At 42.8% G+C, this 288,358-nt stretch overlaps 4 protein-coding genes and 1 long non-coding RNA gene across 7 annotated transcripts; all 5 read left to right on the top strand.

Annotated features, from left to right (window-relative positions):
* Nucleotides 1–8,844: 8,844 nt before the first annotated feature.
* Nucleotides 8,845–22,460, top strand: ZNF770 (zinc finger protein 770). The gene is given in 4 exon segments (XM_060262341.1): nt 8,845–8,967; nt 21,463–21,711; nt 21,713–22,108; nt 22,110–22,460. Coding segments are annotated over 4 exon segments (1,119 nt in total).
* A 33,195-nt stretch (nt 22,461–55,655) lies between these two features.
* Nucleotides 55,656–139,456, top strand: AQR (aquarius intron-binding spliceosomal factor). 2 transcript variants are annotated; one of them, XM_060261209.1, is made up of 35 exons: nt 55,656–55,996; nt 57,572–57,628; nt 58,488–58,528; nt 62,431–62,466; nt 63,763–63,883; nt 64,563–64,703; nt 66,332–66,400; nt 66,950–67,050; nt 69,230–69,306; nt 73,501–73,565; nt 78,215–78,331; nt 80,649–80,762; nt 81,242–81,345; nt 81,944–82,046; nt 84,259–84,379; nt 85,688–85,829; nt 86,463–86,641; nt 88,829–88,996; nt 91,344–91,513; nt 95,610–95,851; nt 96,667–96,810; nt 97,468–97,537; nt 108,245–108,355; nt 110,117–110,226; nt 112,791–112,926; nt 114,114–114,323; nt 117,536–117,673; nt 118,798–118,869; nt 120,083–120,270; nt 124,451–124,622; nt 125,572–125,742; nt 132,905–132,990; nt 136,331–136,505; nt 136,671–136,784; nt 138,942–139,456. In XM_060261209.1, exons 1-35 carry the CDS (start codon nt 55,874–55,876, stop codon nt 139,209–139,211), a joined length of 4,458 nt encoding a protein of 1,485 aa, XP_060117192.1. In that variant the 5' UTR covers nt 55,656–55,873; the 3' UTR covers nt 139,212–139,456. The 2 variants fall into 2 exon arrangements, with proteins under 2 accessions (XP_060117192.1, XP_060117193.1); XM_060261210.1 differs by having other exon boundaries at nt 55,731–55,996; nt 138,945–139,456.
* Nucleotides 139,457–150,641: 11,185 nt separating this feature from the next.
* LOC132589203 (uncharacterized) lies at nt 150,642–156,825 on the top strand. The gene is made up of 3 exons (XR_009556555.1): nt 150,642–150,986; nt 152,708–152,786; nt 155,974–156,825. It is a non-coding gene; the product is annotated as an uncharacterized LOC132589203 (long non-coding RNA).
* A 71,497-nt stretch (nt 156,826–228,322) lies between these two features.
* ACTC1 (actin alpha cardiac muscle 1) lies at nt 228,323–239,422 on the top strand. Its single transcript, XM_060263201.1, has 7 exons — nt 228,323–228,478; nt 229,538–229,686; nt 233,302–233,626; nt 235,005–235,166; nt 236,035–236,226; nt 238,708–238,889; nt 239,083–239,422. The coding sequence occupies exons 2-7, from the start codon at nt 229,558–229,560 to the stop codon at nt 239,224–239,226; spliced, it is 1,134 nt and encodes a 377-aa protein (XP_060119184.1). The 5' UTR covers nt 228,323–228,478; nt 229,538–229,557; the 3' UTR covers nt 239,227–239,422.
* Nucleotides 239,423–276,123: 36,701 nt separating this feature from the next.
* Nucleotides 276,124–279,916, top strand: GJD2 (gap junction protein delta 2). 2 transcript variants are annotated; one of them, XM_060262618.1, is made up of 2 exons: nt 276,124–276,516; nt 278,319–279,916. In XM_060262618.1, exons 1-2 carry the CDS (start codon nt 276,446–276,448, stop codon nt 279,001–279,003), a joined length of 756 nt encoding a protein of 251 aa, XP_060118601.1. In that variant the 5' UTR covers nt 276,124–276,445; the 3' UTR covers nt 279,004–279,916. The 2 variants fall into 2 exon arrangements, with proteins under 2 accessions (XP_060118601.1, XP_060118600.1); XM_060262617.1 differs by having other exon boundaries at nt 278,160–279,916.
* The last annotated feature ends 8,442 nt before the right edge of the window (nt 279,917–288,358 follow it).

The following is a 288,358-nucleotide window of genomic DNA, read 5'->3' as shown; positions in this document are numbered from 1 at the left end:
ATTATATATTGATCCAGTTCTGCAATAATGTATTTGTTTTGTATGTGCATAAAATATGATGGAGATGGGGGGGGGGCAATAATTTACCTTGATAAAAAAAAAACTGTAGCTTTCTGTAGGCTAATGTGGGATGACCCCAAGCATTAAAAGAGATTATTCCTGCATTTCTAAAGTGCCATATGTACATGGTCCATCCTAAGCTTTCTGTTTTGGAGTGCTGTCCATTGAAAGTACTTGCAGGCTCCTTTTAATAAAAACCTCTTCTTTTCCACCCTGTAGACTCTGTACTAGTTAATATTGTCAAGGGAGCCCTTGCCTGACAGAATGTAATTTAGGATCTATTAAATATGATTACTTGGCCTTGAAAATGATAGATACTGAACAGAATTATAAGATCACTTTAGAAAAGAAAGGCTCCTCTTACTGCCTTTCTTGTGGGCATAAAATAAAGCTTGGGGAAACCCCCAAGGGAATTGTGGCACTTATAGGTTACATTTATGAATAAAGGGATTGATTTTCATATTAAAAACTGTAAAAAAAATGAGTAGGGTTATGTGGCAAGGGCGAGGGCAGCTCTGACATGTCTAGAAATTGAGTGGTGTGTTTGCCATGTTTCACTTGCTTTAATTAAATTGGGGAGGGGGGAGGAAGAGCGCATTTAATCTCAAGATGAACTTTCACACTCTGTATTGAAAAATTAATCCATAATAGCATGCTAACATTATCTCCACGTCCTATTGTATTTAGATCTGAGTCTGATTGTACCTATGTGAACCATTTGCCTGTTTCCTAGGTACACTGAAGGCTATCTCCTCTTTCCTGTGAATAGTACACAAACAAACTACATTTATCTGGTCTGCCCAACTGGGATCCAGGACATTCAGACAATCAGACTTTTGTATAAATGGGAGAGAGACATTGCTTTGAAGATACAGGCAGAATATTATATTCCAGTAGGTGTTTTCTCTAAGAAGGGTACTTCTGCATTAATATTGAATGTTTCAAGTGTTTTAAGCCACTCTGAGATTAGATGATTTATGTATGTTCCTCATACAAAACTATCATTTCCTATACTATTGCAAGGCTTCGTACACATGCCAGAGAGATACACTGTGCTCCAGGGGCCATTGTAGTACATGTTTAGAAACTAAGCAGAGGGCACAGAAATAACATTCAGATACAATTTGGGGCATAAATTCATTTCATACATATATACTTGGACTGCATCACGGGCACAGGAACACTTGAAAATTAATCTGTAATATAGTTCTTATACTGGAAAAGTCACCTGTGAGATATTTCAATTTGTTGACGCATATATATGTGCTTTTAGTTCAAATGTGATATGTTTACTAACATTCTTAACTGTTTCCATGTTCAAGAACAAAATACATGTAAGAACTATTCACAAAAATGTATACACGTACCTTTTAACTGGGATCATTTGAAGAAGCAACCCTGAGTCTAAAAATTATGTTATGTGGCAGAATCTTGAGCACAATAAATTATTTTTAAAATGTTTTAAATGATTGAACTATAATGCTTTGTACTATAATGCAATATCCACCACAAGCAGTTCAGGAAAATATGCTTGCCATACTCTACTGGTTGATGAGAATAATATTTGTAATTTTCATTTGAGATGCTAGGAACTTCCTGGTTTCAAAATTTAGTAGCTAAGAAAAATAAAGCATTTTCCAGATATCACCACAATTTAAAGTATATGTACTAACAAAACCATACTTATTACCTCTTGACTTTACTATAATATTTAGGTCCTGACCTGGATAGTCCAGGCAAACCCCATCTCATCAGTTCTTGGAAGGTAAGCAAGGGCATAGTCAATATTTGGATGGGAAGACCACCAACGAATGCTAGAGTCTCTACAAAGAGGCAGGCAACGGCAAATCACCTTTGAACATCTCTTGCCTTGAAAACCCTACAGGGTTGCCATAAGTTGGCTGCAACTTGCTGGCAAAAAAGAGAAGATATTTAGGGCTGATTAGTATTTACATGTCAAACTGCAATTATGTTTTAAGCATTTGTATTCATAATAATGTATTTCATGTATTTTCTAATAGCTTCTACAAACTGATCTCTGTTGCGACATACAATGAGCGGATTTCCCTGTCTTCCATCTTAGAAGTCAATCTTGCCCAGGTAAACTTCATACCTTCTCAGCTGAATACTAGTTTCAGAGAGGTATGAACATGAATATCTGGGCTTCTTGCTTGCCTCCCAAAGTCTGTGGTTAAGTAAAAGGGAAAGTAAATTTGCCTTCTTGGAGATGAGTTGGGAAAGCTGAGAAAGTTGTGCTGCTTTCCTATCTGGGCATCAAGAATGGAAAAGCTGGAAGGGATAAAGTATGTGATGTGTAAATGGGGTCTCCAGTAGCTTCCTTGAGGATATAACTTAACTAAGCATCAGTTCAAATAAGTTTTCAGGGACAGGTGTGAGTGGGGTCAATACCGTACCTACTCCCCAAGCTATAGATCTGTCTTTGGTTTTAAATAAGATATAAACATTTTCATGAACATTCTGCCACTAGACCAATACTCCAGTGGTCTCTCCTTTGTTTAAAAATCATGCTTTGGAAATACTGCTCAGAATAGGAAGAACAGAAAATGTAGTGAAGACAAAGTCTTTTATTACTACAATCATGTTCTCAACATGGGAATGTAAAATGTACTAGTTGTTTCAGGCAGTCCTCGTTTGATGGATATGTATAATTTAATTTAATTTAAGTTTTAGATTTATACCCCGCCCTATCCCGCAAGCGGGCTCAGGGCAGCTCACAACAATAAAACAACAGAGTTAAAACAATACCATAAAAACAGGCATTACAAAACAGGAGCAACACAGTAAGCAATCTTACAGACATAGGCAGTAAACAGCATGCAGCTGATGGCTAGTAGCATAACATAACACCATAATGGTGAAATGCTGGGGGAAGCGATTAGGTACTACAAACTACTATATAACTGAGTTTCCTTCCCTTGCATCTCCTGTAAAAAGATATAAAATAGCAAGTTGTGAGGAAAAACCTTTCTTTGCCTGGAAAATCAGTGCCGGTGAGAGTATATAAGACTGACCTCTACAATGGACCAAAGGTCTGATGTGGTGTGTGTGACAGACTGTCAAGGGTTTATGTTCTAACAGAGTCTAAGAACCTTTGAGTGACAGGCTCTTTGAATGGAATTCCATGGAGAGAAGTCAGCTGAGAAATGACACTTGGGAAGTGACAGTTGAAGAAGAGACAGTTTAGCATTGAGGACTTAGGAAGTGGCTGAAAGAGTGAGTGGATCACAGTGGATCCCCATTCAAACCAAAAAAGGAAATTGCTTTTATTTGAGAGAAGTAATTCCTGAGCAGTGAAAAGAGATATAACTCTTTCAAGAGGAGTGATCCCTGGTCTTTATATATAGAAGGATTTTGGGAATGTGGTTGTACATGCCTGCCTTCTGAAGGTGAAATGTCAATGAAACTCAGAAACCTATGCTTGTCAGTTAAAGCAAAAACTGAAAAAAAGTCTCTTTCCTCTGAGTTTCAAAGATTTTGTGGAAAAGCAAAAACACTTACTTGTTGGCAGGGCTTTTTTTGTAGCAGGAACTTCTTTTCATATTAAGCCACACACCCCTGATGTAGCCAATCCTCCAAGAGCTTACAGGGCTCTTAGTACAGGGCCTACTGTAAGTTCCAGGAGTATTGGCTACATCAGGGAGGTGTGGCCTAATATGCAAAGCAGTTTCTGCTACAAAAAAAGCCCTGCTTGTTGGCAACATATTTGCTGGATTTAGTTTGATTACAAAGTTACCTCAGTTTTTATTATCCATTCTCCTCATAACCCTACCCTTGATTCCACCTGACCTTTTCTCCTCTAAGTTAAATAAAACATTTTATTTTGAATTTTCAAAAGCCTCTTGTGTGCCATTTCAGAAGTAGAACAGAAGAAGGTGGTTTTGTCTCCTCCCTCAAGTCTCTGGGGTGGACCAGCATCAAAATATTAAGGTGACTGGATGAGACAGCCATAAACAAACAAATAAGAAGAAAATAGATATTGGGGCTGCTCAAAAAGAGAAAACAAAAGGGAAAATCCTGTGTGTGAAGGGGAAGAGGGTGAGATTGCCATAGTGTGTTTTCTGAAAAAGGATATGTTTCTTTGAAACTACACAAAAATACTTTTAGGTAGTCCAGATTTGGGGGATGAGGAACACTCCTATTCTCTAGTCTGAGCTGCTCCAGCATACATATATGGGTTCCTGCCCTTTCCTTGAGAAAGATCCTTTATTTCCCCCTCAATGTTCCTACAATGCTGGTTGTGATCTACAGCCCAATGGGGGACAAACAGCCTTCTGAATAAGCCTGTACCTGAATGCTCCATCAGACTGATGTATCTCTGGGCCCTGCTTTGTGCAGACTGAATATCCAGGTGATGGCAAGGAATAAAAGAACCTTGCTTGATGAGAACACTGAAAAACCATATCCAATACCGCCATACATGAAGGAAGAGACATAATATGGTAATTTAAGTGAAGTGTGTCTTATAAATTCTTCCTTAGACAATGACCTTGGCTAACAAGACTGAGTTTTACACTAGTGACATAAACCTTCCTCAACATGAACCTGTAATGGAAATGCTTACATAACCTTAGCAGTTCACATATGAAGGATATAAATGAATTTAGGAACAATGTAACTCCTCCATTAAGCCATTAAGTGGATTGATTCTATCTGTCTGAGTACTCCATGAGAGTGGTTAACAACGTAATGAAAATGAAATCTTCTATGATTAGTAGATTTCAAACTATGTTTGCCAAAGTTGAATAAAGTTCATTAAAGCTCCTTTTATGTTGTGCATCTAAACACATGGCTGCATTTATAATAGAAAATGTGATGGCTCTCTCCTAGCTATAACTCACTTTAAGAGTTATTAGTATTTCTAGGGAAATCGCACTATAAAATTCAGGCCTTTGCTCCAATGAATGGCAACTACAAATGACTGTCTCTAATTCTCTTGTAATTTGAGGCCGTGTTCAGACGCACAGTATAATCAGATGCCGCTGATGTTTCCTTCCGGATTTAAAGTGGCTGATCAGACAGCAACATCTGCCTCCCGGTATTAACTCGTGGTAGCACCCCCCCCCCTCAATCCTTCTTGGAACTGGATTATTTTGTTACCTGCTCCTTTGCAGTGTTTTTCGCGTTCTCTGGTTTCACCTCGTAGTTTTCTCTGTCTGGATAGTTCTGCTGCGATATTAACCAACTTCTGGATGTCTGAAGGCTGTCCTAGAGCAAAAGGAGCCTCAGACATCTGGTTTACGGTCACCATTTCTTTTTTACTACTTAGCGATATGTGCATAACCACATAATGTTTTAACCTATGCGCATATGCACACATGTGCATATTGTGCGCATGCAAATAATAGTGGAGGGAAAAAAGAACTGCATGGTGCCATCGTGTGGATGGCAGAACGGTTTCACCGCGGAGTGATTCAAATTGCAGTATGGCAGTCTGATCGATAATATCTGGAACAAAGATATCAGGAACAGAACCGGGTCAGTTTAACACGGACTCAACACGCTGTGTGAACAGGGCCTGAGTTTCTTATATTGGAAATAAAATCCATCCCATCTTTTCTGCTCTACCTTGCCTGGCTCCTTGTTTCCAGTTTCTTATTTATCTGGATCATGAAGGGATTTTTGAGTTATGCATATGAGAATTAATACAGAGTGATGGAGATGCCTCAGTTGGGGGGGGGAATTGGATATTTTTGGCAGGGGAAAAGACAAAGGAGAGTAATTTCTTAGGCAAGAACAACTTAATAGTCATGACAATAGTCTGCTGGGTCTGATGGTTTTGTTTCTGAATAACAGATCAATATACGAGAAAGCATCTGTATTCCAGGACTTAATCCTTGATGAAAAAGATGTGTCACTACCTAAATTAATCTTGGGAAGTTTGTTTCTCCTATCAGTGCCTGGTAGAATTTTTGGTGTAGCACAAACCCAGTTTAAGTGGTTGGGGGTGATGGTTTCCCATGATTTATTGAAATCTTATCATCCTCTCCAGGCAGAACTCCTGTTTTGAGTTTATGTATTCTTCCAGGTGGACATCCTATTGCTACTGCCCACTCCACTGCCTGTTTCCATACTTGGTCTCTTGAAGCCAGTTTTGAATTTTTTTGTTCAAGTTCTAGAGGCTTCTACATTTAGGGTACTATCTTCCATACTGATTCATCCCTCAGGACTATGCATGAAGCAGGATATCACTTGATTTTACCTTCTGTGCTGACTGAGTGATGGTCTGAAGGTGGAGAAAATTTCAACATTCTCATCATGGACTGACACTTACCACGTGAGGTTTAAATTCACAGTAATTCAAAACTTCTGCAGGATTCAGGGACCAATTAACATAGTTCACATTGAATGCTAATAGATTCAGATGGTGAGTTTTAAGTTAAGTTTTGCTAATGTTAAAGTCTTAAGGAACCTTCTAGAATCTGGAGATGACCCAGACATTTGACGTGATTGCTCTTGGGCATCCTTTACCATTCAGTGGAGCTGCTCCATTTTCTCTGGAGAGGTCAGAGCAATGAATCAGATTGGCTCATAGCTATAGCATCTGGAGAAAAAAAACCTTCTTGAGTCTATTCTGTGGCAGAGGTGACACTGAATGGTCGTTATTTCTCCAGTGCCATTGTGTCTGCATGAAGATTTTCTGAGTAATGATGGTCTTCCTCAGCTGAACCTCTAACCCATCATCATAGTTTCTGTAGTACAACTATAAGATTTCACCAGATGTCTGCCTAGAATCTATGAGGGCAATGAGGTAGGTTAAAAATATTTCAAATAAATATATGGCTTACAAAAAAAACCCCTTACAAATATGTCAGAATCAAGATCACTTTACTAGGGAATGAAAATAGGTCTCATAGTGAAAATAATAAAAATAAAAAATAAAAGACTAAAAGGAAAAAATAGAATTGTAAGCATACTGGAGAAAAGGATTGACTGAAAACTCAGTAATAAGTTAAAATAGAAGCACAAAATAAAAGCAAATGGTTATACTGTAATGCAGCTGGACTGAAAGAACAACATTCTCACTTAAGCTTTCTTAAGGACTCTCCTGCCCATTCTGTTGGGAGTATCTTTATTGATCAGGTACAGAAGATAATGTACAAGAATGGTCATCTCCATCATGTCCTATTTCTAGAGATGCCTGGGAGGCCACTGTTGGAGACAGAATGCTAAGCTAAATGAACTGTGGCCTGCTCCAGGAAGGCAATTCCTGTCGCCCAAGTTTTTTAATTTCCTTGGTGTACATGGCCATCTTCTTTGAAATGAAGAGAGTAGCCTGCTCCACACACACCCCCCCAACCATACACACACAATCGCCTGGATTAGATGCAACAAGGGTTGCCAATCCCCAGGTGAAGGCAGGGGATCTCCCGATTTGGAGACCCTCCCCCCGCTCCAGGGTCATCAGAAAGCGGGGGAGGGGGGAATGTCTGTGGGAACTCTATTATTCCCTATGGAGACTTATTCCCATAGGAAATAATGGAGAATTGATCTGTGGATATCTGGGGCTCGGGGGGGGTTGCTTTTTTAGGTAGAGGCACCAAATTTTCAGTATAACATCCAGTGCCTCTCCCCAAACTACTCCCCAAGTTTTAAAAAGATTGGATCAGGGGGTCCAATTCTATGAGCCCCAAAAGAAGGTGCCCCTATCCTTCATTATTTCCTATGGAAGGAAGGCATTTAAAAAGGTGTTCGGTCCATTTAAATGTGATGGCCAGAACTCCCTTTGGAGTTCTATTATGCTTGTCACACCTTTGCTCCCGGCTCCACTCCCAATGTCTCCTGGCTCCGCCCCAAAAGTCTCCTGACTCCACCCCCAAAGTCCCCAGATATTTCTTGAATTGTACTTGGCAACCCTAGATGCAACTCCAAAGAATACAGAAGCAAAGTATGTTACAAGGAACAAAATTAGGTTCATGCCACTGGAGATTTCTCATGAATAAGATCTCCAGGCCCATTAATTAGCTCTAGTCATTACAGATCCAAGCTGCTGAAGCAAAGCAGATACAAATGTACAATTTTGCAAATGACATAAAGCCAGCACACTTCAATAAACAACAACAGGAACCCCTTCTAGCATATAAGATCAGGTATTGTGGTTATTGAGTATAGATATAGTAATGGTGAACTGTCCCCTCTGCATTACACTGACAAACTGATCTCATTGTGAAATAATGGAACAGGTAGGATGGACTAATTAATTTGCAAAAACTATAAAGGAATAAATCTACACAGAAAAGATTGGTTTTTTGGAATTCTGGGCAATTTACAACAATGAATAAATACAATCATATAAAAACCAGTAAAACCATTTAACTAAGATAAATCATAAACCCGATGAATGTATGAAGTTACCTTATACTGAATCAGACCCCCAGTATTGTCTACTCTACTGAGTATTATCTACTCAGACTGGCAGAGGCTCTCCAGGGTCTCAAGCAGATGTTTTTCATGCCTGGACGCTTTTTAGTTGGAGGTGCCAGGGGTTGAACCTGGAACCTTCTGCTTACCAAACAGATGCTCTACCACTGAGCCACTGTCTAGTTGGATGGCATCCTATTAACATTCTTCTGAACCAGATTTCCAGAAGCGGCATGGGGGGGGTGGGGACACTGAACATTGTTGTCCCAAGTTTACTTATTGACCATCCATTCTGTCATTCAAAGATACTTTATGCCCATAAAATAGATACAGTAGTTATGCAGACTATGTAAGATATATCTGCACTATAAATTATGTAAATTTTCTACCCTTTGAAAGGTCAGGATGTATCTCTGCCAGATAGCATCAACAGCTCCCACCCCAACAGGTGACTGCTCCACCTCTGTGGTGGCCAGAAATGCACAGGTGGAGACAGCCTTGGAAAAGAGGCTCAGTGAGAACCCCATGGTGTGCCAATGGTTATTAGGATGGGGGAGCACAATGTGCTACCACCAAAAAGACAGAGGTGGTGGATCTAGTGCAACAGCTGCAGAGGCATGGTTCTTTGATCCTTGGCCCACTTTGCAGCTGGGTGGTGGCCTGGCAGGGGGTAGTGGCAGTTGTAGCAGCGGCTGTTCTAATTAGGCCCACAGCCCAGCTTGTATGAAGGGGTCCTAGGGACACTGGAGCAGGCAGAGTGGCAGGTTCCAGGGGAGGGGAGTCAGTATATCTTTTGGGGGTGGCACACAGACACTAAGAGTTGGGTCCCAGGAGAGGCATCTCCAGCTCCATTTTGGAAGTCCACCTTTGGAACTGGGTTAGGGAGAATTGTAAGTAGGATGGAACAGACCTCTGATGAAGTGCTGACCTCCTCTGAAAGCATCAGAAGGAAGGATAGAGAGCAGCAGAAGAAAACTAACCTGCACTTAACTGTAACTATTGTTGATTGGACATATATGAAACACATGGGAACTATGCATGTATAGATCAACTGTGGGAAATTTTTAAGCATAGTGGCATGTACAAATTGTGGCAGAACATGCCTGCCCCATTTCTATCCTGCCTTCCTGGGTTTTTCTCACACCTGGAGAGGCTTTTCTTCCACTCTTAGGTAGCTTACCACTATCACCTGACCTTTTGCAGGAATTACCCACTGGGAAGTAGAGTTGCCAGCCTCCAGGTGGGGCCTGGAGATCTCCCACTTCTACAACTGATCTCCAGCTGGCAGAGATCAGCTCCCCTTGAGAAAATGACTGCTTTGAAAGGTGGACTCTATGGCATTGTACCATGCTGAGGCCCCTCCACTCCCCATACCCCGCCCTCTCCCAGCCCCAGCCCCAAAGTTTCCAGGTATTTTCCAACATAGACATGGCAACCCTACTGGGAAGATCAGGACTTACAGCTTCCCTTCCATGTTTTGATGCCTTGTCTCTGGGTCTCCCACTGCTCAGAATCTAGTCACCACATGGATAGTTTACTGCCTTGTGTAGTACTTTTCTCCCCTTCTCACAATACAAGAACTCGTGGGCATTCGATGAAATTGCTGAGCAGACAGGTTAAAACGGATAAAAGGAAGTACTTCTTCACCCAAAGGGTGATTAACATGTGGAATTCACTGCCACAGAAGATGGTGGCGGCTACAATCATAGCCACCTTCAAGAGGGGTTTAGATAAAAATATGGAGCAGAGGTCCATCAGTGGCTATTAGCCACAGTGTGTGTGTGTGTATATAATTTTTTTTTTGCCACTGTGTGACACAGAGTGTTGGACTGGATGGGCCATTGGCCTGATCTAACATGGCTTCTCTGATGTTCTTATGTTCCCCTGAACATGGGGACAGTTTCAATTGTGTCCTCCTTTGGTGTTCTATTTTAAAATAGTGCATCCAAGATGGTGGAGGTCTATGTGGTACAGAGAACCACTACCAACATTAGAAGTTATAAAGTATTTATTAAAAAGGAAATGTATACAAACAGGGCTTATTTTGTAGAAAAAGCCCAGCAGGAACTCATTTGCATATTAGGCCACTCTCCCTGACATCACCATAGCTAATTTCACAAGGGGTTTGGATAAACATATGGAGCAGAGGTCCATCAGTGGCTACTAGCCACAACGTATTGTTGGAACTCTCTGTTTGGGACAAGTGATGCCCTATATTCTTGGTGAATGGGAGGGGCAACAGTGTGAGGACTTCTAGTGTCCTGGCCCCACTGATGAACCTCCTGATGGCACCTGGATTTTTTGGTCACTGTGTGATACAGAGTGTTGGACTAGATGGGCCATTGGCCTGATCCAACATGGCTTCTCTTATGTTCATCATGTTTCACACAGTGCTTTTTGTAGAAAAAGCCCAGTAGGAACTCATTTATATATTAGGCCACACTGGCCAAGCCAATCAGAACTGCATTCCTGTGCATCCCTGCTAAAAAAAACCCCCTGTATACAAGTGTACTTTTAGCACAGCACCAGATTTGAGCAAGGTATAAAAAAGAAACAGGTGAAATGCACGTCCTCTGACCCTTTCTCTATACATTGCCCTATGAGAAGTTAAAATAGGACATCACCTTCTTTTTTGATGCTATAGATCCCTATAGAGTTACCATTACCTTGAAGCTTGCTCCAGCTCTTGAGGTGAGCACATGGTCAATGGCTGTCCTCCCAGTGGAGAGGTCTGCCTCGTCTCATGGATGCAGTGCCCAAGGAAAAGAGACCTCCTTCCCATTGCAAGGAGTTTTTATCATATCTGTTTCCCCTCCCACTGACTGGGTCACACTAGGTCAAAGAAGCATTTCCTAAAGATCTTCAGGAATCTCCTTGCTGAAAACTATCATTCTGCTAGGAAACAGGGAAGAGCTTGACCATTATCTCTACTGCCAAATCTATTAGAATTTGTATGAAGATGAGCTGAGGTATGTCTAGAAAGAAATTGCACTCATTTCCCCTAGCCTGGTCTCTGCCTAGAGGGAAAAAAATGTTAAAAGAGGCAAAGTGGAGGTTTTGCTCCTTTCAAACCTACCAGGGGAAAAACATATTTCTTCATACCAGCAGCTCCTCATCTCCTCTAACAGGACAACATTTGGGCAGATGCTTTTTGCCCCATCAACTTGCCTACATAACAAATAAAAAGATGCAGATTTTTTTTCCTGAATCCAGTCATTCTTGGTAAACAAAACAATAAAGGATATATATATATATATAAAGAGAGAGAGAGAGAGAGAGCACAAACCCCTGTCTCTGTTATTGGCCAGGCCTGAGCCTGCTTCGGTGAGCTGGGCGGGATATAAATCAAATTTAAAAAAAATAAATAATTAGTGGCTTGGCAGCCCCAAGTGGCTCTTCTGGGCACTATTTGCCATGTGGCTCCTGGAGATTCTTGCCCTGGAATAGCCAGACAGGGACTAGGTAAATTTCTCTGCACAGTATTATTGGGCCAGATAATTAACAGCTGTTAGCATCCCAACCTGGTATACCTGCTTATTTTTAAATCTTCCAATGTTGTCAGATTCACCCTCTGCAACTAGCTAGAGCAGGAAATGCACATGTTGCCATGTTTAGCTCAGTCTATTCAAAATACAAGTTTCTACCATATTGATCTAAATTTTGTTAGAACAGGGTTTAATTATCTTGTACTGATTAACACAGCATTCTTCATCAAGCATGGGGTTCTTCATCTAGCAGACAACAAGGAGAGGTGTCTGCCAGGATAGGGCAGGATATCTTAGAACATGGGGTCATCACCTGACCCTTCCATTTCCATGATTGCAGGACTACATAGCAGGGTATTTTGAACTGAAAATGATAAATCTAGGAAGACAAGGAGGGGGAGGAGAAACTTTCTGCATTTACTGCCAATGGGAGATTAATTAATACACTCATTTCATTTGAAAGCCTGGATGTACCTGTCTTCCCACTGAGATACCCACAGTGCAATCAGTGGTAATTTAAAAATCAATTTCTCTTCTGTAGTAATTAAATGTGTCCATTTAAACAGATATAATTGATAGTTCCTGCAACTAATTTCAAAGCAGGGACTCTTAAGGGATTCCAGAGATTAACAGATATGAACCAAAGGATTCTGCTTTTTTTCCTTCAAGAATGGAATATCAATATTCGTTGTATACTTGTAGTTGAACTGTCTAATAGATTTCACACACTAAAATACAGCAGATCATACCCACTTTCTTTCTGAGATTTCCATAAGAACCAAATGGGATGAACTCAACAGTTAAGCCTGTCAACTGTACCTGGGAATCATGGGCGGCTCAGTTCTGTGTCCTAGAAAGAATACCTGCTATGGCATCCAATGTTCTCTCTAAGCTTTGGAGTCTTGTGAGCAGAAATTCTACTTTTTGAGCTTCTAGCATTAAAGTTGTGAGCTACTGCATAAATAGTTTGCTCTGGGGCCATATTTTGAGAGCTAAGACAAAAATGTGTGAGCCAGAGGCAAAAAAACTGTGAGCTAGCTCACACTAATTCAGCTTAGAAGGAACACTGGTGGCATCTTATGTACAGCAAACAGGGCACAGGTGGACATCTTGGCCCTCTTACCTCTGAAAGCAGTCCCCAACCTGCACAGGGTTACACTAGCAGCAGGATTTTTGGGCCCACTTTCATGATTTTAGGATGGAACACAAATAAATAGTAGCTGAACCTCCACTATAGGCAAAAAAAAAAAAAGCCCATGATTGCTATAGGCTCAGAAGAGAGGGCAAATCTTGTTCCCAAGAAGGAAGGTCTTTCTTAACTTGAACCTGTGTCCTAGATCAGGCTGCACATTGCAAACACCATGCATTCAAATCTCAAAACCAATCTACTATTAACAAGATTTTCCATAACTAACAGATTCCTGTATTTCCTTTTTAAAGACTTCCAAATTTAGTGTTATTTTTTTAAAAAAATTATAATGCCTATTTCCCAATTTTTAGGGTCCTATTTGCATGGAAAGGTGGCATAGAAATGTTTTAAATAAAAAAGTGTGAAGTGTCCATTTTTGTTAATCCAGCTCTGATCCTCTAGCATCTGAATTCACTAGAACAAGTGTTATGAGGATCAGACATGTTTAATTCAAACAGACCCTGCTGTTTGTATATGCCCAATGTCTATGAATGCCCTAGGATTCATTAAATACCCATGTTCCCCCAGGCAATTCATTGCTATGCACCAGAAATTACCAAAGGGATAATTTAATTTTTTTTAAAAAAAGAAGGTGGGGAAGATAAGGTTGTGCTGAAACATAACATTTGTGCCAGAACAATATAAAGGAACATTTAGAACACGAATTGACACAGGATTTCATTTTAAATTTTAGTAAAAAATAATACTGGAAAATAATATCATTCAGGACATGCAGCATGTGTTAATTTTTGCATATTCTTTAGAGGCAATCGACGCAGCAGACAAGTTCATAGTTCCTGAGGACTCTTATACCCTGCTTCACACCCTGCAGCAAGCACATATCCTTCTACTGCTTTGTCTGTTCTTCCAAGCAGACTATGCAAAGTACATGCCCTTTGTGCTGCAAAGAAGCAATTCATGGAGCATGCATGAGATTCTGACTTTTTCTTCAAAGATGAAAACAAGTCCTCTTAATTCTAGAAGGATAGGTATGTGATACTTGGGGCTATAGTGCTAGCCTCAAATTTTAGAGATGAGTTCAGATTTCAGCTGAGCCATGAACTAAATTGCCACATTCCATCATAGATAGGATTCCTGTTTCTTCAGGAATTCTGAGACATTGCAGACACCTTTTATTCTGTTGCAAAGCTGCAGATATATTACTTCTTCTAAATGTTACCTTCCCTGTATATTTTAAAGTGGGGGGGCCACTGGAAGTATTCACATACTGATGACTATTGTGTGGTTGATTTCCATCCAAAACAAAAGAAAGAATAAATATTTGCATTATGGAAATAAGCAAGATAAGGAATGATTTTAAGGTCCTGAAACACAGGGGATAGTGTGGCCATGATCTTAGAGTCCAGTCCAAATTCAGCCCAAAGATTCATCTCCATATATGCTTCTCCTGGAATCTACTTAAACTTTTCTGTTAATTGTGAGACCAACTTTATTGCTTATTCTTTCATCTTTTTCTTATAGAAAAAATCAGAAACTAGCAAAGATGGCGGGCAGCGGACAAAATTACATCTTTTGATGAAGTTCTACCTACACATCCCAACATGCTGCAGTGTAGACAGGGCTAGCCTAATCCAATATGTAGCTGATGCCTCTTGACACTGTAGTGATAGACAAAGGGACATTCTTTTCAAGAGTGAGTTACCTGTTGCAAACTGCACTATAAACCATATTGGGTTAGAACATCTGAATACACACACACACACACACACACATTTAGTGTCAACCAAAATGAGAAATACTCCTACATTTAGTGGTCATAAACAGGGCTTTTTTTGAGCAGGAATGCACAGGAACACAATTCTGGCTGGCTTGGTGTCAAGAGGTGTGGCCTAATATGCATATGAGTTCCTGCTGGGCTTTTTCTACCAAAAAACTTCTGGTCATAAACCAGGGGTCATAAACATTTGTGCTATTATTCTGGCTAATTTAAATCTATTTGCAACTAAATTTGGAATAGCAGAGGTACAATTTTAATATATGCTCTGCCATTTCACACAAGCCATTTTTTAGGAGTAATTTGATTTCTAGCACTGGCAGACTAAAGAGCCAGGAATACATGCAAGCAGTAAATTCTGTGCCTCCCAAACACATGCCGAGGACAGTCCTTGAGAGATGGGACTTCTGAACAACAGTTAGTATAATTTAATGGTAATCAAATGCTGCCTTGCTGCTGAGTGTTTAATCATCTGCTGCTGAACAATATAAAAATCCTCCAATACTTCCTACTGCATATGCCTGATTCCACAAGTTTCTTGTTCATAAAATTTGTTGGACTGACTCAGCAGCTATTATGTAAGAAACTCTCTTCTGGATCAGGAAGAGATCTTCTGGAAAATCTAGATTTTCCTAGGCGCCCTCTGCGCCCCCGTTCGAAGCCGTCACCTTGGTTTAACCAGGGGTTGCGGCAACAAAAACGGGGACTCAGACGACTAGAGAGACAATGGCGGCATACTCGAGACGAAGCGACTCGAACATCCTATAGAGAGAGTTTGAAATCCTATGAGATGGCAATCAAAGCCGCAAAGAAAACAGACTTTGCGACCAAGATTGCGTCCGCAACTTCGCGCCCGGCACAATTGTTTGATATAATTCGGAACCTTACAACACTGCCACAAGGCAGACCAAATTCTATTGAATTGGAGATTGGCTGTGAGGCTTTTGTGAAATTTTTTGCGGACAAGATCGCGTCACTCCGCCCCGACCCCCCGGCCATATTTGAGACAGTTAGTGAAACCGAGGCTCCGGGCCTGTCTTCGGATTGTGTTCTGGATGGCTTCGGTCCTCTCAGCCTGGAGGAAGTTGACAGGATTCTCTTATCTGCACGCCCAACAACCTGTAATTTGGACCCTTGCCCCTCCTGGCTTATTAAATCTTGCCAGAGGGAGCTTATCCTGTACGGGATATCATAAATAGATCCCTGATGGAAGGGCATTTTCCAACGCCGCTCAAAGAGGCAGTGGTCCGCCCCCTCTTGAAAAAACCAACTTTAGACCCGGCCCAATTGGCGCATTATCGGCCGGTCTCAAACTTGCCCTTTTTGGGCAAGCTTATCGAGAGGGCAGTGGCGATGCAGTTACAGACTTTCCTGGAGGATGCTTCCGTCCTTGACCCACTCCAGTCCGGCTTCCGCCCAGGTCATGGGACGGAGACAGTGTTGGTCGCCCTGGTGGATGACCTCCAACGGCATCTGGATCGGGGCGGCTCGGCGGTGCTGATGTTGTTGGACCTGTCGGCTGCGTTCGACACGGTCGACCATCAGTTACTGACATGCCACCTCGCCGACGCGGGGATTCAGGGGTTGGCTTTACAGTGGCTTTCCTCGAAGGTCGGGGACAAAGGGTCGCGATTGGGGGTGAGCTATCCCGGAGGCGCATGCTTGATTGTGGAGTGCCTCAGGGGGCGGTTCTCTCCCCGATGTTATTTAACATCTATATGCGTCCCCTTGCCCAGATTGCCCAAAGGTATGGGCTGGGTTGTCACCAGTATGCTGATGACACCCAGCTCTATCTACGTATGGATGGCCGACCAGTCTCCGCCCTGGAAAATCTAGACCGGGCATTACAGGAAGTGGCTGGGTGGCTCAGACTGAGCGGGCTTAGGCTAAATCCAGCGAAGATAGAGGTCCTTTGCTTGGGTCGTCGAGGCCCAGGAAGGGAAATCCCCCTACCAGCTTTTGAGGGTGCGCCGCTGATAGCGGCGGACAAGGTCAAAAGCCTGGGGGTACTATTGGAGCCTTCCTTAACGATGGAGGCTCAGATAGCAGCCACTGCCAAGTCCGCATTTTTTCATCTTAAGCGGGCAAGGCAGTTGGCCCCCTTCCTAGAGCGCGACGACCTAGCAACAGTGATCCATGCCACGGTCACCTCGAGGTTGGACTACTGTAATGCTCTCTACATGGGGCTGCCTTTGTGCCGAACCCAAAAGCTGCAACTAGTGCAGAATGCCGCGGCCCGGCTGTTGTTAGGGCTCCCAAGAAGGGAGCACATCCGGCCGGGACTCCGGGATCTGCACTGGCTGCCGATAGCTTACCGAATCCGGTACAAGGTGCTGGTTATTACCTTTAAAGCCCTATATGGCCTAGGACCTGCCTACCTGAAGGACCGTCTCTCCCCACATGTGCCCCAGAGAGTACTGAGATCAGGAACTCAGAATCTCCTGGTTATCCCCGGGCCAAAGGAAGCCCGCTTAAAATCCACAAGGGACCGGGCCTTTTCTATTACGGCCCCCTCCTGGTGGAACCAGCTGCCGGAAGAGGTGAGGGCCCTGCGGGACCTCGCCCAGTTCCGCAGGGCCTGTAAGACAACCCTCTTCCGGCTGGCCTATGACTAGCTGGTACAAGAAACAAGAAACTGAGTATAGTTACACTGAATGTCTGCTGTCCCTAATGTTTTAAATGTTTTAAATGGTCTAATATTTTAAATGGTTTAATGTTTTAAAACTTAAATGTATTATTACTCTAATGTTTTATGCTTAAATGTTATTTATGCCAGATTTCTGTGAGCCGCCCTGAGCCACTTGTTGGGAAGGGCGGGATATAAATCATAAAATAAATAAACAAACAAATAAATAAATAAATAAATAAAATGCTGGGGTTCAAGTAGTGAAAAGAATGGATGTTTAAGATTCAAAGGGAATTGAATATGCATATGCCGTCAATTAGAGAACAAGCTTTTTATAGCACTTTCAAGGAGGCAGTGAAAGCACCTCATAGTTTAAGATTTCTAAATGTTATAAAAATGATCATCCTCTTTTTTTTTAACTATGTCAATGATGTTTAAAATGTTGACAACTGCATTTGTTCTAGTGGCATTTATTCTAGTACAGGCTTTTAAGAAAATAAGAACATAAGAGAAGCCATGTTGGATCAGGCCAATGGCCCATCCAGTCCAACACTCTGTGTCACACAGTGGTCAAAAAATCCAGGTGCCATCAGGAGGTCCATCAGTTGGGCCAGGACACTAGAAGTCCTCCCACTGTGCCCACCCCACGCACCAGGAATACAGAGCATCACTGCCCCAGACAGAGAGTTCCAACAATACACTGTGGCTAATAGCCACTGATTAGGCTTGCCAATCCCCAGGTCCCAGCAGGGGTTCTTCCACTTTCCCAGGTTCTTTCCCACCCCCAGTCAGCTGGCCGGTGGGGGGAAGCCCCACCCCCACAGCCACCATGTGACTTTCCACCTCCGGAGGTTTCAGTCTCCAATTGGAAAGGTTTCCTCTTGGGATAGTGTGTCTGTGTTACTTTGAAGAAGTTGGCAGCAGCTTGTGAGTAGAGATGCCAGTTCCTCGCTTCAGATTCTCCAGAAAGGGGGGAGGGGAGGAAATGTCTGCTGGGCACTTCATTATTCCCTATGTGGAAATTGATTCTCATAGGGTATAATGGGGAATTGATCTGGAGATATCGGGGGCTCAGGGGGGCTGTTTTTTGAGGTAAAGGCACCAAATTTTCAGTATAGCATCTAGTGCCTCTCCCCAAAATATCCCCCAAGTTTCAAAACAATTGGACCAGGGGGTCCAATTCTATGAGCCTCAAAAGAAGGTGCCTCTATCCATTATTTCCTATGGAAGGAAGGCATTTTAAAAGGTGTGCTGTCCCTTTAAATGTGATAGCCAGAACTCCCTTGAAGTTCAATTATGCTTGTCACACCCTTGCTCCTGGCTCCGCCGCATTGTCTCCTGATTCCACCCCCAAAGTCTCCTGGATCCACCCACAAAGTCCCCAGATATTTCTTTAATTGGACTTGGCAACCCTACCACTGATGGACCTCTGCTTCATATACTTATCCAATCCCCTCTTGAAGCTGTCTATGCTTGTAGCTGCCGCCACCTCCTGTGGCAGTGAATTCCATGTGTTAATCACCCTTTGGGTGAAGAAGTACTTCCTTTTATCCGTTCTAACCTGACTGCTCAGCAATTTCATTGAATGTCCACAAGTTCTCATATTGTGAGAAAGGGAGAAAAGTACTTCTTTACCTTCTCTATCCCATGCATAATCTTGTAAACCTCAATCATGTCACTCCTCAGTTGTTTCTCCAAGCTAAAGAGCCCCAAGCATTTTAACCTTTCTTCATAGGAAAAGTGTTCCAACCCTTTAGTTGCCCTTTTCTGCACTTTTTCCAATGCTATAATATCTTTTTTGAGGTGCAGAGACCAGAATTGTACACAGCAGGCGTTGTTTTGTAGAAAAATAGGTGGCGGAGCTCATTAGCATAACTCATTAGCATATGCTCCCCCCAGCCAAAAGCAACTTGAGGCAAGAAAGGAGAGCTCTGGGCAAGTGAGGCCTGCTTGTGTACAATTCTGTGATCTAGCCAGCCCAAGCAGGCCTCATTCACCTGGGGCTCTCCTTGGCTGCCTCCACCCATAGTCAAAAGGCTAGCAAGCCACCCGCCACCCAAAATCACATAAGTGGAGAAAGGCTGTCACAGAATTCTCCAGGGGTTTATGAGGGCTGCTGGGGATGTGACGAAGCTCCTGGTGGCTAGCTGGCTGCCTGTTCTCCTAATCCAGGGATTGTTATGCAGCTGCACCTATTATTCAATGGACAAGGTAGGTGGGGAGAAAGAGGGGGAACCCTCAGAAAGGTTCAGGAGCTGTGCTCCTATGAGCTCCTGCTGAATCCGAGGTCTGGTACATATTATTCCAAAAGAGGTTGCACCATCGATTTATATTTTTGTGAGTCTGAGCTCACTTCATTAGATGCTTCATGGTCTTTTGGGTGCTACTGGATTGAATTTTGTTATACTACCATATGGTTTGATGTTGCAGTTAAATATCCCTGTTCTCTCCCCATTTTGCTGCCATAAATTTTGCAGATCCCAAACTTTTCTCAGCACATCCATACAAGAGGGCTGCTAGCTTACCTGGCTCATAGAGGTGAAGATACATGTTATCAACTGAGAAAGAGCATATATGGAGATTTTGAGCACATTGCTAGGGACACATTTCAGCAGAAGTATTTATCGTTTATATTCTTCTAACCCATAACATGATTCACATCTTAACTGCATGCATGGCATGCATGTGTTTTTTTTTTGTAGAAGGAACTCCTTTGCATATTAGGCCACAAACCCCTGATGTAGCCAATCCTCTTGGAGTTTACAGTAGGCCCTATACTAAGAGCTCTGTAAACTCTTGGAGGATTGGCTACATCAGGGGTGTGTGGCCTAATATGCAAAGAAGTTCCCGCTACAAAAAAGCCCTGATGGCATGCATCAGGGAATTCAACCCAGTTGTAGTTTGTATAAACATACCATGTAGCTGTTGGTTTGCATATTACAGATCAGAAATGCACACATGTGAAATATTTAATCTGTATCTACTTTTTTACAAGCATTTCCCCTCCTACACACATTGAATATCCCAAAGGCTGAAGATGAGCTACACACTCCTTTAGCATGCTATATATACTAGTTGCCTGGGTATTCTGAGATATATGCTCTAGAAGTAGATATGACAAATTTGATACTCATTCATGGAAGTGTTTTGACGGACTACTTTGCTTGGTGGACTTCCTTGAGCTCTGATGGGTGAAATGCCATACTTAAGGAATCAGTGGCAGGTGCACCCCATGAAACGCAGAGCTCTGAAGCAGCTCAGGAAAGGGAGATGCCCTAGCCTCCTGGCATGCTATCATTAAGCTCCTGCTAGGCAAAGGCTCCTGTTTTTAATTAGCAAGTCTGTGCTTTTGCAAGGTAAAAGAATAGCAGGCCAGTTTAAAAAAAAATAACCTGAATGTTCTTATCATTTTAATTGTCATGCAAATCCATATTCCTACAACTTATACTTATGCAAATACATTTCTGATTAGCCTGAAATTTTGGAAGTCTCCTTAAATGAAGGTCATACAATATTTTTGCTTAATCTCTAGGCTGTAAAATTTCAGGAATTCTGTGGTTTGAAGAATGAGCTCTGCTTTTCGTATTTAAATGAACACATTGGGGGTGTAATATCTCTTTATGCACACTGACTTTTGAGAAGACGTAAGATTCATGGAAAAGGACGGGCATCTAGGGTTCGCTAGCCACTACTTCAACAACAGTGTTATGCTTTCAAATTTTCTAGCTATAGACACATATATGTTTAGGAATAAGCAATAATAAACAGAATGGGACGTTTCTGAGTAAATGTACATAGGATCAAGGTGTATTAAATTAAAGAAAATCAAGTACACCTTAAAAATAATATTTCTTTGTACTGTTTTGGGGGTATCTGGACTTTAGGGATCCCCCTGTTATAATAACCCTAAATGTTTTTCACAGCATACTGTTGGTGGTTCCAGCAAAAAGTGTTTGCTAAAGAACCTGACAAAATATATACAATATAGTTTGCTGTACAAAATGCTAAAATTTCTGCTAGCCAAATACCCAGGAAAAGGCCATATATGTGTGACATCTGCTACAAACAGTTTAAATCTCCATCCAAAGTAACTAGGCATTATCTTATACACACTGGCCAAAAGCCATATGAGTGTCATGCATGTTGCAAAACTTTTAGGCAGTTGGTCCATCTGGAAAAATATCAGCTCACCCATAAGCTGCCTTTTAAGTGTAACATTTGTCACAAGAACTTTAAAAAAAAACATAATCACATTCCAAAGGCATCAACAGCTTCATGATGAGAACTATCAGGGTGATGCTGAGCAAACTGAAAGACCAAGATGTGCCAGGCAAGAGAGACCTGAGCATAGGATGTTGTGCTGTTCCATTTGCCAACCCCCCCCCACTTTTCAACAAAAATGCATGAGATCTGATCATCTGCACAGTGCCAGAAGGAAGATCATACATATATGCCAGACATGTGGTAAAATCTTTCCTTGACAGTCTAAGTTGCATCAACTGTTGCTCTTCCACACTGGCCAGAAGCCATTTAAGTGCTACATATGTGGTAAATCTTTCAGGCAGAAAACACACATGGGAGAGAAGCCTTCCCAGTGTTCTCTTTGCCACATGGGATGTAAAGCAAACTCATGGGATGCAAAGCAAACTCCTGAAAAAAAAAATCCTGCATCCCCCAAACCAGACTTTCTCTAGAGTGGTGTGCAAAGCAAAGAACCCTATGTACCCTATGCCACAGACACCACTGGGAGGAATATCAAAAGATGTTGAGACTGTAACTGCATATGACTCCCAGGAGGCTGACCATCTTGGTTTCTACTGTATTTATGTTGGACCTTACCAGTGCACTGTGTGAGAGCAATGTTTGCAAAAAGAACAGATGTTGGATTTGCAGAAGTGTGAGGGAAACAAAAAAAATTTGATAAAGCATCAAAAGCTTGTATATAGGCCTACCTCTCCAAAGTCAGCATCAAAACAAAACTCTTGAAGAAATTTAGATCAGGACAACCTTGTCATATGCAAGGGAGATAGCAATACAAAGGAAAGGTCACCTACAATGACATTATCTCAGGAAAAGCATAAAGAAATTCTGGATTTTGAAATTATCTGAAAGGTATGCTTACCTGTGAAAGTACATTAAGAAGAGATGACTCAGTGCATAACAAAGATGATTTGCTTTATGGCTCATCAGATGAATTCTTTGATAATTTAGAAATACTTCAATGCACTTTTTCAGCTTCCAGTAGAAATATACATAATAGACGCAAATTGTGCAAATGTGACAGATATGGAAAAGGCTTCCCTTCTTCTTCCTAGCTTCAAAGGCATTATCTTACTCATGCAGGACAGAAGCCCTTTGGCTGTATGCTTTGTGTGAAGATGTTTAGACAGTCAGCCCACTTAAAAAGTCATCAGCTCTCCCATACTGAAAAGAGCCTGAATGCCAGGTGGGATCCGAAAATATAAACATGCTTGTCAGTTTTCTTTGAAGATTGTTTTGAATTTAATCTCATCTCCTGAGCTTTTGGTTTATGCAAAGACACTTTTCGGTCATCTAACTTGCAGGAATCATAGTCAAACCAAATAACTGAAATCAAAGTGATGATAGAGTCCAATGACTCTGTTTTGAGCATGGATAATAAAGACTGGCAATGGACCAAAGCCCCAAAATAATGACAGTGTCATGATTTTGCCATCGGAAGAGCAATACAAAATAGTTAGGAGGCTTTATCAGTGTGGTGTCCGCTTTAAGATGCCTAAAGCACCCTCTAAACTTTGTATATGCTATGCAATGCATGTGGGATATAAGTCATTTGAATGCTTGTACAGCAATCTCACCCTCTTCCCTCATGCACAGGATTTTCCTTTTTTTCTTTCTTTATTTTGGGGGGTTTTTTTACCCCACCCTACCCCCGCAAGAAGGCTCAGAGAGGTTCACATCAACTCATAGAAACAATAACTAATTCATAAAAAACATTACTACAATAAAATAACCAGGTTGCTTGCTGAGCAGCTCCTATATTGTCTTCTTATTGTTGGTCTATCGTTGTCCCACCCTGTTACCTTATTATATTGTTTGATGCTGGCCCAGTACAGGTACTTGAGAGAAGAGATCAAAATCACCTCTATTCTACTTCTGTAATGGCACACGAGAGGTTTTTGAAAGTTCAAAATAAACAAAATATTGAATTCAACTTGGAGGGGAATCAGCCATAGGATGTCTGAGGTGAACAGATAATAAAAACGAAGTGAATTTGTAATCACACTAAATCTAGCTAATGTGTTGCCAGCAGGTAAATATTTTTGCTTTTCCACAAGGTTTTTGAAACCGAGGAGAGAGGCTTTATTTTCAGTTTTTGCTTTAACTCACAAGCATAGGTTTCTGAGGAAGCAGGAATGTACAACCAAGTTCCCTAAATCCTTCTATGCATACGGATCAAGGATCATTACTCTTCTAAGAGTTGTCTCCCTTTTCACTGAGCAGGGATTACTTCTCTTGATCAAAAGTCCCTTTTCTATCTTGAATGGGGATCCATTGTGATCCACAAACTCTTTCAGCCTCTTTCCCAGTCTGCAGTTAGTGCTTAGCTATCTCTTCTTCAACTGTCAGTTCCCAACTCTCATTTCTTAATGGATGCTCTCCACAGAATTCTGTTTGAACCCTTGGTGGTCCATCACAGCTTGGTTTGTGGCAAAACATTCTTAGTGAGCCCCCCCTCCACACAGTTTCAGTTTACCCACTTTAAGTAGAGATCTTAAAAATAAGAGCTTTGACCATTTCAGTAAATGAACTGGCTAGTACTTTCAGCCAGCCGTTCCTTTTCAGTATTTGCCAGAACCAAATAGATTAAATTTTTACATAAGAAATAAAAGGCTTCCTTCTAAATCTTGTGGGGTTTTACTGTGTGGAATTCTAAAACATGTATCATTAGACATCACTATGTTAGATAAGATCGAGAAATGAAAGATTCAATTACTTGATTTATTTTCTCTAAGATATACAAAAATGTCAAAAACACCTAAGTGTAGCCATTTCTTCAAAAGCTTTGTTATGAAGAAATCTGCCCAATGCTTTTAAATAAGAAGCTTGAGAATTTAAAACCCAAAGCCTTATAGACAAAAATGAAGGACATCTTTCCAGAATGATAGGTGCTTAGGACAAACTGTCGTCACAGGTACCTTTTCTGAGTCTTGGGACTGGTGATGAGAATGGACTGAGTTAATGGAAGCAACAAATCCAAAGTGGCAAAAGAAATAGGCAGGAGTCTGGAGAAGCAAGATAAGGCTGGAAGCACTGAGGACATATCTGGAGTCCCAAGCAGCAAAGATGTCTAGTTTTTTTAGTCAGGTCAGGAAAGAATGAAAAGCTAGTCATTCTTTATCTGCTTGGCTTGAGGTTTTTCACTGTCTGTCCACTAATAACGCTGGCACTGTGAACTCGTCATAGGACTGGTGGTGTCTGTGACAGTCTGTGCAGAGGAAGTCACACTGCTATAGATGCATTATTTAAAAAAAACATTTATTTACATTATATATAGTCTACCTTTCTCAGACTCAAGGTAGATTACACCATAAAAGTCATGCACTCAAGCGGATGATATATCTCAGGGGTGGCCAACGGTACGGTAGCTCTCCAGATGTTTTTTGCCTACAACTCCCATCAGCCTCAGCCAGCATGGCCAGTGGCTGGGGCTGATGGGAGTTTAGGCAAAAAACATCTAGAGAGCTACCGTTGGCCACCCGATATATCTAATAAACAATGTGATAAGACTAGGGTTGCAGAAATTTGAAACAAAGCTGTCATAAGAAAAATGCATATTAAACATGTTAAACAATGAAGAACATGATATTATATAAGTAGAAACAATGCATTTTCCCAGAGCAGCCTTTTATGATGTAGCCTTAATTACCTTAACAAAAATGTCCTCATGAACAATTGCATTTTATATAAATTGTGAAATGCTAGAAACATAAGGAGTCTTCATGGTCTCCTTAGGCAGGCCATTCCACTGAGTGGGGGCCACCACAAAGAAGGCACACATATGGACAGTTGTTGATCTTGCACATTTGCATTGCAGCACCTACAGAAGACCCTACTTAGATGAGTCAGGACATAGTGGAGAGGTGGTCATGCAAATAAGATGGTCCAAGACCATGAAGTACTTTGTAGGTAATATCCAGCGCCTTGAAATAAGCCTTGTTATTGATGGGTAGCCAATGGAGTGACTGCAAAATGGGTTAATGTCCACATTCCTCCTAATTCTCAACTGTGGAGTCTAATCAGATGGAAAGGCAGTGTTAAATTTTTTTAAATTAAAACCCCCCTGAGCTGTGGCATTCTGCACCAACTGGAGTTTCCAACTTAATTTCAAGGGGAGCTCTATATAGAGTACATTACACTAGTCTAGTCTTGATGTTACCATGACATGGATCCAAGTGGCCAGAACAACTAAGTTCAGGTAGGAGTCCATCTTCCAGGCTAAGTTCAAGTTGGTAAAATAGTCTTCTGAAGTGTCTGCATCAATAAACCAGTCTATTTGCACCAACAGAAATACACAGGGCTTAATTTGAGAAAATCCTTCCATTTCCTCCCCACTGCCACTTTTCCAAAGTGCAGGAGTAAAAGCAACTAACAAAACTTCACCTTTGGTAAATTACAACCTGCCAGACCTGGCAACAGAAGCCTCCTACTTTTATCCCTTCCTCAGGTAGCTGTTTGTTTCATTAAACGAATAAATGTTGTTTTCTAGAAATAGACATGGAAAGTACCGTTTAGCTAAACTGCATGTAAGCAAGAAGTATTATGCTATTAATTAATAATAAAAGCCTGATGTTGGTAGGTGTCTGCTTCCATTCAAAGCTTACCATGTTTATGTACTGCTTCAGAGTGTCACCCTAGTCGACAATATAATTTCCAAAGACACTAGGTTCTTTATCTTTATTATATAAAACAATTTTATTAATTTGCTATATATTGTTATAATATTCTTAAAAGAATAAAAGAATCAATACAAATTAATAACAATACGTTACACTTCCCCCCCCCCCTCCTCCTCTCCACCCTTTTCATTACCCCCACCGGTGTTTACTTAAATTGGTAAAAATGTTATCAAACCAAGAATCTCCGAATTAAAACCTTATAACAATAAAAAAGGAAAAAAAAGAAATGAGTATAAAGTCAAACCCTATATGTCCATCTTCATTCTTATCCTTTCACCTTAAACAAAAGAAAATTATTTCTTTATAAATTTTAGTCCATTATTCCGCCACACTTCAGCTATTGTCGAACATTACTAAATGTCCCTTCACCTTCCATTGTTTTCCTACATATTTTTAAAATTTCTCCCATTCCTTTCTAAACTTCTCCAAATCATAGCCTTTTAATATTCTTGTTTGTCCATTTCACTCCAAGACATAACTTTTAAAATCCAATCCCATTTTTCTGGTATTTTGTCTTGCTTCCATAACTGCACATATAATGTCCTTGCAGCTGAAAGCAGATACTACACCATCGTTCTATCTTGTTTCGGAAAACTTTCCATTTGTAATCCCAACAAAAAAAAGTCTGGAGACCTCTTAATGTCATAACCTAAAATTTTTGACATTTCTTTCTGAATCATTTGCCAAAATTGTCTTGCCTTGTCACAAGTCCACCACATATGATAGAAAGATCCTTCATGCTTTTTACATTTCCAACATCTATCTGACACCTGATTATTCATTTTTGCCAGTTTCTTAGGTGTCATGTACCACCTATATAGCATTTTAAAGCAATTTTCTTTAATGTTGTAACATGTCGATATCTTCATAGAGTTCTTCCATAAATACTCCCATGATTCCATTTGCATTTATTTGTTAAAATTGATTACCCATTTTATCATTTGAGATTTAACTTCTTCATCTTCCGTAGACTACTTCAATAGTAATTTATAAATTCTTGAAATCAACTTTTCATTATCGTCCATCAGCATTCTTTCCAATTCTGTTTGCTCCTGTCTAATACCTTCATTTTAATGTCCTGTTCCACCAAACTCTTAATTTGTTGCAGTTGAAACCAATTATATTTGTACTGTAATTCTTCAGCCGATTTTAGTTCCACCTTTCCTCCCTGTATCTTTAATAGCTGATTAAACGTTAACCACATCCCTTCATCCGTTTCTGAGGATAATTTTATTACTTCCGTTGGCACAATCCATGGCGGCTTTCTCTCATCACCATATTTTTTATATTTTAACCAAGTACTTAACAGATTCCTTCTTATACAATGATGTGAGAAAAAACCATCCATCTTATTTTTCTCATAATACATATATGCATGCCAACCAGAAATATTTCCATGGCCTTCTAAAACCAACAATTTCTTATTTAATAACGTCATCCATTCCTTAATCCACACCAAACACACTGCATCGTGGTACAATTTTAGATCCGGCAACTGGAAACCTCCCCTTTCTTTTGCATCGATTAAAATTTTCATTTTGATTCTTGGTTTTCTCCCAGCCCATACAAATTCTGAAACTTTTCTTTGCCATTTGCTGAATTGTTTATTATCCTTCACAATTGGAATTGTTTGAAATAGGAACATAATTCTTGATAGAACATTCATTTTAATTGCAGCAATTCTGCCCAGCATAGACAAGTTCAATTTGTTCCATTTTATCAGATCTCCATAAATTTTTCGCCAGAGCTTCTCATAGAAGTCTATATTTTTCATAGTAATTTCCACACCTAGATATTTTACTTTTGAAGTAACCTCACACTCTGTTGCACTTTGCAGTTCTTCCTGTTGACTCTTTGCCATATTTTATAATGTTATATTGTTTTATTGGTTTTACTGTTTAAATCATTAATTATATTATATATTGTTTTATTGTATCATGGTTTTACCATATCTTGTTAGTCGCCCTGAGCCTGCCTTTGCGGGGAGGGTGGGATATAAATAAAAATTTATTATTATTATTTATTATTTTTGCACAAAATTTTCAATTTTTCTTTATTTATATAGAAGCCTGCCAATTCCCCATACTCTTGTATCTTACGAAGCAGCAATAGTGTTATACATATGGGATTTTCATTAATAAACATTACATCATCAGCAAATGCTCTGTATTTATAAGAAAAACCTTTCAATTTCAACTCCTCTATTTCTTTATCTTCTTGTATTTGCATAAGCAAAATCTCTAGTGTCATTGTAAATATCAATGGAGATAGAGAGCAACCTTGTCTTGTTCCTTTATTAATTATCATTTTCTCCGTCAAATCTGCATTTATACAAAGTCTTGTTTGCTGTTCAGTATATATCGCCTTAACCATTCTTATAAAATCTTCTCCTAGTCCCAATTTCTCCATCACTGCAAACATAAAATCCCAATTCACATTATCAAAGGCCTTCTCTGCGTTTGCAAAGAATAATGCCACTTCTTTTTCAGGATGCTTCTCATAGTATTCAACAATGTCTATAACAGTTCTGATATTATCTCTGATTTGTCTCCTGGGAAGAACTCCTGCTTGTTCATCTTTAATAAAATTATTCAAATGCTGTTTGAGTCATTCTGCTAATATCCTAGCATATATTTTATAGTCATTATTAAGTAGTGAAATTGGTCTATAATTTTTTACATTTGTGTTGTCTCTGTCTTCTTTCGGTATCAACAAAATTACTGCTTCCTTCCATGTGTTTGGTATTTTCCCATCAATCCTTATGATATTCATCAATTTCTGAAGTTTTGGTACTAATGTCTCTGCTAGGACTTTATAAAATTTTGCTGTAAAACCGCCTTTCTCAATTTCATTGAATTTATTGCTGCTTCAATTTCTATTTTTTCATTTGGTTCATTTAAAACCTTTTGCATATTTTCTGTCAAGGGATTTACCTGAATTTTCTATAAATATGCATCTGTTTTTCTTTTCTCCGCCTTTTGGCCTTGAAATAACTTAGCATAATACTTACAGAATTCTCTTTTAATTCCTGCTTGGTCTATAATTTCTTTACCTTCTAATACATTTTTATTAATAAATTTATTCTTCCTTTTCTTTTTCATTTGTCAAGCCAGGTATTTTTCAGGCTTATTTGCTCCTTCAAAAGATTTCTGTTGCAGTCTTTTGAAATTCCATTCAACCTCTTTGTTTAACAAATGTCTCAATTGATTCTATAATATTGTAATCTCCCTTATATATTTCTTTTCCCCCGGTCTCTTTTTGAGTTCCTTTTCTCTCTTTGCAATCTCTTTTTGTATGTCCAGCATTTGTTTCTCTTTTGCTCTTTTATCTTTATTGTTCATTGTAATTAAAATACCTCTCATTACCGCTTTGTACGCATTCCACACTGTCTGAAATTGAATGTCCTCGTTTTCATTTATTTGTAAGAAAGCTTTAGTTTCTTTTTCTAGAGACTCCACTATATCCGTTTTCTATAGTAAATCTTCATTTATTCTCCACCTCTTTTTCAGACATTTTGCCATCCACATTAATGGATTGTGATCTGCCCCCACTTTAGGAAGTATCTCTATTTTTTTTGTCATAAGTCCAAAATCTTTTGTAGTCCATAGCATATCAATTCTTGAGAAAGAGTTGTGCCTTGCTGAATAAAAGTATAATCACGCACCTTAGGATTAAATTTCTTCCATATATCTTCCAAACTTTCTTGTTTCACTAATTCAAAAAATGATTTTGGTAATTTCCCTTCATTATTTTTTTTCCAGATCTGTCCAAAATATTTTTAACTGTGCCATTAAAGTCTCCCATTACCATTATTTTTCATATGGCACTTGGTCTAATTGTTGCACAATATCTTTAAAGAAGGCATCTTTCGCCCCATTTGGGGCATACAGTCCCAATAACAACGTCTTTTTGTCATTTAACACCACTTCCACTGCTAAATATCTCCCATCATTGTCCTTAAAAATCAACTTTGAATCCAATTCTTGTTTAATATAAAAAACCACTCCTCTTTTTTTCTCCTTAGCCAACAAGTAAAATTCCATTCCCAATTGTTTATTTCATAAAAATTTATAATCCATTTATTTAATATGTACTTTTTGTAGACAAATTATACTATATTTTTGTTTCTTAATCCAATGAAATGTAGCCTTTCTTTTTTGCGGTGTGTTTAGTCCATTTACATTCCAAGATATTAATTTGTAATCCATAGTGATTCTTCTTTTATTCTGTATCCCCAAATCCCCTATGTTCTTCAAAAAACCTCCTCAATTCTTGAACATTTGTAATTGTAATCCTCTTTTTTCCATGTTCAAAACTTAGACCCTCTGACAGTATCCATCTGTATCTCACTTCATTCTCCCATAGTTTGTCAGTTAGTTTCTTGTACAGTCTTCTGTCATTTATGACCTTTCTTGACAACTCTTTCATAATTCTCTGCTCTCATCTACTTCCAATGTTTTTTCAAATTGTTTACTTAAGATCTTTCCCACCATATCTCTTGATACAAATCTTATTACCATGTCTCTTGGCAACTTGTTTTTCTTGGCATACACTGAATTGACCCTATGTATATAGTCAAAAAGACAGCTAGATTCATCAGCCTCCACATCCAAAAATTCAGCAATGATTCTTATTATAGATGTCCTCAAATCAGACTCTTCATTTTCAGGTACTCCTCTCAGACGTATCTGGTTTTCCATTAATTTACAGTCTTGTAGAACTACTTTCTCCTGTAGTTTATTAATCATGGAATCTTGGTCTTTCACTTTATTCTCAACCACATGCACTTTCTTTAATGTTGCTTGTGCATCATTTCTGAGATCCTCAATTTCTTTTTTAATCTCAATCTTCACCACCTCTGCACTTGCTTCAATATCTTTTTTAAATTCTTAATTAATTGTATCTTACTTTCAATTATTAAATCTTTCAACACTTTAACCAATCTTGCCTCCATAGCCTCCAATTGCTCTTGTATTTGTACTTTAGCCATTTTTCCTTTCTCCAGTGAACTGGCCCTCGTACGTGCTGGCTTCGGTCCTGGCTTGTGTTCAAACATTACTGTCTTCCCATCACAAAAATAGGCTTTAAAGTTGGTCTCACAAAATTAAAACTGAACCACAGGATCTTGTAGATTAGAACATGCCCTTTTCAGTGAGCCCAAAATCTCCGTTCTCAGAGCTTCCTAGCTCAAGATATTAATTTTTAAAGTTTATAATTTACACAAAATGGCGCCAGCAATTTTTCTGACCCTTTTTTTAGAAATTTTCCTTTTTTCTCTTAAGGTCCACCATTCTCTTATATAATCCAATATATTTCACCCTGTTATGAAAACATCTGCTGGCTTCACTGATTTTTAAAGTCCCGTTCTTCTTTTAAAAATTTTAATTTTTTGACCTTCCTTTAATGGCCACCAAAGTTTTTCTATGGTTTAGTCCTAGAGAAGGTCAGGAGGCTTGACAATTTCCCTTCTTCCAATGGCGCCTTCCTGCTTTTCTTGCCATGAAGTCTCGTTTTCAATGGTTGAGAAATCTCACGATGCTTGTATGATGCCACTTTTTGTGGCGTCTTCCAGATCAGCAACTCAGTGACGATGGGTTTTTTTTGCAGAAACTGCAAGTATTCCAAACATAAGTTATTTTTCAGCTTATAACTTTGTTACTTGTATTTAAAAAGTCCCGAAATTACCCCCTTTCCTCCTTCTTAACTTTAAAATGTTGTAATTAAGTCCGAATTTCAATCCTTATCTCATGTAAGGTTTATTTTAGTCCCCGAATGATAGATAAAGATCTTCTTACCTTGAAACCAAATATATCCTTCTTTACACTGTCCTTTCCAAAGATAAATTTAAGATGTTAGAATAGTCCAAAGAAAGCTTGAATCTTGATGAGTTTAAGTCAATTTAATGACCACGGAGACCCTCTGTAGATGCTGAAATGCAATTCTTCACCGGGGATCTTCAAAACCTAAAAGGAACCCCACTGGGACTCCTCGTCAGCCAAAGTAAACCCCCTCAAAATTTCCTAAGCATGTCTTGGCCTTTTTCCTAACTGAGAAAAGTAGGCAGCAGGTGTTGAAGTCACCTTCACTGCCCAGAACAGAGGTTCTGGTCCGCTCCTCTTTGAGAAGCAACTCAACTCTCCATGATCCAACCCCAGAAGTCCACTAGCTTCTTTATCTTTAACAATTGTCAAATGAAACGCCTCTCCACTGCCTAGTGCTGTCTAGTTGGTACCATCCTTATTGGTTTTTCAGCAATTTTGGGAAATAGTCCTTTTTCAAAGGGATTTTAGACCAGTTTTTGAGACTTGCCTCCTGTTGAATTACACAGTCATTGCATCATGAAGCTGGCTTGCTCCATTCTACTTATTCTTTACTCATTGATTTTCTTTTTTTTTAAAAAAATAATTTATATTGTGGACTTAAAGTTTCAATATAATAAGATAGCAACATGGGCTTTAAATGTTCCTAACAAATGTACAGTTAAGCCCTTTACCTACTCTTTTAGCTCTCTTTTCCTCAAGAAGCAGTACTTCAGTGTTGAGAATGACAGCACACTATAGACTGAATTCATTTGTCAGGAGGGTCAGATCTGGCACAAATAGTATCTTGTAGGGTTGAGCCAAGAGTTTCATCAAATGTAATGTGAGGTAGCTAAGATATAAATGGCACAGACAAACACAATTAAAGATATTATTTTTAACTAAAAATACAAACATGCTTAAAACTCTTACAATGTTTTGTTTAAATGGAAAGGTGGGAGAATAGTGGGATAGTGGCATTGCAATTTTTAAATAAAACATCAAGAAAAAGCACAAACTAAAAATAGCAGAAACTAAAAATATAAAATGCTGTCAGCCTGGGAAAACATAAAAGGAGGGGAAATACTGGGATTTGACAATGCAATTTTTAAAATAAAACATCAAGGAAAAGTATAAAGATCACAGCAGAAACTAAAAATTCTCTGAGCCTGGGAAAACAATTAGATGGCATTGCGAGGTTCTCCCCCTCCTCCAGGGTCCACTCAGATTGGCAATGGCTCTCCATTGTAATATCCCCCATTGGCTGTGGGTTCCCAGGCTAGAGTACTCACTAGGTCAGGTCCATTCAGCAGAGACAAGCTGGGTCAAAACATCAACCCTTTATTTGCAAGGACACAACTTGAGGAAGCATGAGCTTCATCTGACTAGGAATGCTGAAAGTGAAACTGATCTCCAGTCCAGCACAGAAATGCAGCACAGACAAAGTTACAATGAAAACATGGAATGGGTTTTCTATTAAAGACTCTGGACCCTATCTGTCTGGGCAAAGAAACCTTAATGGAAAATCCATTCCATGTTTTCCTCGCAGCTTTGCTTCCTGCTGCAGCTGGCAAAGACAAGGCAGAAAGAGGAGGGAAATTCATCAGCTTTGGAGCTTCAAAGTGTGAAGACAGGAGGGGGAAGAGGGGGAGAAAAGAGCCCTGCAGGTCTGATTAAAGCCCTTGGTGGGCCAAACATTTGACACCCTTGCTATACACTGATGACATCTCTGTAATGTCTGTTTTATTTGCAGATATCTTAACAGGGCACAATGAAGGCAATGACTTGAGATATTCTTTCAACTGAAGTGCAGCTAGCCAATGTTTGGGTGGCAGGAAAGGAAATGTGAATGGCAGATCTGTGAGCCTCCTGACTAATTGTAGAGATGTAAGTTTCATTTAATAAAAAAACTTTTTAACTTGCAAAATTATTATTGAAATATTAACAGACTTCATATATTAGTGTACATTATCAGGCACTGATTTTTGTAAAATATATATATATATATATCTTAATGTGCTCTAGTGTTAATCAGACATTTAACAGTGTGGCCAGTACTGGACAACATAGACACAGTCATTCCTGGAACACACCTTTGCCAGTGTGCTGTTCATAGGTTTGAAGCAATATATAATTATCACTGAAATGTTTAATGTTTTACACCATAACTAATGGCTCAAAGGCTGTCTCTGGTTCACCTGAGGGTACAGCCTGTGGAGTTATGTCTACTACCAGATATATTCCCCATGAAATTCAGTGTGCATTCTACATACTGACATCAAGGGTAGAACATTTTTTCAAAATGTCCTGAATAAATATTTATACACAAACCAGAACAGCACAGAAGGCTCCTTTTTAAAGTCCTGAATATTTCAGAAAGCATCTGTTACTACACTGAGGCATCATGCACAGCCAGCCATTACTGTTTAATGAGATAAACAAAGACAGGAACTTCTGCTATTTTAAAAAATACACACCAATACATTCGACAAATCCCATTCTTTTGAAAAAAGCAGAATCCAAGAAACTGAGCCAACTAGAAGAGATTACAAATGCAAATATAAAACATACTCAAGTCCTTCTAATTCATAAATTGTGCTGATGTTCTGGTTACTATAAAATCTCCACAGAACTGCTCTAATTTATATGAGCTAGTGGCTTATATTGAAAAAAGAACTTTCATTTGAGCACTACCAATACAGTGGGAAACATTTGACTTTTAGACAGCCAGCATGATGCAATGGTTATAGGGTCAGACTGAGATCTGTGACACCCAGATTCCAATTGCCACTCTACCATGAAAGCTTGCATGTGATCTTGGGCCAGTCACTGTCTCTGTTATTCTAACCTACCTCACAGGGTTGTTGCAAGGATAAAAACGGAGGAGAGGAAAATGTTGTAAGCCCCTTTGAGTCCCCATTGGATAGAAAGGTATAAATGTGGGTGGTGGAGGAGGAAGAGATTGGATTTATACTCTGCCCTTCCCTCAGAGTCTCCGAGCAGTTTACAATCTCCTTTTCCTTCCCCGCAACAGACACCCAGTGAGGTACGTGGGGCTGAGAGATCTCAGGGAACTACTCCTGAAAACTGCTGAGAACTTGTGACTGACACAAGGTAACACCAGCAGGTGCATGTGGAGAAGTGGGGAATCAACCCCAGTTCTCCCAGATTAGAGTCTGCACTTCTAATCACTACAGCAAACTGGAGGGAGGTAGATAGATGGGATTTAAATAACTGCTTGGCAGTAGATTTATACAAAATTAGATGTGCTTAAATCCACGGATATGGTTAGGTGCATTTGTGTTGGCTTGTAATTATCAAGAAAGAATAAGCACTTTAATTGCATACAGTTCTTGCCAAAATGAATGAGAGTTTATTTATATTCATTTTAATTTAAAAAGTATATGTTGCTTTCCTAAAATTTGTAACAAAAGCATTCAGTTTAACCCCATTAGTCCCTATTACCAAGTCTCCATCCAACAAGAGAAAGAATTCCTTCAACAAAGAAAGGCCTTTCTTGATCAGAAAAAAGTAGTTTTTCACTGGAGGAAGTCTTTCTCCAGTGGAAAGACTTAACGGAAGAAAGTCATAGGATCCAATTTAGCAAAAGGGGACATAGGACAAACCAATAGTATTTATTATTTTTATCATTTTAATGGTTACTTTTAATGGTTTTAAAGCCATATGTTTATGGACTCTGCTGTTATTTTATATTTCTTGATATATCTTGTTTTAATTTTCTTTGAATTAAATTGTTCCTTTTTATTTGATATTCTTTCTGCAAGCTTTTTGAGTGCCTTTAAATTAGAAGGGTGGGATATAAATTGGACATTGTCAATACAAAACATAAGAAAATAGCAATGTGGCATGAGTGTTAAAAGGTAAAGGTAGTCCCCTGTGCAAGCACCAGTCATTTCCGTTAAATGACATTACAGTATCTAGACTCAGGGTAATGTTACAATCTCTGCCTGCCCATGATGGCTTCTAAGAATCAAAGTGGTATAGGGTTACCAGGTCAGCCTGAAGAAAAATCTGAGGACTTTGAGGGTGGAACCAGAAGACTTTGGGGGTGGAGCCAGGAGCAAGGGTATGACAAGCATGATTGAACTCCAAAGGGAGTTCTGTCAATCACATTTAAAGGGACTGCATACCTTTCAAATGCCTTCTCTCCATTTAGAAGAATGAAGGATAGGGGCACCTTCTTTTGGGGCTCATAGAATTGAACTCTCTGGCCCAATGTTTTTTAAACTTTGGGGTGGGGGGTTTGAGGAGAGGCACTGGATGCTATGCTGAAAATTCAAAAAATAGCTCCCCCAGAGCCCCAGATACCCACAGATCAATTTCCATTATACCCTATGACAATCAATCTCCATAGAGCAGGGGTGGGGAACATCAGCCGAGGGCTGTTTATGGCCCTTGCGATCACTTGGTCTGGCCCTCAGGGATTGCTAGGCTGAGCTGAGCCACATGGTGGCCTCCCTGGGACCTGGCTGGCCTGTGGGGATTGTGGGGCCCAACTGCGCTGTGCAGCAGCCTCCCCAGGCCCCGGCTGGCTGGCAGGGATCGCAGGGCCCAGGCACACTGTGCGGTGGCCTCCTTGGGGCCTGGGTGGCCAGCCGGGATCACTGCGGGGCCTGGAAAAGTCACTGTCACGGTTCAGGTAAGTTTCTCCTTCATTTCTTTATTTCTCTTTCTTTCTTTTTATTCCCCCCATTTCTTTATTTCCATTTATTCCCTTTCTTTCCCCCATTTCTTTCTTTCCCTTTATTCCCCATTCTTCCCCCATTTTCTTTCTTTCCCTTTCTTCCCCTTTTTCCTTCTATTTCATTTCCCTTTCTTCCCCCCATTTCTTTATTTCCATTTTGTAATGTACTGGGAGACGAGTCGTGGTGGAAGCTTATTCTTTATTCGCTGGTACATTACAGAACTGCACAGACGCGGCCGGGTCCGCTAATTTATACATGCATCCCGGAACATCCCCTTCGCTGGCCAGCCCAATCCTGGCCAGTTAAACTTCCCGCCCTTGGTCTGGATTGGCGGGGCTTTTCCCGCGCAGCGCACGGCGACCTGAGTGCGCCCTCAGGTCGCGCGGCGCTTGCGCTGAGTCCGATACTCTACACTCCTCCCCTCCTAGTTTAAACGACATAGTCCTTTAGGTACCCTGGTGTTCGGCGCTCCCGTGTTGATCTCCTCGGGGTTGCCGTCGGTGGGGGGCCCGATCCCGATGTGGGAGGCGCCGTTTCTGGCTGTTGCCCGCCCGCGTCGGGTACTGGCTCCGGTTCTGGTTCCGCGGCTCCGGGGGCATCATACGTTGGTAGCTCCTGTATTGGCGGCGCCTCTTCTGGCGGTACCGTGACCGGCGGTTCCCTGCTTTCTCCCTCTGCTGACTCCTCGGGTGGGGTGCGGCGGCGCAGCTGGTCGATGTGCCGTCTCAGCACCTGGCCTCCGGCGGTGGTTACCTCGTAGGACCGGGAGCCTGTCACCCTCAAAACCCTTCCCGCTAACCACTCGGGGCCGCTTGAAAAGTTTTTCGCATACACTGGATCGCCCGGGAAGAACCCTCTCACTGCCTCCCTGACCTCGGGGGTCCCGCGGACCTCTGGCGCCCTGTCCGGGTGTAGCCTATCTAAACGAGTGGTCAGTTTCCTCCCCATGAGCAGTTCTGCGGGGCTGAAACCGGTTATGGGGTTTGGGGTGATCCTGTTGTGGAACAGGAAGGCTGAGAGGCGGTAGTCCCATTCCCCTTGTACTATACGGCCCAGGGCTTCCTTGGTGGTCCGCACCATCCTCTCCGCCTGGCCGTTGGTGGCTGGATGGAATGGGGCGGACCTTATGTGCCTTATAAGGTATCTGTCGGTGAACTCCCGGAATTCCCGGGAGGTGAATGCCGTGCCATTGTCCGTTACTAGTGTGTCGGGGATCCCGTGTGTGCAGAGGACCCTTCTGAGCGCCCGGACTGCTGCTGCGGTGGAGGTCGAGGCCACCGGGATTACCTCCAACCATTTCGTGTATGCGTCCACCAGTATAAAGAAGATCTGGCCCTGATGCGGCCCCGCGAAATCCACATGGAGGCGGGACCATGGCCGCCCGTTCGATTCCCACCTGTGGGTCGGGGCGGACGGCGGGTTGGGTCTGGACTCCTGGCATGGTTGGCACCTTCTTACCCACCCTTCTATTTCCTCATCCATGCCTGGCCACCACACGTAGCTCCGTGCCAGGGCTTTCATTCTCACGATGCCCGGGTGGGTCTCGTGGAGATCCTCTAATACCTGTCTGCGCAAGGGGGGGGGGACCACCACCCTGCTACCCCAGAGTATGCACCCCTTGTGTGTCGATAGCTCGTCCTTCCTGGCCGCGAACGGCCGGAAGGCTTCTTCCGCTTTGCCCGAGGGCCACCCCCTTCCCACCCAGTCCCTGACCCGTGCGAGGACGCGGTCTCTCCCGGTCGCCCGAGCCACCTCGCTCGCGTGCAGGGGGCGCTCGGGGAGCGACTCTATGAGCATCACTCTGTGTGCCGGGGCGGGATCTGGGTCCGTCGCGGGTAGCGGGAGGCGGCTGAGGGCGTCAGCGTGACCCATTGCTTTACCGGGGCGGTGTATCAGCGTATACGTGTAAGAATTCAGGAACAGGTTCCACCTTAAAACCCTTTGAGACAGAATTTGGGGGGTCTGACGATCGGGGGCTAGGAGGCCGAGGAGCGGCTTGTGGTCAGTAGCGATGGTGAAGCGCCTACCGTAGAGGTAGTCGTTGAACTTATGCACCCCCGCCACGATCGCCAGGGCCTCCTTATCGATCTGGGCGTAGTTCCTCTCTGCCGGGGACAGAGTCCTGGAGTAGTAAGCGATTGGCACCTCTCCCCCGCCCGGGAGTTGGTGCCCTAAGACCGCTCCCACTCCGTAGGGAGAGGCGTCGCAAGCCAGGATCAGGGGTAAGTTTTCATCGTAGTGATGAAGTACCGCGTTAGAGACCAGGAGGTCTTTCACCGCCTGGAACGCCGCTGCTTGGTGTTTACCCCAGACCCACGGGGCTTGTTTATCTAACAAACGGTGTAACGGCTCCGCCACGGCGGCCTTGTGGGGCAAGAATGCGTGGTAAAAGTTCAATAAACCTAAAAAACTCTGTAGTTCTGCTTTGCATTTGGGGGCAGGGGCTTGAACTATGGCCCTGGTCTTGTCTGCCGTTGGGTGAATTCCAGCCGCGTCCACGGCGAACCCCAGGAACTCCACCCGCGGAACTCCCAACAAACATTTCTCCTTTTTGACTTTCAGCCCCGCCGCTTGGAACCGTCTGAGGACCTCTCGCAGGCGGCAGCCGAACTCTCCATCGGTGGGGGCGGCGATTAAAACGTCGTCAAAGAAGGGTTGAACTCCGGGGATCCCTTTGAGAAGAGAGTCCATTATGCTCTGGAATATCCCCGGAGCTACGCTAACCCCGAACTGCAGCCGTTTAACCCTGAACGCACCCCTGTGGGTCACTATCGTCTGTGCCTCCGCTGTCTTAGCGTCGACCGGCAGTTGCTGGTATGCTTGTGCTAAGTCCAGCTTCCCAAAAACCCTCGCCCCGGCTAGTGCTGCCAGGACATGGCTGACTACCGGGACTGGATAGGGGTTGTCTTGCAGTGCCTTATTTATCGTGCACTTGTAGTCAGCGCAGATCCTTACTTCCCCGTTGGGCTTGACCGGCGTTACTATGGGGGTCTCCCATTCTGCATACGTTACCGGCTCTAGGACGCCCTGGGCTGTGAGGCGGTCCAGCTCTGCCTCTATTTTTTGTTTGAGGGCGAACGGAACGCGCCTCGCTTTGAGCCTTATGGGCCTGACCATAGGGTGGATCGGTAGGGTGATGGGCGGGCCCTTGTAGCTCCCCAAGGACCCGTCGAAAACCTCTGGGAACTCCCGGCAGACCCCGTCGAAATGGCTGGTCTGCACGTGGTCCACCCCCACCAGCTGGATCCCCAGTGGTTTGAACCAAGCCAACCCGAGGAGTGTGGTCAGTTGGCGCTTGACCACTAGGATGTCTAGGGGCCCCTTAAAACCCCCTCTTTCTACATGCACCCGGGCCCACCCCACGATGTGTACTGGGTTCTTCTGAAAATCCCTCAGTACGAAGTCCACTGGCCTCGTTTGGAGGCGGCGGCTGGGACATAGTCTCTTGAGGGTTTCCTCCGAAATGATAGAGATGGAGGACCCCGAGTCTACTTCCATGATGCAGGGGGCGCCCTCGATTAGGACTGACATTTTGACCTTGTCTGGGGCCGAGAGGGGCAAGCTCAATACCTGCAGACTGGTGGATGCCGTCGTGTGTGTGTCCATGGAGTCGTGATGCGCTGACGGTTGGCGGCGGCTGTTCTTGGCCCGGCAAGCCCGGGCGATGTGGCCTGTCTTTCCGCAGCTGCGGCAGTCCAGGTTTCGGTACGGGCAGTCCCTCCGCTCGTGGGGGTCGCCGCAGCTGGCGCACCGGGAACCGGTGGTGGCGGTGGCCCTCTCCGTCGCTCGTTGTCTCGCGGGGGCCCGTGTGTCCGCTCTTTGAGGCCGCCGGAGCTGGAACGCTTCTTCCTCTGCTCGGTCCTCCGGCTCCGTTTCTCCCTGGTGGACTGCCTCCCCACGTGGCTGGCCGTACGCCTTGGTGGCCCTTTCGAACGCCGTCGCCTCGTTGAAGGCTTGTTGTAGGGTGAGCTCCTCTTTTGCGAAGAGCTTCTGCTGCAGTCGCTCGTCCCGGAGGCCCCAGACAAATCGGTCCCTCAGGGCTTCGTCCCTCTTGTCGAAACTGCAGTTTCCGGCGATCTGCCGAAGGGCCGCCAGGTAGACCGCCGCTGTCTCCCCCGCCTTCTGGTCCCTCTAGTGGAAGAGGAACCGGCGGGCGACGATGGACGGTTGGGGCGAAAAGTGGCCCGTGAGGAGCCTCACGACCTCTCCGTAGGTCCTCTCGGTCAGCTTCGCCGGAGCGGAGAGACCGCGTGCGATCTCGAAAGTTTCTTCTCCACAGACGCTCAGCAGGACGTCTCTCTTTCGGTCGTCGTCGTCGATCAGGTTCGCCCGCAGGTAGCACGCGACTCGTTCCGTATAGGTCTCCCATCTCTCGGGGTGCTCCGGGTTGAATTCCGCAAGATGGCCCGTCGTTACACTCGGGTTCGCCATGGTGGCGGCGGGCTGTGCGGTCCTGCGGTCCCCACCTTCCTCGTCTCCGGCCAGGTCTGGTTCCCCTCGGGCGGCCGGACCTAGCTAGATCCCACCTTCGTCGCCAGTGTAATGTACTGGGAGACGAGTCGTGGTGGAAGCTTATTCTTTATTCGCTGGTACATTACAGAACTGCACAGACGCGGCCGGGTCCGCTAATTTATACATGCATCCCGGAACATCCCCTTCGCTGGCCAGCCCAATCCTGGCCAGTTAAACTTCCCGCCCTTGGTCTGGATTGGCGGGGCTTTTCCCGCGCAGCGCACGGCGACCTGAGTGCGCCCTCAGGTCGCGCGGCGCTTGCGCTGAGTCCGATACTCTACACATTTATTCCCTTTCTTCCATTTTCTTCCATTTCTTCCATTTTAAGCTGCACCTTGCCAGAGAGCTAAAGGGCTCTTGGCCTGTGGCTCTTAGCCTGGGGGCTCTGTAAGGACCAGGAACCCAGATCCCTAATTTCCTTGTTCTTCCAATAAAGTAAGTTGACCTTCCAGAAGGGGAGCCACTTAAACAAACAGGATTTAAAGAGGACTGTATATTTTTTTTAAAAAAAAGCTATCATGAAGGTAGAATGCCAGCAGGGGGGTGGGGACTTTCCAGTGTTTTGCACTGTGTCACACGTATGACTATCTGCCCACAGGCCAGAAGTCTTGGGTGTGTTCTCAATGCAAGGAGCTCCTGGTCCTCAGCGAACGAGTTCGTATGCTTGAGGCTGAGGTGACTGCCCTGGAGAAGCAGAGACGGTCAGTTAGGCACTCGGGGAAGACTCTCAGGGGTGTATTAGATGAGCCTCGCTCTGTGTCATGGGTGCTGGGGACCCTGCAGAAGAAGCTGAGCCTGCAGAAGAAACTGTGCCCCTGCCACTGGCACCAGTGCCCCTGCCTCCTACTGGAGAAGATCCAAGCCCCCCTGCCTCACCCTCTCGGGTGGCTCGTGTGCGTGACCGCCTTCGTCAGGACCTCAGGGATCGGAGGAGGGCAGCACGCTCACGAGCAAGACGCTCCCTGAGTTCTAAAAGGATCCTGGTCCCTCTAGGAGTGAGGATGCTTGAGTCTCAGCAGGATCCTGGCCGCCCTCTGAGTCAGCAATTAGTCCAAATGGGCAACAGATAGCAGAGGGTTATATAGCTGTTGGCTTTGGGGGAAGGCTTTGTGGAAGCAATTAGTCACTTACCTGATGTTCTAGCATCCACTTCGGCTTCTGGACCCCCTGACTTCGGCTTCTGAACCTCTGACCTGAGATACCTGGACTGTGATTTGGTTTTGGCGCTTTGAACCCTCTTTGCTCACCAGCTACAGACCTTGGACTGCCCCTGGACTTCGCCTGGCCTGGCCCCAGCTTGTGACACTCTGAACGTGGCAGCCCTGTTGCTGCCAGGGAGCGTAAGGGTCAAGAGGGAACAGGGCACCGTGCTGAGGATAAGGGGAATGTGCCCTCAGAAGGGACCTCTTCTTCTGTTGGTGAGCAGGAATCCTTTCACGCCAAGGAACCATCCCTGAGCAGGGAGAGAGAGGGGGGGGGTCTTGGTAGTTGGTGATTCGATCCTTAGGCAAGTAGACAGCTGGGTGGCAAAACCGCGTACTGACCGTATGATGACTTGCCTGCCTGGTGCGAAGGTAGCGAACATTACGCGTGTAGTAGATAGGCTGATAGACAGTGCTGGGGAGGAGTCAGTGGACGTGGTGCATGTTGGTACCAACGATATGGGGAAATGCAGTCGTGAGGTCCTGGAGGAAAAATTTAGGCTGCTAGGTGGGAGACTTAAGGCCAGGACCTCCAAGGTAGCCTTCTCAGAAGTGCTACCTGTTCCACGTGCAGGGCAGGACAGACAGGCACAAATTAGAAGTCTCAATGTGTGGATGAGACGATGGTGTAAGGAGGAAGGGTTTAAGTTTGTTAGGCAATGGGATGCTTTCCGGAACAAGTGGGAGCTGTACAAAAGAGACGGTCTCCACTTGTCCCCAGATGGAACCAGGCTGCTGGCACTTAAAATCAAAAAGGTGGCAGAGCAGTTTTTAAACTAAATCTTGGGGGAAAGTCAACAGGAGATGAAATGTCTCTAGTTTGGGAGGACTCATCTCAAAGAGATGAAGGGTTAGCTGTTACTTTTCTACTGGGCAATGGATCAGAGTTGTCCACTGTGATGGTGACAAACAGTATGGACTGTCTGCCAAAGTCTCGAGGTGGCAGGAGGAAGGTTGCGGGCCTAACTTGCCTGAGAAATTATAGATGTTTGTATGCAAATGCTAGAAATGTTCGAGTAAAATTGGTGAATTGGAATGTTTAGTGTTGGGAGAAAACATAGACATTGTGGGAATTTCAGAAACTTGGTGGAATGAGGAGAATCAGCGGGACACAGTGATTCCTGGATATATCGAAAGGATAGGAAGAGAAGGGTTGGAGGTGGGATGGCTCTGCATGTCAGAGAGAATATACGGTCCAGTAAGACTGAGGTCAGAGAATTAGATTCCCTTCTAGAAATGCTTTGGGTTGAAATAGAGGGCCCAAAAGGAAATTTAACTATGGGGATTTGTTATCGCCCCACAAATCAAAAGATAGAGGATTATTATAATATGATGGAAGGATTAAAGATAGCGGCTAAACGTAAACACTGTGTCGTAATAGATGATTTTAACTACCCGCAGATTGATTGGGTCAATATGTGTTCTGCTTGAGAGAAAGAGATTGAGTTTCTTGATGCTCTCAATGACTGTGCTATGGAGCAGATGGTCTCAGAACCTACCAGGGGTAGGGCGATCCTGGATTTGGTCCTAAGTAATGCCCAAGACTTGGTGAGAGATGTAAAAGTGATCGCACTGCATGGGAGCAGTGACCATAACGTTATTGATTTCACCATTTGTATAAATAGGGAGTTGCCCCAAAAGACCAGCACAACCACGTTTAACTTTAAAAGGGGTAAATTCTCTGAGATGAGGAGGCATGCGAAGAGGAAACTGAAAGGAAAGGTAAATACGGTCAAAACCCTTGGGGAAGCTTGGAGGCTATTTAAAACTACAATCCTAGAAGCTCAGATAAAATATATACCACAAGTTAGGAAAGGCACAAACAGGTATAAGAAAAAGCCTGCGTGGTTAACAAACAAAGTAATGGAAGCTGTAAAAGGTAAGAGGGACTACTTTAAGCGGTGGAAAACCAGTCCAAGTGAGATTAATAAAAGGGAACACAGGCTGTGGCAAATCAAATGCAAGACTGTGAATAGGCAGGCTAAAAGGGACTATGAGGAGCATATTGCAAAAAACATAAAGACCAAGAATAAAAATTTCTTCAAATTTATTAGAAGCAGGAAACCAGCCAGGGAGGCACTGGGGCCCTTGGATGACCAAGGGGTAAAAGGATTACTGAAGGAGGATAGGGAAATGGCTGAGAAGCTGAATGCATTTTTTGCCTCCGTCTTCACTGTGGAAGATGAGAAGTATTTGCCCAGAACCACTAATTTTGGAAGGGGTGTTGAAAGACCTGAGTTAAATTGAGGTGACAAAAGAGGAGGTCCTACAACTGATAGATGAATTAAAAACTAATAAATCACCGGGTCCGGATGGCATACATCCAAGAATTCTGAAAGAACTCAAAGTTGAACTTGTGGATCTCCTGACAAAAATATGTAATCTTTCATTGAAATCTGCCTCCGTTCCTGAGGACTGGAAGGTAGCAAATGTCACCCCCATCTTTAAAAAGGGTTCCAGAGGAGATCCGGGAAATTACAGGCCAGTCAGTCTGACTTCAATATCGGGAAAGCTGGTAGAAACCATTATCAAGGACAGAATGAGTAGGCACATTGATGAACACAGGTAATTGAGGAAGACTCAGCATGGGTTCTGTAAGGGAAGATCTTGCCTCACTAACCTGTTACATTTCTTTGAGGGGGTGAACAAACGTGTGGACAAAGGAGACCCAATAGATGTTGTTTACCTTGATTTCCAGAAAGCTTTTGATAAAGTTCCTCATCAAAGGCTCCTTAGAAAGCTCAAGAGTCATGGAGTAAAAGAACAGGTCCTCATGTGAATCAAAAACTGGCTGATTAATAGGAAGCAGAGAGTGAGTAAAAATGGGCAGTCTTCGCAGTGGAGGTCAGTAAGCAGTGGGGTGCCGCAGGGCTCAGTACTGGGTCCCATGCTCTTTAACTTGTTCATAAATGATTTGGAGTTGGGAGTAAGCTGTGAAGTGGCCAAGTTTGCAGATGACACTAAATTGTTCAGGGTGGTGAGGACCAGAGAGGATTGTGAGGCACTCCAAAGGGATCTGTTGAGGCAGGGTGAGTGGGCGTCAACGTGGCAGATGAGGTTCAATGTGGCCAAGTGCAAAGTTATGCACATTGGGGCCAAGAATCCCAGCTACAAATACAAGTTGATGGGGTGTGAACTGGCAGAGACTGAACAAGAGAGAGTTCTTGGGGTCGTGGTAGATAACTCACTGAAAATGTCAAGACAGTGTGTGATTGCAATAAAAAAGGCCAATGTCATGCTGGGAATTATTAGGAATTGATAACAAATCAGCCAGTATCATAATGGCCCTGTATAAATCGATGGTGCGGTCTCATTTGGAGTACTGTGTGCAGTTCTGGTCACCGCACCTCAAAAAGGATATTATAGCATTGGAGAAAGTCCAGAAAAGGGCAACTAGAATGATTAAAGGGTTGGAACACTTTCCCTATGAAGAAAGGTTGAAACGCTTGGGGCTCTTTAGCTTGGAGAAACGTCGCCTGTGGGGTGACATGACAGAGGTTTACAAAATAATGCATAGGATGGAGAAAGTAGAGAAAGAAGTACTTTTCTCCCTTTCTCACAATAAAAGAACTTGTGGGCATTCGATGAAATTGCTGAGCAGGTTAAAACAGATAAAAGGAAGTACTTCTTCACCCAAAGGGTGATTAACATGTGGAATTCACTGCCACAGGAGGTGGCGGCGGCTACAAGCATAGCCAGCTTCAAGAGGGGATTGGATAAAAATATGGAGCAGAGGTCCATAAGTGGCTATTAGCCACAGTGCGTGTAGATAGATAGATATTTTTTTTTGCCACTGTTTGACACAGAGTGTTGGACTGGATGGGCCATTGGCCTGATCCAACATGGCTTCTCTTATGTTCTTAGGGTTGCCAAGTCCAATTCAAGAAATATCTGGGGACTTTGGGGGTGGAGCCAGGAGACTTTGGGGGTGGAGCCAGGAGACATTAGGGGTGGAGCCAAGATCAAGGCTGTGACAGGCATAATTGAACTCCAAAGGGAGTTCTGGCCATCACATTTAAAGGGACGGCACACCTTTTCAATTCCTTCCTTCCTTCCATAGGAAACAATGAAGGATAGGGGCACCTTCTTTTGGGGCTCATAGAATTGGACTCCTTAGTCCAATATTTTTGAAACTTGGGGGGTATTTTGGGGAGAGGCACTAGATGCTTTACTGAAAATTTGGTGTCTCTACCCCAAAAATAGCTCCCCCAGAGCCCAAGATACCCGCAGATCAATTTTCCATGATTTTCTATGGGAATAAATCTCCATAGGGAATAACAGAGTTCCCAGCAGACATTTCCCTCCCCTCCCCCCGCTTTCTGACAACCCTGAAGTGGGGGGGAGGGCCTCCAAACCGAGGGATCCCCTGCCCCCACCTGGGGATTGGCAACCCTAGGGTTTGGCCTAATATGCAAAAGAGTTCCTGCTACAAAAAAGCCCTATTTGTACTTGAAATTGTTTTAGCAATTATGACTGCTATTTAAAAAAAAAATCACAGAACGTTGCTAATAAAGCAGAATCTGGCCATAATACCAAGTTGTCAAATGCATCATTTCTGCTTCATACCCATGGGATACAGAAGACTCTAGAGGTGTTGGTACTTGGTCAAAATATCACAATACTTCAAAATACACCCATCCTTTCCAGGCTCTACTGTTGCTATTGCTCTTCTTCTAAGGAAAAAGCAGAGAGAGCCTTTCCTGCCCCTAGAAGCACAAAAGGATTTCCCCTCAACACAGCACATACTTTTAAAAAGAGAGTATAATTGTTTAAAACAATTACAAGTCAGGCTAGAGTTTCCAGGTCCTTCCCAGTCATCAGCAGGGATTGGCAGGGGGCAAGGTTGCCAGCTTCAAATTGAAGATGAAGAAACAAATTGGTGCAGAGGGAAATAGAATCTTTAATAATTATACAGCCTCTACACATCTCATGTGTAGCTTCATCAGGGGAATAACTGTTCAATTATTAAAGATTCTATTTCCCTCTATACCAATTTGTTTCTTCTTTGTTTTGCCTTGGTGCAGACCCCTTTTTGCCAGCTCCAAATTGGAAAATCCTGAAGATTTGAGGGTGGAGTATGGGGAGGACAGGGACCTTCACGGGGTTCGATGCCATAAAGTCCACCATCAAAAGCATCTGTTTTTTCTAGGGAAAACGATTTTTTGGTAGTCTGGAGAACAGTCGTAGTTCCCTAAAATCACCCCTAAATGCAGGCTATTTTTTTTAAAAAAAGAATGTGCTTAGAGGCTGTTTTTACTTCATTTTTACAAACAGTATTTTCATGGCACAACCCCACACTCACGTGTCCAGCTCAAAGACCTCCCTGGCTCATTCCTTGGCATGACCTCTCCCCCTGGCACGCACGAGGCGGCCCCGGGTCCCCCTTGCAGGCAGGCAGCCATCCAGAGCCGGCGCTGACCTTCTCCAAGGTCCTCTCCATGGCCGGAGGCTCCTCAGGCTGAGGCGGCAGCTACCCAGGGCTGCCCTCCAGTCTCCTCCTCAGGCCGCTTCCGCCTTCGCCCCGGCCGGCTCCACGTTGGAAGCGCTGACGACTGTGCCAGGCAGCTGAAGGGGGAGGAGCTTCAGGCGCTCACCAAGGAGACTGGAGAGGCGGCGCGGCCTTCCCGGCTTCCGTATGGAGCGCGGCTTGGCGCTCTGACGCAAAGGAACTTAACAGAATGCCAAATGTGGGGGGTTGGTGTGACGAAGTCTCCATCCAGGGGCACCTTTAAGACCAACGGAGTTTTTAGAGGTGATGAGCTCGCTCAGGAAAAAAAATCAAATTCGCAGGACTCGGAGGACTCGCTCGCGGCGGCGGCAGTGCGCGGCGGCGGCCCCCGCTTCCATTTTTATGCACAGCGGGGGGAGAGGGTTCAAATCCGGGGGCCCCCCGCTAGGGCGGGAGGGTTGGCAAGCCTATATGTTCTTATGTTCCCCCCATTTCTTTATTTACCCTTATTCCCCCATTTTCTTTCTTTCCCTTTCATCCCCCTTTTTCCTCCTATTTCATTTCCCTTTCTTCCCCCCATTTCTTTATTTCCGTTTATTCCCTTTCTTCCCCTCATTTCTTTATTTTCCTACATTCCTCTTTCTTTCCCCCATTCTCTTTTTTTCTTGTTCTCCCTTCCTTTCTTTCTTTCTCTTTGTGGAGCCTATGGGCATCATGAAACACTGCTGCTGGGATATATGGGTGTCTTTAAAGGTCTGCTGGGAGCAGCTGCAGTTTCCACATGTAGGGAGAAAGAGAGGGGTGGCAGGGGTGGGAGCCAACTACCATGAGTTCAGTTTGCATTTGATTATCCCAGATGTTGTGACCTAATATGCTAATGAGTGTGCGACTTAATATGCTAACATTAGGAGAGGTGATCTAATATGCTAATGAGTTCCTGGTAGGCTTTTTCTACAAAAAAACCCCTGGCGACAGGTATTTGCCTAGGGCGACAGGTCAAGTGTGTGTGTGCTAAATTAGGTTCTCCCCACATGATTTCAAATAGAAAAACAATTATTTACATTAATTTTTCTGGCCTGAATCATTCTCCCTTGGTGGAGCTCGACTTTTTAAGTTAACAATTTTTTATAGCCCACAAATGATGTTATAAATATCCAAATGGCCCTTAGCAGAAGAAAGGTTCCTCACCCCTGCCATAGAGAACAATGGCGTGTCCAGCAGACACCTCCCCACCCCAGCTTTCTGATAACCCTGACGAGGGGGAAGGGCCTCCAAACAGGGGGATCCCCTGCTCCCAACTGGGGACTGAGCAAGCAACAAAGAGCAATGCGGATATTGGAGCAGGAAATTTGAACAAATAAAGGTTACAGTGAACCTCCACAAGAACCAGCCTCAAAATTAATATACAATTCAAACATTACTCACAGCATTTGGTAAATCTACAAAATTTCTATTGAATAAGTCACAAATTATAAGACAACAAGAAACATATGCCCACACCAACAGTCATCTAGAAACAAATTAATGTCTAATATATTTAAATATTAGGGTGCAGGTGAAAATTCAAACGGTAGAGTCTTTCACATGGAACACTACTCCTAAAAGGTTGAGATCAGGCTTCAAAGAATCTTCCTTGGAGATCCAAGCTAAAATACTGTACAATTCTAAAATACTGTACAATGATAAGCATTTCCTTGAGAACTTCATTTATCAAATATGCTAGTTGCTATAGAAGGTACACTCTCTGTCTCATAATATTATTCCTTGACATGTACACTCATTTGCAATCATGCTGGGCACAACCATTCACAGGATAAAAATGGACATTTAATACCTTTTGCAATCAACCACATTTTAACTTTGTACCTTCTGCATGAAGTTCAAATAGTCAAGCTTTATATTTAGTTATATATCTTGCTTTCATCTGGCTGTCCATGGCAAAAACGTATCAAACTGCTAATTTATCCATTTATAATGTATCTGTTCCTCACAGAAATCTGGCATTTTCATTCCATTGCCTTTGCTAATAAATAATTTGGCTGGGATTCTCTATGAATGCCAGAGAATGTGGCATATAGATATTTTTAAAAAGTCTAAATTCTGTATTTTATAGTGCTTCATTCAAGATGAGTAGCCATGTTAGTCTGTCTGTAGCAGTAGAAAAGAGTAAGAGATCAGTAGCCCCTTAAAGACTAACAAAATTTGTGGCAGGGTATGAGCTTTTGTGAGTCAGGTATCTGAAGAAGTGAGCAGTGACTCATGAAAGCTCATACCCTGCCACAAATTTTGTTAGTTTTTAAAGCGCTACTGGACTTTTGTTTCATTCAAAGCATTAATGATAAAATTCTGGATAAAATTCTGCATTTAATACAGTCTCCTATTCATTTATTTCATTTAAATATTTAATTTAAATACTACAGAATGTATTCATGCAGGAACAAAAGTTAAAACAATTTCATTAGGAAAAAATGGCCCTCTTACACTTTCATTCCTAGGAGCAAAGTGGTTTAAACCATTTTTCTATCTTCAATTTAGCTTCACAACAGCCCTGTGAGGTAGGTTAGGGTGAGAAAGAAGCAACTGGGCTAAAGTTACCCAGTAAGCTTCACAGTCAAGTTGGGATTAGAAATCTGGATCTCCTCATCAAGTTCCTGCACCTTAACCTTGACACAACACTGCTTTACAGTAGAATTTATTTTGGGAATAATTCTGTACATGATAGAGACAGCTTCTTTGGCCTTAATTTTTATACAATACATGCATTAATAACAAAATACTATGTTGTTTTAACTGTTGTTAGCTGCCCTGAGCTCGCCAGGGGAGGGCGGGATACAAATAAAATAAAATAAAAATAAAAATATATAACACTAAAATCCATTAAACAATTAAACTTGTGAATATCTATTATATACATTACAGAAACTAGTTTATTTATTCTGATAGCTTTGCAGGCACATATACAATAGGGTTACCAGGTCTAACTCAGGAAACATCTGAGGACTTTGGGGGCCTAGCCAGCAGCAAGGGAGTCCTGAACTCTGAAGGGAGTTCTGGTCATCACATTTAAAGGGACTGTGCTCTTTTTAAATGCTTTCCCTCCACTGGAAATAATGCAAGATGGGGGCATTTTCTTTTGGGGCTCATAGAACTGGACTCCTGGCCCAATCTTTTTGAAACATGAGGGATTTTTGAGGAGAGGCACCAGATGCTATGCTGAAAATTTGGTGCCGCCATCTGAAAAAACAGCCCCCCAGTGCCTCAGATACTCATGGATTGATTCTCCATTACACCCTATGGGGGATCTGTCTCCATAGGATATAATGGAGTGCCCAGCGGACCAACCCCCCCCCCACACACACTTTCTAATAAACCTGAAGCAGGGGGAGGGTCTCCAAACCACGGGTCCCCTGCCCTGCCCCCAACTTGGGTTTGGCAACCTTAATATAAAACCAGATTTTATGGGTTTTTTTTTTAAAATAGTTGTGAATAAAAACAAATGTTTAAACTGATAGCTGGAAATCCAGAGCAATTGTCCTTGTACTCCCTGCCTGTGGGGTTAATTTCTAAGGTTGCCAGCCTCCTGGTGGCTCCCTAGAATTACAAGTGGTCTACATACTGCAGAGGTAAGTTTCCCTGGAGAAAAGTGGTTGCTTTGGAGCATATGATATTATATCTCACCAAGCTCCCTCCTCAAACCCATCCTCCCTCCACTCCCTCAAACTACAGGAACTTCCCAACATGGAGATGGCAACCATATTAGCTACCCAGAACCTCTAGAAAAGCGTGTTAAACTCATTTGTTATGAGGGCCAGATCTGACATAGACCTTGACGGGCCAGGTCATGTCGGGCCGGGCCATATGTGCACCTATTTAAAATTAGGTAGCAGAGATATAAACTTTATAAAGGACACAGACAAACACAATTCAAGATTTTTTTTAAAAAAAATCTTAAAACATTAGCACTTGTTGGTCTTAAAGGTGCTTTCTTTATATTTCTCCCTTGGGATCCAGGGAACTAAGCAAAGGAAACTCTGGCTCTTTCCTTCCTTCTCCAGGGGACCAGGAGGGGGAGGAGCCTCAGACGACAGAAAAAAGAGAAGCTTGGCTCAGTAGCTCTGCTGTGCAATTGAGAGAGCCTAGCAAAGCAAGTTCTGCCTCCCTCACTTCCCCAAGGGAGGAGCCTCAGCCAATGGAGAAAATAGATACTTTGCGCTATAGCTCCTGTGCAGTTGAGCAAGCCTTGCAAAGCATGCTGTTATGCAGAATGAAACAAGAGAGAGGGAGAAGGAAGCAGATGACAGCCAGCTGCTTGGGAGCCTGACAGGAACCCTCCAGGGGTTTGATTTGGCCCCCAGGTAGGCTTGCCAATCCCCAGGTCCCAGCGGGGGTTCTTCCGCTTTCCCAGACTCCTTTCCACCCCCAGTCAGCTGGCCAGCAGAGGGAAGCCCCACCCCCAGAGGACCATGTGCCTTTCCAGCTCCGGAGGCTTCAGTCTCCGACTGAAAGGCTTCCTCTTGGAATGGTGTGTCTGTGTTACTTTGATGAGTTGGCAGCAACTCGTGAGTAGAGAGGCCAATCCCTCGCTTCAGAGTTGCCAGAAATGGGGGGGAGGGGGAGGGAAACGTCTGCTGAGCACTTCATTATTCTCTATGTGGAGATCGATTCTCATAGGGTATAATGGGGAATTGATCTGGAGGTTTCAGGGGCTCTGGGGGAGTTGTTTTTTGAGATAGAGTCACCAAATTTTTAGTATAGTATCTAGTGCCTCTCCCCAAAGTACCCCCCCCCCAAGTTTGAAAACGATTGGACCAGGGGATCCAGTTCTATGAGCACAAAAAGAAGGTGCCCCTATCCTTCATTATTTCCTATGGAAGGAAGACATTTTAAAAAGTGTGCTGTCCCTTTAAATGTGATGGCCAGAACTCCCTTGGAGTTCAATTATGCTTGTCACACCCTTGTTCCTGGCTCCACCCCAATGTCTCCTGGCTCCACCCCCAAAGTCCCCAGATATTTCTTGAATTGGACTTGGCAACCCTACCCCCAGGCCACATGTTCGACACCCCTGTTCTAGAAGCATGTTTGTGTGTTGGGCAGGGGAGGGTTTCCTTGATTGATTGTTTTTTTAGCGGAGGGTTTCTTTAAATCCCTGATCATTTTGGGAGGTCCTGTTTGGTTGGTCTAATACTTGCGATTGCACCGTGTTTTAGGCATCCTTGAACATCATTTCCTCCCCATTGTACAAATATTATTGTCATCAAGGAACACCACTCACATACTGAACTGGAGAAGTTGAATCTGTAGAGCATATGTTTTTCAGTTGCCCATATTATAGGGAGGCTCATTTTAGAATTATTACTCCATTAGTTGATAGGACACCTGCTTATATTAATACAAACAAAGCAAAACTTAATTGGTTCCTATCAGATAAGAACTCAGAGCTTACACATTCAGTTGCTGAGTTTTGTACATTAATTCTTAGACTGCGGGAACTGCATTTTCTTAAATTTCGATCTATTTTAGTATACTATGTCTGTTTTTATTTTTTCATATTATGTTTATACTGTTTTCTGGTCGTGAGACTGTAATAAACTTTGATGATGATGAGAGCTTAATTATCAAAACAAGAGGCACTTCTACACTCCAAACTCACTTTTGACTTAGTACTGGAGAAAGATATGAGATACACTTCATTAAACATGTGGGAGAATTTCCACATTACTTTGTGCAAGAATGAGGCCATTGATAGAAACAAACAAAAAAATACTGAATACCTGCAGTTATAGCAGATGGCCAGCAGATGGAAGCAGCCATCAGACTGCCTGTTCACCATTCTTGGGTTGCAGCCTTTGCACTCCAAAGCTCTTTGACATGCCAGAAACATAGAGGAAAGCGATAGACTACTGTGACACAGCTCCAACACTGGTACTAAATCGCAAGTTGCTGTGAGCCACTATGATGTTATAAATGCAGGTCTCACTTGTCATTCTAATTAGAAATCTTCACTTGCACAGGAAAGAATGGCAGAACTATCTGGGAACTAATATAAAATGCAAATAAATTGGGCAGGGTTAGAGGATCCTTTTCATTGCAATGCTTTAAAATATCCTTTTGGTTACTGAATCCACTGTTAGAACAGAACTGGAGGGGGAATGATTATCAAAAATTGTGACTTGGTGTAAATGGAAAAAAACAGTGGAATGGTCTGGCCACTTCATGACATTCAGTGACTTGATTGATATTGCTCCAGATTCTGCCAATATTTCATTCTTAAAATGTATACAGAAACAAACAACAGAGACTAAAACTGACCCATTAGGTAATCACAATAAGTTAACCACCTACTGTCAGAAAATAATAGGAGCCTACAAACAGTGGGAACTGGAAGCAAGGAAGGTTATTTTTTCCTTCTTACTCCACAATTTGAGAAGCTCTGCTTTCTATGACACAAATCCCCCAGATTCTATGACATTTACTGCCTGATTGTTAGGACATTTACTGTGGTCCAGCTCTTTTCTGCTGAAATATGTTTCCATGGAAATTGTCAGCAAGGTATTGAATGTAGTGCCAGTGAAGAAATTACGGTGGTTATAGATGAACAGTTGAATTTCCTCACAGTTTATATGTTTGCCACATATTGCTAGGAGAAACGGTATCAGTGAGCTGGGTTACTGGCAATTGAGACCTTGTCTGAATTAGTCAGCCTGATTTACACATGTAGGAGAATGAGGTGGGCAAGTTGGGTGAGAATGACTAACACTGCATAATGAGATGCGATTTGCCCACTTCAGGTGGTAATTCTCCAGCTGCTAGGCCTTTACCACTAAGGCTGGCACAAGAACAGCAGAGAGCAGAAATGAGAAAACTTGGATGTGATGTCAGTGAGTCAACCAAGCCCAATTTCACATTAGACCTTTAATCCTGGCTTAGCCCTGTCTCCAAACCGACATTCTACACTAAAATCAGAGAAACCAGCTCTGTGGTTCTAGTGTAGAATGTCAGTTTGGGGACAGGACTAAACCAGGATTAAAGGTCTAGTGTGAAATTGGTCCAACTCTCTTAAAAACGCTACAATATTGCCATAGATTTTACACACTGACATCACCTCTGAGCGTTCACTTGGATGCAACATTGCAGCAGATTAGAATACAGCATGCTTAACAGATAAAAGGACTGTAAGATATTTTGCTGCTCACACTGTACCTATACGTATGGACTGGTAACTTCCATTTTAATTTATCTGAAGAAGTGTACGTGTGCTCGAAAGCTTATACCTTTAATCAACTTTGTTGGTCTTAAAGGTGCCACTGGACTTGAAATTTGTTCTGCTGCTTCAGACCAACACGGCTACCCATCTGAATCTAGTTTCTACACAATGCAGGCAGCTTATTCTCCGGTCAGCCCAGAACTGTGGTATGCATCCCTAACCAAGGTCCTTAGCTGCTGTACTTATGTATTTCCACACTTATCCCGCAGCTGCAGGTCGGATCCAGAATTCGTACTTGACAACTATTCAGATTGCTACTCTTTGGGCGCTCTGTAGGCAAAGGTACTTAGAACTGTTACTTTCGTGAGCGAGATGGGGGAAAGGAGCTTCCGTCGTCACAATAAACGCAAAGGAAGTGGCAAGAAAAGGGCGGAAGTGTTACGTATGCGCGAAAACATTTGTAACCAGGGGAGTGCGGACGAGACCACGTGCTGTTCCGAGGGGGAGAGCGAAAAGGGATAGCCGTAGGCGGGGAACCCTTGTGGAAAAGAACGTCCGAGCAGGCCGAGGGCGCCTGCGCGGACCTAACATGGCGGCACCAGGGGGACCCGTGATGGGAACGCAGCAGGAGCCCCTCGCGTCGTTGTTGCCGCCGCCAAAGAAGATCGTGGCTCCCACCGTGTCTCAGATCAACGCGGAGTTCGTGACGCAGGTGAGTGTCCTCCGTGTCTCTGGCAGGAGCCTTCTCTTTTGAGTCATTCTGGATGAGCCGCGAGCCTCCGCAGTCTGTGGCTGGCGTTCTCCCTTTTCCTTTCCAGACGTCCAGCGGACACGTGAAGGGAAAGAGGTCATGATCCTGGGAAGCAGGTGTGCAGTCATGACTGAGCAGGTTGCAGTCATGAGCGAGGAAAACGCTGCTCTCCACGTGCTTGGTGAATGTCCGAAAGTGGTCCTGTTTGAGGAAAAGTGGCCATGATTTATGAAAATAGACTCTGGGGTGGGATTGTGGCTCAGTGGTGAAGTTCCTGCTTTTTAGCCCGAAGGTCCCAGATTAATTCCTGGCATCTGCAGTTAAAAGGATCAGGTAGCAAGCAATGTGAAGGACCTTTACCTGAGACCCAGGAGAACTGCTGACAGTCGGTGTAGACTGTAGTGACTTCCATGGATGAATAGTCTGTCAGTATAAGGCTGCACAAGGGTGAGATAATCTCAGAAGGTGAGAGGAGAAACACGTTGTGTGTCCTGAGCTGCTGCTGCTTTCAAAATCACCTGCATCTGTAGCTCTTAAGGAAGACCTGTTTTCCAACTCTGTCCAGTAATTTTAAAGCAAAAACACCGTAGGTAAAAAATACTACGTGGGCCAGCAATGGCAGGTTAAAAATGTTGATTATGATCTTTTAGTCCTGCTGCCTGCATGTGGTTGCAGTAAACCTCTTGCAACTGTTGGCATGCCTGGATTGCCCATAATTTGATGGTTAAATAGTGGCAAATATAGGAGAATCCAACTGACCCAACTTCCTTCCCTACTGAATTCTTTTCCTGCTGGAGCTCTAATTACAAAATGCATGCCAATGTACTTTGGATTTGGATTCTGGTTTCTCTTAAAATGGATAATCCAGATTGATCATGCGTTTGGAATAATGGAACTCCCCTTAGTTTGACACAGGACTTAGGCCCACAGAACACCAGAGATGAGTCTTAAAATACCTAAAGTACTGAAAATAAGAAAAAGTGTCTTTGCATGTGCATTATAGTCATTTGCATTATAGTCACATAATAACCACAGTCTGCTTCCACTCTTATCAATTATAATAGTTAGAATGCTGGACTAGGGTCTATCCAAATTCACATTCTTACTCTGTGAAGAAAACTTGCTGGGTGACTTTAGACTGGTAACCCTCTCTCAATCTAAGCTACCAGACAGGGTTGTTGTGAAAAGAAAATGGAGAACAGGAGAACAATGTAAGTTGCTTTGCAGACCCAGTGTAAGTATATAAATAAAATTAGTGCATTGACTCATTGTCTGGAAATACTTTAAACTCTTGTGACTTTTAATGTTCCATTGTAGGGAGAGTTGGCCATTTGGATGCACACATGATATTCATAATTGAATAGAGCCACACACATATTTTGCCATTTAGACTCTGGTAGTTTGTGTGTTTGCAGACTCCAAACATGGTATCAGTTATCTCATTGTATCCTCACAGTTGAGGAGGATACCTTATGGAAAGGTTTACTGAATACTAGCCTTTCTGAGTATGTATTTTAATAAAGTTTTTTTTTACAGCTGGCAAATAAGTTCTGGGCACCCCATGTCAAGAAAAAGCTACCTTTTGAGTCAAAGGTAAATAGTTACGTTATTTATAATTCTTCCTTCATTTTCTAGTAATTTCTGGAAATTAGTGTGAATGATTTTTGAATTGTTTTCATGAGGTCTAACCAATATCTCATGTTGTGCAGTTTTTAATAGTGTTGATATTATTTTTGGTTTATATATTTACTATTTATTTCATTTGATTTTTATCCCCACCCTTCCCCATTATTCAGGGCTCAGGGCAGTTAACAACATAAATAAATATACAAATATTTTATATAAAACAATTTAACCCACTGGCACTCTGGCATGACAATCAGAGAAGCTTATAGTGAGTCCAGTAAGACTGCCTCAATGGAATGCTTGGAGGAATAATTCCATCTTGCAGGCTCTGTGCAGGCTAGTCAGGTCCCACAGGGCATCAGTCTCTTCAGACAGAGCATTCCACCAGGTTGGGGCCACAATTCAAAAAGCCCTGGTTTTAGTTGAAGTTAAATGAGCTACACAAGGGCCAGGCAGCACCAGAAGTCTGCTTGAATCATTAAATACAGGTACTGGCGGGGGGGGGGGGGGGTGTTGCATCGGTAACTGCAAATACTTGCCTTCAGACCTCTTAAAACAAAATTACTTTCAAGATACAGGTTCCTGTTTCTTTGCTTCTAAGTCCATTACGTTGGTGGACTTAGAAGATATAATTCTGTTTAGAATTGCATTGTACTTTTTGGATTCCTTGTGTGAAAATGTTAATGTGAAATATTACTATATCTTAGGAATGTGGTAACTGACTGACTTTAGTTACTAGAATTCCTTTTTGCAAAGCCATAATATCAGTAAGAAATCTCAAAGTAAGAATTTTTGGGTGCACTAAAACAAAAATGTCTTTTTTTAGGTTATTGAAGATGTATACGGAAAAGAAATTGTCAGGTCAAAGTATGTATGCTGCTCTTTTTTTTCGTAGTTCTGTTGATCCATACTCATTTTGGAAAAAATGAACTTAAACTATCAAGAAAAATGATAATGACCTTGAGTCTTGTGATATAGGTTGGTTAGCTTAATATGAGCTGTTCTCATGGATATGTTCTAGATGTTTAAGAAGGGTTTCCTGAAGGCATATTCTGAGCTAGGCACATTTCTCTCATTCATCTGTGATGTTCCTTGAATGGTATCCTGTTTACCACTCAGGGGGTTTTGTGTATGTGTTTAAAGTAGAATCTGGGTTATCCAGGACCTGTTTAACTGTCAAACTCTGGTTAACTGGCATGACAGACTGCAGACTGATCCAGCTCTTGAGCAACAAGCAGCAGAGGAACAGGAACTGTGTCTCTTCCATGGGCCCCACTGGCTTGCAGTTCTGCCAAGTAATGGCCGTTGCTGTAAGCTGATCAAGAAGCTCTCTCTGGTGAGAGAGCAGGCTGAGGAGCGTTAGGGAGTGCTTCTCAGCAATGGATGCTTCTGCTTTATGCTGAGCCAGTGGGAGCCAACCAAGAAGTGTTCATTTGCCTATACTGTTTGCTCTTGCATGAGAGTAAGCAAAGGATGTGCAAGGAGTGCTTCTTGGCCATGGGAACCACCTTCCTGGCAATAGCATGAACAGGCAGCACCCAAGGTCTAGAGCTGGCCCCAAAGCTCTCCCTGCTTCTCCTCTCGCTCTTTCATAAGAGAAGGTGGGACAGGGGCAAGAGACCACAGCCTATGGGAAAGTCATCTGGGATGCCCTGCCTGCTTCGCCACCATCTACTGTCATGCAAGATCAAGTGGAGGAGCAGGGAGCACTTTCTGACCAAGGATGCTACTAGCTCACATGACTGCCAGGTGAGCAACATCCATGGCTGGAAGCTGTCTGGATTCCCTACCTAATCCTCCTCCACTGGCTCTCCTGCAAGCATGTGCAGAAGAGGAGGAGTCAGTGTGTCTGTGTGATCCTGGCCATAGCTACGCTTAGCAGGTAGTGGGTTAGCAGGTAGTGGGTTCCAGGTGGGTCTGGCCATATTTGATGACCATTCACCATTGCTGGGCTGTAAAAGCTTTAATAATGGGCATATTGCAGGGGTGGCCAGCGGTAGCTCTCCAGATGTTTTTTGCCTACAGCTGCCATCAGCACCAGCCATTGACCATGCTGGCTGGGGCTGATGGGAGTTGTAGGCAAAAAACATCTGGCATATTGGGTTAATCAGCCACCTGAGTTCTCTGTGGATAGCTGTTAACCAAGCTTTCCCTATGCTTTGCTTCTTAGAAGGAACATGTGGATCTTTTGCTTCGAGCCCTTCCAAGCTACAGTATGGCATCATTATCACTGTGTCAAGCAGGGTGGATACTGGCACCCCTCAGGGATGTGTCTTGAGTCCACTTCTTTTCACTATTTACACGTCTGATTGTGTTTCTAGCAGTCTGAGTAACAAAATCATTAAGTATGCAGATGATACAACGTTGGTAGGGCTCATCTCTGAGGATGATGAGTCTGCGTATAGGAGGGAAGTTCTACAGCTGTCTCTTTGGTGTAAAGTAAATAATCTTATTTTTAATATAAATAAGACGAAGGAAATTATAGTGGATTACAGGAAGAGTAGTTTGGACATCCAGCCGTTGTTTATTGATGGTGTTATGGTAGAACAGGTGACAGAATGGAAGTTTCTGGGAATTACCATGAAACAAGATCTAACATGCGGGGCAAATACTTTAGCTCTAGAGAAAAAGGCCCAGCAACGACTATACTACTTAAGACTCTTAAGATCACTACAACTGTCAGGGAGTCTGCTGGTTGCCTTTTATCGTAGTTCCATTGAGAGCATTTTATCTTATTGCCTCTGCGCGTAGTTTGGGAGCTGCACGGAAGCAGAGAGAAGGATGCTCCAAAGAGTGACGAGAAGAGCACAAAAGATTTGCGGATGTTCTCTCCCCTCATTGGTGGATCTGTATAATATGGGATGTAAAAGGAAGATACAAATGATCCTAAGGGACCCTTCACATCTGGGCCATTTGCTATTTGAGATCTTACCGTCAGGTAGACGATATAGAGTGTTGAAGGCTAGGACAAACAGATTTAAGGACAGTTTCTATCCAAGTGCTGTGGTTAGGTTAAATGCAGGGTTATGAAGGATTATCTGTTTTAGATGTATTTAAATGGTTTAAATGGTTTTAATGGTTTTATGAATGTTTATCTGTTTTAGATGTATTTAAATGGTTTAAATGGTTTTAGATGTATTTAAATGGTATGAATATGAATATGTGTGTTTGATGTGTTGGTATGTTTGTGGAAGAGCACCTCATTTCGTTGCTCTCTTTTTGTGGAGAACAATGACTATCTATCTATCTATCTATCTATCTATCTATCTATCTATCTATCTATCTATCTATCTATCTATCTATCTATCTATCTATCTATCTATCTATCTCCAATGTCTCTCATTCTGAAGCTTGGTTCCTTTTGTTAGGGGCCACAGGATCATCTTATTCTGTGTAATTAAGGAATGAGCAAAAGTGGAGTGTGCACTTGTGAATGAGTCCTTAGTGAATCTGTGATGTTATAAGGCAGTGCAAGAGAGGCTTTCAGGTCTCTCAGTTGTCACTTAAGTCTTCACCTTCAAAAATTATAGCACTGTTGTCCTTCTCTGCTGGTGAAAAGGTCTGCTTACAGTGGTGAAAGATACATAATACCTTTTACTGAAATTGGATTTTATCTGGTAGTTTGGTTGTAAACCGTGGTGAATGTAATATATAGATTTTTCATTGAAGTAATTGACTTTACAATATCTTAAAAGATGCAACATTGTGTTCCACACAGAAAAAATGGAAGCAGCCTTTTAATTAAAAAAATTGTTTTTGTTCTTTCGTGTTTTGAGTTACTAGTTTTATACATTTTATACATTGTGGATTTTAATTTGTATTCTTCTTGTGTTTATTCGCTGCTGAACTGAAGTTTAAAATTTAGCTTTTGCTGTTCTTGTAGTGCTGTCCTAAGCACAGTTTAAACCCTTCCAAGCCATTGACTTCACTGTGCTTAGAAGGGTTTAACTTTGCTTAAGAGGGCTCTTTTTTTTCTGTCGGTTTCCTTAGCTGTGATAGGTGATAGGTTATATTGGTTGCTTTTATTCTTCTCTGCTGCCTTGAGAATCTTGCAGTGGGATAAAAATGATTCAGTTTTTTAAAAAATGAAATATTTATTGCTGCCAGATTTGTGCCAATTTTGATCAAGTTATATGTGTAAAATATGCAGACTGCTTGAATTTTGTTATGTAATGGTGTCAACCAAGTTTTATGGCTATACTGAGTATGTCCTGCATTTCTCTCTCTCGCCCTATTTTAAGCATGTTGCCTTTTCTTGGTTGTTTATAAAACAGTATTATCTGTGTTCCAGTCCACCTTGATGTGTATTTAGGTGACACTGTTTCAATGCACACAGATGTGCAAAGTCCTGACTTGAGTTGTTGTGATTCTGCAGTAGGTTCAGAATTAATGTAATAGAGTTTATTTTGAACAGTTGTATGTATCCAAAGGAATATGAAAGAACTGAAGTTTTTGAAAGGCTATAAAATTACTTGTCCTGTCTTTAGTTCACTCACAGGAGTGATGCTTAAATGCTCTGTGTTATGATAATCTGGCAACATGAGGGAAGCTGGTCTGATTTGCATTCTAGTACTCAAGCTCTTTGCTCCAACTTCTGTGCTCCATGGAAAGAGGTCATACCAGTGGAGAGATGCCCATGCAAAAACTTTGGGTCATGGCTCCAGTCTCCATTAGCTGTATTAAATGCAATGGTATTTGTGTTTGAACTTGACACATCCAGTTCTGGTGAAACTCCTAATGCAGTCAATCACTTTTTTCTTTGGTTTCAGATTTGCAATTAGAAAAATAATGCTTCTAGAGTTCAGGTAAGCAATTTTGGATCAAGAAATGCCCTGCTAAAGAAAATGTCACTATAAACAGAAGGGTGTGGAGAGGGGTTGCTTTAGATGAAATGCAAGCCATGTGGTTTGTTGAGTGAATGAGGTGGTGGTGGGGAATCCTTGGTCTTTGCATGAAATTTAGGAGTTAAAGGCTTCTACTGTTGCAATGGCTCTGTTAATTGTTTCATCTAAACACCAAAGTAATAGTTTTCAGCCTTTTCTACAAACCGGGTTTTTGAATCAGATTAAATCAGAGTTTGCAATCCTGAGGAGAGGAAACCATAATAGCAAACTTTTGATTTGCCAAAAGAGTGGGACTATTGTGGCGCTGTTTGCATGTGAGCCCAAGGATTCCTTACTGAAGACTGGCCTCAACCATCTTCACCCTCAGTATTCTGCTTTTTTTCCTCGGCAAGATGGGAGTGATGCCTTGCAGAGAACATTTAAAGATGACAGAGATAGCTGTATATCCTGTTGCTTCCTGTGCAGGAAGTGTAGTTATGCAGAATATTTAGATCTCACTTTTCCGCATGAATGCTCACAAAGTAGCTGTATAAGACATGAATCTAGTGCAATACAGTAACAAACAGTGGCCAGGTGAAGATTTTGGCATGTATCTTACATGCTCAGTAAAACATACTTGTCTAATTTAGTTTGTTGAACACAATTTCTTCTGTGGCTTGTTACTACTATCTATCACCTAGCTGTCATCTAGCTATCTAGTGTATGTCATATTTATTAGCAGATCAGAAGAGCTTCTAAAAGTTTAGGTTGAGTATTAATTTAGATCTGCTCTATGTTGACTATCTAGGACATTTGTAAATGTGCTGTTGATAAATTTTGTTCATATTTTATTTGGAAGACTGTTTTTTAAACCATTCTTGGTTATACTATCTTGCTGTGACTCAAGAGGCCTTTGACTACTAAAGCACTGTCTGAGACAGTGTATCGCAACCGGAAGGGATGCTTATTCTCGTTCTCCATGAATAATCAACATGAACTAGGGTCCCCATTAGGATAGTGTAGTCCTTTTACCAAGTACAGGGAAAACTCTGTAATGAGCAATGGTTTCCCAGTGGGTAAATCATCTTGTAATGCTTGTTCAAACTGCCTTAAATGCTTCTGTTTTAGTGCTGTAACCTAACTCTTGAGGTGACGTTAGAAGCTATTTGCAAAATCATATTGGTGGTGTTGTTTTTTTTAAATGGTAGGTAATTATGTATTTCTCGACTGGTAAATGACAGATCACACAGTTAGTAACTCTTTGTCTCTTCATCGCAGCCAGTACCTTGAAAATTATTTGTGGATGAATTATTCTCCCGAGGTGTCCAGCAAGGCTTATTTGATGTCAATCTGCTGTATGGTGAATGAAAAGTTCAGAGAGAATGTGCCTGCGTGGGAGGTAATAAACTTCAATTACAGTCAGCAGTAACTTTGATCCCCCAATTTGCAACTTTCTTGTTGCCCACTTAAAGTGTCAGAAGATGTCAGGATGTACAATACTGTCTGTTGATGTGCCTTGTCTGAAGTCCTCTGCTGTAGTCCTTTAAACAGCAGCACATTTCACAATGGAAGCAGCAGCGATGTGAAAAGTAATTGTTTCAGTCATTATCAGATGTTTCCCATTTATTGTTGCTTGATAAAGTGTAGTGCTTAACAGTGCTGTTTTTATGGTGCTGAAAGTGATAGGAGAAATTGTCATTGTTGGAAGAAGATTTTGGTGGAAAGTGAAGTACAGCTTTATTTTGGAGTCATTATCACTTACAGGAGTAGCAGGGTTACAACTCCTCATGGTTTTGTCTCATGCTTGTGTAGTAACATTGGAACTTTGAGTGATCTAGAAGAGAAGCTGAGCCATAAGAAATTGGTAATTATAGTGGCGAGGAGGGAGTAGCAGTCTGCATAGTTCTTTAACGTAAAAGTTGGACACTACAAATATATGCCTTTTATTTATATAGCTACCTGCGCACATGGCTTGTTTTCATATGACTCAATTTGAGGTGTGACTCAGAATTCCATTAATACTTTGCCTTCAAAAGATATTCCACAAAGGTGATTTGCATCCCTATTTTACCATCTAGACATTCAAAAGAAAGCCAGAGCACTTCCCATTCTTTTTCAAACGTGTGTTGGAAGCATCCTTGGCTGAGAATGACAGCGAATTCTCACTACAAGAGCAAACAATACTCCTGCTATTCCTTGATCACTGTTTCAACAGTTTGGTAAGTTTCAGCTGTCACCCATTTGTCATGTTAAGAGCTGCAGCTTATGCTGCCTTTGGATATAGTGTAATACAAGACTTGTGGGGGGTGGAATCCCATCTCTCCACTCTCTTGCTGAGTTCAGCAAGGCCGCAGGCTTTCTGGCAGCCACCAAGTCCAGCGTGGAGCCCCAAGCTGTTCAGCAGCCACCACCAGGCCCAGCATGACCACTGGGCTCTCGCTGGGTTGGGCTGCTCTGCTGGGCTTAGTGCAGCTCTCGAGCTGTGTGGCTGCTGCCATCAGGCCCAACATGGAGCCCTGGGGTGCGCTGCTGGCATATCTCTTGGGCTTTATGGCAGCCATTGCCAGGCCCAATCCCCGGGCTCTCTCTGGCTGCCCTGCCACTGCTGAACCCAGTGCAGCTCCCAGGCTGCATGGTGGTTGTGACTGAGCACAGCATGAAGCCCCAGGGTGTGCTGCTGCTTCTACTGAATGCAGCACAGCTCCTGGACTCTTCCAACGGCCAAAGTAGATATGTTCTCTGCACTTATGCAGATAATGCTGCTTTACTTGTCAGGGGCTTTAAACCCCCTCCCCCCAATTGTATATTTTTTCATTTTCAGATTTTTCTGTAAACCTAGAGAGTACCCAGAGTTTGCTGAAAAAATCTATTCAGCCTCTGTATGGCCTCAATCTGGGGATTCATCTGTCTGCAGATGGGGGCCATACATAACTAATAATATATATAGAAGAAGAAGACGGTTGCAGATTTATACCCCGCCCTTCTCTCTGAATCAGAGACTCAGAGCGGCTTGCAATCTCCTATCTTCTCCCCCCACCACAGACACCCTGTGAGGTGGGTGGGACTGAGAGGGCTCTCACAGCAGCTGCCCTTTCAAGGACAACCTCTGCCAGAGCTATGGCTAAGCCAAGTCCATTCCAACAGGTGCTAGTGGAGGAGTGGGGAATCAAACCCGGTTCTCTCAGATAAGAGTCCACATACTTAACCACTACACCAAACTGGCTCTCTTAAAATTGCCTGGACTACCATCTTTCTACTGCAGGTTGTCTCTTCACCCTTGCCATTCAGTTTGATTGGCCAAATGGAGACAGTCCCAAGAGCTGTTCCTCAAAATGGGACTATCCTTTGCCTGAAGACACATCAAGGCTGGATTTAAGCATATTGTGGAAATATTGTACAACCTTAATTGAGTTCAGGGGCCCAGGGATAAGTAGAAGTTTTAGTGACATATGAATATGCTTGAAATGTTACTTTATGCTTTTTTTCTGTTAGCATTTTGGTCTTATAAAGGTGATGCTTGCATTGGGCCTTTCTGAAAAGGATGGTGTAGAAATGTAAAACTTAAATATAGTGTGGCTGTAGTGTGCAAGTCACCTGGCACAAACAGACTCTCCTTGAGAAATAGACCTGGGGGAGAATTCCTTGCATAGCTGGTAAGCTATCCACCCAAACATAAGTCATGTCTGGTGGTTCAGCGTGGTCTCACTAAGACCCCTGTTTTGCTTCTGGCCTGGAACTGCATAGAGTGGGGTTCTCTGCTTGTTGACTGAGGGGAGTGCATGTTTTAGAGGCCTGCAATGGGCTATGAAACTTTCTCTTCATTTGCTTATTGAATTTCTTGGGACAGGAAGTGGATTTGATCAGAGCACAAGTCCAGCAGCTCATCTCCCTGCCAATGTGGATGGGCCTGCAACCTGTAAGTGTTCCATGATAAATGGATTATTTTATTTGAAGTAATTGCATTGTATATATTTTAAATATATTTTGTACTTCCCCCTTGTGATGGGGACTTGGGATGGCTTACAGAAATCCAAATGCAAAGAACCTCTGGGAACCTGTATGGGATTTTAGATGATGAAGTTTACATTAACTTACTGCCAGCTGAAAACATGGAGGTCTTCTGAGAGCTGTGATTGCCAGCCTTTTGGCACATGTGCTGTAAATGAAGTGTTAAGTGTGCTGTAGGGCACATTCCATCACATAGACTGTTCCATTCACCTCTGAGCTGCTGACAGAGGAGCAGTCAGGGTGGATGAATGAGAGAATGGGCCAAGGAGTCAGTTCAATGGGTCCAAGGAGTCAGGGATTCATTATTTGCAAAGTGTGATATTCATTGATTTCCGGATTTCTTGCAAATGCAGTTTTATTAAGACAGGCAAGTGGAAAGTTTTGTTTTTAAGAAGCTGCACAGAAGACTAGTTAGGTGAGTGACAACTTGAGAGCTTTTTTGTTTTCACTGTGACAGGCTCGTCTTGAACTTGAATTGAAAAAGACACCAAAGCTTCGGAAATTTTGGAATTTGATCAAGAAGAACGATGAGAAATTGGATGAGAGTACACGAGTACAGTAAGTAAACAGGAACTCTGTGTTACATTTCAGCTTTGGTTGGAACTCTAACTGTTGTGAGATAATTGGTGGTTCCTGTGCTTAGGTGGGGAAGACCTGTTCAGTGTTCTGTGCTTCATGCAGTGGTGTGTGTGTAGTGTGTGGAAACTGGCAGCATTGTCCTGCCTTCTAGATTGGACCTAGTTTAGCTTGTGCAACTTTCCCGTTTCCTAGGGCTGTATCATATGTTGCTGGATGCTCTAAAAAGCATGGTGGGGGCATGATTTTTGCCATGGTAGCCCTCCAGTTCCTACCTCATGATGCTCCTGGAAATCCCCCAGGTGCTGCATTTCTTGAGGCGTGTTGGACTACAGCAGGAGAGTGAAGGTGGGGAATCTGTGCTTCCATACAGAGAATTTAGATGGGATGCAGCCAAATGTAGCATCGGCCTGGGAAGGGGAGAGGAGGGTTCTAGGAGGAGATGGAGGAAGATTTCTTGTTTTCAACTTTCTCTGACTTTTTGTGGGGGCTGAGCCCTCAGAATGGTTGCACTTAGTAACTGATAATTACCTGTTCTTGAATGTTACATAGTGCAGCCACCCAATACAATATTCCAGACTGTACATCTAGCACTTCCATTTTAAACAAATGCTTATATGAGTTGCAACCGGGGAGGGGGGGAGATTCTAGCAGGAGCTCCTTTGTATATTAGACCACACATCCCTGATGTAGCCAATCCTCCAAGAGCTTACAAGGCTCTTTTTTTAAAGCTCTTGGAGGATTGGCTACATCAGGGTGTGTGGTCTAATATGCAAAGGAGCTCCTGCTAGAATTCCACCCCTGGTTGCAACCCATTACAGTTTTCTTTAGAAGTACACTTTTGAAATGCATGAGGACTGTATGCAGGAAGTTTGGATAACATTGTGCTCCACATTTTCTTTTTAAAAAATTCAGCATGGAATAATGCTTTTTCCCTTTCCCCTATTTCTCTTTCTTCTGAATCCCCAGTAAAAAATATATAAAATAAAATCTAATTTTAAAAATTCAGCATAGTGTGTGATTCCCCTTCTCGACAATACTGTAATACTTTCTAACAATGTCTTGCGTTCCAACAGTGGCCATTTTTCTTTAACTAGTTCTGTGTTTATGTACAGCATTGAAATGCAAGACTAGGCTTTTCCTCAGATATGTCATCAAAAAATTTAAAGGGGGGGGTGTTTAATCTTACATTCATAAGTAAGCAGGGCCGGCATACCGACTAGGTGACCTAGACAGAGGCCCTGGGGGACACAGAATTGGGCACCCCTTTGGAGGTTGGGGGGCCACCCCCCCCGGGCAATTTAAATCACCTGGGAGGGTGCTCAGGAGCAGCTGCTGCCCTTCCCACACCCAGGAAAGGTCCTGACAATCAGCTGATCAGTGGGGCCTTAAAATCATCCAGGAGGCCGGCTCCTGCTCACTGTCCCGATCATGGGTAGTGCCAGCAGAAGCAGCAGGGCCAGCCTTCCGCTCCATCTAAATCACGTGGGAACAGCAGCAGCTGCTCTTGCTGTTTAAATGGAGGGGGAGGCCAGCCTGGCTGCTTCTGCTGGCACTACCCACGATCAGGGGAGCACCCAGGAGCAGCCATCTGCCTCCTGGGCGATTTAAAGGCCCCACTGATCAGTGGGACCTTTCCTGGGCGCAGGAAGGGCAGCGGCTGCTCCTGGGTGCCCTGCTGCACAATTTAAATTGCCTGGAAGGGAGGGTACCCCGGCCCTGTATAATGTAAGTTACAGCTGAGTCCATTAATAAACTATTTTTGTAGTAACATTTTAAAGAGATCATCTTGATTTTGAGTAGATACAGAATCTGTTGTGTGATCTTGGCTTTCCCAGCATATCTGCAGAACCAGCCCCTATATATTGTCTGCAAGATCTTCTTTCCAGCATAGTGTGGAAACAGCACTTCTTCAGTCAGTTCACTCACCTTAGAGAACTTAGCTATATTAATGGAAGAATTCCAATATGCCATGGGGAAAATTGTTCCTGAAAGCATGCAGGGTTCTTCCCCCCCACCCCCCCGCCCGGAAAAAGCTAAGTATGTGACATCAGCATAATAATCTCTGGCATCAGAATCAGTGTAGAAGCTGTATTCTCTGCATACCCTTTGATATACCAAGATGCGGACTATTAATAAATCAGCCTGTTTTTTTTCCCAGAGCATACAAAGAAAGACTGTTTCTTTCACAACTGATCCAGAAATTCATCTCTGTATTAAAATCAATCCCTGCTTCAGGTATGTATCATGTCTACATATAACATGTTTTCATGCTTTGAAGCCCCCTGGCCCATGAGCCACATTTCCCCCCAAGGATGTCATATCTTTTATCAGCATTGTCAAAGATGAGTCAACACACAAGAAAGGCAGATGTTGCCATGTTATTGATCACTCTGTTCCGGTCACTGTTTCCCAAGGTTCCAAAGTCACCCTGCAGCCTGGCTGGTTTACTCCTTATTACCTCCACCACCTTTTGCCCAGGTTTTAAGTCAGCTTTCCCAGCTGAGGTCTGTTGCTTGGTCTTGTCCTACCTCTGGACACCTCTCTTCCTTACAGGGTTAACACATGAGGTAGCTAAGCCACTAAGGCTTAGATATTGTCCCTTGGCTAGGAATACCATTTTCCTGGACTTTTTTTTTGTCTCTGCCAGCCACAAAGTCCTCAGGTCTGGTTGGTTACTGCTTCCCTGCTGCTAGATGGTTCCAGCCATCTTCTTCTTCCCCCACCTGTTTCAGCTGGGACAGTTTTATCCTACCTCTCCTGGACACACCTGGTTCTTGCTTCCCTGTGGCTATTCCTGAGTAGGTATTTTTCTTCCAAGGAGACCTTTGCCTTCCATCAGAAATTAACACTGGGTGTCCTTCCTCCTATCTGCCTCACAGGGTCCCTCTTTTTGTCCCATTTCTGTGCTGCTGGCATGCTTACGGCAGTGCACCAGTTCCACCCCTTCTCCACCAGGTCTAAAGTGCCCCAGGATGTGCATATGTATAAAACTGCAAATCTGCAAGGGTATTTTATTTTTAGGATGGGAACAGGGAGAAGTATGGAACTCTGTTTCTAATCCTTTCCTTCATATTGAATTGACTGTTGGGATGGCTGAGCTTGGTGTCAAAGAAATCTTCCCTCAAGGCCAATGGCCATCAGCACACACACTCATCCCATCTCCATTGACACATTCTTTTCAGCAGTGGTAGCCTGCCTCCCTTGCTCCTCAGAGCGATAGGTGAAGAAAGAAACTGTTTCCTTATCACTACCCTTCCAGGAAGCCCCACCAAACAATGGGCACATTCACAAACCAATTGCCCTTTCACCACACCCCCTCCAGCCTAGAAATAGCAGCTCTCCAGCAGCCCTGGCCCCACTCAATGCACAGCAGCCCAGAAGGTCAGAGCACCTGCTCTGGCTGCAACACCACTGAGGATGTTCTCCGCAGCTGAGAACGAAACGTCTGGAAGGAAAACTTTCTCCAGTAGAATACAGCACTTGAGCCCGAAAGATTCTACAAACGCTAAAGAAACTGTGCTCAGGAAGAGTATACAAATGAGTGCTTTCCTGAGTACTGCCTTTATTGATGTTCGTAGGGGTAGGACAAAGCTGAGTGAGTGGATTATGCATGTCGGCCCTCCCACAATTCTGTGAACTGGCAGCCAGCTAGCCCTACATGGAGAAGGCAGCACAGTGGCTTCAGAGCTCTTGAGCTGTGGGTATGGTTTCCCTTAGAGTTCTTATTTTCTGGTAGCAGGTGGGCTTTGCACAGTAGTGCAAAATCTCTTCAGACTACCAACAGTTCTCTTGCCTGGTCTAAGAGCTCATGGAACCCATAATGGTTCCCCCAGTTTCCTTTTGCACGGCACTTGCCTGAGTGGAAGGAGAGTATGCTTGTGAAACCTTTGCCTACGGTAAAGGTTAGAGTGGGAGCAACCCCATACTACCTTCCTGCAAGAGTAGAGGGTCTCTACTGAGAGCAAAAACCAACATACCTGCAGGACCACCTTTCTTTGTATAGTTCCCAAAGGACTTTAGGCTCTTCCACTCAACATCTACTTGGTGACCCTGCCCCAAAGATATCCGCAAAGCCTTGGCCAGAGCTGATTTGGCTCTGGTGCCAGCCTGGTGCAATGCTCTCCCTAGAGAGTTCCAGGCCTCGTGGGATCTATTGCAGTTCTGCAAGGCCTATAAAACAGATGTTCCACAAGGCTTATGATCAAGGCAGTGACAACTCAACCATAATAACCTCCCCTGCCCTGCTCTGTCTAGCTTAGCTATGTCCAGCAGCACTACAGTCCATCTCAGCTGCTTACTGACCCACCCACTTCTCCTGTTTCCGCTTAGACCTGCAGAACTTCATCCTATTCAGTAAATTATTTGCTGGTGCCTCTTAATGAATACAAATTGTTTTTAATTGTTTTATGATTGTATTCTGTTTAAATCTTTTATTCTGTTTAAATTTGGTGTGGCTTTAAGAATGTTGTGACCTGCCCTGAGCCTGCTTGCAGGGGAGGGCAGGGTAAAAGTTCAATTAAAAATAAATTCTGTCCCCCACCCCCACACTAGTTAAAGGCTCATGATGTAAACGCAGGAATTCTGCTCTCCGTGGAACAGACATCATGACTTGTTTAATGTTTTTGTCCCAAAGAGTGAATGTTCTCAATATGCAGTTTCCCTGATGGACCGTTTCTGTTCTGAAATTCATTTGTTCTCTTGAACTTTGAATACCTTTCATGAGGACTGATACATCAAGCCTGAATCACAGAATTTCATTTGTGGACTGCTTTTGTGTCATGCTGTCTGAAATTTGCCAGCCTGAGATAGTGATGAGACACTGTTTCAGATCATTCAGTGCAAAGTAAACATTGATAGACTATCTAAAGGGGCCTTATGTGTGTGTTTTAAAAACAATGTCAATCTCTTTTGTTGATCAGATTACTTCTGCATTCTCAGAAAGCTCCTTCTGAGCTCACCATCATGTTGTTGCGAGGCTTGAAAAATGACTAGTATACATACTCGGCATCAAATTTAAATATTATGGAGGAGTTATTCATTAATATCTGCAAAAGTACATCTCTCCCAGCTGAGAAAAATACCAACAGCTCAAGGTTATCTCAACAGAGAGGTGTTGTCGTTATTTTAATGGCCATGCCTGGCCTGATATTATTTTGCATCATCAGCTCTCTGTTTTCTGTTTGCCTTGCCTATGAGTTTTTGGTTTGAGATTTCTAAAATTGCCCTGTCAGCTGAACAAGGCCTATACTGAAGAATATTCAGTTGTGTAGAATAGGGCTAATTGGAAAATCCAGTAGCTCACAACTGCATCAAGTCTTTTTAATAATCTCTTGTTAATTTCAAGCAGCTGAAGGTTTCAGTGGGATTTTTTTTCCTATTCATTTAAATAGTGTACTTTGCACACCCATAAAAGTTTAAGGAAGAAGATGGATCTTTGCAGGCTTTACACAGATCAGTTCTTAAGGCACCCTGTCTTCTTCACTTGGCATTGTTTTGGGATTTTAAAACAATGTTAAATTTGAAGCTTTCCCGTAAACTGGACCTTTCTTTCTGCCCTCAGAATTTTCTTTCTGTTGCCCTCGGGGAGGGACGGTGGCTCAGTGGTAAAGCATCTGCTTGGGAAGCAGAAGGTCCCAGGTTCGATCCCCGGCATCTCAAACTAAAAAAGGGTCCAGGCAAGTAGGTGTGAAAAACCTCAGCTTGACAACCTGGAGAGCCGCTGCCATCCTGAGTAGACAATACTGACTTTGATGGACCGAGGGTCTGATTCAGTATAAGGCAGTTTCATATGTTCATTAGTGTAATAAAAAAGAGGGGCTCCCTGAGTTAAAGCAAAGCTATAATAGAAGAAAAGTCAGGGTGAAACTATAAACACTCTTCTATCAAAACATTTATTACAAGAAAATAATGGAGTGATAAGAAAAACCTTGTGGCCTCTACTTCTGAGTAGACTCTACTCCTGACCAGTATATAATGAGAAATATAAGTGTGCACACAGGCACTTTAACATTCCAAAGTCTCTGTCTTTGAACAGACTGCAGTAAAATCCACAAGAGTGCACGCAGGCACTTTAACATATCCTCTTTTTCCAAACAGTCTGCCCTTAAATGAATCCAAACAGTCTGTAGTAGAATAAATCAGAGTGCGCATAGGCACTTTGTTTTGATAGAAGAGTATTTATAGTTTCACCCTGACCTTTCTTCTATTATAGCTCTCAGAAGTAGCACACAAGGCAAATGTGGTTGCTGAATCATAGCAGAATTGTAGTTTTGAAGATTGCTGTAGTCTTTGCAAAAAGAAAATTATCATTTCCCACCTTCTGGATAAATGGCTAACAATTATTGTAAACTTTTGTCTTATTAAAAAAGAGGAAATTGTGTTGTTCATCAATCCAGGGATAGTTTTCAAGTTATCCATGTTTGTTTTAAGGCTCCGTCTCTATGGATAAAGTGCACTACTGTGAAAGATTCATCGAACTCATGATAGATCTCGAGGTAAGACAGAACTGTTGTTACCTGTACTCTCATCTAACAAAATGTGAGTTTTGTTTCAGACAGTGATTAAAGCTGCAGATAGACATATGACAGACCCCCAAAATGTTAACCAATGAATTATCTTTCATGAGGACTGATGCATCAAGCCTGAATCACAGAATTTCAGTGAGGCTTTCAAGTAATCTCAGGGGCAGCCCCGTAGCCAGAAAATTTTGGGTGGAGGGGCCCTGGAGAAAATAAAATTGGTGGTAGTGGGGGGCTGATTCTTCCCTCTCTCTTTGGCTGTAGCTCTCTTGCTTTTCCCCGTCTCTGCCACTCTTCCACTTTCTCTCTTGCTGCCACTCTCTCTCTCTCCCCCCACCCTCTCCCTGTCACTCTCTTGTGCTGGGGAGGGGGGAAGGAACACACAGGTCAGTTGGAATCCTGCTGCTCGGCAGCCATGGTGGAAAAGGCGCAGTAGAAGTTTCTCTTTTCGAACAACCCACGGAAAGCCACCATGATATAGGCCCCCCCAACTTTCTCAAGGCAGGAGCTGAGCCAGGATTGCTGAGACCCTCCATGTCCCCTCCCAACCCAGCCTTTCGACGAAAGCCAGCAGCACACGATCCAAGGAGCCCAGTCCCAGTTTGCCAAACTCGGCACAGCTTTCTTTCAGAGCACTCCTTCCCAATCTCTTGTCAACAAAACTTTGTTCCCCCTCTCCCCCCCCTGAAGACCCTCCTCTCCTTCCACCCTAGACCACAGCCAAGCAAGGCGGGGGAGGTGACCTGGGGTTTGGTCTCAAGGCTTTCTCTCCCTGTCACTCTCTCACACACAGTGATTGTGGGGGTTGGGCTGCTATTCAAGTGGCGAGGAGGGAGGGTTGCCCGTAGCCAACGAAGGGGCCCTACAGAGGGAAGGGGGGGGGTTAATAGAGCGACTGACCGCCCCCCCTCCCCGTAGTTACAGGCCTGCTCAAGGGGATTGCATTGAAATGATGGTTAAGGACCAGGGTTTGGAGCACTTGGTCAGCAGCTACCTGGAGAGCTGTTTTAAGAAGTAAGTGAGGGATGGTGATCCAGCACTTCATCCCACCCCTGAAAGTTCCATTGCTGAAAATGCCACTTCTCCTGATTTGCCTCTTGGCCTGACTCCTGAAAGACCAGTTGGCACCCTTCAGGAGGCCAGCTTCAGCCCTGGGGCCAGTGGTCGCTGACGCTGGCAGACAGACTTGCATACAGAGGATCTCATTTAAATGTGAAAGTTTATCTAAAGTAGACAGGGACCTCTTTCGATTCAGAATCCTGGATATGACTTTCCTTCACAATTGGCCTTTGTGCTTCTCTTGTTTCTGGTATGTTTTTAGTGAGCTGCCTTGAACAATAAAGCATCAGAAAAGCAGTTTGTCTTTCTCACTGGAACTCAAGAAGGATTACAAAGTTGTAAAACAATGCAGTAGGCACAACATAAACAGGACAACAATTGGATTACAAAGTTAGACAACAGTGTATTAAAAATAGCATAAGACATGACATATTGTAAACAATTACAATGGCAGAATTTAGAAAAGAGCACAGTAAGAACAAGATAATGCACACAGTAAACAGAGCCATAAATTACAGCCTTATTCCCTTGATAAAAGCACACACCAGAAGAATTCCATTTTCCTACAAGCCTCATGTAAGCAACAATCCCTTGGTACTGTGGAATAGTGAAGAGAGTAACTTCTGGTCTTTTGGGGTGTGTGTCCAGGAAGTGACATTTCTTGGGCCGCATGTCCTGCATTGAAATGGCCTCTATGCAAAGGTTGCCCCAGGCAGTTCACTTGCTTTGCCTTGCAGACTAACCCCATGCATTGTCGCTAGCCTCTGTGTTGCTGCCAGGGCTGCTGCACAAAAGAGGCACCCAGTGCGAACAGCCTTCATGATGCGCTTAGAACGCAATTTGATTTAACGCTGATACTTAGCAGTATTCTTTTGGATTTTACTGAAGCTGCTGTTTTGAATGTTAGAGGAACTAATTCATGCATCAGTAATTGGCAGGGCTCGTTTCACACATGAGTGGCCATTTTTATTTTCAATTATTTCAGGTCCAGGAAGTCTGTGAAAATGATGGATATGGCACCCATTGTACAGAAGCAGTTGGGCACAAGACTTAGATGCTTTAATCTTTCATATAAGTACAATATAGCTTGATATTTTTGACTCTGCTAAAACTCTGCCTATTTGGGAATGTTGCAGTTGGTATCATTAAGCCCAGCCACTCTGAACTGCAGGATTCTGTCCCCCAAGAGATGGTATGATAAGCATTGAGCTGGGACATTTCTGGGACTCTGCCAAAATGCCATGCAGCAGAACATTTCATGTTGTTTTTTTCTGCACTGAGGGCATTACAGGAGACTTAAAAGAGTTCAGATAGTTTCTGAAGCCTGTTGGGCTGATTGGAACTGGCAAACCAGAAATCAGCTATAAAAAGCCATCACATTTGTTCTTCTCCTCCAGCTTGTCCCATCTGAGCGGACCATCTTTACATATAGCTCTGGTCCCTTTTGTACCCCCCTGGAGCATTTCAGTGTTTCATATTAGGTTACATCTATATTATGATTGAGTCTAAACTACTTGAGCATTCCACCGCCTAGCAATGATGTGAATAGAATGAAAACCAGCCGTGTGCTCTGACTAGTTCATTTCTCTATTGGCAATACTTTATTTTTGCGTGGAAAAGAAATGTATACTTTCTTGATCAGTTCTGGTGCTATTACTGTAGTGGTGGAAAGTGTCATCAAGTCACAGCCAACTTATAGGGGTTTTCAAGGCAAGAGTCTTTCAGAGGTAGTTTGCCATTGCCTGCTCTGTACAGCAATCCTGGTATTCCTTGGTAGTCTCCTGACCAAATGCTGACCAGGGCAACCCTTGCTTAGCTTCTGAAATCTGACAAGATCGGGCTAGGCCGGACCATCCAGGACAGGGTATTGCTAGGTCTAGTCATTGTTAAGTTGTATGTTTTCAGTTGCTGCATTTTTCTGTGTGTTGTTTTTCTGTTAATTCATACTTAAGTTCATTCTCTTGCAGTGTCCCTGTCAGGTTCCCTGACAATTGGTTCTGCTGTGTGTGTGGTGGTGGTGGTGGTGGGGGGGTTCTCGCTTCTTTAGTCATTGCCTTTACTTTGTATAACCTGGCATTGCATACCAATATAATATGTACTATGTAGTTAAGTCATATTTTGTTCAGATTTGTATCTAATAGAACATGCTTTGGCATTTTGCTTGCTGTAACTTTCTCAAGATACGCAGGAAATAGGACAGTTCCAAGGGGATTCTTATTGATTTCCCCTGTTTCCCCATTAAGTCTGTTGCCTCTGCTTTTCCATGTGCCCACCTTATTTTTCTTCATGTCGATAGGATCACATTTTCCTACTTCACCTTTTCTCATTCAGTTTCAGATTCTGTGGCTTAATTTGGAGATCTTTTACCAGTTCATAGTTAATTCTGTTCCTGTTTTTTTCTTTTTAAGAACTTTTAAAAGCTTCTTCTTGGCCTTCTAGTTGCTAGTTTTATTGCTGGTATTTTATTATTTGCCTAAATTAGATTATAAACTCATTGGGCATAGTCTGTCTTTAAATGTGTTTTCTGCAATATTTTATTTGTGAGATACTTCAGAAATAATAAATACAGTGGACAAGTGGTGGTTCTGCAAAGAATTGCAGGGAGGACAAAACCTCCCCCAGAAAATCCTCCCCCTGCCCCCTCCTCTGGTACAGGAAAACCTGCCAGGTTCTGAGACTAACGGTAATGGGACCATGGTGTCATATTGGAAAATTATGCTGATTGTTAAAGCTTTCAGCTTCTGAGGAAGTTTATGAGAAACAAGTGTTACTGGGTTACTTGTCGAGCCAGAAAAGCTGGAGTAAGTATTGGCCGGCCAGTGGATTCTCTGTGGTTATGTTTGATAGGACTAACATAAGATTCGACAGTTAGCTGAGTCTTCTTATTGTGCAAGAACTGTAGTCATCTTTACATCTTATTTGGTCCATTATAGTTGAGTTACCAATCAATTACATATTTGTATATTTTGAATTTTGATATTTTGGATATTTATTATATATGGTGTCATGTAGGCATTCTGTTTACACAGATCATATTGATACATACAGATTTTACCATAAGCATTTAATAAATTATTCATCATTATACATATCTATAATTGGTGCTTTATGGCATGATGTCTTTTCATAAACTCTGGGTCTAGGCAAGTAGCTTTCTTCTCACATCATCCTGAACCTCAGCAGTCTACCTTTGTTGATCTTGGACTTTGTTATAAAATGTGGGAAGAAGAGCTTTTTAAAAAACCTCTTCCTATTTTGTGACAACTAGGTAGGGAATGTATTTCTCTTCAGTATGCAATCCCTCAGTTCTGATTTCACCCCTTTTTACTAATGGCAGCTGTTAGGAGCTCTGTCCCATTGACTTGGGTATGTATAATTTAGGATTGTAGGAACTATAAAGGATTGTCAGGATTGCTACTGGAAGGAGTGATGTCACTGGAGCCTCATGGCAACTAATCCTCATCGAATTTTTATGAAGCACTGAATTCCTGCCAGTCTTCTAGTTGTTAACAAAACCTTATGTGCCATGTACTGAGTTGTTTATAATATGTTGTTATTTATTCTAGGCCTTGCTTCCAACACGACGATGGTTTAATACTATCCTAGATGATTCCCACCTAGTTGTGCATTGCTATTTATCCAGTCTGGCCAAAAGAGACAAGGAGGGCCATCTTTTTTGCCAGGTGAGACTTGCTGCTGTTTCACAAAGGCTTCTCTGAGCAGCTAGCCAATGGAATGCTACATTTATTACCCATCAAAATTGAACAGTAATGGTTGGTGATAGTCAATATTATTTAAAATATTTATTAGCCACCTTTCACCCTTTTAGAACTCAAGGTGGCTCACAGTATAACTAAAACAATGGATATAAAAGACAGCAGTTTAACATTTCAGCTAGGGATGGCATTAAATGAGAACTAAATTAGCCAAAATTGTCTTCAGCAGCCTCCTGAAGACTGAAAGTGAGGAGATGAGGCACATCTCCCTGGAGAGATTGATCCATAATTGTGGGGATGCCATTGAAAAGGCCCTGTCTTGTGTGCCCACCAGATGAGCTCCTTTGATTGCTGGGACAGTCAGGAATAGGGATGGGCATGAACTCAAAAAAAGCAGTTCAGTTTGGGGTTCAGGTCAGTCCCTGAACCAAACTGATCCAAAAGGGCACCACCCAAGCCAATCTAACAAGTTTGGTTCCTCCTTTCTCCTGGCCACGGTAAGCTGGGACCAAGAAAAAGGGGTTGGGGACTGCCTTGGAAAGGACTTCCCTTCCACCTTTCTCCTGGCTATAGCTTGCCAGGGCCAGGAGAAAAGGGAAGATGCTCGCCCGTTTCACTTCCCCTGGTTTCAAAGGGGAGGAGTGAAACTGGGATTTAATGGCTCACAACTATTTAGACCTGACTACTGAGTGGGTCCACTGGTCAGCAGTTAGGGTTAAATGGCCGGCAGCTGTTTAAACCTTCAGTTTTGCTTCCTGCCCTTCAAAGTGGGGGAGGGAGAGAGCAAAACCAAAATGTTTAATGGCTTGCCTAAACACTGAGCAGGTCTGCTAGTCAACTGTTAGGTTTAAATTTCTGTGAGCCATTTAACGCTTTGGTAATGCTCTCTCCCTTGAAGCGAGGGGAGCAAAGCTGAAGTGTTAAATGACTGCCAACCAAGAGAGACAAGGAGGGCCATCTTTTTTGCCAGGTGAGACTTGCTGCTGCTTGCCAGCCATCCGTTTTAACCTAACAGCTAACTAGCAGATGCTGTATTGCTCAGCTGTCAGGTTTAAATGGCTGGCCTCAAACAGCTGAACCAAATTGGCCACAAGTCTGATAAATGTTTGGGGACGACACCTTTCCTGAACATTGGTTCGTGAACTCTGAATTGGCCCAAGTTCAGGCTGAATTTCAGTTCATGAACCAGTTCATCCCCATCCCTCATCAGAAGGGCCTCTCATACAATCTTAATTCTATTCAAGAACACATAGAAGAAGATGGCCCTTCAGACGCCCTGATCCCAAGCCATATAGGGCTTTAAAGGACTAAACCAACACCTTGAATTGGGCTTATGGTGGATTGGTAGCCAATGTAATTGCTGTAGTATCAGGATAATATGCTTCCAATAGTTGGCCCCAATCAGCAGTATAGCTGCAGCATTGTGCAGTAGGTGCAGCTTCTGAATGCTCTTCAAGGGTAACCCCAAGTAGAGTGCATTGCCATTGTCCAGTCTAAGGCACAAATCGCTGTGGCTAGATCTGGCTGAACCACAAACAGGTGCAGCTGATGTCCTAGCTGAGGCTGGGCAAAGGCACTCTGAGCCACTGAGGTGACCACTTTGAAGCAGTATTTCCAAGAGGTGAACCTAGCTTTTCAAGAGAAACCTTAAGTCCCCAGCCTGCCTTTGTCCTAACCCAGAGAATTTCTGCTTGTCAGGATTAAGTTTTAGCTTGTTCACCTCATCCAATATCAGGGTGTCAAAATGGAACTCTTTAGTTAAAAGCCTGGGCAAGGAAACATGTTTTAGCTTGGTGCTCAGAAGACAATAAATTAGATGCCAGGGTGAACTTCAAGAGGAAGGGCCTTCGAAATGTCAGGTGCTGCCATTGGGGTGGTCACCCCGTTCACCTCTGCAGGTATGAAGTTATAGAGAGTGTGTCTTTGGATGAAGGACTTAATTGGTGCAGTCTGGACAGTATGCCAGGTAGTCCTTCAAGTACCCTGGGCTGAAACTATTGAGGGCCTTAAAGTTAAGAAGTTTAAACTGCCTGAAAACAATCAGGCAAATTTCTTGAACTCTTAGGCTTTATTGGGCAGGAACTGTAGTTGTCTTTTGACCTTAAAAGGGAATTTATATTTTAAATTACTACCTTTAAAAGTATAGATGCAGTATGTCTGATATGAAAACATTAAAATATTGGTGGTTTTGACTCTCCCACAATGCTTATCATTTACCATAGGATAATTCCACATCCCTTTTTTTCTAAAACATGTAACCTGACTTGTAATTAATTTATTTCAGCTTTTAGACATGCTAAAATTCTACACCGGCTTTGAAATTAATGACCAGACTGGAAATGCATTAACAGAGAATGAGATGACAACAATTCACTATGACAGAATTACTTCCCTCCAGGTAGGTGATGTCCTCTGTTTCAGCAGTTAAATTTTTATTATCCCATCACATAATGTACCTTTTTGTTAGAGTTATTTTATAGTAATAGCAAAAACATTTGGAATCAGATTATATTTTTATTTCTTTCCTTATCACTCTTCAAACTGTCTTGAAGTCCTCAACATTAGTTTTATATTGAGTATTCAGATGAGGTGATGACTAATTTGAAAAAGACCATGGCTTCATTTGTAAACTTAGAAATAAGTCTGTTAGCACATTTCATCCTGCCTGTTCTGTTGACTCAAAGGAGCTCTGTTCAGCAGACTTTATTAATCCGGTAGTCTTCATGCAGTATTGGACGCTACTGCATATTTTGTGTGGCTTGACATGTTAAATTAGATTGTGCATACTCTATATAGTAAAGGCAGGGCACAGATATTTTAAATGAATGCTTCCAAGATAAAATATAATGTTGTTTTTCATTCTTGTTTGGTTTCCAGAGAGCAGCTTTTGCCCATTTTCCTGAGCTTTACAATTTTGCCCTCTCAAATGTATCAGCTGTTGACACACAGGACTCACTGGTAAAACTTTTTGGGCCTTTAAGGTAAGTTTCTCCACTTCTTGATTGTACTTTCTTATAGATGTTTCAATTTTTAAAGGTTGGTGGTGTTGTTTTTGAGCAACAGTTGGGATTGGATAATTTTTGTTTTGTTTTTTAAATCCAAGATCTTAACAATTATACAAAAAACTTTGGCTGAAATGAAGGTCTTTCTTCTTTAATAGCAACAGATAATCAGAATTAGGAGGGGGGAACCATTGGCTTACTGCCTAGCAGTTTAAAAAAGCAGGGTTTTTTTGTGTTTTGTCAGCAGCTTCCAGAAGCAAAATCCTTGATATATGAAGAAAAGACTCTCCAGTTTGCAGCCCATGACTCCTGTAATTGGGGCTTTCATTTGTCAAAAGAAGTTGTTTGGGAAAGTAGTGGTTTTGTGTCATAAATGTTAAAGGATAATTGGAATAGAAAGGATAAAAATATTGAGTTCGTTTTGGTAAGAGAAGAGTGCTGGTACCTAAAACGTTGTGGCTAGGGGTTCAAACAAATTGTTCCTGTGCCTTTTCTCTTGTGCAGGGTGGGGACAGTAGTGGTGAAGGTCTAGTCATCTTTTTCTTTCTCACTCTTATTTTTTTGCTTTATTTTTCAGTCCTCACACTCTCCACCAGGTGGCATCATATCTCTGTTTATTGCCAGCTGTACCTGCAGGGGAAGACACAAGCTATGAAAAAGAATTTCTACTAGAATTATTGGTAAATTCTTGTACCTCTTTGGGCTTGGGCAGGGTCTTGTGTTTTTTTTTTTTTTACGGCACTACTGAATTGACGTTGGGCCAGAATAGAATATTTATGTATGTGTATTGTAAAATCCCACCTTATAGCTCTGGACAGGTTGCACAAATATTTACAAGGTCACTATTAAAAGATCCTTGATCTCAATTATCTGTATGGAATAAAACAATAACATTATGCATTCAGCAAGAGAACATTACATGTACATTGTACTGTTATGTGTTAGGTTAAACATATAAGCTTAAATTCACCAGAGAATGTTTGCTGATGAAAGGATTTTTCCCTGTGGAGCCCAATTTTCTCTCTCCCCCCACCCCTTCCCATTGCAACTCATAATGTTGTTGTTCTAGGCTATGTTTTATCATTGTATTATATATATATATATATATATATATATATATATATATATATACACACATATATACAATTTTCATATTTTTGTGCATTTATTAAAAATTCTTAAAGCTTAGATGTAGAATAGCCTTTTGATGATGAGGGGGGATTTAATTCTTTGAAGCCATTCTGCTGCTCACATTCCTCCATTACAAGAACTGACCATTTATTCCTACTTTCTGCTTCCTTTAAAAAAACCCCTAATTTTCAATCCGTAAGAGGACTTGTCTCCTCTCCTGACTCTGAAGATTGCTCAGGAGTCTTGGTGTCTTTCAATAAAGCAAGTATATCTCCATTACAAAGGGACTTGCTTATAGAATTGCGATTTCCTCCATGGAGTGAACGGCATCCCCTGCACTGGAGTGTCATGTTTTCCAAAGTCTGCAGACAGGACTCTGGCTAATGTATATGCTGTTTTGTAAAAATTTCCTTCAGTTAGAAAGCCTGTTTTGAATATTTTCTGTGGAAGGATGTTCTAATTATTACATCTAAAGATTAATTAAGCTTAAGTATCAGTCCTGCATCTCAAACACATTTGCTTGGGAAAGAGAAATGTAACTGACAAGTGTGATTGTCAGTCAGATTTATAATGATATATACACTATAATGCACATTTTGTGTCCAAATTATTAATCTTTTTTTAAAAAATCCAGTTTTAACCTTTTTGGATTCTGTTTTAGTTGGCCCCACATCTGACACTATAGACTTCTAATTTACAAGGATTTCTTTTGAGTCAACTTTCTCTCTTACGGATAAGAGATGCCTGATCTGGCACGGGCAGTTTGTCAGCATGCCATGTTTGAACTTCACGTGTTGTGTTACTAGTAGGTCATGCTAACTATTGTGTGATAATGTGACCATGAAGTGCTGGTTGAATTGGCAGCTGAATCTCTTTGCAATGTTGCTAATACATCACTGGACTTCTGCCATGTTCTCCAAGTTCCATCTCAACCCCTGTTCAAATGACTTCAGTGGACTGTTAAAACAGAGCTTGCTTTGTTTGTCCCCCTTCCCCAAAGGTAGTTTATGCTGTCTAAACTGTATCCGGGGACCTTGTTACCTGCAGCATGCTACTGAGATATGCTGCATATCTGAAGGTGGGGAAGATGTTCATATGCATTTACTCTCAAGATACATTTTATGTTAAGTATCCTAAATATGTTAAATGTTGTAAATGTCCCTGAAAAAAAACAGATCTTCCTGCTTTTTGAAAAACAGACAAATGCTTCTAACAATTGCATTCAGATGACTGACAACATTTACTGATATATCTGACTACTTGGGCACTCACCAAATTTATGACATAGTAGGGTGGCTTGGTGCGGACTGTCCATGTAATTGTAGTTAAGTATTCAGGAGTGTGCCCCACAGGCACATAGTCTCCCCTCGCCCCCCGCAGCTCCCTTCTTTCACAAGTATCTGATTGTGGTTAGAACTACATGTGCTCTGGCAGTTTTGCTTACCATAGTCAGCAACAAACCATAGTTTGTACCTGTGATTAGAAGCATGGCTAGGTTTGCAAACTTCAGCTGGTGCTGTGATGAATGAAAAGGGTAGTGCATACATATCAATAGCCATAAGTTGACTCTGAAGATGAAATGCACATCAGTATGAAAGCCATGGCAGATAGAAAGCTTTTAATTTTGCACTCGTGTTGGTAACTTAATTTGAGTCTTCCGTAGCAGCTGGCAAAAAAGTGCCTTCTGTGTTCTTGATTATCTTTCTCTAAATATTGGTTACCTACTTTTGTGCACATTATAAAATGTTTTTTCTTTTCTAGGTGTCTCGGCATGAACGCCGAATTTCTCAGATACAGCAGCTCAATCAGATGCCTCTGTATCCTACAGAAAAAATCATTTGGGATGAAAACATTGTCCCAACTGAGTACTATTCTGGAGAAGGTAAGTTTGATGAAACATACTAAGATTTCTAAATTCTTACAGTCACCAGTTAGGAGTCACAAACGAACCTGATTTATTGTCAGGCCCAAGTCCTCCTTCTCACCTCTCATTGCCTGGACTTCATGAATGAAAAATCTTCAGGTACTTCCATTTACACATGAAATGAATGTCTGAGCAAACTACAGTTAGTTTCCTCCCAAGTAAATGGGATAATTTACAGGATTGCAGTGTAGCTAAGAACTCAGTTACTTGGGTATAGGAATCTGGGCCTACATAGTCAGACCTCTGGGTCGAAGCCCACTCCAGGGTCTAGACCACTTCACAAAGTCCCTTAGCCTCAGAGAGAGAAAGGGGTTAAACTTCACCCTTGGTCCTCCTTCTCTCTCCTCAGGTCTCTCCCCAGTCTGCTAGAGAGAACTCGAGCATATCCTCCTTGGCCTTATACAGAACTTCCTTTTAAGAGAGTCATTGGTGCCCTGCCCTCCGGGAAACACCAAGGATCTCTCATGAAGGCGAGTAGTCCCACACAATTTTATGTGGGGCTGAGGCCCAGTTCCTGGTTAGGGAATTCCCTGATAGTTTTTCAGGTCTAGCAGCCAGCCAGAGGCAACCCAGTTAGCCATGTCTTGTTAAAGGGGCTTTACTGGTATTTTCAACATTTTCATCACTGCTGCTGGCCTGGATCAGCTTGTCTTTCCTCAGGGTGTGGCGAGGGTGAAGCTGCATTGCTTGACTACTTGGGTGGAAGGTACTTGCCTCCCCGGCCAACAACATTGTTAAGTGCTGGAGTGGACTCACTAAGGGTGGGCACCCCAACCCTGTGCAGAGGGAAAGAAACTACAGGTAGTTTTACAAGCACCCACATTTAAACATCATGACAAAATGGAGTTAGTTGAAGGCCTTATGGCACTGCAGAAGGAGAAAGAGAGTTTACAAATCTGACAATAAAACAGATTTGTGCCAACCACAGATAAAAGGTGGTTTGTTGTTTGACATACAAATACAACCTTGACATCGTATTGCACTTCGTATAAACATGAATTGTTTTGTCTGAAATATGAAACCGTGTTGGTTCTGTGATATGTTGAATCTGTGTGACAAATGGCTGTATTGAACTAGGCAGCAGTGGCCACTGAATGTCATTTTGGAATTGTTTTACAGGGTGACTAATGAAAATGCACAACAGAAAATCATCGTGCTCTGTATGTGTGTGTAAGCGCACACACATGTGGACATTTAATGTTTATAGGAAAAATATATTTATAAGATGGACCTGAGAGAAATGAATGCCTATTTTTTCCCCTTTAGGCTGCCTTGCCCTCCCCAAATTGAATTTACAGTTTCTGACTCTTCATGACTACCTCCTGAGAAATTTCAACCTCTTTCGCTTAGAATCCACCTATGAGATCAGGCAGGATATTGAAGACAGCGTCAGTAGGATGAAACCATGGTAACTGAAGTTGTAGGCTTAAAAAAATTCCCTTTCCATCCCATGGGATTGTGCTTTTCCCCCTCCCTTCCCTGCTTTATGTATCAAAAGCTAACACAGTTAAATAGTTGTTGGTTGGAATTAAGCTGTCCTTAACCCTTTGCGCTTCACAAAGTAGTTTCCACCAACTCAGACTGGCTGGAAAAACTGGGAAGGAATGTCAGTGCCATGGGTTAGTTATTCCTGCCTTTAGGCATGAGATGGGACCATATAATATGTCATCCATTCCAGTCCTGAACATATGAACATATGAAGCTGCCTTATACTGAATCAGAACCTTGGTCCATCAAAGTCAGTATTGTCTTCTCAGACTGGCAGCGGCTCTCCAGGGTCTCAAGCTGAGGTTTTTCACACCTATTTGCCTGGACCCTTTATTGGAGATGCTAGGGATTGAACCTGGGACCTTCTGCTTCCCAAGCAGATGCTCTACCACTGAGCCACCGTCCGTCCTGTGATTCTATACTATTTTCTACTTGACTTGTCTACTCTTTTTAAATGATTTCATTGACGCATTTGTAACAAGGGGTTTGGTTCTGGACAATGAAAAAATCCCAGTGCTAAAGTGATAGTCTTTTGTCTGCTCTTGACCTTCAGGCAGTCTGAGTATGGCAGTGTTGTCTTTGGTGGATGGGCTCGGATGGCACAGCCCATTGTCGCTTTCACAGTGGTAGAGGTGGCAAAGCCCAACATTGGGGAAAACTGGCCTATGAGAGTCCGAGCAGATGTTACAGTTAACTTGAATGTTAGAGACAACATCAAAGAGGAATGGGAAGGTATGTAAGAGAGAGATGTGATGTTACGACTTCTCTACATTCCCTACGTTGCTAGCAGTTGCAGCTCAAGCGGATCATAGTTCCAGTCAGGTATTTAGTCTCTCGAACCAGCAAGTCTCTCTTCTTCAAGCTCTTAGCTCAATTATAGTTTTTGGGCCCAGGAACTTCAGGTGAGAATGACATTCAATCAGAACACATTTTTATGAGAAGTCTATAGAAACTTACCTTATGACTCCCAGCTCTTCCCTCCCATCACATGGACCACAGGTTCTTGTAAGAAGCTAATCATCCCACTTCCATCTCTGGCCTTGAAGGTGATAAGAGCTGTGTAGGCATCTGCAGGATGGACCAGGCCCATTACTGTTCATATTAACCCTTAATAATAATAATAATAATAATAAATTTATTCTTATATCCCGCCCTCCCCTGCCAAAGCGGGCTCAGGGCGGCTCACATTACGTGGTTTGCACCATGATTACACTAAAATCCAATCATTACAATAAAAGACAATTAAAATAGTTAAATACATTCAATTAAATTAAATAAACAATTAAAAAAATTATTAACAGCTACAAATTAAAGTGCCGCAGTTCAGTATATGTATAAGATGGCTAGGTGTCATTTCCGGGTTCCATCTTAAACGCGAGTTGACAGAGGGTGGTTTTGCAAGCCCTGCGAAACTGATTTAGGTCTTGCAGGGCTCGCACCTCCTCTGGTAGTTGATTCCACCATTGGGGAGCCATTGTGGAGAAGGCCTGCTCCCTTGTTATCTTCAGTCTGGCCTCCCTTGGTCCAGGGATTCATAGTAGGTTTTGGGAACTGGATCTCAGTGCTCTCTGGGGAACATATGGAGAGAGGCGGTCCCTAAGGTAGGCAGGTCCTCGGTCATATAGGGTTTTAAAGGTAATAACCAGCACCTTGTAACGAACTCGGTACACAATTGGCAGCCAGTGCAGCTCCCGCAGCCTAGGCTGTATGTGTTCCCACTGTGGTAGTCCCACTAAGAAGAAGATGATATTGGATTTATATCCCGCCCTCCACTCCAAAGAGTCTCAGAGCGGCTCACAATCTCCTTTATCTCCCTCCCCCACAACAGACACCCTGTGAAGTGGGTGGGGCTGGAGAGGGCTATCGCAGCAGCTGCCCTTTCAAGGACAACCTCTGCCAGAGCTATGGCTGACCCAAGGCCATTCCAGCAGGTGCAAGTGGAGGAGTGGGGAATCAAACCCGGTTCTCCCAGATAAGAGTCCACACACTTAACCACTACACCAAACTGGCTCTCCGCTGCATTCTGCACTAACTGTAGTTTCCGCGTTCGGTACAAGGGCAGCCCCATGTAGAGGGCATTGCAGTAGTCCAGCCTCGAGGTGACCGTTGCATGGATCACAGTTGCCAAGTCGCCGCATTCCAGGAAGGGGGCCAACTGCCTCGCCCTCCTAAGGTGGAAGAAGGCGGATTTGGCAGTGGCAGCTATCTGGGCCTCCATTGTCAAGGAAGGCTCCAGTAGCACTCCCAAGCTCCTGACCCTGCGCACTGGTATCAGTGACGCACCGTCAAAAGTCGGTAGGGAGACCTCCCCTTCTGGCCCGCTGCGACCCACGCAAAGGACCTCTGTCTTCGCTGGATTCAGCTTTAGCCCACTCAGCCTGAGCCAACCCGCCACGGCTTGCAACGCCCGGTCCAAATTTATAGGGACATCGTCAGTCCAGCCGTCCATCAATAGATAGAGCTGGGTGTCATCAGCATACTGGTGGCAACCCAGCCCATACCTCCGGGCAATCTGGGCAAGGGGGCGCATGTAGATGTTAAACAACATTGGGGAGAGAACTGCCCCCTGAGGCACCCCACAGTTAAGTAGGTGTCTCTGGGACAGCTCTCCTCCAATTACCACCTTTTGTTCCCGACCTTCAAGGAAGGAGGAGAGCCACTGTAAGGCTAGCCCCCGAATTCCTGCGTCGGTACAACCCTTGAGGTGAGGCCAGGGGTGCTTTGCCTCATACAGTCTTTAAGGGAATGAAATGTACATATATTTAAAATACTAGTAGAATTTTTACTTTGTAAATGTCTTATGCCATCAGTTTCTGTACTTTGCTTTCACTGACTTCAGTTACTTATATTTGGAAGTTACATAAAAATACTGTGTATCAGTGAATCAGCTAAGTGAATGGACATTTCTTTTTCATTCAGGTCTTCGCAAACATGATGTTTGCTTTTTAATTACTGTCCGACCCACCCAGCCTTATGGCACAAAGTTTGATAGAAGACAACCGTTTGTTGAGCAGACCGGCCTGGTCTACGTGAGAGGGTGTGAAATCCAGGGCATGTTGGATGATAAAGGCCGTGTCATTGAAGAGGGTATGGCCACACTCATATCTTTAGTTGAAGCATGGAAGTATATGCTGCATAGTGTTGTGTTTGTGCTGTTGATGCTTGACTTTCACATGTGTCATGGTGGCTAGATAATGGAGATGTCGGGCAGATATATACCTTTTCCTAGCAGTTGGGATAGGTGAGCACAGAAGCCCCTTGGTACACTGGTCAAAGACAGTGGATGGAGGGGCTTGCTCCAGAGTAGCAAAATGAAGATTCCCAGGCTGTGACTCACACCTGCTCATTTTGTAATCTGAACCACTGTGAGAAGCAAACAGAGGAGCATGAGCAGAAAGGATGATGAGGCTCTTTATGAGAAGCCAGGTGTTCCCTCACACACAATTCTAGCCAGATCCCCTGTATTTTTCTCCAAAACCAGTGGGTCTTGTTTTCAAGTGGAGGCTTTCCTCTAGCAGGAATTGACAAGGCAGCATTGTGGTGGTGGTGGTGGTGGTAGTTTAAGAGTCCAGGTCAGGGGTAGGGTGGGGATAAGGGCACAACCCGATCCTTCTTTAAACTAGGCTATGCCAATACAGGGTTGCCAATTTCTGAAAAGTCAGGGAAATGGAAATTGGTCAGGGAAATTGGTCTGAAGTCAGGGAAATTGTGATTAAAATGTATTCAAGCAGTGGATTTTTGACCTGCTGCTGCAATAGCATGACCTGTTCTTGTGGCAACCGGAATAGAGAAGTAGCAGAATACAAGTAAAACTTAATGATGCCCTTTCCCAGCTCCACCTTTTTTTCAGCTCCACCCCCAGCAACCAACCTAATGCGTTTGTTGAGGTCTGTCCCTGCATGATTTCCAAGGTCTGCCTGTAGCATTTGCAAAGCAAGGCTATTTTAAACGTTTAGCAATATACAAACTTTAAACATCTGTTTTCCATCCCTACCTGCTAGTACTGCATTTAACTTACATATAAAGCTAAGCATGTTTTTGGGTCATGCTTGTGTACGGAATGGATGTTTTGTCTCCTGCTAAACCCAGCACAGAGTTGCAAATTAGTTTTGCCACTGTTGGATTTCACAGAAAACTAGAACTTTCTGCTCTGTATCATGCAAAGTAAATTTTGCAAATGTGATTGCTTGTTCCTGCTGGAGTTTAAAGAGTACCAGCTCTTTCATCCTCTTTCCTGACTTCTCCCATACATAAAGGTTGCAAATGAGGGTTGTCTGCTTCTCTAGATTGCAGAAACCCCACCTCCTTTCTTGCTGCTGATCAGTTCATTACACTTTTTGGAACCAGAAATTGAAAGTGAAATTTTCCCATCTTTGGAAAGTTCCTACTTGTTAGCATTCAGAGTTTACTTGAATTGAAGTTTGTATCTTGGTGTAATTTTTGGTACAGTTGCAAAACAGATGTTGCTGCAGTTAATATTGAAATAAGCTGATATTAAATCTCTTACTTTGACAGATATTTTTGCAGTTGAGACTGGTGTAGTTGTAGAGTGGAACTGTTCATTAAGCCTTGCATTAATGCAACATGACCTATTCATTTTTAAACTTGTGGTTATATTTGAATGGTGGTCAGGGAAATTGACAAATGTTGGTCAGGGAAATGAAAAATAAAATTTTAGTGGCAACCCTGCAATAGGCAACTATCACACCAGGCAGAAAGCCAAATGAGAACTCTTGCCCTGCAATGCAAGGATTTGTTTGCAGGGAATGTAATACACCAAGAGTCCACTGGCTTGAATTCTAGCACTCTACTCAGAAAAGTTTGGAGCCTTCCTCTGAAGGAAGTCATTGTTCCTCTAGCAGAAGACCTACTTGTGTCAGAGGAAGGCTCCTTTGGCTAGACAAAGGCCTCAGAGATAGCTGCACAGAGTGGTGGGATACAAATCCTTGCCTACAGTACAGTCCATTCTGCCACCTTATTGCCATCTCATATGTAGACCAGTTGTTTGCCTTGGAATTGAAGCTGCAACCCATCACTTCTACCAGTTGAGAACAGATAAGAGTGAGGAGTTTGTGGCAAGCAAGGGGGAGAGAGCAGGCCAGAAGGGGATTGGCTTGTCGGGCTCATCGCCCGTTCTCTCATGCCTAGTGATGCCTTATGAGCAGTAAGCACATAAATACTCATTTTCTTGTGTATGTTTTCAGTGACATATGCCAGCAAGTACAACTGTTCTTTTTAATACCAGTAGCTTAAGAGAAGAACTTTAGGCTGAGTATATGGAATGAACCCCATCAGGCAGTGAGAGAGAAAAGGGGGCAGGAATAAGGTGGAATGATGGATGATAGCATGATGCAGTCTCTCTTTTTCCATTTCATGTTCCATTTTATTTTTATTTAAACCATTTTATGTTTGATGTGTCTTTCATTCTGAACAGGTCCAGAACCAAAACCAAGACTTAAAGGAGACTCTAGAACCTTTAGAGTGTTTTTGGATCCTAATCAGTATCAACAGGATACAACCAGTACCATCCAGAATAAAACAGAAGATGTCTATGAGACGTTTAATATAATAATGCGAAGAAAGCCTAAGGAAAACAACTTCAAAGTAAGCTACGGTGCAGTTTTACTTTTGCAAATGGTTATTAAAAAGGCTTGACATTTCTTGAAATTTATATGCATGTGCATCAGTGATCAAAATTCTGCCCTTGGAGTGTTGAATTATCTTTATAACTAACACCGCTGAGGTATGAAAACTGCAGTCCTGAAGTAAATCTATTCAGTATTGTGATGACAGAAAGAAATCAATATTAAGAATTTCCTGTGCATATGGTGAATTTGTTAGACGTGTACAAGGGCACTTTTACAAGTCAGCATTAATTCTGGGCCATGGATGGTCAGGGGCACCATAACCCAAGCATGCATGCTCTCTCTGGTTCGGGGCAATAAACTAAATGATATCCATGGTTTAATAAAGTATTTGCAACCAAAGATCAGATTCTCATGATGATGTTGTACTGGTCAGAACAATGAGGCTTGTGTTTGCCCTTTCTCAGCAAAACCCTTATAAATTGCAGCAGATATTAAAAAGAAGGTTCAGTGCGGTACTGAAAATTTAGTGTTTTTCCTTCAAAGTTTTAAAAGGTTATTTGCTAGCAAAATACTGTTGGACAGATTATTCAGAAATGCTTTGACTCTGTAATTTCACATTTTTCTGCATGTGTAAATTTGAAACAATTGATCAGGTTCAGCCAGCTTTTTAAGGTGGCTGTTTGCTGGAGGACAGGTTCTCCCTGTCTGTTCTGTGTCTCCTTGCTCAGATAACAGGAAAAAAAGGGAAGCCAATCTCTCTCATGACAAATATTAGTAGCATGTCAAGCAGATAGCAGACAGCTTGGTTCCTCTGCTGAGCCTGCAGGGAGGAAGATGTGGAAATCTTATGTTGCATCTTAAATTAAGCAAACATGACAGCAGTGGAGGCTTAAACAAAATGTGATAGCAAACATATGACCGTCTGCACTTTGCAATGGTAGGTCAGTCCTGTTGTCTTACAGTGTTTGTGGCCACCATATCTAAATATTAGTATTCTGGAGTTTGTTTCATTTTATACTAGTCATCTGTTGAGCAAATATATTTTTGAAGGGTGGAATGTTGCCAGATTTTGAGAAAAGCGCCTCAAATAACATAATCGCAACTCTTTATTCACACACAGGTGAGATCTGAGATTATGCATATCAGCTCTTTTTCCTCCTTGACTATAAATTGATGTCCTTCAGATACAGCGTTTTAGGAAACAGTTGTGCTGGCCTGCAAATTTTGAGTACTAGCTAGTTATAGTACTGTGGTGCTTGTGTACTTTCTTTCTTCCCCAGCTCCTTTGTGTCAGCCAGAATACTTGCTCCATAGTTCAGTGTGATTTCCAGGGTTTGTATCATTACCCCTACATTGTTTCTCAAGTATTGCAGTGATGTAAATTGCTGTTCTGAAGTAGTGCTTTCTGTGACGGACCGGTCCTGCATCTGTTAGCTATTCCAATTTGCTGCCTCAAGGTATTCGCTGCCACCACTGTCCCTCTCTGGGCTCTGGTTAGGTGGGACAGCCTCCTAATCTCCCTCTGGACTCAGTAAGAACCCTTCTTGGACTTCCTAGGGATCTTTGGGGCTCCTCTGGAGAGTTGGCAACCAGCTGCTGTACCACTTCATCCTAGGGATTCCCCAACCCACTCCTAGTATTCTAGGTGGTTGGAGGAACTATGTGGTATGAAGCGACTCCACTTTCAACAAACAACATTTATTTACAGTATTTAACTGTTTACAGGCATTTTTTTTAAAAGTGAACAGAAAAAACAAATCATAGTAGGGAAAAAATGCTCCTTCTCTCCCTATTCTAATACTTGCCCTAACTGAATGACATGCGGGGCAGGCACCTTACTTGGACTGTTGCAAGCCTGACCATACCTTCTTGAGGCTATCCAAACTCCATGACTGAACTGACTGACTTGCTAACTTTAACTGAAGGTTCCCCACCCAGAATCTCCTATATAAAGTCCAGTTCCCACCCAGGAATGGGTTTACCTCTCTTGTAGCATTCTGGGAGACAAGCCTGAAGGACTTCCTGTCTCTCTAGGAGGCTCCCCCCAGAATTGCTGGTTCCAGACAGGAGGGGAGGGGGGAGGAGGAAGAGACTAGGCCAAAGCCTACCTAGAGTTTAATAGACTCCTCCAGCCAACTCCCAGTGAAAGACCAGCCAAACTGGTGTTTCTCCACACTTGCATTTATTTATTTATTTATTTTATTCTATTTTTAGCCTGCCCTTCCCGTAGAACAGGCTCAGGACAGGTTACATCATAAAAACAGTCAACAGTAAAAATAGTAAAAGACCAATTTAAATTTATAAAATCTAAAATTACAAAGACTAAGATGGCAGATTCCACCTCACAGACATGGTCTATTGTCCAGGTCCAGCAGGTCTTGTAGCACTGGGCTGGAATGAGGTGGGGGAGGCCGGTAACAAGTGATGCCCACTGCCTCAGTTGAAAGCCTGGTGAGAGAGCTCTGTTTTACAGGCCCTGCGGAATTGAAGCAGATCTCTCAGGGCCCAGATCTCCAGGGGGAGCTCATTTCACCAGGCAGGGGCCAGGGCTGAAAAGGCCCTGGCCCTCGTTGAGGCCAGATGTTTGTCTCTGGGGCCGGATATTACCAAAAGTTGTTGGGTTGCTGATCGTAAAGACCTACGGAGCTCATACAGGGAGCCTTCCGTAAGAACCTATGGGGCTCATACATTTGTGGATATTCTGCTCATACATAGCTGGATCCATGAAGGTATACCCCGGTTGTAGTCAGACTGTTTTTCAAACAGCAGTCTGTGGTCATTGGAACAAAATCCAAGTGAAAGTAACCAATGAGTCTATTTAGATTATGATTTTTTTTAAAGCCCGATTTTGTATGTTGGAGGAAAGTCGTATTTGACTTCATCATGATGTATCTGTTCTGTTGAACATAAAAATTTCAAAGAAGCTGTTCTGTTGAACTTAAAAACTTCAAAGATGCTTTGAAGAAAACTTCAAAGAGGTCTTGTGGTTCTGGAAGCAGAAGAAGGTGCAACTCCCTGGTTAAATACTTGGACTGGATCTGGGGAGATTCAGGTTCAAACCCCTGCTTGCCCTGAAAACTCACTGATGATCTTGGACCAGTCATTCTCTCCCAGACTAAAGTACCTAATATATTTATGTTGAAAGTCAAGACTGTATGCTTGTGCAGGAGAAAAAAATCAGAAAAATACATCTGCTTTCAATTTGATTGTCTTCGGGAAGGCTTCATGAGGTCTATAAAAAAAAACCCTGGAAGCTGCATTCAGGCTTAAAAGCTGATACTATTCTACTGATTTGAGGTTATTTTTTCTGATGGGAAGGCGTCCCCCGGAGACCCATGTTCTTGTTTTAAATTTTGATCGACATTGCATTCATTTTTATGAGCTGCAAGTGATCGTGAAAAAGGAATGTAATTTTCTTTGTCTTTTCCCCGTTTGTGCTTTTAATGTTGATCTCTGGCAAGAAACGTCTTGAACTATCTAGATTTTGATTCTGCTTGTATGGAATACATGAAGTTCCCTGATATGGAGTCTCACTACTGATCTACAGTATTGACTGTTTGAGCAGCAGTTCTGGAGGTTCTCAGTCAGAAGTCTTTCAGCTCACCTCTTGCCTGGTTCCTTTTAATGGGAAGTGCCAGGGATCAAACATGGGACTTTCTGCATGCAAAGCAAATGTCTGCTCCTGAGCCATTTTCCCATCCTAAAATCCATGTTGTCTATCTGGGTTGCAGAATATTCACTGTGCTGTATTGCCTGTAAATGACTTGTTGGTACATTTCAAGCCAAGCTCTTTTCCTAACTAATGTTCCTTTCCCAGAAATTGAGAGAATTCTGCAGAAGAAATAAAGAGCACCATCATCAAATTTTATCATCTGAACTAAATTTTGTCTTGCTAATGGGATAGTTTGGTAATTATAGCCTGTTCATAAATAATGCTGTTTTGCTGAACCAGCTGTTTGTGGGGCTGATGTCAACAGAAAATAGAGCAACTGATTTAATCTGACCAAACCAAACACCTGCCAGTGGAAGAATAAAAACAACATGGAGTTCTCTGAGTGCACATAAAGTTGGGGAGCAATTTTACTGTTTGCTGAAATTCTATTCTATTACAGGCTGTTCTGGAGACTATAAGGAATTTGATGAACACAGACTGTGTGGTTCCTGATTGGTTACATGACATCATCCTTGGCTATGGAGACCCAAGCAGTGCTCATTATTCAAAAATGCCAAATCAGATTGCCTCCCTGGATTTCAATGACACCTTCCTTTCTATTGATCACTTAAAAGCCAGCTTTCCTGGGTACAACATTAAAGTAACTGTTGAAGATCCTGCATTACAAATTCCTCCATTCAGGTGACTGAAAAATCTCAAACAGCACTCAGCTAGGAATGTGGCTCATTTGCTGAACAGACTATCTTTTGCGTCTTCTCTCATAACTATTAAGAGTGGTGTTTCAAAGCCATTTTCTTCTTTGCAGTTTAAATAATTTTAATTTAATTTAATTTTTCGATTTATATCCCACCCTAACCTGCAAGAATAGTACTCAGACTATGCTCCTGTATTTTCCTGAGTGTCTCTGTTCCGGAAATGAGTTGTTGATATCTGTGGTAATGTTTGGGTGGCTTTGCCCACTCTGCTCAGTCTTCTTCCAGCCTCAGTGGAGGAAGGCTTTAGAATTTGCTGAGCAGAATAAATAGGTCCACCCTGCTATTACCAGCAGTGTTTGTTGATGCAGACAACTGTTTCCCAATCCCAGATTCTGTTCTTAGAATCAACCCTTTGAAAAGAATTAATAATCCATTCTCGGGGTTAGATTTGAATCCAGTAGCATTCTAGTGATCAGTGGGGTTTTCTGACAGAGGGAGCTTTGACTCTTGAAAGGTCATACCCTGACAATCTTTTTGGTCTCTAGTTCTCAATAGTGCTGCTGGACTTAAATCTAGCTGTTCTACTACAGACCAACATGGTTTTCCCTCTGCAACTATTCTCATGATTGCCAGTCCTCTCTGTTTGTGTCTCCCTTCTGCTGTCTGCCATTAACATTTTGTTACAAAGTTCACAGAGGTATGGGGTACAGGGATGGGCAGTGTCTAAAAACAGTTTGATGTAAAAGCAGTTTCACTTACTCCAAAACATCTGAGCTGAGAAACAATGATTCCCTTCAACAGGATAACTTTTCCAGTCAGAAGTGATGCAAGAAAGAAACGGAAGGAGTGCGAAGATGGTGAAATGGCTGAAGACCACAAAACCTTGATTGTTGAACCTCATGTCATCCCCAACAGAGGACCCTACCCATATAATCAGCCCAAACGGTAATATGTATGTAGGTGTATGTGGGGAGAAATAGTACTTGCATGGTCTGGGACTTCTATTTAGATTCAGATGAAGTCTCATTTAATTTTAAAATATTGATGAAAATAAACTAGACTAAATAATTTTTCTTCAATTTAGATTAAGAGCTAATGGTAAGAAATCAGTTGTGTTCTGTTGACAGCATGTTTCATGATGGTTGCATTGTATACTGTCGGTCAGTAATTTTGTTTCGTGTGTATTCATGCATATTAAAATGACATTTGGCAGGAAATAGCCAATCCTTTCAAACTTGGTGATAAAATGTGACTTCTGACATTGATCAAATTAGCTGTTTTGGTCAGTGGGTTTGCGGTATACTAATTACACATGATGAACCGTAACTTAATCGTCTCAGAAGGGTTGTGTAATGACTTGGAGTCCTGTAGTGTCATTTCAACCCTTGAGGAAGGAATTGATTTCTCTTGGTATTTGCAAATCCTTTTGCCTGCCCAAATCCTGTGAAAGGCAGATTTGGCATTGGCGAGGTCACATAGACTGAAAGGATGGACAATTCTGAGAGGGAAAAGGCCATGATGGTTATCTTGAAGAAATGCATAGAACTTTGGCTCAATGTGTTGTGCTATGGATTAACCAAATTACTGTGGTTCATTCTGCAGCAACACAATCCAGTTCACTCATACACAGATTGAAGCTATACGTGCTGGAATGCAGCCGGGATTGACAATGGTAAAAATGCACATCATGCCTCTCACTTTTAAGTATAATAACTTATCTCCAAAAGTGTATCACATAACCAGTATCCTCTCTCCTTTGTGATGCTCCAAAAATCTGTAAGGGAGACTAGCTATGGTTAGAGTAGTTATTTCTGCAAACCTGGGGAACCCCTAGCTTTATTAAAAAAGAAAAATCTTCAAGTTAAAAGAAGGTTGAGGGAGAGGTTCAATTTTAAAGAAGTTTTGAATTGCCAGAATCTCTGTAGACTACATTATGAGATCTCAGCCACCATTTTGGGTTTGCCAAGACAACTTTAGACAATGCTGAGCCCCCTGCTTTAAAAAGATAAGTGAGAAAGAGGGAAGAATGAAGCATAGCTAGGTAGGGAGGAGTCAAGAAATTAGCAATGGGAGGAATTCTGGGCTGACAAAGGTGGGAATTGAATAAAATGATATCCAAAAGTGGACAGGGACTGGACCTAGTGCAGGGAGGGGGATAAAAATGGGAAAAAAGAATAGTTGGATGGGGGAGAGAACATGCCAAAAGAAAGACTGATGGGGCAAATTGTGTGTGGGGGTGAGATTCCCCCTCCAGTAGTGTATTTCCCGCCCCCCCTTATTTCTTCTGTCTGCCATGTAAGAGTAAACAGTCCAGGGAGCTTGCTGTGCTTTCTGACACTGAAAGTTGAGTCATACCTGCCACAGTCTGTTCCATTCAAGAGAAGTAACTCTGTCCTGCCGCCTTCTCCTTTCTGCATCCCTCTGAGCACAGTGAGAAGCTGCTCCTGAGTGTTGTGGGAACTTTAGTAATGGCATATGATGTAATGCATGGAAGAGCCGTGGGAAGGAAGAATTGGAAATTTTTCTCTCTCCATTGGACCTTAGCAAATAAAGCAGTAGGTTGCACAAGATTATGAGTGAGTATGAGAGATATTCCTGCCCTCCCATTGCAACTCGCCACACCGCATTACACATCATTACTCAGGTTTCCCCAGCCTCTGGAGCACTTATGCAAGGGGGGGGGGAGTCAGTTTGCAGACAACTGCAAAAAGAAGGGTAATGGGGGTCAAAGATCTGTTCTACAAGCTTTGCTTGTACTTGTGGTATTCTCTAAATATTCCAACTCTAAATATTACGTTTTTCATGAAACAGAGACAAAAAGAACAAATAGAAAAACATTTCTCCTTTAGTGGGGGAAGTCATCCAAACTGGCTAAGTCACACTTCCTCTTTCTCCAGGAGGGGCTATGCAAAGTTGTGTAGAGTCTATTGGCTCAGAGCAAGGCTTACCTTCCAATTTTGATAGCTCTGTGGCTCCAGAAGGATGCTCTGCTTTCTGGGAGACCATACTTTATTGGTATGGATGATGGAAAAGCTTTGAAGAAAGGCCCCATTGCCTGCCTTAAAAAAAGAAAAAAGACACCATTAATACAAGCCTCTCCCACCTGAAATTCCAGGCATTGGAGAGTGGCCAATGGCAGATTCCTCTACAGCAGAACAAGCCTCCATCACTACTAACAGACCTGAAGCTTCAGGTTGTTCCACAACTAGCCCCTGACTGCACATGTCTCTTACCTTGTTGGTATAGAAGACAGAAAGGCTTTGAGGAAAGGCCCCATTTCTGGTCTTAAAAGGCTTCGGGTGTTGAAGACTAGCATGGGCTTCTGTCAATGCTGGCGGACTCAAGGCTTTGGGTCTTTCCGCAGGCGGCCTTTAATTGCTCTGGAATATTCTGGCAAAGCCCTACTGGCATCTTAGCAACCATGAGGAGATTGCAGTGGGTGTCTTGTCCCATATAGACTCAGAGGTTTCCAGGCCTATAGGGAGTGAGAGTATGGAGCTGAAGGTGAGATCCCCACCCCTCCCCTGAGATACATAGGGGCAGTGAGATAGACCTCCAACATGAACAAGGAGGCAGTCCAAGCGGGGGGAGCAGATCAGTTTTCTCCCCTATGGTTGAAGGTCAGCTCCAGCAGTTCCCCCACATCTGGATGGAGTCTATGACCAATCAGTGAGTACTCTCCACCATCTGGAAAGGACATGGGATAGAATTTCCCTTCCCCCCCCCATCACTTCTGAGCTTTCTCACTTCCCAAGACAGGACAGAGGCAGCTTTCTTCTGTCATGACCTGTTCAATATTTAATGTACATAGGGAAAGTGGAACTTGTGGCCTTAGAACAGCATTTCCATGGGAATTATTTAATTCTATTTGTCGTTCCAAAAAGATCCAGGAACTGGGGAGCAATTCTAAATAAGAAAGAGTTAAACCTATGGCAATGAAGCACACATTCCAGATGAAATCACTTTGGTGCATTCTACAGAGTATTCAGCAGGATGATTACATGACATCCTTTGAGATACTTACCTGCATATTCCAATTCACCCACCTTCCAGACAGATCTTCTTCGTGGTCTCTGTGCTTCACACTCATGGGATAGAGCGCCTGCACCGATCCTCGAATCGGTACCTAAAAAGCCTGGGATTTTTTCGCGCTCGGCACCAACAGGCATGCGCAGGCGTCCCAGTGCGCATGTTCGCCAGTGCGAGGATCCCGCCAGTTCCTTTCTGACTGCTGCGCTGAGAATCTCCTTTCGTGTCCCCGGTTGGTAAAGTAATCTTACGATTGCTTTTTCTTGTTGTATATAGCCCGTTTGTTATTTTCTTAGTATAGTTAGTTAGTTAGTTGTTAGATAGTTAGTGTTGTTAAAAAAAAATTGTTGGACTTGCCCTTCGGGGCCCAGTTTCCCCCCGTTTTTCCCCTCGGATTTTCCTGGGTGGGTTTTCTCCTTGGCGTCTATGGAAAGACGGTTTTTTTAAGAGCTGCCGCTCCTGTGGGAAGAAGATTGCCCCCCCCCCCCATGGCCATTCCCTCTGTCTTTTTTGTTTGGGCGAGGGACATTGTGTGGATTCTTGCACTGCCTGAGTTTTTCCAAGCAAACTCGCAAGAATCGAGCAGCGAGGCTTTTGGCTGCGTTGGTAGAGTCAGCACTCCCTCCTCAAAAGATGGCATCGGGCCCGTTGGTATTGATGGGAGAGGCTGCGGCCCCCACGGTCACATCAGCCGATACATCACCGATCAGGACCGAGATGTCAGTTGAGCACGGGTGTTCCACAAAGCGACCTTCTGAAGGGTCAGTGGACACCCCAGCTAAGAAGCGTCAGGATGACTTGGGGACCCGATCATCCGCACTGAAGAAGGTGAAATCTAAAGAGAGGCGGAAGAAGAGATCATCCCGCATTCCTTTCCCTTCTCATGACCCTTCGACATCGATGTCGACCGCTCCACTGAGGAAGATCTTGGTGTCCCCACATAGTAGCCCTTCGGTGTCGAGAGGCAGTGCTTCGCAGCAGTTGCATCTATCGGCATTGGAGCAAGAGATCGACCTCACGCGGCGCTCCCATTCTTCGGGTTCGAAGCGTCACAGTGAGAGCGACTCTGTCTTGGAGGTGGAGGTGTTGGCACCGATGGAGCTGTTGGCACCACTGGATCAGGCAAGAGGTCGGAGAGAGCTGGAACCGACCACCGTAGCTTGCCGCTTCCCACTGCTTCCACCGTGGGAGCAGCGCCAGTGGCCTCCCTACGCCTATTCATACCCGCCATACCAGTAGTACCCCCCTCGGGAGTTTGCAGCCTGGGACCAGCAATCTGAGGCATCCATATGTCGAGGCTTTCCCAGCACTCTAGGCGGCACCCCTCGGCATCGATGTCCGTCCTGCCTGAAAGACGCGGTGTGGTGGTGGAGGAAGTCCAGCCTAGGTCGTCGGTGTTGATCCGGTCACCTGTAAGAGTCAACGCCGGTACTCTCGGAACATTCTTTGAGGAGAGAGTCTTCATCGTCGGACTCCGAGGTCAGTACCGACGATCCAGACAGGGCTTTGGAACCTTCGCCAGTGTCTCATACCGCTGAGGATCTTCCCATTTCACCATCGGAGGATTTAAAGTCGTATGGGGACCTGGTGAAGAGGATGGCACTCTCCCCCTCTCTCCCGGTGACACAACTGCAACTCGTTGTAGACGACACCCTATTCGACATCATGCAGCGGGATACGTCTACAGCGGTTGCCCTGCCTGTTACAAAGGTCATCTTACAGGCAGTGAAGGAGCCCTGGGCGAAGCCTGCTTCTACACCTGTGTCATCAAAAAGGTTGGACCACATGTACCGCGTCCAAGAGGCTGGTGCAGAATTTCTCTTCACTTATCTAAAGCCCAATTCGGTCGTCGTATCCTCCTCGTCGAAAACCCACAAGATGCACTCCTCTCCACCAGACAAGGAGGGAAAGAAGTTGGACAATGTCGGGAGGAAGTTTTACTCTGCTGGGGCGCTGGGAGTAAAGGTATCCAACTATGCTGCGTGCATGGCTAGATACCAATACTCAGTGTGGGAACAACTTACCCTCCTCTTGTCTTCTCTGAGTGAGGAGAAGAGGTCTGCTGCAAAGAAGTTGCAGAAGGAAGGCTTTGCTGTAGCCAAACAACAACTGGCTGCAGCAAAGCATATGGTGGACGTCTCAGCAAGAACCATCACTTCTGCTGTCTGCCTCTGCCGCCACTCCTGGCTCAGGTCAACGGCCTTCCAACAGGACACCAGGGCCTTCGTTGAAGATCTGCCCTTCAAGGGCGAAGGCCTCTTCAACTCGACCACCGACAATGCTCTTCAGGAAATGGATAAGAGCATAAAGACTTCCAGGAACCTGGGTGTCCCGACGTCTTTCAGAGCTGCTAAAACAAAACAGTGGCACAAACCCTGGGCCAAGAAACAATATCAAGTTTTCCCCGGAACAGCAATGGAGACCTCACTCTGCCCAACCTGAGAGTAGGTCCCCATACAGGGGGAACAATCGAAACCGCTACACTTCTGCACAGACCACCGGCAAGTCCAAGGGCGCTCGCCCTCCAAAGCAGGGCCTTTGAGTTTCTGGTAGCATGCGTCACCATCCCCACTTCTTCTTCGTCTATCCGTCTCTGCCCATCCCTGTCGGCCTGGGAGTCCATCTCTATGGACAGGTGGGCGCTTTCCATCATCGCGGAAGGCTACAAAATAGATTTTGCTCAGATTCCGAACCAATCACAGCCTCTTCCACAGCCCGAACCACAGCCCCTTCCCCACCTCTGCTGGCGGAGGTGAGCAACCTCCTACAGAAACAAGCTATAGAACGGGTCCCGGTGGAGGCCAGGATGGGAGGCTTCTACTCTCGTTACTTCCTGGTTCCCAAGCGGGACGGGGGTTTGAGACCAATCATGGACCTTCGGAATCTGAACAAGTTTATTCTGTACCAGAAGTTCAGAATGTCCACTCTGCAAACAATTCTGCCCCTCATCAACCAAGGGGACTGGATGGCAACGCTGGACCTCAAGGATGCCTACTTCCACATCAGCATCCATCCTGCATTCAGACGTTTCCTTCAGTTTGCAGTAGGTTCTCAACATTTCCATTTCAAGGCCCTTCCTTTCAGCCTGTCCACTGCACCTCGGGTGTTCACAAAGAGGATGAGCGTTGTGGCTGCCCACCTCCAGCTTCAAGGGATGGTCATCTTTCCATACATCGACAATTGGCTCATGGCGGAGTCTAAGGAAAGTTTGTCAAACCATATTGCCACCACTCTTTGTCTTCTTCACACCTTGGGTCTGTAGGTCGGTTTGGGGAAATCACACCTTACTCCATCACGGACAGTTCAGTTCATAGGGGCTTTGCTGGATACAAACCTTCATCGCGCTTTCCTGCCTCAGCAGAGAGCGATGGACATTATCAACCTTGTCGAACTTCTGCAGAGTCGAAAGTGGGGCACGGCGCAGCAACTGCAGCGAATGCTGGGGCTGATGGCAGCGACTACAAGCGGCGACTACAAGCATGCTGAGGATGAAAGCGTACAACTTTGGTTTCTTCGTCAGTTTCAACCGTTAAGGGACTCACCTTGAAAGAGGTTTGTAATTCCACCTGTGACACTTCAAACACTGCAGTGGTGGAAATCAAAGGACAATATTTGTCAGGGAGCTCCCTTCCACCTGCCTGTACCAACAGATGTGTCTTTATGGGGTTGGGGGGCCCACATGGACGCTCTGTGTGTGGGGGGCCCTTGGCCTTTGGAATTGACTCATTGCCATATAAATTACCTGGAACTACTGGCAATTCATTTTGCTCTTTGATCCTTCCGCCCCATGGTGGCGGGGAAGGTTGTTGCTCTGCTTACGGACAATACCACTGCCCTGTGTTACATCAACAGACAGGGAGGGACAGTTTCTCAACGGCTCTGTGCACTGGCACTGGAACTGTGGTCGGAGTGCCTGACCACGACATCTTTGTGAAGGCCGCGCATCTCCCAGGGTGCTTAATCGAAGGAAAGTTTGTCAAATCAATCAGTCGAAGGAAAGTTTGCCAAACTACCACTCTTCGTCTTCTTCACACCTTGGGTCTGCAGGTCAATTTGGAGACTCCCTTAGCAGGTATGCGGCTTCCCCACACGAGTAGGAGATACAGTGGCGCTTCCTTCAACCTGTGTTTCAGCTCTGGGGATATCCTCAGATGGACGTCTTTACCACAGCTGAGAACTGGAAGTGTCCTCAGTTCTGCTCCAGAGGGGGCTTGGATCCAGAGTCATTGGGAGACGGTCTGCTGTTCCCGTGGGAAGGTCGGTTCCTATATCTGTTCCCACCTCTGCCACTATTGACAAGGGTGGTAACCAGATCGCAAGAGAGAGACCATGCTGCATCCTGGAGACTCCCTGGTGGCCTCGGCAGAACTGGTTCCCAATCTTGCTCCAACTGGCGAGGGGGGTCTTCTACCAGTTTCCGGCAGAACCGAATCTTCTGTCAGCTCAGGATGGTCATGTATTCCATCACAACGTGCCCCAACTGAAGTTGACAGCATGGTTCATCGACCCTGTGAGTTCTCCAGCAGAGTCAAACATGTTTTCCTAAATAGCAGGAAGCTGTCTACCTGCGCTTCTTATGATAGGAAGTGGCGGAAGTTTCTTCAGTTTTTAGTTGATCCTAGAGTTTCGCCCCAGAGGGTGGGGCTGCCGGTTATTTTTGAGTTTTTGTTGTCTCTGGTGGATACTGGCCTTGTTTTTTCCTCCATTAAAGTTTATTTGGCGGCAATATCTGCATTCCATGAACTATTGGAGGGGCATTCAGTTTTTGCACACCCTCATTCTAAGAGATTTTTGAAGGGTTTGCTTAGGCTTCATCCTCCTTCGAGATCACCCCCACAGTTGTGGGATTTGACTCTAGTGTTGGACAGGCTGACTGTGTCCTTTTGAGCCGATGGCCACATGCTCCTTACAGCTCCTATCTTGGAAGACTGCCTTTTTGGTAGCCATCACATCAGCACGCCGTGCAGGGGAACTCATGGCTATGCGTTGTGACTACCCATATTTAGCTTTTCAGGAGTCTGGAGTGTCCTTAGCTCCTGATATTTCCTTTCTCCCCAAGGTGGTTTCTCAGTTCCACCTAACTTAGAAGTTTGGTTGCCCACGTTTTATCCTACACCTTCCTCGGATGAGGAGCGTAGGTTGCATGCTTTAGATGTTAAGCGTGCCTTATTGTTTTATTTGAATCGCTCCAAGAGTTTTCGTAAGGACCAGCATCTTTTTGTTTCTTATGCTGTTCCTAAGTTAGGTTCCAGAATCTCGTCTCAACGGTTTTCAAAATGGCTCACTGAGACTATTAAACTGTGTTATTTGTTGGCTAAGAAGCCGTTACCTGGGCCTATTCGCGGACACTCTACAAGAGCGATGGCGACGTCGGTGGCATTCCTGAAAGGCGTTTCCCTGACGGAGATTTGCAAGGCTGCCACCTGGTCCTCTCCGCATGCCTTTATGAAGCACTACGTGCTGGACATGCATGCTCAACAGAGGACTCGTCTGGGAGCTGCGGTGCTGCAAGCTGTCACTTCTGGTTGACCATCTTCCCGCCTCCAGGTATGTCTTGCTTGCTAATCTCCCATGAGTGTGAAGCACAGAGACCACGAAGAAGATAGACAGGTTGCTTACCTGTAACTGTAGATCTTCGAGTGGTCATCTGTGCATTCACACTACCCGCCCTCCTTCCCCACAGCTGACGATCTCCCTCTGGTAGAGGCTTCCAGCGGTCAGGAAGGAACTGGTGGGATCCTCACGCTGGCACCGGCGACCATGCACACTGGGATGCCTGCGCATGCCCATTGGTGCCAAGCACGAAAAAATCCCGGGCTTTTTAGGTACCGATTCGAGGATCAGTGCAGGCGCTCTATCCCATGAGTGTGAATGCACAGATGACCACTCGAAGATCTACAGTTACAGGTAAGCAACCTGTCTTTCTTCCCTTTTTGATGTTTAAGGCCAGCATTTCTAATACAAGGCCTTACCCTTTGAACTGGCATCATCACTGAGGTTGTTTACCAAGGTCCTAGTTGCTCTAATAGCCTACCTACGGCCTGGATGATACCCTCTGCAGAGCCAAGGAAGCATATGAATTGAGCAAGGATGCTAATGCAGTCTGTTCAGGCACACTGCTGCCTGATCAATGTAAAAAAAACCTTGAGCAAATTGCCATTTGAGCCTTTCAGATTGTCAGAATCTAAAGTTTCCTTTTTGGAAGATGTCTTTTCTCTTGCAGAGATGACTTCTCCAAGAAGGATTTCTGAATTAGGGGCTTTATTGGCCGAGAAGGACCTGTGTATATCTCACAAGGTCTTGGTGGTATGCAGAACAGATTTTTACTTTGGGGCAAAGGTATTTCCCCCTAATGTTTACCAGGAGTTGGCTCTATTGTTCTTTTGTCCTACACCATTTTATCTCCAAGAGATTGTTAGGCACAAATTATATGTGTGCAGGGCTCCATGCATTGGCTTTAGTAGGACGCTGCAGATTAGGCTAAAGGAGAGTCAGTTTGGTGTTAAGAGCCAGTTTGGTGTAGTGGTTAAGTGCTTCGACTCTTATCTGGGAGAACCGGGTTTGATTCCCCACTCCTCCCCTTGCACCTGCTGAGATAGCCTTGGGTCAGCCATAGCTTTCATAGAAGCTGTCCTTGAACGGGCAGCTGCTGTAAAAAGCACTCTCAGCCCCACCTACCTCACAGGGTGTTTGTTGTGGTGGTGGTGGGGGGAGGTAGAGGAGATTGTGACCACTCTGAGATTCAGAGTATAGGGCGGGATATAAATCCCCCCCAAAAATCTTCTTCTGTGTCTCACAGCTCACAGTCTCTAGGTTAAAAGGTCTGAAAATCTAGCTCTCAAAATCTTTTAATAATCCCTGGGCCAAGAGAGGCTAGATTGAAGACAACCAGGGAGCAAGCCTTTTCAGCAATGGCCCCTCGATGGTGGAATCAACTTCCAGAGATGGTGCGTGCCCTTCGGGACCTGAACCAGTTCCGCAGGGCTTGCAAAACATTTCTTTTTCAGCTTGCTTTTAAGACAGAACCTGGCTAAACTGACCTGTAGCCATCTAGCCATCTTATGTATGATTGTGACTTATAGCATCTTATAGCACCTGTTTTATCTATTTTATCTATTTAATTTATGTAACTGAATTGTATTTAAAATTGTTATTTACATTGTTTTATTCAAATCATGGTATTCCATGTCTGTGAGCCGCCCTGGGCCCGCCTTTGGCGGGGGAGGGCGGGATACAAAAATAATGTTATTATTATTATTATTATTAAAAATCCATCCATGTGTAAATCAAGTCATGTATTTGAAAAACATGATGTGAGACCTCCGAAAGCTGTTATGGCCCACTTCACCAGATCTGCTGCAACATCAGCGGTGTTTCTACTGTGGCTCTGGTGGAAGAAATCTGTAGAGCTGTAACCTGGCCCACTTTTTATACCTGTGTGAGACACTATAGATGGGACCAGTTAAAATCTGCAGAAGCTTCATTTGGTAGAAGAGTAGAACTGGATAGTGGTGGAATGGAATAAAAATGAGGATCCCATCCAGACTGTAGCTTGGGCATATAACTAGTCTGGATGACTTCACCCATGAAGGAGAATGAAACATTGGCGCTTACCTGAAGGTTTCTTCTGTTCAGTGGTGTGAAATCATCCATAACCCATTGCAAAAGAAAAAAGAAAGAAAGTCAGATACAAAATCCACGATGGAGCTGGACAATACTAAGAATTGGCTCAGACCTTGCTCTGAATCAATACAGTTTAGACAAATTTGCATAGCTCTGCCAGGAGCGATAGAAGGCATGACCTAACCACTTTGGATGACTTCACCCCACTGAAGAGAAGAAACTTTCAGGCCAGCTCCAATGTTTTGTTCTTCTACAAAAAGAAGCATCCGTCAATTGATGGAAAAAGCAAAAGCACAGGTCTTCACTGACTGGAGACCTCTGTTTTTTCTTGGTAGCAGAACCAGAATGAATCTCCAGTAATCATAGTGGTAGTTGTTTAGGTAAACATATGGTTTTTTTTTGTCACTAAAATTTTTGGAGATTCATCTTTAGATAAGAACCCTCTGCTCTTGAGTGCCGCTGTGCCAAATCACAGCAAACTAAGCCCAGATGACCAGTATCTAGTGAAGCCCCCACTGGGTCCTCTCACTTCTCTGCTTGCTAACTACATCTCTAGGCACACTTTCTGTTCTGCCCCCTAAATGCTTGCGCAAACACATAGACACACCCATTTGGCATACATGTACAAATTTAAAACTTATCACTCTTTTCTGCTTGATCAACTTTCATTTTCTTAGTACCTTTTCCATGTGAGTAGAATGACTATGTAATTTGTTTTTCTGTATAGGTAGTGGGGCCTCCTGGTACAGGTAAAACTGATGTGGCAGTACAGATAATATCCAATCTCTATCACAACTTCCCGGAGCAGAGGACTCTTATTGTTACTCATTCCAATCAGGTGAATGAACACAATGGCTTTTATTCCTTATTTCAGTGTTGAGACAAATGGTATGGCTTGCACATGGTCCACCAAGGGCCATGTTTTGTTGTCTTTAGTGTTTGGAATGGGAAGATTTTGACTCTCTTGTGTCTGAGCAGTACCTCAGCAGATGCTATGAGCAGAACTACCTATTAGTGTCACCACTGAGGCCACCTTTGCTGAGTCCTCCCATCATCAGACGTCACAGAATAATGACAGATGCATCGTTTACAGTGTAGAGAGTACAAATTTGAAATAGGTGTGCTGTTTTCCAGCAACAGCTCCATACTGAGCACATTGCATACTTCTGCCTTAAGTGGGAAAGTATCTAGTAGTGGGGCTCTGCCTGGACTTAACTGGTTAGCAAAAGGACTCGGAGATTTGCTAGCATCCTAGCTAGTAGCCATTAAGCAGCTCACAGATGGGGGGTGCAGTGGGGACAGCCCCAAGAGAGGCAGGACCACTCCTCAGCAACCGGGGTCATGGAGTTGCAGACAGCCTGGCAGGGGATAGGCTGGGGGTTGTCATTGTGGCAGCATTCTGGAAGGAGGCTGGCAGAGCCTCTTCTATTCGCCCACAGGTTTTCTGGGAGGCTAAGACCAGTCACAACAGGTGTATGGTCTCCTGCAGCCTATTTAAAGAGGACCTGTATGAAGGCTGAAGCAGATGGAGTTGACCTTGCTTGGCATTTATGAAAGAGGTGACAGAGAGGAGGAGGAGCTGGGTGACAGTAACCCCCTCCTCTCTCCTCTTATAAAGCCTTCCAGGAAATGAGGCAGTCACTGCTCTGAGGGCAAGAGTCATTTCCACAAAGCATCACAAAAAGGTAACATTTTGTGCCATCAGTGGTGCATTAGGGCAGAGTCTAGGCGCGTAGGGCTTCTCCCCATGATCAGGAATGTTGCTTTTTTAAATACTGCAGTTGTGTAAGGATGTTAGGTGGGACCGTCAGCTTCAGCCTCTTCCCTCTTTCGATTTCAATGCATTCAATGTGCTTTGAAGCAAAAAAAATAAAATGAACTACCCATTTGAAAAAGAGCTCCAGAATTTGGAGGACATTCTGGAATTACCCTTCTAGAATTAAGCCAGGATTTATTGCAAACACCACATCTATGTTGTTCAATTAAAAAATCATGCATGAGTGGGCATAGTTACTTTTGCTCATCCATCCCTCTTGAATTGTTTTTGTCCTATTATAGCATGATCACTGTTGAAACTAATTTAACTCCATGATTGTAGAAGGAGCTCTTGGGACTTGTAGTTTTGCAAGTTTTCATAGCTGTATTTCTGTTTTCTAATGGGGGTGGTAGAGAAGCTCCAGGTTTAGAGGCAAGATGCCTCTGAAGGCTAGTTCCTGGAGGCTAAATGCAAGGGAGGACCATTGCCCTAACACTCTGCTTTCTAGAAATATTGGTTGGCCACTATTTGAAACAGGATTTTTGGCTAGATTTAGCATGCTTCTTCTTATCTCATTCAAATTTGTTGCTTGATATTGTTTAGGTCCAGATTAGATAGAAATTATGTTCTTTAGGGAGAAAAAGTGGACACTTTGGTACCCCAAATCCTATTGAATCTGTGTCATGACTGCTTTGTTAGGCATGCTTTCTTTATGGCAGTTGAGCTCTCCATATTTCCAGTTCTTCCCAAAATAGGAATGAAATTTCTAGCATGCAGGATTTCCCAGTAATAGCATCGGAAATTCTAAAATCTACCCTTTCTGTTGTTCTTGTCAATCTTTAGGCCTTGAACCAGCTGTTTGAGAAAATCATGGCTCTAGACATTGATGAACGGCACCTCCTGCGTCTTGGTCATGGAGAAGAAGAACTGGAGACGGAGAAAGACTTCAGCAGGTGAACCATTCAGCTAATATAATCCATAAACTGTTCAAATGTTAAAACATATTTGAATGCAGAAAAATATGAAAGTGTTTCTTGTGGCTCTCCTGCTCACCCCTTCCCACTACAATCCTACATTCTTGTATATTCCCCCCTCCCCCCCACAAATGACATGGGTTGTGATGCAGTGGGCTCCATCCTGCAAGCAGAATAAATGAAAACTTGAAATTCTGTCTTTCCATCCTCACTGTGCACAAGCTGGATGTCTTTCACTTGGCATAAGTACACCTTTGGATCCAAGCCAGTATGTGTGTTTTTGAATCTGTCCTGTATTAATTGCAGAAAAAAGGTTGGTTGAGAAGATTCCTAATCTTAATTTCCACGTTGGTGATTTTTCTGTTATATGGAAGTTGGGTTTTTGGCTCTAGTGAAGGCCACCTCATTATGGATGACTGCAGCCTTTCCACAGCTGTACTAGTAATGGAATCAAAGTGGTGACTGATAGAATATCTATCATGAATCATAAGAAGAGAATACATAACCGAGAAGGAAATAAGATCTTGTTCAACAGAGACTTTGGAAAGTTAAATTCAACTCTTAACTGCACTAAAGAATTTCTTTGGTGTAACTTAGGGCATTTTTTTTCTTTCTTCCCCACATAAGGCATTTGATTTACTTAGGATTAGTGCTCTGGAAAGTTACAGACTTCCATTTCTGTGGGTTTTTAAAAGCACCCCTCTTTTTTTGTAGACTTAGCTATAAAAGAGTTGTTTCAGAGCTTAGATTTGAACACCTAAGATTTTTTTTAAAGGACTGCACTACAGGATGTTTCCCTTGCATCCACGCACCATATCAGACTTTACTCAAATACTTGAGTTTCAGAGATGGCTTGTCATTCCGTTCAGAAGACATCTGCTCAAGAAACAGAAGTCCTACATTTCCCAGAGTTATGACCCTGGTATCCTGATTCTTGAGAGGGCAGTAGCGCTACAGTTACAGAGTTTTCTGGAGGATGCTTCCGTCCTGGACCCCCATCAGTCTGGCTTTTGCCCAGGTCATGGGGTGGTGACAGTACTGATCGCCCTGGTGGATGATCTCCAGAGGCATCTGGACCGAGGCAGTTCAGCGATACTGATGTTGTTGGACCTGTCGGCTGCATTCGACACGGTAGACCATCAGTTGCTGATTCACCGCCTTGCTGACACAGGGATTCAGGGGTTGGCCTTACAATGACTCTCCTCTTTTCTCCGTGGTTGGGGACAAAGGGTGGTAATCGGGGGAGTCATCCCAGAGACACCCATTTAATTGTGGTGTGCCTCAGGGGACAGTTCTCTCCATGATGCTTTTTAACATCTATATGCACCCCCTTGCCCAGATTGCCAGGAGGTATGGGTTGGGTTGCCATCAGTACACTGATGACACCCAGCTCTATTTACTGATGGACGGCCGGTCTGCCTGTACCCCAGAAAATTTGGATCTGGCGCTGAAGGCCGTGGCAGGGTGGCTTAAACTGAGTTGACTGAAGCTGAATCGGACAAAGACAGAGGTCCGTTGCTTGAGCCACGGCAGCCCAGGAAGGGGAATCTCCCTACCAGCTTTTGATGGTGTGCCTCTTGCAATGGCACCCAAGGTCAGAAGCTTGGGGGTGCTTCGGAACCTTCATTGACAATGAAGGCCCAGATAGCAGCCACTGCCAAATCCACCTTTTTCCATCTTAGACGGGCAAGGCAGTTGGTCCCTTTCCTCAACCACGATGACCTGGCAACTGTGATCCATGCTATGGTCACCTCGAGATTGGATTACTGTAACACCCTTTATGTGGGGCTGCCCTTGTCTCAAATCCAGAGACTGCAGCTGGTGTAGACCGCAGCTGGTGCAGAATGCAGAGGCTAGGTTGTTATTGGGGCTCCTCACGTGGGAGCACATACAGCCTGGCCTGCAGGAACTGTGTTGGCTGCTGATAGTGTACCGGATTCGCTACAAGGTGCTGGTTATTACCTTTAAAGCCCTACATGGCCGAGGACCGTCTCTTCCCATATGTTTCCCAGAGGGTACTCAGATCAGGAACACAGAACCTGTTATCGATCCCTGGGCTGAGGGAGACAAGATTGAAGATCACTTGAGAGAGAACCTTCTCTATAGCAGCCCCCTATTGGTGGAACCAACTTCCAGAAGAAGCAAGAGCCTTGCGGGACCTTGTCCAGTTCTGCAAGCCTTGCAAGACAGCTTTATTTCAACTTGTTTTTAATCAACAGCCACATATGAGGATACTCAAGAAGACTGAACTGAAATGACTGGAATGTATTATTAGCACCAAATTGTTTAAAATGTTTTAATTGTTATATTGTTTAAGGTTTTAATTAATGTTTAATATTTGTACATGTTTTTACTATTGTGAGCCTCCCTGAGCCTGCTTCGGCGGGGAGGGTGGGATATAAATCCAATAAAATAAAATAAGTAAATTCTTGGATTCCGGCAGTTGCCGTTCTTCATATGGCCTTTTTTTGTAGCTCTAAAAATTTTTTCATTAGCAAAACTGACTTTAACCATATACCATCGCTGTATTAATTTCTTCTCAGGTATGGAAGAGTAAACTATGTTCTTGCCCGGAGGCTGGAACTTCTGCGAGAAGTTGGGCGACTGCAAGAGAGTTTGGGGGTTCCAGGCGATGTTTCCTACACTTGCGAAACAGCTGGCCACTTCTTCTTGTATCAAGTAAGAGAACAAATATTTTGGAAGGAACAGATGTAGCCACAATATATTATGGAAATGTTCTGGAAATCCGCACAAAGTTTTCAGAATTTGGGCTGAAGAACCAGTTATGTTTTTGCTTAAAAAATGCAGTGGCAGTTGAAGCTATAATTATGTTGTTTGTTTTGGGTTTTATTGTTTTAACTCTGCGTGTGATGAGTCATAATTAGACAGGCCAGTGTTCTTGCTTTTGTGTGATTATTGGCAAACAGTCTGAACTAGATTATCTTTCTGAGTTCTCTGCCTTGATTATATATTTCAGAGCAGTAACCCACCTTGAATTCTGAGATATATTCTTAAAAGGAAATAAAATATTTTACATACAGCTGCTGGAGAATCCTGAATATTTTACACCTCTTATAAAAACATTTGTTCAGTATATTTATAAATATGTTTATGAGATGTATTAATTGTTACAGAATAGAAATCTCTGTGCATAGGATGAGATCCAAAGAACCCAAAGTCCAATTGGAAAGAGCTTATGTGTAGGCATAGTGGAAAATGCTCCTTTCCTGCTGCATTCTCTTGCAACACATTGGATTCTGTTCCAAAGATTGCCCTGACCTTCAGGAATTGGGGGTTGGTGGAGATAGAGACAAGGAGGTGGAAAATCCCAAATGTGCATGTGGTACTCTGTTCATAGCCCACTGGATCATGCTTGTAAGGTTCTGCTAGGTATCGACAACAAATCCGAGCTTATGTGAATATGGTTAGGATTTATTAGTCAGATGCAACAGTTAACTTTCTGCTAGAAAGCCATTGTCCGGAATGACCCGATAGGCAAAGTGGTTACAATTATAAACAGTAAAAAGTGCGAGCTAACATAATTCCCCATCTCCTTAGTCCATTGGTTCCCATAGAGGTTGGTACGTCAAGCACGGAGCATCTTCTGAGGCTTCCCACCTCCAAGGTCACAGTTACATTCCTAGGCCAAATGGGCCCGTTACTCTAACAATTAGATAAGCAAGCTTCTTACAGCAATGATATATGTATAAAGGTCTCTGTCCTCCATTCCCCTCCTAAACCAACTTAACAATGTATGGTTACATGCAAGTACTAGAGAAATGAAACTTAACGTAGTTCAGAAGAAAGAAAGCGTGGCAGGCTCAACCTGACAATGCCCATATTTATTATGCTATGCTTCTTTTTAGGTAATGTCCCGCTGGGAAGAGTATATAAGCAAAGTGAAAGTTAAAGGTAGCAAGCCTCCTGATGTTGGGGATATCTCCAACTTTTTTCCTTTTTACCAGTATTTCGCAAATGCCCCTCAACCAATTTTTAAAGGAAGATCTTACAATGAAGACATGGAAATTGCTGAAGGGTGTTTTAGACATATCAAGAAAATATTCACCCAGCTTGAGGTAAGGTCTTAAGATAGCTGGAAATTATCTTGATGTTTATTTTTAATTCTGTTTTAAAATGTGATATGCAGTTTCAATTTTCTGTTAAAAGATGCATACCCAGCCATTTTATCAATTGATCTCCAGCCAGTTTACAATAGATGAAAATGATACAAGAAAGGTAGTTACAAGAAAGGTAGTTTCAATTGGAACATGGTTGCTGATGGTGGAGTGTCTGAAACAGGGGGTCAAATGTTCATCCTGCAGGCCAGAACCAGCCCATCCGGGGTTTCAATCAAGCCCGTGAAGCTCTTTTCTCCCCTCTCCCCCCTCCTGTCCTCACCCTTAGAAGCTCTGAGGGTGCCGAACTTCCCTTCTCTTTCTGCCTTGTCTTTGCTGGCTGCAGCAGGAAGCAACGCTGCAAAGAAAATGCAGAGTGGATTTTCCATTAAGGTCTCTGGGCACAATCCATTCCATGTTTGCGCTGCAATGTGTTTCAATGAAGTGGAGCTCAGTTTAACTTCCCAGCTTTCTTATGGCCAGCTGAAGTTTCATAGAGTTGTCTCCTTACCAGGCCCATAGCTACAAGGGGCCCTGGGGGCCCTAGCCCCCTGACTTGGGGCCCCTAACCAGCCTCCAGTGCCTCAGCTGCATCCTTCTCCATTCTGCCATCATCATACACCGCTGCTTCTGCTTGCTTAGGGGATGTGATCATACACAGTTGCTTCTGCTTGCTTAGGGGCCGGAAGAAATCTCTGACCCCTCAGCAAGCAGAAACAAGGGGTACTTTTAGCGCCCAGGACTGAAAGTTAAGCTCCACCGTGTTCTTGCTTAGGGGCTGGAAGAATTCTCTGATCTTTCAGCAAGCAGAATCAACAGGGCACTTTCAGAGCCCAGGACTGAAAGTTAAGCTCCACCTTGCTTCTGCTTGCTTAGGGGCTGGAAGAAATCTCTGACCCCCTCAGCAAGCAGAAACAAAGGAGGACTTTCGGAGCCCAGGACTGAAACTTAAGCTCCCTGTTGCTTCTGCTTGCTTAGGGGCTGGAAGAAATCTCTGACCCCTCAGCAAGCAGAAACAACGGGACACTTTCAACACCCAGGACTAAAAGTTAAGCTCCACGTTGGGCTGATGTTGGGCTAGAGGGCGCCTGCAAAAAGAGGCTGTTCTGGCCCTCAAGTGGGGCAGCGGGGGTAGGGGGCAGATGGCTCCATTGCAGACAGGGAGGGTAGGGTAGGCTGGCGCACACAAGTGGAGGTCCAGGCTGCAATCCGGGGCTGGGGATCAGTGGAGAGGTGATGTTCGCCTGCAGGGGTTTTCTGGCCTGGTCTCGCTGGCCACCCGAGCAAGGGTGGGAGCTGCGCTTGGGCAGTCTCGGCTCGTCCTCCAACAGGAAGAAATCCAAATTGGAGGTCTTGTAGCCCCAGAAGTCAATTGCGACTTGGAGGCGCCTTCCACCCCCCCCCCCTTGTCCCGCCGGGCTTGCCTAGCTGGATCATGCTACAGGTAAGGGCAGGAGACGGTGCGGCATGTATCTAAACCTCTGAGTGGCTCCCCACCAGAGCTGCTGGAAGAGGGGTGGAAAGGGATCACCTTGGGGCAGCTGTGGGGAGGGGGGAGGCTGTATGGCAGCGAGCTGGCAGCTTTCCTCCTCAGTGGTGGTAGGAGAGAAGGCCATGGAGGTTGGTGCCACTATGTGCCCCCTGAAAAAAAATCAGGGCCCCCCAATTCTTCAAATCCTGGCTACGGGGCTGCTCCTTTGAGCCAGGTTTGTCTCTGCTAAATGGACCTGAGAACTGGGGCCTAGTGAGTACTCTAACCTGGAAACCCACAGCCAAAGGGAGGTATTACACTGGCAAGCCATTGCCAATCAGAGTAGACCTTGGCGGGGGGGAGGAGAGAAACTTCCAATGCCCAGCCATTTCATGTTTTCCCAGGCTGAGAGCATTTTAGGTTTTAGTTTTAGTTCTAGTATTTTAACTTTAGTTCTAGTATTTTTAGTTTCTGCTGTGATCCTTGTGCTTTTTCTTTATGTTTTATTTTTTAAATTGCATTGCCAAATACCACTATTCCCCCACCTTTCCATTTTAAACAAAATGTTGTAAGAGTTTTAAGCATGTTTGTATTTTAAGTTAAAAATAATATCTTTAATTGTGTTTGCCTGTGTCCTTTATAAAATTTATATCTCTACTACCTGGCATTACATTTGATGACACACATGACCTGGTCCCACAAAGTCCCATTTATGTCAGATCCAGCCCTCCTAACAAATAATCTTAACACCCCTGTTCTAAAACAAAAGCTGAAAGCAAAGCCTCTCCCTGACTCTCTGGTATTTTAGCTGCTGTTACTACTGTGCTTTCTCAGCCCATGAGAAAATAGGCAGTCGAGGAAGCTGAACAGCATCAATGGCGACAGTCTCTGGTTGGTGGGAATTCTCATAAAGGCTATGTGCAATATGTACTACCAGACTATATGTACCAAATTTTCACACAGTTCAATTGACTTTTGCCAAGTTACTAATAAAAAGTATTTCGAGAACCTTCTATATATTTTATCCCAAATATAAATACAGTTATTAAAACAAGTGCAATATCTCTTTTTTGCAGATTCTGCAGGGAAATTCTTGTTCCAGAAATCAGTAAAAAGAGTGCATCACAAAATGGCTCTAGGTCTTTTTCTTTCCAATATATACTTCCTTTAACATTGAGATTTATTTTTTTTTCAAATAAAAAATACCACAAGAACAACAGTAACAGTAATATTTCACGTTCCTTAAATCATTCAATTTTATTAATTGATAAATCTCTAGATATTTATGTGCCCATTCCTGAATTGATGGGGTTTTTTCTCAGTTCAAACATTGAGTTTTTATCCATTAACATTACCAGCCAAATTCTTTGCATTCATATTCCAAAGTTTGGTAGCATATAGAACTTCTTTGCAATTAACATTCTTGTATCTGCAAGTAAATATGAGACCGGACATCACATTTTTAGGCATCTGGGCATCATTATAGCCCCAGAAGATACATCTTAGGTGTAATAATATTTTTCTTTATAAAATCCTTAATTTGATTTGAATCGTGGTCTAATACACGGGGTCTTGTTTTTTGAGAATTACAGCTCATCTACAGATTTTGATCACAAGTTGATATTACAGTCACATAGTTTTATTGTAAACAAATTTGGCACTGTTTCTGAGCTCTGTAATTTATCATGTTGTGTTTTTGTAGGAATTCAGAGCATTTGAACTTCTTCGTAGTGGATTGGATAGATCTAAATATTTACTGGTGAAAGAAGCAAAGATTATTGCAATGACTTGTACACATGCTGCTTTAAAGCGGCATGACCTTGTTGAGCTGGGTTTCAAGGTAATGCCACAGCGGACAAAACGCTAATCTGAAAGATTTCCATTCCTGAACTGTCTGTCATCTACTGTTCTGAAGTTAATGATGCTAGATATTTTAAAATTGTTTCTGTGCTTATGTTTGCCCTTAAGTGATAATTGTAGCAAAATGGTTTATTTGAGGGTTTTGAAAATAACATCATGAAAGCTATCGATGTGATATTTGTTTCCTAGTTTGTCTTTGCTTAAAGTGGCTTATAGCTAATTGTCATAAAATACAGTCGTTAAAAATAAAATGAGTACATCTGAAAAACAAATACTAAAGCCCACATAAAACCAGGATCATTACCTTCAGTAATCAGAAGCTCGTGAAATCACACTCATGCCAAAAGCTACTTGAAATAAACCAGCTTTGAGCAGTTTATGAAATCTACCCAGGAAAGGTGTTCCTTGTAACTTCCCTGGAAGACTGTTCCACAGGGTATTGTGCTACCATAGAAAAGACTGAAGGTTTTCAAGGTCAGCATACCTCCTGAAAGGAAGATACACTCCAAAAACATGATTCGGCTGTCCCAAAATGGATTAAGTGGTCTGTAGAAAGTAAGGTGTAGGTGTACCTTGGGTCCCAAGTCTTGAAGGAATTCATTTCTTTTTTGGGCCAAAATGAAATACATTCCAGAGCCTGTTTAAGTTCTGTGCTCATTGTGAGGTGTAATTGCAGGCATGTGTAAACCATATTCTCAGAAGTCTATCTCTGATTATGTGACTTCTTTCTTGTATTATGATCTTTTTAGTTGATTTCTTAATCCATAAGTAATTGTATAAGCCGTCAAAGATCTGCTGATATTCTAGATTCACTATTCTTTGTCTTGGGTAGTAAAACTGGAACTGTCACTTTCGATGTGGAATAACCAGTCTAGACAAGTCTGTTTCTTTCAACTGAGGATTGTTTGTGCACAAGTCAAGAATAATTCCCAAATTTGGCATATTATTTGAACAAAAATGAATTATACAAATGGCAGGTTTATTTTATTTAATAAATAATCAGTTGTTATTTGAATGCTGATAGACTAATAATTTATTTTTTTAAGTCTCCACACAAAATTTCTGTTGTTTGATTATTTAAACTGCTTCTGTTTAATTTCCCAGTATGATAACATCTTAATGGAGGAGGCTGCTCAAATACTGGAAATTGAAACTTTTATACCACTCCTCTTACAGGTGAGAGTACCTTTAGTTTATGGTTCTTTTGATTCATTTGCTTTTATTTAGCCGTGTCTCTGTAGCAGCAGAAAAGTGCAAGAGTGTAGTAGCACCTTAAAGACTAACAAAAATTGTTGCAGAAGGAAAATTTGACTTAATAGTAGAGCGTTGGAGTGGGTCCTGAGGATTATGAGGATATTTGTGCTTACAAAAAGGATCTTTCCTGCTTCCCCCTTCATACTGCAGCATGAGGTACTTCCTGAAATGTGACTTCTGGAAGGGAGGGGTGAGGACTCTTTGGAATAGTATGGGGAGTCTGAGTGGGAGGAGAGAATAGGAGACCTCCCCCATGCACAAAAAAATGACCTCTCCCTCACAAAAGATGATTTAGGTTTCAAACCACTATAGTATGCATGCTTATATGAAAAATGGAAAATTTCGTTATCACTATATCAGAAATGTAATGGTTTATTTGTCACATCTGAGGTTAAAGTTATGTTTTATGACCAGAGTCTCCCTTTTTCTGTCCATGATAGTCAGGGCTTTTTTTGAGTAGGATTCCACAGGAATGCAGTTCCAGCTGGCTTGGGTTCAGTGGATGTGGCTTAGTATGCAAATGAGCTCCTGCTGGACTTTTTCTACAAAAAAAGCCCTGTGTGAAACAATGGTGATGTCAGGGGGTGTCACCTAATATGCAAATGAGTTCCTGCTGGGCTTTTTCTACCAAAAAAGCCCTGATGACAGTAGAACATAACAAGAGTCCAGTAGCACCTTAAAGACTAACAAAATTTGTGGCGGGATATGAGCTTTCGTGACTCACAAAAGCTCATACCCTGCCACAAATTTTGTTAGTCTTTAAGGTGCTACTGAACTCTTGCTCTTTGCTGCTGCTACAGACAGACTAACACGGCTACCCATCATACTCTGTCCATGAGTCATTGGACATTGAAGAAGAGCACATTCCTTGCTTCTTGATACATAATTGTTGTCAAAGGGAAAAATGACAGATTGTGGTAGTAAGGAACAGTCTATTTCTAATATGCTGTTTTAAACCTGCTCACATTAAAAATTTAGAATAAATCTGCAATCACTTTTAGCTGTGAAAGAAACACTTTCTTAGTGTCCACATAAGGTTGAACTCAAGGCAGTAAGACAGATCAGGTATTGTTGCAACAGCATGTTGGTGTGAATGCTTATTATACAAATTTAATCCTGTAATTTTTTTCAATAGAATCCACAGGATGGGTTCAGCCGACTGAAACGATGGATTATGATTGGGGATCATCATCAGTTGCCACCAGTCATTAAGAACATGGCATTTCAAAAATATTCCAACATGGAGCAGTCACTTTTTACACGTTTTGTCCGTGTGGGAGTGCCAACTGTTGACCTGGATGCTCAAGGAAGAGCAAGAGCAAGGTATGGCAAAAAGAAAAGTGTAAGGAGAAATCAGAATTTCTAGACACAGTGCTGGGATGAAAGGGAAAAAATCCCCTCTAATATTGAACCCTGCCTAAAGTTATTAGCTTGAACAGGGTTTTTTTTTTCTTCCCTAGACTAGAGATGGACTTATACTGTGTGTTGTCAGGTTCTTGGTAATTTTACATGTTTTCAATGCTTATATCAGGAATTACTTCATAATTAAACCTATACTGTTACTTATTACAATAGCATCATGATAGCACTTTGCTAAGAATGCTTGTTATGTTGATGCAAGAGGTAAAATGCACTTCACATTATGTCAGCTTGTTGGAAAGGTATGTTGTGGGTTCAGTTACTGACAGGAGATACTCTGCGGAATCAACAAGGGCAGCTTGAGTATGTGAATCTAGCACCCCAAATGAACTTTACAGCGATGCCATGTTTACCATATTTCTGTATCCCAGTCCAGACTTTAAAGCAGTTTAGAAAATGGAAAAGCACACTGTAGTAGCCCACTCAGACACCAGATTGCTCACACTTTACACTTCCCACTGCGTTTCAAGAAATTTGCCAGTCTACACATGATGTGTGCAGAATCTACATTCTATAGAGTAGCAGGCAGCCAGTACTATCCTCAGTTGATACTCTGCCTAGCTACTGCTATGTGATATTTGTAATGCCTTTCAGCATTTGTATCCCATTTCATAGAGTTGGTTAATATGGGCTATATACAATACAAAAGATACAAATTCCTTGAGCATGTTGTGGGCATCCTTGTCATTTGAGCATTATTACTACAGTATATTGAGGCATGTTTGAAATGCAGTGGGGAGAGTCAATGGCCATTTAGGACATCTTGGGCCAATAAGATACCAGCTGCTCAAAACAGAGCATATAAGAAGCTGTTTACCTGGTGATCTATCACCAGATTTTTTTCAAAAGGTTGGCCTTTATTCCTTTGCTGAAAGGTATTTTAAGCAGTGGTTCCAAAATTAGATCATTATAGATAATGAGGGACATTTTTTGTAATGCTGTCCTCTTATTCCTTTGGTTCCAACTATTTTTTTCTATATTGCTTTCTAGATCAAGGGAGGAGATGGGACACAATTACAAATCTAAATACATTTTTCCCCTTTCAACAATCAGCTTTTTTAAAACCAGTCATCAATCACAACGTATTTATTCAATGTAGTATGTTGCATTTAACTTATGTGTGACTGGAACCAGGACCTTTTACAAAAGTCAAGATGCTCAAACAACCCAGATATCAATAGTAGAAATCTCTTTAGTAGAGAAAGGGAACAGCTGGGACAACTTGAACCCAGGAAAGAAAAATGTTCTTAAAAGATCACTGCGTGGCTGTACAGCTGAAAACTCAGTGGCTGTCAAATTGCAGTTACTTTACCCTGACTTTTTGCCTGGGTAGAAAGATAGCTGACTACAAAGCAGCGTACATGGCCATCAGTTATGAATAAAGCATGCATAGCAAAATGACCAGATTTCTTTGCAATAAACAAGGAAGCAGCAATAAAATAAGTTCGGGTTATCTATGAGCGCCAGTAGGTGTACTGGTTACAGTGTCAGACTAGGCTGTAGTCTGAGAGACACAGATACGCGTCTCCATTCTGTTATGGGAGTTTGCTGGATGATCTTGGGCCAGTCACACACTCTCAGCATAGCCTACCTCAGAGCTGTTGTGAGACTAAAATGGAGGAGAGGAAATGTTGTATGCTGCATTGAGGAGAAAGGTGGGATATAATTGAAGTAGATAGTTGTAAGGAGAAATCTAGGGTTGAATCCCATGGGGGATTTCTGTGAATAGAAGGCAGCTGCTTTTTAGCAGTTCTCACCACACACTGCAGTGTCCTGCTCAGTCTATTACTAGGGGTACCCCTCAAGTAGCATTATGGGGAGGATTTTAGGTTGTAGTGGGGAGAAAAGGCAAGGAAAGCCCACTCTGTTGATGGCAGTCCTTTCTGTTAGCAGAATCATTCTGTGGGACCCAAGCGACTGTTATTAATAGCTGTGATTTATGCTTGGATTCTTCAAGTATTTAGCTTAAATTCTATTGCAAAAGATTTCAAAGTGACCTTTAGATGTTTGTTTGAAAACCAAACAAAGCCATGTGAATGCATTTGGAGAGAGGCCTGGGAAGTACACAGGGTTGCCAAGTCCAAGTCAAGAAATATCTGGGGACTTTGGGAGTGGAGCCAGGAGACATTAGGGGTGGAACCAAGATCAAGGCTGTGAAAAGCATAATTGAAAGGGAGTTCTGGCCATCACATTTAAAGGGATGGCACACCTTTTCAATTCCTTCCATAGGAAATAATGAAGGATAGGGGCACCTTCTTTTGGGGCTCATAGAATTGGACCCCCTGGTCCAATCTTTTTGAAACTTGGGTATTTTGGGGAGAGGCACTAGATGCTATACTGAAAATTTGGTGCCTCTACCCCAAAAAACAGCCCACCCAGAGCCCCAGATACCCGTGGATCAATTCTTCATGATTTTCTATGGGAATAAATCCCCATAGGGAATAATAGAGTTCCCAGCAGACATTTCCCTCCCCCTGCTTTCTGACGACCCTGAAGCGGGGGGGGTGTCTCCAAACCGGGGGATCCCCTGCCCCCACCTGGGGATTGGCAACCCTAGAAGTAAAGGCAACAGTTTAGGAGCTAAGACTCTTGCTATTCTGACTGGTGAAAACCATAAGGGAGACCTGAATCCTTTACTAATACTAGTGGCAATTGGCAAGTCTGAAGTTCTAAATAATGTGGGTTTTGTTTTTGCTGAGCTTTAACCATTTCTTTGTTCAGATCAGGATTAGAAAAATAATAAATTCTTTGAAATCAAACCAGTGTAATTCATGCCAAACGTGGTATGTCGGAATCACAGGCAAGAAAGTGTCCTGGCCCAGCTAAGGCTTGGACGTGGGATTGATACCAGTACTCCCTCTAAACTGGAGTCTTGTGAGCAAAAATGCTATTTTGTGAGCTGCTGGCATTAAAGTTGCGAGCAAGCAATTTAAATGCTGCATAAATTAGTTTGCTCTGGGGCCATCCTTCCTGAGCTAAGACAAATATGTCTTGTGAGCTGGAGGCTAAAAAACTGTGAGCTAGCTCACCCTAACTCAACTTAGAGGGAACACTGATACCACTTGGCACATTTTCTTGATTTACAAACTTGTATCTCCGCATTTCATCTGCTTGCAAAGCTTTCTATATACCCAACCTCCTGATTTGCACTGCACATTTCTGACTCTGATTTCAGGGGTAATTATAATTCTTTCTGCTCCTTTTCTGTTTTTGGAGATTGAACTCCAATGAATGTCAAAGGACTGACTGCTATTAAAGTTCCTAGGGTCTGGTGGTTGTGGAAGGTGGAATTGTATTGTTAAATGGAAGAATTAATTGTAGTGACTGGCAAGGTCACCTGGAATATGGCACAGCTTGGCCTCACGGCTGCTGGGTCTACCTCCATTCCCCTTCCAAAGGAACACCTACCAATCGTAGCTTGGCCATCTCTGAATCAGCTCATTTGTTGCTGTTATAATCTCAAACACTGACTTCTGTGTGCAGATATTTAGGAAATTTATTTGGAAAATTGGCAGGAACAACATGTGGAACTTGTTTTTTGAGACAGCTTGTTGCACACTGACGCCAGTGCCTGGAAATGTAGAGTCAGGGATACAATTCAAGGGCCTGGTCATTACTTGTGAAGCCCTAAACTAGTTTGGTCCCTATATATTTTAAAATTATCATATGTCTTGCCATGAAGATAGATAGTTTAAGGTGGGGAGCAAAAGGCAAGTCCAGTAGCACCTTAAAGACCAACAAGATTTCTAGGGTAGATTTCTATAGCTGTTGTGATCCAGTGAGATTTTCTCCCAGATGTGCCCTTCTATTTGAACTCAGTAGTTACTCATGAAAGGTTAATTTCCTTACCCTCCACTGTTGTGATACTAGTAGGGTTATATTTTATACTGTCAATGTGTGAACTTGCTTTTTATTCACCATTTTGAGATACTAGATTTTGAGATATTATTTTCTGTTACTGGCGTTACAAGCATCAAAATCCAAAAGCAGTTTAATTAAATTAAGACAAAAAGAACTAGTAATGGGATGAACTCACCTTGGAACTTCTCACTCATCCTTCTTTTCCGTTGTATTTCCCATAAAGCTTGTGCAATCTCTACAACTGGCGTTACAAGAACCTAGGTAACTTGCCACATGTACAACTCTTGCCAGAATTTAGAACGGCAAATGCTGGTTTCCTGTATGATTTCCAGCTTATAAATGTTGAAGATTTCCATGGTGTAGGAGAATCTGAACCGAACCCTTATTTCTATCAGGTAAGAGAAACCATATTAGGTTTTTTGAAAGTCATGTTACTGGGTATATGTTTCAGAGTATTAAGACAGAACACCAGACAACATATGTGGATAAAACCTCCTTATTTACAGTGCACAGAATTTTGGCGGTGGTGGAGAAGTTCCAGTTCAGTGTTGGTTGGGTGGGAATGAGTGTGTTCTGAGAGTGTTCTCCAGCAGGCAGCTGTAATTCTGCTGACCTCTTTTGGCATTAAAACATGGAACAGCTTTCTTTGTCCTTGAAAGAAGATCACTGCTTTTATGCAACTGTCTGGACTGAGACAGCATTGTCTATGGATTTTGGTACAGTGAGCCAATGATATTTTTTAACTTGCATTTTAGGAAATATTCAAATTACTTACTGAAGTGTGCATGTTTGTGAAACCAGCAAGTCAAGTTACACTGGTGTGGGTTCTATTGAAGCAGGGGTGGCCAAACTTGCTTAATGTAAGAGCCACACAGAATAAACATTAGATGCTTGAGAGCCATAAGACATGACCGTCATATATTTGTGAGCCGGAAGGAAGGCTGGCAGGCAGATAGATGAGGGGGGGAAGAGAGGTGGAAAGAAAGCAACTTTAACTTTAAATGCATTCTCCAAGTTGCCGGCTGGCTTGGCTTAGAGAAGTGATTTAAAGAGACAAATGCCTTCTCCAAGCTGGCCAGTGGGGTGGTGGGAGCTTTGAGAGCCACACAATACATACGAAAGAGCTACATGTGGCTCTAGAGCCACAGTTTGGCCACTCCTGTACTGAAGTGTACCCAGGTGTCACTGTTGTTTTCCTCTTGAACAAAGAACTCATCAAAGAGATACACAGGCAGGAAGCTGACTGCTCATTCTCTCATGGTGTTGCAGTCTAATGATAGCATATGACTGTATGTTGGTAATCAGATGTGTAAAATCAATCGACATATATTGGAAATTTTGCAGAACCTTGGTGAGGCAGAATATGTTGTTGCGCTCTTCATGTACATGTGCCTATTGGGTTACCCAGCAGAGAAGATCAGTATCTTGACAACATATAATGGACAAAAGCACCTGATTCGGGATATTATTAATCAACGTTGTGGGAATAACCCCATGATTGGAAGACCAAGCAAGGTAACACCCCAGACTGTAATGAGATTTATATAGTTTTAATGTCTTTGAAATTTTCAGGCAGGTTGTGTGTTTTTTTAAAATTTGTAATCTGCCTTGAGTCCCAGTGAGAAAGGTGGATTGCACCAGAGTGGTGTAGGAACTGGAGCAGGGATGTCAAACATGCGGCCCAGGGACAGAGTCAGACCTGTAGAGGGCTCCAATCATGCCCCCAAGCAACTGGCTGTCATCTGCTGCCTTCTCCCTATATTTTGCTTTCTTCTGGATAACAGCTTGCTTTGCCAGGCTTGCTCAATTGCACAGGAGCTACAGAGCAAAACCTTTTTTTCTTCATTGACTGAAACTCTTCCCTTAGGGAGAAAGAGGAGAGGGATAGCTTGCTTTGCCAGGCTCTCTCAATCCCACAGCAGAGCTACTGAGCGAAGCCTCTCTTCCTCTATTGGCTGAGGCTCCTCCCCATCCTGGTCCCCTGGGGAAAGAAGGGAAGAGCCAGAGCTTCCTTTGTCCAGTTCCCTGGGTACCATAGGAGAAATACAAAGAAATCACTTTTAAACTGAGCGCTAATGTTTTAAGGTCTTTAAAAAAAACGTTTGTGTTTGTGTGTGTCCTTTATAAAGTTTATATCTCTGCTACCTAATCATAAATAGGTACACACATGGCCCAACCCAACCCAACCCAACATGGCTTGGCCAGACAAGGTCTCATTTATGTTAGATTCAGCCCTGAAGAGTTTGACACCCCTGAACTAGAGGGTAGGATCTGAGAGACTCAGGTTTCAATCTCTGCTCTGCCATGGAAGTTTGCTTGGTATCCACGGGCCAGTAACGCTTTCTCAGCCAAACCCACCTCACGAGGTGGTTGTTGTGAGGATAAATGGAGAGGGGGAGAATGTAAACTGTTTTAAGTCTACATTGAGAAGGAAAGCAGGAAATAAAGTAAATAAATGAATACAATACACATGCTAATCAACATTAGGGAAAGAGCTAGTTTGGTGTAGTGGTTAAGTGTGCGGACTCTTATCTGGGAGAACCGGGTTTGATTCCCCACTTGCAGCTGCTGGAATGGCTTTAGGTCAGCCATAGCTTTCGTAGGAGTTGTCCTTGGAAGGGCAGCTGCTGTAAGAGCTCTCTTAGCCCCACCTACCTCACAGGGTGTCTTTTGTGGGGATGGGGGAGGTAAAGGAGATTGTGACCACTCTGAGATTCAGGGTATAGGGCAGGATATAAATCCAGTATCTTCTTCTTGATGTCTTTGTACATAGTTTGTATTTGCTTTGGCCTGTTGATTGAATGTCACTGTAGCATTTTGAATAGGTCAGTTCACTTTTGTTTTTCTCATGGTGAGCCTAAATACTCAGTGAAAATCCTAAATAGTGAATCCTTAATTTCAATTACAAATCAATTTTATGTAATTATATTTAGACATCAGATTTCTATACAAATACCTATTGAGTGGTAAAGCTGTGGCACAGAGTGGTAAAGCTGCAGTACTGCAGTCCTAAGCTCTGCTCATGACCTGAGTTCAATCCCAATGGAAGCTGGGTTCAGGTAGCCGGCTCGAGGTTGACTCAGCCTTCCATCCTTCTGAGGCCGGTAAAATGAGTACCCAGCTTGCTGGAGGGAAAGTGTAGTGACTGGGGAAAGCAATGGCAAACCACCTCGTGAAAAAAGTCTGCCATGAAAACGTTGTGAAAGCAATGTCACCCCAGAGTTGGAAAAGACTGGTGCTTCCAAAGGGGACTACCTTTACCTTTTACCTTTTGAGTGTCAAATTCACAAGACACATAATCACAGTTTGAAGGGAAATACTTGCATTGTTCAAGACATTTTCAAAAGAAAAAAAAGCCCTGAAGTACAGCAGCAGAAGAGGATGATTATAATATGATGGAAGGATTAAAGATAGCAGCTAAACGTAAAAACTGAGTCATAATAGGTGATTTTAACTACCCGCAGATTGACTGGGTCAATATGTGTTCTGATCGAGAGAAAGAGATTGAGTTTCTAGATGTTCTCAATAACTGTGCTATGGAGCAGATGGTCACAGAACCTACCAGGGGTGGGGCGATCCTGGATTTGGACCTAAGTAATGCCCAAGATTTGGTGAGAGATGTAAAAGTGATCGCACCGCTTGGGAGCAGTGACCATAACGTTATTGATTTCACCATTTCTATAATTTTTATTTATTTATTTATGATTTATATCCCGCCCTTCCCACCAAGGTGGCTCAGGGCGGCTCACAACACATGGAATCCAACATAACAAAATTAAGTTTAGGCATTTACACAATTAAGACATTTAAAATATAAAAACATTAAAACAAGGCAAAGCAAAGCATTAAATAGGGAGTTGCCCCAAAAGACCAGCACAACCACGTTTAACTTTTAAAGGGGTAAATTCTCTTGAGATGAGGAGGCATGTGAAGAGGAAACTGAAAGGAAAGGTAAATACAGTCAAAACCCTTGGGGAAGCTTGGAGGCTATTTAAGACTACAATCCTAGAAGCTCAGATAAAATATATACCACAAGTTAGGAAAGGCACAAACAGGTATGAGAAAAGGCCTGCATGGTTATCGAACAAAGTAATGGAAGCTGTAAAAGGAAAGAAGGACTCCATTAAGAGGTGGAAAGCTAGTCCAAGTGAGATTAATAAAAGGGAACACAGGCTGTGGCAAATCAAATGCAAGACTGTGATCAGGCAGGCAAAAAGACTATGAGGAGCATATTGCAAAAAACTCAAAGACCAACAATAAAAATTTCTTCAAATATATTCGAAGCAGGAAACCAGCCAGGGAGGCAGTGGGGCCCTTGGATGACCAAGGGGTCAAAGGATTACTGAAGGAGGATAGGGAAATGGCTGAGAAGCTGAATGCATTTTTTGCCTCAGTCTTCACTGTGGAAGATGAGAAGTGTTTGCCCGCTATAAGAACCACTAATTTTGGAAGGGGTGTTGAAAGACCTGAGTCAAATTGAGGTGACAAGAGAGGAGGTCCTACAACTGATTGACGAATTAAAAGCTAATAAGTCACCAGGTCCGGATGGCATACATCCAAGAGTTCTGAAAGAACTCAAAGGTGAACTTCTGGATCTCCTGACAAAAATATGTAATCTTTCATTGAAATCTGCCTCCATTTCTGAGGACTGGAAGGTAGCAAATGTCACCCCTATCTTTAAAAAGGTTTCCAGAGGAGATCAGGGAAATTACAGGCCAGTCAGTCTGACTTCAATACCGGGAAAGTTGGTAGAAACCATTATCAAGGACAGAATGAGTAGGCACATTGATGAACACAAGTTATTGAGGAATACTCAGCATGGGTTCTGTAAGGGAAGATCTTGCTTCACTAACCTGTTACATTTCTTTGAGGGGGTGAACAAACATGTGGACAAAGGGGACCCAATAGATGTCGTTTACCTTGACTTCCAGAAAGCTTTTAATAAAGTTCGTCATCAAAGGCTCCTTAGAAAGCTTGTGGATCAAAAACTGGCTAATTAATAGGAAACAGAGTGAGTATAAATGGGCAGTCTTCTCAGTGGAGGACAGTAAGCAGTGGGGTGCCACAGGGCTCAGTATTGGGTCCCATGCTCTTTAACTTGTTCATTAATGATCTGGAGTTGGGAGTAAGCAGTGAAGTGGCCAAGTTTGCAGATGACACTAAATTGTTCAGGATGGTGAGAACCAGAGAGGATTGTGAGGCACTCCAAAGGGATCTGTTGAGGCTGGGTGAGTGGGCGTCAGCGTGGCAGATGAGGTTCAATGTGGCCAAGTGCAAAGTAATGCAAATTGGGGCCAAGAATCCCAGCTAGAAATACAAGTTGATGGGGTGTGAACTGGCAGAGACTGAACAAGAGAGAGATCTTGGGGTCGTGGTAGATAACTCACTGAAAATGTCAAGACAGTGTGCGATTGCAGTAAAAAAGGCCAATGCCGTATTGGGAATTGTTAGGAATGGAATTGATAACAAATCAGCCAGTATCATAATGCCCCTGTAGAAATCAATGGTGCAGTCTCATTTGGAGTACTGTGTGCAGTTCTGGTCGCCGCACCTCAAAAAGGATATTATAGCATTGGAAAAAGTTTAGAAAAGGGCAACTAGAATGATTAAAGGTTTGGAACACTTTCCCTATGAAGAAAGGTTAAAACGCTTGGGGCTCTTTAGCTTGGAGAAACCTCGACTACAGGGTGACATGATAGAGGTTTACAAGATTATGCATGGGATGGAGAAAGTAGAGAAAGAAGTACTTTTCTCCCTTTCTCACAACACAAGAACTCGTGGGCATTCAATGAAATTGCTGAGCAGTCGGGTTAAAATGGATAAAAGGAAGTACTTCTTCACTCAAAGGGTGATTAACATGTGGAATTCACTGCCACAGGAGGTGGTGGCAGCTACAAGCATAGCGAGTTTCAAGAGGGGATTGGATAAAAATATGGAGCAGAGGTCCATCAGTGGCTACTAGCCACAGTATATATACAGTATGTCACAGAAGTGAGTACACCCCCTCACATTTTGTAAATATTTAAGTATATCTTTTTATGTGACAACACTGAAGAAATGACACTTGGCTACAATGAAGACTTTACCCATTGATAGGGACATACAATGCCTATTTCCTGCTTGTCCTCAGGGGTAAGTTTAATGGAATAAATCAAGGACTTACTATGGTTGATTTTTAAGCCTGAAACCAGCAAAAAGTCAAAAAGCAATTTTTGTAACACCTGCAGAGATTTCACAGGGTCAGACAGATAAATTACTATGTCATCTGCAAATGATATCTTAAAGGGTGTGTTTGCAACTTGAATATCTTGGAGATCTGGGCATTGGCGAACCAGGTTGGCAAATGAAGCAGAGGGATCATGCTCTGCTTCAGTATGTCACAGTACATGTTGGCATTCATGATTCCCTCAATGAACTCATGCAGCCCCAGACCATGACATTGCTACAGAGGTTGAAGGGGTGGGGGGTCAGCCTGTCATTGCTCAGACCATATGCTGCATCAAATTGGTCTGCAATTTAGAAGCCTCTTCTAAAGATGATGCACAAGAAAGCCCGCAAACAGTTTGCTACAGACAAGCAGACTAAGGACATGGATTTCTGGAACCATTTCCTGTGTTCCGATGAGACCAAGATAAACTTATTTGGTTCAGATGGTGTCAAGAGTGTGGGGCGGCAACCAGGTGTGGAGTACAAAGACCGTGTGTCTTGCCTACAGTCAAGCTTGGTGGTGGGGAATGTCATGGTCTGGGGCTGCATGAGTGCTGCTGGCACTGGGAGCTACAGTTCATTGAGGGAACCATGAATGCCAACATGTACTGTGACATACTGAAGCAGAGCATGATCCCCTCCCTTCGGAGACTGGGCTGCAGGGGTAAAGATAAAGGGGTATATGTAGCAATTGAATTCTGTCTGATGGTTATGATTCAACCAGCCTTTGGAGGCTTGTACAAAGAACAGCAGGAGTGCTCTGAGACATGTAACCTCATTCTTCTGAATGCAACTCCTTTGTGCTACACCAGAGCATCTGGTGAATTGAGGTACAGGGATTGCTGGGACACACACAAGCACCCTTGCTCAGATGGAGTGCCTTGGACTGTGTTTTTTGTTTGTCTTTATTTGGGTATTTCTATAGCCAGGGCCAGCACATCCATTAGGTGATTATTAGGTGGCCCTGTATGGGCACCGAATTGGGCATCCTAAATGAGTGAGGAAGGGAGAGCCGCTGCCCTTCCCGCTGGCAAGTAAAGGTTCTGCCAATTAGCTGATCAGTGGGCCTTTCCGGCACCCTCCTGCACATTTTAAATTGTGTGGGAGGGAGGAAGCAGGGTTACATGTATCTGGACATATGTCCAGATTGCAGCGCCCGTTGCCAGGCTGTATTGCACCATACGGTGAGGAAGGGAGCTCTGGTGGCTGCGCTGAGGCTGGCTGGGTGCCCATGGAGGGAAGACCAGGGTGTGTTCTTTGCCCGTGGGGGCACCTTGCCTGAGGTGGCAGGCATGGCAAGGCACACTAGCACCGGTGCTGTCTGTAGTACCTCCCCAAGGAGGAATACAGAAGAAGACGACTGCAGATTTATACCCCGCCTTTCTCTCTGAATCAGAGACTCAGAGTGGCTTACAATCTCCTATATCTTCTCCCCCTACAACAGACACCTTGTGAGGTGGGTGGGGCTGAGAGGGCTCTCACAGCAGCTGCCCTTTCAAGGACAACTTCCTGCGATAGCTATGGCTAACCCCACAGTGCTCGCTTCGGCAGCACATATACTAAAATTGGAACGATACAGCTATGGCTAACCCAAGGCCATTACAGCAGGTGCAGGTGGAGGAGTGGGGAATCATACCCGGTTCTCCCAGATAAGAGTCCAAACAATTAACCACTACACCAAAGATTCCAAAATTTTTCAGTTTAAACAATACAGTTTAAATAAAACAAGTAAAGAAAACACAATATACCCAGGTCTGGTACTGATCTGCTGAGCTGGCTAATGCAGGCCTGAGGCTCTTGGCCCTTGTTTTTGGCTCACAGCTCTGGACACATCAGGCTAAGTACCTGCAAGAACAAGAAAAACTAACTCAGCTTAGATGGTATGCAGTTGCTGCTGTTAGCAGGCATCCAAGATCTTCTCCGCTTTACAGCTTATAGTTCTCATGGGTTAAGGATTGTCATTTTCTTTGTGACATTTTCATTATTGCCCAGTCCTGGTTCTAAAGGAGTACATCTTTAGCTCTAAAATGCTAGTTTACTTTGGCCAAATCTGAGCCTTACCTGTAAAGTCCTTCATGATCTGAGAGACCCATGTATTCTCTCTCTGTATAAATTTTGCATTGTTCCTTTGATCATTGATGACTTGTACTGCCACTGACGGTGTCAAAATGAACTTAGCTTACTCTAGGCCTTTTCAGTAATGGTCCCACAGCATTTCCTTCAACTCCATAAAGAAGGCCTATGAGACACTTTTTGGGAGAAGAACAAGTCTTAGAAATTGGTTACTGGTGTTTTCTTTGAGAAAGTTATTGGTTGTTTGTCTTTAAATTTAAGTCTGATTTGTTATTATCTGTGTTGGTGCTGATTTTATTATGACAACCCTGGACTACCTTTTTTGGGGAGGGGGGTCAGATTATAGCTAAGGATAAATATAAGTAAGTAATATTATATGTATCTTCCATCTTGATAGGTGACAACTGTGGACAGGTTTCAAGGTCAGCAAAATGATTATATCATCCTTTCACTTGTACGAACTAAAGCAGTTGGACACTTGAGGTATGAAGTTAATAATAATAATAATAATACTTTTTATTTGTATCCCGCCCTCCCCGCAAGGGCAGGCTCAGGGCGGCTCACAACATATGAATACAATACGATAAAATTATAAAATTATACGTAGTACTTACACTTATAATTATAAAATCGGCATAAATCCATTTACAAATTGTATTAAAATTAATTATGGTGCTATAACTTAAATCTTTGATACATTCTGTGGCTAAAAAACATATCCAGCGACACTTTCTTAGCTCAGCATTAGGTGAAGGCTATTTTGAAGAGGTAGGTCTTACAGGCCCTGCGGAATTGATCTAAGCATCACAGGGCCCGCACCTCCTCCGGGAGTTGATTCCATAACAGTGGAGCTGCAATTGAGAAGGCCCGATCCCGGGTGGTCTTCAATCTGGCTTCCCTTGGCCTAGGGATATTCAGCTGGTTCTTCCCTGCTGACCTCAGCGCTCTCTGGGGCTCATATGGGGAGAGACGGTCCCTCAGGTAGGCAGGTCCTCGGCTATATAGGGCTTTAAAGGTAATAACCAGCACCTTGTAACGGACTCGGTACACTACTGGCAGCCAGTGCAGTCCGTGCAGCCCCAGCTGTATGTGCTCCCATCTTGAGAGTCCCAATAACAGCCTAGTCGCCGCGTTCTACACCAGCTGCAGCCGCCAAGTTCGGCATGGGGCAACCCCATGTAGAGGGCGTTGCAGTAATCCAGTCTCAAGGTGATCGTAGCATGGATCACCGTTGCTAGGTCCCGGCGCTCCAGGAAGGGGGCCAGTTGCTTCGCCCGTCAAAGATTTAAAAATGCGGACTTGGCAGTGGCCGCTATCTGTGCCTCCATTGATAATGAAGGCTCCAGAAGAACCCCCAAGCTCTTGACCCTACGGGCCGCTTTCAGCGGCACACAGTCAAGGACCGGCAAGGGGATTTCCCCTCCCAGGGCACCGCGACCCAAGCAAAGGACCTCTTGTCTTCATTGGGTTCAACTTCAGCCCACTCAGCCTGAGCCAACCTGCCATGGCCTGCAATGCTAAGTCCAGGTTTTCTGGGACGCAGTCAGGCCGGCCGTCCATTAGTAGATAGAGCTGGGTGTCATCTGCATATTGGTGACACCCAAGCCCAAACCTCCGAGCAATCTGGGCAAGGGGGCGCATGTAGATGTTAAACAACATCGGAGAGAGAACTGCCCCTTGTGGCACCCCACACGCTAGTGGGTGCCTCCGGGACAGCTCTCCCCCAATTGCCACCCTTTGTCCCCGTCCATCAAGGAAGGAGGAGAGCCACTGTAAGGCCAACCCCCTAATCCCTGCGTCGGCGAGCCGGCAGGCCAGTAGCCGATGGTCGACCGTGTCGAACGCAGCCGACAGGTCTAACAGCATCAGCACCGCCACGCCGCCTCGATCCAGATGCCGCTGGAGGTCATCCACTAAGGCGACCAGCACTTTCTCCGTCCCATGGCCCGGATGGAAGCCGGACTGGTGGGAGTCTAAGGTGGAAGCGTCATCCAAAAAACTCTGTAGCTGTAGTGCCACTGCCCTCTCAATAACTTTACCTAAGAATGGTAAGTTCGAGACCGGACGGTAATTCGCCAATTCGGCCGGATCTGCTGTACTTTTTTTCAAGAGAGAGCGGACCATAGCTTCTTTCAAGGATGTTGGAAATTGCCCTTCCAAGAGGGATCTATTTATGATATCCCGTACAGGATATCTAAGCTCCCTCTGGCAAGATTTAATTAGCCAGGAGGGGCATGGGTCCAGATCGCAAGTTGTAGGGCGCACAGTAGAGAGAATTCCGTCAACTTCCCCTAGGCTGAGTGCGTCGAAGTGGTCCAAGATAAGATCAGAGGACATGCACGGAGCCTCGGGTTCTTGTACTGCATCCAATGTGGCGGGAAGGTCCTGGTGGAGCCTACCACAGGTATAGGTCTCGTGTGAGTTATTTCACCTAGTTTCCCCCTCCATCCACTTGAAGCCTAATTCCCATATTTATATCCAGCCCCTCTTTTCTGCCCTATTCTGGGCAAATGGGACTCTGTTGAACTGTGCAGGAATCCAGTTTCCAGATTTTAAAAGGTGGTAGTTTGATTATGTGCAGTTTCTTTTTTATGAGCACTTTTGAAAATACTGAAATTTTGGCTTTCCTATGTAAATTCTGTGTCAATGAAATAGCAAAGGGTTGTCTACTTTCAATCTGCTCAACCAAAGATAGTGTTTTCCATTGGTGTAAGGTGTGAACCCCTACCACCCTTAGCTATAATGAAAGCATGTGTTATTGATTCCACCTATGGATATTTAAAATACTTTTTAAAGCCACGTTGTTTCTGTTTAATTAACCCTGTATTTCCAGCTACATTTTAGTAGTGGGAGAAATTTAGTTATATAATTCTGATACACATTAGATAGAATACAGAGCTGAAATTGTTACAGAATTGAAGTAGTTGTGTGAAGTGGGCTTTTCTTTCTGTACATGCAGTGTACTGCTTCTGTCCAACTTCTCTTTAAATACATAGGCCTGCTCCACACACAGTGACCAAGCATACATTTTTCTTCCTCTCTTATCTGTTTGGAAATGGCATCCATTAGAATAAGTTTTTGGATGAGAACATGTGTTTACAATAGTAATATGTCATCAGTAATTAATTTTACAAGTGTTTAGATGAATAGATACTGGTCTACAGTCATGGTCACCCCTTCACTATAAATAATTGCTTTTATATATACCATCAATTGTCACTGGAGCACATTTCTGATATTAACTCGTGCAGAGATGACTGTTCATCCAGCATTTTGAGTACATGAATGACAGATAAGCTGGATGCATAGTACTAAGATTTATCAAACCTTTTGTGTTTGCATATGTGAACTTGATGAGTGATTTCAATCGTCTAAAAGTAGAGGCCATGTGCAAGATTTCATTCTTATTTCCTTTCTCATTCTGTATACAAATATCAAAGTACATGGTACTCTGTAGGATTTTACAGACAAAAAATGAGCAGTTATCTCCTCCTTCCCAGCTTTCATGGTACAGTAGATTAGGGTGGAATTTAAGATATTTCCAGCAATTGGAAATATCAAAGGAAAGTAAGAGTGATCTCTAGTTTGTGCATCTTAATGGTATATCTATATCAAATCTATCCCAGTGACTTTGGGCACTTTGTTTTTCATTTCTCTTTTAAAATATGACTGTACAGCATAGTAATCTGTGTTTAAAGGCAAGAAACATGCAGAATTGATTACCTTAAGGAAGTTTTCATATGTGAGTGTATCTGACTGTAAGATTGCTTTTCTTTATAAAAATGTTGTAGTGGTAAAGAAATTGTATGTTTACTCTTTGAAGGGATGTTCGGCGTTTGGTGGTTGCTATGTCAAGAGCCAGACTTGGGCTCTATATATTTGCAAGAGTATCGCTGTTCCAAAACTGTTTTGAACTTACTCCAGCTTTCAGCCAGCTCACTGCTCGTCCACTTCAACTGCATATAATCCCCACAGAGTATTTTCCAACAATGCGGCAGGTATGGATAGTTGTCTTGAGTAAATATTGTTGACCGTAATAACTGAAAATAGGCTTTTCCTGGGTCTTTTTTCCCTTAAGGATTTCATTTTGATTCTTTGTCTCAGCGCAAAAGGATTCTTATTGCTTTAAACCTCTCTTAATATTAACCATTTCTTCCCTTCAGAATGGAGAACATCCATCTCACCAAGTTCATGTGATAAAGAATATGCCTCAGATGGCCAACTTCGTGTACAACATGTACATGCATATGATACAGAGTACACGCCAGTACAGACAGGTAAAAAAATACTGAAAAATGAGAAAATCCCATTTATTTAAAAAAAATTCAAACTTTATTATTTTTCTTTGTGAAGAATACATATGCAGGTAAGTTGCACAAAAATAACCATAATAACTATAATTGCCATCATACATACTGCAGTTCAAAAGTATATCAAGTTGTGATGCATCACATTTCTGGGTATAATATTTTGTTCAATCAAGAGACTCCCATATTAAAACCTGCTATTTCTGTAGACATCTGCTGTTAACTTCTGCGGTAGATTTGCTTTAGTGATCATTATGGTATTTTTATTGTTTTATTGTATTTTATAATTAATTTTATTGTCACAGAATCCTTGACTAAGACATGGGATACAGATTTGTGCATTAATAAGAATGTTCACAAAATCTCCTGATCATCAGAGTTCACTAGCCACCCACACAAGGGATTAATTTAACATAGGGAGTATTTCAAAAGACTGAAAGCTGTTTCAAGTCCTAAAGTTTCATTCATAAGGAATAAAACAGCTTGATGCCTGCGATTATCGTCTGACAGAACAAATTATTTGTGCAAACTAGCTTTAAAAATTGCTCCTATGGAGTACTCTAATAGAAGACATTGATATGAATGGAGACTGCTATAGAGAAATACTCTGAAAAACAGCAGTAGTATTGTATTCAGCACTGGCTAACATGAGTTACTGGTAACCTTGTACGTACGTAATCCATACTTCATTCCCAGACAATATTCTGTGTTCTCCAGAGTCCTGTTAAGATGTTATTTTTAACATCCTGTTAGTCCATTCTTACAAAAGACTGAATGACAGTAATCATGCATGTATAAAAATTGTACCAGCTGCATCACAGAAGGGGCCCTAGTTTGTATCCGGCAGCATAAACTATATCTTTTTTCCCAAGGACAAAGAAATCCCTAATTTGAGAGATTCAGCTTTTCTGAATGCCTGTAATTAATCTTCCAAAAAGACTGTTTTGGCCATGTATTAGTGGATCCAGATGTAGTAATTTCAGAGTTTTGAGAGTCATTCTCCCTGTTGGCTAGTAACATCAAATTTCTCCATGGCTCTCAGAAACATGAGTTAATAGTAGATCAAATTCAGTATAATTATGTGCCAAAATTCTACTATGAAAGACAACACCCTTAAAGCAACAAAATAGTATGAAGACACAGGAAGATTTCTCTGCAGTATTGAGACTCCTTCCGAACAGCGTAAGAAGGACTCCAGAAGTGTGGAAAGAAACCATAAACAGTAATAATTTATCAGGGAAAGTCATAAATTCTGTTCTCAAAATTGCCATGATTTTTTTCTTCATATGATTAACTTCTAACCATTCATATACTATTTCTGCCCACCCAGTACACTTGCTTGATTAATCTGTTTCGTTTCTAGGAATACTGTGAGTCTCCTTGTCCGTAACCAGCCTACTTGATTGCTATCACTCATATAGGCACAAGTTACACATTAAAGAATTCTATGTTAAAGCTACCATATAAACACACAGTAACCAGGCATGCCTAGAAAGTGGAGTTTTCCTGCATTTCTGATCATACCTGCAGCTGCTTCTGGCACCTGGACAGTTTATTTCAGGAGCTGCATAGAAAGACCTATGTGGGTTGGTGGTTGAGGTGAAGAGGAGCAAGGGGGTTAAAATGTTCTTCCTCTCTCTACTGCATGCTCTGCTGATAGAAGGGGGCAATCCCCTTGTGTCTCTGCACTCCATCCTCCAATCCTGCAGTGCTTTCCTTCCATGCAGGTCCTGCAGTCCCATGAATGATCTTCCAGAGATCAAAAGGGGTTGCAAGAGTAGAGAGGGATGTGGGGAGATCCTTGTGCCTTCTGTTGGGATCCTTGAGCCCGCCTTGGCAGGGAGGGTGGGGTATAAATCAAATTAAACATAAACATTCTTTGCATGCATTGTCGGCTTGAAGCAGTCTAGCCGAAATGAGATTCAATTCAATTAATTGCTGGGAAGCAAACTCTGATTTAGCAGGCAACTATTTTTTGTTGCTTGAGCAATGCTTAGAATTCTTACACACCTAAATTGTATAAAGTCCTAACCTAGTATGCTTAGGTTAGGACTTAATACAATTCAAAAGTTGTGTTTAAGCATGAAGAACAAATGTTTTCATAGTAAATGGTTTTTATTTTCTTAGCAGGATTTATTGCCTCCTCCAGCACTAGTTGAAGAAATCGAAACACTCCAGTCAAAGGAAACTGAAGTAGTTCAGAGTCAGGAGGCTGAAATGGAAACTGAAGCTGAAACCAAAACCACACAAGTGAAGACTGTGGTAGAGAAAGTATTTGATGAGAAAGAAAAAGTAGCAGAGGAAGAGGAGGAACATCGGAAGATGCCTGAACATCCTGGAAGAGATAGTGATAGTGAAGACAGTGAGACAGAGGAGGACACTGAGAAATCAGCTTAATTGTGCTAAACAAAGTGGGGCAATCTGTTAGGCATTTAAAAAATGACAAGTGCTACATCTATCCACTAACTACTTTAGTGGGCCAAATCAATGTTAAATAGAAGTAAATTATACTGAATGCTTGCTGTATATTTCTCTGCCACGGAATAACAAATGAACCATTAACACAGTTGTATTGAAGGATTGCACACATACCTGCAGGACACTTTTTTTGTATTGTTCCAGTAAAGCATTTTTTTACAATGTCTGTGTTTCCTTATTTTGTACTACAAAGGCTCTGAGAGATTTTTCAGTCCTAACAAATATGATGGCTTTGATTTGGATGTATATAGTATGAAAAAAGTCAAACAACCATTCTTCATGCTCTTTGATTTTTCCCAATATTTTCGGTCCCAGTTTTGGCCGATACTGAAGTATATGTTCAAGTGCTAGTCGTCATAAATAGTAAATTGAGTGAAACTTTGTGGTAAACTTGTTTCTGGACTGTACCAGTTTAGATTATGTGTGAGGAGGCTGCATGCTTAAAAGCTGTTTCATGCTAAAACAGAACTTTGCTTGCACATTAAAAACTAGCATATCAGAGAGAAGGCTGTGTAGAACCATGGTTCCTAACATCTACTTTCTGGGGGTAAGCTTTTTGTTTTGTTTTTTAAATATGTGAAGGCAGTATTTATCTAACACCTGTAGTCTGAAGTGGCACAGTCCAAAACTGTTTTAACACATGATCTGTTGTTTGTATAGCTTCACATGTATTATCAGTATAATTAGCTTTAGTAGGAAAGAGATATTATGTTTCAGTATTTTGAGCCAGAAATGTGAATTCATGTGTGGGCATTGTTTTTAATGGACTTCCTGAGGATAGTTAAGCCATAGCAATAAAAACCCCAATCTGATACTCATTTGAAAGAGACAACATTGCCTCAATAGAACATCTCTAGTTCATGTGTAGTAATTCAGGGCTTTACAAAGCTTTGCACTGTTGCTTTTAGGGGCAGAGATGACATAAAGGTGAAAAAAAAGAAACTTGTCTCTCATTCTGATCTTGCATACGAATCACAAGTTATCGTAAAAACCAAGAAAATGTTACTGAATCAAACAATGATTAACAATTAGAGAGGAATCCTAGAGTAACTTTTACATTTGCTTCCTTTCATAAAGTTCCAGATTTATGATTGACGACAAGTTGCCAGATAAATTAATAGCTATAAATTCACTGGATAAAAGAGTGCATTCCACAACAACCATGTTTTGGATTTTTGTTACCAAGGATGACTATTTGCTTATAAATTGCCAGGATTTCATGACCAAATGAAAAAAACTCAAGTCTTAAAACTGTATTAGTTACAGTTTGCTAGTGTTGCTTCTGCTAGCACACTAATTACAGTTTTATGGGGGGGGGGGGAATAACTTCACATATCATATAGTGACTTCCTTTGTTAACGAGGAAAAATTGTTCTCAGTCGTTGTACAGTCAGTTGCATGGTAATATAATTATTTGAATTCACATTCTTGAATTGTCATGGCAAAGTAAAAAATCGCTGTGGAAATCTGGGTCTTTTAAAGTTCCAGCAGGCATGAAAATAAATAATAGCTATTTAAGCTGTCACTGAAAGAGGCCTAATGGTGCAGAGATTAGAGAGTGGGTAATATAGTTTCATAAATTAACATGCATATGCTTAATCAGGGATGAATAGTACAAGGCCTTCAGGCAACATGTGACCAGCTCAGCTAAGGATCGTCTGCTTTCTAACCTATTTTCTAAAAATATTCTGGTATCTAACAACTTATTTCTATTTTTTTAAAAATAAATCTAAACATTGGCAAGAACAGTTGCTGGTAGCTTGAGATATTTTTGTTCATACACTTTAACTTGGAGCCAGAATAAGGGCTTCAGTAACAAGAATGCATTGCCATCATGAATACAAGAAGCAACTGGTGAAAGCATAAAAAAATGGTCTTGCAGTAGTTAGAGATGGTCCTTTCACAGGACATGTTTTACAACCTAGCTGAGAATGTAGGAAAGGAGTAGGCTTGGAAATACCTGGGGTTTGGGGGAAGGGAGGGACTTCAGTATGGTACAATGTCACAGAGTCCACCCTCCAAAGCAGCCATTTTCTCCAGGGGAACTGATTTCCATAGTTATAAAAAGCAGACCTCCAGGCCTGACCTGGAGGCTGACAATTCTAAATAGAGAGTTGTGGCCATGAGCAGCTAAGGATACCTGTGCTATTGCTATCAGAGTTGCAGAGTAGGAATAAATTGTGGGAAATATGAGAAGCCACTCCTGGAGCATTCGTCATGTTTTATAGACAGCACCAAAAATATATCGGAAAATAGAGAAAACTTGGGCATTCACAGGGTAGTCTTAAGGAGTCAGACCTTTTTAAGCTCTGTTGACTTAAAACAGACTTGGATTGAAGTAACTGTGTAGATTTACTCTGTCAATTGCCATAATACTTAGATTGTGGGGAACTGTACAGTATCCAGGCAGAGTTGTCTAATAAAAGTCTTGGCACTTCAATACTTACAAGAGATAAATGTGACAGGGTCTGTACATTTATCAGCTATGAATTCCAGCACTGCTAGGCTGAAGCGTTAGAGCAGTCCTGTTATGCATCGTGAGGCGCTTCAGCATCCTGCTGCTTAAATTTGACATCTCTCTGTTACAAGAACTATTTTTAGGATGATCGTCTGGGGACAGAGTATTTTATTCATTATTGTAAAGGAACCAGAGTGGAATACTCTGGTGCTGTTTTTTACTGTTTCAAATACTGCCCACGTGGTAGGGGAAATTTTACTCTGTCCAAGGGTCTGGTAATGTAACAGGAACAAATAACGGCAGTTCCATGTTGACACAGCATAAACAAAGTATATATGCCTTAGGGTTCCAAAGGTCCTGTCACCCTCTGCCCAAGAAACAAAAGTTGGTATTGATGCTATGCAGGAGTAACAGCTTGATTCTTGGTGGCTGAAATGCCTGTGTATTATTGCATTTTCCAGTAGCTGCTTTATAGCAGTTCTCCAGCACTGAATCAACAAGCATCAAATTGCTGTTATTGTCTAGGGGGGGGGGGGGCGCAAAAGGACAAGCTTTCAACTGAACTCTGCACATTTGGCCAGAGTTTTGATGGTTGAGCAGCTTGTCTTAAGTTACAGCTGGCTCCAGCAACTGACTGAAAGCCAAGGGACTGGAAAAGAGGTTTAATCGCTTGTTCACTTCCCTCCTGACCCTTTAAAGAAATTCAGTCACAATGGGAGGATCTGACCTTTTAACTGCTGTCATGATGCATCAAGGCAAAAAAGAAAAGCCAGGTTGGCAATAACCTCTGTCTTTTCTATTCCATATACTAATCCTAGCTGGGGCATTATTCCTGAACCCCAGGCCTTCAGTTGCAGGTAGTAAAGGGAGTCTGATATTCTCCACTTTATTTCTAGTTTAACCATATATTTTTGAGTACACAAAATAATGCTTTTCTTCTCCATTGTAAACCCAGCTCTGATTTCATTGGTGAGCCATTTGTCCTAAATTACTCCCTACTCATACAACATTGACCCACTGGCATCCTGTCAGCCTAAACTATGCAATAAAAGGAGGCATTGAGAACAGCTGCTTCTTCTGACTCATCTCCTTTCCTGGCCTTACTATAAAGTATGTTACTATAATTTTTAGCTGAAGCAAGTAAGTTTACTGATGAAGAATTAAGGGGAAAATCTGAGAAGTGTGGGCTGCTGCTTGTGGGTATACAAACATTCTTACATTTTCACCATGCATGCCTACATGTTTCCAAGACACTAACTATGACTCTAGAATTGATGTTGAAGCTTCTCACATGCACATTCACATACCAATGAATGAGTCAATATGGAATTAAAATGTAATTGGGGGACCAATAGGTTTCAGTATATGGGAAACTTTGGGTGTTGTTCCACATATCCTGTAGACAAAATCCCATTGTTCATGAGAGACATTTTTCAGGAGGAATCCATCCATCCAATCTCAGTAGTCTTATCGTATCTCAGGGGAACTCAGGTCAGTTTATACCTTGCTGTTCTCCATTTTATCCTCATAAAAACCCTGTTAGATTAGGCTGTAGGAAGTTGAATGACATAAGGTCACTTCATAGCTGAGTGGGGATTTGAACCTGGGTCTCCCAAGTTCCAGTCTAGTGCCTTATCTAATACACTGCATTGGTTCCGTCAATGTCCACCGCTTCATACATGGCCATCTTAGTTATTTTTTCCTAGGGTGATCAGATGTCAGGATTCCTGTACTTTCTCTAGTTGCATAGCAGATGTAATTCTAGTGACGGGTACAGTTTGTCATCAGAGATCTGTTGTAATTTCCTTTTCTCCATCTGATGATCAGTGTTCATGTCTAGCCTTGCATCTGCCATACTAATTTTCTTTATATAGGACACAAAGACAAACATTCCACACTTTTTTTAATAATAATGTGTAACTGAATGGTGTTTAGCACCCAAGTGTAGTCCCCCGCCCTCAATTCTGCCCATACCCCCATCTGTTAATTTTGGTCACCAGGGCTTTTTTTGAGTAGGAACACACAGGTTTGGCCAGGGTTCTGGCTCAAAAAAGGTCCCCAGCAGAGGGAAGGTACTAGGTAGACCACGCGCTCTACCCTCTCTGCCACCTCCAGCTTCCAATGGACTTGCGAAGAGAGCAAGAGACATGGAGCCACCCACGAGCGCCCCCTCCCAACTCTCATTCTGAGGCTTGATGGAGCATCCCATCATAGTGATTGAGACAGCAGAAGGCAGCATCCCCAAGGAGGTAGTCCTTCGGCATGATGGTCAGATTTGCCTACCCAAATAGGTACACAAAAATCTTCTGAAAAACATAAGTGACCAGCATCTGGTATCATATGGATACACAGAATACCTTATTCCAGTTCTTAAAGCAACCATCATTCAGTTGTATCTGAGATGTGAACCTTGTAGACTGGCAAGAGTGGTAGACATGGGAAGGCAGAATTAGAGATGTCAGCCTCCAGCTCAACTTGAGCCTCCCACTCTCAGCTGGTGGGCCTTTCTGTGCAGCCAGGCCCCAGCCTGTTCCACCCTGGCTTGTTTCAGGGAGCTGCCTTTTATTTCCCTCCCCAACCTGCTAACCCTGCATTGCCTTCCCCTCATGTGATCCAGCCCCTGCCCATCAGCCATGGAATGCCACCATTGGCTCCTAACCTTCCTGCCCAGGGCCGTTGGTGTGAGTCAGGCCTGCCCTTTCCCAGGTGGGGCAACTCCTAGGGCAGGTGCCACCAGAGCTGTGGCAGCAATGTGGCTGCTATTCCCACCAGTGTTCTCTTGTTCTCCTGGCTCCTGACTGGTCACTGAATGTGAGGAGGCAACACAGTATTCCAGGTGCAGACCAATGCATATGACACATTGCAATTTGGATGTTATGTCTCTGTTGATGGAAAACCACTGCCTTCCCAAGATTGCCCTGTATGGCGAACTCTCCACCGGTCATCGAAATAGAGGGGCACCAAAGAAGAGGTACAAGGACTCCTTGAAGAAATCCCTTAGCACCTGTCACATCAACCATCACCAGTGGTCTGACCTAGCCTCAGATCGCAAAGCATGGAGGCACACCATCCACCAGGCTGTCTCTTCCTTTGAGAACGCACGCATAGCTGGTCTTGAGGACAAAAGGAGATTGAGGAAGAATCGCACTGCTACAGGACCAACCCTAAATCAGACTTTTCCCTGCAGCCGCTGTGGCCGGACCTGCCTGTCCCACATTGGTCTTGTCAGCCACCAGCGAGCCTGCAGCAAACGTGGACTATTTCACCCTTCTTAAATCTTCGTTCGCGAAGCCAAGCCGAGAGAGAGAGAGAGAGATACACCCCAAGACTGCATTAGCCCTTTTTGCTGCTGCATCACACTGACAACTCATATTTAGCTTACCATTTACACATACCCCCAAGATCTTGTTCACCCTCACTGCTATCCAGAAATGTGACCCCCCCCCCCCATCCAGTACAGCACATTGTACAGTACAAGCCCGATTGTGCAATTTTTTTTTTCATTGTAAGAAAATAATGTTGTCTGGCTGTAGGGATGAAAAATGGCAATGCCACCTGTGCATTCATAATAATGGTGAAAGGTGCTCTGGAATATATTTCCCATTCTTTCATCTGCATGCTATTTCAAAGAACTTCTAAATGGAAGACTTTGTCAATGACATTGCACCAAAATCTTCCTGGAACTCAGCCATGCTGACAAATACAAAGAGCATTCTAGGATTTTTTTTTTCGCAAGGAAAAAATCCAAAGACAGAATATCACTGTACAATGCTTTCTCTTTCTAATTTCTCTGAGGCAGAAATTAAAGAAGGTCTACTGTAGTAAACAGAAATGTAGATACAAATATTATCAATGTATATTCTAAGCCAAATTTGCTGTTCTACAACTTTTTAATGTGATTCAGTGATTTAAGAGTACAAAGCTGCAAGCATAAACTTATCTCTGATGGTGTTGGCTTCAAAATACACTTTTTAAAACTTCTCCCAGTACAGCTTCCAAGCAGCTTCCTAACAGCTTCCAAGCAGATAAAGTTTGCAAGCATAAAGTAAAGCAATGTTTAGCTGTTCAGCTGTTGTGGTTGTTAGAAGACTACAGAAGTAGATCCTACACAATCAACCCGTGTTCTTTTAAGCAGTCACCACCTGTCAAGTCTAGATTTAAAGATAAATTGTCTACATGAAACTTAAAACTGCAAAACAGGTTGATTTTCCTTGTGGATTTATAATTTTAATTAACCGCCTTAATTAATTAATCAATCAATCAATCAATCCCCCCTCTATGTGTTGTGTGAGAAACTGATACCAGCTGTTTTGAAAAATAACTTCCTTTGTCCTTGCATAAAAACTCTAGATAGCAAACACTGACATTTTAAGAAACAGATCTAGGAATTCTTCCAGTTCCTGAAGCATAACAGCATTAATCTTGAACCTACTCACTGAGAAATACTGGTCTTGTTGGAACAATGTACTTCCAAGGAAATGTATATAACACTAGAACCTTGATGAATAATTTAGGGTCAGATTTTATAAGGCCAATTCTGCACTAGACCTTTAATGCTGGTTCAGCCCTGTCCCCAAACTGACATTTTACGCTCGAATCATGATGCCTGTATTTAATTTTACACAATTTCTTCTTATATAAAGGTATTGCACTCTTTCATTTAGGATTTACAGAGTTATAACTTCAGTTGTTGTTTCCCACAATCTCAGAATACTGGGCATGTTGGGTGGTAGGGCGGGAGGAGCTGCCACAGTTACTGGATGTTTTTGATGGCAGTTTATCTGAACCAAAACATTGAGGAAGGGGCCTCTAGAGAAGTGGGATGCGGAGACAGAGAATTAAAAACTAATTTTAAATTCTGGGCTGGGCTTGATATACCCAGTTCCAAGAGAATGATAAATAATCTTTCCATAGAAGTATGTATGTACATGGCTGAGATCATGGGCTTTTTTCAAAACTAGTGAGTGTGGCTAGGCCTATAGGCTACGCTCTCTCTTTCTCTCTCTCTCTCAGGTTAAAACTAGTCTTCTGAGCCTTCAGGGTAAGTCATTAAGACAAGCCTGTGAGTGCCTGCCTGAATGAGGGCTTGCCAGAACAGTCATTTGAGGCAACTTATTTATTAGACCTATTATATTGAAATACTAAGCTCTGCTTCCTTGCCCTGTCAGAGTTAGCCGAAGCCTCTGATGACACTGTCAGGCCCTGCCTTAGAACTCAGAGGGTAGGCTTGTATATACTGATTTTCTTCAGCACACTCCATATGCGCAAGACATCACTTGCTTTGAATCAAAAACAAAACAAAACATTCTGATTCCAAAGTGGGCTTTGAGTCTTCCCTAGAAGCTTGTTGTTTAGCTCTGTAGTAAGCAAGGCACTGTGGTTAAGAGGTACAAAGTCTTAGCTAAATTGCTTGATATCTGTGTGGGAATTGTGTAATGGTAAAGTACTTCTGCTTCCTTATGGTTTGTTTGTTTTTTAAGCAGATATGACTTTACATACTATATATGCATTACAAATATTTGTTGAACTTTGGGCAGACAATAGGTACTTTTTAATGGATTTTATTATGTATGAAGAAACACTATGTGGAATTTTATAGGCAGAAAGGGAGAACATAAATATTCTAAAACCATGAAGTCTTTTTTTACTGAACTGCCATGTTCCAAGAAGTCATTGAAGATAATGCCAAAGATCATCATGGTTGTGCAGGAGGTAGTTAATGGAGAAGAGAGAGAGTGAGAAACCCTTGTTCTCTGGTATTGGCAAGGCCTATTTGGCTTGCTTAATCAGCCAAAGTCTTTTTTAAGGAAGGGGACATATTCCTCTTCCAAATTTTTCTCTCATGAGAATGGGCATTGAAAAGTAGTAGGAGCTTAATATCTATGATGCTTCATACTTATTTATGCAGAGAACTGGGCATCATGATTTTAAATATAAATACATAAATGTTAATTAAAGCTTAATACTATTTTCTCCTGTTAGTAAAGCAATTTTATTGGTAACATATGGTAATAAATCTATATCTTACATCTTTAAAAAAAAGCTTCTTTTATCTACCCCATATATTACTTTCTACCCACCCCTCCCCCCATTACTTGACCCCCGCTGGTGTTATTTACTTAAAATGCAAATATTTAAAGGTACCCTAAACTATTAAAACAAAAATTTATATTCTTGTTATTTTTAAAACTTAATCATTATCAAAGATTGTCCAATGTCCTTTTATTTTCCACTCTTTTTCTACATATCTTCTAAACTTTTTCCATTCCGTCTTAAAAACTTCTAAATCATAGTCTCTTAATATTCTTGTTAATTTGTCCATTTCACTCCATGTCATAACTTTTATAATCCAATCCCATTTCTCTGGTATTTTTTCTTGCTTCCACAACTGCACATACAATGTCCTAGCGGCTGAGAGCAAGTACCAGATTAAAGTTCTATCTTCTTTTGGAAATTTTTCCATTTGTAGTCCCAACAGAAAAGTATCTGCAACTTTGTTAAACTCATATCCCAAGATCTTAGAAATCTCTTGCTGAATCATCTGCCAAAACATTTTAGCTCTTTCACAAGTCCACCACATGTGGTAGAAAGAACCTTCATGCTTTTTGCATTTCCAACATCTGTCTGGCATCTTGTTATTCATCTTTGCCTATTTTTTAGGAGTCATATACCATCTATACATCATCTTAAAATAATTTTCTTTAATACTTTTACATGTTGAAAGTTTCATAGAGTTCTTCCACAAATATTCCCAAATTTCCATCTGTATTTCTATATTTACATTAATTGCCCATTTAATCATTTGCGATTTCACTACATCTTCTGTAGACCATTGTAGAAGCAATTTATATACTTTTGAAATTAATTTATCATTGTCTCCAAGCAGAACTTTTTTCAATTGTTTGCTCTTTCCTTATTCCTTCAGTTTTAATATCATTCTCCACCAAGCTCTTTATTTGTTGCATTTGAAACCAATCATATTTATAATTCAACTCTTTAGCAGTTTTCAGTTCTATTTTGCCACTTTGTATTTTTAATAGCTGATTATATGACAACCACTTTTCTTCGCCTATCTCAGCCATTATTTTTATTACTTCAGCTGGCACTATCCATAACGGTCTTCTCTCATCTCCATATTTCTTGTATTTAATCCATGTATTTAGCAAATTATTTCTTATATAATGGTGAGAGAAAAAACTATCTATCTTCTTTTTTCCATAATACAAATACGTGTGCCAGCCAAATTTATTTCTGTGACCTTCCAACACTAAAAGTTTTTTGTTTAACAACATTATCCATTCTTTCATCCACACTAAACAAACTGCTTCCTGATATAATTTTAAATTCGGCAGTTAAAACCCACCTCTTTCTTTCGCATCCGTCAAAAATTTCATTTTAATCCTTGGTTTCTTCCCAGCCTACACAAATTCTGAGATTTTCCTTCGCCATTTATCAAATAGTTTGCCATCCTTCACAATCGGAATAGTTTGAAACAAATACATTATTCTTGGTAAACTTAATACTATTTTCTGACAAGCAGTAAGCAACTTAACAGGCAGAAAAGTTGGCTTGCTGGAGTGAGTCTGTGGGAAATAGGGTTGCTACATTGGAAAATACCTAGAGACTTTGGGGGTGCATCCAGGAGAGGGAGGGAAGGGCCTCAGCATGGTACAATGCCATAGACTCCACCCTTCAAAGCAGCCATTTTCTCCAGGGGAGCTGATCTCTGCCAGCTGGAGATCAGTTGTAAAAATGGAAGATTTCTAAGACCCACCTGGAGGCTGGAAACCCTAGCTGGGAAATGTGGGATAGATACAGAATCTTGGAAGTAAAAGTTGCCATTCTGAGTGAAAAAACCAAGTTAAGTAGATCAGAGGAGACTAAATATGTTTGATAGAAAGAGTCCTTTTTTTGTTTTTATTGTCAAGTCACAGGTAGCTTATTACCCTGTAAGTTTTTTGAAGGCAAGAGGTGGTTTGCCATTACTTGCCTCCTTGTCATGACCTTGGTATTGCTTAGAGGTCTTCCATCCAAATATTGGCTAGGACTGACCCTGCTTAGCTGTCAGATCTTAGTAGGTCAGGCTACCCTGGGTTAGCCAGGTCAGGGATAGCAAGAAAATAGGTTCACTATTTTACTTGCCTATGGGGTCAAATAACAAAATAGTAATATATACTTTAATTTAGATTAGGGTTGCCAATCCCCAGGTAGGGGCAGGGAACCCCCCAGTTTGACTTCAGGGTCATCAGAAAGCAGGGGGGGGAGGGAAATGTCTGCTGGGCACTCCATTATACTCTATGGAGATCGATTCCCATAGGGTATAATAGGAAATTGATCTGTGAGTACCTGGGGCTCCGGGGGGAGATTGTTTTTTGAGGTAGATGTACCAAATTTTCAGCATAGCATCCAGTGCCTCTCCTCAAGAGCCAGTTTGGTGTAGTGGTTAAGTGTGCAGACTCTTATCTGGGAGAACCAGGTTTGATTCCCCACTCCTCCACTTGCACCTGCTGAAATGGCCTTGGGTCAGCCATAGCTCTGGCAGAGGTTGTCCTTGAAAGGGCAGCTGCTGTGAGAGCCCTCTCCAGCCCCACCCACCTCACAGGGTGTTTGTTGTGGGGGAGGAAGGTAAAGGAGATTGTGAGCCGCTCTGAGACTCTTCGGAGTGGAGGGCGGGACATAAATCCAATATCATCATCATCATTATCAAAACAATCCCCAAGTTTCAAAAAGATTGGACTGGGGTCCAATTCTATGAGCCCCCGAAGAAAGTGCCCCTATGCATTATTTCCAAATGGAGGGAAAGCATTTAAAAGGCATGCAGTCCCTTTAAATGTGATGGTCAGAATTCCCTTTGGAGTTCAATTGTGCAATTCGCTCCTGGCTCCACCCCCAAAATCCTCAGGTATTTCTTGAGTCAGACCTTGCAACCCTAATTTAGATTTGCTGTACACTTCATTTTTACTAACTTGCGTTTGATGATATCTTTTAAAACCATGACTGTTAAGACTGCAAAATCGTATGCTTAATGAATCTCAGTATATGACCTCATTTTTCCTATGCATGTGGTTGCCTTTCTAGTACATTTTTGTTAGATCAGCTGACTTGCATGAGGCGAAACAAAGGCGTGTTTGTAAGATACTTCTGGTGGTATTTAGCTTGTTTGTTAGTTTTCAGTGAATGCCTGAAAAAATAAGTGAGGTCTTTTGAGGCTTTTCACCACCGCATTCACTATAGAGGTAAGTTTTCTTTACTGATATGTTTTCTTGTAATTAACAATTGTACAGAATATTTTCTATATTATTAGGCAGTTTAAATTAAATTAATTGTGCCATTCAGCCACTGGAATGCACCCATATTAATGGAAAGCTGGAGTCACATAATAGCTATGAAATTAAGCATCATGGTTCATGTCTCAGCTTTGCCATGAACTTACTACATGGCTCTAGGGAAGCTACCTGATATTAGCCTTAGCCCTCCAGCTGCAACAAAAAATAATAATTGATCTACCTTATAGGGATGTTGTAAGATTTACAACAATATATTAAAAACTGAACATTTGAAGAGTGCTGTATGAATGCTAAGTATAATTATCATTGAATAACCAAAACATCTATACTTTTTCAAAAAAATGACATCAGGATTTGACAATAGCAGATTTTTACTGAAGGACATTTATATTCTGAAAATTAGTGAACTGAATTCCATATCTCCACAAGAAACTAAATTCTGCTGTTTTACCACCACATGATGCAAATTTTAGACTTTTATGCAAATAACATATGGTTGAAAGAAATTAAATCATTGGTTTCCATGAAGAAGAAAGGATTGCAAACAAAAAAGGTTTCTTATACTGACCCCTGGAACCCTCTCTCCATTTATGCATGAGTGCAACGATAATGTCTAATTATAAATGTTTTAAAATGCTTGATCTTGTCTATGATGTTTTTCACAGCCTGATCAATCTTTAAGAAGTCACTCTGCTTATAATCCTAAAAATTTTCAGGTGTTACACCATCCACCAGTTTCTATGCACTGGGCTTTCATTATCACATTGTCTACAAGGAGACAACAATGGTAAATCAGTGACACTTTCTAGAATGTAAATTTTATTGAAATAAATACATTCATACAATATTCATGTGGATTTCTGATCAAATTTCCCATCATCTTTATATACAAGTCATTTTTATTCTGCTTGTACTGTCATTCTTTTATTGCTGCTATTTAACTAGGGTTGCCAAACCCCAGGTGGGGCAGGGAATCCCCTGGTTTGGAGGCCATCCCCCTGCTTCAGGGTCATCAGAAAGTGGGGGGGGAAACGTCTGCTGGGCACTCCATTATTCCCTATGGAGACCGATTTCCATCGAGTATAATGAAGAATTGATCTGTGGGGAAGCCTGTTTTTTGAGTTAGAGGTGGCAAATTTTCAGCATAGCATCCAGTGCCTCTCCCCAAAATACCTTCTAAGTTTCAAAAGGATTGGACCAGGGGGTCCAATTCTATGAGCCCCAAAAGAAGGTGCCCCTCTCCTTCATTATTTCCAGTGGAGAAAAGGCATTTAAAAGGTGTGTGGTCCCTTTAAATGTAATGGTCAGAATTCCCTCTGGAGTTCAGTTATGCTTGTCACCCCAGAGTCCCCAGATATTTTTTGAATTGGACTTGGCAGCCCTATATTATATTTAACCTACATCCATATGCCAGAAATTTGACAGAATTGCATATATTCTGGGGGTTGGGTCCAGCCAGCTTTTCTGCTGGTGAAAAAAAAAGGTGTATTCTTTAACTACCCAAAAAAGGTAATGCTGAGAATTATGGGGCCTGCATATAACCTCATGGGGATGGGTATTGTAGTATTGAGAATAATTGAGTAAGACTGAGTTTAAAAGCTGGCTGGGTCCAACCTTAGTTTTAAACAAGTTTATTTTGAAATTATGTCATGTCTTAATTCTGTTAATAGACACCACAGCTGCATCAATTGGAAGGTGTTTCGTGGATTAATTCTAGAAAAAGGTTATTACAGTAAATTCTAGGACAAGGTATAGTTCTGTTTTTTACTGCATATTCTTTGCAATACAAATTATCTTTTTATTCTGTCCTTTATATTCAAAACCTTCAGCCTGATGGTCTACATGCCCACCCATTCCATGATGGAATGACCTCTGGGGTGGACACTGCATGAGAGGCAACTGGTGGACAGCCAGTGCTGGGCCCAGTCGCCTCCAATCATCCTTGCGTCCCTTCCCCCCTTTCACCCTGGCACAAATGCCACCCCCCAGCCCTTGTCTGGGAGCGTCTTTTTAAAACTTCATGTGCTTCCTCAATTTCTTGTAGTAAAAATTTATTCCTCTCTTTACATTCAAAACTAAGCTGGGGAGATATAAAACAATGCACCATTGAACCAATACTATTAAACAACCAAAATGAAAACCAAGAGAACCATGTTCAGCATTTAAAAAAAAAAATCCTGCAGCCTCCCTTTGTCACTCAGCAATTCTGAGCTAGGGTTGCAGAAATATCTGGGGACTTTGGGGGTGGAGCCAGGAGACTATGGGGGTGGAGCCAGGAGACACTGGGGTGGAGCTAGGGGGAGGGGGAAACGGCGCCGGGGAGCGTGGTGAGCCGTCTCGGAGCGGGCGACGCCGCTGCGCAGCTGCCACCTCTTCTCCGCTCGCGTGGCTGCTCCTCCGAGATGGGCTCAGTCTGAGCCCATCTCGGAGGAGCAGCCACGGCGAGCGAAGAAGAGGCAGCCGCGGCACGGCGACCTCGCCCACTCCGCCTCTGGGGTGGAATCGGAGGGGGGGGGGTGGAGGAGGGCCGGGGGCATGTTGAGCCACGAGTCCGGGTCCTAGAAGGGCCCGGATTCGCGGCTTGCCATGCTCCTGGCCTGCCTCTGCCCTTCCCTTCTTTGGTTTTGCCTGCGCTGCCGCCGCGTCTTGGCTGCTCCTCCAAGATGGGCTCAGCCTGGGCCCATCTCGGAGGAGCAGCTGCGGTGGGCGGGGAGGGGGCGGCAGCGGCCTCGCCCGCTCTGGGATGGGGCGGCTCGCCATGCTCCCCGGCGCCGTTTCCCCCTCCCCCCGCTTCCGTTTTTTTGGGGAGCGGGGGAAGAGGGTGGAAATCCTGGGGTCCCCCGCCATGGCGAGAGGGTTGGGAAGCCTATTCTGAGCCCAAATTCACACATTTGTCAGTAATTTTAAGGAAACTGTAAGGTGATTCCAAATCAGTCAGGGCCACCACACATTTTAGAAACTCAGTAAAAGTGCATTTAAATCTGCCTTTCTGTTTTTTTTTTCACATTTTAGAAATCTGATGTCTGCACATTTAAATTGCTTTTCTGTTTTCATCTATACATACCAAATTACTAACTGCAACCAAAAGGCTAAACAGCATTTTAAGTGGCATGTGTGAAATTGGTTTTAGACCTTAATCAGTTGTTACATTTTATGCATAAATTGAATAAGAAAGGTTAAATGGATACAAATTAGGGGGCCTAAGTTTAAAATCAATAAATATACAACATAAATGTTACATATTATACAAAATACACATATTATAAATTAGTTTAAAAACAGTTATAGGCCCAAATATAGCCTCAATAAGAATTTCAAATTATACAATATACACAATTAGGAACTTCAACACCAGGGCTTTTTTTTATATCAGGAACTCCTTTGCATATTAGGCCACACACCCCTAATGTAGCTAATCCTCCTGGAGCTTACAGTAGGCCCCGTTAAAAGAGCCCTGTAAACGCTTGGAGGATTGGCTACATCAGGGGGGTGTAGCCTAATATGCAAAGGAATTCCTGCTACAACCCCCCCCCCCTAAAACAGACACTTTTCAGCCTTCTGGCCTTCTTCTGTGGTCAAGTATAAATGTTGCACATAGGCTCAATTATTACAATACTAATATTAATATAGGACCAAGTGAAAATTATGTTCTGATAAATATCAGAAACTCAAGGCAAAGATGTACTATATAGACCTCATATGACATTGCCTGTCCAAATCAGATACATCTAAACAACTTGATATTTCAAATGTGTACCCCCCCCCCCCAATTTTGGTCCAGGAGATTCAATTCCAAAAGCAATATGGAGCCAGTATAACAACACACTGTGGACCTATAACTGTTTTTAAACTAATTTGTAATAACTACACAAGGCGGTGTCATATGAGAGATTATTTTGAGCCTCCTCTTTTCTGTAGAATAAATGCAGTGATACTTTATCTCTTCTCCTAGAGAAGAGCTTTTAAAACAATTCCTAGCAAAGTAGGGTTGCTGAGTCTTACCTGCGTGCTGATAGGGGTCCACAGTCTTCTTCCTGGGAGTCTTCGGCATGCACAAATACTTAAAGTTGTTTACCAAATGCTAGAGCACCCCCCACATGATGTGCCCAGCATGATGATGTCATCTCTGGGTGACATTGTGCTGTGTACGTTGGTTATGCTGGAACACTTTGGAGGCATGGCTCCCCCCACTGGCCAGCTCCATGGCGATCGATTGGCGTCCCCAAAAACAGGGGAGCCCCTACCCCCTGGGGGGGGGATGAGAACCCTACAGCAAAGTCAGCTATTTAGTAGTCTTATTTATTTATTAGGGTTTTCAGGTGCTCCTTGGCCATCAGTGGGATGGGGAGGTAGGGGTGCCAGATCCAAGTTGGAAAACTCCTGGAGATTTGGTGATTGGGCTTGAGCAGGACAGGGCCCTCAGTAGGGTATATTGCCACAGAGTCCACCCTCCAAATATTCATTTTCTCCAGAAGAACTGATTTCTGTAGGCTGGAGATGAACTGTAATTCTGTGGATCCCTATTTATCCATTTGTTTTTCTGTCCATATCCCACTTTGTGGCTGAGACAGGTCTATTTAGCTTGCTTCAGATACAATCATGTGTTCAGTAGGCCTTTAAAACAATGTGAGAGGCAGCCTTCGCTATCCTTTGATGTAAATAAACATCAGATAAATGGTTTCTGGTACCACTAATCTTTTAGTTGCTGTATGCATTGATAGTCTGAACCTGTGCAACTAAGTTCTTTACTGTATAATGTCAATTTTAATTTTCATGCTGAATTTTATCTATGAAAACATTCCTCTATGCTTCTGTATATATTTGTTGGAATGATAAAATAGAAGTGGGAAATGTAACATGTTTAAATGCTCATGGATATAAATAAACAAAATGATTTATTGGAGCTCTTTAAATTAACGTGTACTTATCTTAATAGGTTCGGAATGAATGCCACCTGTGTTGTGTGGGGGATATTTTGGCTGCTCGTATTGTTTTTCCTTGGATGGCCCATAAGCATGTTCTTAGGAGGACTATATGGATTTGTTGCTCCACTCACTACTTTGATAGGGTTGGATGACCTCAGTGAAGCTTTACTGATGGGAGTAAATCTGGGGAGAGTGTGTGCTAAAAATGTACATGCTGGAAAGCCCCTCTGTTAACAATGAAGACCACCACTACAAGAAAGCATTCTTCTTTATTCTACAATATATTTTACATCTGTTGATTATATTCAAAATGTTCCAATTTCTATCCAGAAGCTACTAGTGTTTTACAGAGTATATAATTCACAACTGACATCCTGTAAAGAAGTAAACGTAGCCAAATTTGTACTGGAGACTGCAGTTCCTCTTTATATTACATATACCTCTAAGCTAATGTATTGAAACGAGAGACAGCCTGATAACACCTCAAATTTTAGCCTGATCTATGTGTATTATTCCAGATTAACAAACACTGAAGATGCAGTAATTTGGAACCAAGTTATTTGCTGTGTCTAGACCCTCAACTGAATGTTAGAGAGGAAGTCATTAAATTTGCTAGGATAAATTCAATTTTTTGATGTTTGCTTTATTAAATAAATTACTTCCAGTTTAGATCTCTGGTGCTCCTTTAAGTTAACTGTTTGTAGTTACTAATGTATAAACAGCTCTGCATTAATAGTGTCACTGTTCATTATATTTGGCTGTTATATGTTTTAGAAAGCACCTCATTTGTATGGGTTCTTTATAAATGTAATTGTTCAGGTATGTTTATACTCCAGTTGTTATAAATACAGATATTAAAGCTACTTAATGTTTCCTTTTTATTGGATGATGATATGAATTTCTTCCCAAATATATAGAATATCTAAATTCTACACCTATTTTCTTAAAGGAACACATTTGTTTAAAAAAGAGAAGAGGGTGGAACTTTAATTGTTTATTTACTTTATCGGGTTGATAAAATCTTTATAGGCAATCATTTCAATAATATGGTCTTCCTCACCTTCATTTTCTGTTTCTGTCAGGCTATTGTGAATGGAGTAAATTCTTTCCCTCTTTTACAGCAAAATATCTTGGCCTTTTAGAATGAACAATGGGTTCTCTTGCTAATGGTTCACTCACTGTAGTAATATATTTCAGATTGTATTTCCTTCATTTAAAATATTTTCCCATGTACTGGTGGCAAGCAATATTTTAAAACAATTATATAAATACTAAACATTGTAAATACAAAGCAGAGTATTAGAAACAAGAAGCACCAGCCGCATAACATCACTGCTCCTGGCTGCTTGAATCTAGGGATGCCAGGATCCTCTGAAATTACAGCTCATCTCTAGACTAGAGAGATCAGTTCTTCTGGAGAAAATGGATGCTTTGAATGGTGAGCTATGCACGATTGTACCTCACTGAGGTCCTGTCCTCCCCCAGGCTTCATCCTCAAATCTCCAGAGTTTCCCAACATTGAACAGGTAACCCTTCCCATCTATCCCCCAGCAGAGGCTAGGGAAACCCTATGTGATGCTCAAGGACACAGAATTTTGTTTGTTGAATTTTTCTTACTTATCAAATGAATTTATGGCAGTTATAATCTAGAACTGAAGACTGATATAGGGGAAGAGGCTTTTAAACTTCTCCTCTAGCTGTTTTTATGCTAGAAATACTCCCCACTCCCAGCTGCTTCGTGATGGAAAAGATGCTGGCCTTCACCTATGGATCCCAGGCTCCATGATGGAATCAGCTTGAAAGATAGCTTCTTCTTTTTTTGCCAGGTGATTCTAGGACATAAGTGGGCAATGCTTTCTCTGTGTCCATCTGCAACTGGGCATCTATTTACATTACTTTTGTGGCATGGGAACCACTACAATGTTGATTCTTCCTGGGCTATGTGGGTAATATGCTAGTCCCTGGGCAGCATGGCAGCAATCCATACTGTGATTCCTCCCCATGCCAATGTTGCCCCTCCCAGAAACAGTCAGGGGGAGAAGACACAGTATTGGGATGGAGTTGTGCTGTGGTAACTTCCATACCACATAGGTAATGAATTAGGGGAGGGCTCAGCCCTATGCAGCTCTGGTCACATCCCTGACATCATGCAAGCTCTGGTTTATTTGAAGTGGTTATTCTTTGAAATCAACAAGTGCTTGTGGATGTGCCTGAGTGTCTGGCAAATCTATATTTATGTGACCTGGACAGGCCAATGTTGGATGTATCTAGGTCTCATTTTGGATAGGAGGTCACAGGAACCTCTATTTCAGTGTGCTCTTTCTTATATCCCCCCCCCCCAATACTTCCTCCTGTGAGAATTTTGTTGAACTCAAGATTTGACAAATTTTCTAATATTTTCCCCACGAAAAATGGGAAAATAATCAAAATATATAAAGCAGACAGATTGATGTCTTCATCATGGCCACATAGGAGAAGGTAATTTTAAAAGTATGATAGGAGTAAGGTTTTATTGTGACAATTATAATTCAAGAAGCATTTTAAGCTAGATGTTGAGCTGATATAATTTAGTACACCTTCTGGTGATGTCAGGGGTGCATATGCAAATGCTAATGAGCTCTGGCACCTCTTTTTCTACAAAATGACCCCTGTGTATCTAAGACATGTATGGCAATATGTACAGTTTAAAAATATATGAAAGTAAGTGAAGGGCCCACATGGACATCTCATTTTCCCCTGTGACGGTAATGACCGGGTTAACAAGAAAACTAAGGACGCATAGAGCCTGCGTCAGGTGATCTGAGGGTGGGGGCCAGAATGCTCGGAACTCTCAGAGGTGATTGACAGCTAACGGCTGAGGGCAGTTAGTGACAGACAGAGTCTGAGGGAGACTGCTGAAGAGAGCAGTTGGTCTGAGAAGGAGCTGAGACAGGAGCTGAGGAGAGTCTTCGAGAGAAGCAAAGCTCACTGTTCACTCTATTAAGACAGCCAAAGGGCTGTGTGTGACTAGAGAAGAGTCACAGTAAAAGACCTGAGAGGTCACAGACACAGAGACACTTCTTTTAAGAGCTAAAGAGGTGGTTGAGGGAAAGATGTGGGTCTAGAAGTCTGAAGGGCTGGGAGAAGAGACACCAGTCGACTTAAGGGACTTGGCACATTATACCCAAGAGGCCAACCCAGAATAGTGTTGGAGAGTGAATCTATATGAACTGTGAATCTGAGGGACCTAAGTGCTATTGGTATTATAAAGCCTGAACTACCAAGAAACTGTTAACTGCTTGAGATATAATATAGCCCATGTATATATTTCCCATTCCCCAGTTGAAGACGGTGTGTGTACATTAATAAATTTCTGTGGTTTACTTCAAAGTTCTCTGGTGCCAGTATATTGGGAAAGCTATCAAAGCTGCTGTGGTCCCCTCCTACAAACTGAGTTTATATCCATCTGAAAACAAAACAAAACCCCCGAAGAGACTAGTATTGAGAAATCCATATTACACCCACCTCTTGAGTTTCATAGTCGTGAGGTAAAATTCAAAAGGAAGAACTGAGGCGGAAGAGGGGCTGGGGTAGCCATAAGCCGCATATAGAAGCGATCCAGTGAGACCGTGAGGCACATTGTTATAATCCCCACATCCAATATTTCCTCTTTCTTTTCCCTGAAAGCCCATATAGCCTCTCCTCATTTTATTCTCTGTCCTTTCTTTCCCACCCACCCACTATCTTCATCTGCACCCTGTCTCCAGCTTTCCCTTCTTTCATTGCCTGGCAGTATTTCCTGAGAAAACTCTAGCTGCATTAAGCTGGGCCAGGCCCAGTAGTGCAGTACAGAATATTGCATTTAACCTGTATGTATCCCTCTCCCCACACTATATCCCCTTTCCCTTTTCCTGTTAATGCATGTATCCCCTCACCTTTCCCTATTTTCTTCTCTCCTTTCCATCTGCAAACCTACCGACTTTTTATCTTCCTTCCATCTTCAGCTATTTTTTATTATTTATTTACTTCATTTCTCTGCAGTGGCAACTTGAAGCCATGTACATATGGTTTATTTATTTATTTATTTGATTTATATCTCGGGCTCAGGCGGCTTACAACATAAAAACATAGAACAATAAAATTAATAAATATTAAAATACATATTCAATAATTTACAGTAGTTAAAACAATTAAGACAGAAGAAAGAGAGGCAGTCTATTAATTTGGTGTTAATCTGATGGTGACGGGCTTCCTCCGAAGTTCTAAAATGCCAGTCAGTTGTATGCTAACCGGAAGAGGACAGTCTTGCAGGCCTTGTGGAACTGCCCAAGATTCCGCAAGGCCTCACTTCATCTGGTAACTGGTTCCAGCAGCAGGGGGCTGTGATTGAAAAGACCCTACCTCTGGTCGATTTCAGTCGGGCCTCCTTCGGCCGGGGATTACTAGCAGATTTTGTGATCCAGATCTAAGTACTCTCTGGGGGACATGTGGGGAGAGACGGTCCCTAAGGTAGATAGGTCCTAAGCCATATAGGGCTTTAAAGGTGATAACCAGCACCTTGTAATGAACTCTGTATACTATTGGCAGCCAGTGCAGTTCCCACAGTCCCGGCTGAATGTGCTCCTGCCTGGGAAGCTCTAATAACAGCCGGGCCGCAGTGTTCTGCACTAGCTTCAACTTCCGGGTTCAGCACAGGAGCAGCCCCATGTAGAGGGCATTACAGTAGTCCAGCCTTGAGGTGACCATTGCATGGATCACTGTTGCCAGGTCGCTGTGCTCTAGGAAGGGGACCAACCGCCTTGCCCACCTAAGATGAAAAAATGCGGATTTAGCAGTGGCTGCTATCTGGGCCTCCATTGTCAAGGCAGGCTCCAGAAGTACCCCCCAAGCTCCTGACCTTGTGTGCCATTGTTAGTGGCGTACCGTCAAAGGCCGGTAGGGGAATTTCCCTTCCCGGACCACGGCAACCCAGGCAAAGGACCTCTGTCTTCGCTGGATTTAGCTTCAGTCTACTCAGCTTAAGCCATCCAGCCACAGCTTGCAGCTCCAGGTCCAGATTTTCTGGGACACAGTCAGGCCAGGCATCCATCAGCAGATAGAGCTGAATGTCATCAGTATACTGGTGACAACCCAGCCCATACCTCCGGGCAATCTGGGCAAGGGGCCGCATGTAGATGTTAAACAGCATCAGGGAGAGCACAGCCCCCTGAGGCACCCCACAGTCAAGCGCGTGTCTCCGGGACAGTTCACTCCCAATTGCCAAACTTTGTCCCCGACCATCAAGGAAAGAGGAAAGCCATTGTAAGGCCAACCCCTGAATCCCCACGTCGGCAAGACAGTGGGTCAGTAACCGATGGTCGACCGTATCGAACGCTGCCGATAGGTCTAACAACATCAGTACTGCCAAGCCGTCTCGATCCAGGTGCCGCTGGAGGTCATCTAACAGGGCGACCAGCACGGTCTCCACCTCATGGTCTGGGTGATAGCTGGACTGGTGGGGATCTAAAATGGTTGCCAATCCCCAGGTGAGGGCAGGGGATCCCCTAGTTGGGAAGCCCTCCCCCCAATTCAGGGTCATCAGAAAGTGGAAGGAAGGGAGGAAAATGTCTGCTGGGAACTCTATTATTTCCTATGGAGACTTATTCCCATAGGAAATAATGGAGAATTGATTCACGGCTATCTGGGGCACTGGGGGGGCTGTTTATTGAGGTAGAGGCACCAAATTTTCAGTATAGCAGTATAGCATCCAGTGCCTCTCCCCCAAAATACCCTCCAAGTTTCAAAAAGATTGGACCAGGAGGTCCAATTCTATGAGCCCCCAAAGAAGGTGCCCTTATCCGTCATTATTTCCTATGGAAGGCATTTAAAAGGTATGCAGTCCCTTTAAACGTGATGGCCAGAACTCCCTTTGGATTTTGCTTGTCACACCCTTGCTCCTGGCTCCACCCCCAAAGTCTCCTGGCCCCACCCCCAAAGTCCCCAGATATTTCTTGAATTGGACTTGGCAACCCTACATGTATGTATGTGTGTGTGTGTGTGTGTGTGTGTATGTGTATACACACACACATATTGGCCACTGTGTGACACAGAGTGTTGGACTGGATGGGCCATTGGCCTGATCCAACATGGCTTCTCTTATGTTCTTATGTTGTTATATGTACATCATTCTCCATTTTATCTTTACAACAACTCTATGAGGTAGGTTAGACTGAGAGTATGTTACTGTCAAGGTCACCCAGTAAGCTTCCATAGCAGAGTAAGAATTTGAACTTTGGTCTCCCAAAGCCTACTCTGAAACTCTAACCACAACACCACACTGTCTTTTGTGGGCTGGAAGCTATTAACCACTAGTAAGCAGCCAGCCCTGGGTGAGTCATGCAAGTCATGTGAAATTAAGTCATTATGGTGGTTGCTGCCTGGGCCCTAATGAGTCCTCCCTCTTAGGCCAAAATAGCCAAAATGTGTCAAAAAGCCACCCTTGAAGATTCAGAATTGCAATATAAGTTAACATTTGTTTCCTGCACAGTGTTTCTTCAAGAGTTCATCTTAGGTTTGGTAATGGTGTCATTACCAAACCTGGTGTAAGCTGAAAGAATGGCACCTGATTCAGCCCCCAGGCCGCATGTTTGACACCCCTGCCCTAGATTTTTTAAACTGCCTTTGTGGAAGTTCAAATTCACTGCACCACCAATGCTGCAAGGATATATTTTCCCTATACAATATATCTTAATGTGTGCAACACTTTATTTTAACCAGTGAATAAACAAACAAAATAAAGGGGGGTGATCATCAGCACTGGGATTGACACCACGATGGGAAAGGTTTGAAAACATTTCTCCATGTAATACTTCAGTGGACAAAAAAAAAAAATGGAGGGGGGGGGGACATGTTTGCAATCTCTAGAAGCCTTGCATTAAAATGGCACCTCTTTGTTTTAATCTTTTTTAAAAAACAAAACAAAACAAAACCTTGTGACTATCCTAGCAGTGGTGAGCTGAAGAGGGTGAGAGAGCAGGGAAGAGAGGAAAGAAAGGGGTGGATACAGCATGCCCCAGCCCTTGAATGGCACTCCCATGTGACATTAACCATAATCAAGCAAGGTTTTGGTTGTAGATGCATAAATGCATTAATATAAAACACAAAAAAAATTGGAGAAAAAGAGGGGCAGGCCCGAGGTGCAGAATCACAGGCAGTGACTCTGGACTAAAGGAGAACTGGATTGGGTATGGAAAAATGGCAGGGTAAATATGCATGCAGGAATGGCCCCAGTTTCATCTTGTTTACTCTCATCTAGCCCATTACTGACTCCAAGCACAGGTTGAGAACATCAACGGTATTCTTGGAATTAGTTGGAAAAGGAAGGTAGGAAGGCTGAGTGTCATATGCATATAGGTAACACCACAGCCAAGCCTCCAGATAACCTCTTCCAGCAGCTTCATGTAGATATTAAATAGCATGGGGGATAAAATCAAACTCTGCAGAACCCACACGTCAATGGCAATGGGGCAGAGCAGAAACTCCCCAGTATAATCTTCTAAGACTTCCCCCTATATGGGACTCAAACCACCATAATACTGTGCCCCCAATCCCAGGGCTGACAAACCCCAGCCTGAAACCAAATTGAAATGGGTCTAGAAAATCAGTCTCTTCCAAGAGCCCCTAGAGATGAAAAGCAAACACTTACTCAAGCACCTTGCCCCAGAATATAATATTAGAGACTGGCTGGAAGTTCTCCAGGACAGTAGGCCTAATCAATGCCTCCTTGAGCATAGATGGTAAAATCCGACTCTCAAGAAAACACTTACAGAAAGCTGCTTGGTCATCCATCCTCACAGGCTCAACATTTCACATTGTGGCTGAAAATTTCACACAGGATGAAAATTTCACAAATCCACTGTGAGCAGACTTGTATGTCTCCAGCTCTGCATGCCCCCACCAAGCTGTCATTCATTTTCAAAATGCTATTTACTTGAACTTCTAGCAGAACAAACCCCTGCCCCATTTAAGAAAATGTGAAACCATCCCAGTCAACTCACAAGTCAGTTATTCGAACAAAGGGTTCCTATAGTAACTGAAGCCTTGTGCTACCTTGTTAATGTTAGCCCAATTAATTTTTTCAGGCACCCTTTTTCTCACCAGGATCTTTGGACCTTTCTCTTCTCTGTGGGCAGTTGATTCCTAGTGGCAGAACTCTCATCCTACTTTAGGGTTGCCAAGTCCAATCCCAGAAATATCTGGGGACTTTGGGGGTGGAGCCAGGAGACACTGGGGTGAAGCTAGGGGGAGGGGGGAAAACGGCACCGGGAGCATGGCGAGCCACCCCGTCTCAGAGCGGGCGACGCTGCTGCGCAGCTGCCGCCTCTTCTCTGCTTGCCGTGGCTGCTCCTCCTCTGAGATGGGCTCACCTGCTCCGCTCTGCCTCTGGGGTGGAATCGGAGGGGGGGGGTGGAGGCGGGCTGGGGGTGTGGCAAGCCGCGAGTCCGGGTCCTAGAAGGGCCTAGATTCGTGGCTCGCCATGCTCCTGGCCTGCCTCCCCCCTCCCCTGGTTTTGCCTGCACTGCTGCCGCCTCTTGGCTGCTCCTCCGAGATGGGCTCAGCCTGGCCCCATCTCGGAGGAGCAGCTGCGGTGGGCGGGGAGGGGGTGGCGTGGTGGCCTCACCCGCTCTGGGATGGGGCGGCTCACCATGCTCCCCGGTGCCGTTTCCCCCCTCCCCCCCGCTTCCATTTTTTGGGGGAGCGGGGGAAGAAGGTGGAAATCCTGGGGTCCCCCGCCAGGGCGGGAGGGTTGGGAAGCCTATCCTACTTTGAGAATAAAAACATTAAAACTGAAGGCCTCTTTGAGGTGGGCCAACCCCTTTTCTTCCAGGCTTTCTTAAAAGATTTATTATCTAAGCTGTAAGCTAGTAATAAAATATGACCCCATCTGGGGGAAAGGGAATGTTGAACCTCCCCATAAGGGGGAAGGGGAATGTCGAAGTTTCCAGAGACAGCAATGTCCTCATGAACACGGCCTGTTTATTAGGACTGTATTATAATTACTGCTAGAATGCTGACCTAACAAAACTCAGTGTTTTTCAGATCTGGATATACTAGGGACCCCCCCCTCCCCCCCGGAAATGGTAGTCCAGGTTACTCTGTTTCCAAATACTGGTTTAGTATCCGCACCCCCAGGATTCCAATATTATTTGACTCCATTACTCCCTATGTGGAAGCTTTCTCAGGGATAGAGGGGCTGTTTGTAAAGCTAATGGCACCCAAATTGCAGCAGAGCTGGTGGTGCCTGTTCTCTAAATAATCCCCAATTTCAAGTATATTAGCTCAAAGGGCCCAATTCTATGGGCCCCTGAATAAGATACCCTCCTTCCTCCATTGTTTCTAATGGGGAAAATTCACACTTTCTCCAAGGCAAAAGTATTCAAATAGTTACCACATAGGTTCAGTACAACAGATCTTGCATTGATGCATTATGTTACTTTATCAGAATGTTGATAAGCTATCACTCAGTGTGTTTGACAGACTTTTGCATCCTATATAAGCATATTTGTGTAAACAATTCTCAGAAGTTATTCTGAACAATATTTCAACAGTTACATAAATCTGAAAATGTTTTCATAAGAATTGATTGTAAATAACCACTTATCTGTGACCTATACCCAAAACTTTCCTTTAATTTTTTGTTTGTTTTTTTTCTCTTCCTTTATAGTGGGGATAGCTATTGCTTTGGTAATTTCTTCATAACTTTTGGCATACTCTTAGTACACTTTCCATTTCTCACGCACACTGACTCTGGATTGATATTTCTACATGGATTATGTACTATATATATTTGTAACAAATATTACAGTCTTGAATAAGTTATATGACCGTTACTGTTGCTAAAATAATGGAACATTGCCATTTCCCTGGTCATATATTAAAACCTGTATGCATTCCTGCTAGTTTTGCACATCCTTGCTTTTTCTATGGAATAACGGATCTGATATCTCACTGAGGCAAAGACGAACCAGTGAACTGAAGGAAGGACTTCTGTTTTATAAAACAAACCCTTCTTAGTTCTTAGAACTGTGCAAGAGCAGCTTGTAGCCAGGGAAAGCATGAGATTATTAGTCATCTGTTACCCTGAGGATGAAAATGCTTATGGACACATTATAAGTACGATGATCAGGAGATGTCTGTGTTAAAGAAATCCTTTTGGTTGGACTTAGAAAGTTTCCAACTTTCTCCCAGTTTTAGTCCAAACATTCCAGTACTTTGTGGACTCCTCCCTGATAAGAATTGTCCGTCTCTGATTAGATAAAAATTTTAACACACAAGGGTTCAGATATGTCAGAGGGTATATGCATCTTTGGCTTCTTACACCCTAGAAAGTGTCCTTCAGATTTTTATTTTTATTTTTTTGGTCTTTACTTGTTTTATGGTAAAATCATATTGAATATTCTGTGCATCTTCTTCATTTTCTAAAATATTCCTCTATGCATAGTTTCTTTTTGTTTTTTGATTTCTTCAGTTTATATTAGCAGGCATAAGGCATATAACATTATTGAAGTTGTTTGAATTTTCATACCTCTGCTAAAGTTGTTCCTATAATATATAATTTCTTGTATGCTGGCCCAGATAGATTCTCAGAACATGTTATGGTACAATGGTCCATGAATATGACTGCAGTGGACAACATGTCCTGATAGCCTGTTAAAGTTAGTTTCCAAATATACAAATGAAAGTGCACTGCTGTATTCTTGAATATTTTCTAAGAAATGGTGTGAAAGCGAATACTCCCTAGTTAAGAGAGTTTTAAAAAGAGATCTTAGATGCTGTACTGAATAGACAGTTATCTTTCCATTGTGGCAGAACATTATACAATGATCACCAGTTTTCTTACTCCTTAAATGTTTTGCTGAGCAATATTGATACACTGAATAATATCAAATTATTTGTACTGTAAGTAACAGTGTATTCCACAATGCTTTTGATTTCTTAGCATGTAAAGTCATAGTGTATACTTCTGCAACACTCAATTAATTCTGCATTTCTTTCATTTTCTGTATTCTTCTGGGAAGGGATCAGTTTGCTCAATAGTATCACTTCTGCAAAACACTCCAGGGCAAACTTTTGTGAGGAAATAGAAGTTCCTTTTACTGTGAAAAAGTAAGACAAGAGTTAAAGTGACATCTAGTTTGATGTCCCCTCTGTATCACCCTCTCATGGACTTATTTCCTCTTTTTTATTGTCAGTTTTGGATTCTGTCAACTCTGCACCATAAAAGTTTCTTTCTACAAGATTTCCTGGGTATAAGCCTTTGAAAGTCAAAGCTCCCATTGTCAGAAAATTTTGTTTATTTCGAAGGTGCTACTGAACTTGGATCACTGAACAGGAAGAAACTCTTTAGTCTTTTACCTCCACCCTAGGCTTGTAATACCAGTTTAGCTCCTCCAAAACCTAAACTTTCTCTCTCTCTCTCTCTTTGTGTGTGTGTGTGTCTTTAAACACTTTTCTTAGGGTTGCCAGCTCTAGGTGGGAAATACCTGGAGATTTGGGGGAGGGGGGATCCTGGGAAGGATGGAGTTGGGGAAGGGAACAGATTTCAGCAAGGTATAATGCCATAGAGCCCACCTGCTAAAACAGCCATTTTCTCTAAGGGAGCTGATCTCTGTAGCCTAGAGAGCAACTGTAATAGTGGAAGACCTCCAGATGCCACTTGGCGGTTGGCAACCCTAACAGGTTATGTGTTTCAGGCTTTTTCTGATCACATCCCTTAGTTCCAAATTTAGTTTTTTATGGGGCACCAAATAACCACATTGACATCAATATCTGAGGAGGAGACTAACTTTACTTGCAAATGAAGTAATTGGTTACCAACCCCCACTCCCAAACCTTATAGTTGAACAAAAGTTGTCTCACAACTACAGAGCAAAGGAAAAATAAAATTAGGGATAAAGGCAGTTCTCTCTCCCTGGGTGTAAACTCTTCTGTGATAATTAAGAAGCAGAATAATCTCAAAATTATGAGGTTTCATTTTCCACCTTTTTGTCCCATTTTAAGCCATATTTCTTGTTTGAGCTAGGCCAAATTATGGCCTCTGGATTCAGGCCCGGCACTGAGGTTTCCAGCGTCCCAGGCCAAAATTTACCCCCTGCCCCCTCCTTTTTTTTGTTTTTTACAAACTTTTGTGTGCGCAGAGCATGCACTGCCTGACAACATAATGATGACATCATCAGGCTGTGCGTGATGCGTGCGGGCCCCCCCTATTCTTGGCCCTCTCCTGCCCTGAAGTAGGAGAGAGCCGGGTACCCCCCTGACCTTGCTGAGGCTTGCAAAGCCTTGGCAAGAGCAGGAAGACAGCAGCCGTGTTCAGAGCCGTTGGCTCTAAGCATGCTTGCTCCCCCAATCTTGCCAAGGCTTGTAAAGTCTCGGCAAGAGCGGGAAGACACCGGGTGCACTTAGAGCTGCTGGCTCTTAGCGCACTCACTCTCCACCCCCCGACCTCACTGAAGTGTTGGTGAGGTCGGAGACAGCGGACGCACTCAGAGCCGCCAGCTCTTAGCACATTCGCTGTCACGCCGCCTCCCTGACTTTGCTGATGCTGGGGGGGCGTGGCAGCTGTGAAGTTGGAGAGTGGGGTGGGGAGCTTCGGCAAGGTCAGGGGGCGGGAAGCGAGCGCACTCAGACCTGGCAGCTCTGAGTGCGCCCACTTTCTTCCCAACATTGCAAAGGCTTTGCAAGCCTCTGTCAGATTGGGAAGCTAGCAGCTGCCGGATGCAGTGGGAGAGGGGGCGCCTCTTGGCTCCCTTAGGCCTGTTACACCCCAGGCAGCTGCCTAATTGGCCTACTCCCACGTGCCGGCCCTGTCCGGATTTTCCAAAGGGCCTCAAAATGACAGCCTTCTCCCTTTACTTTCTCAGATTTGCTTTTGAAATTTCTGGCATTCCAATCCAATCATATACAGAGGAGTAAACTAGATTCAAGAACTGGGAGCACCTTAGAGACCAACAAGATTTCCAGGGCAGAAGCTTTCAAGAGACAAAGCACCCATTGTCAGGTGACTTGAATCTAGCTGTTCTACAGACCACCATGGCTACCTTCTAAAGTATACAAAGGAGTGAGCTTTTTTGCTTTAAGCAACATCATACTTCCTCCCTTCTATATCTAATGTCCTGGCGCTGGGAAATGTCTGTGGGTTTCTTGTTGACTTGACTTTGTTCATGCTAAGGAAACTCTTTTGCTTTGCTGACTACCAATTATTATTTCCTACTTAGGCAGGCTGAAAGCCAGCTAAGGAAACAAGTTCTACAATCTTAGCCCCCTTCCAGACAGCCTTCATAATCCTTTTTAGTAGAAGTTTGCTACTGGATTTCTGGTGTCAGCTCAGACACTTTGGTCGTTTTCGCACTCACCTTCCGCCGGCGCGACCCCCCTCTTCACCGCGCAGGATCTGTGCGGATTTCGCACTAAACGCTGCGGAGCAGCCAGAAAAGCCGGAAGCTCCCGTCGCAAAAGCCGTGCAAACGCCAAACTGCTTTTTGGCGGTTTCAGTTTGAGCGGCTTTTGCGCCGGGAGCTTCCGGCTTTTCTGGCTGCTCCGCAGCGTTTAGTGCGAAATCCGTGCAGATCCTGCGCAGTGAAGAGGGGGGTCGCGCCGGCGGAAGGTGAGTGCGAAAATGACCAATGTTTCTAGCAACCAGCTGCTAATGGATTTTATTCACTTGTTCATACAAAGTCACTTGCATCCCTTTGACAGAGCAGGACTGAGCTGCTTTCAAAGGAAGCTGCTTTCTTCTGTTTTCACCTTTTCATTGCACTTCTGAATCACCATGGTGTGCTTTCAAATGTCCACAGTACTTCCTGCAATGCTGCTTCTCCCCTCGTGCCTGTTTTCACTGCATGATCTTCTTTGCCCCCCCCTTCCCAAATTTCTAAGTTGAATGCTATAGCACTAAAACAATACAGCACTTCAGTGTTACAGCAGCACCACAGAGATGCCTTGATCTCATTGAGAGACTATATTGGCTTAGGGCTGTAGCACTCAACATTTTTTAAAAGGCAAGGAAGATTGTGCAGTGGAAAAGGGCAAGGGCGAAGCAGCACAGTTTGAAATGGCCATAGCACTTCAGAGAACCCCCCAACCCTGTATTGCTTTACTTGGAACTGGGCCAACAACATATATCATCCATTTTAGAATGATAATGTGAAAGGGGCCCATGTCTAATGATCTTCTCAATATCAGAATACAAATTAAACATTTATCTTCCAAAGTTATAGTTTTTATATGTATTACTGTGGGAGTCATTTCTCCACCAATGTCATTATGACCCTTTCTCAGTATTTGTTTTTTGTTATTTTTCACCACTGCCACACACTGTGTCAACATTTTTCATTGAGCTGTCCACCATGATTCCAAGATCTCTTTCCTGTTAGTCCCCACAAGTTCAGATCCTATGAATGTATATATGAAATTATCGCATTTTGCCCCAAAGTATACTTATTTATATCAAACCTCATTTGCTATGTTGTAGCCCACTCACACATTTGGAGAGAATCTCTTGGAGCACAATTTGGTGTTGTCTTCAAAATGGACCATATCACTTCCAACCTCTGATTCCATAATTTATGAATGAATTAAAATATAACTGGTCCTAATAAAACTCTTTGGGGTTCTCTGTTGCTTTCTTCCTGCTACTGTGAGAACTATCCTATTCCTTGATTAGTGACACTCTCTCAGCTTGACTTCGCGAACGAAGTTTTAAGAAGGGTGCAGTAGTCCACGTCTGCTGCAGGCTCGCTGGTGGCTAACAAGACCAATGAGGGACAGGCAGATCCGGCCACAGTGGCTGCAGGGAAAAGTCTGATTTGGGGTTGGTGCTGTAGCAGTGCGATTCTTCCTCAATCTCCTTTTGTCCTCAAGACCAGCTATGTGTGCATTCTCAAAGGAAGAGACAGCCTGGTGGATGGTGTGCCTCCATGCTTTGCGATCTGAGGCTAGGTCAGACCACTGGTGATGGTTGATGCGACAGGTGCCAAGTGATTTCTTCAAGGAGTCCTTGTACCTCTTCTTTGGTGCCCCTCTATTTCGATGGCCGGTGGAAAGTTCGCCATACAGAGCAATCTTGGGAAGGCGATGGTTTTCCATCCTAGAAATATGCCCTGCCCAGCGCAGCTGCGTCTTCAACAGCAGTGCCTCGATGCTTGTAACCTCCGCCCTCTTGAGGACTTGAGTGTTGGTCACAAAGTCACTCCAGTGGATGTTGAGGATGGTGCGAAGGCAGCGCTGATGAAAGCGCTCAAGGAGTCGCAGGTGATGACGGTATAAAACCCACGATTCGGAGCCATAGATGAGGGTTGTCATCACAACCGCTTTGTAAACATTGATCTTTGTACCTTTTTTCAGATGCTTGTTGCTCCACACTCTTTTGTGCAGTCGGCCAAATGCACGGTTTGCCTTTGCCAGCCTGTTGTCAATATCCTTGTCGATCTTGTCATCTGAGGAGATGATGCACCCCAGGTAGCTGAACTGCTGGACTGTCGACAAAAGTCACATATAGACCCTTGTTCTGTTCCCTGCATTTCTCTTGGAGCTGCCTGAGAACAAATACCATGTCAGTGGTGCTCCTGTTAGCTCTGAAGCTGCACTGGCTCTCTGGGAGGAGTTCTTCTGCAATGGTGGACACCAGTCTGTTCAGGAGTATTCTGGCAAGGATTTTGCCTGCGATGGAGAGCAGGGTTATCCCCCGGTAGTTGGAGCAGTCTGACTTTTCCCCTTTGTTCTTGTGTAGAGTGATGATGATTGCATTGCGAAAGTCCTGTGGTAGTTTGCCTTGTTCCCAGCAGGTGACAAGTACTTTGTGAAGTGTGCTATGTAGTACTGTGCCCCCATGCTTCCAGATCTCTGGTGGGATTCCATCAACTCCCGCTGCCTTGCCACTTTTCAGTTGCTTGATGGCTTTAACAGTCTCTTCTAGGGTGGGGATCTCATCCAACTCTGTTTTCACTGGTTGAAGTGGGGTGTGGTGGATTGCTGAATCTTGAACTACGCGGTTGGCACTGAAGAGAACCTGAAAATACTCCGACCACCGGTTCAGTATGGATGCATTGTCTGTGAGGAGCACTTGGCCGTCTGCACTATGCAAGGGACTCTGAGCCTGATATGATGGGCCATATACTGCCTTCAGGGCTTCATAGAACCCTCTTAAATCACCAGTGTCTGCACACAGCTGGGTTCTCTCTGCAAGCTTGGTCCACCAATCGTTCTGAATGTCTCGAAGCTTGCGCTGGAGGTTGCTACATGCAGCGCGAAAGGTTGCTTTTTTCCCAGGACAGGAGGGCTGAGCAAGATGTGCTTGGTAGGCAGATCTCTTTTTCGCCAGTAAATCTTGGATCTCTTGATTGTTCTCATCAAACCAGTCCTTGTTCTTCCTTGTGGAGAACCCGAGGACTTCTTCAGAGATCTGCAGGATGGTAGTTTTTAGGTGTTCCCAGAGTGCTTCTGGAGAAGGGTCTGTGGGGCAACTGGGGTCCTCAATTCTTGACTGGAGTTTTGCCTGGAAGGCAGCTTTAACTTCGGCTGACTGGAGACTGCCAACCTGAAACTTCCTCCGAGGGATACCTCCTCTCCTGGGTGTGGGTTTAAAGTGAAGACGGAGATTGCAGCGTACAAGACGATGATCCGTATGACATTCTGCACTGGGCATTACTCGGGTGTGTAAGACATCTCGAAGGTCTCTCTGGCACACCAGAATGTAGTCGATAAGGTGCCAGTGCTTGGACCGTGGGTGCATCCAGGTTGTCTTCAGACTTCTCTTCTGCTGGAAGATAGTGTTGGTGATGGTGAGCTGGTGCTCCGTGCAGAATTCTAGCAGGAGGCGCCCGTTATCATTGCAGTTGCCAATGCTGTGTTTGCCAAGTACTCCTTTCCAGGCTTCCGAGTCTTTACCTACTCTGGCATTGAAGTCGCCAAGGATGATCACCTTATCCTCTGTAGGGGTCTTCCGTACGAGGTTGGTAGATCAGCATAGATCTTGTTCTTTTCTGCAGAATCTGCTTGAAGTGTTGGGGCATACACACTGAAGAGTGTTGCATGCTGTTTGTTTTGAAGTGGGAGGCGCATGGACATGATGCGATCTGAGTGACCTGTTGGCAGGTTTTCGAGTTTGGAGGCAATGGAGTTCCTGACCATGAAGCCAATGCCAGAAAGGCGGTCCTCAGCCTTTGACTTACCCGACCAGTAGAGGGTATAGCCAGCACCGTGTTCTTGAAGACTACCTTCCTCAGGGAAACGGACCTCACTGAGAGCTGCTATGTCAATATTCAACCTGAGAAGTTCGTGGGCAACTAGAGTAGAGCGTCGTTCAGCATGTGTGAAGCATGGTTCTGATGTTCTGACACGCAAGCTTTAGTCTTTGCACACTTTGTGAGGCAGGTGCATGCCTTTTCTTTGTTTGTTTGTTTTTTTGACCGCAAGGAAGGATGCCCGTTGACCGCGGCTAGCCAACTGGGGTGGGGGAGACGAGCTTTGTTTAGGTCACCTTTTCTAGGCCCCTCTCCGTGTGGAGCAAGCAGTGCTGTCCCTAGATAAGGCTGCTTGGTCGTTCAGGGTGCTGCCGAAAAATGCTTTCGTCTCCAGGTCAGCATCAGGCGACCAATACCCTGAACTGCCTACATGCAGGATCGGGACTGCGGCTTCCAGTGGCATCTTCCACCTGCCGTTTCGCCCCTTGCCCATCGCTGCAGGACTTGGTGTGTCGTGGGTTGTGGATGTGGCTATGCCCTTCAGGCCTGCACAGAGGAATTTTTAGGTGAAGCACAGTGTGCGCAGTACTGGCTCCACCCTTTCACCTTGGGGTCATCTGCCATGGCCCAGTAAGCTGGGACGCCGGCAGCGAGTCCTCCAGGTGGTAGGTGTTACATTAACGAGCTCTATCTGCCCGGGTTTGATGTTAGAGTTTTCCTTCTCTTGGCTGGCGAGGTTGGTGAGCCCAGCCTGCCCAGCCTGTTATACCGCCGGACATTCGGTCGCACCATGACGTGGCAAACTTTGTGAGAAACGGGGGGGGGGGGGACCAGCGGGAAGGTGTTGCCACGGATGCAGTAATGCAGGAGAGGCCATTGCAGTGACCATCTGCCAGGCATAGCCGGACAGTGACCACGCGGCGTTCACTACACCGGGAGAGGAGAGGCTATGTATTGCGCATACACTTTCCTGAGATAACCCATCCTTTTCGCCCATGATTAAGTTTTCTTGGGAAACTTTGGCAAGCAACTTAGTCAAAAGTCCCCTTTGAAAGTCCAGGTATGTAACGTCTGCTAGCAGTGCCCATTAACATTTATCCACATGCTTGCTAACATTCTTGAAGAACTTCAAAAGTTCGGAGTTCTTGTAAGTTACCTTGGCAACCACTGTTGTTAATTTAATGTTCTCTCCTTGCCTTTGACTGACTGATAGTCCCCCTTTCTACTCCCACTTCTTCTGCTGCTCTCACAACCAGCAGTACCACTTTAAGGAGAGAGAGGAATCTTGCAATAAATTGCCTCACCCCAGCCACAAGTCCATGATGACAACTTCTGCTGGGTTGCTAGTGGTGCTAGGTCAATGGCAGGCCTCTCCTCTTGCTATCCTTCCTTTCAGTCAGCTGACTTGCAAGCGGTGACAAATGTAAAGGCCCTTTCCTCCCCTCCCAATTGCTGCCTGTCCTTCAGCTGGGCAGCTAATGGCTTACTGTGGTAGGTTTTCCCATGTCTTTGGAGCTGCTGTTTCTAGCTTTCAAGCAACAGTGACAAGTGGGGGTAGGGCCTGGAGTTCTCCTGGAATTACAACTGATCTCCAGGCTACAGAGATCAGTTCCCATGGAGGAAATGGCAGCTTCAGAAGGTAAATTGTAAGGAATCACATCCCTGCTGAGCTCCCTCCCCTCCCCAAACTCCCCTTTTCTCAGATGCTGCCCCCATTTCTCCAGATATTTCCCAAGAAAGAGAGAGAGTGCCAAGTTCACCACTGTTTTGTTCCTCTATTTATCTACTGTAACCTCACTCTGGCTTATAAAAGCTCCCAAAAAACTAATAATTTTTATTTTTTTTAAAAAGCTAGCAGGAACAGAAATCTTTCCCCAACCTTGCCAAATATTATGAAGCAACGTTTTTTTCCCCTTTCTGCCTACCTTGTATAATTAGTACATTGTAGCAGGTTGAAAATACATAGAAGAACAATGTATCCTGACAAATTCATTTTCAAAATTTCTGTGATCCAATTCATGACTTGGATCCAGGGTTTCCAAACATAATTGTTTCACATATACACTTTGTAAAATTTGGGAAAGATGATGACATTGCCCCATTCCCCTCACCCATTCTTTTTGGGATGACATTTCCTCTGGGAAAGGGACATAAATCCTTTTCTCAGTGGTGGGAGGCTATGATGACAAGATTTATTGATATAATTAACAATGGGTTTTAAATGGATAAACTTGCTCTTGAATTAAAGTGCAAGTTACCTTGGTACAAATATTTACAATTAAAACACTTGTTAGCAGGGGACTTCCGGTTTGGTTTTCATGGAGGATTGACATGCTTCTCACTGAGGAGCAGACCAGTGCCTCTGTTCTGGGCAGCGAAGGTGACCTAAACACCTGCTGCCTACATCTTCTATGCAAGGAGATGGCCAAGACACGCTCAGGAAATTCTGAGGGGATTTACTTTGGCTGACGAGGAATCCCAGTGGGGTTCCTTTTTGGCTTTGAAGAGTCCCAAAGAAAAATTGCATAACAACATCTACAGAGGGCATCTGGAGTCGTTCATTCGACTTAAATTCATCATGAGCCAAAGCTTCTTTGGGACTAATTAATATCTGATTGGGAAGAGAACCGTGCTTGAAAGGATCATAACTTTTAAAGGTAAAGATTTTTATCTATCACTCCAGGACTAAAATAAGACTTATTTGGAAAAAAACAAAGGTCTGGATATATCTATATTACGTTAAAGTAAAGAAGAAAGAGGAGGGGGTAAATTTGGGACTAAGAAATTTAGAGAACAAGGTTAAAATAGAAGAAAAACAAAAATTGTTTTGCATACTTGCGGTCAGACAACCCCTTCAGAAACGAAACAGAACTGCAGATCAGCAGGACGTCACAGGAAGTGGCGTCATAGAAGTATCGCGAGACCTCTTAACTATAGAAAACAAGGCTTCGTGGCAAGAAAGGAAGGAAATGGCCATAAGAGAAGGGAAAATTCTTGGACTCCTGGCCTTCTCTAGGACTACAATCATAGAGAAACATCAGTGGCCATTGAAAGAAGGTCAAAAGTTTAAAAAAAATTAAAATACAATGGGACATTAAAATTTAGCAGAGCCGGCAAATATTTCAATTAGAGGATTGGATTTATTGGATTATATTATTGGAACTAAATTTGGAGCATTCTAGAAGAAAAATAATTTTAAAAAAGGGGGGGCAGAAAAGCTGCGGATGCCATTTTGAAGGAAATTAAATTTTAAAAATTAATATCTCGACTTTGGGGCTTCTGGGAACGGTGATTTTGGGCTCATCTGAAAGGGCATGCTCCACTCTACAAGACTGTACCATTGAAAAGTGAATTGGTGAGGTCAACTTTAAACCCTATATTTACAATGGGAAGACAGTGATGTCCACCCACAAGCCAGGAGCAAAGCAGATTGTGAGGAGAGCTAAGACATTGGAAGAAGTAAAGAGGTCCAAAACGCAAGAGCAAATGGATGCCATGGAGGCAAGACTGGTTAAAGTAATAAAAGAATCTATAGCTGAATGTAAGAAGGAATTAAAAGAAGGTATAGACGTTCTCTGTAAATACTTCCAAGTAGTGTCAAAAAATGCAGGAAGCTGAAGAAAAAGTAAAAGACCATGATGTTAAAATTAATACAGGGGATTCCACAATTAAAAAAAATGCAGGAGAAAGCAGTACTACAAGACTGTAAGTTAATGGAAAATCAGATACGTTTGAGAGGGGTGCCTGAGTCTGATGAGACTGATTTAAGGACATATATAATAAAAATCATTGCTGAATTCTTGGGAGATGACCCTGATGAAATCAGTTTTTTTATGACTATATCTACAGGGTCAACTCAGACTATGCAAGGAGAAATAAATTCCCAAGGGATGTGGTAGTGAGATTTGTGACAAGAGACTTGGTGGGTAGGATCTTAAGCAAACAGTTTGAGCGCAAACTGGAGGTTGATGGTAGTAGTGTAAGAATTATGAAAGAATTGCCAAGGAAAGTTATAAATGACAGAAGGTTGTATAAAAAACTGACCGACAAGCTGAGAGAAAGTGAAATAAGATACAGATGGATACTTCCAGAGGGCCTGGGTTTTGAATACAAAGGGAAGAGATTTATCATCACAACTACTCAAGACATGACGAAGTTTTTGGAGGAGCATAAAGAATTTGGGAGTACAGATAAAAACAGAAAACCATGATGGATTACAAATTAATATCTTGGAATGTAAATGGACTTAATTCACCACAAAAAAGAAGGGCAACTTTTCATTGCAGCTGAAAGCAGGTACCACACAATTGTTCTGTCATGTTTCAGAAAATTTTTCATTTGTAATCCCAACAAAAAAATATCTGGAGACCTCTTAACGTCATAGCCTAAAATTATTGACATTTCTTTCTGAATCATTTGCCAAAATTGTCTTGCTTTTTCACAAGTCCACCTCATATGGTAGAAAGAACCTTCATGTTTTTTTACATTTCCAACATCTATCTTGTATACCGGGTTCGTTACAAGGTGCTGGTTATTACCTATAAATCCCTATATGGCCGAGGACCTGCCTACCTTGGGGATCGTCTCTCTCCATATGTTCCCCAGAGAGCACTGTGCTCCAGTTCATAAAATCTCTTGGAAATCCCTGGGCCTAAGGAGGCCAAACTTAAAACAACCAGGGAGCTGGCCTTCTCTATAAAAGCCCCTCAATGGTGGAATCAGCTGCCAGAGGAGGGGCGGGCCCTGCGGGACCTCAATCAGTTCCGCAGGGCCTGCAAAACTGCCCTCTTCCAAGAAGCCTTTAAGATGTAACCAGAATAAATATTACGCTGCCGGATAAATAGAGACTGTAGCACCACTGTATTGTTTTAACTTTTTAAAATTAATTTATATCTGTACTTATATTGTTATTGATTTTATCTGTTATTATGATATCATGATTTCGTATCATGTTCTGTAAGCCGCCCTGAGCCTGCCTCGGCAGGGAGGGTGGGGTATAAATAAAAATTTACTTACTTTACTTACTTACTATCTGACACCTGGTTATTCATTTTTGCCAATTTCTTAGGTGTCATTTACCACCTATGTAGCATTTTAAAGCAATTTTCTTTGATATTATAACATGTCGATATTCTCATAGAGGTCTTCCATAGATACTCCCATGACTCCATCTTTATTTCTTTGTTAAAATTGATTGCCCATTTTATCATTTGAGATTTAACTACTTCATCTTCCGTAGACCATTTCAATAATAATTTGTAAATTCTTGAAATCAACTTTTCATTGTCACCCAACAGCATTCTTTCCAATTCTGTTTGTTCTGATCTTATACCTTCATTTTTGATATCCTGTTCTACCAAACTTTTAATTTGTTGCAGTTGAAGCCAATTATATTTATACTGTAGTTCTTCAGCCGATTTTAATTCCACTTTTCCTCAATTTATTTTTAATAATTGTTTAAATGTTAACTGCATCTCATCTTCAGTATCTAATGATAGCTTTATTACTTCCATCGGCACAATCCATAATGGCTTTCTCTCATCTCCATATTTTTTATATTTTGACCAGGTATTTAACAAGTTTCTTCTTATATAGTGATGTGAAAAAAACCCATCCATCTTGTTTTTCCTATAATACATATAAGCATGTCAACCAAAAACATTTCCATGACCTTCTGGAACCACTAATTTCTTGTTTAATAATGTTATCCATTCTTTAATCCACACCAAACATACTGCATCATGGTACAATTTTAAATTCGGCAATTGAAAACCTCCCCTTTCTTTTGCATCAGTTAAAATTTTCATTTTAATTCTTGGTTTTTTCCCGGCCCATACGAATTCTGAGATCTTCCTTTGCCATTTACTAAATTGTTTATTGTCCTTCACAATTGGAATTGTTTGAAATAGGAACATCATCCTTGGTAGAACATTCATCTTGATTGCAGCAATTCTGCCCAGCATAGACAAGTTCAATTTATTCCTTTTAATTAAATCTTCATCAATTTTACACCAAAGCTTCTCATAATTATTTTTATACAAGTCTATATTTTTCATGGTAATTTCCATGCCTAAATATTTTACTTTTGCCGCAACTTCACATTCTGTTACCCTTTGTAATTCGTCCTGTTGGCTCTGTCATATTTTTACACAAATTTTTTGATTTTTCTTTATTTACATAGAAACCAGCCAATTCTCCATATTCTTGCATCTTACGAAGCAGCAATGGTGTTACATATATGGGATTTTCGTTAATAAACATTACATCGTCAGCAAATGCTCTGTACTTGTAAGAAAAACCTTTTAATTTCAGTCCCTCTATTTCCTTATCTTCTTGTATTTGCATAAGCAAAATCTCTAAAGTCATTATAAATATCAATGGAGATAGAGGGCAACCTTGTCTTGTTCCTTTGCTAACTACCATTTTTTCCATCAAATCTGCATTTATACAGTTTTGCTTGTTGTTCAATATATATTGCCTTAATCATTCTTATAAAATCTTCTCCTAATCCCATTTTCTCCATCACTGCAAACATAAAGACCCAATTCACATTATCAAAAGCCTTCTCTACATCTGCAAAGAATAATGCCACTTCTTTTTCAGGATGTTTCTCATAATATTCAACAATATCTATAACAGTTCTAATATTATCTCTGATTTGTCTCCTGGGAAGAAATCCTGCTTGTTTCTCTTTAATGAAATTATTCAAATGCTGTTTGAGTCGTTCTGCTAGTATCCTAGCATATATTTTATAGTCATTATTAAGTAATGAAATTGGTCTATAATTTTTAACATTTGTAGCGTCTCTATCTTCTTTCGGTATCAACGAAATTACTGCTTCCTTCCGTGTATTTGGTATTTTCCCATCAATCCTTATAATATTCATCAGCTTCTGAAGTTTTGGTACTAACATCTCTACAAGGACTTTATAAAATTTTGCTGTAAAACCGTCTGGACCTGGTGCCTTTCCCATTTTCATTGAATTTATTGCAGCTTCCACTTCAGCTTCCATTTTTTCAATTGGTTCATTTAAGACCTTTTCCATATTTTCTGTTAAAGGTTTTACTTGAATTTTCTGTAAATATGCATCTATTTTTCCTTTCTCCACCTTTTGACCTTGAAATAACTTAGCATAGTATTTATAAAATTCCCTTTTAATTCTTTCTTGGTCAACAATTTCTTTGCCTCCTGATACAATTTTAATGATAAATTTATTTTCCCTTTCTTTTTTCATTTGCCAAGCCAAGTATTTTCCAGGCTTATTTGCTCCTTCAAAGGATTTCTGTTGCAGTCTCTTGAGATTCCATTCTATCTCTTTGTTTAACAAATGTCTCAGTTGATTCTGCAATATTGTAATCTCCCTTATTATCTTCTTTTTTCCCGGTCTTTTTTTAAGTTCCTTTTCTTTTTTTCCCAATCTCTTTTTGAATGTCCAGCATTTGTTTCTCTTTGGCTCTCTTATCTTTATTGTTCATTGTAATTAAAATACCCCTCATTACTGCTTTGTACACATCCCACACAGTTTGGAGTTGAATGTCCTTCTTTTCATTTATCTGAAAGAAAGCTTTAGTTTCTTTTTCTAGAGACGCCACTATCTCTGTTTTCTGTAGCAAATCTTCATTTATTCTCCATCTCCTAGTCTTTTTCACACTTTTTGCTGACCACATCAATGGATTGTGGTCAGTCCCAACTTTAGGAAGAATCTCTATTTTTTTCGTCAAGTCCAAGATCCTTTGTAGTCCATAGCATATCAATTCTTGAGAAAGAGTTATGCCTAGCTGAAAAGAAAGTAGAATCATGCACTTTAGGATTAAATTTCTTCCATATATCTTCCAAATTTTTCTTGTTTCACTAAGTAAAAAAATGACTTTGGTAATTTCCCCTCATTATTTCTTTTTCCTGATCTATCCAAAGTATTTATAATTTTTCCATTGAAGTCTCCCATTACCATTATTTGTTCATAAGTCACTTGGTCTAATAGTTGCCCAATATCTTTAAAGAAAGTCTTTTGCCCCATTTCGGGCATACAGTCCCAATAACATCTTTTTGTCATTCAACATCACTTCCACAGCTAACTATCTTCCATCATTGTTCTTAAAAATCCATTTTGGATCGAATTCTTGTTTAATATAGAAAATCACTCCCCTTTTTTTCTCCTTAGCCAATGAAAAAAAATATTTACCCAATTGTTTATTCCATAAAAAATTATAATCCACTTGTTTGATATGTACTTCTTGTAAACAAATTATACTACATTTTTGTTTCTTGATCCAATGAAATGTAGCCTTTCTTTTTTGTGGTAAATTTAGTCCATTCACTTTCCAAGATATTAATTTGTAATCAATAGTGATTCTTCTTTTATTCTGTATCCCCCAAACCCCCAATTTCTTCAAAAAACCTCCTCAGTTCTTGTACATTTGTAATTGTAATCCTCTTTCCTCCATATTCAAAACTTAGACCTTCTGGTACTATCCATTTGTTTCTCACTTGGTTCTCCTGCAGTTTGTCAGTTAATTTTTTATACAATCTTTTGTCATTTATAACCTTTCTTGTCAATTCTTTAATGATTCTTACTCTGCTTCCATCAACTTCCAATGTTTTTTCAAATTGTTTACTTAAGATCTTTCCCATCATATTTCTTGACATAAATCTTATTACCAAATCTCTTGGTAATTTGTTTTTCTGGGCAAACAATGAATTGACTCTATATATGTAGTCATAAAGATAGTTCATCAGGGTCCATCTCCAGAAACTCAGCAATGATTCTTATTATATAAGTTCTTAAATGAGATCCTTCATTTTCAGGTACTCCTCTCAGACATATCTGGTTTTCCATTAACTTACAATCCTGCAGAACTACTTTCTCCTGCAATTTATTAATAATGGAATCTTGATCTTTCACTTTATTTTCAACCACATGTACTTTATTTAATGTTACTTGTGAGTCCTTTCTGAGATCCTCAATTTCTTTTTAAATTTCTGTCTTCACCACTTCTGCACTTGATTCTATATCTTTTTTTAATTATTTAATTAATTGCTTCTTATTATCAGTTATTAAGTCTTTTATCACTTTAACCAGTCTTGCCTCCATGGCATCCAGTTGATCTTGTATTTTAGACATTTTCCCTTCCTCAAGTGAGCTTGTCCTTGCATGTGTCAATTTTGGTCCTGGCTTGTGCTCAGACATTTCTGTCTTCCCATTACATAAATAGGCTCTTAAGTTGATGTCTCCAAATTAAAATTAAACCACAGGTCTTGTAGATTAGAAGATGACCTTTTCAATGAGCCCAAAATTGCCATTCTCAGTGCTTCCTAACTTGAGATATTAATTTTTAAAGTTTTTAAAATGCACAAAATGGCATCTGTTATTTTTCTAACCCTTTTGAAAGATTTTTCCTTTTTCTCCAAAAGACCACCAAAATTAATTCCAATTATATAATCCAAAATGTTTCACTCTATAATTATAATATCTGCTGGCTCCACTGATTTTTAAAATCCCATTCTTTTTCTAAAACTTTTAAGTTTTTTTACCTTCCTTTAATGGCCACCACAATTTTGCTATGGTTTTAAAATCCTAGAGAAGGCCAGGAGGTTTAAAAATTCCCTTCTTCCAATGGCTCCTTCCTTCTTTTCTTGCCACAAAATCACGTTCTTGATGGTTGAGAGATCTCGCGATACTTGTATGATGCTACTTCCTGTGACATCTTCCAGTTCAGCAACTCAGTGACGATGGGATTTTTTTGCAGAAACCGCAAGTATTCCAAACAATAATTGTTTTTTATCTTTTAACTTTGCTTCTTAAAATCCAAAAGTCCTGAAATTACCCCCTTCTCTTCTATACAACTTTAGAATATTGCAGTTAAATCCAAATCTTAAACTTTATCTCAAGTAAGATTGATTTTAGTCCCAGAATGATAGATAAAGATCTTCTTACCTTGCAACCCAATATATCCTTCTTAACACCGTTTTTTCCAAAGACAGATATTTAGATATTAGAATAGTCCAAAGAAAGCTTGAACTATGATAAATTTAAGTCAATTTAATGACCATGGAGACTGTAGATGCTGGAATGCGATTCTTCACCGGGGACTCTTTAAAGCCTGAAAGGAACCCCACCGGAACTCCTCGTCAGCCAAAATAAATTTCCTCAGAATTCTCCTAAGCATGTCTTGACCTTTTCCCTCACTGAGAAAAGTAGGCAGCAGACGTTGGGATCGCCTTCTTTACCCAGAACAGAGGCTCTGGTCCTCTCCTCTTTTGAGAAGCGGCTCAATTCTCCATGATCCAACCTCAGAAGTCCAACAAAAATCTGTTGAAAGAGCGAATAAACCTGGCCTGGCAAATGAAAAGAAAAAGCGAAAATAAAATTATTAATGAAATCATTTTTGGGAGACAAGGAAATTGTTGACCAGGAAGGAATTAAAAGAGAATTTTATAAATATTATGCCAAGTTGTTTAAAACTCATATGGTGGACAAGGAAAAAATCTATGCATATTTACAGAAAATTAATGTAAATCCCTTAACTGAAAATATGGAGAAGTTATTAAATGAACCAATTGGAAAGGAAGAAACAGAGGTGGCAATTAACTCAATGAAATTGGGAAAAGCTCCTGGTCCAGATGGTTTTACAGCAAAATTTTATAAAGTCCTCATGGAGACTCTATTACCAAAACTTCAAAAACTGATGAATATTATAAGAATAGATGGGAAAATACCTAATACTTGGAAAGAAGCAGTAATCTCGTTGATACCGATAGAAGACAGAGAAGCCACAAATGTAAAAAATTATAGACCAATTTCATTACTTAACAATGATTACAAAATATATGCCAGAATATTAGCAGAACGCCTGAAACAGCATTTGAACAATTTTATTAAAGAAGAGCAAGGAGGGTTTCTTCCTAGAATGCAAATTAGAGACAATATTAGAACGGTGACAGATATTATTGAATATTATGAGAAACATGCTGAAAAAGAAGTAGCATTATTTTTTGCAGATGCAGAGGAAGCATTTGATAATATGCATTGCGACTTTATGTTTGCACTGATGGAAAAACTGAGATTGGGAGAAGATTTTGTAAGAATGGTGAAGGCGATATATACTGAACAAGCAAGACTTTGTATAAATGCGGATCTGACAGAAAAAATGATAATCAGTAAATGTACGAGACAAGGTTGCCCTCTATCTCCACTGATATTTATAATGACTTTAGAGATATTGCTTATGCAAATCCAAGAACATAATGAGATAGAGGGACTGAAATTGAAAGGTTTTTCTTACAAATATAGAGCGTTTGCTGATGATGTAATGTTTATAAATGAAAATCCAACTCAGGTTACACCATTGCTGCTTCGTAAGATACAAGAATATGGAGAGCTGGCAGGTTTCTATATAAATAAAGAGAAGTCAAAAATTTTGTGTAAAAATATGTCAAAGACTAAACAAGAAGAACTACAAAATATAACAAAATGTGAAGTGACTTGTAAAGTAAAGTATTTAGATATAGAAATAACAGCAAAAAATATTGACTTTTATAAAACAATTATGAGAAGCTCTGGCGGAAAATTGATGGAGATCTACAAAAATGGAATAAGTTGAACTTGTCTATGCTGGGCAGAATCTCAGCAATTAAAATGAATGTGTTACCAAGAATTATGTTTCTGTTTTAAATGATTCCAATAGTGAAAGATAATAAGCAATTCAATAAATGGCAAAAGAAACTCTCAGAATTTGTATGGGCTGGCAAGAAACCAAGAATTAAAATGAAATTTTTGACGGACGCAAAAGAGAGGGGAGGCTTCCAATTACCAGATTTAAAGCTATACCATGATGTAGTTTGTTTGGTGTGGATTAAGGAATGGATGATGTTATTAAACAGAAAATTATTAACATTAGAAGGTCATGGAAATGTTTTTGGTTGGCGGGCATACCTGTGTTATGGGAAAAGTAAGATGGATGGCTTCTTTTTACATCATTATATAAGAAGTAATTTGTTAAAAACTTGGTTGAAATACAAAAAATTCGGGGATGAGAGGAAACCGCTTTGGATTGTGCCAACAGAAGTAATAAAACTATATTCAGATATCAAAGAGGTTATCATATAAACAATTGTTAAAAATACACAGTGGTAAGGTGGAACTAAAATCGGTGGAAGAATTGGAATATAAGTATAATTGGTTTCAATTGCAACAAATTAAGAGTTTGCTTGAACAGGATATTAAAAATGATGGAATAAGACAAAAACAAACAGAACTGGAAAGAATGCTGTTTGGCGATAACGAAAAATTGATTTCAAGAATTTATAAATTATTGTTGAAATGGTCTACAGAAAATGAAGTAGTAAAATCTCAAATCATAAAATGGGCGATTAACATAAATAAAGAAATACAGATGGAACAATGGGAGTACTTATGGAAGAACTCTATGAAGATATCGACATGTAATAATATAAAAGAAAACTGTTTTAAAAAGCTTTATAGGTTTATAGGTTTTTAAATGCTTTTTTATGACTTCCAGAAAGCTTTTGATAAAGTTCCTCATCAAAGGCTCCTTAGTAAGCTCGAGAGTCATGGAGTAAAAGGACAGGTCCTCTTGTGGATCAAAAACTCGCTAATTAATAGGAAGCAGAGAGTGAGTATAAATGGGCAGTCTTCGCAGTGGAGGACGGTAAGCAGTGGAGTGCCGCAGGCCTCAGTACTGGGTCCCAAGCTCTTTAACTTGTTCATAAATGATTTGGAGTTGAGAGTAAGCAATGAAGTGGCCAAGTTTGCAGATGAAACTAAAATGTTCAGGGTGGTAAGAACCAGAGAGGATAGTGAGGAACTCCAAAGGGATCTGTTGAGGCTGGGTGAGTGGGTGTCAACGTGGCAGATGAGGTTCAATGTGGCCAAGTGCAAAGTAATGCACATTGGAGCCAAGAATCCCAGCTACAAATACAAGTTGATGGGGTGTGAACTGGCAGAGACTGATCAAGAGAGAGGTCTTGGGGTCATGGTAGATAACTCACTGAAAATGTCAAGACAGTGTGCGATTGCAATAAAGAAGGCCAACGCCATGCTGGGAATTATTAGGAAGGGAATTGATAACAAATCAGCCAGTATCATAATGCCCCTGTATAAATCGATGGTGCGGTCTCATTTGGAGTACTGTGTGCAGTTCTGGTCACCACACCTCAAAAAGGATATTATAGCATTGGAAAAAGTGCAGAAAAGGGCAACTAGAATGATTAAAGGTTTGGAACACTTTCCCTATGAAGAAAGGTTAAAACGCTTGAGGCTCTTTAGCTTGGAGAAATGTCAACTGCGGGATGACATGATAGAGGTTTACAAGATTATGCATATTTTGGAGAAGGTAGAGAAAGAAGTACTTTTCTCCCTTTCTCACAATACAAGAACTCATGGGCATTCAATGAAATTGCTGAGCAGTCGGGTTAGAACGGATAAGAGGAGGTACTTCTTCACCCAAAGGGTGATTAACATGTGGAATTCACTGCCACAGGAGGTGGTGGTGGCTACAAGCATAGCCAACTTCAAGAGGGGGTTAGATAATAATAGGGAGCAAAGGTCCATCAGTGGCTATTAGCCACAGTGTGTATATATATATGTGTGTGTGTGTATATATATATTACAAAACAAACTAAAAGGTAATTTTCAAATTAAGTATCTTCATAGAAAAAGAAATAGACCCTATAATATACCTATAGCAGAATAACTATACCTTTCAACTATAATCCTTATCAAACTAGGTTGGAAAAAAATTTTTTGGGCCACTGTGTGATACAAAGTGTTGGACTGAATGGGCCATTGGCCTGATCCAACATGGCTTCTCTTATGTTCTTATGGGTGGTATATGACACCTAAGAAACTGTAAAAAATGAACAATCAGGTGTCAGATAGGTGCTGGAAATTTTTTAAAACATGAAGGATCTTTCTACCATATGTGGTGGACACGTGAAATGGCAAAACAATTTTGGCAAATGATTCAGCAAGAGATTGCAAAGATTCTGGGTTATAACATTAAGAAGGCACCAGAAATCTTTTGGTTGGGATTACAAATGGAAAAATTTCCGAAACAAGATAGAATGACAATTTGGTACATGCTTTCAGCTGCAAGGACATTATATGCGCAGATGTGGAAGCAAGATAAAATACCAGTTAAAGTTATGCACTGGAGTGAAATGGACAAGCTTACAAGAATCTTAAAAGAACTTGATTTAGAGAAATTCAAAAATGAGAGGGTAAATTTCAAAAATACGTTGAAAAACAACAGAAAGTTAAAGGACATTTGGTGATTTTTGATAATAATTGAAGTTAGAGGGATAACAAATGGACTACAGTTAAATAATGAAACTATTAATTAAGGTTTTTTCCCAACCTAGTTTGATAAGGATTATAGTTGAAAGGTATAGTCATTCTGCTATAGGTATATTATAGGGTTTATTTCTTTTTTTATGAAGATTCTTAATTTGAAAATTACCTTTTAGTTTGTTTTGTAATTTTTAAATTGCACAGGTAAAGGTCACGAAAAGGGGGGGGGAAGGTAGAAAATGTGATGTATTGGTATGAAGTTTTTATTAATAGATGAATATTAGTTTTACAATATGTTGCAGAATAATAAAAGTTGTTTATACAAAAAAAACACTTGTTAGCAGGGCTTTTTTGTAGCAGGAACTCCTTTGCATATTAGGCCACACACCCCTGATGTAGCCAATCCTCCTGGAGCTTACAATCTTCCTGGCCCTGTACTAAGAGCCCTGTAAGCTCTGGGAGGATTGGCTACATCAAAGGTGTGTGGCCTAATATGCAAAGGAGTTCCTGCTACAAAAAAGCCCTATTTATTAGAATCACCTTATTTTAGAAATTAATTGAATAGAGCTCTGACAAAATTTGAGATGACATTGGCAACAGATCTATGCTCTCAAAGGATTAATCACAAAAAGTTATAATACACTAATGATACCTCAGTAAACCTATGTCTTACCAAATTGCATGGCAAAAGGACTGCAAGTCTGACTTAAATCCCTCTCACTGGATGGCAATATGGTCCTCAATACCATATACTTCCAAATCTTCTAAAATACAACTAATATCATACAAAGTGCTCACTCGATGACACCTGACACCCTCTTTAATGCACAAAGGTAATAAGTGTATTTCTCCCTTTCATTGGAAAAAATGTGGAGATCAAGGATCATTAATGCATTGTGGTCCTGTAAAGAAGTCAAAAGTTTTTGGGATCAGGGTCTATATAATTTATGACTCATTACTAGTTATGGGGTACTAAACACTCCTGAACTGATTCTTTTGAATTTGTGGCAAAATCTGGAAATAAGCTAAGATATGGCAAGAGCTAATGACAACTCTGAGTACAGTTGCCAAAGTTCTGTTGGCCACCCATTGGAAGAAGAATTCAATCTGGGAGTTTTCCATAATGGATAAAATAGTTGATCATATTTCTAGTGCTGAATCAGCCTCAGGTAATTCTCATTTATTAGATAAATGGCTTCCTTTCCTGCATTACTCAGTACAGTATCATTCTTTTAAATATCATAAATCAAATAAACGGTATAACAAGATTTTGGCATATCTTTGTTCAAACTTACTTGTATGTGATTGACCAACTGTTAATTGTTATTTGATAATTATTCTTTATCTTTTAGTGGCTAAATTTTGTACAGATTGACAAATTTACAAATGTTTTTAAAGATTTGTTGTTAATTATAACAATTTTCTTTTAATAAAAGTTTTTTAAAACAACAACAAAGAACCAGAAATCAAATAACCAGCATAAAAACACTGTAAGATCATAAAACACAGTAAGGATATTCAAAAGAGAGTCAATCAGTCAAATAACACAGAAAAGAAGCAGAAATGTTAAAAAGTAGCTAATATCTTTAAATAAAGAAGCCAAATGCTCTACTAAAGAGCACTGCTTCAGCCTGATGATAAAATGCTGTTTGGCGTGAGGCAGGTGTCCTTCAGGGATGGTATTCTCAGTCTTGGCACCATTATTGAAAAGTACCCTCTTATGTGGCCTTCTGCAGAGAGTAACATCTGGAAAAGGGCCTATGAGGCATAGCTGAGTGTGTGGTTTCTTGGAAGCAGGTGGTTCTTTAAGTATTGTGAACCATTTAGGATTTTTTTTAGGATAACATGCACACATGAACATGAAGCTGCCTTCCACTGCATCAGACCATTGTTCCATCAAAGTCAGTATTGTCTACTCAGACTGGCAGGGCAACCCAGGGTCTCAGGTAGGGGTGTGCATTCGGCTCAGCCGAACTGAATCAACCACCGAATCACCTCTGATTCGGCTGTATACGGAATCGCATACAGCTGATTCAATTGGGGCCCATTATGCGGGAGCCGAGTATGGCTCCCCGTATACTTCTGTATAAATATTCGGAAGTATACGGAAGTCAATGGAAAAGGCAGGAAAGGGGCTTCTGCAGCCTCAGGGAAGCTGCTTGCCTCCTTTCCCACCTTTGGTAGCCTTTTCCCGCCTCTCCCATAGCCTCCCTGGGATCAGGGAGGGGGGGAGGGGGAAGAGGAGCCCCAGCAGCCAATCAAAAGCCTGCATTTGCAAAATGCATTGCAAATGCATGCTTTGCAGGGCTGTTGTGTAGCTGATCTCCCAGCCATCAGCAACATTGTTGTTCTTTTGATCTTTTGCTTACTTGGGTATAAGTAAGCACTGTTGTCTGGCCAATCACAGAGCAGTGCTATTTTTTGAAACTGCTATCTGTAGGGCCAGAGAACCTTTTTAAGGAGTCTGCCTGGCTGGACTCCTCCATTGCTGCTGTGTTGGTGTGTGAGAGAGATTGTGCTGTGCTGGCCCTTGGCCTCAGCTGCTGCTGCTCTCTCTCAGCCTTACCAGACTTGCCTGGAGTAGAGAAGACGTCTAAGGTAAGACAGTCTTGGGGTTCTTGTTTTTATTTTAGTTGATAAAAGGACTTTTAAAGACTCAAGAGTCCCTTTACTTATCCATATTTGGATGGTAGGTAGCTTATTTGGGGTTAGGGTTAGGGGGTTCTGCTGGGGGAGGGGGCCTGGGGTGGGGGGTGTTTTTTGCCAATTTGCCCATATCTTACTTTAGTGAGAGGACTTTTAAAAGTGCAGTGTCCTTTTACTTTTCCTGATTTGGATGGCTTGGATTTCTTGGGGTTAGGGTGAAGGTTTTTTTTGAAGGGGGGAGGGGTTGGGAAAGTTCCTGTATTGTTAAAAGTTAAGTTTTTTTTACTGTTTTAAAAGGATTCTGTGTTTGATTTGTTGCTGCTGTGTTGTGCTGCTGTTGTTCCTTTTCTCTTCTGGCTCTGGTACTTTGGGGGGGGTGCTGTTTGGCCTAATTTTCATTGTTTAAAAGGCCACTTTTTTAACAGTTGAGTTTGTGTTGGCCTTCTGTTTGGATCTATTCTCTATTGCTGCAGGTTTTGCATCCTCCTGTCCTGTTGTCCCCCTTTTCCTGGTTCTGGTTTTAGGGGGGGGGGGTGTTGTTGACTGATTTGGCCTAAGGTTTCTTATTGGTGAAAAGGCCACTTTTTTAACAGTTGAGTTACTTGGCCTTCTCCTGTTGTCCCTTTTCCTGGTTCTGTTTTTTTTTTTGGGGGGGGGGGTGTTGTTGACTGATTTGGCCTGAGGTTTCTTATTGGTGAAAAGGCCACTTTTTTAAAAGTTGAGTTGCTTGGCCTTTTCTGATTGTGCTGGTTTTTTGGGGGTGGGTGGGTTAAAAGTTAAGTTTCTTTCTGTCACGTTTTGGTTTTTTTAAATTACCTCTGGTTGGTGTGGGGGTTGGTGAGGGTGTGTGTGGGCTGTGTGGGCTGGGTCACTTTCATGTTTTTATAGAGTTATTTTTGGAGTCTGAGTGTGCTTTCAGTTTGGCTAGGGCCACTAAATAGGCTGCCCCACTAATAAGGGTGTTTTTAGGGTGTTTTTTGAAATTAAAAAAAATAATCCAGTTTAGGGCTTTATCTCCTTTCAAAATTCAAGTAGGCCAGATAGGGGTGATTTAAAAAGATTTTAGGTTTCTCATAAAAGGCAGCATGACTACTAAGCCACATCAGGCTCCCTTTTAAAGAGACTAGGGTTGCAGTGCATCTTGCTTTCAGCCACTGAAAGCTGGTGCATCCTTAGATTTCCATAGGGTAAACCACAGCTTCTCTCAAGTTATAGGAGACACCTGATTTCTAGTTTGCAAGGAAATCAGGTTTGTCCCAGGATCTAGTTAGGAGAAGTTTAACTAGGAGGATATAACAAGGATTGCCTTCATTTCAAGGTAGCCTTTTAAAAACTGTAGCCAGCTAGAGGCAGGATCACCTAGTCTCCTAAACTTTACCAGACTACTACTACCCCAACTGAAAGAGGGACAGGTTAGGGACCAAAAAAACAAACAAACAAGTTTTGATGGGAGGGTTTTTAAAAAGAAGTCAGGGCACCTGTTGGTTCAGGGTACAGTGTAGTGAGTTAGGTTTGTAAAAAAAACCCACTCTCAGTTCTGGTTGTGTGAGACTGGCCAAGGGTGACATAAGTGACAGGCAGGAGAAGAGGGGCCCTGGGATCAAGGCCAAGGAGAAGACTAGAGGGGTAGAGGGGAGGGGGAGGACCCAGGTCTCCCCCCACCTGTTTATTTATTTATTTTATGATTTATATCCCGCCCTTCCCAACAAGTGGCCCTGTGCGTAGGGCCACTCCACAGCCACCTACCAGCACTCCAACCTCTGGCTGGAGTGTGATGAAGAAGAAGGCCCGCCTAGGGCCCTTCATCAAGGCTGCTGCTGGGGCGCCCCCAGCAGAGGTGCCATTAGGTGCTGGCACTGAGCAGGGGTCTGCTGCTCAGGCAGTCTCTCCTCTAGCTGATGTTGCTCGGCCTCAGCAGCCGGAGGAGGGGCAGTGCCAGCTGTGCAGGGCCCGGAACAGTCGTGTGTGGGACCCTGCCCACCTGACTCCGGGGGGGATGCAGAAGCACCACTCGGGGGTGCTTCTTAAGGGGGAGAGGCAGGCTGGTGCTGTGGTGCCCAAGCGGCCAACACCACCCAGCCAGGAGGTCCATCCTATCGCGACTACCTCCGCTCTCCAGGAGCGTTTTGTGGGAGTACAGGGACACCAGGCATCTCTGCCTGAGATGTTTGGTGGGGGATGCACCTGTGTGCCAAGAGGGGGAATCAGGTATGGCAGGAGGATGATCGCCTGGAACCTTGCCAGGTCGATCGCCCATGGGCTTCTATTTTCAGTGGTCGAGAATCCTGGGGCGCTAGAGTTGCTCAAGTACCTGGCGCTTTGGTACAAAGTTCCTGCTACAACCACCATTAGCAGGACCATTGTGCCAGCTGTTTTCAGGGCGATCAGATCTGTGGTGAAGGAGCATTTGTCTTCTGCTGCTGGGGGGATTGTTAATTTCACCTCAGATATCTGGAGCTCCCAACATGCGTTTGAGGGGTATCTCTCCCAAACTGCACATTGGTGGCAACTCAGAGAGCTGGGGGCAGTGCAGTGTGGGGGTGGGGTTGGCAGCAGTAGCGGCAGGCAGGGTCAGGGCCGGCAGGCCGGCTATCGCTGGGCCTTGCTGCACGCCTAAGCAGTTGACGCGCCACACACGGTGGACACTCTCAGAGCCATCCTCTCACGGCAGTTAGAGGGCTGGGTAGGCAGCAGGGACGTCCCCACGGGCTTCGTGGTGACTGATGGTCAGGGCCTAAAACGCCTTCCTTGTGTGGCCCACCTTCTCCACCTCGTGGTTAAGGACGCATTGGGCCAGACGAAAAGCCAGGATCATCAGTATCTAGCCACGACCCATGAGTACTGACTTCTGCACCAGAAGTGTTGGCACATCACGGGTCACTTCTCACACAGCAATACAGACTCGTATTGGCTGCGTGCGAAACAGACACTGACAGGCGTGCCAGGGCACGGCCTGATCGGTGACGTCAGCACACACTGGAACTCCACCTGTGCCATACTGGAGCGCATGGTGGACCAGAGAGCATCCCTGGATGCCTTTGTCTCTGAGACGAGGGTCTTTCGGGATGAGAACTGTCTCGCCCATGAGGATTGGGTGGTCATTTCTCAGACTGTGGAGGTTCTTGGGCCCTTTAAGACCCACACAGAAATGCTCTCGTCTGACATGGCGAGCATCGCACTGGTCGTCCCCATGGTCCAGATGGCCTGTGAGGACCTGGCCTCGTTTCTAGTGCCAGCTCAAGGCTGTGCAGACATTCTTCCAGCGGTGCGCACCCTGGTTGTTAGGCTGTAAAAAGGGCTTGAGGCCCGCTTTCAGACTTTCACCCAGGATAAGGGCTACGTGATGGCGACCATGTTCGACCCGCGCCTTAAGGGCACAGTCGCCGAGCGGGCCAATGAGCTCGATCGCTGGCTAGACGAGCTCTCCCAGAAGGTCGAGCGTTCCAGAGTCAGGGCGGGCCCAGTGCCAGTAGCTGAGGAAGAGCGGGGGTGGAAGCAGCTCATCTGCCACTTCCACTGCTATTGTTCATCCCCAAGGCAGTGTTTCCCACCAGACTCACTCCATGAAGAGTGCTGAGATGACATTCATTGGGCGGGTTGTTGGCCCCTCTAGGAGCGGTAGGGCACCGAGAGTGAAGATGGGTGCTGCAATGGTGAGGGACTATCTTTTGGAGCCCCTCGAGCTGCAGGAAGCGTCTCCTTTGGACTACTGGATCACGAAGAAGGAGGTCTGGCCGGCCCTCTCCTCCATGGACAAGGCGTTCCTCTCATGCCCACCAACGAGCGTGCAGAGCGAGCGCGTCTTTTCACATATGGGCGACATTGTCTGCCCACATTGCAATTGTCTGCAACCCTGGACAGTTGAGCAGTTGGTCTTCCTGAAGGTCAACTTGCCTCTGTTCAGCTCCCCGAACATAGACTTTGAGAGTTAATGAAGTGAGCACCTACTTGTGCCTGCATCCTCTCTTGGCCCGCACTTGGAAGATGGTTGTAAAACGCTCCTCCACTAAAAATAGGCTAGAGTCCAAAGACAGCCCAAAAACTCACTCTCAAATTGATTGGCAGTGCATCCCCCCCACCCCTCATCCCCCCCCACCCCTCATCCCCCCCCAAACCAAAAGTGAATGTTGGTTTAAAAACTGCAAAGCGATCCAAATTTCCCCAGTCTCCCATCCAGTCTTCCTTTGAAGCTCTCCAAAAGTGATAGATTTCTCCCTTAGTGTCAAACATGGATAGGCATCCATCAAGTGTTCAGGAGACTGGTTGACTTTGATAGCCTTAGCAATAATTAAAGAAAAATAGAAACTTTGTTCCCTGGCAGAAATGTGAGACCAGTTTACAGGTAAACCACACATTCATAACAAGATGGCCACTTAACCTTTAGCCTTTGTGTTTCTGCTGTCTTGCCCTGATGAATAACAGAACAGAAAATGAATTCTTCATTTCCAGGAGCAGAAAGATGGATGCTTCTTAGCCATTCAGTATTTGGCCACCATGTCTGTCCAGCCTGTGAACCAGACTTGACATCATTCCAGCCTGCCTGGGGCCTAGAAGGAACTGGATTTTTCTCCCTTATGCGCAAGAAAGACCATTCCAATTCAAATGGGCATTGCTGTGTCATATTAATATTCTAGGATTATATTGCAATATCACATTCCAGGGGTGCATGGCTTGGGAATCAGTACAGGGGTGTCTTTCTGGATATCACTACCACCCATCTAAAAAGCAAAAGCAAAAAGTACTTTAACATCACACGTTGGGGGGGGGGGGGATTGGCTGCTAATAAACTTACTGATATAATATACTCTACCACACTAGTCCCTCTTAGCTATCAAGCTATCATATTCTGCTCTTCTTATGATTTCTGGGCACTTTTCAAAGGCAGCCTCACATAAAATGTCACACAGTAGTCTAGTCTAGATATAACTAATGCATGAATGACTGGTAGGGTTGCCAGGTCCAATTCAAGAAATATCTGATGACTTTGGGGGTGGAGCCAGGAGCAAGGTTGTGACAAGCATAATTGAACTCCAAAGGGAGTTCTGACCATCACATTTAAAGGGACCAGACACCTTTTAAATGCCTTCCCTCCATTAGAAATAATGAAGAATAGGAGCACCTTCTTTTGGGGCTCATAGAAGTGGACCCCCTGGTCCAATCTTTTTGAAACGTGGAGAGTGTTTTGAGCAGAGGCATCAGATGCTGTGCTGTAAATTTGGTGCCTCTATCTCAAAACGCAGTCCCTCGGGAGTCCTAGATACCCGTGGATCAATTCTCTATTATACCCTATGGGCATTGGTCTCCTTAGGAAACAATGGAGTGCCCAGCAGACATTCCCCCCCCCCCCGCTTTCTGATGACCCTGAAACAGGGTGAGGGCCTCCAAATCAGGGGATCCCCTATTCTCACCTGGGGCTGAAGGTGCAATCCAAAAAAAGTCACTCCATTCTAAACCCATTAACTTTACTGGATTTAGAAGGATGCAAATTAATTTAGATATTCCTTTCCATGAACAGCTGCAGTTAGGGAGTCAGTTTTTAAACTTGTAAAATGCACCCATAGTTCCTACCAACAACTGAACAATCAGATGTAGAGCTGGGACCAAGATGCAAGCCTGAATATTATGAGGAAGTGCAGCCATGTTCAACATAGGCTGTACATCTGCCCACAAATTGACTTCCGTTTTGTCAACATTAGGTTTCAGTTTGTTCACCATCATTCAGTTTGTTATCCAACTCCCAGCCGTTGATTTGGAATCACTGAGAGAGAGAACACAGTATCTTAAACCTCTAGACAAATGCCCCTTATCGTTTCCTATATATGTTCAACAAACCAATTTGGGTTCGCAAAATATTACAACACCTGGGTCTTTATTAACTTTTCACCAGCTCTTACATAACTGGCATAATATGTCATGGTCTCTGTATATGACATCATATTGGTTACTTAGAAACAATGATGCTTAGCATAGCTTGTGTGCCTCAAAGTATTTCTGAGAGGAGTCACATGGAATATCTGCGAAGTCCTTCAGTCCAAAAGCTTTCTCATGTATTCAAATCATAGCTAGCACTGCAAAACTATTTTATATCTGTAAGGTAAGTCATTTCTTTAGGGATAACTAATTTGTGCATATGGGGGGGTGTACTTTTAAGTTCAAAGGACCAAGTGAAGAGAAAAAATTAATAGCAGCAGAATATTTTGCATTATCACTGTGCCCATATCTGAAAGAGCAACCCCAGTTCTTTGCTGACAGGTCCATACTCTGCCTCAATATGATAGTAAAGCAGGGATCCACAACATTTTCAAGCCTGTGGGCACCTTTGGAATTCTGACACAGTGTAGTTGGTGCAACCACAAAATGGCTACCATGGAAGGTGGAGCCACCCCCCCCCCCCCCAAGCACAAACACAGAGGAAGACCAAGTGCAGGGGACAAGAGGGTCAAAATGTTTATTTTCCTACAAGTTTTTAACCAATGTGTTGCTATTTTTTAGTGCTGTATAATCTGTTCTTAGTCTGAGGACTGTTTTATGAGAATCATTTTAAACCCTGGTTAGTGCTTAGATGGGAGACCTCCAAGTAAGTCCATGGATGCTACATAGAGGTAGGTAATGACAAACTGTTGCAGAGGTTGTGGAGGTCCTTTGGGTGGAGTCTTAACAACCCAGAATAAGGACACCTGAATTAGCCAGTGTCCAATTACTGGTGTCTGTTTAAATCTTTTTATACCCAAAGGATAGATGTTCTTCTGAGGAGCTATGTTCTGACAAAAATAAAACAAAGATATTCCAGTTCAATGTGTGTCTTTTAAAAATGTATTGCAGTAAAAAGGGGCTTCATGCACCATTTCTAGGGGCATCAAATTGGTGGACTTTGAGAGATGGTCCTTACAAGTTGTTACATGACTTTTCTTGCTTAAGATGTTTCTCTGCTCTTACATGAGGTTACTCCATGATATTTCTCATTTTCATTTCATTTTTTGTAGGGTTTAGAACCACATTCCACATTAAGCAAAATAATCTGAATCATGACATATTTTTGATGTAAATCCCCTTCAACTAGGGTCAGACTTCTAATCAGAAGAACAGCAGCTGGGCGAGCATCCAGGTTTTGACTCAGATTGAGATATCTTGTCTCTGCTGCTACCATGGATTTTACCAAGTAACAAAAATCAATCTTGGTTATCACAGAGGGTGAGAGTCAGGGCCAAGAATCACAGGCAAAAAATATGTACTGGGCCATGACAGGAAATCTATCAGATTTCAGTATGGAAAATAGGGGTCTGTCTGTGGCAAAACCACGTGTTCTTCTGTTGCCTTGACAACCCTATGAGGTTACCATAAATTGGCTGTGACTTGAGAGCACTTTCCACAACCAAGCCAAATCAAGCACCTTATATTTTCTAAATAAATCAATAGTTTAAATTTTGCTACGCAACCTGGGATGTTCCCATAGATTTATAGAACCCTAAGTTGAAATCACATTTGTTGTGCATATTTTTGTTTAATATGGGGACAAGTCCTTGGCTATTAGATAAAAAAAATAAGGACAAATCTATTTCATTAGTGGTAGGGCACTTATGGTTGGACCTAAAGGTTCTGTTTCACTACCAGTGAAGCCTTCTGCCAGTTCAAGGAGTCTTCTGCTGGTAGAAGATGAAGAAAGATATTGGATTTCTACCCAGCCCTTCACTCTGAATCTCAAAGTCTCAGAGCGGCTTACCATCTCCTTTACCTTCCTCCTCCACAACAGACACCCTGTGGGGTAGGTGGGGCTGAGAGAGCTCTCAAAGAAGGTGTTCTTTCATGGACAGCTGTGCGAGAGCTATGGCTGACCCAAGGCCATTCCAGCAGCTGCAAGTGGGGAATGCCTGTTCTGATGGAGCAAGATTCATTTGGCTGACTGAAGGCTCATCGTATTAGAGGACATCATCGCTGTTAGCCAAACTTTTGCATTCAATCCCAGACTTTTTTTATTCAACCCCATACTTTCTCTGCAGAAGTCCATGATTTAATACTTGGCATTGCCAGTTAAAAGGGCTGGGAGGGTACCTGGGGGGGGGGGCGTACCTTTCTTTGCTGAAAGCCTGATGAGATACTGCCAGCCACAAGAGACAGTACTGAGCTGCACTATTAGTCTGACTTGGTGTTTTACATGTAACCATTTAATTCTGACGTCTACATTTTTCTTTTGTTGTCACTAATAGAGCATTTGAGCAAAACCTGTTTATAATCGATGTCTGACGCGTATGATGATGCAAATCCATATGAGGAGACTTACGGGGATGCCCAGAAGCAACTTTTACCAGCTCCTCCTCCACCACAGCCTACAAAGTATACATGTATAGATTTGTTTGGTTTTGGTGCAAAATCTTCATGGTTTAGATATTCTATTAGATATATGAAAAGTTGTGTGACTTTTAATCTTACAGTATATTAATTTTAGGTGGCCATGTTGGCATTCAAAGTATTTTAAAGGCAACTGTAGATCATTGCTGTTTCTTGGAGGCTATGTACCCAAAAGGACATTAAAACCATTGACCAGATATCTTTTTTTGCTTAAAACAGCTAAACACTATGAAGAACCCCCATGCTGAGTGGGTTTTAATGGGAGAATGTTTCAACATTGTATCCTTTATAGATTTTAGGATTTAACATTCTTATCTCTGCATTTCTCAGCAAGGACATGTTCTCTGGATTACTAGAGAAGTTACCTTTTGACATGAACAGGGTTTTTTTGAGCAGGAATGCAAAGGGACACAGTTCTGGCTGGCTTGGCATCAGGGGGTGCAGTCTAATATGCAAATGAGTTCCTGCTGAGCTTTTTCTACAGTAAACAGTAAAACTGCAATCCAGTCCTCCAGGAGAAAGTCCCATTGAATCAAGTGGGAATTATTTCTAAGTAAACATTTGTAGGTTGAGGCTGCAACTTTATAATTTCCTGGACTCCATTTCTGAACTATGCAGAAGGAAAAGGAGAAATAATGAGTAAATGTACACATGGGATGATATAAGTACATTGAACATTTCAGTACCTCTTAAGAATGTCAGTACTATCCTCTCTATTCATTCGGGTTGCTGTTTGCCTGTCAATGGCAGGGGAACATCTACCAGTGCTCCCTGTCCCTACCAGCACCCAATGGGACAGCAGGGAGAAAAGGGGAGGGTGAAACAATATTCTGTGATACTGCAACATCACTTCCAGCTGAGTAACCAGAAGCAACATCACTGTCACAGGGCACTCAAGTTTCACTTGAAACTCCTGTTTGCATTTCCATACAAACATGCACACAAAAGACAGCCTTTTCCAATGAACAGAAAACATCTGGACAGGAAACCACTGCACCAGTAGAACTGCAGTCAACCTGTAATCCAAGATGGAGCTTCAGATGTGCCCATGCACTCCAATTCCCCTCAATGCAGGGAACAGTGAATACTTTAACTAGGGCTGCTTCCACATGCAGGTTTAGCTTGGGTTCAGCATCCAGACCAGAGTGAGGTTTTTTAGAGTGCCCACATGACATTGTCGCCCATTTGTCCACTTTATAGAGATAGTGACGGTATCACAATACCTCTATATTCTCACAACAACCCTGTGATGTAGATTAGGCTAAGCGAGAATGATGGCTCAAAGTTACCCAGCAGGTTTTGATGGCAGACTGGGGATTTAAACCTGGGTCTTCCAGGTCATTACTTCACAGGATTGCCATAAATTGGAAGAAATTTAACAGCACTTCACACACACACCTTTTTTGTGGGAGTGTTTTGTTGTCTTCAAACAATCCAACATATGTGGATATAGATTGTATCTTAAAAACTAAAAAACTGCCATATGCCAATGGCCTGACTCAGAATAAGGCAGCGTCATATGTTTATCTGTTCAGTCTTTAGTCCAGTTAATTTTTTATTGGATCTGCTCATTGATTACTTCATGTGTTCAGTAGTAGATAGTCCTGACAATAGGTCCTATAGGTTCTATATAAGAACAATGAGAGAGTTCCAATCTGAAGATTGTTATTGTGGTCAATGCTGAGACCTTGGATTGAATCATTGCTTTAAAATGTGATTCACTGGAACACTGATCCATGAATTTATGACTGAAATATAATTTAATTTTTTTTCTAATGGCAATCTTTTCCCCCCTTTTCTTTTTGCTGTCAGGGACCAAGCAAACTGCTGCTGTCTCTTCTGGAGCGTCATGTGGCTGGCTGTGCTGATTGCTTTTGCTTGGCCCTTAAGTGTGGCTATGGCAGCCCTTTATGGATTTGTGTCACCCTTGATTTCTCTGGTAGGACTTGATGATATAAGTGAATCCATGCTGCAAGCAGTAAATGTGGGAAGACAGTGTGCTTTCAATGTCAGACAGGGAAGGGCCATGATCTGAAGAAAAGATCACACAGCATGTACCATTCCTTCCTTTATGCAGGCTCAGTTCTTTCCACATCGCTTCCCCTTGTTTACACAGTTGTATGATTCATTTGTATCTTTTCTTGCTCCCACATAAATTAAACAAGTATTTATTTAAATAGTAGTTTTGTAATATTTTCATTTTACCTAGAATTTTTGTCATTAAACCATGAATATATAAAGAAACAAATCCATGCAGTTTGAGCTACTGGCACTTCCTGAAAAATTATTATGAATACACACCTCTGCTAATCAATGCAATTGTTTACAGGCTAACTGGGTTTTGATCTATGATTAGTCAATTTCATAGTAAGCTACAGGGTGTTCACATTTCTTTTTCTGTATGTGTGTGTATGTGTGCATGAGTGAAATAGACAAAGAATGTGTGTGGGCAGTAGAAATGCAGCCAGGGATACTTGTTGAATGCTCTGTGGGTTGTGTCTTAAACAATGGTCTCTTGTTCCATGCTAGTAATCTGTATGTGTTGGCTGGAAAAAAGAAAGGAGGGGTGGGATTGAAATCTTTTACAACTTCAGCTGAAGGTATTGAACCAACCCCCTCCCAAATAATTTTTCTTAATATGTTTCTTGTGTAATGGCAACAACCTATGCTACATGTAGAAGTGCACAGGGTGACTTACAATCTTCATAAGGACATTCATTCTAGAGTGCACATCCCAAAAAACCAAGCAGCCTTTTTATGAAGACGGCAAGGACCCTCCTTTGAATAGTCATATCAGAGATAATTCCCAGTCACATGAGGATTTCTCTGCAAAGATGCAATCACTGAAGGAAACAAATGTACTTTATAAGCCCAGAATTTCATGTCAGAATTGGGTCTGCACAGTGTACACACCCCAAGATGCCTTTCAATAATATATTCCCTAACCCCAAGGAAGACACATTCAGTTGCTTAGCCATTTTGTCTTAAGCCATGAAGGACTAAGCCTTTACCTAAATATTCTGTTTTGACCATGTTGTTGAGGACAATGGGAGAGGTAATGATAGGGCTGCCAGGTCTGTGTTGGAAAATACCTAGAGACTTTGGGGGTGGATCTGGGAGAGGGCAGGGTTTGGGGCTGGCAGGGGCCCCAGCATGGCACAATGCCGTAGGGTCCATCCTCCATCCTCCAAAGAAGCCATTTATTCCAGGAGAGCTGATCTCTGCCAGCAGGAGATCAGTTGTAATAGCAGGAGATCTCCAGGCCCCACCTGGAGGCTGGTAACCCTAGGTAATGAACTCCTTCTATTTTCAACGCCAGCTTAAGAAGGCACCACTTTTCACTGGGGAGCCTCCAAGGCACCTCCCTGGCCATCTGGATGGGGTGCATGAGTACTCTAGACATTCCCCAGGGCACCCTCAGCCTGTCCTGCAGTCTGTCAGGATACTCCCAGGCGCTCCTTTTCTGGGCGGCTCACTTCTGGGATGCCTTGATGCCACCTGGAGCCATCCATTTGTAAGCAGCCACTGAGACTCAAAATGGGTTACACGGTGTAAATCAATGCAATAATTCACATGAGACATCTAATAAATGCAGTAAGACTAGGATTACAGCAAATTGAAACAGAGCAAAAATAATTATGCTTGGGATGTCAAACAATGCAGAAAATGAAACTACAGAGGTGGAAAGCAACCTAACCCTAACCCCCAAGACAAACCAAGCTCAACCCTGGGTACATGCAAGAACAGAGACTCAGCATGTGCACACTTCCTCATATACTTTGAAACAGACTTCCTCAAATATTACATGCAGGTGTGTAGGGGGGAGTTAGTTGTCAGGAAGAGATTATTACAGTCAAGATGCATAAGTAACTGATCAATAAATACATCAAGACTGGAATAACCAGACCTCGGATTCAGTGGGAGCTCACAGAAGCACAGCTCCTGAACCTTTCTGAGTTTCCACCTCCTCCTTCCCACCTTGTCCATGGAATAGTAGATGCAGCTGCGTAACAATCCCTGGATGAGCTCCACCACCTATTTTTCTACAAAATGACCCCTGGGAATAACAATATGGTAGGACATTTAAACAGCAGCAAATTGGCATATAGATAATAAAGGAGTTAACAGATGCAAGAACCATGTTTGAGTCCAGTGGCCCCTTTAAGACCAACACAGTTTAATTTCTGCATATAAGTAAGAACTGAGTGACTTAGCATGTGTAGCTAAATAACAAGACAATATCTCTGTTAAGCCCTGGGGCTGTTGTCCCGAGTGTTGTAATAATTTGTAATTCAGCAATCACCTGTTCCAGTCTGTTTCTAAAATTCCTTTACAATAAAACAGCAATGTTGAGGTCCCCAACTGAGTGTCCTGAGAGGTTGAAATGTTCCACAGGTTTCTCAGTTTTGTGATTCTTAATGTTAGATTTGTGTTCATTTATCCTTTGGCATAGAGTTTGTAGAAGACCAAAGGGCATTGTTGGCATTTAATGGCACATACAACATTAGTGGATTTGTGCTAACGACAGTCCTGGCTTATCCCTGGACTGATCTTAAACTTATTTATCAAATATAGTCATTTTTCTAGGGAGCTATGGCTGATAAAAAATGGCCATTGGAGCTCAGCTCCACAAACAAAAGTCAGAGAGAGGTAAGGAGCAAGCAAAGCAAGAGGGGTTCTTCTAGAAAATTTTTGAAAATTGGTTAGCAGGCGGGGGGTGGGGGGAGGGTTCCTTAGGCCTTGCCTAAGGGTGTAAAAAAAGCCTGGCACTGGCCCTGCCAGTGAGTCTTGTCTTCTCATGATGTGACCAAAGTATGATAACCTCAATTTAGTCATTTTAACTTCAAGGATAATATAGACAGGAAACTATAGGAAAATATAGAATCATAGAGTTGGAAGGGACCTCCAGAGTCATCTAGTCCAAACCCCTGCACAATGCAGAAAACTCACAAATACCTCCCCCTAAATTCACAGGATCCTCATTGCTGTCAGATGGCCATCTAGCCTCTCTTTGAAAACCTCCAAGGAAGGAGAGCCCACCATCTGCATCACTGCACTGCATCACACTGCTGACTCATGTTTAGTGCATGGTCCACCAAGACCCCTAGATCATTTTCTCACATACTACTGCTAAGACAAGTCTTCCCCATCCTATAACTATGCATTGAATTTTTCCTACCTAAATGCAGAACTTTACCTTTATCCCTGTTAAAATTCATTTGATTGGTTTCAGCAGTTTTCCAGCCAGGGTTAAATCTTTAGATTTAGTACCTTTGGTTTCAGTATCCAGTGAGACATTCACAATGGCATATTCCCAAATAGCAGCCATCCACATATCTTTTTAAAATGATTATAATTCTCATGTTATCAAATATGACCAAGTTCTATCAAGCTAAAGGACTCTTGACCCTTGGTGTGAGGGTCACACAAGCGTGTATGATAATACCACATATGTCAGAGCAATTTATAGTATGGTTGCCTGAAGTAATTGCTAACCTATGATGACAACAACAACAAAACTTATGGAGACCCAGTCAACTTCACATTTCAGCCTATTTACTTCTTGAGTGGCCTCAGAAACTTTTTAACACAAACTCTGGCTAGGAAAATGGCCAGGACTGCAGGAACTTCACTGGCTGCCAATAGTATACCAGATTTGCTACAAGGTGCTGGTTATCACCTTTAAAGCCCTGTATGGCCTAGGACCTGCCTACCTTAGGGACTGTCTCTCTCCATACGTTCCCCAGAGGGTACTTAGATCTGGATTTCAAAATCTATTAGCAATCCTTGGGCCAAAGGAGGCCAAATTAAAGACCATTAGAGAGAGGGTCTTCTCGATTGCAGTCCCCTACTGATGGAATCAACTACCAGAGGTAGTGAAGGCCTTGTGGGACCTTGCCCAGTTCCGCAAGGCCTGTAAGACCTTCCGGTTGGCTTTCAGCTGACTCTGAGCCTTGCATCCTAGGGAAATTGCAGAAATACAGTCGCCATTGAAATCATATAACATCAAAGAGACTAGCGCCAAATTATTCTGACTGTTTTAATTATTGAATGTGTAATTTTATAATATGTATGTATTTTAATCGTTGTGGTTTTATGCCCTGAGCCTGCTTTGGCGGGGAAGGCGGGATATATAAATAAATAAATATCTTGTAATCCATTTCCTTATTAACACATCCTGTCTGTTGCATGGAATTAGAAACCCAAACAAACATGTTATGCACTGGAAGTGATAATGCAACTTGCTATAACAATAAATGTGTATATTTAACAAACTAGTAACAGGTTACACACAAGTTACACATAACCTGTAATGAACTGAGTGACGAGACGGTTCGAAGGCAATATACTTTATTCGGTGGTACATTACAAGAGAGAGAACACGCGGGCCGGGTCCCGCTTATATACATTTCCCGGAACTGCCCCCCAGTCTGACCAGTCCAATCCTGGCCAGTCAAACTTCCCGCCACAGATCTTGATGGGCAGGGCGTATAGCAAGCTACATCCGGGGACCCGTGGGTTTGCCTGGGTCACCTCTGTAGCGATTGCCATGCGGTACCTTAGCTTATGTTTCAAGACATAACACTCCTCCCCCCCAGTTTAGGACACATAGTCCTGCAAGTAAGCAGAGGCCTTGCGTTCCCTGGTCGACCTCCTTGGAGTTGCTTGTGGAGTAGGAGTGGTCACCGGGGAGGCCGGGGCCCCGGCTGCTGTGGTGGATGGGGCGGCGGTTTCCCTGCGTGGGGGTAGCACCGGCCTATGGCTGTCCGCCACCTGTTGCCCTTGTGGTGCCTTTACTCCTGGGGGGTCGCCCCCGGCCCGGTGCTGCTCTTCCGCCCGATCGGTCGGAGCGGTCGGCAGGGGCGGGGTAGCTCTCAGTGTGGTTGCGACTGTTAGTTCATCCCCATTCCATACTATAGCTGGCTCTTCTGGCAAGGTGTGGCGGCACATCTGATCTATATGCCTCCGCAGGATTTGGCCCCCTTCCGTTGAGACGTCGTAGTGGCGGGACCCGGTCACGTGCAGCACCCGACCCGCTACGCACTCTGGGCCACTTGCATAGTTCCTTGTGTACACCGGATCCCCCGGAAAGAACCCCCTAGCCGCTTCCCTGATCTTGGGAGAGCTGCGGAGGTCGGTGGCCTGGTCAGGATGCAACCCGTTTAGCCCTGTGATCAGCTTCCTTCCCATTAACAACTCGGCTGGGCTCACCCCTGTGACTGGGTTGGGGGTGATTCTATTGTAAAATAAGAAGGCGGCCAGGCAGTGGTCCCACTCCCCCTGTACTATGCTTCCCAGGACTTCTTTTGTGGTGCGTACCATCCACTCTGCTTGGCCGTTGGTGGCTGGATGGAAGGGGGTGGACCTTATATGTTTTATTAGGTATCTCTGCAAGAACTCCCGGAGGTGAACGTGGTCCTGTTATCCGAGATGATGGTGTCAGGAATCCCGTGTGTGCAGAGGACCCTACGCAATGCTCGGACCGCCGCCGCCATTGAGGTGGAGGGTACGGGGATAACTTCCAACCACTTGGTATAAGCGTCCACCAGAATGAAGAATGTTTGGTCCTGAAATGGCCCCCAAAGTCAATATGTAACCTAGACCACGGTCTCCTATGGACTTCCCAACGGTGGACTGGGGCACTGGGTGGTTCGGGCTGGGACTCCTGGCAGGCTTGGCACCTTCGAACCCACCCCTCAATCTCCTCATCCATCCCCAGCCACCATACATAACTGCGTGCTAGGGCCTTCATCCGTACAATCCCCGGATGAGTTTCGTGAAGGGCCTCCAGCACTTGTTTCCGCAATGTGTGTGTGGGGGAACTACCACCCTGCTTCCCCAGAGAAGACACCCCTTGTGCATGGACAGTTCTTCCCTGCATGTTGCGAATGCCCTGAATTCTTCGGCCTGTTTTCCCTCGGGCCATCCCCTCCCCACCGAGTCGAGAACCCGTGCGAGTATTTTGTCCTGCCCCGTGGCCTTCACTACCTTGGCAGCATGGAGGGGTCTCTCTGATAGTGTTTCAATGAGCATCATATGATGGGCTGGGACCGGGTCCGGGTCCATGGAGGGCAGCGGCAGGCGACTGAGAGCGTCCGGGTGACCCATCACCTTGCCTGGGCGATGGACCAGGGCATACGAATAAGAGTTCAAGAACTGATTCCACCGCAGGACGCACTGCGACAGAATCTGTGGCGTCTGGCAGTCTGGGGGGAGGAGTCCCAGGAGCGACTTGTGGTCCGTGGCGATCGTAAAATGTCTACCATACAGGTAGTCTTTAAATGTATGCACCCCCGCCACGATTACCAAGGCCTCCTTATCGCTCTGGGCATAGTTGCACTCTGCGGGGGTCAGGGTCCTGGAGTAATATGCTATCGGGACCTCCCTCCCGTCTGGGAGTTGGTGACCCAGGACGGCGCCCACCCCGTATGGTGACGCATCACACGCTAAGACCACCGGCAGGGCTTCATCAAAATGGTGGAGCACATTATTGGATACGAGGAGCTCCTTGACCGCCTGAAAAGTGGCTGCCTGCTTCTTTCCCCAGACCCATGGGGCGTTTTTATCTAAGAGCCTGTGGAGGGGTTCTGCTATGGCCGTTTTGTGGGGCAAAAATGAATGATAAAACTTTAATAACCCCAAGAAACTTTGTAGCTTTGCCTTGCAAGTGGGGGCTGGGGCATCCACTATGGCCTTGGTTTTGTCGGCCGTCGGGTGGATCCCTGCAGCGTCCACCACATTATTAACTCCACCCTCGGCACCCCGAGGGAACACTTTTCCCGCTTGACTTTCAGTCCAGCCACCTGGAATCTGTGGAGTACCTCTCGTAGACGGTTACTGAACTCCTCCTCGTCTGGTGCAGTGATCAGAACATTGTCGAAAAACGGTTGCACCCCAGGGATTTCTTTGAGGAGAGAATCCATCAGGCTGCCAAAACGTGACTAACTACTGGGACGGGGTATGGGTTATCTTGCAGTGCCTTGTTTATGGTGCACTTGTAATCGGCGCATATGCGCACGTCCCCATTTGGCTTCACCGGGGTTACTATCGGGGTTTGCCACGTGGCGTAGGAAATCAGTTCTAGCACTCCCTAGGCTATGAGGCGGTCCAGCTCTGCTTCAATTTTGGGCTTCAGAGCGAACGGAACCCGCCTGGCCTTTAGCCGTATCGACCGCACGAGGGGGTCAAGGGGTAAGGATATGGGAGGACCCTTGTAGCACCCTAGGGCCCCATCAAGCATCTCCGGAAATTCCCTGCACACATGCTTGAACCCCTGCGTTCCCAGCTGCTTCACCCCCATGATCTGAATTCCCAACGGTTGAAACCAGGCCAGGGCCAGCAGTGTGGTGAGCTGGCGTTTGACCACAAGTATATCCAGTTTCCCCCTAAAGCTCTTAAACTCCACCCTCACTGTGGTTCATCCCAGGATCTGTACGGGGTTCTTTTGGAAGCCCCGTAGTATGAAACCAGCTGGGCGCAGCCTGGGCCGGCCACGTGGGCACAGTTTTCTTAGGGACTCCTCCGAAATTATGGAGATGGAGGAGCCCGAGTCCAGTTCCATCAGGCAGGGGCTGCCCTCGATCCTGATTGATACCTTGACCTTGTCGGGCGTATTGCTGGGCAAGTTCATTACCTGCAGGCTGGTCGAGGTGGTTGAATAGTCCTCGGTCGAGTCTTGGTTGGTGGACTGGCGTCTGCAGGCGGCCTTGGCCCAGCAAGCCCGCGCAATGTGGCCCATTTTCTCGCAGTTCCTGCAGTCCATGTTGCAATAGGGGCAGTCCCGACACTTGCGCACTTAGTGATGGTTGGTTTCTCCGTCGCTCGTGGCCTCTGGGTTGCTCTCGATCCCATCCCTGGTTGGTGGCGTAGCTGGTGCATCTCCTCCTCTTTTGGGTGGCTTGGCGCCATCTCCTCCTGGTGGACGGCTTCTGCCCGCAGGTTGTGGAAAGCTTTTGTGGCTCTCTTGAATGCTGTGGCCTCATTAAAGGCACCCTGTAGGGTGAGTTCTTCCTTTGCGAAGAGCTTTTGCTGTAGTCTTTCGTCCCTCAGGCCCCAGGCACAACGGTCCCTCAGGGCCTCCTCTAGCTTGTTGAAGCTACAGTTTCCCGCGATTTGGCGGAGAGCGGCCAGGTATTCGGCTGCCGTCTCTCCCGCCTCTTGGTCCCTCTTATGGAAGAGGAATCGGCGGGCGATGATTGAGGGCTGGGGCAAGAAGTGCCCAGTAAGGAGTCCGACTATCTCTTCGTACGTCTTCTCCGTGATCCTCGCAGGGGCCGAGAGACCCTTGGCGATCTCGAATGTGGCCTCGCCGCAGACGCTCAGGAGCACGTCCCTCTTATGGCTGTCATCTGTTATCATGTTTGCTCGAAGGTAGCAATCGACCCGCTCCGTGTAGGTCTCCCACCTCTCCGGTTTAGCGGGGTTGAATTCTTCGAGATGACCCGTTGCTCCGCCCGGGTTAGCCATGGTGGCTGCGGTGGCAGGTGCTTCCATCTCTCTAGACGGTGTACCTTCTTCGTCTCCGGCCAGCTCCGCGGGAGTTACCTGGCTAGGATCCCATCCTCGTCGCCACTGTAATGTACTGAGTGACAAGACGGTTCGAAGGCAACATACTTTATTCGGTGGTACATTACAAGAGAGAGAACACACGGGCCGGGTCCCGCTTATATACATTTCCTGGAACTGCCCCCCAGTCTGACCAGTCCAATCCTGGCTAGTCAAACTTCCTGCCACAGTTCTTGATGGGCGGGGCGAATAGCGAGCTACATCCGGGGACCCGTGGGTTTGCCTGGGTCACCTCTGTAGCGATCGCCATCCGGTACCTTAGCTTATGTTTCAAGACATAACATAACCCAAAGCTGACAAGCAAGGGTGATCCAAATAAAACAATGAACTTTTAAAGGAACCACTGATAAGCTTGCAACATGCATAGACAAAAATATTCTTGTTCTTTATCCACTTGCAGGCCAGTACCTTTGCCATGAAGAGCAAAACCAGTGTACATGCGTATCTTCATATGTTAAAACTGTCTTCATAAGAGTTGCTCTTTGAAATGGGAACCTTTGAAAACAAATGCCTGCTCCAATTTCTGTGTGCCTAGGGTTGCCAAGTCCAATTCAAGAAATACCTGGGGACTTTGGGGGTAGAGCCAGGAAACTTTGAGGGTGGAACCAGGAGACATTGGGGTGGAGCTAGGAGCAAAGGAGTGGCAAGTATAATTGAACTCCAAAGGGAGTTCTGGCCATCATATTTAAAGGGACCGCACACCTTTTAAATCCCTTCCTTTCATAGGTAATAATGAAGGATAGGGGCACCTTCTTTTGGGGCTCATAGAATTAGACCCCTTGGTCCAATCTTTTTGAAACTTGGGGAGTATTTTGGGGAGAGACTGCATTCTACATAGAAAATGTGGTGCCTCTACCTAAAAAAAAAAAAGGGGGCGATTTCCCACACAGCTTACCGAGGAGCGAAGTCCCTCCTCACCGCGCAGCGTCTGCTCGGATTTCCCACCAACTGCTCCACGGATTCAGGAAGTGCTGCACCTTTTGCGTCTCAAATGGAAATCGCTAAAACCCTAGTTTACCTTAGCAACGCAAAAGGTGCGGCACTTCCTGAATCCGCGGAGCAGTTGGTGGGAAATCCGAGCAGACGCTGCGCGGTAAGGAGGGACTTCGCTCCTCAGTAAGGTGTGTGGGAAATCGCCCAAGCTCTCAAATGCCTTGGATGATATAATTGAAACCTTATGTTACTAATATTAAAACTTACATCAAGGACACTTCAGATTTTGTGAGTCAAATAGAGGGCTTAAAGATCCCTGGGGAGTCAGTTTTGATTTCGATGGATGTCACCTCTCTTTATACTAACATACCCCATGAGGAGGCTAGATTGTTACTACACAATATTTTGGACACTAGACAGAAACAGGAACCCCCAACACATTTCCTGTTGGACTTAATTGATTTGATTTTTGAGCATAATTTTTTTAGGTTTGACCAACAGTTTTACTTACAAGTAAAGGAGGCATGCCTATTTATGGCGGACCTTGAAAACAGATATTTTTGTAATCCTTTAATTAATCCTTTTTTTTTCTTCCATTATTTGGTTTAAAAGATACATTGATGACATCATAATTGTGGTGACATGAGTCGGTAGTTACTCCTCTTGTAGAATTGATGAATGGAGTACACCATTCAATCAAGTTCTCTCATGTGGCAGATAAGCAAATTATCGCTTTTTTGAACACTTGTGTTTATAAAACCAAGGATAATACTCTGGCTGTCAAAATTTATAAGAAGCCAATGGACAGGAGTGCTCCTTTGCATTTTCAATCATATTATTCAAGGCATTTGAGAGCTAGTTTCACTTATAGCCTGATGATAAGGGCTAAGCGTAATTCTACTATGCAGCAGGATTTTGAGAAGGAATGAGACAACATCTGCCAACAATTTAGTTCTTGAGGGTATCCTAATAATATTTTGCAGGAGGTGGTTATTAAAATCAACCGAGTTGAAAGGATGTCTTTACTCAAAAAACCTCAACAGGTACAGAGTGATGGTAGACATAAAAGGATTACCTGCACTATGCAATATTCTTCATTAACACAATCCATTTATAATATAATTTTAAAAAATTGGTTTGTGGTAAAGGATCTGCCAGGATGCCAGGAAATTCATAGGATGGGGTTTAGAAGATCTAGAAATATCAGTGAATTTCTAATTACCCGCATTTTTCGCTCCATAAGACGCACTTCCCCCCCCAAAAAAAAAGTGTGGGGGGGAGTGTGTGCGTCTTATGGAGCGAGCGGCAGCAGCAGGAGGAGGAGGAAGGGGGGGCGCCTTCACTTTCCGCACCCGGAGCCGCAGCGGATCCATAGCCTGCAAATGGCTGTTGCTTGACTCCGGCTGTGCGGCTCTGATGCCCCCAGCAGAGGTGGCCCGAAGGCTGCAATGCCACCCGCAGCAGCATCCCTGATGGCTGTGCTGCAAACCAGCGAGTGAGCATGGTGAGAGGGGGGCTCTGCCTCCTGGAGCACCTTCCCCCTGCCCCCGCCTGGGCTTCTTGATGCTGGGAGGCGCGGGCAGCAGATCGCCCCCCCAAGGAAGGAAGCTGTGCGGAAGATGGCTACTCTGCTGTGGAAGATCGGGCTGATCCGCCTGCACAACCGCGACACGGAGGACCCAAAGCATCACCACCACCCCCGCGGCAGCTTCCTGCAGGGCTCATCACTGTGGGGCAAAAGCAACCAGAAGAACAAGGCGCCACCTCCTCCCCTGCAAGGCACGCCGACTAGTGGCTGCGGCAGCCCCAGCAAGGAGAGCTGCAGCAGCCACGGCAGCAGCCCCGCCGCGTGCAACAAGCCCCGCCGGGTGCTGGAGCCAGCCTGGAAGCCACCACTGCCTCCCCCTGCCGCCACTGGGGCCAAGGGTTTGGGCCGGGAGCAGTTGTCAGGGCTGCTGCTGGAGCTCTCCTTGCCTAGTTTTTAGAGGAGGAAAACAGGAAAAAGTAGGTGCGTCTTTTGGTCAGGTGCGTCTTATGGAGCGAAAAATACAGTAAATCAATTTGGGTGGGCACTTTAAATGAGGAGCCTGTTCCGCGTGCGGTCTGTCCATACAAACTAAAGAATTCATTGATCTGACTTCGGGTTTCAGTGTATTTTTAAAAGAAACAACAATTTACGCAACGAAAAAGTGTATTTATATAATTTATCTAATTCTCTGTCCATGCAATAAAATTTATTATAATATAAAATTTATGTGGTGTGCACATGAGTGTTGGAGCACAAATCACGGGTTAAAAATCACGTGATAGATGCTTCACTTGTTGAACGTTTTATTGCTATGAATCATCAGCCAGAATCGATGCGTTTTTGTGTAATTCTTAGATTCTCATCCAGATTGCAGGATAAAGTGGATTGCCATAGATGGCTCTTGCAACAGGAGATGCGCATGATTTTTACTCTGGCTCCTCATGGGCTAAATAATGAATGGAACCTTGCTTGTTTTTTATAATTATATAATGAAGTATTGGCTTTTGTATTTGAAACTGTCTTTGTTGTGTATATGTAAAAGACTATTGTAATTAAGGATGTTTCTGTACCATGTAAGATGTTTCTTTAAGGAACGCTGAGAGGCTACGCCTGTGGGTGTATATATCAGCTCTAACTGATTTGTCTAAGTAATGCCTTTAGGGTCATTCTCTGACAAGAATATTTGACGTTCTTACCCAGTGTAAAAAAATCTTTATTGGAAGGTATGTATTTGAAAATTTGCTAATATATGCACAGGTGTTAAATTTTAACAATTTTATGAAATTGTAATAATATGTTTTTCCATGCAGCTTGAAAAAGCTCTCTGCGAAACAGGGGCACTAGTACTGACCTGTAGCCTTTGGATTGCTTGCTGCGTCTTTCATTAATATGGATTGATTGAACACTTATCAGTTTCATCAGAACTCTCCTGAAGAAGTCTGGCATTAATTGCTGAAGAATGATGGGACTGGTGTTCTGATGTGCAAGTTCCTTGGACTTTATAAATTGAATTACTACACTAATGATATGTGAATATACTATATATTTGTACTCAGTTGTTATTCATTTTGTATTTTTTGAGGCTGGGGTTCACGGTAGCATTGCTTTCTATTCCTCTGCCCACATGGGGATTGGCAACCCTATGTGTGCCCCAAGGTTTCTGCAAGATTATCCTGCTGCATGGAATTGGCATGAACTGATAAGGCACTCCTGCAAGTAAAAAAGAAAATCACTGACTCCTTTGCTGTCCTCTTGATCCCAAAATAGAGAACCCCTGCAATTTATTTTTGTTTTCCTATTTTCTAATTGCTAGCATTTGCAAAATCAATCTATAGCCCCTGACATCATAGGATTTTGGTCAAATTAATAATTTGAGGATGGGGTCTGTAAGGTCCATTTATACCCTTCTTTTCTTCCCAGTTGGGATCCACAGAAGCTTACACCATTCTCTTCTCCATTTTATTGTCACAAGAACCCTATGAGGTAGGCTAGGCTCAGTGTGTGCGGGGTGTGTGTGTGGAGCTCAAGATCACCCAGTGAACTTCCATGGCAAAGTTGAGATTTAAATCTGGGTCTCCCAGATCTCAATCTAACCCACTAACCAATGTGCCATGCTGGCTTTTCTGTTCCCTTTTAATTAAAAGAAATGAAGCCATTGGTTTGGTCACAATTAAAATTAAGAAACATAAGGGGAAAGTTACAGGACTTACTGCTACCAGCTAGCTTTACCTGTCATCCTCTCTACACACCATTCATATTCTTTAGTTTACCATATCAAAGGGCATATGGCACAAGCTTCTAATTTTAAAAGAATTCAGCACAGCAGTCTCCACTGCTCCACAAACAGCTCCACTGTGAAGAGTATGATAGTCATCTTGGTGCAGCTCCTGGAGATTATGTCCTGCAGATGATGTTTTATGAAAATGGCTGACTGTAAGGTTCTGCCAGTTATCAACTCCACAAATCCATGCTCATGACAATATGGTTAGGATTTATTAAAGTCAGATACAAGGGTTAAGCTACTAGAAAGCCCTTGCCAGGAATGACCTGATAGGCAAAGGTGCTACAATTATACACAACAAAAAGTGCAGGCTAACATTATCCCCACCCCCATGCTGGCTGGGGCTGATGGGAGTTGTAGGCAAAAAACATCTGGAGAGCTACCATTGGCCACCCCTGCCATTGAGGTTTACACTTCAAGGAGTGAGGCACCTTCCAAAGCTTCCTACCTCCAAGGCCACACTTGCATCCCCAGGCCAAACTGGCCTATGACTATGACAACTAGATAAGCACGCTTGTTACAGCGATAAATGTATAACAAGGTCTCTGTTCTCCATCCTCTTCCTGTATCCACTTAACAATGAATACTTACATACAAGCATTAAAGAAATGAAACTTAACATAGTTCAGCAGAAGGAACACATGACAGGCTGAACCCGACACTGACCATCACTAGTAGTAAGACTGACTACTTTGGTAGGTTATTGGTTGGTTGATGACTCATTAAAAAGTACTACTAGGAGATGGTGTCTTGAGAGCTAGGATTTTTTTTAAGGCATATGAGACACCACACCCCCCCCCCTGGATTTTATTTATTCTTGGCAATTAGCCATGGTGACTAAAAGCAGCCTCTATATTCATAGGCAACAAACTTATAAGTAGAGATACTAGAAGGCAACATTATGGAAAGGCCTTGGCCTCTGGGTCTGTTGTTGGCCTTCCATAACAACTGGTTGGCCACTGCATGAAACAGGATGCTGAACTAGATGGACACTGCTCTGATCCAGCAGAGCACTTTATGTTCTTCATACCAATTTTCCACTGGTTTCAATGGGAAATGCATTTCCCAGTGTAACTTTTTTTTATCCAATTGAAACTGTTTTTTCAGGAGTCGTTTCTCTAACTCATGGGATTTTCTCAGATTTAAGGGAACAATTTTATAGGCAATTAACAATCTCACTTGCCAAATAGTTAGAAGCAGACAATTGGTACCTCCCAACAATTGGTACTGTTACAGACCTGCTACAAGAAGGCAATTCAAATTTAAGAAAGGGAAGGCAGAGTGGCACAACAAGCACAGAGGCTTTCATTTGACAAATTGACACCCTTTATTAGCCATTTGTTCATAGGAATCCAGGTAGTAGGAAGTAATAGCAACACAATTATATTATAAAAGAAAATGCCATTAAAAACTATCAACATTAAATTTGGGATAAAATCAAGGATAGACTAAAAAAAAATCCTATCAATACTTTGTTTCTTCCCTATTTCAATACATCCATCCAACTCAATTTGATTATTGTCCAACAGTGAAAATAGACAAGGAAATAATATTCATCGAAACATGCATACAAGTAGAGGACATATTTGTATGAGGTTAAAACAACACAGATATTACTTCCAACTTTGCTGAGAATTCTCAGCCTCAGTTAGTAACAATACTGGGGGAGGGGGAAATAAACTGAAAGGGATTGGATGGGATGGAATTGGAAGAGTGAAACTGGAGAGGGAGGAACAGGTAATATGGTGGGGGGGAGGAAGGCGCAATGAAGTCTCCTTATAGGTACCCTACCTTTTCCAGTATGAAACAAGGACTAAACCTGTGGGGCTGCATATCATTGTAGCAGGTATGGTTATTAAAATTTATTAACCACTTTTCCACAGGAAAACTCTACTTAACACTACTTGCATAAAAAAAAAAATCACACAAGGAAAACACCTGAAGCCAACCAACAAGCAATATTAGGATGCAGATCAGAGCAAATATGAAAGAACTGACATCCTATGGAAGTAGGAAAAGAAGTATAAGCCTATTATGCATGGGTGTTTTCTCTTGCTTTCACTGTGCATGTCCATTGGATTTTCTTTGTCATTCTGCATTGATTTTCCTTCCTTCAGCACTCAGTTTGCTTTCTGGTCACTCTTTCCCTGGGTTTTCTGAGACTGTTTTTGTGCTGATTTTTCCCTTGCTTCACTTCCAAGCTGAAGATAATTCAAAAGTGTACAGATTCCCCTGGCATTCCCCCCACCCCCTTGCCACCCCTTGAAGGTCATTCCCTGCCCACATAAAAGTTCATTCTGTCCACTCTGGCTTTCCTCCATTCTCCTCCCTTCATTGGTGTACAAGTTCCATTTTCCTCCATTTTCAAATTTTTATTTTTACACGTAGCATGAGTCTAGCAATATGAGACGATCACTAGTCTCGGATCACTGAATTAAAAAATTGAGGAAGGAAAAGTTTAAAAGGAGCCGCATTGTGTTTAATTCTCTGGTGGTATTGATTTGAAAGAGGGATTGGATAGGAGGCAAACAACAGTGTCCCAAGTGCAAAAAAAGAAAAGAAAAAAGGTTTTCAGTGCTGCATGCAAACAAAATAAATGGGGGGTCATCAGCATGAAATGAAATGTAAAAGAGAGAGACACTGGAATGGGAAGCCTAAAGCTTTGAAACATTTTTCTCTTTAATGCTTTAGTGAACAAAATCTGGAAAACCATTTTGGCAGTCTCTGGAAGTCTAACATTAAAATGGTGTCTAAGTCACATGGAACTTCTGTGAACTGCCCGACTTAAGAATTGCTTGGGATTGATTCAATTTGAGGAGTAATAATAATAACCCTAGGAAGCCCATAAGAAAAACTGCCAAGATCGTGACAAGTGTACAGGATCAAATTAGAGAATCACAATTAGAAAATCACAAAGAGAAAGCCACACAAATTTGCAAGGAAGGGCAGGAAATTAGTGTTACTACGTAGCTGTGCTAGGCAAGACTTTTTTTGTGGCAGAAACTCCTTTACATATTAGACCACACACCCCTGATGTAGCCAATCTTCCTGGAGCTTATAGTAGGCCATGTATTAAGAGCCCTGTAAGCTCTTGGAGGATTGGCTACATCAGGGGTGAGTGGCCTAATATGTAAAAGACTAGGGCATCAGTGAAAATACTCCCAAATTGTTCTTTGTGGCACAAGATTAAAAAAAGCTCTCTAGAGGACTCCAGAGGACTCCCCCCCCCCCCATAAAAATTGTAGTCCTTTGCAAAGCATGGTGAAATTGCAGCTGACTTTGCATAGGTGCACGTGCATACACACACACAGAGACATGTTGCCAGTGATCACAGCTTGCAATGCCACTGTCAGTGGGTTCTACCATGCATTCTGTACACTCAACGTGTTTTCTCATATTATGAAATCATGTGACTCTTTCCCATTTTCCACATTGGCTGAATTTTCACACAGAGAATCCCATAGTGCTTGCAATATGGAAAACAGGGTTTCACAGCTGCTGTCAGTTTCAAAAAAGAGTCTTGTCAATTTCAACATCGGGTTTCTACCCTTTACCTGCATTCTTCTCTGTTACCTTTCAATGAATTAATGCTAAAATGGACATGTAAAACCTGAACCACGAGGATTTAACTGGCAAGCACTTGCTGGACACTACTGCAGAGCACAGCTGCAATAAGACAATTTCACTTAAAAAAAACTTTGGACATCTCCCTTACATTTCACAAGTGGCATTGCACCCTGACTTGGAAAAGTGTGTTCTTAAAAATTGTAGCTGCAGAATAAATACACTGGAGGAAAAAGAATAGTATGTAAGGTGGTTACGGAGTCCTAAATCAAGATTAAAGGCTTACTGCTCTGAAAATCTGCAGTAAGATACGGGTGTGTAATGGCCCATAGCCAGCAGAGGGAGGTTTTGGGGAACACAAAAAGCACAAACAGTGTGGCACAGCTATTCCTCTCCAATAGGACTGCGGTAGAATAACCTGTCTTTTCATCATTGTTTTTACAACAAGTGAGACTGTTTGGCAGAAGACTTTTCAGCTGTGTGAGCTGCACTGCAACAAGTAACACACAGAAACAAACATGCTATTACTTTGACATATTAAGAAATTCAACATAAAAATGGTCATCAGTCATACTTTCCTTGCTTTAACTCACTTTATTACATGCAAGATGAACATTTGATGGGATCACCTCAGTATTTTCTGGTGAAATTCATTTTGAGCACAGCTATGTTCTGAGCAGCCTTCATACTATTGCAGTAACAGCTTGAGTTCCGCAACCAGGTTGTTGCATTTACTAAAGAACAGATATATCCCCTGTGGTCAAGGTCAGGTAATTAAACTGACTGACATGAAACACACAGCCACTTGTAATTTGTCCCCTCATTGTACCTGTGTGGTTGGACGCATCCTTTAAATTGACAGAATGCACTGCTGGCTTATGTGTTTGTGAAGTTAGCAGCATCTATTCAAGAACTATTTGCAAGATAAGTTGGATTCATGATGGGCAGACACCAAAGGCACATGGAGACACTTAAGTAGTAAACCTCAATTTAGATGTCTTGTTTAAAAAATTGTTAGAATAAATTTAGAAGTCTTCAACAGGTTTATTTTCTATTTATTCCCTCATCTGTTATGCAATTTAACTTTTCTTTTTAACATGGAGAAGGTTATCCCTCTGATTGTGGGGAGATGGCAGAGGGGAGAAGGAGCAATTTGGTGGTTTTAAAAAAAACAGAGGAAGAGTCAGCGAGAGAGGGCTGAGAATTTATGGCTAGAGTCAACTGGAACATAAATACAAGTTGCACTGATGCAGCTGATGCAGGCTTTGCTATCTGCTTATTGGAGTATGGTTTCTGCGGGTATCTTCATACATAAAAACATTACCTCAGTATACAAAATAACAGGCCTCTTCTGTCTGCTGGTTCATTAGAAAAGTCCAGTAAATTTGCGTTTGAAATGATGCGAAAGCAACATGCTTTGTGGAATAGGCCTTTAGTAAGATGTGGTTAACTAAGCCCTTCTGCCTTTTCTTTCTAGTGTTCATTTCTTTATTATTATGGTCATTTAACCAAACATATAATCAGTTTTACAGTTTACACAATAAATAACATTTATACAATAAAACATAATCTAATAAATATATAAATTGGGTCACAATACAATTTCCATAGTCTAAGTATTGCCACACAGAATTTGGCTACTTGGTACATAATCCTAAGTTTTTCATCACATAAAAGATCATCAGGCTTAGCTTTTTTCCCCTTTCTAGTGCTCCACCTTTATTTTCCAGATATTTCATATTTGGCACTCTCCCGTTTGGTGAACGTTCAGGCTGACTTCCCAGAAGACATGTTGCTCCACCCTGTAATGAAGGAGAGACATTGACAATCTGGGCCATTCCATAGCAGGTCAAGCCCTCTCAGCAACTGCTGCTCCTGTTCTATTTTTAACCAAACAACAAGATTGCTTGAATGATTGGGATGGATCTTTCAGATTCCACCACTGGAGCAAATTATAAATACGGATGTTTCAAGAACTGAAAACGACTGCCACTTCTAATTAATACTAATGCTGGGGTTTATTGATTTATTTATTTGACCAAAGCTGTTTCCATTTTCTCTCTACATTTTGCTATGCATTCCCAATTGAAAGTGCACTAAAGTGTGAAAAAATGGAGAGCTTCTTTTCCCTATCTGCACATCTTTTTTTTTTCTTTCTGGGTTAACTGAAGTTTAAAGACACTTCAAGTGTGTATGTTCAGGCACATATGTCTTACATTCTTCCTTAGTAATCATGCTGTTCACCTTCTGGTGTGTGTGTGTGAAGTGCCATCAAGTCACTTCCAACTTATGGTGACCCTCTGAATTAATGTCCTCCACAATATCCTATTGTTAGCAGTCTTGCTCAGGTCTTGCAAACGGAGGACAGTGGCTTCCTTTACTGAGTCAATCAATCTCATATTGTGTGTTCTTTTTCCTTCAGTCATCAACTTTTTCTAATATTTTCCAGTGACTCTTGTCTTCTCACGTGCTGTTACTGAGGTTTTTTGGCTGGGGGAGAGAGAGATCAAAAATGTAAAATCTAGTTTTAAATGGACCTTTTCTGTGAAATGATATCTAAGACTGGGCAGAACACCACTTTCCTTCCTGACTGCTGTCCCCACTGGCTGCTCTATGACACCCCCCAGGGTGCCACCCTGGAGGTTCTGTATATCAGACCAAAGGAGAGAAGATACACCCAACCAGTGTGCTCAAAAGCCAGGCTAGTCTCTGTGGTTTAGGAGCTGATGGGCTGAGCCATATCTGTGGAATGGGCTAGATATTTCCTTGCTTGGCAAGCCCTTATCTTTGGGGCACAAGTGGGGGGGGCTGGCAGAATCAAAAAGTGAAGCTGCAGCCATGGGGCTGTCAGGCCAGGAGGGGTCATGGGGATATCATTCCAGCTGGAAAGGGGTAATGAAGGCCTCGAAGGGCTCATTGGCCCAGGCAACAGGGCATGGAATATGCAAGACTTGCAAGGGCCTATTTAACCCTTGCAACCCCAGGCTGAGGAGGAGCTGGTCAAGGCTGCTCACATCCTGAAGCAAAGAGAGAAAGAGGGCCAGAGGGAACATCCAGTGAGCACCTCAATGGAAGGAGAAGGACTTGGGTGAGCCTGCATGGGTTTCTCAAGAACAATTAATGTCAGACTAACCTGATCTCTTTTTTTGAGAAAGTGACCACCTTGCTGGATCAGGGGAATGGTGTAGACATTGTTTATCTTAATATCAGTAAGGCTTTTGATAAGGTTCCACATACTATCCTTGTTGACAAGTTGGTAAAATGTGGTTTGGATCCTGTTACCATTAAGTGGATCTGTAACTGGTTAACAGATCGCACCCCAAGAGTGCTTGTGAATGGTTCCTCATCCTCTTGGAGAGGAGTGACAAGTGGAGTGCCTCAAGGACCTGTCCTGGGACCTGTTTTGTTCAACATCTTTATAAATGATTTGAATGAAGGAATAGAGGGAATACTTATTAAATTTGCAGATGATACTAAATTGGGAGGGGTTACAAATACAGTAGAAGACAGAAACAGGATACAAGATGACCTAGACAGACTGGAAACCTGGGCTGAAACCAATAAAATGAATTTTAGCAGGGATAAATGTGAAGTTATGCATTTAGGTGGGAAAAATCCCATGCATGGTTATAGAATCATAGAGTTGGAAGGGACCTCCAGGGTCATCTAGTCGAACCCCCTACACGATGCAGGAAACTCACAAACACCTCTTCCTAATTCACAGGCTCTTCATTGCTGTCAGATGGCCATCTAGTCTCTGTTTAAAAACCTCCAAGGATGGAGAGCCCACCACCTCCCAAGAAAGCCTGTTCAACTGAGGAATCGCTCTAACGGTCAGGAAGTTCTTCCTAATGTTGAGCTGGAAACTCTTCTGATTTAATTTCAACCCATTGGTTCTGGTCCTACCTTCTGGGGCCACAGAAGACAATTCCACACCATCCTCTAGATGACAGCCCTTCAAGTACTTGAAGATGGTGATCATATTACCTCTCAGCCACCTCCTCTCCAGGCTAAACATGCCCAGCTCCTTCAACTTTTCCTCATGGGACTTGGTCTCCAGACCCCTCACCATCTTCGTCACCCTCCTCTGGGCCCGTTCCAGCTTGTCTATATCCTTCTTCAAATGTGGTGGCCAAAACTGAACACAATACTCCAGGTGAGGTCTTACCAGAGCAGAGTAAAGTGATACCATCACTTCATGTGATCTGGACACTATGCTTCTGTTGATACAGCCCAAAATTGCAATCGCCTTTTTAGCCACCGCATCACACTGTTGACTTATGTTCACGTATGATCACGTATGATCCACTAAGACCCCTAGATCCTTTTCGCACATACTACTGCTAAGACAAGTCTCCCCCATCCTATAACCATGCATGGGATTTTCCCTACCTAAATGCAGAACTTTACATTTCTCCCTGTTAGAATTCATTGTTTTGATTTTAGCTCAGTTTTCCAGCCTGTCAAGGTCATGCTCCTATCCTGTTTCTGTCTTCTTTTGTGTTTGCAACCCTACCCAATTTCATATCATCTGCAAATTTAATAAGCATTCCCTCTATTCCTTCATCCAAATCATTTATAAAGATGTTTAACAAAGCAGGTCCCAGGACAGATTCTTGAGGCACTCCACTTGTCACTCCTCTCCAAGAGGATGAGGAACCATTCACAAGCACTCTTTGGGTGCGATCTGTCAACCAGTTACAGATCCACCTAACGGTAACTGGATCTGAACCACATTCTACCATAGGATGGGAGAGACTTGTCTAAGCAGTAGTATGTGCTAAAAGGATCTTGGGGTCTTAGTGGATCATTATGCTGAAATTGAGTCAACAGTGTGATGTGGTGGCTAAAAAGGCAAATGCAATTTTGGGCTGTATCAACAAAAGTATAGTGTCCAGATCGCATGAAGTGATGGTATCGCTTTACTCTGCTCTGGTAAGACTTCACCTGGAGTATTGTGTTCAGTTTTGGGCACCACATTTGAAGAAGTATATAGACAAGCTGGAACGGGTGCAGATGAGGGTGACAAAGATGGTGAGGGGTCTGGAGACCAAGTCATATGAAGAAAGGTTGAAGGAGCTAGGCATGTTTAGCCTGGAGAGGAGGCAGCTGAGAGGTGATATGATCACCATCTTCAAGTACTTGAAGGGCTGTCATCTAGAGGATGGTGTGGAAATGTTTTCTGTGGTCCCAGAAGGACCAGAACCAATGGGTTGAAATTAAATCAAAAGAATTTCTGGCTCAGCATTAGGAACAGGACCAGTGCTAAGGGATCTGCTGCTAGAGGGAGACCCCTGCACCGTGCCGCCTCCTCCAGCTCCCTTGCTTTTTTTTGCATGCACGCCATGATGATGTCACTAAAAGTGACGTCATCATAAGGGGAACTAGAGAGCAGCAGGTGGTGCATGAGAGTGCTGCTGTGCCACTGCTTTCCACCTGCACTACATTCTTTGGAGGCTTCCTTGGAAGCCTCCAAAGAGCGTAATTTTTAAAAGGTGACCAGCCGCTTTCAGGTTGAAAGTGGTCAAGTGGCACCTTCATGGAAAGGTGCCATTTGGCAGCTTTCAACCTGAAGGCTGTCGGCCACCTTTAAAACACCATGCTCCCAAGAGCCCAGCGTGTTGTTTCTGCTTGCTGAGGGGCTGGAAGATTTCTCCAACCCCTCAGGAAGCAGAAACAAGGCAGCACTTTCAGTCCTGGGCGCTCTGCCCGGGACTGAAAGTTAAGCCCTGCGTTGTTTCTGCTTGCTGAGGAGCTTAACTTTCATTCCTGGGCGCTCTCGAACTCCCAGGACTGAAAGTGCCACCTTGTTTCTGTTTGCTGAGGAGCCAGAAAATTTCTCCAACCCTCAGGAAGCAGAAACAATGCGCCCCCGAAGAGCCAGCACCCTAGGCAGCTGCCAAATGTTGCCTAATGGATGCGCCGGCTCTGATTAGGAAGAACTTCCTGACCATTAGAGTGGTTCCTCAGTGGAACAGGCTTCCTCGGGAGGTGGTGGGCTCTCCTTCCTTGGAGGTTTTTAAACAGAGGCTAGATGGCCATCTGACAACAATGAAGATCCTGTGAATTTAGGAGGAGGTATTTGTGAGTTTCCTGCATTGTGCAGGGGGTTGGACTAGATGACCCTGGAGGTCCCTTCCAATTCTATGATTCTATCCCTCTCTATATTTGAGGCCTGAGGGACCTGGAGGTGTAGAAACCACTGCTAGCTGGGGACCAACACATGGTTGCAACCACTTGGGTAAGGCCCTCTCTTTTCTGCTCTGGTGCCCCAACAACCCCTGCTAGGCTTTATTTCTATGGCTGCCCTTTCTTGTGGCAGGCCAGTGCTATCCAAGGATTTCCATGGTTTACAGAATTGTCAAAATATTGATTGTATGTTTCTGAATTCTAGCAACACTACAAGTTTGTTTTTAACCTGATTTGGCTTCGTACACAGTATTCAATTCTGCATTAGGAATGGCATCAACCTAACTAATCCTTGCCTTACCACCAGGTTTATGTGTCTAAATTAATCACAGGTGATGCAGTTTCTTCCATGGCTGGGCATGCAGAAAAATTGATTTATATGTAATAGTCCTAATATTTTAAATACATAGTAACTATTCAGAAGTTCCTCCCCCTTCCCTAAATAATTATGATGTCAGCAATCCCTACAACAGCCTGTATATCAGAGCAGTATCCTGATATTACAGACAGACAGCATAGGAAGTGGTTAGATTGCCAAACAAAATTCAAACCTGGCAGACCTGGGTTTAAATCCTCACTGTGCCATGGAAGCTTGCTGGATGAGGTTAGGCCAGCCAGTCACACTCTCTCCCCCTAACCTAATTCACAGGGCAGTTGTTGTAAGGATAAAGTACAAGAAAGGAGAACAATGTAAGAAGATTTGGGTCACCACTGAGGAGAAAATTAGGATATAAATACCTAAATAACAAAATAAAAGATGAGAGGCTGAACTGAAACAGTAGCTTGCCTAGGCCACCCTATGAATTTGTGGCTGACTTGAACCTTGGAGGCTTCAGTTATTAACTCATATTCTAAACAGTTCCACCCCAGTTGTTAAATATGTAGCTACATTTGCACTGCATAGTGTCACAATTCCACAATTTGGGTGGGTCATTGCTGCAATGTCAGGAATGATCCCACCATGCGCTAGAATACAGAGAGAACAGTTAAGCAATATTATTTATTTATTTAACAGATTTGTATCCTGCCTTTTCATTTCAAACAGATGTTTGAGTTGGCCTACAAATTCTAAAAGCATACAATAGGTCATGGGGGGAGGAATTTGAGGCTTGTTATTTATCTTTGGTTTTAGTTAGGGGTGTTTTAACTATTATTGTAAGCCGCCTTGGGCAGAGGAAAGGAGAGATAGAAATGTTTTAATAAATAAGTATGTAAGTAAATGAGCTAGAAAGCAGCAACAACTAGAAAGCAGAAGTTCTACATAACCTCAGAGCTGGACTCAAAGTTCTAGTGCAGGGGTGGCCAACAGTAGCTCTCCAGATGTTTTTTGCCTACAGCTCCCATCAGCCCCAGCCATTGGCCATGCTGGCTGGGGCTGATGGGAGTTGTAGGCAAAAAACATCTGGAGAGCTACCGTTGGCCACCCCTGTTCTAATGAACAAGACAGTTGTAACTAGTGATTCTATTGAATTTCTCATCTCTCCTGTTTTAGTTTGCTTTTTATTAAAATGACATTATTTATAATCTGCCTTTTTCACTGAAACACAAGATGGATTTCACAATCATTGACATCATCAGAATAGGACATCCAATCAAGAGTGTAATACAGGGGTGGGCCTCAGGGATTGCTGGGCCAAACCAAGCCATGTGGCAGCCTCTCTGGGGCCTGGCTGGCCAGTGAGGATCATGGGGCCCAGCCGCACTATGCAGCAGCCTCCCCAGGGCCAGGAGGGGATCACAGGGCCTAGATGTACTGTTTGACAGCCTCCCTGGGGCCTGGCTGGCCGGCCAGAATTGCTGCAGGGCCTGGAAAAGTTACTGTCACAGTTCAGTTTGTACTTGATTATTCCAGATGGTGTGGCCTAATATACTAATGAGTGTGTGACCTAATATGCTAATATTAGGGGACGTGGTCTAATACACTAATGAATTCCTGCTGGGCTTTTTCTACAAAAAAGCCCTGGACCTATGCATTTGCCTAGGGCAGCAGGCTGGGTGTGTGTGTGCCAGATTAGGCTCTCCCCACATGACTTCAAATAGAAAAACAATTATTTGCATTAATTTTGCTGGCCTGAATCATTATCCCTCGGCTGAGCACTGTTTTTTAAGTTGATAATTTTTTATGGACCACAAATGATGTTATAAATATCCATATGGCCCTTGGCAGAAAGGTTCCCCACCCCTGGTGTAATAGGATTAGGATTGCCACAATATACAACTAAGGCAACCAAACAGAGTAACATGGAAAATGGAGCAGGGAAAAAGCACAAAAGGATCTGTGAGAAACCAGCCTCTAACAATATATAAATACATCACAAATTTTATGCAAAATCAAAAAGCCCGTATTAAATAATATCGAAACAAATCAGATTCAAATCATAAGAATGCTGACTATGCCTGCACCCAAAGTCTTTCCAACTGCAGTCAATGCCGCTCACTCCAAAATGGTGGGTCCAGGCAGTAGTACAATCATCATTTTTCTGCAGAGTCCAACGCTCCAAATACTCCTTCCAAACGAGGAACGTTGTGATATGTAGCACCTGTGGATATATAGTCATGTGATAACTGTGAGTTGCTGTTGAAGTTTGTCTGTGAAGTATTATGAAGCTATGTTATCTTGTGAAAATTGTATAATGGTTTTTTGAAGGTATGTATTTTCGCTTTTCATGTTTGTATATCCATGGTTTATTATTGTGCTGGTGAATTTTAATGTTTCGTTTATGCAGCTTGTAGAAGCCTAGAGTGAAACAGGGCATCACATACAGCTCTGTCACGGTTCTTTCTTGCCTTGCTGCAACTGGATATTACACTGGCTCCGTTTAGAAGGAGTATTGGAGTGTTGGACTCTGCAGAAAAACAACCTATTGTACTACTGTCTGGACCCACCATTTTGGAGTGAGCAGCATTGACTGCAGTTGGAAAGATTTGGGGTGCAGGCATGGTCAGCAATTTACAACTAAGCAGAAAGCTGAAAAAAACCTGAAACTTCAAATTTCGCTTTTGCAAACTGAATCCACTAAGTTATTATTTGTGAATCATGTTCTGTTTTCTCGTGCTAATTTTTCCTGTTGAAACAAAGCATTTTTCACTATTATTTTTGCTTCAGCTCCATATAAATAGGACATAGTATATAAATGTCATAAAGAAATGCATTGAGTATACCAGCAACAAAAAACAAAAAAGAGGCAAAACCAAAAAAAGGCTCACAGGAACATCAGATGGAAACATGGGCACTTATGGACATCCTTAGATTTAATCTGGGGTATAAAAATTTAAATATAAATCAAAAGAAAACAAGAACACCTATGCTCAATCACCCCAGTGGTCTATCTAGTTCAGAACCTGTTTCACAGAGTGGTTAATAATACCCCCAGAAAGCCTATAAGAAGAGAAGAGGCCCAAGCCCTCCTTTCTCCCTGCATCACTGGTGTTTAGAAAGTCATTGCCTCTGAACATGGAGGTTCCATGTGGTTACTATGGTAAATAGCCTTTGAGAGACCTGGCTGTGGAAACTGGCATCAAGGCACAGCAGGCTTATGGTGACCCTGCAGGTTTTTCAAGGCAAGAGATTTTCAGAGGAGATTTGCCATTGCTTGTCTTTGAATTTTGTAACTCTAAACTTCCTTTGTGGTCTCCCATCCAAATACTAATCAGGGCTGACTCCACTTAGCTTCTGAGATATGCTAGCCTGGGCTATCCAGGTCAGGGCAGACACCTATCTTCTGTTAATTTGTCTAATCCTCTTTTAAAACCAGTTAAACTAGTGAACATTACTGCTCAGTCCATCAGTGAATGCCTCAAATTAACCACTTTTTGAAGAATTATTCCCTTTTGTTTCTCCCAAACCTATGGCTCATTAACTTCATGGGGTGCCTGCAAGTTCTATTATGAAAATGGGAGGGAAAAGTTCTTTCTGCCCATTGTCGCCATCCCACAAACAAGCCAGTATCTCAAACTGAAAAGCCTCAAATTCCAAATGGGGCTTCAGTATAAGAAGTGGGATCTACCCTGTATAGGACGTAATGTACTGTTGCTATATATTTGGACCAGGGCTTGAGCATTCCTTAACAGTATACAATCTATGCTATTCAGCTGTGGGGGGAACCATGTCATTTCCCACTGAAACATTTAAAGTATCTGATTTATCTGCAAAGATTTGAATTGATTCACACATCTGTTAAGAAGTTGAATGTAAAGGATGGAACCTCCATATTAATCTAAAACATCTTACTTTGAAGTATTATAGATTTTTATAGAGCATAATTTCAGAAGGGAGAATTTCATCTTAAGAATCACAGTGTTAATGACTGTGTGTGTGTGAAAGATGCCTACTAGCTAGCATGATCAATTGAAAACAATGACATTATTTAAAAGATTCAAGGGGGTGGATTTTGGGGGGGGGGGGAATCTGTTGTTTGTTTAATGAATCTATCACTGCCTTTTGAAATTTTACCTCTGCTGTGCCCACTTGCTTGTTCCTCACTCTGGAGTGACACATGCCAGACACCCTGGCAGCCAGAGCTTAATTCATTGATCTTTCTACAGCTCTGAGATTCTTTAGAACGCCAAGATGAGAAAAGTCCTTTCTATTCATTGATTTTTTTTTAATCTTTGCCTCCAGAAGTAGGTATGCTTGATTTTTTTTTTAAAAATAAAGGGTTCCGTATTTGGCCATCCCCTTTGCTGGGTGAATGCAGCCCCCTTTGCTTTCCTTACATGGGCTGCGGGGCCCTGGAGTGCTTTAGCCGGCTGACTTTTGCCTTCCCTTACTCCATTAATGGCCTCACGGCTCCTCAATGGCGTGAAGCCGACCAAATAAGGACAAGGTGCCCGGCCTGTCCCGCAGGAGGCCGAGAGTGACACTGCCACTCAGCCCAGTATAAATTGATGGCGCTTCGACCCGGTCTGTACCCAGCAGCTTGTTCTCAGGACTCCCGCGCAAGTAAGTGTTGAGCCGGTGAGTAGCGCAGCTGGCCAGCCCGGCTGGGGCGGGAAGCATCTCGAGGGCGGCAGTCCCGCGCGTCGACAGCGCTTTCGGCTCGCAATCGCTTGCCTGGCTGCTCTGTCCACAACCACCCAGTTCAATGGAAGCGTTTAATTAGTTCTAGTCCAATTAGAGGCAATGCGACTAGATCGGCTTATATAATAGCCTTTCCCAGTTGTATTCTGGATCACGTTTTGAGTTTCTTTCGATGTTTGCTGGGGGAGGGAGTGCGTTCGCGCGGCCGAATTTTCAGACGCGGTTCCTGTTGAAGTCACAATCGGACTGTCACAAATATGGGTGTAGGGCTGAAGTGTACGTTTTCATTCATTCGCGCACATTCAGTGCTTGAAGCAGGCTCCCGCGCCTTCGCTGTCTAGGAGAACCACTGTAGACATAACAAACGGGGTGGTGTTGTGTCTGCGCTGAACTGCTACTTTGAGTTTTGAAGCCTGCATGTCTTTCCCCCCGCCGCTAGATGTAACACCTTTGAAAGTACTAACTTTGGCATCATTGCTGCAAAAAGTGTACTCAGAGAAGGAACGAAAAGGGAAGGGGTGGGGGAAAGACGGCAATCGACAAATCGCTTAAGATGGGTCGTTTCACATTCCGGCCGGCTTTATCCCAAGCCAGATAAAAAGATACCCGCTTAAGCTATCTGGCGATCCCGGCGGGATTTCTTCGGACCTGCGGTTCCAACCAGAAGTCCTCAGTGGCGCGACTGGATTCCGACCTAGAGCCAGCGGGGGTGGGGAGGGGAACACGGCGAGAGTGAATTCCGGAAGAGCAGCCAGCGGCGAAGTGGCTGCCAAGTGGTCGCTTCCTTGGACGAGAGAAGAATGTGGCATGGCATGTCCACAAGGGCCCGTTGCCTGAAGCCCGCCATCGTGGGGGGCAGTCGGGCTCGAAAGGGAGGCTCGGTTTGAGCTCAGCAAGGCAGACCGGGCCGACCCCAACGACTCTACCTGCTAGGCGCTGCCGCTGCCCGCCTGCCAACCTCCTGCAATGAGTCTCGCTGATCTTTGTGTCTTTCAGCTCCCTGCTTCCTCCCCAGGATGTGTGACGACGAGGAGACCACCGCCCTCGTGTGCGACAATGGCTCGGGCTTGGTCAAAGCAGGCTTCGCGGGAGACGATGCCCCCCGAGCCGTCTTCCCCTCTATCGTCGGCCGCCCCAGGCACCAGGTAATGGCTTCTTCCAGCTCGCTCGGGTGGTCGCCAGAGCATTGCCCAGCCCCATTCACCAGCGGCAGGCGGACCCTCTGAATGCCACAGGCTACCCTCTACCTAAATTCTCTTTTCTGGTCAGTCCCCCTCCGCCCTAGCGCCAAACCCCTTTCCAGCTCCACCATGGACCTCATGCCACCATCCCCAGATTTCTTCTCTTCCCCTACCCCAAGCCCCCAGATGTAACACCTTCTTCTCCAATCTGGACCTCCCCACCCCTTTGCTGAACACTATGTACCCCATGGCACCATCCCCAGATTTCCCCCCCCCCTTCAATCCAGCTTTCTTGTCTTCTTCTCCAATCTGGACTCCCCCCCCCCCTTTGCTGAAAACTCTTCTCCTTTTTTTTGGTATTCCATTCAGGCATATATTGAACAACAGCCAGAAACTCCTTGTCATGCAGAATTCCTCAAAAGTTCACTGATTTGCATAGAATGAAATTGATTCCTTCTACCCACCCCCCTTGTCTATTGGTGCTCCTCATGTTCCCTTGTGTGACAAATGCCTAACACAATAGAGGTGCTAGAATAGAGTTTGAGTCTGGTGGAACCTTTAAAACCAATTAAGTTTTATTCATAGTATGAGCTTTCTTCTATTCACACATAGACAGAGGCTGTTGATGTTTGAATGGTTTTCTTCCATTTCATTATATCTGAAGAAGTATGCTTGCAAATGGAAGCTTATACATATCTCTTGAATTAAAAAACTTTGTTGGTCTTAAAGGTGCCACTGGACTCAAACTTTATTTTACTGCTTCAAACCGACACAACTACCGTCCTGGATCTATCACAATAGAGGTGCTAAATATATTTTCTTTCAATGGCACTGGGTCTGGAGGCTTAAGCCCCCTCTCCTGCATGCAGCAGTCATGATCCAATTCAGTCCCATATCAGCCTGAAATTAAGTACCCTTCACACTTGTAATCACCAGTCTACATGTTTAACAGGTGGAATTTGTGATGTGTGAATCAGCCCTTATTGTCACATATGATCACTTGAGTTGCTTGTACAATTAAGCTGTTCCTGAGTAGTAATGTCACATGCCCCAAATTCTCATTCAGATAATATCTTACTGATCTCATTTGCATTCCATACATCTTCTAAGGGGCTCAGAACAATAAGCATCCCATTGTACACCTACAACAGCCCTGTGCCATGGGTTACCACAAGAGACAAATTTCCAGACAGCCACCCTGAAAGCTTTATGTCTGAGCAATGATTTGAACTCAGTCTCCATGATTCTACATTACAATGAATATTCTCCCCCTTTCATTCAGACCTCCTAACTTTGATCCTCCTTCATTTCTTTCCTTTACAATAATGTAAACATAGATAGCTCCTTTTATCTTGTTTCCTTGGTCGAGCATTTCCTGTTCATCTTCTCTTGCTTTCTGCTGAAAAGTAGCTTTTTAAGACTCATATGACTTTGAGTAATAGCCTCAGAACCATGGTAGATCCTTGGCCTTTGAAACCCTTTATTGAGTCCAAAGTACTAAAACAGATTTCCAATCACAAAGTGATATTTTCTGCATCCCCATTGTTTGTGCTGGCCCATGGATCCCTGAAAAGCAGGTTATGGGGTTCAGGGACCCTCAGAAACAAGTGTGGAGCATGATATGGGGGGTCTGCATTGGAATTGAGGGGACCAGCAAAAATCTCCTCCGTATATCTTTCAGAATTAGAAAAGGAACTTGGTGTCCAAATTATTTTCTTGGTATTGTTACTAATCATTAACACATGTTTTGCAGTAGTATTTTAACCTCTGCTAGTTCCAAGAAAAAAGAATCTATTTATATGGTATGTAAATATTCCTTGGCATGATTTTGAGAATGCCACTGTTGATCATGGCACTTTGTTAGTTTGTGAATAACTGTGGCATTTGCAAAACTGTACAGAGCAATTTACTGCCATGGAGACAATGAGAAACAAAGGCACAATCCAGTCTCTGAGTTCATGTTTCATTGATTCTGGTACAGAAATTGGAGTATGCCTGGTTTATCATATATTTGAAGAATATTGTGGTACTGCCCTGAATGTGGGAAAGGACAGCTACAGTTTAAAAAAACAACATGAATACCTCTCATATTTTCCATTTTAATGAATAGGAGTTAAGAAGTGACTGGTTTATGTGCAAGTTTCTAAGAGTGCAGTTATTCCCCTTACAAACAGCTATTACAACAATTCGAGCAGTAAGTTGCTTCAGACTGACTTGAATACACTTAAATGAACAGGAATAGTGTATATATTCCAAATTGCACTGGTAGTGGGAACAGTATAGAAGAGAAACAAATAGGGGATGCATCAGGACTTGCAGAGTGCATCTCATTTCCCCCTCTGCCACTATGTCCTCTTTTCCTGAAACCCTAGAGCCTCTCACCTTTTGCTGCCTCCTTCTCCCCCTCCCAAGCATCAGCCAATTTACCTTTATCTCCTTACTCTTCAGTCTTTCATTTCCCCACATTACCTCCCCTAGCAAACTTTTCCAGGGAAAGTCTGGCTGAGTTGTGATATGCTGGTCACTGGGCCAGGTCCAATTATGCGGTGGGTAACCCACAAGGACTTGTGAGGGGCAACTCAGTTCCCCCTGTATCCCTTTCCCCACACTGTTTCCTCTTTCCCTCCTTCTGGATTCCTCCATATCTTCACCTTTCCATGCTTTCCTTCCCACTCACCAACCAACCTACATTTGATCTGCCCCCATCTTCAGCTGTAGTTATTATGTATTTATACCCTGCCTGTCTCCCCAATGTGACCCAAAATTTACATCACACTCTTCCATTTTATGTTTCAAAACAACCCCATGAGGTACATTAGACAGAGAGTATGTGATTGGCCCAAGATTCCATGTTGGAGTAGAGTTTTGAACCTGAACCTGAATCTCCCACATCCTAGTCGGAAACTCTAACTACTACACAAAACTGGCTTTTGTGGTTGGGTGGTTACTATTTACCTGTAGCAAGCAGCCAGGCCTGGGTAAGTCATGCAAGCTGTATGGTCACCCTGTGGTTGCTTCTGCCTGCCTTTTACGGACAGAAACCAAGGCAAGATGTCTGGCAGTATAGTTGTGATGGCCTAATAACCACCTCTGAAGGCAACTGTTTCTTAAACCTACAGATGCTGTTTCTGTTATTTGGGGTTTTTAATCACTCCTTTTAAGATTTCACATTTTTTTTTTTTGCAAACCCAGGATGTTTGTAGAAAGATATGTCTTCTCTGTTCATGGCTCCAGTTTCTGAATTTAAGAATTCACAGGTGAGGCCATGTTGAGAATTAGATGTATTTACTGCTGGAGTAATCTGCTGTTTGAGAGGGGAAGTGCAAATGTGCCTTAAATTCTCATGGTTTACATTCGTTGAATAACCAGACCAAAGGAGACAAAAACATCTTACAAAATGAATTAACTGTTTTTGAAAGCAACATGCTACCAGAGAACAATAACTCACTAAATGCAGTTTTGGGAACAATTCTCTCTGCTTGGCTTGGGTCCAAGTAAATCATGCTGTCCATTGTACTAACTGAGTCATGATGTTGGGGCACAACATTATTTTGTTTCTCTGTCTCTTCTGCCCTCTAGGGTGTTATGGTTGGTATGGGCCAGAAAGACTCCTATGTGGGTGATGAAGCTCAGAGCAAGAGAGGTATCCTGACTTTGAAATATCCCATTGAACATGGGATTATCACTAACTGGGATGATATGGAAAAAATCTGGCATCATACTTTCTATAATGAACTGCGTGTTGCCCCTGAAGAACACCCTACTCTGCTCACAGAGGCCCCTCTGAATCCCAAAGCAAATCGTGAAAAGATGACTCAAATTATGTTCGAAACTTTCAATGTGCCAGCCATGTATGTGGCCATCCAAGCCGTTCTGTCTCTCTACGCATCTGGGCGTACTACAGGTAATAAGACAACTGGCTGCTCTTCTCAACAGTTTCTCCCTTTTAGTTTCAGAATGTGCACCTTTTCTTCCCGTACACAAAATCACTTCGTACTTCGGTGTACAATTTAGATTCTAGAAGTGTATGATCTATTCCTGTGCTCACACTCACTAATGAAAATCAGAATTAGGTACTTATTCCAACATTTTGAAAAGATGGAAGAAATCCACCGGTCTGTTACATTTTGACTTCAGCAACCCACCTATGGCTTCAACTGTAATGTCAAAGTCCCAGCTCCATGTGCATGGGAAGGACCGCTGATATTTAGGAATGGACCTTACGGCAGCCATGGATCATGGATTCATACCCTGCTACTATATCTGCCCTGTGGCACAGAGTGGTAAAGCTGCAGTACTGCAGTTGGAGCCCTCTGCTCACGACCTGAGTTCGATCCCAGCAGAAGCTGGTTCAGGTAGCTGGCTCCAGGTTGACTCAGCCTTCCATCCTTCCGAGGTCGGTAAAATGAATACCCAGGCTGCTGGGGGGGGGGGAGTGTAGATGACTGGGGAAGGCAATGGCAAACCACCCTGTAAAAAGTCTGCTGTGAAAACGTGAAAGCAACGTCACTCCAGAGTCGAAAACTACTGGGGACTACCTTTATCTTTACTATATCATATGAAAAACATCACATATGGGTGTCTGAAAGATGTTAAGAGCCTGCTAATCTTCAGGACGCCATTATGAATATGCTATAGAAGATTAAAGGGCATTAAGGTGCAACTAATCGGTAGGAAGTAATCTCAAGTATGCACTATGGTATAAAATAGAGATATTAATGGTTATAAGTGAAGGCACTTGTTTTTAAATCTTTTAAAGATTTTACTGTGAATACTAGATTTATCAGTATAGCTATTAGAAAATTATATTATCAAATTGCTTTATTTCATATCTAGAGTAATACGTATTAGCAGGGCTTTTGTAGAAAAAGCCCAGCAGGAACTCATTTGCATATTAGACCACACCCCCTGGCACCAAGCCAGCCGGAACTGCATTCCTGTGCATTCCTGCTCACCCCCCCCTCCCCGCTGCATATTAGAAAGGAATTCAGTGCATAGTGAAGACTGTGAAGAGTGAAACAGTGTTGGCATAAAATGTACTCAAGAGGAGAACTAAAATGCAGAGTTTAAGTTGAATTTAAGACAATCGTCACCTTGGTGATGGTGGTCAGTGATAAAAGAATAGTTAAACCAGTAGCTGAAGTGGATGTGCTCCTTTCAGAATGGTGACTTATACCTAACATGAGCCTCTGTTGGTGTAGTCTATTCTATTTGAACTATTATTTTATGGAACACCTACATAGTTTATAGACAGCCAATTTCAGTCATTTTTTGTTTCACAGGCATTGTCCTCGATTCAGGGGATGGTGTGACACACAATGTCCCCATCTATGAAGGCTATGCTCTGCCTCATGCCATCATGCGTCTAGATCTGGCAGGCAGAGATCTCACTGACTACCTCATGAAGATCCTGACTGAACGTGGCTATTCCTTTGTGACAACTGGTGAGTACATTGCAGATTCACTCTGGAACAGGGTGGTCAATATTTCTGAACCTCAAGGATGCGGTTTAATGGTTTAATTAATTGACTAAAATAATGCTCTGTGGTATACATATACAGACTCAGCACTGAAATATTCAACACTAAATACCCATCTCACCTTACAATTGAGCTGCATGTATAAATAAAGAGAGGGTCTGTGGTTCAGTGGTAGAGTGTTTTGCATGTAGAAAGTCCCAAGTTTAATTCCTGACATCTCCAGACAAAAGGATCAAAGTAGTACATGATGTGAAAGACCTCTTCCTAAGATACTGGTGAGCCACTGCAGGCCAAAGTAAACAATACTGATCATGATAGACCAGTGTATAAGGTAGCTTCATGTGTTCATTTACTTAATTTACAAGTATATTTCACATCAAGTACATTTATAGTATTTCAGTATTTAAAAACATGTCCATCTACATTACTAACACAGATTGCTTTTATAAGAATACTAAAACCCAAATAACATAGAATTAAAAGCATTGTAAGATGCCCATGGTCGTCACCTAGAAAACTTCCATGACAAAGTGGAGAGTCAAACTCAGTTGTCTCAAGTCCTAGTCTGACACTCTAACTACTGTTAACGGTGACTTTCATCTTTTATCTCAGATTTGTATTGGCCCTGTTTTTCCAATCACTCTCCGCAGATCCTGGGAATGATTTCTGGGAATCCCCCCCACCCACTCCTGTATGCTCTAAAAGCATTTTTAAGGGCATGTTGAATCAGCAACTCAAGGGAAAAAATGGCATCAGTTTTCTAAAAGTGTTCTTACTAGCTTCCTTCATGACCTCAGTGTCATGCAATGAGTCTCCGGGTTTATCTCTGCAGCTGAACGTGAAATTGTCCGGGATATTAAGGAGAAGTTGTGCTATGTTGCTCTGGATTTTGAGAATGAAATGGCTACTGCAGCTTCTTCTTCTTCTCTGGAAAAGAGCTATGAATTGCCTGATGGCCAGGTTATCACAATTGGGAATGAGCGTTTTCGCTGCCCGGAAACACTCTTCCAACCATCTTTCATTGGTAAGTGGTCCTGTACATGCAACATATAGGCCCAAGTTTAAGTTTATTTTATCATGGAGTCCTTAAAAAAATCTTAGGAGCATGGCCAAGCAACATTTACAGTGACTTTACCAGGTTGCTAACATCCTGGTAGGGCCTGGATATATCCTGGAATGATAACTGATCTCCAGACTACATATATCAGTTCCCTTGGGGAAAATGTCTGGTTTGGAACTCTATGGCATTATACCCTGCTTGCTTCCTTCCATTCCCTAAACCTTGTCCTCCCCTGGTCTACCCCCACATCTCCAGGAATTTTTCAAACCAGGTCAGAACCCAGTCTATATGCCATGATCAGCATTTTAGCAAATTAAATGACCATTATAAGATTTCAAATGGAGAATGTCTTGTTTCTATGTTTTAAATAGTATCTACAACACTGTTGGCATGGAAGTACAAAATACAAGTCCTTTAATTTTTTTTAAGTTTCCTTTTGAGAAATGTAGCATATGACATTAACTGGCTGCCAGCTACCACAGAGTTTTCTTTTCAGTATAAAAATATCTCCTCCAGTAGCTAATATCCTGCATCAACTGAGCCTGCTTTTTGTAGGGTGAGTTTGTTATCTAGAAGAATAACATGCTCTGCCTTGATGGACATATACCTCTGATGCTTAACAACTTTATCCTCTTGATCTGTCTTCTAGATTAAATTAAATTATTTTTTCCAGTTCTGTTGGGCTCTTCTCTATTAGCAAAATTATTAATTATGTCATGGATGCCTTTTAGCTACTGAAATGAGGAAAAGCATCTACCTCTCCCTTGTGCTAAAGACCATGTGTGAATATTTCTCTGACCAAGTTGTTTGTTCTGTCTCCTAAGTGATTATTCTCATAGTAGTAGGGTTGCAAAAAGCCCGGAGAAACAAAAAGTTCTGCTTCTTTCATAGAGGCTTAATGGAATTCTATTTACCATGTCATGAAAAGCTTCAGCTGCTAATTTCTACACATTAGACTTCTATTAAAGAGACAGGGCATTTCCCACAGCTACAGATTGTTGGGAAGCCTATGTAAGGGGCTCATACCCCAATATGAGGTATACATCTCCTTGCATTGGAAAGCAAGGTGTTATATTGTAAGGAGAAAAGCAAGAAAATAATCACAATAGTTGACCCTAAAATACATTTTCTGGTTCACAATTTAACCTTGAATATATTTCAAGTGTAAGACTATAAAAATATCCTTGTCTCTGCTGCAGAAATTCAGAGCAGCGCCTTTGATTATGTGGAATCCATCACACTATTAATAACAGGTTCCAACTAACGGAATGGAACATCTTTCTCAAAGATTAAGGTTCTCATCATGGTTTTGATTGACCTGGAAAAAAATTGCTGGTTTGGATGTACTAAGTATTAACTCAGGCACACTTCTGTACTTGAGGTGCAATTGAATGATGGCAATGTATTGGCTTTGCCTGAGAACTGCACCCTGTAGATATCCCAGAGTTGATATGAAGATCCAAAAAGGTTTATATAGGTTTGTATCTCCTAAAACCAGCCACTGACATGGCTGCAATCATAATCTTGTATTTGTGCTTTGCCAAATAAGTCTGATGGGTGCAGCAAGTGTTTATAGAATAAGCCCTCTGTATTAAATGCAGCTGTTCATCAGCTGTTACCTTGTTAAAGATCAAGTTTCAGTCCTCTTAAAGAAGCCACCTGTCAGCTAAGACACTGGAATGTAATCCTCCTGAATACTTACTCCTGATGTATTTTCTCCTCATGTTTACAGCTAAGCCCCTGCTCATAACTTCATCATCTGTTGCCTTCATAAATGTGACCTCTGCATTTCTCCCCTTTCAAAGACAATTGCTAACATTTTCCTCTAGGCCTTTAAGACCACATGCAAGCTATCATCTTGAAAGCTTTGCTTGCTTGGACTGTAGCATGTTAAATCAAATTAGCTTTGTTCTTAAAACTGTACTACACTGTCACATCAGTGTATAAATTTATGTGCACATGTGTAGCGTATCCATCTAGTCAACACACTGTCAAAGGATTGGTTCATACAACATGGTCGTTGCACGTGGAAGCAGCCCCAATCTTTTCTGTAAAGTCAGCTGCAATTTCTGTGATCACAGTGGTTCTGTTTCCAGAGCCCCCAGATCTGAACAGGTTTTGCATAGTCATACCTATGTAGACTTAAGATGCACACAAGTATAAATCTCTGTGTTGCAACAGGGGCATCACAGGATAAGAAAAAGGTATGAGCTGACATTGTGTCACATTTCCTGGTCATTGTGTTATCAAACCAGCTCCCTATTTGTAATTTGACCTTGCTGGAAGTGTCAGCTTTCCCAAATTTGATGCCAAATTCTTCATGACAAAAATTGTGTATTGTGTTTGGACCTGTCTTTGTGATCTTATACTAGTAATGATAGTTAACATGTTGGCCTTTCTTCTTGATGATTTGTCTTTCAATTCCTTATCAATTTTCTTTTCTAGGAATGGAATCTGCTGGTATTCATGAAACAACCTACAACAGTATCATGAAATGTGATATTGACATCCGCAAAGATCTTTATGCCAACAACGTACTGTCAGGTGGTACTACCATGTATCCTGGAATTGCTGATCGTATGCAGAAAGAAATCACTGCTTTGGCTCCTAGTACCATGAAAATCAAGGTGAGAGGGCAGGTTTCCTGTACCCAAATGGAAATTAGAGTCAGAGCAAGGTCACCAAGTAATTTATTAAAGCTCAAAAAATCTGTCAGAAATGGAAAACCATTAAGTAAAAAATTAAGCAAAGTTATATTGTCTAGAAAGGCCATGTTGGTATACCTTCATCTGAAAACCTTGTTACTTTTCCTTCCTTTAGATCATTGCCCCACCTGAGAGGAAATATTCTGTCTGGATTGGTGGGTCCATCTTAGCATCTCTCTCAACTTTCCAGCAGATGTGGATCAGTAAACAGGAATATGATGAGGCTGGTCCATCAATTGTTCACCGCAAGTGCTTCTAAGCACCTTCCCCTTCCTTCACTTATTTCCCACTCAGGATGACAGCATTGTGCTTCTTGAAGTCTTTTTCAGTAATCCTTCCTGAACTTGGTTCGGTTATTGTACAGTTTGTTTACACACACCCGTGCAATTTATTTTGTGCTTCTTTGAATATTTATTGCTTTATAAATAAACCAGATCTGGGACTTGCAACTGAAAGATACTACTTAGTCTGATTTCTTTTGTGTGAGCAAATTTGATGTTCTAAAATCCTGTTAGGACTAAATCTTTGCGGCTGACGGTTTTAAAGACATCATTGTCTTCGGAGTGATCTGTTTTCAGGGAACAAAAGGCTCAGCACTATATGAGTAATTTATCCCATCTGTGTATTTTTTGCTATTCTTTTGAAATTTAAACTGAGGGGATTATTGGATACTGATATTTGAAAAGCAGTAGCCTGGGGTAAATAAAATATATAGGACAAGAGTGACAATCAATTTTGCATTAAAATCACTAGATTTTAAAATGTTGTGGAGCTAAGCATAATATAAGCAGTGAAAGCTTAAGTCTTGCTTAGCATACCCAATTCTGTTAGATTAATATGATGAGAAAGTTATTTATATCAAATTAGGTTGATTTCTTAATCCTTGAAGCACCCATCAATTATTTTCTTAGGGCAAGAGAGAGTAAAGGAAAACATTAATCTGTTCTGACAGCTCATCCACCCTACCTTCTCAAGCCTCTCTCATACCCTGAAAGAAAGAAAGAAAGAGGAAGCTTTGATGTACAGATGCAAAACGTCTGAAGTGAAAATAATTTACAATGGACTCTATAGTTTAACTACTGCTTTTACAGCCTAATTAAAATCAGTGGCTGATAATGCCAGATCACAAAACTCTAGCACACTGATTAAACTATAAAACAAAATAGTGGGGTTGTGAAATAACTGGCTAAACCTTCTACTTTGTGGGTTACACTGACATCCAGTAGGATCCCTGATATAAAATGTGTGCAGCTGAACATCTCATCAGCAGAGCTTCACCCACTGTCATCCTAATGCTTAGTAGGAGAAATATGGTGCATACTATTTCCATTTCCTTACAGAATAAGGCAATGGTGTGTCTTAAGGCACTGAACATTCATTGGTTCTGCGGAACCAAGAGAATACAGAAGTGCCATAGCAATAGGAGAGAAAAAATTAGGCCAAAGAACTGGTTGAGCAAAGGAAGAAGAATATTTTATCATACAAGTGAAAAGTTTGCCACACATTTGCACACAACTTCCTCAGGAGAATCTGCAACACACAATGCACAATTATAAGGAATGTTTTCCCATAATAATATTATAAAATAATTTTTAACTACAAAATACATTAAAATCAAGAGTACAGTTGAACAAAGGATACAAAGTAATCAATTAAAAAGAGCAATTATTAAAAACAGTACAGGTTATTCCATTCTTAGGACTGTATAGAAGAGTAGAAAGAAAAATTCTCTGAAGGTGGGAGAGATAAGATATTACAAATTTCCCTGAGGAAGCTTTGTGCTAAACACGTAGGCAACTTTTTATTTGTACAATAAATATCCTTTTTTCTAGGGCTGTCTGGTGTCCGTAAATATTTGGGTCAGCACATCCTCTTGTCAGATGCTACACATTTACTTCAGGAAATCCAATATAATGTTATGTAAATAAACATGACTGTTGAATCCAATAGGAAGCAACATGGACTGTGCTGGTATAAAAGGTATCAAATTCCAGAGGAACTAGTGGACACATAGAAACTTACTTGCTATCCAAATACGGAGGGTTGCAGTGAGGAGAGAGAAGTCCATTGCCTCTGCCACTTATAACAAGCCATTACAGAAGAAGGAGGAGAAAGTGATTTCATCACATTTTTCACCAGCACACTGGAGCCCCTGTACTGCAGTGTGTGTTGTTTGCAGGGCTCCTCCAACCCAAAAAGAGGATTTGGGGATGGGGCAAATAGCAGGTTGCAGGAAGAAGGGAAGTCTGGGACAGATCACCTCTGCCAACCCTTTCTAGGATCCAACCCCTCATAGGAGAGCCACAAAAATCAACCCTTTTAATGCAAATGAGGCTATTTCTTATGTTTATCTTTCATCCAAATGTTTTGACTTGGGTGATGAAACTAATTGTCTCCCAGTCACTCTCAATGAAATTAAACACATTAAAATTCAAGTAAATCTATTGGGGAAGATGTTTTTGCCAGCAGAAACATACAAAATAAATATTAAGTGGCGGATGCAAGCCATGGCAAAGTTATTCCCTCACAATAAATGAAACAAGAATGATCCCAGGAGCTTGCAAACATAGTCTAGGAGTGCCAGTGTTTGAGAAAGAATGTCTGCTTAGCCTCAATCAGGGTGAGGGCTTTTTTGACCTTGGCTCCGACCTAGTGGAACATGCTCCCACCAGAGACCAGGGCCCTGTGGGGTTTATTGCTGTTCCACAGGGCCTGTAAAATGGAGCTGTTCCACCAGGCCTTTGGTTGAGGCATCCAGGCAGACCTTAGCTCTCCCATCCCCAACACTGCTGTCACTTATTTAGCCCAGATTATGAAGTCAGAGAGCACTGCTTCCAGCTGGAATCCCTGTGTTTTAAAGAAATGTTATACTGTTTTACTGATGTTAAATTTTATTTGTATTGTATTGGCCAGGGGTGGCCAACAGTAGCTCTCCAGATGTTTTTTGCCTACAACTCCCATCAGCCTCAGCCATTGGCCATGCGTTCTGCACTAGCTTTAGTTTCCGAGTCAGCGTCAAGGGTAACCCCATGTAGAGAGCATTACAGTGATCTATTCTTGAGGTGACCATGGCATGGATCACCATTGCTAAGTCGTCATGCTCCAGGAAAGGGGCCAACTGCTGCACCCGCCAGAGATGAAAAAAGGCGGATCTAGTAGTGGCTGCTACCTGGGCCTCCATTGTAAGAGAGGACTCAAGGAGCACCCCCAAGCTCTTGACCTTAGGGGCTGGTATTAGTGACACCCTGTCAAGAGCCGGCAGAAGGATCTCCCCTCCGGACCACCCCAGCTCAGGCAGAGAACCTCCGTCTTCGTCTGATTCAGCTTCAGCCGACTCAGCCTGAGCCAAGATGCTACAGCTTGAAAAGCCAGGCCTAGATTTTTCAGGGTACAGTTGGACTGGCCACCCATCAATAGATAGAGCTGGGTATCATCTGCATATTGGTGACATTCCAGCCCATACCTCCTGACAATCTGGGCAAGGGGGTGCATATAGATGTTAAATAACATCAGGGACAGAACCGCACCCTGTGGCACACCACATATAAGTGGGTGCCTTTGGGATGATTTCTCCCCTATCACCACCCTTTGTCCCTGATCTTGGAGAAAGGAGGCCAACCACTGTAAGGTGGACCCCTGAATCTCCACGTCAGCAAGGCGGCTAGTCAGTAGCTGATGGTCAACCATATCAAATGCGGCTGACAGATCTAATAATAACAGCACTACTGAACCGCCCCGATCCAGATGTCGCATGAGGTCAACTATGAGGGCGACCAAAACCATCTCCATCCCGTGACCTGGTTGAAAGCTGGACTGGAACGGATCCAGTGCAGAAGTGTCATCCAGGAATCCCTGTAGCTGAGTTGCCACCACCCGCTCTATAACCTTACCCAAAAAAGGAAGGTTTGATACCGGCTGATAGTTCGCCAATACGGCTGGATCTGCAGATGGTTTTTTCAAGAGGGGACAGACCAAAGCCTCTTTAAGAGGGATCTGTTGACAATACCTTGTAGTGCTCATGTAGCAACACCTAGCTAGCTTTTATAAGCCAGGATGGGCACGTGTCCAACCCACAGGTCGTAGGGTGTACAGCAAAAAGGATCCTGTCGACTTCCTTCAGGCTGAGTGGATTGAAGAAATCTAGAATTGGACCAGAAGATGTGCTCAGTGCCCCAAGTTCTTTCACTGTATCAATTATGGCGGGAAAGTCGTGTTGGAGCGAAAAAAACACGCAAAAGCCTCACAGCCAATTTCCAATTCTCTAACGTTTGATTTACCTTGTGGTAAAGTTGTTAGTGACCGAATTATACTAAACAATTGTGCTAGGCGCGAGGTCACAGATGCAATCTGGGACGCAAAGTAAGTCTTCTTTGTGGCCCGGAATGCCATCTCATAGGTCTGTATAAATGACCTATAAGATGTTCTCGTAGCTTCGTCGTGAGTGCATCGCCATTGTCTCTCTAGTCGTCTTAATTGCCGTTTCATTGATCACAGCTCCTGGGTATACCATGGAGCGGATCATGAACAAGGATGAAGAGGACTTCGGGGAGCGATCTCGTCGATGGCTGTAGAGAACTGGTTATTCCAGATCTCCACTAGCTCATCCAACGAGTCACCAGTGGGCCAGGAATCCCGTAAAGCCATTTGAAGCCACAGAGGGTCCATCTGGCTTCGCAGGCGAGCTAAAACTTGCTCACCGCCTAAACGGGGTAGGTGTGGAATATCCACACGGGCCCTCAGGGCATAGTGGTCAGACCATGGCACTGACTCAGCAGAAATCTGATCCACTACAACTCCCGCTGCAAAGATCAGGTCTAACATGTGTCCGGCCTAATGCTTGGGCTCTGTTATATATTGGGAGAGTCCCAGTGTTGCCATGGAAACCACTAGGTCTGTCGCCCGAGTGGAAGCTGCGTCCTCCACATGGACATTGAAGTCACCCAGGACTATAAGCCGAGGATGCTCCAATGCCAAGCCTGCTACAGCCTCCATCAGGGATGGTAAGGCACTGGCTGGTGCGTTAGGCGGATGGTACACCAGCTAGATTGCCAAACACTCCCCAGCATCCCACATCAGGCCAGCACACTCTATGCCCACGATTTTTGGTGGCGGAAGCGCCCTGAAAATCCTTGAAATCTGTTCCACAGTCAAGATAGAAGCAAACAATTCAGGATGTTTTAACATTTGAGAGAGTATTTTTGTTGCCTTATTCAACTACCCTTAAAATGGTTGGAAGCTGAGATTTTCTCCCTGATTTCTATATTTCTGGATATAGAACCTTGAAAACAATGTTTCTTGAATTAAATAAGACCTATCCTTTCACTTCCAAGTAATATCCCAGATTCCTTAGTCAAAGCTGAAACTGAAGCAGCTGCTCATAAAACAGTATTCAGTTTTAGAAGAAGAATGGAGCAAACATCTAATGGAGCAAATTCAGAAATACGCATTGTTTAAAAATTCATGGACATAGCAGATTTATACCATTGGGTATTCCATTAGGTGTGCTATTCCCCTCAGTCTGAACTCTTCTTAAAGAATCTAGTTGCTACTAGGGATGGGCACAAACCAGCTCACGAACTGAAGTTTGTAATGAGTTTCAGCTGGTTTGTGGTCTGCAAAGTGAAGTTTGTGGCAAGTCAACCAGTACAAAAGGACTGGATTTACAGGTTGTAATTTCCTCAGAAAGCAATATCCTGGGGAACCTCTTTTTGGGGGGCCATAAATCCAATCCTCACCAAACTTGGAGGGCAGGTAGAGGACAATCAGCTGGAGATCCCCTGTGAATTTGATGTCTCTAGCATGCCAGGGAGAGCATTCTACTGGCTCATGAACCTCATGAATCAAACCAGTTTGTTTGGTCTCCAAAAGTTTGTGATGGTTTGTGGTTCACATTTTTCTGGCTTGTACGCATCCCTAGTTGCTACTAAAATACTCTTCTCTCAGATAGTAAACTATATTGACTTGTATCTAGTCAAGCTGTCCTTAACAGCAATTCATGTCACAACGTTTTGTCTGGTACAGAAATGTTTGAAACTGGAATTGGTTAAGTGATCTGACCAGACCTAGAAAAATCTTGAAACACAAAGAGCCTTAGATTGAAGATCTGACCAAATTAAAATTCTTGCTGCATGGGAATCCATGTGGCTCAGTGATAATAATAATAATAATAATAATAATAATAATAATAATAATAATAATAATAATAATAATAATAATAATAATAATAATAATAATAATAATAATATTTATTTATATCCTGCCCTCCCCGCCAAGGCAGGCTCAGGGCGGCTCACAACACATAAATACAATACATAGTAAAACCATAATACACAATAATTACAATTAAATAAAACCATCATTAAATCAACTTATATTAAAATTAACATTATGGTGCTATACTCAGATCTATAAAATTCAGTGGCTAATACCATTTTCAGCTAATCTATCTTGGCTCAGCATTAAGTGAAGGTCATTTTAAAGAGGAAGGTCTTGCAGGCCCTGCGGAATTGGTCCAAACACCGCAGGGCCCGCACTTCCTCCGGGAGCTGGTTCCACAGTAGTGGAGCTGCAATAGAGAAGGCCCGTTCCCGAGTAGTCTTCAATTTGGCCTCCCTTGGGCCAGGGATATCCAGCTGGTTCTTTCTAGCTGACCTCAGCGCTCTCTGGGGTTCATATGGGGAGAGACGGTCCCTCAAGTAGGCAGGTCCTCAGCCGTATCAGGGAGCATGGTAGAGCATGTGCTTGGCATGTAGAAGGTTCCCAGGTCAATCTCTAGCTAAAAGGATAAGGTGGTAGATTATGTGAAAGATATCTATCTGAGATCCTAGACAGCATGGAAAGCTGCTGCCAGTCTGAACAGACAATACTGACCTTGATGGACTAATGGTCTGATTCAATACAAGGCAGTTTCATGAGTTCCCAGAGTGTAACCCACAGTGTAGCTCGATTTGCTCGTAACACCATAAATGTATATGATGAAGAATATTTTGCATAGCATAGCAAAAATATATAAGATCCTAGGTTTATTTGATGGATTTATTATAAATTTGATTTTTATTTTTTTTCAATTAGGTACTTTTAATACATTCAGTTGCTCTGTTGCAGGAATCCCCAGCCTTGTTAACCCTGTGGGTACTTTTGGAATGTTGAGAATGTTGAGGGGGGGGGCCACTACAAAATGGCTGTCATAGGATCTGGGACCAATTACAAAATATTGGAAGGTTCACCAAACCAAAGTTCCTCCTATGACAGAAATTATTGTTTCTCAATAGATGATATCTCCTGGACTTTTCTGAAACACCTTGTGCTCCACTGAACTACTGGAAAGTCAGACTGCTCTATGTTTTGGGGATCTGATTGGCTGTGAAAGTATCAGTGAGTACTTTGAAACTTACCATATTTTTCGGACCATAACACGCACTTTTCCCCGCAAAAAAAGTGGGGGGAAAAGTGTGTGCGTCTTATGGAGCGAAGGGACGATAGGACGTACCTTCCTCCGGGGGGGGGGGGCGATCCGCTGCCTCCGATCCTGGCACTTCCCCCGTGCCTGCCTGTCTGGCTCCAGCTCTGCTTCCAGCAAGCGCTGGGATTGCTCCATGCTGCCCCCACCGCAAACCCAGCGCTTTGCGAGCACCGGCTGCAGAGGGGGCAGCGTGCTTCCTCTGTGCCTGTCTGCCTGGCTCCAGCTCTGATGCTTACAGCAAGTGCCAGGATTGCTCCCTCCGCCCTCCGATCCCGGTGCTTGCTTTAAGCATCAGAGCTGGAGCCAGGCAGACAGGCACGGAGGAAGCATGCTGCCCCCTCCGCAGCCGGCACTCGCGAAGCGCTGGGTTTGTGGTGGGGGCAGCATGGAGCGATCCCAGCGCTTGCTGTAAGCAGAGCTGGAGCCAGGCAGGCACGGGGGAAGTGCCGGGATCGGAGGCGGAGGCAGTGGATCGCCCCCCAGGAGGAAGGTGCGTCCTATGGTCCGGAGCGTCTTATGGACTGAAAAATACGGTATTTGTTACCATGTTGGGAATCACTTATGCGTAATGTAACTTTAAAAAAAAATTGTTTTAAAATGCATTACTTGCATAGATGTAGTTACCACTTTGGGGCTGGAATTCAATGAATTCTGATCTGATTTTTTCTTCAAGATGTGCATATTATCACTGTTTGTGACATGATAATCAGCTAAGGTGTGTAAGTACAGACACTACTTTATAAGGTTGCATGAAGAAATTGGAAAGTGTGTGCTGAGTCGTAAAAGCTGTGAAATTTTCTTGGCTGCTGGCAGGGTTGTCACTGGACAGAAAATCCAACATGACAGACATTATCAGGCATTCTAAAGAAAGACAGCTACATTACCAGAGAAGTTGCCTTAAGATTTCTCTTGCGCTTACCTCTCCCTTAGCAATGGACAGAATCCCAAGGGCTGTGCTGACATGCATTGAGCAACATAGCTGGAGAGAGACTGAAACGAAATAAATATTTCATGCTGGATACATCAGAGAAATGTCCTATCTGCTCCAAAATTCTACTGCTACCTTTCCTAGTCAGCTTTGCAGTGGTAGAACCTGGCTGCTTTTCTAGCATTCTGCAAAATGGAGAACTTAAAGATTTTGCAATTAGCAGAAACAGGCTCTTTAACATTATTGGTGATAACCTGAAAACCAACATATAGGTTGCATAAATGCCACTTTCCTTGCTCAGTCTTTGTGAGACAAGAAATCTGGAACCCATGCCAGGCTTATAAAGATGAAGGAATGCATTCTTAGTTCCCACTGAGTTTAAGAAGTAAATAGACTGCAAACTAGGATAACATGCTCGCTAGCTGTCAGCGTTCCCCTCTACATTGAAGGACCATGCTACAAAGAATGATACAGTTAAGAAAGGATAAATGTTTGGAGGAGAGCCATCTGCCTCCTGGTGGTGTCTTGGAAGAAGCACTTGTTGAAAGATGTCTGCTGAGGTTGTTGCAATTAAAGCCTTGGGAAGCCAGTTGCAGGTTAGGAAATCCCTGGAATTTTGGAGATGGAGCCTGGGAAGTTTGGGGAAAGGAGAGACTTCAGCAGGCTATAATGCCATAGAATTCACATTCTGAAGCAGCTGTTTTCTCCAGGTGAACCAATCTCTGTAATTTGGAGGTCAATTGTAATTTCAGGAGATTTCCAGGCCCAACCTGAAGGATGATAACCTTATTTGGGCCTCTATACCCAAGCTGAATATATGTGAAATAAAACCTATTCAACTTCATTCAAAAGTGACCAGGATCAGTTCTTTGGAAAACCTGAAGGATCTTCCTAAATTCTCATTATAACACTGTAAAGGCTGGTAAATAGCTGGTAACTTCCTGCATTTCTAGTGTGGTTGTAGCACTGAATCTGATTCTAAATCTTGCTGGCAGAGTAAAACTTGCAGAGTGAAACTTCTCTGCCTCCTTGCTGCTGCAGCACACTGAGCCTCTTGAAATTCTGTTTCTAGGTGTCAAAGGGCACTCAGGAACAGCATAGTTTCAAAATGTGGGACTGCAGTGTGAGGAGGAAATTGTTGCAAATCTCTCACCAATGGAAGTGACACTCTGCCACTCATAACTGCTGTTATGCTGGTGAAACAGCTACCTGGTACTTCCTCTGGAGAAACAGGTATTTTCTCCCTGGAAGAAACTCTTGTAGTTAGGTTGGGAAGCTATGCAGCTTCTGCTGTCTGCATTGGTACTTGGAGTATTTGGGAGCAGTTTAGGCAGAAGTGCAGCACACAGAATGCTTGGCTTTAACAGCAACCTCAAGGTCCAGACAGATGAGATGCCAGGAAGTTCTTGCATGCAACTCCCAGGTGCTTTTCATCTTAAAAATCAGGTGTTTGGGGGCCCTATTTAGGACCATGGCAAAAAGGGAGGGAGGATTTAAGCCTTCTGTGTCAAGCCATTTTCCAGACTGAAACTGCCCCAGGGAGTTTTCTTGTACAAACATATAGGTGTCCATATTATCAGTAGTAGTGGGTAGTAGGAAGGGAAGTGACTTGTGAATCCACTTTCAGTGCTTGCAGTGTAGCATCAATGAAAGTTCCTACTTTGCAAATTGCCCAGGGTACACAAATCCAAGAAATTAACCTTTTTTGGACTCTCTGTTCCCCCACAGTCATGTCAGATACAGTGTGGCTTAATGTGATTCTATCACAGGAGTTCCACTTGGGCTGGCCAGGACTCTGGCCGGCCCAACCTGCCATGCAGCAGCCTGGTACTCCCAGGCCAGGCCTTGTGGCTTAATATGCAAATAAGCTCCTGCTTGGCTTTTACTACAAAAAAAGCACTGCCCTGAATCAAGAGCTATATGGAGCCCTAAGTGATGTGATTCATGGCACTGAAATCAATGAGTCTTTTGCCATAGGTTCTAATGAGATGCAGTTCTAAAAATGCAATCTTTCATCATATTGAGAGTAAAATTAATTATTTTGTGGAGGATCCTTGCTTGAACCTCATCAGGTCCTGTTGTTTTCCATTCACATGCTAACAGGGAATACAGACTAGGAGTACAGTGTTTATTCCTCCCTGTCCCCAGCACTACTCATCTAATTAACCTCAGACACCAGAATGTTGAATGACCTAGGCGGGGTACAGATTGGCAGTTTCGGGCAGACCGAAAGCATTTCAAATCAGGCCAGTTCAAAATGGAGTGGCTGAATCCTCATCAGACACGCCCATGCAAGTTGCCCATTTCCTGCATGGGAGGTGCTTTGGTGTGATTAGACAGCTGTTGTACACCATCCCCTGGGCACAGTTTGGGTTTCTTTTTTCCCATACATTTTTAGTGGTCATGCACATATGCGCTTATGTGCTCTGGGCAGTTCTTAAAAAAAGAATACCAGTGAGTGCCTAGAGCAGATTGGCAAATTCACATCACCAATCTGCCTCACTTGCATGCTCCCGTGTTCAGATGCCCGGAAAGGCAGAATGGCATGCGGCAGATGAATTTACTACCACTTCATAAGTGGTAGCTTTTTGAGCCACCTCAGAGATGCCAGAGGACAGGGTGAGTGCAGGAGTGGAATGGGTGACAATATGCATGTTTGAACTTGATTTTTTAATCCATCTGCAAGCCGTCCCTGTGTCAGCTTAAACTGCTGGTCTGGACCCAGCCCTAGTCATGAATTTCACCAAGTATAGTCTGGGCTCATTAGAGCAGGGGTGTCAAACATGTGGCCTGGGGGCCATATCAGACCCCCAGAGGACTTCTTTCAGGCCCCCGAGCAACTGGCTCTTGTCTGCTTCCTTCTCCCCCTCTCTAGCTTCCTTCTGCATCTCAGCTTGCTTTACAAGGCTTGCTCAATCACACAGGAGCTATGGACCAAAACCTCAATTTTTCTCCATTGGTTGAGGGTCCTCTGCCTCCTGGTCCCCTGGGGAGGGAGAGAAAGAGCCAGGGCTTCCTTTTCCCATGGGAGAAAAACAAGGAAAACACTTTTACAACCAACAAGTGCTAATATTTTAAGCATGTTTTAAGTTTTTTTTTTTAAAAAAAATATTTAGTCATATTTGTCTGTGTCCTTTAAAAAGTTTATATCTCTGTTACCTATCTTAAATAGGTACACACACAGCACAGCCCGACATAGCCCAGCCTGGCCTGACAAAGCCTCATTTATTTCAGTTCTGGCCCTCATAACAAATGAGTTCAACACCCCTTCTTAAGAGTATTCAGTAGTCTTGAAAATCAGTTTGTCATCATTATCCCTATACAGAAGAAATGGAGGAGGGTGAGGGAAAGTGCATTTCCTGATCTAATGACTTCATTGCTGAATCAGAGCATCTGCTCTGTGCCCATTCTTACAAAGGACTCCAAGCCCTGGGCAAGTTACACATTTGTCTGATCCATGTGTTTGACTGACTGACTAAAAGTATAAGCTAGTAGGTTTAAAGGATCTTCTCAGTTTTGTGGAAAGGGGTGGTGGCTCAGTGGTAGAGCATCTGCTTGGTAAGCAGAAGGTTCCAGGTTCAGTCCCAAAGGATCTTCTCAGTTGTGTGGGAAGGGACGGTGGCTCAGTGGTAGAGCATCTGCTTGGTAAGCAGAAGGTTCCAGGTTCAGTCCCAAAGGATCTTCTCAGTTGTGTGGAAAGGGGTGGTGGCTCAGTGGTAGAGCATCTGCTTGGTAAGCAGAAGGTTCCAGGTTCAGTCCCAAAGGATCTTCTCAGTTGTGTGGGAAGGGACAGTGGCTCAGTGGTAGAGCATCTGCTTGGTAAGCAGAAGGTCCCAGGTTCAATCCCTGGCATCTCCAACTAAAAAGGGTCTAGGCAAGTAGGCATGAAAAACCTCAGCTTGAGACCCTGGAGAGCCGCTGCCGGTCTGAGTAGACAATACTGACTTTGATGGGCCGAGGGTCTGATTCAGTATAAGGCAGCTTCATATTCATATTCAACCTCATTAACTGAAAGTATCAGGACAAGGAATTGAATCCCTTTTCTTTCAATGCAAATGAAGTCATGACTTCTGTTTGGTCTACCAATATCTTAGAGGAAATAGGGAGCTATTTTCAAAGTTGGTTTTTGTATATAGGCATGATATGAAATGACGGGGAAACATACCCTGGAGGTTCCCTACTTTGTCAAAATGCATCCTATATGGTTGTTACACTGGGCTTGTCTAAGTAGGAGAGCAAAACAATGAAAACAAACTCTTAACTTTAAGAGCAAAAAGACTTTTTCTTAGACATTTAGTACTTAAAAATATACGAAGGAGTTGCATAATCCATATATCAGGCTTTGCAGTCCCAAAAGCATTGAAGGTGGTATCCAGTAATTGACCTTTATCACCTGCAAATGGTGTTTACTGGAACATTTACTAATTTAAGAATAGAAATTGGGAATAATAGAAATACCACTAAATAAATAGTTTTAGGTGGGTAGCTATGTTGGTTTGAAGCAGCAGAGCAAAGTTTGACTCCAGTGGCACCTTGTGATAAACAATACGAATTGTTAGTCTTAAAAAACAACAACAAAGTTTTATTCACAGCATAAGCTTTGGTGTGCAAGCACACTTCCTCAGATACAGTGAAACAGCATTTCCTCAACCATTAAATAGAGGGAGTGTAATTGTTGAGGAAATTCTGTTTCACTATATTTGAAGAACTATGCTTGCATATGAAAACTTTATACTTTGAATAAAACTTTGTTGGTCTTAAAGGTGCTATTGGACTCCAACTTTGTTCCAGTAAATAGATAATTTGTTGCCAAAAACTTGTCAGGATAGTAGTGTGCTTACTTTATTAATAATGTTGATCCAGATTTATTTATTTAATTATTTATTTAATTTACATTCCGCCAGATGGGCTCAGGGCAGATAACAACATTTTAAAACAGTAAATAAAACCAATAAAAGTAGACAATACAATTTGGTGGCTCGACTGGGCACATCGTAATATACTAAATAGATAGTAAAAATCAGTATTGCAGCAGAGGTGGTGTTGCAGCATAGGGTCAGCCAATGGAATAGGATGCCTCCTGCCTCAACCAAATGCCTGGTGGAATAGCTCCATCTTATAGGCCCTATGGAAAGGTAACAATTCAGTAAGGGCCCGGATCTCTCAGGGGAGCTGATTCCACCAGGCTGGGGCAAAGGCTGAAAAGGCCCTGGCCCTGGCTGAGGCTAGTCAGACATCTTTCAGGCCAGGGATGGTCAACAGATGTTGAGTACCAGATCATAGTGTTCTCCAGGGCATATATGGGGAGAAGCGGTCCCGTAGATATGTCGGTCCCTGGCCGTGTAAGGCTCTAAAAGTTATTTCACATGCATGACAGATGTCCCCAACCCTATCCAATGTTGCTGTATCAGAGGTTCTATGTTTGGTTTTCTTTTGAATGTCCCATTGAACACATGGGCATGCTTGCTATGGAACTCAACAATTTAGTAATGATGAACATTACGAGGAATTTGAATCCACAAGTACAAAGTGGTATAGTGAAGCAACAGATGTTATCATATGAATGTGCAAATTTAATTTCAGCAAAAAACCCCCAACAACAACAACAAACAGGAAACAATGGAGACAAGGCTGGCTAGGGTTGTCTTATTTAGGGGTTTATAAAATTTATTTATTTTATTTATTTAGAATTTATATCCCGCCCTTCCCACGAATGGCTCAGGGCGGCTTCCAACAATAGATCCCACATAACAATAAATATTTAAACATGTGAGGGAATAGACAATTAAAACAGATAAAACTCTAAAAATTAATAAATATTCAAGTATATATAAAGGAAATCTGGCAAGTTGTAGGTTCTCAAGCTAGGTATGGGCTAGCCAGAAGAGGGTCGTCTTACAGGCCCTGCGGAACTGAACTAGGTCCCGCAGGGCCCTCACCTCCTCCGGCAGCTGATTCCACCATGTAGGGGCCATAACAGAGAAAGCCCTTTCTCTGGTGGATTTCAAGCGGGCTTCTTTCGGCCCAGGGACAGTAAGGAGATTTTGTGTTCCCGACCTCAGTACTCTCTGGGGAACATGCGGGGAAAGACGGTCCTTCAGGTAGACAGGTCCCAAGCCATACAGGGTTTTAAAGGTGATAACCAGCACCTTGTACCGGACTCGGTATATCACTGGAAGCCAGTGCAGGGTCCGAAGACCCGGCTGAATGTGTCCCCACTTTGGGAGACCCAATAACAGCCGGGCCGCGGCGTTCTGCACCAGCTGCAATTTCCGAGTTCGGGACAGGAGCAGCCCCATGTAGAGGGCATTGCAGTAGTCTAACCTCGAGGTGACCATAGCATGGATCACTGTTGCTAGGTCATCGCGCTCCAGGAAGGGGGCCAACTGCCTTGCCCGCCTAAGATGAAAAAACACGGACTTGGCAGCGGCTGCTATCTGAGCCTCCATCTTTAAGGAAGGCTCCAACAGCACCCCCAAGCTCCTGACCCTGTCTGCCGCTATCAGCGGCGCACCGTCAAAGGCTGGCAGGGGGATTCCCCCTCCCGGGCCGCGGCGACCCAAGCAAAGGACCTCTGTCTTCGCAGGATTAAGCTTCAGCCCGCTCAGTCTGAGCCACTCAGCCACGGCATGTAATGCCCGATCTAGATTTTCTGGGGCGCAGGTCGGCTGGCCGTCCATCAGTAGATAGAGCTGGGTGTCATCAGCGTACTGGTGACACCCTAGCCCGTGCCTTCGGGCAATCTGGGCAAGAGGCCGCATATAGATGTTAAATAACATCGGGGAGAGAACCGCCCCTTGTGGTATACCACAGTCAAGTGTGCACCTCCGGGACAGCTCCCCCCCAACTGCGACCCTTTGTCCCCGACCTTCCAGGAAAGAGGAAAGCCACTGTAAGGCCAACCCCTGAATCCCTGCATCGGCGAGGCGACCCTTCAGTAGCCGATGGTCGACCGTGTCGAACGCAGCCGACAGGTCCAGCAGCATCAGCACCGCTGAGCCACACCGATCCAGATGCCGTTGAAGGTCGTCCACTAGAGCGACCAGCACCGTCTCTGTCCCATGTCCCGGGCGAAAGCCAGACTGAAATGGGTCAAGGACGGAAGCATCCTCCAGGAAAGTCTGTAGCTGCATCGCCACTGCCCTCTCAATAAGTTTGCCCAGGAAGGGCAGATTTGAGACCGGCCGATAGTGTGCCAATTGGGCCGGATCTAAAGATGGTTTCTTTAAGAGGGGACGGACCACTGCCTCTTTGAGCGACGTTGGAAAGTGCCCTTCCATGAGGGATCTATTTATGATATCCCGTATAGGGTATCTAAGGTCACCCTGGCAAGATTTAATAAGCCAGGAAGGGCATGGGTCCAATTTACAAGTAGTTGGGCGAGCAGTTAAGAGAATCCTGTCAACTTCCTCCAGGCTGAGGGGGTCGAAGCCATCCAGCATATGATCCGAAGACAGGCTCGGAGCCTTGATTTCACTAACTGTCTCAAAATTGGCCGGGGGGTCGGGGCGGAGTGACGCGATTTTATACACAAAAAAATTCGCAAAAGCCTCACAGCCTATTTCCAATTCATTAGAATTTAGTCTGCCTTGCGGCAGCGTTGTAAGTCCTCTAATTATGTCGAACAATTGTGCCAGGCGCGAAGTTGCAGACGCAATCTTAGCCGCAAAGAACGCTTTCTTTGCGGCTTTGATTGCCATCTCATAGGCCTTCAAATTCTCTCTATAAGATGTTCGGGTCACTTCGTCTCGAGTACGCCGCCATTGCCTCTCCCTTTGGATCCCTTTGTTCAGTTCACTTCAAATTTGAGAGATCTTTAGCAAATGTGGAAGATTAGGTTTCTTCAAAGTTTAGTGCCATTTGGTTAAACAATAGCTGGTCCAGATAGCTGACTTTCCCCCCATGAAAAATAATGGGTGGATATCTGATATTAAAACAGATTTTTCCTGATGCAACTTTCTGACACTATAACAATACCCCTGATATTTAGTGGAAACAATAACCATGCTGTGAGGCAAAACATCCCTGACTGCCCCCCCCCCCAATGTGAATGGTTACAGGCTGGTTCCACCCTGCAGGTATTAATTGGTCTCTCTGCCTACACAGCCCTTCTTCAAGGCCAGAACTGGAAATGTGGCAACTAGCTTCTCATGAGAATCTGTGGTCTAAAGGATAGGAGGGGGGAGAATCAGGAGTGATGAAGTAATTGTCTAGAGGGTTCTAGCAAGAATGTGTTCTAGTTTGATGTCATCATCACCTGCCACTTCTTGGCCAAAAAACTATAATTGAGCTAAGGCCCTGGAGAAACAGGCTAGCTTGGATTTAGATGGACTAAAGGCCTGGATTGATATGTTTATATTGCAGTAGATTGACACAAAGAGAAGACATGACCTATGGCTTTTGACTCTTGGATGTAAGGTTTGTGCCATCTAACAGGTTCTGAAAATGTGCTAGTTTTCATGTTTTTCTGCTGTGATCTTAGAACATCATGTTGCCTTTAGAGTAAATCTTTTGTTTGACAGAAATTAAATAAATTTAATGTATTTTTAATAAAATACAGAAAAGGTTTGATTACTTGTGCACAATAGCCCTGAGGACCCATGGAGCTCAGCTTTGGACTCCTTGACACATGCCCTTCTTGACATTCCAATATGGGATTCAAATAATAATGTTTGGAGTGCAGACCCTTAGTTCTGCTGTTCTTATCTTGGTTTGGGTGCACTGACATGTTCCCACATCTTGCAGTCATTTTCCTTAGACTTCTCTGGAAACATCTGCTATTACTTTCACTGCTTCTTCTTCAGGCTTTCTGAGTGCTTTTGGTTCTTTCTCAGTCATTCATCCTGTTATTCACCTTTCTGCTCTGACATAGATTAACAAAGGTTAAAAATTCAGGTAATGATTCATTTACGGTACTTATCTATTTATTTACTTACTTCATTTATACCCTGCCTTTCTCCCCCAATGGAGACCTAAAGTGGCTTACATAATTTTCCTCTACTCCATTTTTTCTTCACAACAACCCTGGGAGTAGGTTAGGCTGAGAGAGAATGTCTGGTCTGGGGTCACCCAGCAAGCTTCCATAGCAGAGCGGGGATTTGAATGTGGGTTTCCCAGATCCTAGTCCAACACTTTAACCACTACACCCACCTGGTTATGTTATATTGATTACCTACTGATCACACCACTAATGGGAGCATGTACTACCCATGATGGTCCCAATATGCCTAAAATATATGCAGTCATCATTTTATGTGAAGAGGGCAATGCACAGATTTGTCTATGCACATACAACTTCAGTATGCACTATTTTGTGTAGCATGTACTGAAACGAAACACACATAGAAACCCTGTACACTGCCTTCTTCATACCAAATGGCAAGTGCATGTATCCTGGCATATCAGGGAGCAGGCATGCCCATCAGTGGGCTTCTGATATTCATGGCTGGAATGCCTGAAAGGGATTTAGTAGTGGTTTCTGATTTCTGATTCTTGATTGAATAAACAGGCCTAGAGAGTGAGAGAATGGAAATGCTATTGTACAGGACTGTGCCTATACAGACACAAATATGGTCAAGGTGTCATTTGTCTGATAAACCAAAGACTTAGGAGCAACGTGAGCAGTAGGAAACAGTAATAGTCCAGTAACACCTAACTAACAAAATTTGTTGTAGGGTATGAGCTTTTGTGAGTCACTGCTCACTTCTTCAGATATTTGAGGTTATGGAGATCATACAGGTGCTCTAAAATACATTACTCCTCTGTCTTCTTTTCTCTTCTCCATAATGTTAAGTAACCTATAATCTCTGACATGTCTTTCTGTTGTCTTAATTCTATTGCTTGCAGTGTGTAGGGGATTGGGAATGTGATGATGTCAAATCATGGAGTCCAGTTATATAGATCTACTGATTTTGATAGGTACTCCAGATCATGAAATAACCAGTGTAGCTCAGATCAACTCCAGAATACACTATTTATCCAGTAATAGCAGCCTGAATAGCCCTGACTAACCTGATCCCATCAGAGCTAAGTATGATTAGCCACAGCTACGACTTGAATGGGAGACACCAAGGAAAACTGAAGTTGCTGTGCAGAGGAAAGCAATGGCAAACTACTTCTGCTCATGTCCTTCTTTGACAACTCCATGGTCCTGGGATCTCCATGACTTGATTGATGGCACACAATTGTTATATTAAACTAGTGCAAGCTCTCATGAAGAGAGGTGCCTACCCTTTCACTCGTGATCAGTAAATCTAGATAGGAATTACAATTAATATCAATTCATTATAGGAAGCCTGGCCTTTCTTTAGCCAATGTATTTCTGGCCAATCATATCTGCCCATATTCCCCATAAGAAACAGAAGTACACCCTGCAATGTTTCATCCTGTACACATTGGTCCATACTAGTTAGAAATTAGTAGGAAACTTTCTGAGAAATTTCTTCGATGTATTCTAAATCTTAAGTGCCATTCTATGCAGTTACTCCAGTTTAAGCCCATTGATTTAATGAGCTTACATCAAGGTCACTCTGCAGAGAATTACACCATGAGGAACAGTCATTCTAAGGTGACACTATTGTCCTTTGCATCATTCGCAGTTAAACTGCTTTCCTTACAGGTAGATAGCTGCTGCTTTCTTACAGAAAAATATGAAAGCGCTCAAAGTTATTTTAAAATAGGATGTTTCTATACCCAAAGAATGGTATTCACCAGTCAGCTAAAAATGAGGGCACATTTGCATTGGAAATGTGTAAGTAGATTCTGCCCCAGAGCAACCTGTATATGAGAGTACATGGGCCACACTGCTATAAAAGTGTAACTTTCAGCTCTATGGCAGTGTGGTACAAAGTACAGCCTGCCTTAAAGGAAAACACATCAAAGATGCTGAAAAGCTCAGTCTATGCTATACACCATTCCATTAAATTAGTGCTTTTATCAACAAACTAATGTCTTGCTCATTATTTTTAAACAGGGGTTTCTCCTTTAACTTTATTATTCCATTCTCACAAGTGTTGCATTCAGAATTCTGAGCAGCTTTGGGGTAACCAGAAATGAATAATTTTCTGTGGCCACTCACAAGAGCAAAGGTTCCAGCACCAGTTTGCCCTACTCCAAATGGAAGCACATACATGTTTAGACACAATTTTTTTTCTTGCATATCCCTTGCTGCATGATATTCTGCATACTCCCAGAATTGTGCAGTTGTACTGCTACACATCTAGTTCTCATTTGCCAACTGTGGCTGTTCTTGGGACAAGCTCATCTGGCCATAGTGACATATGCCTTATTAGTCGATCCATATTAGACTGCAATAATATATTCCATGCAAGGCAGACTTTGATGGTGGTATGGGTATTTAACTTGTTCAAAATACAGTAGCAAGCATTTTGGCTGGAACCTGCCACAGTGTTCGCATTACCCCTGTGCTTTGACTGCCGCACTGGTTCCCTGTCTGTTCCTAGACCCCATTCAAAGTGCTGTTTGTAACCATTAAGATCAGGGGTGGCCAAACTGTGGCTCAGGAGCCAAATGCAGCTCTTTCACTCATATTGTGCGGCTCCTGGAGGTCAATGAAGAACTTAATGCAGGCTTACTCTCAAGTAAGCATGCAGAGCATTGGGACCTCAGTCAGTCTCTGAGAGCTGCCCCATAAATAGGCAACTATTTCCACTGTGTGTAAGGTCTGAATGAGGGGGAAATAGGCAGGCTTGCAAACTCTTCTCCTCCACCTCAGAAGTTGCCCAGAGACCTAAAGTGAGAGAAGAGAGCACAAGAGCTGAGGGAGTCACTGGAAGGAGGGGTGGATGGGTTCTGTAAGGGAAGATCTTGCCTCACTAACCTGTTACATTTCTTTGAGGGGGTGAACAAACATGTGGACAAAGGAGACCCGATAGATGTTGTTTACCTCGACTTCCCAAAAGCTTTTGATAAAGTTCCTCATCAAAGGCTCCTTAGAAAGCTTGAGAATCATGGAGTAAAAGGACAAGTCCTCTTGTGGATCAAAAACTGGCTGAGTAATAGGAAGCAGAGAGTGAGTATAAATGGGCAGTCTTCGTTGTGGAGGACAGTAAACAGTGGAGTGTTGGACTGGATGGGCCATTGGCCTGATCTAACATGGCTTCTCTTATGTTCTTATGTTCTTAATTAAAGAGGGTTCTCCCTTAGTTTCATAGCTTTTGTAGGAGCTGTATATCTTGGCATCAAGACAAAGAGAGATGTATAATGATGCAAATAGTGGTAAGTGATTTATATGGTACATGTGTGTTTCCTTCTCCCACTGGTGCAAAAAAAAAAATTCCTTTAACCTTTCCCTATGCTGGTTTTATGAGGACTGATATTCCCAACTTTTGGTTTTTTAAAGTCTCCTTCTAGCATGGTCATGTTGTAAAGTGTATACATATGTATTTTATCTTTCTGTACAAAGAAAGTATTAATAGTTTTAATAAAGACATATGCATAATATTTGTTCATGTCTTGCAGCTCTCAGACATCACATTTATTCTATATGGCTCTCAGAGCTTTTTTTGAGGAAGAACGCACCAGAACACAGTTCTGGGAGTCTTAGGTGTATGCAAATGAGTTCCTGCTGGGCTTTTTCTACAAAAAAGGTCTGTGTGAAACAATGGTGACATCAGGGGATATGGTCTAATAGGCAAATGAGTTCCTGCTGGGCCTTTTTTACAAAAAAGCCCTGTGTGAAACAATAGTGACATCAAGAGTGGGGCCTTATATGCAAATAAGTTCCTGCTGGGCTTTTTCTACAAAAAAAGCCCTGGTGGCTCTTATGTTAAGCAAGTTTGGCCACTCCTAATTAAGATCCTAACTGACTAGAGCTTAGACAGTTTAAGGGATCTCCTCATCCAGTACTACCCTCTCTGTTAGGATCATCATCTAGCACTTTGCTTCTCCTTAATAATAGATGCAAGCCTGGGCAGCATGATGGTGACTGGGACGTTTTCAATGGCAGCTCATAGCTTGTGGAATTATCTGCCCCTGAAGCTTTGTTAAGCTCTTTTACATTTGGCCTTCCAGAAATGAGTGAAATTTGTTTTATTTCAGAAGGCCTTTGTGGGTTTTATCCCTTGAACTTTTGGGGAGGTTCTGCATGGGAACAATTCCAGAATATAGGATTGATTATAAGTATTTCTTGTCTTTGTATAATGTTCTTCAGCTGTATCAGGGCTTTTTTTGAGCAGGAATACACAGGAACACAGTTCCGGCTGGCTTGGCACCAGGGGTTGTGGTCTAATATGCAAATGAGTTCCTGCTGGGCTTTTTGTATAAAAAAGCCCTGAGCTGTATTAAATATATTTAAGAATAAGTGAAATGTATTTCAGAGGTGAAGGGTGATCATATACACCTCACCTCTGGCACATTGGCAACTGAGGGATTTCCTCTCAGTTACAGGGCCAGGGGAACCAATTATTTGCTAAATAATGTGCAATTTGTAAAATAATCAATGACGGTTGATAAGGCAGTGTGAATAAAGCTTAATCCAAGCTAGCACTCCCTTTATTGTTATCTGCCAAACAGTCTTTATTTCATTTTTGAACATATGGATGTTTTTAGATGTTGCATAGATTTCATTTATCCCCCCCCTCCCCCGCCCTTTTACATTTGAATTGCAGAATTCCATCCCCTGGGGGCTTTTGAGCGACAAACAGATTTAAAAATAAAAAACTGAATTGCATTCCGAGCTTTTGTTTTTCACCCTAGTTCCCAACAGTAGTTTATTTTCAAATCAATCACAGTGCAGCTGTAGTAATTTCAGCTGATTACTTCAGTATTGCTTCACAAGGTCTACTTTAATGTAATGTGAATTCTCTTCTGAGACTGGTGATAACAAAGAGGGGGGTAAGAGAGAGGGCACCAGGAATATCCAAGGCATATGGTTGTGTAACAGTCAAACCAAAGGGAAGCAGCGCTGCCTTAAATCAACATATTGAGGCAAAAATGGCCTGAAGCCTGTACGAGATTCAGCATGTGAATGAAGACAAAAGAAGACAAGGCATTGTGCTGGGTCCAAAGCAAGGTTTTGTGTGAATGAATTAATACTGAAATAACCCAAAATGTCTTCTCACGTACCATTGTGGTTCCCTGCAGAACACTGGAGGCCCATCACAGAGTCTTCACTCAAATTTGATTGTCAGGCAGGTTCAGAGATTGGAAGAAAGTTGCAAAGCAGGGCGCAGCAATAAGGTATTTGTGTATGGACACTTTGTCAAACTGAACGTTTCCTCTCTAAATTGTTATAGAGCAAAGGAGATCTAATGGTCAAATCTAGGTCCAAGATTCAAACCCACAATCACATATTTCCTTTGTTTTATAAGGGGAACATATTAAAAATTGAAGAATTGAATAGGATTGATAAAATACTATTGGTGCAGATAGGTAATTAGGTAAGTAGCTGAGAATTGCCATTGACCAGGATAACCTAGGCTAGCCTGATGTCATTGGATCCAGGAAGCTAGCAGGGTTGCAACTTGACAACATTTATGTCCACATGCAGCTCAAAATTGCCAGCTAACGACTTTCAGTAGGTGCTGTCATTGTTGGGAAACAGTTCTTTTCTGACCTTGGAGAAATAGTACATTGTTTTCTCACCCTTCTTCCAAGGAACTCAGGGCAGTGTACATGGTTCTCTTTCCTCCATTTTTTCTTCACTGCAACTCTGTGAGGTAGACTAAGAGACAGTGTGTAGCTGACTTAAGAGGACCAATGAGCTTCATGGCAGAGTGGGGATTTGAATGTAAGTCGCCCATACCAGCTATGAGGTAAATAAAAGTTCTGAGATAATCTTGCAATTGATTTGGTAGTCTTGAAAAACTTTGTGCAAAGTCTTAAGGCTAGCCTAAATGCTAGAAATTACCAGTGTTGTTATTATTATTATTTTTAAAAAATCTAGCTGCTGATTTACAAGCCCTTATTTGTATCAGGGCCATGGTGTGGGAGGAAAAGGGGTTTAACCTGTCCATCCTATATGGAGTTGCTACTGGAAACCCAGCCACACATGTTATTAGCCCTGAAAAGGAAAAAAACAATTGGAAAAGTAAAAGTGCCTCCCCACCCCCCCCTTTCAGAACTAATAACAATGCAAGAAAATCAATTTTTTTATTAGCAAAACAATGTAGGAATGGAAGAGTTAAGCCTCTTGTTTGCCTTTGCCATAGACCTCATTTGGACTGGGCCATGCATGATAGCTTTTTATTTATTATTTTTTGGAGAGGGATATTGCCTTCTAATTGCTCTCTCTCTCTTTCTCTCTGTGTGTGTGTGTGTGTGTGTGAGAGAGAGATATCTCACTGAACACAGTGATTCTTTGATAGAACTGACACAGTCTGGGGAAGTAACTATATGCTCCAGATGAGTCCAAAGTCCTCTGCTTGTATATGTATATGTGTCCTTTATCTGCCTGACAAAGGAACTTTATTTTTGCAAAGTACACATAGCTGACAAAGGTATATGGATGCTGACAACAAATTTTCCTTCTAGATTATATTTCAGGATTTACTGAGAAGATGATATTCACCTTTGACTAACCAGGAAGCTTATGAAAATGTTCTCTCCAAAAATCAGTTAATTATGTTTTCAGGATTATGTTGGTTTGACACATAGCACTTTTAGGGAAGTGTGGACAACTTAAGGGTGGGATGCAGAAACAACTGGGATGGGCACCAGAGATCTCAGATGGGATAATGTTCCTCCTCCTCACAAATCCAAGACTCATAAGTATTAACCCTACCCCCCAAAACAGCAGAAGTCTTGTTTTCCTTTGATTCTCTGATTTCCCCAGAGAATTGATCATCAATGGACTTGGTGAAAACCATTTTGAATTCATGCAAGCTAACTGCTATCACTACATCTCAGTGCATTGAATTAAGTCAGTTCATAATGCATTATATGTAAATGCAATTAATTTTGTATCTGAATTTCCCAGGCAGTGGCCAGGGGCAGGTTGCTCCCATCCAGTGTAGCCTGGCACAGATGTAAGTCTGACTGGCTCCATCTCTTTCCCTCCTGCCTTTGTGGTGAAGCTATGAGTGAAACGACTGGTTCCAGCCTGCGGCCCTGCGATTAGCTTAGAAATTTGGGGTTCAGCCTTTGTCTCCACTGACAATCACCAAAGAAGAGCACTGGTTTTGCTTTCAAATCACTTAAATGATTGCAGTGGAATTTCATGTTTTGAACTGCTGTTCGGTCGTCTCCCGGTCTTAGCCGGAGTTTGTTGGGTCAAAGTGAAGAAGGAAAGAAAAAACACACAGGTAGTTTATATTTTTTATTTTGTATACTTGGAATTGTTGTATTTCAGTCCTTTGAATATTACATTTATAATTTTGTAAAACTGGTTTGCGAGTAATTTACAGCCGCGAGTACAACTTTTTCTCTGCCAAGTAGGGTGGCTGGGGTCACCTTGTTCAAGTGGCTGTAGAACTGGGCTGCCATTGGTTGTGGAGGTTGCATTTAGCCTTCATCATTAACAGCTATTGATCATCCATGGACTTTGTGAAAACCATTTTAAAGCCATGCAAGCTAGCTGCCATCACTACATCTCAGTGCATTGAATTAAGTGAGTTCATCATACATTATATGAAAATGCAATTCATTTTGTATCTTTTGAATCATCTTCCTTTGGATGCCTGCTAATTTATTTAGGGAGAGGACAAACAAGTTTCATTTCTCCATAGCAAGTATAATTTGACAAATCTTCAAATGCCCAATGCATTTCTTTATTGATTGAGGATGTGTATGTGGATTTTACATACGCACAATATGCTAGCTGTTCTACCCCATTAACTTTCAACTTTTGATGGATGCTTTCTTTTAATACTAGTAGCAATATGATATTAACATTTGCAATGAGACATATTAGCTCCAGTTTCTGAATTTACAAACAGTGGGAGAAATTGCTTCTATTTTAAGTGCATTTTTAGCTAGCAAGAGAAAGCCTGACTTAACACCTCTTCTACCAGTGGTGGCGAACCTATGGCACGGGTGCCAGAGGTGGCACTCAGAGCCCTTTCTGTGGGTATGCGTGCTCCCTTGCCCCCCACCCACACATGAGGCTTGGCTTCCCCTGTGGCCCCCTGCTGCCGCCCCCCATCTTCCCTCCCTCCCCAGAGCTACAATGCAGCCGTGCTCCATGGCCCCCTCCTCCTCAGAGGGTGCCAAGCTGTGCTGCACTGAAGCTGGACCCTACCGGCTTCGATGAGGCTGGCATGCCTTCTAACTCTTTGAAGCCCAAATGGGAGAAGGCTTCACTCCCCCTTACTTCCGGCCCTATCTCATCAGATCTTGGAAACTAAGCAGGCCCAACCCTGGCTAATATTTGGATGGGAGAGCTCCAAGAAATGCCAGTGTTGTGATGCAGAGGCAGGCAATGGCAAGCCACCTCTCTGAAATGTTAGAAGGCGTGCTGGCCGCATCGAAGCTGGTAGGGTCCAGCTTCGTCACATCGCAGCTTGATGCACCTCTGAGGAGGAGGGGGGGCACAAAGCACAGCTGCATTGCAGCTCCAGGGAGGGAGGGCAGCCACAAGGGGGAGCCAAGCCTCATGCGCGGGGGTGGTGGCAGGGAGCGCGCATGCCCACAGAGAGGGCTCTGAGTGGCTTGGTTTGGAGAGGGATTTAAATAAACAAATGCCTTCTCCAAGCTGGCCAATGGGGTGGTGGGGGCTTCAAGAGCCACACAATAGTTGCAAAAAACCCATCTGTATCTCCCAAGTCACCGTTTGGCCACCCCTGCTCCAGGTGGTAGTTGGAGGTTGCTGGCTTTTACAACTGATCTCCAGGTGACAGAGGTCAGTTTGCCTGGAGAAAATATCTTCTTTGGAAGGTGGACCCTATGGCATTATACCCTTCTGAGCATGGGTGCAGAACAGGGTTGCCAACCCCCAGGTAGTGGCTGGAAATCTCCTGGGATTACAATGAATCTTCAGGCAATAAGAGATCAGTTTTCCTGGAGAAGATGGCTGCTTTGGAAGGTGGACTCTGGAGTCATATCTCATTGGAGCTCCTCCTCTCCCCAGACTCAGGCTCCTTCCCCCAAACCTCCAGGTATTTCCCAACCCAAACCTGGCAACCCTAACTGGGCCTCCTTCAGACAGCAGGGCACTCCAACCTTTTTGAACTCATGGGCGCCTTTAGAATTCTGACATGGGGCGGGGTGTGCAACCACAATGCAGCTCCCAGGCACAACACACAGAGGAACATTCCTTGCAGGTGTTCCTGCAGTTTTAGGGAGGGGGTTAGATGGGACAAACTAGGGCAGGGGTGGCCAGATTTGCTTAACATAAGAGCCACATAGAATAAATATCAGATGTGTTAGAGCCACCAGACACAAATGTCAGATGACTGAGTGAAGGAAGGAAGGAAAATAGGTGGGGAGGGAGAGAGAGAGAGAGGTGGAAAGAAAGCAAACTTTAAATGCATTCTCCAAGCCACTGGCTGGCCTGGCTTGAAGAAGTGGGTTAAAGAGACAAATGCCTTCTCTGGTGGGGGCTTCAAGAGCCACACAATGTGTATGAAAGAGCCACATGTGGCTCCTGAGCCACAGTTTGGTCACCCCTGCACTAGAGAGATGGGTATAAGGCAGCTTCACATTTTCATGTGGCCAAGACCTGGTTGTGTTTCACATTTCAAAACTGTTGTGGCATGACCCAAGCCGAAGGGAAGAAGAGAGCATGGGTGTGTGGGGGGAGGGGGGAGGAGAGATCAGGACCTTGAATCAAGCACTTTTTTTTGAAGGGATGTGGGTTTATTACAGGAAATGTTTGATCCCACTAATCTGCCAGAAACAGTGGCCGGGATCACCTCTGGTTTAGGAGTGGAAAGGGAGAAACTGCAGGCTTCCTTGCTTTCAAATACGATGCTTTTGATAGCAGTATCTGAGCAGAACTCTTTCAAGCTACAGGGATGTCATGTTCTCAGGGTGCAGGCAGGCAGGAGTCCAAAGCCAGTCCGAGTTAAAAGTCCAGGATGTCAAGCAGGAGCCAAGTCACCGATGCAGAATCACAAAGTGGAATCGGAAGTCAATGTCCAAAAGCCAAAAGGTCAGGGTGCCAAGGAAATCAAGCAGGTCAGGATCAGGAAGGAGCATGGATGCAAGCCAGATAATAGACTTGTTGCTTCCACAAGGTTACCAGGTCCTGGGTGGGAGCTATATGGGAGTCTCAATCAGCCTGCTCCCTGGGTGGCAGTGACTCTGCTAGAACTCAGGGCTGAGAGATCTGAAGCATCGGCGTGCCTCATGTCTTTGCTCTGAAAGTTCTTTCTGGAGCCTGCTTTGAACTCTTGAGATGGGAGGAGGAGAGCTTGGAGGAGATTGATCGTCAACAGCTGAAACTGATGCCTGGAGAGTGATTGATGGACCAGCTGCTGTTTGTTCAGCTGAGGAACTGGCTGGCAACTCTTCCAAGTCTGTTAACCCTTCCAGCTTCTCCTCATCAGGGCTCATGACAAGAGACCATAAGGCAAATTGTTGATAAGCTGTTTTTGAACTGTTGAACTACTGTTCTGGTTTCCCAGAGCATGCCCGACAAGTGTTTGTCCAGCTGTTGCTAAAAGACTGCCAGTGAGGGTGTTGATTGCCCTGTTGAACAACTCTTACTGTTAAAAAGTTTTTCCTATGCCAGTCCTCTACTCTGCTGTCAGCAGGAACAGCTCCCTGCCCTCCTCTAATTGGCAGCCCTTCTAATACTTCAAAAGAGCAATCATGTCTCAACCTCCTCTTCTCCGGACTGAATATCCCCAAGTCCCTTAGCCTTTCCTCATTGGGCTTGGTCTCCATGGCTACTCGGAAGTAATCTACAGTGAGCACTGTGGCACCAACTCTCTACACATGCACAGAATTGCAGTTTTAGTTTAAAGAAAGACGAAGATATTGGATTTATATTCTGCCTTTCACTTTCAGAGCAGCTCACAATCTCTTTTATCTTCCTCCCCCACAACAGACACCCTGTGAGGTAGGTAGGGCTGAGAGAAGCTCTCCCAGAAGCTGCCCTTTCAAGGACAGCTCTGTTATAGCTATGGCTGACCTGGGTTTGATTCCCCACTCCTCCACTTTCAGCTGCTGGAATGGCTTTAGAACATAAGAGAAGCCATGTTGGATCAGGCCAATGGCCCATCCAGTCCAGCACTCTGTGTCACAGAGTGGTCAAAAATTTATATATAAATATATAAATAATATATATATATATATATATATATATATATATATATATATATATATATATATATATATATATATATATATATATATATATATATATATATATATATATATATATATATATATATATAATTTTTTTGGCCACTGTGTGACAGAGTGTTGGACTATATATATATATATATATATATATATATATATATATATATAATTTTTTTGGCCACTGTGTGACAGAGTGTTGGACTGGATGAGCCATTGGCCTGATCCAACATGGCTTCTCTTATGTTCTAAAGCCATTTCAGCAGCTGAAAGTGAAGGAGTGGGGAATCAAACCTGGTTCTCCCAGATAAGAGTCCACACACTTAACCTCTACACCAAACTGACCCTCCTTTCTCACATCTAGTTAATACAATTCAGACTATCCCTGAAGTTTCCAAGGGCAGCAGTGCTGGTCCATAGTAGAACAACTAGATTCGAGCCCAGGAGCACCTTAGAGACCAACAAGATTTGGGGGAGGGGGAACAAGCTTTCCAGCATTAGAGCTCCCTCGATTAGATAAAAGGAGCTTTGACTCTCAAAAATCTTGTTCTCTAAGGTGCTGCTGGACTCAGATTTAGCCATATAAATCAGTGGACTCCTTTCATCATTATTAACTAAATCATGTATCCCCTGCCTTCCTCCCCCAAAAGGACACTGAAGTGGTTTGACACACTCTCCCCTTCTCTTTTATCCTCACAATGAACCTGTGAGGTGGGTTAACTCAGAGTATATTACTGGTCCAAGGTTTCCCAGCAAGCTGCCAGGGCAGAGTGGGCATATGAATCAGGACCTCCCAAATCTGATTTGGATATCCTAACCCCCAGCTCCTACTAAACACATTATATTTTAATGTATTATTTTTTCCTAATGGCAAACTAGAATGATGTTTATAATGTATGTTACATGTTCAAAAGTAAATTAGGTGGACAGGAACACCTCTGGGAAAGGCATGTTCTCAGTTTAACCCAGACTTGCCAGCAACAGAGCAATGAACAGCCTCCATTTATTGCCTTGTGACACTCTCACCATCATTCTCCCATTCTGACATGTTACTATTTTGTTGGTTTCCTAAGCAAATGCTATCCAGACCAAATGTTCTTTTAGTTTGTTAATTTCACTATGAGTTGTTTTTTTTCTAAACTAAAGCCTCAGTATTCAGGTTAAATTGCCGCATTAGCACTTTGCGATAAAAAAGTGGGTTTTGGGTTACAGTTTGGGCACTCGGTCTCTAAAAGGTTCACCATCACTGTATAGGGTTGGCAACCTCCTGGTGGTCCCTGGAGAGCTCTCCAAATTACAACTGATTTTAGGGTTGCCAAGTAATCAGTGGGATGGCTGGGGGAAGGGACATGGTGGGGCATACCCACTGAGCTTCCTGTACTCTCCAAACTCGGCCCTCCCTTAACATCACCCTCTGAATCTCTTGGAATTTCCTATAGTACAAGAGCAATCCTATTTCCCATTAAGTAGTATTCTCTATCTAGCCCCAAACCATCCAGTAAAACCCTTACCAGTCTACCCTTTCCCAAATAATATTTTTTGCATTTACATTAAAAACAAAACTTTCAGATGTTTCAAATGGTTGTTTTGTGTACATGCAAATGAAAGCTCACATCCTGAATAAAACTTCGTTGGTCTTAAAGATTCTATTGGACTTTAACTTTGTCACATTGCTTCAGACTTACACATCTACCCACTTGGATCTATCAGATGGTTGTTGTCAGAGACCCCTTCATTTGGTTTGCATTTGGTTTATCCAAAGCATGTAAAGCTGCTTGCAAGACCTTATATCTAGCTATCAGGTGTTGCAAAGGTGAAGGCAGTTGAAGGCTTGTGAAAGTGTTCTGTTTGGAGCTCTCTGCTCACGTTTTGAAAAGCTCAGTGGGGTCCACTGCTGCAGAAAATGCATTACAAAGCTTTTGGAAGATAATGAACACTTTGTAGTTATATGCTTTGTTGCAAAAGACCCTTATTATAAGGTAAAAGCAGGTAACTTCCAATGCTTTTATGAATAAAAATATATACACATGACAACACCAAATGAAAACATAGCAGAACAGATGGTTCTGAGATCTCAGATGGGTGTTTTCCATTCAGAAGCTAATTAGATGTGGTGGATTAAACCAAACACTGTCTGCAAGGCTTGGAGTGTCAGTCTTTGAAAGAAAGTTGTGCTCTTTTATAAAACGCAACTGCAAAAACACTTCACTTCCTGCACTGGGAAGTGCCCTTGCAAAATGCAATCAAACAGCATGAGGAATTATGGGAGTATCTTTGGAAAGGTGATTCCCCCCCTCCCTTTGTACACACCAGTTAATACCAGTAAACAATTGTCTCTGGATATAAAGTTAAATGTAGCTTTTTAGGCCTGCTTGAAGTTGGTGACAGTTAAATAAAACTGAGACATCACTATGGCTTTTATGCATTTTGAAAGGTGAAACAAAAGGCTGTACTGTTCCAAATATGCACATTAAACTCTTGCCCACATTGGACTTCTCATTCATTTCCCTTCCCCTCTACACAGGTGGAGCCATTCTTCTTTTGCATGTGCACTGAGGAGGCAGAATGGGTATCTTTTATTTTGCCACCTTTCATTGGCAACCTAGGGTGGAATTCTAGCAGGAGCTCCTTTGCATATTAGGCCACACACCCTGATGTAGCCAATCCTCCAAGAGCTTACAAAAAAGAGCCTTGTAAGCTCTTGGAGGATTGGCTACATCAGGGGTGTGTGGCCTAGAATTCCATGCCTGTTGGCAACCTTCAATAGGCACTGAAGGAGCCTACCTTGCTGGCCTCATTTTTGCAGTGGCAACTGCACTGGTGATTTTGAGCATAAGACATGACATCATAGTATGTTGGAGGAAATACTCTGTTTTAAAGTATTGTGGACTGAAAGGTGTATGACAGAGGCCAACAGAGACAGACAGAGAGATGAAAGAAAGAAATAGAGAAAGGTTTGGGAAGACATGCTGTGCTAGCCATTTACAGTTCTGAATCTCCTGTTCCCTACAGAGCTATGCAAAACTATAGTGAAACAGCTTGGTATTACCCTCTAAAATGCCTGGCCTTTACCCCAGGGCACTGTACCTCAGTCATTGCTCTGCTTGTGTACCAGCATGGTCATGTAATCTTTATTCCAAGGAGGCACATGGTGCATTTATGAGTGCGGAAAGTGCATTTGTCTTACAGGTAGAAAATGTCTTCATGGGATTGGTTTGGGAAATCCATTCATTCTGTTTTGATTTTCTCCCTGGGGTAATACCATTGATTAGCCCCACCAGCTGGGGCTTTCTGATTGCTCTTTGGCCACCGCTGCTCCATAAGAGTAGCATAAAATGAGCTGGATCTCTGAGGCAGGCTGGCCAATAATTCCTTAGAAACAGATTAACCTCTCTTTGGCAGCTATGCTATAAATAAAGAAATATCACTCTCTGACCCTGACTCAGTCATCTTTGCAAAATATCAACTCAGACCATATGTAGAACACAGAATCTCTTTCACTTGGGTGTCAGTGAACACAAAGCAGGAGAATGCTGTCAAATGAGAAATGCATCTTCTTTACATGAAGGCATTTCTCTTCTCTTGAAGAAAGGGCCAGACTTTTGGGTGATGGTGGGGGGGAATAAAATTCGTGAAATGTTTCAATGGGAAGTTTTGACCCTGCCAACAATATTGCTGCCTTATTAAGAAGAAGCAGCTTGTTGTAAACTAGAGAAGATCAAGCTAACCTTAATCCTGGAGGATTGTGAATAAAATGTAGGCTGGTTGACTGCCCAAAAGTGCCATGTTCAGCAAAGCACACATTTCTGGACAGCTCAGCAGGTCAAAGAGCTTCAGTTTCTTAGGCTGCTAAATCCTTATAGATCCTTTTCTTTTCTCCATTACTTACACCTTTACTCAGATGCTTCTTTTAACCTTGCTGGCTTGGAAGCCCAGCAGTCTGTCCCTGTTTTACAGTGGATTTCAGAGACAGTCAAATCTAGGCAAATTCCTGGAAAATGGAGGCTAAGGATGCAAGAGCAAGGCTGCCAACATAAAGCAGTGAAGGTTTTCATACAGCAGCATCTGTGCCCACCCATGACAAGGCTGAATTCACATAATGGGTATACTTTAAATGAACAGTTGGCCTGTGAGCAGATGATCTGCTGTGGTTTTGTTGCACGTATTAAGTGACTTATGAAATTGCCCAACAGTTCCCCTGTGCATGCACAGCAAGAAAAACTCCCCAGGGATTTGAGGAAAGCAAGGGGAGGGCATCCGCAGGGAGCAGACAGAATCATCCAACTGTCTTGGGAAGCCTTTTTTTAAATTATTGTTTCACAGGAGGGAGGAAAACACACATTTTACAAACATGATGGAAGAGTCCTAGGTCCGTTTCATATCTGCAGCATCTCTGATGGAAACCAATGATGGAAAAGGAAATAAGGACTGAATTGATGGATGTGTAGTTACAAGCACACGCACAGGAGAAATAAGATCAGGAGCTGATTTTGTTAGCAATGATGTGCTCTGTGTATAATGGAAAGGGCAGACAATTTATGCAAGCGGGTCTCACTGAAGATATACCATAAATCAGTAAACATACCCTATGTTTAAGTACTGTACAATTAACATGATTACTGTATGTTTGGACAGTTAGATTTCCAGTCCAGTAGCACCTTAGAGACCAATAAGATTTTTGAGATACAAGTAAGGGTGGACACTATCCGGTTCACGTGATTAATTTTGGCTGGTTTTTGGTTTGTGAACTGACGTTCATGGCAGGTCAACCAGCATAAACTTTCTACAGACTTCCAAGCAGTTCATGGAGGTTTCCCCAGAAGGCACTTTCCTGGGGGCACCTTCTTTGGGGGGCTATAACTTGGAATCTGTAAATCCAATCCTCACCGAATGGAGAGCAGATAGAGGAGAGTCAGCCAGAGATCCCCTGAGAGTTTAATGTCTCCAGTTTGCGGGGGGGGGGGGGGAAGCATTCTACTGCAACACAAACCTCATGAATAAAACCAGTTAATTTAGCTCCTAAAAGTTTGTGATGGAAGAGATGTGGTCATTTGGGGGACTATATGCACTGCTGGTTGTATTGTCCTCACATATATCCATTTTGGCAGTTGATATTACAGCATATTTATATGATAACAGGAGTCAAAGTTCCTGTGTGGCCAGAAATCCTTTTGTCATCTATGCTACCATAGCAATGGGCTTTAGAAACAAAAGCAGAAATATTTTGATTACAACTTTGCTAGCCATTGCTAGGATTGTAATTGCTTCAAAATGGAGAGATAAAAGCTCACCTTCTTTATCATCCTGACAAAATAAGGTGTGAGAATGTTTTGTTCATTGCAAAATTACTAGTTGTCATCTTATGCCTAACTTACAAAATTATCAAGAAAAATTTACAGTAGTATGGTTTCCAGTAGTATCATATTTGACTCAGCAAAATGTGGTTCCTAAGGCTTATTATCGGGATTTGCTATTTTTCTAATACATGCCATTCCTTATTTGTATCTTCTCTGTAGCAAATATGTATTTGTCTTTATTTTAATGTATTGTCATATTGGTTTGGTGTATGTTAAAAATAAAGATTATTTCAAAAATAAAAAAAAAGTTTGTGATGGTTTATGGTTCGTGAACCCGGCATGCCATGAACCACAAATTGCAATGAACCACATTTCCTCACATTTCCCCTAGATGTAAGATTTCATAAGTCAAAGATTTTGTAAGATTCTAAGGTGCTACTGGAGTCACACCTAGTTTTTCTACTGCAGATCAATGTGGGGACCCTCTGAAATTGTATGTCTGGAAAATGCCATACTTCCACCAGCAGACACTGAGGAGAGGTTCCTGGCATTAGCTCTGACAGCTCTGAAGAGAGACTAACAGCTGTACTGTAAGAAAGCTGCACAATCTTTTATCCTAATCCAAAATCCTTGTGAAATCTAATGTGCATACTAAGCTCCTCTCACTCCCCTCAGTGCAATGTGTGGTAGTTCTGTATGCACAGGTGCCCTAATAGATGTAGGAGTGCTCTTTTACAAAAGTGAATGGGGGAACTCTTGTAGGCAGAGGAGGCTTTGTAGAGCCATGGAGTCTGCATGACTGCAGGTTTGAGCCATTGGAGTACAATGTCATTCTGATCCATCTCCATTCTTAAACTGCAGTTCTGCCCAGATACAGTTTATTTTAAAAGTTATTTAAATTTACTTAATTTTAGCCCCCCTTTTCTTATTGAGACACAGTGTAAAACAATGGAATCAAAGACATCCAGCAAATATGCAATATGACAAGGTTCACAAAACTCAGATAGAATGCAAAAAAGTATTAGGCATGGTATGTTGTAAACAATGCAAACCCTGCCACAAAGAGACAGAATTACAACAGTTGAAGCAAAAGCGAGGATCAGTGGATCAACAAGGTAGTACAAAAAATCTGAGGCCTGATAGTGATTAAGAATGTCAGTGAGATTAGTATCTGGAAGACCCAGTTTCAAATTCCCACTCATGCTTTGGAAGCTCACTGGATTACCCTGGACCAGTCAGTCACATTTCTGAGCCTACACTACCTCACTGGGTTGTTGTGAGGATAAAAGGGAGGGGGAAAGAATGATATAAACTGCTTTGGATTCCCATTGGAAAAAAGCTGGGATATAAATGAATTAAATAAATAAATAAGCCCAACACATAATATCGGACAACAAATTAGAGGCCACAGAATTTAAGGAATTTCCAAGTTGAAATAAAATTTACATGTCACATAGAAATTAATAGCGAACCTACAAGAACCTTTACTGGTTGCATTACTCCCACTACTTATTTAGGGAGGAACAAATCTTATTTGTATACCTGAACAATATGAGCATGGTTCCATTGCAAATAGTTATTACTTTTGTGTCATAAAAACAACTATACAGCATAAAGTGGTGCCACTGAAATTCCATTATGTGGAACAAGTCTTCATTTAAATCACATCAGCCTGAAACATTCCATATTGATCTATTTTAATTTGCTTAAAAGAAACTCCAATTAGCAAAAGAGGAAGGGAGCACAGTGATGATGTTTGCATCTTATGGCTTCCTTAAGTTTTTGCAGATTTGGTGAATGGATTGGTGTGCAATTGTGAACAACCAGTCCCTCTTCCACACCAAAGTTATTTTGGCTTCCCTCTTTTATTTGCTCAGTAGCATAACAGTAGCCCATTAAAGGATCATCAATTTGGGTACCATTTTGTTCTATTTTTTAAAAAATGTGCCATTTATTTCCTCTTTTCCAAGTGAAGATCAGAAAGTTCTTGTTCACATTCTGTACAATACAGGGATGCCATCAAAAAAACAACCTGACAAGTTAGCTCCCAAAGTCCAGGCAACAGCTCTCCCTCTAAGGCATGTATGTCACCAAGCTAAGAGATGGAGGCCTCTGTGAGACTCCTGGCTTGCTTCTATGGCCCAGATCACTCCATCTTCACTCCCAGAGCTGCATAATGAACCCAGAGTTACAGAATCAACCAAGCTGGAACAAAGTGCTTGGCTAATATTTGATGTAAAGAATGAGAACGAGCTGCCCCCCACACACTACAGGGCAGATTTGATCCATCTGCTCTTATAGTCATAGCAAAAAATGCAATTCTCTGAGTTGTTATAACTCCAGGCATATTTTGGATGTGTGAGAGGACTCTCTTGGTTTGTGTGAAGCATCTTTCCTATCTGGATAAAAATCACAGATTTTCTGATCACTTAGGGTTTGTGCAACAGGGAGCTGCAAAGGGTCAGGGCCTGTGAGTACAATGCAATGCAGTAGGTGTATCTGGAATGTGCAGTTTTAGAGGCACACAACTGAAACATCTGAAGCATTCACTCCCAAACCAGGACATGTGAGGCAGCAGCTCCTTGTCACCACCTTGCTGACTTCCAGTTCTAATTTCCTGAAAACTTGAATGCTGAATCTCTTCCTTTGGCTTCCATTGTTTACAACAGCCCTTAATTCCCATCCGACCTCTTTTAGGGTCACCGACTCAGCTGCAGCTTTGTTGAAGACAGCAGCAGTGATGGGCGGGCAAAGAAGTGCAGCTTTGCCGGTGTTAGGAAACATTTCTCTGGTTCCCAAGATGAGAAGCGTGGGAGCAAATGCCTTAATGTCCGACCCCCTCCCCCTCCCCTCCGCCGCCCTGCCAGCCGCTTACAGCCCCAGCGGTAGCCCCCTTTCTGCTGGGCGAATGGCTCCGGACTGGGCAGGGGCTGGTGTCTGGGACGCCCCTCCCTTCTCTGTTGTAGGACACAGCAGGTGGTCCCAGCTCGCCTTTCCTGAGCCTCTGAAGAGAAGGTGGTGGTGGGGGGGAGGGGCATGGCTCCCGTAGCGGCGAGGCTGGGCGGTGGGTGGGGGTCTCTGGCTGCAGCCCGGGCCTCCCTCCCTGGCCAGCTCCGCTCCATCCTGCTTTACCTGTTCCCGGGTGGCTGGCCAGGCGCCTCCCGCTGCCCCGCAGCTGGGTTCGGCAGGAGCAGCGGGGAGGCGAGCGGCCCGGAGGCTGGGGCGGGTGGGCGCCCTGGGCGCTGGGTCGGCGAGGGAGGCGATCCTTCGGCGGCTGTGGCGCTGCCGCTCGGCTGCTCCCCTCCAACCTGGCCGTGACGCAAGCAGAGCCTACTTAAAGGCGGCCGGGCGGCGGGCGGCGAGACACTGAAGGCGACCTCCGCCTGGGCTGCGCAGCGCCAGGCGATCGCCGCCCAGGCTGGCTCCCAGGAGCCGCCCTGCCCGCCAGGCAGCTGGGCCACCCCAGTGGGGGCCTCCCTCCGCGGGGCGGGCGGCCCGCACCGGCATCGCGCTCCTTCGCCGCCGCCGCCGCCGCCGCCGAGGGAGCGCCGCCGCCGCTGCCCCAGCCTTAGCCTCCCGATGAACCGCGATGGGGGAATGGACCATCCTAGAGAGACTCCTCGAAGCCGCCGTCCAGCAGCACTCCACTATGATAGGGAGGTAAGCCCACTCGCCCGCCCAGCCTCGCCCACCCCAGGCCCCCGCTCGGCTAGCCGCCCTGGCGCCCTCTTTGACCCGGCGCTGGTTTTCGCCAAAGCTGCGGCGGAGCCCAGGCGGCAGGGACCCGGAGCGCTCTCGCCAACAACGCTGCTGGCGGCGGCTGCCATCTCTGGCGCCTCTCCGCTACATTTCCTTGGAAGTAAGTCTCGTTGGTCTCAGAGGGACTGGCTTCCGAGGAAGTGGGCTGAAGGGCTGCAACCGAGCCGGACCCCGTGAGCCACCGGAGATTTCTCTTTCCTAGACCGCCTCCCCCCTCCCCCCCCCACCGCAGGTGCCACGGTATGCTCGGTAAACCTGAAAGTTGCTACCACGCCGAACGCTGCTTTCCCTTCCCTTCGGCTTCTTCAGCTTATTTCAGAGTTCACCGCCGGTGCACCAGGCTCTTTTAACCTTCCCTCTAATCCATTCCCCACTTCCCACCCCCACCGGCTTGTTCATTAACCCCCCCCCCAAAAAAAAAACCCAATTGAAATTGAAGAAGAACGGAAGATATGCAGAAAGGATGGTCTTAGCCAAAAATAATAACGATGATTTTTTAAAAAATAGTCATATATAATATATCTGGCTTGCAGCCCGCAAAAAAAAAAAAAAAAAAACCCTGGGTAAAGTAAGGACAAACAAGGTCCCTTGATTGGATTGCCTGGTTCCTCTTTGTTATTATTTACGATGTTTGATCAATGTGCTGCATACCCTAGGAAAGCGGGAGAGGTGGCACTGTCCTTTATTTGACCAACTTCTGTTTCTTGTCCGGAAGCGGAGATTTAGACACAAAACCCTCCGCTCCCATCCTGCTGCTTAAAAGTGTGGCTGCGGATATTAGATCTTGCTCTGTACAAGTTGAACTAAGATTTGTGCTCACTTAAACTAAGCAAGCATTTCCGCCTATTCTCTTTAAGCGTCTGTGTATGGAGGAGAACGTTGCTTAGGTAATGATTGCTGTCAGGCTCCCCAAGAAGGATGGAACTCGCAGTGATTCTGAATCAGCACTGGACAGCTCCTTTTAATTCCATTGGAAACAGCCAGACGGAGGTGTTTCCAGTCTAGGGGGATTCAAAGAACACGAGAATTTGCCATGTTAGATTAACCCAATCAAACTATTTATTTATTTCATACCTTTATGGATTAAAAACCAACTCACAAACATAGAGACAGTGACCATAAAAATAGTAGATAGAAAAACAACAGCAATGGACCAGCCAGTACTAAAATGGAAATCCCTTTGTAAATAAAAATGTCCTCTCTTTTTGGTGGAATGGATATGATGAGGTAGATAGATTTTGGGAGGACATCTTATGCAGCATTCCATCTTTGGTTGTGGTCAGAAAGGTGCAATGTGGAAGTTCACAAGTTGAGCAAGATTGCAACATATACATTTAAAAAAATTATTCTTATATTGCACTCAGAATTCTGTTGATGCTGTGCACAAAATTTGTGTGGATAACACAGGCATTATCAAACAATTGGCCACATATTTAAGTTATACTATAAAAAAGGAATATATAATAGTAGGCACCACCACCACACTATCCTACCCTATCACAATGAATTCTACGTAGTTCTCAGTGTTCTGCTCTGTCTTGTAGGATTCTGCTGACCGTGGTGGTGATCTTCAGGATCCTCATTGTGGCAATTGTAGGAGAAACTGTTTACGACGATGAACAGACTATGTTTGTATGCAACACTTTGCAGCCAGGCTGCAACCAGGCATGTTACGATCAAGCATTTCCTATTTCTCACATTAGGTACTGGGTGTTTCAGATCATCATGGTGTGCACTCCAAGTCTCTGTTTTATAACATACTCTGTTCATCAATCTGCCAAGCAGAGGGAAAGGCGGTTTTCCACAGTCTTCCTTACTCTGGACAGAGATCAGGACTCCATGAAACGGGAAGACAGTAAGAAGATCAAGAACACCATTGTCAATGGGGTGCTACAGAACACTGAAAACTCCACCAAGGAAGCAGAACCTGACTGCTTGGAAGTGAAGGAAATCCCCAACCCAGCTATCAGAACAACCAAATCCAAGATGAGACGGCAAGAAGGCATCTCTCGATTTTATATTATCCAAGTAGTCTTCAGAAATGCCCTAGAGATTGGATTTTTGGTGGGACAATATTTCCTGTATGGATTCAATGTCCCATCAATGTATGAGTGTGACCGGTACCCTTGCATTAAAGAAGTGGAATGCTATGTCTCCAGGCCCACTGAAAAAACAGTCTTCTTGGTCTTCATGTTTGCTGTTAGTGGCATTTGTGTGGTGCTCAACTTGGCTGAACTGAATCACTTAGGGTGGAGGAAAATCAAAATGGCTGTAAGGGGTGTTCAAGCAAAACGGAAATCAATATATGAAATCAGGAACAAGGACCTGCCACGAATGAGTGTGCCTAACTTTGGCAGGACTCAGTCTAGTGACTCAGCTTATGTGTGACACAGAAACAGAATACTTCACTAAGTATAACCAACCATGTGGACATTTAGAGTTAGGGAAAGAACACTGCTTAAGCGATCATTTCCTCAAACCACCAAGAAAGCCGTTAAGGTATGGATCTGCACTTTCTGAGTCAGACACAAAACTGAGTGCTAAAGAAGAGACTGATGAAGACACAGCTATATAACACATTCTGTCTGGCCTTACAGCACAGTTACTTAATTTTTCCCTAATGATCCAATATTGTCTTTTGACTGGAACAACTTTTTTTGTCTGTCATTAGGATAAGTCTGTCTGCTCAATTGATGGAAAGATGCTCAGAATGTTATATTTAAAATTTTGGAAGGGGGCCATTTATTGAGGGAAGGGCTTGGGGCGGGTATTGTAGTAATGCAAATGCAAGCATGTTTATAAAAACAGGGGAGGGTTCAGCTGTCCAAAAATATGACCACAAAGTCAGCCAGAAACATCCATGAACTTTGTTTGATGGATGCCTGACATTATGCTGTCTGTCTGCATCACATAGTTGGTTACCAAGTAGATGAGTTCTTTTCTATCATTGTTTTGTAAAAAAACAAAACAAGTATACAAAAATAGTATGCTGAATATCATTTTGCCATTTTTTTTTCTGTTTGGCTGCCTGCTTACACCAGAGACCTTAATCATCATAATGCTAGTTCAGACTTACAACATTAATAAATAATTTTCTAAAGAAATCACAACAATTCCCTGCTACATGTATAAACAAGATGGAATGATCTGAAGTTCAGCCAAGTCATGTACTTAGAGGGTTTAAAAAAATACATATACCAAAGGAGCAGAATTTATTGCTGTTAACTGTGAATATATGTCACCGCGTCTTTGCTCTTATATAAATAAGTGCCATACTTGAAGATGAAGTATCTAACTTTGTATTTAGGAATTCCACCTTGAAGTCACAGGGTTTGATGTTTTCCTTTTTTATTATTCATGCCCCCCCTTTAGTTACTGCAGTGGTGTAAAAAGCATCAGAAAATTATCTTGATAAATAAATGAATTGCCTTTTTGTAAAATAGAAAGTTAACTTTCTTTTATAATAGACATTATTAGCATTATATTGTTATATGAAAATGAAATTTTATGGGTATCTGTCTAGAACATAGGAGTAATATTACAGCCTCTTTTATATTCATTGCCTGGAGAACATCCAACACATTTGGATAACCAGTTATAGGTTTTTTTAAAAAACAATTACATGGTGCTATAGTAGGTAAATGACTTTGGATAAGTCAGGGGTGCAGCATAGTTCAGAAAATGCAGGTTCTACTATTTATCTCTCTGTGTGTGTCAACCCACACACATTTTCTTCTACTTCAAGTTCTTTATTTTTCATAATGTGAGTCCTTTGGGGATAGAAGAGTTTGTTTTTCAAGTAAAATTATCTGGTATTTCCAATAAGGTAATCTATAAATCTGTTATGTGTGTGTTTCAAACATATTCGTTATAATTATAGGAATGTATACACTGACAAAAATTCCTAAGAATGACTTTTAGGAACTGAAAATATTGGTGTCACTAATTGTAACTAGCTTGGTAAAATGTAGGTCACAAATCTATAGTTCCAATTTAAATTAGGTATTTGTTCCAAAGTCCATTTAAATAAATGGGATTTTTTCACTGATATCACCTGAAGCTATCCTATAAATCATCAAATTAGGCCATCTTAACTTAGTAAGTCATACAATCCACCCACTAAGAATGCAGTGCAGTGCAGGAACTCAGTAGGTATTCATATCTGTGCTTTGAGAGTCATCTGCTATTTTATTATATTAATTTTTTTTACAAAATTTATATACCACTTTTCTGCCCTTGCAAGGGCCACAGAAGTGGCTACCAATTAAAAACACACAAGATAAAATTACATTATAAATCCATTGAAACCAATCTCCCTCCCAAACATACGTCATTAAAACAAATTTAAGAAGAGTTTTTTTTAAAGTTAAAATCTACAGAAAACATAAAAACACTGGAAGGAGGGATTGCTGAGGAAACGCCAAATTAAACAAAGAAGCCTTTACCTGGTGGTGGAAGACAGTAAGGGGCAGATGACTCTCCCCGGGGAGAGAGCTCCTGGGCTTTGATGCCCTGACTAAGAAGGCCTCTCACTAGGTGCTACCCACTTGATCTCAGGAGGTGAGGACACTCAAAGCAAGGCCTCTAAAGAAGACTGTGGGATACAGGGCTTTTTTTGGTAGAAAAAGCCCAGCAGGAACTCATTTGCATATTAGGCCACACCCCTTACATCATCAAAGTTTCATGCAGGGCTTTTTTTGTAGACTTTTTAATTAATTTATTTATTCGCTTCAAATTTCTATCCTGCCCTCTCTGCAGATGGACAATTATAAGTTACAACATTAAAACAATAAAACGTAGCAATTAAAATTACATTTATGGTGCTACTTCATAGTTTTAATATAGGTGGTCCAAATAATAAAAGTGTCATAATTTATTCTTTTTTCTGACAGTGGTTTGTATGATGGCCTCCATATAATGGTCCTCAGCAATATTAAAGTAGCAGTCCTCTCCTGTTTAGATATTATAGGCCTGTCAGAATAATTCAATTTTACAGGTCTTGTGAAATTGGGAAAGATCCCACAGGGCCCTTATGGCCTCTGGGAGGTAATTCCACATCATTGGCACTGCCACCGAGAAGGCCCTGGCCCTTGTAGAGCTCAGTTTGGCCTCCCTTGGTCCAGGGATGGACAGGTTTTGTGTTCCTGAATGCAGTGCTCTCTGGGGAATGTATGGGGAAAGGCAGTCCCATAGATGGACAAGTTCTCAACCACATAGGACTTTAAAGGTCAATACCAACACCTTGAAATGGACTCAGAATGCAATTGGTAGCCAGTGCAGCTCTTTCAACACCAGTTGAACGTGCTCCCATTGGGGAAGCCCCTTTAACAACCATGCTGCAGAATTCTGCACTAGCTATAGTTTCTGAGACAGAGTCAAGGGCAGCCCCATCTAGAAGGCATTACAATAGTCTATTCTTGGGGTGACTGTGGCATGGATCACAATTGCTAAGTCACTGTGTTCCAGAAGAGGGGCCAACTGCCATACCTGCTGCAGATGAAAAAAGGCAGATTTGGTAGTGACTGCTACCTGGGCCTCCATAGTCAAAGAGGACTCCGAGAGCACTCCCAGGCTCTTGACCTTTGGGGCCTTTATCAATGGCACCCTGTCAAAAGCAAGGGGATCTCTTTTCCTGGACCACTGCGACTCAGATAGAGAACCTCCAGCAGGAACACATTTACACACTCCCTGATATCAAGCCAGTCGGAACTGCGCTCCTGCTCAAAAAAAGCCATGGTTGGGCAGGTTCATAAGGAATTAGGCAGTCATTCATCTATGTTGGTCCCATATATGGATTTGAAAGTCAAAACTAGCACCTTAAATTGTGCCTGGAAACAACTTGGAAGCCAGTGTAGATAGGTCAAGACTGGAGTGATATGGTCCCTATGACTCCCTCAAGTCAACAACCTGTCTGCAGTGTTCTGTACCAGCTGAGGTTTCCAAACACTTTTCAAAGGCAGCCCCACATAGAGCAAATTGCAGTAATCTAATCTATATGTAACCAGGGCATGTACCACAGTGGCCAGATCTTTTCTATCAAGGAGCTGAACAGCAGTCGCCATTTTGAAGTGGAAAAAGGAAAGTGAATGAGTGGCTCACATTTTTCTTTTCTTGTTTTCGCTATAATGTGTGAAGGGGTGTACATGAATCTTGGTCACCATTCCCAAGACATCAAGTTGACCACAACATGAATATTTGGTTTTTTTGCAATGTTGGTCTTATTGCAATATACAGTGAAATTAGTCATAAACATATGAGTTTTGTTAGTATCTACAAGAACACCCCTTCCCTAATCCAGATAATGATATTTTCCCAGTTCATGGTAAATTGGACGTGCATCCAGATGTGCAATCTGAGTGTCATCCATCTGTACTGTATTATTTTCATGGGATATGCATTTGGATGCACAATGGGATGTACATCCATATCCACATTTTGGCACATTGCTTTACATAGTTACAGGACTCTGATCACATAGACTGGGGAATCTGAGAATGGATTAAGCATGATTTAAAAGACCAGAAGATAATCCATATCTAAATATGGGAGAAGTTTGAAATAAAAAAAAACATTTAATCATGATCTATGGAAATGAGGTTTTCCATTAGAATGTTCGTTGTTAATGGTGTCAAATATATACGTGGCTTGGCTATTTAAACAGACAAGCTTCTATAGTAAGTTTGCATTTATTTTGATGTATATTGTTAATTTCCAAAATGGTAACTCATCAACTACTGTATTGTGCTTTACCTTTGTGAAATTCTCTTAGAAATATGATTTCAATTTGTGAAATATTTGAAAAATTCAGGGCATGCCTCTTATTGATTCTTGTTTACTGAGACAGCTAATTATATCAAAGAAAAACTGTTAATGGTGTAGGAAGATTCAGTCCAGGCAACAATGCAATAACTTTTACATCAGTGAGGTTTGTGCAGAAGTAGCACTTTCTGGATTAAGTCCTAAATAGATTCCTTAACAGACTTGACTGGACATAACATCAGGCTGGTTCACAAATGTACCTTTGTTGCCTGATTTCTTTACACTTGATCACTGTACATGACTGGTGAATGACACTGCAGTCCTAAGCAGAGGCACAACTTTTAAAGTCAATTGAAGTCAATGGGTTTAGAAAGGTACAACTTTGTTTTGGATTGCACTATAAATGTGCAAACTGAGCCCATTGAAAACACACAGTATCTGAAGCGACCAAAAGTCCAGTTGTATTGTTGTATTTATGGCCTATTCATACATCCAAGCCATCATGATGCATGTTTGAATCAGGCGTTCCATTCAAATAATGAAATATCCAGTATTCAATATCACACCTTTATTGGCATAACAATAATGAAATATTTTTAGGATTGGGATCCCAGCCTATGTTCTTCATCTCTTGTACTATTCCTTTTTAAATTTATTGATGAGATTTATATCCTGCCAAGGCAGGCTAGACAAAAGTCAGATGTGCCAATGCATAGGATAGGAAAGGATTTCGGCTGCTTTGAAAACATGCCTTTATCAAAAATGAATGGTTCAAAACTGGTTATTTATTCCTTATTCACTTAAAAACAATGTTACTATTTTAGTCTGTACTTCTAATATCAGGTAATAAGAAATTGTGGAGCATGAATGTTACTTATAGAAGGCATACATGGCAGCTACAGATCTCCATCTGCAATATAACAGGCTCCTAAAAATGACTTTTTTGATACAGGAAAAAATACTCTTGGACAATCTGATTTGCATTTTATTCACCATTGGACTAATTTTTAAGAGCTCCTTTAGATGCAATTAAATTATTATTAGTAATGGAAATAGGAATGGCAGCAACAGTAGTGATAGTAGTAGAGGTAGTAATAACAGTAGTTAAAATAATAAATAAATGCACAATAAAACAATAAGCTGCTTAAATTCACTAAGGTCAATGGAAAAGTACTTATGGACATCATTAATTCTGAATCAAGCTCGAGATAAGTTTATGTGTACATACTCCATAGTGTTAGGTCTCTATCATAGGCTCCTGTTAGTATATGTAGGAAAAAATGGTGCAATGGCATGCCTTGAAACCTGTCAGATGATATATTTCAATGCTTTTAGTGAAAAGCACAACAAAAATGCCAGTGACTTTTTTTCACTACTAAAGCTTTTATATATGAAATGCACTTCTTGTTTACTAGATTGGAAATATGCAAATGAATGGGAATAAACTGGAATATTAACACAAGCAACTGTGCAACAGTGTTTGCCTGAATGGATTGGTATAGTATTGTATTCATGGGAACTCCAAAACACCCTAGGTTTCATGCTAAAGACAAAAACAAACAACAAAAGAAAATCAATAAGAAAAACAATTGCAAATTGCAGTGTAGTTAGAAGGAAGTCTGCAGGGAATGGTTTGGACTATGGTTATTGTTAAGATTAGTGTATGCATGCTTTGTTAACAACTATAGTTAGATCTAAACCTGAGTGCAAGGAGGGGGGGAGGGATAAATGCCTGTGGGCAGGAAGAGGGAAAACTCATGAAGCTGCTTTATACGAAGTCAGACCATTGGTCTAGTAAAGTCAGTATTGTCTACTCTGAATGGCAGCAGTTCTCCAGGCTCTGAGAGGTTTTTTCACATCACTTACTGGAAATGCCAGGGATCAAATATGGGAGCTCCTTTATGTAAAGTGGGTGATCCACCACAGAGCGACAGCTTTTCTAGGGATGGCAAAAAGAGCACTTGTGCCCAGAGGTCTAAATAATCAGAGGGAATTACTTCAGCAAATGACCAATTTATTGGAGGTGAAAGTTCCACTAAAATCAGTATGGTTGACTTCTAAATAATATTTATTTATGACATCTGCGGCTTTTCTGCCTAAAGAGACCCAAAGTGTTTAGCACTGCTGTGCCAAGCTAAAAGTTCTCCATATTAGAATTTACGTCATTCATTCATTAATCTTATCATTATATTTGATTTGTTCTCTCCTGTATCCAAGAGGTAAAAGATACAATAAATTATACAAAATCCTTTTTAAAAATCAGTTTTGTAGTTTATAAAAAGGTGTAAAAGAAACAAAAAAGCTTATAGAGATAGTTCCTTCTTGTTGAAAAGAGCGGTTTTAATATCTGCCACAAATGTCTGTTGGTTAATAAAACACTTGAGTTGTTTGTTTGAAAGCTAACTTTATTTGACAACCCATCAGGGTTGATGCTCATTTTGCCTTTAACTACAATTAAATGACAATGGTCAAAGAAGCGCTGCACCTCCCGATGATATAATTTATGCACAATATACTGTGCTTTGGGTGGGTGGCTTGAGAGCTGAAAGAATTTCATAAAAATATATTGGGACAAAAAATTACAATGCAAAAAAAAAAAAAGGGAACATTGCAAGCAGTAAGGGAGAAGACTTTGGGGGGGGGGCTGAGAGAACATTGACTTGGTTTTCTGATATTTCTGCACTTGCAGCTTCCATCAAATAAGCTTTGCTAGAAATTAAATCAGCAGGAACTGTGCAAGGATTCTTGTATGATCTCTTATGTAAGAATACTGTTTTTGACTGCCACTTGCCAAAAGTTACTCATGTGCCTCACAGAGAGCCCTGCATGTTACACTGTAGTCAACAGTCTACTCATTTACAGCAATATTCATATAATGTATACAAATGCCTTTTTAGAACTTATGATTATATCCTGCATGAAGTCACAACATCCCACAACTGACACCATCCAGACCTCAACTGATTGGGAACTCAATTAGATAAGATGTTTGAAGATCCATTAGATCTGCCCGGCATTTCTCAATGTCCAGAAGCAGCCATGTGAGTGGGTAACTGAGACTATGGTGTATGGTTAGGAAGAAGCAGTTTAACCCACCCACAGGCAGCTTTGCAAATCAAAACTGAGCCCCTTGGACTGATGCCGACATAAGAGAGGTAAAAATAGACTTTCTACCATTACAAGACTAATAGCAGTAGGGAGGGAAGCTGATTTTCACTGGCAAAACTGTGTGTGCATGGGAAGGGTTAAATTCCTTGCCCTCCATCATGCAGCACCAGTCCAAATTGGGGATCCTGTGAAATGGTGATTGACTTGAAAACTGCTGAGATGACAGGTCCCCTGATCTTCCAGTATCTTGCCTGTCTACAGTCCGAATTACTTAATTATGCAGTTTTATTGCATCTCTCCTATGTACATCAGCTAGCAAAATGTCCATCTTTATGATAGATCATATATCTAAAGAAGGGAGGTGAGCTGAATATTACAGGATTCCTATAGGGTGTAGCACATCTCTGAACATTGCTCAGTCACAAAGTATCCCACTAAGAGTCAGGAGAGTGTAGGCTTTGCTTCAGTTTCCTGATGGTCAGAACTTCAGTTTTCTCTGCAGAAGTGAATGGCAACATTTCATTTATATAAAAGTGTAAAAAGTCTGCCAAGAAAATGTCACGATGTGATGTCATCCCATGGGTTGGTAACGACTCAGTGCTTGCACAGGGGACTACCTTTACCTTTTTTAAAAAGTAAAAAAGTGCACCCAAGGACTTACTACACCTCACTTAGATGAGTTGTGATTTAACTCTCAACTGATTTTAGGCATTAAGAATGGATCTGAATCCAGTTACTTGGTCACTTAGCAGTGCAACAGAATGTTGAGGGAACAGGAATTTAGGGAACTGGTTTTCAAGCATATAGATTAAATTAAATATTCATGTTACAGTGATGCACTGACCAAATGTTCCTTGGCTAGCTTGGAGAAACTGCACTATAATTGGAAATAACTACTTTCATTCCATCCTCACCATCTTAGGAGGATCATAGTGCACCTCCCTTGCACAGTTACGTTGATTCATTATGCTATTGAAAAACATGTGGTTTTCTGCTGTTGGCACTTAACTGTGTAATTCTAAGCAAAATTACAACCTCCAGTGGATTTGTGTGTGTGTTAAGTACCATCAACTTGCTTCCGGTTTATGGCGACTCTATGAATTAATATTCACCAGAATGTCCTCTATTTAACAGCTTTGCTCAAGTCTTCCAACTGGGAGCAATGGCTTCCTTGACTGAGTTAATCCCTCTCATGTTGGATCCTCCTGTTTTCCTTTTGCCTTCAACTTTTTCTAGCATTATTGTCTGTTTCAGTAACTTCTTGTAATGTGACCAAAGCACAATTGCCTCCGTTTACTCATTTTAGCTTCTAGAGAAAGTTCAGGTGAAGCCTGCATCAAATACTATGCTGAGCAACTTTGTGCCACTTGAGTTTGCTGCATTTTATTTATTCAAAACAATTTTGTGCCACCTTTCCATCTGATCAGAATCCCTAAGGTCTCAAACCTAAAAAACATTAACACATTTGAACAATTAAAAGTAACATTTAAAATAAGTTTATAAAAATACATAAACAAATGGCACCAGGACCAGGGAGCTGGGTCAGTGACTGTTATTGGGGGTATGCTAAATGAAACAAAAAAGTCTTCACCTACTGGCAAAAGATGCCTTTATGGGGAGACAGATGCATCTCCCTGGGAAGGGACTTCCAAAGTTTTGGTGTCCCTGGAAGCTGACTGGGTAGCTGTTTCTGCAGCAAAAATGACTTCTTATCCTATGGTGCCATGGGCATGGCCTGACTCAGTAAATATGCTACAGTTCTGAACTATACATTAGCGCTTACACCTGTACAATTTGGTGGAGAGAAAATTCAGTATCCCAGGTGAAGGCATGTATCCCACAGGATCACAGTTAGGTTACTAAAATGGCCTACTTT

This window comes from Heteronotia binoei, chromosome 21, assembly GCF_032191835.1.
Source record: "Heteronotia binoei isolate CCM8104 ecotype False Entrance Well chromosome 21, APGP_CSIRO_Hbin_v1, whole genome shotgun sequence".
NCBI lineage: Eukaryota > Metazoa > Chordata > Lepidosauria > Squamata > Gekkonidae > Heteronotia > Heteronotia binoei.
Note: the sequence above shows the minus strand (reverse complement) of the source record. Positions and strands in the feature narration are given on the sequence as shown.

What these genes read in the sequence shown, in the direction of transcription:
- AQR (XM_060261209.1), top strand. Translation starts at nt 55,874, where the DNA reads ATGGCGGCACCAGGGGGACCCGTGATGGGAACGCAGCAGGAGCCCCTC. An exon ending in AAAGAAATTGTCAGGTCAAA is followed by an intron (nt 58,529 to 62,430) that starts GTATGTATGCTG and finishes CTTTGGTTTCAG; the next exon opens with ATTTGCAATTAGAAAAATAA. An exon ending in TGCAGCCGGGATTGACAATG is followed by an intron (nt 97,538 to 108,244) that starts GTAAAAATGCAC and finishes TTTTCTGTATAG; the next exon opens with GTAGTGGGGCCTCCTGGTAC.
- GJD2 (XM_060262617.1), top strand. Translation starts at nt 276,446, where the DNA reads ATGGGGGAATGGACCATCCTAGAGAGACTCCTCGAAGCCGCCGTCCAG. An exon ending in CACTCCACTATGATAGGGAG is followed by an intron (nt 276,517 to 278,159) that starts GTAAGCCCACTC and finishes TCTGTCTTGTAG; the next exon opens with GATTCTGCTGACCGTGGTGG.
- ACTC1 (XM_060263201.1), top strand. Translation starts at nt 229,558, where the DNA reads ATGTGTGACGACGAGGAGACCACCGCCCTCGTGTGCGACAATGGCTCG. An exon ending in TCGGCCGCCCCAGGCACCAG is followed by an intron (nt 229,687 to 233,301) that starts GTAATGGCTTCT and finishes TCTGCCCTCTAG; the next exon opens with GGTGTTATGGTTGGTATGGG. An exon ending in CTTCCAACCATCTTTCATTG is followed by an intron (nt 236,227 to 238,707) that starts GTAAGTGGTCCT and finishes TTTCTTTTCTAG; the next exon opens with GAATGGAATCTGCTGGTATT.